This window comes from Dipodomys spectabilis, unplaced genomic scaffold, assembly GCF_019054845.1.
Source record: "Dipodomys spectabilis isolate Male_0828 unplaced genomic scaffold, ASM1905484v1 ptg000018l, whole genome shotgun sequence".
In the NCBI taxonomy this organism is placed as follows: Eukaryota; Metazoa; Chordata; class Mammalia; order Rodentia; family Heteromyidae; genus Dipodomys; species Dipodomys spectabilis.
Window position 1 is genome coordinate 17066839 of NW_024870695.1, and position 288358 is coordinate 17355196.

General features: G+C 42.6%; 5 protein-coding genes and 1 non-coding gene across 25 annotated transcripts in view; 4 read left to right on the top strand and 2 right to left on the bottom strand.

Annotated features, from left to right (window-relative positions):
• Nucleotides 1-42411: 42411 nt before the first annotated feature.
• Nucleotides 42412-170954, bottom strand: Spag9 (sperm associated antigen 9). Of its 7 annotated transcripts, XM_042670779.1 has the most exons (31): nucleotides 170469-170795; nucleotides 151505-151625; nucleotides 135886-135956; nucleotides 124315-124409; nucleotides 116474-116624; nucleotides 104914-104955; nucleotides 96920-97127; nucleotides 95997-96096; nucleotides 91053-91174; nucleotides 81130-81187; nucleotides 80126-80278; nucleotides 79183-79234; nucleotides 77066-77196; nucleotides 73296-73352; nucleotides 72097-72270; nucleotides 69076-69205; nucleotides 67807-67896; nucleotides 66931-67098; nucleotides 65553-65724; nucleotides 64335-64553; nucleotides 63846-64041; nucleotides 61440-61565; nucleotides 59588-59668; nucleotides 58837-58904; nucleotides 55298-55446; nucleotides 53110-53281; nucleotides 50801-50914; nucleotides 48864-48902; nucleotides 47846-48022; nucleotides 46611-46760; nucleotides 42412-44192 (listed from the first exon to the last, which is right to left on the bottom strand). In XM_042670779.1, exons 1-31 carry the CDS (start codon nucleotides 170769-170771, stop codon nucleotides 44077-44079), a joined length of 4005 nt encoding a protein of 1334 aa, XP_042526713.1. In that variant the 5' UTR covers nucleotides 170772-170795; the 3' UTR covers nucleotides 42412-44076. The 7 variants fall into 7 exon arrangements, with proteins under 7 accessions (XP_042526713.1, XP_042526725.1, XP_042526718.1 ...); XM_042670791.1 differs by lacking the exon at nucleotides 104914-104955 and having other exon boundaries at nucleotides 170469-170954; XM_042670784.1 differs by lacking the exon at nucleotides 48864-48902 and having other exon boundaries at nucleotides 170469-170954.
• Trnaa-ugc lies at nucleotides 162742-162806 on the top strand. Its single transcript has one exon. It is a non-coding gene; the product is annotated as a tRNA-Ala (tRNA).
• Nucleotides 170955-192241: 21287 nt separating the features above from the next.
• On the top strand, nucleotides 192242-199719 carry Nme1 (NME/NM23 nucleoside diphosphate kinase 1). Of its 2 annotated transcripts, none has more exons than XM_042673660.1 (5): nucleotides 192242-192343; nucleotides 193985-194114; nucleotides 195948-196049; nucleotides 197923-198035; nucleotides 199408-199719. In XM_042673660.1, the coding sequence occupies exons 2-5, from the start codon at nucleotides 193989-193991 to the stop codon at nucleotides 199523-199525; spliced, it is 459 nt and encodes a 152-aa protein (XP_042529594.1). In that variant the 5' UTR covers nucleotides 192242-192343; nucleotides 193985-193988; the 3' UTR covers nucleotides 199526-199719. The 2 variants fall into 2 exon arrangements, with proteins under 2 accessions (XP_042529594.1, XP_042529595.1); XM_042673661.1 differs by having other exon boundaries at nucleotides 192288-192382.
• Nucleotides 199720-204094: 4375 nt separating this feature from the next.
• LOC122103199 (nucleoside diphosphate kinase B) lies at nucleotides 204095-209497 on the top strand. Its single transcript, XM_042673659.1, has 5 exons — nucleotides 204095-204205; nucleotides 204440-204572; nucleotides 205568-205669; nucleotides 208122-208234; nucleotides 209244-209497. Exons 2-5 carry the CDS (start codon nucleotides 204447-204449, stop codon nucleotides 209359-209361), a joined length of 459 nt encoding a protein of 152 aa, XP_042529593.1. The 5' UTR covers nucleotides 204095-204205; nucleotides 204440-204446; the 3' UTR covers nucleotides 209362-209497.
• A 1811-nt stretch (nucleotides 209498-211308) lies between these two features.
• On the bottom strand, nucleotides 211309-277673 carry Mbtd1 (mbt domain containing 1). Of its 12 annotated transcripts, XM_042671556.1 has the most exons (19): nucleotides 277269-277492; nucleotides 274338-274445; nucleotides 272437-272501; nucleotides 271787-271885; nucleotides 258156-258355; nucleotides 251502-251641; nucleotides 250015-250129; nucleotides 247693-247775; nucleotides 235592-235709; nucleotides 232835-232969; nucleotides 232596-232684; nucleotides 232177-232411; nucleotides 231485-231540; nucleotides 231069-231173; nucleotides 226069-226216; nucleotides 224844-224926; nucleotides 224364-224598; nucleotides 223612-223689; nucleotides 211309-214517 (listed from the first exon to the last, which is right to left on the bottom strand). In XM_042671556.1, the coding sequence occupies exons 5-19, from the start codon at nucleotides 258307-258309 to the stop codon at nucleotides 214399-214401; spliced, it is 1893 nt and encodes a 630-aa protein (XP_042527490.1). In that variant the 5' UTR covers nucleotides 258310-258355; nucleotides 271787-271885; nucleotides 272437-272501; nucleotides 274338-274445; nucleotides 277269-277492; the 3' UTR covers nucleotides 211309-214398. The 12 variants fall into 12 exon arrangements, with proteins under 12 accessions (XP_042527490.1, XP_042527498.1, XP_042527483.1 ...); XM_042671564.1 differs by lacking the exons at nucleotides 274338-274445; nucleotides 277269-277492 and adding an exon at nucleotides 277571-277673; XM_042671549.1 differs by lacking the exon at nucleotides 274338-274445.
• A 263-nt stretch (nucleotides 277674-277936) lies between these two features.
• The window catches only part of Utp18 (UTP18 small subunit processome component), a 24020-nt gene continuing 13598 nt past the window's right edge, over nucleotides 277937-288358 (top strand). The window contains exons 1-7 of one of the 2 annotated variants that reach the window (XR_006146750.1): nucleotides 277937-278411; nucleotides 279993-280105; nucleotides 282972-283070; nucleotides 284138-284205; nucleotides 285491-285579; nucleotides 287760-287885; nucleotides 287987-288161. Coding sequence is in view for 1 of the 2 variants with exons in the window: in XM_042674008.1 (XP_042529942.1) it covers nucleotides 278064-278411; nucleotides 279993-280105; nucleotides 282972-283070; nucleotides 284138-284205; nucleotides 285491-285579; nucleotides 287760-287885; nucleotides 287987-288161 (1018 nt within the window). In the remaining variant the exon portion in view is untranslated. The remainder of the gene's footprint in view (nucleotides 278412-279992; nucleotides 280106-282971; nucleotides 283071-284137; nucleotides 284206-285490; nucleotides 285580-287759; nucleotides 287886-287986; nucleotides 288162-288358) is intronic. The other variant, XM_042674008.1, reaches the window with a different exon arrangement.

Here is a 288358-nt window from a genome sequence, read left to right on the forward strand (position 1 = left end):
GTCCTTCCTTTCATCTTTCTTTCCTTCCTTCCTTTTATCTTTCTTTATTTCCTTCTTCTTTCTTTGCTTCTTTCTTTCTCTCCTTCCTTTCTTTCTTTCTTTCTTTCTTCTTCATTACTAGGGCTTGAACTCAGGCCTGGGCACTGTCACTCAATGCTAGCACTCTACCACTTGAATTACAGCTCCACTTCCAGCTTTTTGCTGGCTAATTGGATATAAGAGTCTCATAGACTTTCCTGCCTGTGCTATCTTCAAGCCTCGATCCTCAGATCTCAGCCTCCTGAGTAGCTGGGATTACAGTCACGAGCCACTGGCGCCTGGCACCTTTCTTTCTTTCTTAAGATAGGATCTTGTTGCATAGTCCAGGCTGGCCTTGAACTCTATCCTCCTGCCTCAGCCTCTTGAGTGTAGGGATTATAGTCCTGCACCACTATGCTCGGCTTAGAAGGCCTTTTCTTGACACAAATAGTCACTCAAAGAGTAGGGCTGGTGGCCACGTCTTTTTTTACTTTATTTGGGGCTAGTTTGGCCTGGCTGGGCGCCAAGATGGCATGTACATGCCAAGCGCACCAGGGCCAAGCTTGCTTATTGTTGTGAGCATAGCCGTTTCTCTGTCAGGACTCGATTGTCACCATGTACCTACCTGTCCAGCCTCGTCTGGTGCCAATATTCTAGGGAGATGAGGAGATAAAAAGGACATCCCTCCCATCCCACAAGTCCCAGGTGGGCATAGAGACCCGCCCCAGTGTCTGAAGACATTGGGGAAGAGAGCACCTCATCCACCCCTCCCAGTCAGTGGACATGAGCCCGAGGCATCGTGGAGGACAATGGCCCTGGCCAGAGATGCCAAACCAAGCAAGAGAGGTGTCTGTCCAACAGGCCCGTGGCTCCTAGCGCCATGATTCTAAACCCTAGAGCAGGGGGAGAGCAGGGATTCACTAGGAGGCAGCATGGTGTCCTCAGCTCTCAAGGTGGGGACACGTGAAGCGGTGGGGGGAGAGGTCCCTTACTGGGGACCTCAGAGGTCACTGAGAGGCAGGAGTCGGGGCCACAGAGAGGGCAAGCCAAGGACAGCTGTCCACAGCAGGCCACAGCTGGTCTCTCCCCCACGCTGCGGGCTGGCTTGGTTGTCACGTGAAACCACATTATGTAAATCAGCACTGACTGAGCTGGGACTGGAACAAGTGCTGGCCCCTCCCTCCTTGCTTCTGTGGTGTGTGTGTGTGTGTGTGTGTGTGTGTGTGGTGTATGTGTACATGCGCACGCGCATGCGGGTATACAAACGTATGTCTGAGACCTAGGCCCATACAGCTGACCAGTTAGCCAGCTCTGTGTCCCTTGCTAAGGCCAGAGCAGGTGGCCTCCATACTTCTCCAGATGTTTCCAGACACCTGGATGCCAGGGCTCTGCTACCTGGGGCCACTAGCCTGAGAGGCGGCCGGAGGTAGAAGCATGCCCATTACCAGATGAGTAGGGAGGAAACCTCCTACCAGGTATGCCCAACCTTTGACCTGATTTCTTCTTCTCTGAGGCAAAGGAAAAGGGTGTGATTCAGTCTCCCAGGGGCTCAAGGCTGGCTTTCCATCTTTGCCTGGGCTCTGGCAGCTGCAAGAGATCACTGGGACTCATTTCAGTTGATGGAAAGAGAATGTGTCTGGGGTAGGCACGAAGTTCCCTTTTGGTGGGTCCTGGGCCTGGGTTTTGGAAGGGTCGTTGCTTCCCTGGCTGCCTGTCCCCAGATGCCTGCCTTCTCCACATGAGAGACTGCCACCCCAGGACACAGGCCAGGCCGGGAGCCACCCAACAGAACCGGTTTGAAGCCAAACAATGGCAAGCCAGCTGAGCAGGCACTGACCACAGACTAGGTACACACAGATTCCTGGCCAAGAGGGGCAAAGGCCTAGGACAGGGGCAGACCGCATCATGGGTGCCCGCCAGCTCTTCCTTGCCTCAGCAGAGGCCAGAAGAGGCCAGGTGCTGTAGCTCCTATCTATCATCCTCACGGCTCAGGAAGCTAAGATCTGGGGCTCACAGTTCAAAGTCAGGCCAGGCAGACCAATCCAAGAGACTCATCTCCAATTAATTACTAAAGAAGTGGAGCTATGGCTCAAGTGGTAGAGTACCCACAGAATGTGGAAAAAGCCACAAAAGAAAAGCATTTTTAAACAAGGACTAAGGCTCCCTTCCCTTCCTGATGGCTGACCTGCTGCTTCCAGGGTACACAGCCCCTCCCCCTCATCCTCCCTCAAACAACAGGTGCCCTCCCTGGCCCCCCGGAGGTGAAAGAAAGGGGTTCCCCAAGGATGGGGAGGAGACAGGGCAAAATCTACGGCCTTTCGAATAGGAGCAGGGAGCATTCTAGGTCAGAATGGCTGCCTTCAGCGCCAGATGATTGATGTCTGCCTCCCTCCCTGGGAGCTGAGGGGCCCCTGGGGCCAGAGAGAGGGCTGGGCACCAGTTCTGGGAGGAAGTTGAACAGAAAGTGGGGCAATGCAGTTGACATGGAAAGTCTGAGTGGGTCCTGCCCACGGTGGTGTCTGTGGTGAGAGGATCAAGGTTCGAAGCCAGCGCAGTCAGCCCAGCTAGGAAGTTCATGTGCGATTCTTTTCTTTTTTTTTTTAAGGGTTCATTTCGCTTAGCATCATCTTTTTTTTGTTTCATGTGAGATTCTTATCTCCAATTAAATCAGCAAAAAGCCAAAAGTAGAGGTGTGGCACAAATGGTCCAGTGCTTGCCTTTAGCAAAAAAGCTAAGGGACACAGCCCAGTGCCTAAGTGCAAGCCACAGTATTGTTGAGAGAGAGAGAGAGAGAGAGAGATTATTTCTGGACATACTGCCTTGCTCCTGCCAAGAGGAGGCTCGAGTGACCTTTCTCAGAACCCTGACTACTGGGCCTCTCTGTTGCTTAGTTCACTGTGGGTTGATCAACCTCACTGACTTCAGAGGTTGCCACCCCCTTAGCCTTGTACTTCTGCTTATTTCCTGCAGAACCCACTTACCCAAGAGCCCACTCACAGGCACAGGAGACCCAGACCCTTGTCCACATCTTGGCTCTTCATCACACAGAAGGTGACTTGCGCCAGCCCACCTGCTACCTGGGCCTGGAATTGCCATCATCAAAATGAGGAGGAGACACTAGAATAGCCCTGAGCCACCATCTGGCTGCTAGACTATCACCATCGGTGATTCTCCTTGTCAGACATCACCTCCTTCTTCTCCAAGATGGGGGGGGGGGGAGTTAGGGAGGAGGGGCTGTCACAGCGAGGGGCCAGCTAGCAGGGGTTCAGGTTGCTTCCCTAAACTTGCCAGAGCTGGCAAAGGTCTTTACAATATGCCCCCTACCTGGAGCTTATTCTTGACTTCATTCAGTCTTCCTAGCAAAATAAAGGAGTGTTAATTCTGTGTTAGAGGAGGAGAATGAGTCTGAGACAGGCTCCTTTGGCTACCTGGCAAGTCAGGGTCTGGGCTGGGGTTTGGAACCACCCACTCCAGCCCAGCCTCCTAGCTGAGTCCTGCTTCTTCCTCCTCTACGTCCTGGTCTAGTGTGTTCCATCCGTCGTGGTTGTCGTTGTTACTGCATTGTAAACACCTCCATTCAGGGCCTGACTCTGCAGCCAAGTAAGCCCAGTGATGTCAGTGTTGCCATGGAAACCCTCCCAGCCCGGCAGGCAGGACCAGCCTCCCCTGAGCAGTCTCCTTTTGTGTGGACTTTGCAATGTGTTGCCAAGGCAGTGGGGCCTGCTGGGCGGGTTGGCACGGGGTGGGAAAGCAGACAAAAATCCCACACCGGCATCCCAGCAACCAACAGCTCACAGCGTGGAGAGGGAGGAGCTGCAGGCGGAGCCTGCTGGGCTGGTCGCCAAGGCGGAGGGTGGGGGGGAGCCACTCAGGACCCCCTGTCTCCCTTGGGCCTGGGTCTTGTGGAAAGGACAGACCTGCTTTGGCAGGGGGAAGTAGGAGTTGGTGGTTTAAATAAAGCCCCAAGTCTGTGATCAGCTCTGAGAATCACCTATTGGGGGGACAGTAACATTTACTGTGCCCCTAGATCTGTCTGGCCCTTTGGCTGATTTCATCTTGTAAATCTTTTCAGTAACCCTGTGGGGGGGAGAGGGGGGGAAGAACAAAAGAAACACAACATAATGTTTTGTTTTAAATGGTTTTATTGTTATCATAAAGGTGATGTACAGAGGGGTTGCAGGTGCGTAAGTCAGGTAAGTAGTCCATTTCTCTGTGGACAATGTCACCCCTTCCCGGGCTATCTCCCAGGTTTCCCTCCCATTCTCACCCACAGGTTGTATAATTCGTTTTTTCGCTTGAGGACTGAATAGGGACCTGCTAGGCAAGCGCTCTACCACTTGAGCCACCTCTGTGGCCCAGTTTTGTTTTGTTTTCTTTCAATCTTCATCTTAACAGTGGAGGACACTGGAACTCAGAAAGCTTAATTCTTAAGCATGTCCAAGGTCACTGAGCACAGATGTGGAAGTATCTGGGTTCAAATACAGGAGTCCCAGGTTCTAGTTCTCAGTGCAGGCCCGCCCAGCTGTCTTCTTCCAGGAAGAATTCTTTCTTCCTCCTCCTCGTCCTCCTTATCCTCTTCCACTTCTTCCTCCTCCTGTGTGTGTGTGTGTGTGTGTGTGTGTGTTGTACTGGTACTGAGACTTGAACTCAAGGCATAGACACTGTCCTTAGCTTTTTTTATTTTTTTTTTGGTCAGTGGTGGGTCCTGAACTCTGGGCCTGGGTGCTGCTGTCCCTCAATTCTTCAGCTCAAGGCTAGTGCTCTACCACTTGAGCCATAGTACCACTTCTGGCTTTTTCTGCTTATGTAGTGCTGAGGAATTGAATCCAGGGCCTCATACATGTGAGGCAAGTACTCTACCACTGAGCTACCTTCCAAGCTCCGGTCCTTAGTTTTTTCACTTAAGGCTGGCACTCTACCACTTGACCCTCACCTCTACTTCTGGCTTTTGCTGCTTAATTGAAGACTTTCCAGCCTGAGGTGGCTTCCAACCCAAATCCTCAAATCTTAGCCTCCTGAGTAGTTATTGTATCCAGGAAGCATTCCAAAGTGCCCTTGGAGGGTGGGTCAGCTCTTTCTGAAGCTTCCTACCAGCTTTAGGATCAGACTAAGTAGAGATAGACCCACAAAGCTGGGACCCTCGCCATTGCCTGTCTGCGGGGCTCAGGAGCCTGCCCTACTCTAGTAAGGAAACCTGTGCCTTGACCAAAGTCTCACTCTGGCCCCATCCCAGCCCTCTAGCCACACCTCTCTCTGTCCTATAGATTGTTGTGGGGCCTTTGCTTCTTTTGGAGACTCCTGGCACTACCCTGGTGTGTGCCCTGCCTATGGGTAGGCAGCCCCTTGCCCAGTTCACAGAGATTCCTCCTCCCCACCCCTACCTCCATTCTCAGAAGCATCTATTTTTCCAGGAAAGCAATCTATATGACCTTTGTGGGCCAGGGTTGCATTGGGTCCTGTCCTCACCTCCTTGCTGTCTCTGAAGCCCGCCACCACCAGAGCAACCACCACCATCTTAGCATCTCAGAGAGACCCAAGGCTGCAGAGAGGAAGCTTGCCCTGAGCCCTGGGGTCCATTCTGCCTGTTAACTCTGAGTTGGCTGGTGGATTTGCAGCCTCCGTCCCTGGCCTCCTCCCCTTTCCACCTGTTTTTCTTTCACCCCACATCAGCAAACACTGGTGATGTAAGGCGGGGATGAGAGCCGAACTCATGCCAAAGATACCAGCAATGGTTGCAGGGTGAATGGCTATGGGATTTCCCAGCCTGTACTGGGGCACGCCCAATGCTGGCCACTGTCCTGCCCCAGCCATTCCTTCACGAAGCATGTATTTCCTGAAGTCTGTGCTCTAGACTAAGGAGGGCTGGGTTTTTGTTTTGTTTTGTTTCATTTTTTAAAGTTCCCTTTTTCCCCTCCCCCTTAAAAAAAGAAAAAAGATGGAGGAGAGTTTATTTCAAACTAAACTGAACTAAATCTGGTTATTGCGTTTAGTTGTGGAAGTATTTTTTCATCTGGAGTGGGGGGCAATGTGACTGATTTTGAAATACCTTTGCCCCAGCCAAGTACAGTGCCTCAAGCCTTTAATCCTAACTGCTTGGGAGGCTAAGACCTGAGGATCAAAGTTCCAAGCTGGAGAAGGAAAGTCTGTGAGGTTGATATCTCCAACTAGCCACCAAACAGGCTGGAAGTAGAGCTGTGGCTCAAGTGGTAGAGGACCAACCATGGAGCAAACAAAACAAAACTAATGCATAGGACCAGGGCCTTGAGTTCAAGCCACAGTACTGTCATTTTTTAATGATACCCGTAAGATATCATTTTGGTGAGCCGGTGGGCCTCAGGCATGCTGAGTGCTTCCAGGGATGGGGAAAAGGCTGAAGTCATCCGCTTCTTCCTTTTCCCTTCCCACTGGGGCACTTCCAGAACTAGTGGCAAGTTCCCCAGCCCCACTTCTGCAAGGTAGATGAGGCTGTCAGGGGCTAACAGCCCAGCTCTAGGGGACCCCTGGGGCATCTGATCCCAGTGAGAGCATCCACAGAACCAACAGGCCAAGGCAATGAATGGGAAACCCTCCCTCAGGTCTTATCCCCCACTCCCTGGCCCAGCCAATCTGGAAAGCAGAGGAGAAGAAACGGAAGTACAGGTTACCTGAGGGAAGAGCATCCTTGTGAGCTGGCCTAACCTCCATTTAGCCATCTAGAAATGGGGACAAGAATAGCTCTTGCACAGGTATTTGGGGGAAATGAAATAGGGAACTGAGAAATGGAGGTGTGGCTCAAGTGGTAGAACACCAGCCTTGAGCAGAAAAGCGTAGGGAGAGCACAAGGCCCTGAGTTCAAGTCCCAATACTAACGCGCGCGCACACACACACACACACACACACACACACACACACACACACACACACACACACACGCTATCATAGTCAGGTGCCAGTAGCTTGCGCCTGTACTTCTAGCTATCCAAAAGGCTAAGGTATGAGAATTGCTGTCCATGTAAACAAAGTCTATGACATTCTTTTTTTTTGCCAGTCATGGGGCCTAAGCTCTGGGCCTGGGCATTGTCCCTCAGCTCTTCAGCTCCAGGCTAGCAGTCTACCACTTGAGCCACAGTGCCACTTCTGGCCTTTTCTGCTTATGTGGTGCTGAGGAATGGAACCCAGGGCCTCATGCATGCAAGGCAAGCACTCTACCACTGAGCCACCTTCCCAGCCCAGTCTATGACATTCTTGTCTCCGATTAATAACCACCAAAAAAGTTAAGCTGGGCGCTGGTAGCTCATACCTATAATCCTAGTTACTCAGGAGGCTAAGATCTGAGATTTGTGATTGGAAGCCAGCCTGGGCAGGAAAGACCATGAGACTCTTATCTCCAATAAACCACCTGAAAACTGGAAGTGGCGCTGTGACTCAAAGTGGTAGAGTACTAGACTCGTGCAAAAGAGCTCAGGGACAGTGCCCAGGCCCTGAGTTCATGCTTTACCACCACCAACAAAAGAAAAAAAGTAAAAAATGAAGCTATGGTGGTAGGGTACCAGCATTGTGTGAAAAAGCTAAAGGACAGTGCCCAAGAGCTAAGTTCAAAACCCAGTACTAGCATTAAAAAAAGGGGCTGGGAAGGTGGCTCAGGGGTAGAGTGCTTGCCTTGCATGCATGAGGCCCTGGGTTCCATTCCTCAGCACCACATAAGCAGAAAAAGCCGTAAGTGGCACTGTGGCTCAAGTGGTAGAGTGCTAGCCTTGAGCTGAAGAGCTGAGGGACAGCACCACGACTGACAAAAAAGAAAAAAGGCCACCATAGTGGTGGGCATCTAGGACGCACAGCCAGCCTCAGGTGGCACTAGGCTTCTGTCCTGAGACAGGAGCCATGCCTGTCCCCCCTCAGGAACCAGTGGCCCTGCGACTCAGGCAATGTGGTCCCTTTGCGTCTTGTTTTGTTTTCTAGCAGATAAAAATGGAGGCCTAGCTGGAAGCAGAGGGTATCATCTGTGCTCTGTACTTGTAGAGGGAAGTTCTGCCTATAGGTTGTGGGCAGACACCCCAGAAACACCCCCTTCTGAGGCTAAACCGATTAGGCTTCCCACCTGCTCTTCCATTTGATAATCTCTCACATTTGATTTTCTAACCCAACAGGAACCAGGCCATTTTCCAAGGTCAGAAGCTGGTGACAGCCCCCCGGACCCCACCCCAACGCCCCCCAGGTCCCACGGTCTAAATTCAAACCCTTAGACCTGGGGGCTACTTTCCACCAGAGTTTCCAAAGACCACATCTTCTGATAGTCTCTCCCAGGATTGCTTTGTGGCCTTTCTTTCCCTTTCATAACTGATTAATTTGAGATGGGGTCTGGCTACGTTGCCCAGGCCAACCTGGAACTCCCGGGGTCAAACAGTCCTCATGTCTCAGTTCACCAAGGGCTGGAACCACACCTGGTGGTTATATTTTAATTATTACACAAACTCCATGGTAGTACCCAAGACAAAAACCTTCTCAAACCAGGAAACAAAGCATAACCCTTGAACAGTATTCCAGTGTATTCCCCCAAACCTCCTTTCACTCTTGGTTCATAGGACAACCCAAGTTCTAAAATACAATTCTTCACATATCTAAAATACAAATGCATCTTTTAGTTGGCATATACACATCCGATTCCTCCTTATTTTGAACAGAGGAGATAAAACGGGTCATTTGCAGAGATGTAATAAAAGCCAGCCACGCGATTTGCCTCCTGCGTCCCTCCTTACACCCTATGTCCCTGGGCATGAGGATGGGGTTTAAGGAGGGGCAGCTCTTATTGGATGAGATTCAGTAAATCATAATCTCCAGCCAGCTGGCCACACCCATATAGGGCAGTTGGGAAGGAAGGAGGCTAACTTTAATACAAATCAATACCACAGTAGGATCTATGTAAGCCACTGCTCTGAAATTCTAAGTGGGAATGAGAAGGAAATAAAGTGATGTTTTAGTGTGCACCTACTTGTGTCAGTCTTGTGTTTTTTTTTGGGGGGGGAACAGTATTTGTTTTTGGCTTCTTGAGCCTATGTAGCATGGCAAGCTTGAAATCATCATCACCATCATCATCATCATCATCATCATCATCTCGTTTCAGCCTCCCTTGTGCTGAGATTTGCCTGACTATGTTGTGGGGCTTGAGGTCTAGGAAGAACTCTGATCCAATATTGAAAAGAAGATCATGTGTGGTGGCCTTGCCTATAGTCCCAGCATTATGAAGCTCTCAAGGAGAGCTTGAGCCTAAGAGTTCAAAGCCAACCTGGGCAAGGGAGCAAGATCTAGGGGGAGGGGAGAATGTTTTGGGCCCCTAGGTAATTCAGAAGTTCGAGAAAAATGTTAATTCTTATTTTTTTTGGGGGGGGGGTCCAGTTGTGGGGCCTGAACTCTGGGCCTGAGTGCTGTCCCTCAGCTCTTCAGCTCAAGGCTAGCACTCTACTACTTGAGCCACAGTGCCACTTCTGGCGTTTTTCTTTTTGCTTATGTGGTGCTAAGGAATTGAACCCAGGGCCTCAGGCATGCAAGGCAAGCGCTCTACCACTGAGCCACCTTCCCAGCCCGTTAATTCTTATTTTTTAAAAATGTCTTCAAATTGAAAGTGCCTCATTAGGGCTGGGAAAGTGGCTCAGTGGTAGAGCGCTTGCCTTGCATGCTCAAGGCCCTGGGTTCGATTCCTCAGCACCACATAAGCAAAAAGAAAAAAGCCGAAAGTGGTGCTGTGACTCAAGTGGTAGAGCGCTAGCCTTGAGCTGAAGAGCTGAGGGACAGCGCCTAGGCCCAGAGTTCAGGCCCCACAACCGGACCCCCCAAAAAAAAAACAAAAAACAAAAACAAAAAAAAAAGAAAGTGCCTCATTAAGCTGGTTATTTCCAGGTGCCTGAAATTCCCAACCAGCAGCTACTACTTAGCTTCCAATCTCTTGGGTCTGGAGGGGACACACACACACACACACACACACACAGACACACACACACACACACACACACACACACACACACCCCTTGTGAAAAAGTGCTGGTCTTGCACACACACACACACACACCTTGTGAAAAAGTGCTGGTCTTGCCCTGCCTGGGATTTAGCAGGTCTAGGGTGGGGCTGAGAATCTGCATTTTTAACTACTACCTGGTGACCACGGAAGCCACTGATTGTTTGAGACTTACCTGGGAAGGCTCTTAAGAAGGTATGTACCTGGCTCCCACCAGCCTGCCTGCCTACCGGCTTTAACTGGTCTGGGTACAGCCCGCCTTGGGGATCGCTGATGCTCAGAGGATTCTAATAAGCACTGGGCTTTGAGTGGAAGCCGGCAGACAGGGTTTGGCGGTGGGGCTTTCACAGGCAGCCTCCTGTCTCCTTTTCTATCGGAGCCTGCTGGACAGAGTCTCAGACAGGTGTGGGGAAGCCTTATTCTCATCTGTCCTTGAAACCGCAGGAACTGTACACTGGGAAAGACACAGACCTGTCACTGTCTGAGCAGAAGATGACAGGCTGCTGTGTTCTCAGGACAGCTTCCGGACCTCACGGCTCAGCTGCCTGGAGCTGGGTGTGGCGGCTGCCCCCACCAAGCCTTGTGGATTAGCACCTTCCACACCTGGGTTTTTAGCTGTTTGGCATCATGTACCGGCCATGCCCTTCCTTTAAATGGGAGAAAGGTCTGTGTGTGTAAATGGAAGGTTGGCATTAATCTGAGATTCAGAAGACCTATAGCCTAACCCAGGCTCTGTTGCTGACTCTTGAGATGGCATTGGCTGACATACACCTCTCTGTGCCTCCATTTCCCTAATCTGAAAGGTGAATATTCTGTGGTCCCCTACCCTTCCTGTCTCAGGGGAGAAAGGGCTCCCTGGTTATGCAGCAGCGGGTTGGGAAAGACCTTAGGCCTCAGGCAGGAGGCAGGAGGGGTGCCCTGGGTGTGGGCCAACACCAAGTCTCAACTTGTGCCTGGCCTGACCATAAGCTCCAGAGCTGGGCCCCGAGTCCCCACCCAGAGACTCAGCCCTCCCAGTTCCTGTACCAACTCCGCCAGCCATCAGCAGAGGTGGCAGCACCTCAAGGTCACCAGCCCCGCGGGACCAGCTGTGGCCTTGCTACCTTCCTGGCCATGTGGTTTGGCAGGTCATCAACACACCTTGGCTCAATATCCCCACACAGAACACGGACCTGTAATGGCTGCCCTTGGTGATCCACTGAGCTACACCCAGAAGATGTTTTCCACAGAGCACAAAGCCCTGTGGGCCACTACCACCATCCTTACAAAGAGGAGAGTATCTGTTCGTCCTCCACATCTCAGCACAAGATGCATTTGTGTGTGTTGAGGGGGAGGGGTTTGAACTCAGGGCCTAGGCACTGTTCCTTAGCTTTTTCACTCCAGGCTAATACTGTAGTGTGTGAGCCATAGCTCTACTTCTGACTTTTGGTGGTTGATGGTAAATAAGATTCTCTCAGACTTTTCTGCTTGGGCTGGCTTTTTTTTTCTTTCTTTTCTTCTCTCTCTCTCTCTCTCTCTCTCTCTCTCTTTTGGTTGTGGGACTTGAACTCTGGGCTTGGGTGCTGTCAGCTCTTCAGCTCAAGGCGAGCGCTCTACCACTTGAGCCACAGCACCACTTCTAGTTTTCTGGTGGTTAATTGGCGATCAGAGTCTTACAGACTTTCCTGCCTGGGCTGGCTTTGAACCGTGATCCTCAGATCTCAGCCTCCTGAGTAGCTAGGATTACAGTCGTGAGTGACTCAAGCCTGGGTAGGCTGCAGCTCTTGATGCAACAGCTTCCAATAAAGCCCAAGCTCCCTGAAATGGGGTCAGGCCCAGCTGGAGTGCATTGGGTGGTTCTCAGGCTCCCTGCAGGCTAGGCCGACTGGGTCAGGTGGCCCTCTGCTCTCAAGTCTCAGCCCCATTATTGTCCCATTCCACCCAATGTCTCCTGCCCTAAGCACCCTCACCCCTACCCCCGCCCCAGACGTTCTGGATTCGGAGTTAGACAGCAAAATCCTCCCTGTAGTATGACCTTGGGTGGGTTACTCAATCTCTGGGAGCTGTTAAAATGAGAATAGCTCCTCTTGACCCTAAACTCTACATAGGCTTTATCCACCTGGTAATGCCAAGCATCTAGTGCAGTGCCTGGCACATAATAGACATAATAGGTGCTGAGTAAACGTTTCTCAGGTTACTAAGTGGTTTGGCCTAAAGGTGAAAGCCCATCCTCTGGTGCTGGGCAGCAGAGATGGCACACCGCAGGCCCTCCAGGAGTGTGTCTTGGATCTGAAGTTGACACTGTGGACTTGGGACATTTTTCCATCTTGCCCTTTCTCGTGGCCTACCTGCTGAGGCACGCCCCAGAAACTCTGACCACAGGTCAAGCAGGGCTTTGTCATCACACTTGGCTTCCCCCTCCTCCCTCTTCAGCCCATTTCAACAGCAGAGTCTGCCCCAGGGCCTGTCCCGTGATGGCCACCTCATCTATACTAACGAACTCAACCACCACCTGCTGCTCTGCACTCCTGTAGCACAAGTCTCTGTACCTCCCCGCCTCCTCCCTGGGCATCTCTCCAACTCTGCTGCTCTAGTCTAATGGGCTCTTAGAGTCTCCACCTCAACCTGCCCCAGGCTGTAAAACACCAGGTCACCCCTTTGGCTCCTTAAGTCACTGCCTTGCGTGGTCACAAGAAGGAAAACCAGGACACACACTGGTCCATGAACTCCCCAGCCAGGCCCCTCCCTCCTCAAGCCTGATCTCTTAGCTTCTAGATGCTTCTCACATCCGGTCTCTCACAACCCCTTGAGCCCCGGCTCCCAAGACATGGGGGTCATCTCCTGACTAACATGATCCGGCCTCTCTCTCACCTCCAGGCTGGCGCCTCCTGCCTGAAATGCCTCTCCTTCTCCCCTCACGCCTCCACCCTGTCAACCCTTAATCACCTTTCAAAGCCAGTTCAATGTCTCCTGCTCCAGGAAGACTCTTCAGACCCTGCCCAGCCTAGATTACAGACTCTCCAGCGCCGCTCTTCTATTACCTGTGCACGACACCTCCTTCCCCTTGTCACGTTGTTTTATAATCATCTACTTCTATGTCTGGTTTCTCCATTGCAGTCTGTTTATTGGGGACAGAGGCCAAGCTTATTTTACTCTGTGTGTGTATGTGTGCGCCCATGCTGCTACTAAGGCTTGAACTCAGAGCCTGGGCTCTGTCCCTTGGCTTTTTCTCTCAAGGTTGGCACTCTACCCCTTGAGCCACAGTTTTACTTCTGGCTTTTTGGTGGCAATAAGAGTGTGGATAAGGGGCTGGGAAGGTGGCTTAGTGGTAGAGTGATTGTCTAGCATGCATGAAGCCCTGGGTTCGATTCCTCAGTACCACATAAACAGAAAAGGCCGGAAGTGGAGCGATGACTCAAGTGGTAGATTGCTAGCCTTGAGCACAAAGAGGCTCAGGGACAGTGCCCAGGCCCTGAGTTCAAGCCCCAGGACCAGCAACAAAAAACACAAACAAACAAACAAAGAAGAGCGGGGATAAGAGTCTCAGAGACTTAACCGGGCGCTGGTGGCTCACGCCTGTAATCCTAGCTACTCAGGAGGCTGAGATCTGAGGATCTCGGTTCAAAGCCAGCCCGGGCAGGAAAGACAGTGAGACTCCTATCTCCAATAAACCACCAGAAAACCGGAAGTGGCGCTGTAGCTCAAGTGGTAGAGCGCTCGCCTTGAGCTGAAGAGCTGAGGGACAGCGCCCAGGCCCAGAGTTCAAGCCCCACGACCGACCAAAAAAAAAAAAAAAGAGTCTCAGAGACTTTTGCTGTCCCAGTTGGCTTTAAATGCCCATCCTCAGATCTCAGCCTCCTAAGTAGCTAGGATTACAGAGGCGTGCTACTAGTGCCCACTATTATTCACTGTTTTACCCTATCTGGATACAGAGACCCCTTTTTCAAATTCTGCTGCTTTGTAAAGAATTGCCCACAGCAATTATTACCATTTTATCTTTTTTTTCCCCCAGACCTGGAGCTTGAACTCAGGGCCTGGGTTCACGGTCCCTGAACTTCTTTTGCTCAAGGCTAGTACTCTACCACTTGAGACACAAGGCCACTTCTGTTTTTTTTCTGTTTCTGTGGTACTGAGGAATCAAACCCAGGGCTTCATGCATGCTGGGCAAGCACTCTACCACTAACCATATTCCCAGCCTCCATTTGATTTTAATCATGATTTTGTGGAGCCAGAATTTAGAAAAAGCTCAACCAAGTAGGTCTCTCTCTGAGGGTCTGCCATGGGCTGTGGTGACCCCATACACAGCTCTTGAGGACTGGATGCCCAAGACAGCACATACTCAGAGCTGTAAGAGGCCTGGGCTGGCTTCACTGCACTGGGATGTCAAGTTGATCAGACTTTTCACACAGCTTCCCCATCAGAGCCAGGAGGAGACTGCAAGTCTGGGCTAGTCTAGCCTTGGAAGTCAGGCAGGATCACGCCCACAGGACTCTACTGGTGACAAGAGTCTCTAAGGTCAGCCCAGATACAAAATACAAAGGGAAGGATGGGACAGAGATCCTTTCTTCTTCCTTCCGTGCTGGTACAGAGGTTTGAACTCAGGGTTTGGGTGCTATCCTTAAGCTTTTTTTTTTGCCAGTCCTGAAACTTGAACTCAGAGCCTAGGTGCTGTCCCTGGGCTTTTGTGCTCAAGGCTAGCACTCTACCACTTGAGTCACAGCTCTACTTCCACTGTTTGGTGGTTGATTGGAGATGAGTTTCACGGACTTTCCTGCCCAGGCTGGCTTTGAGCTTTGATCCTCAGATCTCAGCCTCCTGAATAGTGAAGATACCAGGTTGTGAGCCACTGGTGCTCAGCTTCCTTTAGTTTTGTTGCTCAAAGCAGGTGCTCTACCACTTGAGCTACAGCTCCATTTCCAGCTTTTTGCGGGTCCATTGGAGAGAAGAGTCTTGAGAATTTGTCTGTGAAGACTGGCTTCCAACTGTGATCTTTAGTCTCAGCCCCCTGAATAGCTAGGATTACAGAGGTGAGCCACCAGTGCCCAGCCCACCGTCCTTTTTTATGCTGCTCTATAATACATCCTGGCATGGATGTTCCCGAGCTTCTTAGACCCTTCTTCACATTGTCCCAACATTTTGGTGGCTTCCAGTGTTGCAGGATCGCGTCCAATCTGAGCCTCTTTTAAATCTGACTGCAACGCTGTCAGATTTGCAAGCTGTGTGGCCTGGGCCAGCTCCCTAGAACTCAGCCTGTGTGGAGCAGGACTTAGGACAGCCGGGCTTAGCAGTCCCAGGGCTGCTAGCTACGTGTGGTGCGGTGTGGGGCGCCCGCAGGCTCTCCCGCCCCATGCCTCCCGCTGGGACAGGCTGGCAAGGGAGGAGGGGAAGACAGGACAGAAGGGCCCGGGGCTGGCTCGGAGCCACCGCTTATCAGAGCCGAGCCCTGGCGCCAATTACGTAACTGGGCCTTCTAAAGCTGTTTTATTTGTCGATGGAACTCAAATTAAAAGAGGAAATTATTCTCCTGATGCTCAACTCGCCTAATCGCCATCTGCCTCTCCCCTGGTCCCCCCCCCCCCCCCCCCCCGCGCGCACCGAGCGCTCACATCCAAAGGTCTTGAACGCGTTCCAGACTTCTAATTTCGTTTGCTTATGCAACCAAAAATATGATGGCCGCGTTTCCTGGGGGTGATGAAGTCTATATTCTGGGCTCCAGGCACACTAAAAACAGCAGCGCGGGGCCCGCCCCGCTGCCCGCCCCGCTCGCCTGCGCGCTGGAGCGCGCGCGCACACACACGCGCACAGGCTTTTTTTGGTTCCTCCCCAGTGCGGTGCGCAGTGGGGTGGGGTGCGGCTCCGGGTGGCCGTCGGTACGGGTGCTGTGCGGTGCAGGCAGCTCTGTAGACCCGGGCAGGCCGGGTCCTGAGGAGCTCTGGCCCTGGAGCCCCAGAGGCACGAGGACAGCAGATAAAGGCCCAGCCTGGGGTCCAGGAGATGAGGGAGATCCGCTGTCGCTTTGACTGTTCCCAGGTGTCCTCTCCGATGGGCACCCTCCTCCTTCGTCTTTTACTCTGGCTGATTCCCCAGCCCTGTGCGAGTTACAGGAATCCATCTTTCTTTCTCTCTCGCACATGCACACCCCCCCCCCCCCCTCCAGAGATCTATACAGAAAGATGTTTAAAGCACTATGGTGCGTTCAGGAATAGAAGGGCGGGATTGCGGGGGAGATGGGGATCAGAGCAACACATCTATGAACCAAGCAGCCATCAAATAGGATTTCACGATGGAATACTGTGTAACTGATTGGCGAAAAAAAAAAAAAAAATAGGGTTGATCAAGAGGCACTGACGGGGATCCGATTGTTAAATTTCTTTTAAAAAGCAAGCCACACAAACACACAGCAAGCCTGGAATCCTAGCTACTGGAGAGGTGGAGATCTGAGGATCTCAGTTTGAAGCCAACCCAGGCAGGAGACTCTTATCTCCAATTAACCACCAAAAAGCTGGACTTGGAGCTGTGGCTCAAGTGCTGGACTGGTTAAGCCCTGAGCATAAAAGTTCAGGGACAATGCCCTGGCCCTGAGTTCAAGCCCTAGTCTGCACATGCGTGCGTGTGCACACACACACACAGAAACACACAGTTCCACTTCGGTGTTTTTTCAAAAAAAAAATCAAACAAATAGCAAAAAAACAATGAAGGTGGAGAGGGAAGGTGCTGAATTATTAGCTTGTGTGTTTCTTCTGATGTGGAAACCCAGGGAGGGGGGAAGGAGGGGAGGAAATGGTAAAAGGTGGTTTCACTCTATTACTCTACTGTAGTATTTGAAATGTACAAAGAGTCTGTGTTTATGTGACATTTGCATAGTTTGTTTTTGATGTTCTGGGAGACAAGGGAGCAGGAAGCTGTCCGGACCTACCTTCTCTGGAAGCAGTGGTCAGATCAGGAGTGGGACCGGCAGGAAGGCATCAGCTCATACCACAACCTCCACTCTTGGCTGGGGCTTTGAGAGCTCTGAATATTGTGTTCTGAGCTCTTCTGACCGTGCAGAGTTGCTGGAGGCCCTGGGGCTGAGCTATGGAGGGAGCCTAGGGTGAAGTGAGCATCTACTCCAGGGTGGGTCTGTATGTCTGTGTAAGAAGTGCTGGAATGGCTCAGTCTCCTTTGGATCTGCAGTTCTGAGTCCTGGAGGGCAAAAAACAAGCCCATGGTGATTCCTGCTTGAATCCCCAGGCTTTGGGCATCTCCTGCTCTAATGCCTGCCTCGGGCCAATGGGAGGAAGCACCATGTCACCCCTCCAGCTTGGAGGCTTGGGGTCAGGGAGAGGCTGGGTTTGAGACCTCAGCTGCCTTCAGAAAAGCGCCCCTGAATGTGCTCTACAAGATACAGAGGCAGAGAGCCTAGTATGCTGCTGAAGCCACAGGACTCCCCTCTTCCAGTCCCCTGGTCCAGAGCAGGGGTCCAGCCGATCTCAGCACACCTAGCAGCTGGATACAGCCACAAGCCACACAAGCCGCCCATGTCCCCACATGCGGGAGGAGACACACCAGTTCCATCAAGGAGTCAGCATTTTTAATCTGGTTCTGAAATCAAATTCTTCCAGGAAGTCATGCGTGATGCTAACTTAGCAGATTACTTCTGCAGACCTTTATTACACGCCTGGCACCATGAAGGCCAGTCAGGTATATCTTTTCCCAAAAGCACAGGAAACTGAGAGCATGACAAGACGGGAGTTTGAACTCGAGGGCCTCTTGCTTGCTAGGCAGGTGTTCTCCTAATTGAACGCCCCCCCCCACAGGTCCCAATCCCTTTTTGGACTGTAATTTTTTTGGATAGGGTCTCGCAGTTTTGCCTAGAGCCTGTGATCCTCCCGCATACACCACTTCTGCATGAACACTTAGAGGTGGAGGCTTCCGCACCTAGACTGGGAACACTGTTTGTCTAGAGGCACAAAACAATGAGCCCCAGGGAAGGTGGGACATGGGCACAGAAGGTGGAAGGCCCATACAGGGGCATTTGGGGATGATTTAAGTATACAATGGTATGAGAAATGGAGAAGCTGCTGGCCTGCGCATGGGTGTGCGCACACACACACACACACAGCCCACAGGATGTGTCTATGGGGGGCAGTCTGCCAGGATAGGAGATGGACCAAGGATAAACTCTTCTCAGAGCTTGATTTGGGGCACATGCACATGTGTATGCAGGCCTACGCACATAGCCAAGGAGACACACACATACACATACAAACTTGCAATTAGAAAACAGCCAGGTATAGCCATATAGCTACTGCATGCACACATTCTTTTTTTTTCTTTTGCTGGTCCTGGGCTTGAACTCAGGGCCTGGGCAACTGTCCCTTAGCTTTTCCATTCAAGGCTGCACTCTATTACTTGAACCACAGCTCAACTTCCAGCTTTCTGGTGGGTAATTAAAGATAAAAGTCTCATAGACTCTCCTACCTGCGCTAGGTTTGAATTGTGAACTTCAGATCTCAGCCTCCGGGGTAGCTAGAATAACAGGTAGTGAACCACCAGTACCCAACAATGTACATATTCTTTTTTTTTTTTTTTTCTGGTGCCAGTCCTGAGGCTTGAACTTAGGGCCTAGGTGCTGTCCTTGAGTTTTTGTGCTCAAGATTAATGTTCTATCACTTGGAGCCACAGCTCCATTTTTGTGGGGAGGGATGTTGGTCGTTAATTGGAGAGGAGTCTCATAGACTTTCCCTGTCTGGGTTAGCTTGGAACTGAGGCTCTCAGATTTCAGCCTCCCAAGTGGCTAGGGTGACAGGTGTGAGCCACCAGCACCAGGCTAAGCATTTTTGATGAGAACTGTGAAACAAGAGCTCGCTCATGCACGCATCGCTACGCAAGCCCATGTGATGGTGCAAGCTTGCACCCACAATAGCAAGGACCCTAGACACACAAAGGGAGGCCCCTGTACCTACACACTGGAGTCCAAGCAGGCGCAGCTGTGCATACCACACACCAGCACCCGCTGACACACACCTGCACCAGCGTCCATCCAGACACAGCTCACCGGAGCACACCGGTAGGCCTTGGAAAACACACCTCCACCCAGCCTGCTCCTCCTGGTGGCTGTATGGGAGGAAGAGGGCCGTGGGGTGGAAGGGAAACTGTGGCGTGGAACAGCTTACAGAAGGCACGTGTCCTTTGAGTATTTTTATCTTCAGCATTTGTGTGTCTAGCAGCGTCTGGGTGGCTCGGGGTGCTAGCGCGGGGAGGAGGAGCAGCTGGATTTGAAAGCAGATGGCCTCCAAGTGCAAAGGGAGGGCACTTCTTGCTCCTCCCCCACCAAGGCCCCCCTCCTCCCAGGCCACCTGCTACCCCCCCCCCCCAGCAAAGGGCTGGGCTGACGCTCAGTGCAAGACCCTGGGGTGCACTCATCACGTGGCTTCCCATACCTCCTTCAGGGCCTGGCTGTGGCAGCCTGTGGGAAGCCGTTCCCCAGCTGCCCCACGTGAGTACACGCTCCGGGTTTTCTACCCCGCCCGGGCTGGCAGGAGGTCTGGCATGTGGCCTGGCCCTCAGGCCGGTGGACGAGCTGGTGGATTTTGAAAGCTTGTTTAATCCCTGGGTTCTGACGCACCGATTCACCACCAAGCAGGATCTAGTGCCCGCAGACCTGATGTCAGAGGCTGGATGTGGCCTCGGCCTGGTACTGTCCCTCCTGCCCACGTGGCAGCGGGAGGGGCAGGAGAGGGGGGGGCTCAAAGCCTCCATTTGCTGGCCTCTCACACATCACCAGGAACCAGAGGATGAGGCTGGGAGAGAGTAACATGGAAAAATAACCAGAAGCTAGTAAATGAAGGGACAGATAAGCAGAACACTGTAACCTTGTGTTTATTCTGAACAATGACAGATGTGTTGGGCAGAGAGAAAAGCCCGGAAAAGTTAACAGTGACCATCTTTGGAAATTTATCCAGCCACAAATATTTATTGAGCATCTACTGTTTGTCAGAATGTTCTAGGTGCTGGGGGCCCAGTAAGGAAGAGACAAAGCCCTTTATTTAGGTAATTGGTATTCTAGATCATTCACAGGTAATAAGCAAAATGTGAGTGATTTTTTAAATTTTTGTTCTTGTTTTTGGTCGGTCGTGGGGCTTGAACTCTGGGCCTGGGCGCTGTCCCTCAGCTCTTCAGCTCAAGGCTAGTGCTCTACCACTTGAGCCACAGTGCCGGCTTTTTTCTTTTTTGTTATGTGGTGCTGAGGAATCGAATCCAGGGCCTCATGAATGCAAGGCAAGCGCTGTACCACTGAGCCACCTTCCCAACCCATCTGATTTTTAAATTTTTAAAATCGTTTTTATAAAGGTGATGTACAGAGGGGTTACAGCAGGATGTGACGTTTTGTTTTATTTTTTTGTCGGTCCTGGGCTTCAACTCAGGGCTTGGGTACTGTCCCTGAGACTTTTTTCTCAAGGCTAGTACTCTACTACTTGAGCCACAGTGCCACTTCCAGCTTTTTCTGAATAGTTTACTGGAGATAAGTCTCATGGACTTTCCCGCCCCAGCTGGCTTCAAACTGCAATCCTCATATCTTAGCCTCCTGAGCAGCTAGGATTACATGTAATATTTTAAAGGGTAATGAATGCAATGGAAAAGGACAATGGAATGGTATGCCGACTGGAGAATGCAATGCTTTGTTTTTGGTGATATAGGATTATGAACTTAAGGCCTCTTGCTTGCTTGATAGATGCTCTACCACTTGAGCCATGCCTCCAGTCCAGCTTTTTGGTGGTTATTTGGAGATGGAGTCTCATGGACTTTTCTGTCCAGGCTGGCCTGGTAGTGATCTTGGTCCAATCTTGGTCTCCTAAATAGCTAGGACTATAGTGTGAGCCACTGGGGCTTTCCTTTATTCCTTCCTGCCTGCCTTCCCTCCATCCCTCCTTCCTTCCTCTCTCCTTTCCTTCCTTCCTTCTGTCCATTCTCTTGCCTCCATCTCCCATGTAGTTAAGATTACAGGTGTGTACCACTATGCTTGGCTTCGTAATTTTTAATAGAATGTATCTTTAGGGAGAGTTTGGATTCACAGAAAAGCAAGTACAGCTGGGCATCAGTGGCTCACGCCTGTAATCCTAGCTACTCAGGAGGCTGAGATCGGAGGCTTAAGGTTTAAAGCCAGCCCAGGCAGAACGTCCATGAGACTCGTATCTCCAATAAACCACCAGAAAACTGGAAGTGGCACTGTGGCTCAAGTGGTAGCCTTGAGCTGAGGAGCTCAGGGACAGAGCCCAGGCCCAGAGTTCAAGCCCTACAACTGACCAAAAAGAAAAAAGAAGAAAGAAAAGAAAAACAGTACAGAGTCCTCCCAACTCATCTCCACACTTATCTTTCCTAATTTTTTTTTTTCATTCAAAACTGGGGTTTGAACTTAGGGCCTGGTGTTTACCAGTCAGGCACTGGACCACTTGAACCACATCCCCAGCACTTTTTTTTCCCCCCAGCACTTTTTTACTCTGGTTATTTTGTAAGATGTCTCTTGCTAGCCAGGATCCACCCTTCCCCCCACCCCCTTATTTATGCTTCCTGAGGAGCTGGCAGGACAGACAAGAACCACCTTGTCCAGCTTTTTATTGGTTGAGGTGAAGACTCTTGAACTTATTGCCTAGACCTGGAACCACAAACTTCCCAGTTTCAGCCTCCTAAGTAGCTAGGATGGCTGGACTGATCCACTGATGCCAGACTGTTTCCCTGTTACTAGCTCATCCACATTAGTATGAGACATGTCATGGTGGATGAACCAATGTAGATACTTTTTTGTTTATTTATTTATTTGTCAGTCATGGTGCTTGAACTCTAGGCTTGGGCGCTGTCCCTCAGCTCTTCAGTTCAAGACTAGTGCTCTACCACTTGAGCCACAGCACCACTTCCAGTTTTCTGGTGGTTAATTGGGGATAAGAGTCTCACGGCCTTTCCTGCCTAGGCTGGCTTTGAATCATGATCCTCAGATCTCAACCTCCTGAGTAGCCAAGATTACGGGTGTGAGCACCAGCGCTCAGCATATTTATATTTATTTTTAAGACAGCATCCTCACTATGTAGCTCAGGCTGCCTTAAAAGCTCTCAATTCTTCTGCCTCTGACTCCTTGGTGCTGGGGTTACGGGCATGCGTCTCCCACCTGCCGATACATTATTATTAACAGTAACTCCTAGTTTCTTCAGAGGGCCTTACCATGGCTAATTCTCTTTTTTTCTTCCACATAGCACCCCCACTATCACACTGTTTCCTTCTACCACTTGAGCCACACCTCCACTTTTGGCTTTTTGCTGGCTGATTGGAGATAAGAGTCTCACAGACTTTCCTATCCGGGCTGGATCCTCAGATCTCAGCCTCCTGAATAGTTAAGATTACAAGCGTGAGCCACCATTGCCGGACTTCTTCCTCATTTCTGATGATCTTGACAGACTTGGGGCTTCTGTTTGTACATGTCATCGCATACCACTGTCAGGGTTTGCCTGGTAGTTTTCTCCTGATAGACTGGCTATGTATTACGGTTATAATCCGATGTCATTGATGCCACTGCTCCAAGGTCACAGCTGCTGGTGGCTGGCAGTTCTTTCCCTGGGCTCCCATGTCCTTTTGACCTACCTCCATCTGTGGGGTTCCTCCCCTCCTCTTTGGTTTTGTTGAAACAAGGTCTCACTGTATAGCCTAGGCTAGACTTGAACTCACAACCTTCTTACCTCAGCCTCTTGAGTGATGGGATTACAGGTAGGCTCTACCATGCCCAGATTGACTTTTTTTTTAATAGAGCTTCCTTACTCTCTGAAAGTACAAAACACATCTTTAATTTTTATTAGGGAGGCTAACAAGGGTTTGTCTGATACGGTAATGAGTAAAAGCCTAAGAAAGTAAGGAGCGAAGCATGGAGATTTTGATGGGAGAGGCCAGGGACTCCAGCAAGAGAGAATAGTACATGAAAAGGCCGGGAAGGCCTGAGGCAGGTATGTGCATTGTATAATCAAGGAACAGGGAGGCCATTGGCTGGGGCCCTGTGCACACTGGTGGGAGGTGACATGGGAGAAGCAGAGAAGGTGGTATAGAAGCCTTAATAAAGGACCTGGGGGCTGGGAATGTGGCTCAGGGGTAGAGCGCTTGCCTAGCATGCATGAAGCCCTGGGTTTGATTCCTTAGTACCACATAGAACAGAAAAGGCCAGATGTGACACTGGTAGAGTGCTAACCTTGAGCAAGAGAAGCTCAGGGACAGTGCCCAGGCCCTGAGTTCCTTACCTACGCAAGGAAGGAAGGAAGGAAGGACCTAGCTTTTTCCTACACTGGCAGGAGAACCAAACAAGCAACACAATCTCCTTTACTTCCCACCTTATGTTCTGAGATGAGGCCTGGTGTTCAAGGCCTGGCCTTGGCCTTGAGTCCCAGCTGCAATGGCAAGACCTGTGATCAGGCCTAGATGAAGCCTGCTGACTGAGGGGAGGCTGAAGGAGGGCAGGGCCAGGCGGGGCCAGCAGACGGTAAGCCCCATGATCAATATGGCTGCTGGTCTGGCCTGATTCAGCCTCCAGGTAGCCAAGGGAGTACCAGGCTTAGGTCACCTGCCACTGACTGCTCAAAGGACTGACCCCCCATAGCAGTAAGGGGTAGTTTTTTCTTCCTTGCTGTGTTACACATTAAAAGAAAGAAAGGAAAAAACATAAGAATGAGGAACTCACTAGTGGCTTATGTTTGAATACAAAACACACAAACAAAAGAAAAAGGTACCTTCTGAACATGGAGGTGAAGGATGGAACACTCTCCTGGGCCCCAACCCTGTGCTATGGAGACATTATTAATGAGACACCTGCTTCCAGCCCTGACTGGCCAGAATGGATGCCCTATGCCTTGAACCATTGCCGGGACCTGGAACCCACCCCAGCATCTGTCAACAGCAAAATGGGTGAATGAATTATGAGAGTCACACAGGGGGACTCGTGGCCTGAGACCATGTGACAGTGCAGTCCAACATGGCTGGCACCAGGAGCAGAGCCAGTTCCCAGGAGCCTGGGTCGGGAGACGGGTGACAGTCGTTGGGAGGGGTCTGGAGGGGCTTTGAGGAAAACCACCTGGCTGTGCCCCCCGGGTGGCTTCCCAAAGCTGTGTACTTTCTCGTTGATCGGTGTGTTTGTAAACACCTGTGTGCGCACGCGCGCACGTGGACTCAGGGTCCAGTGCTCTTGCTTGGCTTTTTCACTCAAGGCTGTCACTTTTCCACTTGAGCCACACCTCCACTTCCGGCATCTTGCTAATTAATAGCAGGTGAGAGTCTTTCCGATTTGTCTGGTCAGGCTGGCTTTGAAAAGGTGGATCTTTAGATCTCTGCCTCCTGAGTAGCTAGGATTACAGGGGTGAACCACAGAGCCCAGTGGAGGCGTGTAAAATAGGAGGCCTGGGTCCTGGAAAGGCCAAGTCTTCCTCTCTGTTCAAAGGAGCTGCCTCCTGGGGCGCCTATCAAGACCCTGGGGCTCCTGAAGCCAGAAAACTGGGGCCTCAGACCCTGGATGCCAGGACCCCGAGTTAACCCTGCAGCTGGGGCCCGGGAGCAGGGCCTGCCAGGCTGCAGGCCGTCCCTCCGGGTCACCCGGCCCGGCTCGGGCCTGCCATCCTCAGCGGCTAGCGGGCAGGGGCTGGGGTGGGCCGCGGGGGCAGGGCGCAGGGCAGCGCAGGTTGGGTCCTCTCTGCCCCCTTCCGCCCGAGGGCCCCTGGGCGGGCGTGGGTGATGTCTGCGTCCACTCCGCCCTGTGCCCCAGCAGAGGATGGGGAAGTCCAGGGGCCTGGTCTGACCTTGCGCCCCACTCCCAGAGGTCGCCGCCGCCGGGGTTCAGGTTCCCGCGGCCGTCGGGAGGGGAGGGCCGTAATCCATCCGCGCCGCGGGCGGGCGGGCGGGCGCGGGCTGGGCGCGCGGATCCAGCGCGCCGCCGCCGGCCGCCCCGCGCCGCGGTTATTTATAGCCCGGGGTCGCGTTACCGCCCGACCTTCAGCGCCGCCCGCCCGGCGATCCGCGGCCACGGGCGCCTAGCCCGCCGCCCAGCGCGTCCCCGGCCACCGCACGCCCCGCCACGGCCACCGCGCCCCGACTCCCTGCGCGTGCGCGCGCGTGTGTGACTGTGTGTGTGTGTGTGCGCGCGCGTGTGCGTGCGTGTGTGCGTGTGTGTGTGTGTGTGTGTGCGTGCGTGTGTGCGTGTGGTGCGGGGTGCGGCCGGGGAGGAAGAGGCCAGGACCACCCCGGTGTCCTTGCTTCCCAGGTTGCAAATGTCCTGGGCTATTCTGGTGCTGGCTTTATTTACAAAGAGGGCTTCCCGACCCGGGCGGGTTCCACCCGCTCCCGAGCCAGCCAGCCGCGGGGAGGGTGGAGGCCCCCAGAGACCTGCACAGGTGTGTCCCCGCTTCCCCCCCCCCCCCCCCCGCCCTCACCGCTGCAGCTGCCCAAGCCCTCGCCAGAGAGGACCGGGAAGAAGGTCACCCAGCCGTCCCCTGCCCACAGCCCAGCTGCTGGCTTTGCTCCCTGGATCCCCATTACCCTCCCCAGGGAAGGGGCTTGCAAAAGGAGGCTGGAGCGGGAAGATTGGCCAATGCACCTATTCAACAAATGTAGCCCCCAACAAATGTAGCCCAGCTGGTGGCTCACACCTGTAATCCTAGCTACTCAGGAGGCTCAGATCTGAGGATCACGGTTCAAAGCCAGCCCAGGCAACAAAGTCCCTGAGACTCTTATCTCCAATAAACCACCAGAAAACCAGAAGTTGCACTGTAGCTCAGGTGGTAGAGCGCTAGTTTTGAGCTGAAGAGCTGAAGGACAGCGCCCAGGCCCAGAGTTCAAGCCCCATGACCACCACCAACAACAAAAAAAGTAGTGTAGACTGGACTTGAACTCATGATATTCCTGTCTCTGCTTCCCCAGTGCTGAAATTATAGGCATTCACAGCATGCTGGGTCATTCAACACTTTTGCGGGAGTGGGGAGAGGAGGGGAAGGGGGAAGGGGGGAGGGAAGGAGACCTACTGGGTACCTGGGGCCTGGTCCTTTGATGGAGCCACAATAAAAGCTTTTTTTGTTTGTTTGTTTTTGTGGGTTCAGGGGCTTAAACTTGGCCTAAGCTCTGTCCCTGAGCGTTTTGCTCAAGGGTAGTGCTCTACCACTTGAGCCACAACTTCACTTCTGGCTTTTTCTGTGATTAAGTGGAGTCTCACAGACTTCCCTGCCCTGGCTGACTTTGAACCTTGATCCTCAGATCTCAGCCTCCTGAATAGCTAGGATTACAGGGATGAGCCACCAGTGCCTGGCTTCCAAGCAGTTCTTGATATGTGAGAGCCAGGAAGGGAAACTGAGGCACAGAGGGCTAAGCTGAGGGCGGTTGTTTTGTTTTGTGTTTTGTGGGACCAAGTTCTTGGGCTGAGCACTTGACTCTGAAGGTCAAGGCTGAGCCAGTGGTTCTATCCCAAGCCTGGGAAGGGCAGTGGAGGGGCCGGCTGAAATGAACTGTGTTGGCTTTGGCTGGTCTAGAGACCCTCTCTCTAGACCAAATGCCCTTCCACCTTGAGTTTGGCTTACCCTGGATGTGTCCTTTTGGTGTGATACAGCCTAAGGGGACAAGCCTAGGAGTGGACGGGTGGATGTTAGAGTAGCTAGAGTGGCTGGTAGTAGCCAAGAACCCATGGCACTGGCAGAAAAAGTGATATGTACAGGCACTTGTGTGGAGGGAGGGTGAGGAATCTTACTGTGGAACAACGGTGGAGGGGCTTTGGAGATCACTGGGTATCTTGGTGGGGTGGAGGCTGAGGCCCAGCAGAGGCCAGGAAGGGCCTTTCCCTCACTGTGCTAGCTGCCCCCCCTCCCCCGTCCACATGGGCACTTTGTGGCCAGCGGGGGCCCTGACCAGTCAATGAACTCAAGGTCTGGAAGAGTCAGCGGCTTTTCTGACCTTTTTGCCAAATGGGATGTCAGCACAGGGGTGGGGTGGGGCTGGGGGGGGGCGGGGAATGCCACTGGGAAAGGTGACAATGACTTCATGACAACTGGCAGCTGAGCAGCTGGGGTGGGGAGGGGGCAGCGGGGAGCCAGGGCCTGGCTGGGCCAGAAGACCTGTCCTGTGGAGTTGGCTGCTGGTCTGGGAGCCAGGCTGGAGCTCCCCTCCCTTTGAGGGAGGTTCAGGTTTCCTCAGAGCCCCATAGAGTTCCCTCTCTGGGGCCTCCTGGAGGAAGGCACTAAGCACTTACAGGGACTTTCACCTGAGCTCCCCAGTCAGGCCTCTGCGTTGGTTTGGGTGCATGTTCTAAACCCTATGTTGACATGGTGGGGGCAGGTAGCCCCTAAGACTCAGGAGAAATCCTGGACATCTAGGCATTAAGCCTTCCCTGAATGAACCCTTAATGCCTCTCAACATACCCCAAAGGGGCTTCTTCGAGAGCCCTTCCATAGGCTTCTCCGCAATTTGGAGGTCAGGTGGCTTGGATACCAGGCCCTTGCTACCACAAGCAAGCCAAAACCTTCCCAGCAGCATGGGCAGGGCCAGGCCAGAGCCCAGGCTCCTCCTCTACAGAAGGCCTCAGTCTAGCCGGGGCCTCCTTGTGAATCATGGGGTCACACTGGTTCCTCTGTAGGCTTAGAGGGGGCCCCCCAGATCACAGACCCGTCAGTGGGTGTGAGCCCTACCTTTGTGCCCAGAAGCTGAGCTCAGCTTTGGGACTGCTTTCTTCCACCATTTACTAGTTTCTCATAATAAATAATAATAATACCCCCACCTGAGCTTTATGAAAAGTTCACAAAGGACTTTCACAAACCTTCTCTCATCTCCTCCTCACACCTGCTCTGTAATGAGGAGCTCATATTCCCATTTTATAGATGAACAACAAGTCAAGGAGCAAGGTCCTGGGACAGGACGGGTCTCAGATCACACAGCCAGGAAGTGGCCGGCACTGTGGCCTTCCTGACCCAGGCATTGGCTATAGCAGCAGCCTTGTCAGGGAGTATGGCAGCTGGGTGACTTCGGGGGGAGACTTGGGCTGTAGCCATGGGCTAGCAATACAGCCTGATTCTTCCCATCTTTGGTCTGAAACCCACCTTCCCCTCCTGCCAAGATGGCCAGTGATAGAGCAGGTCTAAGTAAGCCCAACTGACCAGTGTGGGAAGTTGGAGGCGGAGGGCTGGGAGGGGAGGGTCTCCCCAAGCAGGGCCAGCTGCCCTTGGCACTGGGCCCAGGCCTAGGAAGGGAAGAGACCAGAACTTCCTGGAATAGGAGTCCATGCTCAGGGTGCCCAGTGCCAGCGGCTGGCATGTATTCTTCTGCCGTGGCACAACAAGGAACACAGGGGCGACACAGTGAACTTGTCATCAAGAGAGAGACTCAATTTGAAAGACACCCCTTTCCCCTGAGTTGTGCAATTTCAGTTGTATGTGTACATGTGAGCGTGTGCACGTGTGCACACGTGTATTTAAAAGTAACTTTTCCCCGTGACATTTCCTTTTAATTCAGCAAAGCACTGGTGACTGGATCCTATACTGGTTTTTGCACTCGGGGCCTGGGCACTGTCCCTTAAGCTTTGTCACTCAAGGCTAGCACTCTTTGGGTAGCTAATCGGACCTTTCTGCCCAGGCTGGCTTTGATCCATGATCCTCAGCTCTCAGCCTCCTAAGTAACTAGGATTACAGGCATAGGAACACCTCCCCACCCCCACCCCACCCCCAAGACTTGAGGACCACTGGGCTACTCCTACTGTGGCTCTAGGGACAGCCTGGAGGGAGACAGGGTTTTGTTTTGTTTTTGAGTGGGGTTTTGCTTTGACCTGGAACTCTTTGGTCCTATACCTCCTGAGTGCTGGGATAAGAACTGTTCATGTCTAGCTGAAGCGAACTGGCTTTTAATTGAGGCCTGGTTATCTGCACTGAGGGGAAAACTCCTAGCAGGGAAGGAGTTTGTTTTTTTTGTTGGTCTTTGGGCTTGAACTCTGGGCCCTGGGTGCTGTCCCTGAGCTCTTCAGCTCAAGGCTAGTGCTCTAACACTTGAGCCACAGCGCCACTTCTGGTTTCCTGGTGGTTAATTGGAGATTAAGAGTCTCACGGACGTTCTTACTCAGGCTGGCTTTGAACCGTGATCCTCAGATCTCAGCCTCCTGAGTAGCTAGGATAACAGGGAGCACCCGGCTGGAGTTGGGGTTTATACCCAGACTTACCCTATGGCCCCGGAGATGAGGTCTCCTTAGCAAAGCTGAGCAGAAGGAACATTCGAGTAACTGTACTGGGAATTCTGAGAAAGGCTTTAGGGCTAGTTCTCAATTGTCACACAGCCTGATCCAGAGCAGGGAGGAAATGTTCCATAGACCCTAACTCTTGTCTCCCCACCCACTCCAGCCCCCAAAGCTGCTTCCCAAACAGTCCAGGTCCTGGACAGAGAAGGTGGGATCCCTCTCTCCCTGTCCGTAACAAGTACAGAGGGACAAAAGACACCAGAGGGGCCTCTGTGCCTGCCCCACCCCCATCCCTTCTGAACCAGGCACTACCTCCCCCCCAAATCTGGGCAAACAGCCAGTAGTGTGGCACCCCTTTGCTTGGCCCAGCCCACTAGGGGACATGTCCCAACAAGCCCAGGCCCGGGGGAGGCCAGTTCCAAAGGGTGCAGGGCCCGGACAGGAGCGTGGTGGCACCTAAGGATTCACAAGTAGAACAGCCTTCACCCCCCACCCCCAACCCCCCAAGAAGAAAAAACTCAGGAGACCCAGATAAGAGAAGCCTCTCCTGCCTTGTATCCTTCAGCTTCCAAAGGAAACCCAGGCCATAAAACAGGGGGTGGAGGAGGGCAGCAAGCCAAGGCCAAACCCCAATAAACTGCCAGCTGAATCGAACTGCAAATAATTAGTACTGATCGCCTCCACCCTCCTCTCCAGGGAATTAAAAGTCAAAGGGCAGAGCTGCTGACGCAAATGTCACAGGAGCCCATGGCTGGGAACAGCTGGGAGCCAGCTCCCTGGCTGGTGACAGTACCCCAGGTCTCAGTCCTCCAACCCCTCCCCCCCCAACTTGCATCCCAGACAGGGTGTCCCCCAGGTGTGCCCAGGGTGCAGACCCTGTCCCCAACATCTGTGGGGAGAGGGCTCTGATCCCTCCTCTCATCCTAGCTCCAAGGTCAACAGGACTTGGTGGAGATTCATCAGAGAGACGCCTGTGAAAATCCTGGGCTCCCATCTTAGGAGCTACCCCCTCCCCCAAAGGAGAAAGAAACCTGTCTCCCATGGAGCCGGAGGGGAGGAGGGGCCTGGCTCCTTAAATCCATTGCGCCCTTCCTCCTAAACCTGCCCCCAAGCCAGGCACGGCAGGCACACCCTGGCAGCTCCAGCAGGTCTGTGCACCAGTGGTGACCCCCAGCGGTCAGTGCAGGACTTGAACTCGAGCTGTGGGCTGGGGCCGGCATCCTACCCGTCCTGGGCCAGCGACTTGGGGGATTTGATTTTGGTAAGGGGATCAGTTGTAGGTCTTAATTTTTCCTAATTGAACTGCTGTTAGACCTCAGCTGAAATGTCTCCCTGTTAGCAACGCAGGGTCAACTCCTCAGCTCCCAGCCCCGAACCTACTCTTCCCCACTTCCCAGTTTCTATTAATAGCAGGCCACCGCCCTGTCCCAGAGTTTCCAAACCTCAGCGTCATCTCCAACCTCTCCCCGCTGGGCTGGGCACCCTGCCCTGCCCTGCCCTGCCCCTCCTCAGTCTGCAGACTGTCTGGATGGGCATTGCCACAGCCTAGCCAGTCAGCTACTTGCTGATATTCTCAACAGGGTTGCCCAAGGGCCGAGCCTGGGCATGTGACACAACACCCTACTCACCATCTGTGCCACTTGAGGCAAGTTGCTTCACCTCCCTGAGTCTCAGCTGCTATGTGTGAATTAAGTGTACATTAAGTGCATAAGGATTCAATGGCGTGTTCTCAACACATTTGAATTAATAGAGCTCATCCCTGCAGCCATCCTGCTTCTAATTGTACATAAAAGAGAGCAGAAATGCTGAATTCTCGGTGTCTTTACCACGGTAGCAGAGGCCAGGGACTTGGAAGTTCCTGGAAGTCTTCATGTTCCCCCGCCCTCACCAACACAGTCTGGAAACCAGCATTAAAAGTCTCTGAGTTCATCCACCCACCTCCCCCGAGGGCACATCTGGGTAGGTATTGAGGTCACTAGGCCACAGGAAATATTTCTGGGATGGGACAAGTCTAGGTCATCTCCAGCAGGCTGCGTGAGGGCAGCCCATGGGGAAGGTGGGCAGTGAGGCTCACCCTGCTTACAGGGCATGCAGGGATGCGGTGAGACCTCCTCCATCCTACCCTGGATCCCTGCATCCGTCTCTTTTCATCCCTACCCATCAGTCCCTCGCTTAGATGGCAAGAGAGGCCCAGGTTGACTCAGCTCTCTGAGGTACTGTGGTCCAGGTGTGTTTTACTGCGGGTAGACAGATGTTCTTGACATTTTCTTGCTCACATATGAAGACCAAAGACCTGGAATCCATTTGTTCCCTGAAAGTTGGTGTGTGTGTGTGTGTGTGTGTGTGTGTGTGTGTGTGTGTGTGTGTGTGTGTGTGTGTGTGTGCGCGCACGCGTGCAGTTACTGGGGCTTGAACTCAGGTCTTGGATACTGTCCCTTTTTTTTTTTTTTTGCTTGAGGCTGGAGCTCTATCATTTGAACTGCAGCTCCATTTGCAGATTTTTGGTGGTTAATTAATGATAAAGAGTCTCCCAGGCTTTTCTGCTCAGGCTGGCTTTGATCCTCAGATCTCAGCTTCCTCAGTAGCTATGCCCGGCTAGTTCTCTGAAGTTAACAGCTGCCTTAGCTTCTTAACGGCTAGGAAGATGGCTATAGCTACAATTTTCAAAGGGGACTTTTACCCCAACTTGCAGAGGCAAGAAGGGTGGAAACAAACCAGTTGGTTGGAATCAAACTGGGCCCATCCTAGAGTTTTTGGACATCTGTTGTCTAAGATGAGTTCTCAAACAGGGATACTCCTCTCTGCCCCAGGGACCACTAGCAACATCTGGAGACATTTTCTGTTGTCAGAATTGGGATCAGACAGGTGCTGGTGGCTCACTCCTGTAATCCTAGCTACTCAGAGGCTGAGATCTGAGGATTGCAGTTCAAAGCCAGCCCAGGCAGAAATTCGTGACTCTTATCTCCTTCCAATTAGCCACCAGAAAACCAGATGTGGAGCTGTGGTTCAATGTGGTAAAACATTAGCCTTGAGCAAAAGAGCTCAGGGACAGCACCCAGGGCCTGAGTTCAAGCCCCACAACTACCACCACTACTACCGACAACAACAAAAAACAAGAAAACATTGGGGACAGAGGAGTACTCCTGGCATTTAGTGAAGAGGCCAAGGATGTGGCTCTTTAGCATAGTGCACACAACAACCACTTGATGAAGACTTACCTGGTCCTCGATGTCCACACCTGAAGCTGAGAGGCCCTATTTCCTGGGGGAAGCTCTGGCTTCCTATTAAGGGTAACTGTAGCTGGGTGCTGGTAGCTCACACCTGTAATGCTACTTGGGTGGATGAGACCTGAGAGCTGAGATCTGAGCCAGCTTGAGAAGAAAAATCCAAGAAAGTCTCATCTCTAATGAACTAGGAAAAAGGCTAGCCTTGAGCAATAAAAGCAGGCAAGAGCATGAGGTCCCAAGTTCAAGCTCTAGTACTGGCAAGCATACACAGACACAAACACAGACAGAGACAGAGACAGACAGACAGACAGACAGACAGACAGACACACACACACACACACACACACACACACACACACACATACACACACACAGAGGTAACAGTGAAACCCACAAAGGCGCCCAGCAGGTGCCCACGGTTGCCAGGGACCTTCTTTCTCTAAGGCCTGGGACATGGAAAATGTCAGGAGTGGGCACACATTCCGACCTTCACTCTGAAAATTTCTGAACCGAGGCCTTTGTTTGGGCCATTCACCAAGCAGAGGAGGCTGACCCTCAGGGCCCCTGAGCCCCCGTGCGTATATTGCGTCCCAGAGGAACAGGGAACTGTGGGTCTTGGATGGATGAACGAGGACATGGCAGTGGGGATGCCAGGCTGGCCCCGGACCCCTGCTGCCATCTCTGACAAGCAGGCAGGTGGCTGTGGGAAAGCATGAGGCCAGGCACAGCCAGGGAGGAGAAAGAAAGGGAAGCCAGGCACAGAGACTGGCTCAGAGCCCCAGGCTCGAAGTCTCTTCTTGGGGGCCGCGTGCTTGTTTGTATTGGAAATGGTTTTTGGTTTATTTTGTACATTGTGGGTTTTGAACCCTGGGCCTGAGCGCTGTCCCTGAGCTCTTCAGCTCAAGGCTAGCTCTCCACCACTTGAGCCACAGCGCCACTTCCAGTTTTCTGGTGGTTAATTGGAGGTAGGAGTCTCCTGGAGTTTCCTGCCCAGGCTGGCTTTGAACGGTGACCCTCAGATCTCAGCCTCCTGAGTAGCTAGGATTACAAGTGTGAGCTACCAGGTGCCTGGCTTGGAAATGTCTGTCTCCTGTGTGGTACCCATCTGACCTCTCCTTCTATAGCACAGCCCTGCTGCCAAGCTGGGTGGGTGGGCTGCACCTGCCCTCCCCCACCCCCTAATCCTGTGTTCCTGCTCTGCCTTTGCCTCTCAGCTGCTGAGCCACAGCATGGTGAAGGGCAGCCCAGGCCTGTTCTCCTCAGCTCTTGGTCAAAGGTGACCCGCAAGCTGGGCTAGGGCCCTCAGAGAAGGGGGCCAGATGCCTGGCTTGGCTCCCCACAGCCTTGCCCCTGAAGCCAGCTCCCATCAGCTTTCCTGACATTCCCCCAAACTCCGGCATCTTCCCCGCCTCCGGCTTTCCCTGGCCCTTCCCTTTTTCCCTACCAGCTTTGCCCAGCACCTCAGTCGGTGGGGCTGGCAGAGGGCAGTGCGAAGGGGAGGAGCGGCTGGCCTATGTCTGTTCCCCAGGGGCTGGGCAAGGATGGAGGCCTGGGGCATGGGTGCGGGGCAGTCTGGCTTGATGGTGGCCAGCCTGCTGAGGCGGCCCTCCTCCAGGCCTTGCCCACTGGCTGTGGCGGTCTACTTCCTCAGCTCATCTGTGATGGCCTGTGTGTGGAGAGGCTCTGGGGGAGGCAGTAAGGGTGCTTCATCCTGTGCTCCCCAGCTCCAAACCCACCAGGGGGAGGGGTTCTGCCCTCCCTGAACCAGAATGAGTCAGTCACCCCACTTGGCAGGGACTGGTCCTCCTCTGCCCCATCTGTGTGAGGAGATCTGCTCTTCCCTCTTCCCAACGGGATATCCCAGCCTCTGCAGCTAATGTGGGCAGTGGGGAACAAGCCCAGTCCACCTCTTGCTCCAACTAGAATCATCGGGCAGGAAGATATCCTAGAGAATAGGACAGTTGCTCATGCCTGTAATCCCAGCTACTTGGAAAGCAGAGATCAGGAAGATCACAATTCAAGGAAAATGCGGTTGAGACCCTCCCATGTTAGTCACTAGGCTAGGGGTGGTGGCATGTGGTCACATCTCAGCTATGAACAGGAAAAGGCTATATAGGTAGGAGGATCAAAGTCCAGGCTGAAAAGTAAGTGAAGCCCAAAGGGTTGGGGACGTGTGGCTCAAGGGATAGAGTGCTTATGTAGCAAAGCATTAGGCCCTGAGTTCAAAGCTCAGTACTGCCAAAATCAAAGTATCCTATCCAGTCCAGCCCGAGGCCTTGTCATTTTACAACACAGAACATTGAGGACCAGAGAGAAAATGACCAGTCTAAAGCTATGGTGACCAGAGAAGCATGGGTGAGGGCGTGAGCTTTTTGGCAGGAGGTGCCATGTCTACGTTGGTACTTAGGGGCCTCTGCAAGGTGTGGAGGAGGGGAATGTGGTCCTGGAGGGCTAGTCCAGGCACACAGATTCCCCCCCCCCCCCCCCCCGCCCCCAGCTCCTCCCTTTTTCCTCTTCAGCAGTAGTTACAAAACCCAGGAAATAAATGTGGACTGATGGCCTATAAAGGGCTTAGTTAGTGCTGTGACCCGCTGAGTTATGTAACTCCTGTTTATGATCCGCCTTGGATGAAGTTTCCATTGAAGCAACTCACTAAGCGGATTCCGTGACATTTCCTTTGACTTGCTCACAGGCGGCAGCGGCAGCAGCAGCAGCAATTCCTCTGCACCTTCAAAGACCAGAACTGGTGGTACAGATGCTTTCAAAAATAACCTTCTTTAATCCCCTGGGCCAATGTTTCTCAAAACCTGCTTTTCTCAGCACCAGTCCCAGGCTCTGGACATGTTGGTGAGAGCTGAAAAAAAAAGGTGTCTTCCCTGGTCAGGGTGAAAGGCAGAAATGAGGGGAACCAGGGCCTAGGAAAAAAGGCTTCGAGCTGAGTCCCTTCTCTTCTAGTCCCATCTCTGATGTCAGGTTAACAGCTCTTCTCCTGTACCAGCTTGTCAGCTGACAAAGTGAACATACTTGCCTATCCATAGTTTGACCTGTGGTGTCCTCTGTGGTCTGGTTTGGACTGCTATGCTGGGGTCTGCAACCCAGTGGGGTTCAGGGCAAGGGAGGTGGAAGGAGGAAGCCTTTGGGTGCTAACATTTGAAAGCTGATGTCCATATAGCGCCACCTTGTGTTGAAAAGGGAGCAGAGCGGGCTGTTTCAGAGTGGCAGCTCTCCTTTCCTGCTCTAGGTGGGTGGAATTAGGAGCTGAGGATCATCTCTAATTAAGCTTCATCTCTCCAAAGATTCTGATGCCTGCTCAGTACCTGTTCATCGTCGGGACTTGAGTCTAAGGAGGACAGGTGCTCGAGATGCCTCTGAGACCCTTATGTTCTTCAAGATGGAAGTGTAGACGTTGTACAGGGGCAGACAATGTCAGGCCTGAGACTGTAGAAGAGTCTCACAAAATCTTTTGGAGCATGAAAGGGGCAGATGTGTACGCTTCTCAGAGGCCTCCACGTTCCTCCTTCCCGTATTGATAATTGCTATATAGCCTGCAAAGGTTGTTATACCCACACAGTCCTTGGCAGAAGAAAAAAAAAAAAAGGTTCTCCACCCCTGGCAGTAAAAGTTGGCTTGCATAAAAGCAAAGCAAACCAGAATGCAGCACAAGGCAAACAGCTGAAAACTTACTTCTGGATTTGGAACTCAAAGTAACCACTCATACTTGTCTGGGACAAGCCACAGGTGGGGGGAAGGCAAGCTTGATGAGAAAGGACAATGAGAAAACAAAACACAGGGCAGCCAAGGAGAAGAAAGGCTATACGTATTTAATTGTGCAGTGATACCTCTGCAACAATCCCACGCCTAGGAGAACATCGCTGTGATAGTGCTGTTGAGGAAAATCAAGCTTCTCAAAGATTTCTGTGCTCTGAGGGTCTCTGCATCTGAGATGTCTAGCCAATATCCCGAATAGATGGAAAGCTGGACTTCCATATCATGTGGCCAGTATGCAACCCTCACAGCCACCATTCTACACAATGCGCATATTAATGTTTATTTAGTTATATGTACTGACTGGTCATAAGACGCCCTGATGGTATCTAAAAATATCCAATTTACCTTTTTGTTCTTTTGCTTATCCTGGGGCTTGAACTCTGGGCGTGGGCATTGTCTGAGCTCCTTTTTGCTCAAGGTTAGCACTCTACCACATGAGCCACAGTGCCACTTCTGGCTTTTTCTCTATTAGAAATAAATCTTTGAGACTTTCCTGCTGGAGTTGGCTTCAAACCACAATCCTCAGATTTCAGTCTCCTGAGTAGACAGGATTACAAGCATGAGCCACTGGTGCCTGGCTCAAATTTACCTTTCATGCTTCAGTGTGCACCTTGAAGTAGTGTGCATACATAAGAATGAAATTAAGTCTTGATCTCATTTTTACTTTCCTTTAAACTAGGGAGGGGCAAGCAACAAAGAAAGGAATCTGACAGGCCCAAGGGGATTCTCATTCCTTGGGACTCATAATTTTTAGGACAGACAGGGCCTGGAAATAAGAATATTCAACATTCACCAGGCATCACAGCCAACTGTTTTTAATTTTGAAAAAAAAAATCACACTGCCAAGTGCACAGTATGCCAGTATCACTTATTCACTGCGTGCTTCTGTATGTACAACCAATATACCTGATTATACATGACCATTTTTTGTTTTGTGCTGGTATTGGGGTGCTGTCACTTAGCTTTTTTGCTCAAGGTTGGAGCTCTACCACTTGTGCCACAGTTCTACTTCAGCTCAAGGTGGGCGCTCTACCTCTTGAGCCATAGAGCCACTTCCAGTTTTCTAGTGGTTAATTGGAGACAAGAATCTCACAGGCTTTCCTGCCTGGGCTAGTTTTGAACTGTGATCCTAAGATCTCAGTCTCCTGAGTAGCTAGGATTACAGGTGAGAGCCACTGGCATCCTGCATACCTGCCACCATTTCTGTGATTATGTCCAGCACCAGCCTAATCTCCTTGAGAGTTTCCTGTTCATTTGCATGTGCCTGCCACCTGGGAACTTCCAAAGCCCCCAGTCACATGCCCAGCGCACACATTCCCTTAGCCATCCCAGAGCCCGCTGGGATATTATTCTCGCTTCACAGTAAGGAAAGTGAAAAGTAAAGTCTAAAGTTAAAGGGTTTAAAAAAAAAAAAAGTTAAAGCCTAAGAGTTACAAAATTGGGAGATCCACGGCTCTAACCCATTCTCCTGACTTTAGACTGTCCTTTCCCTCACACCTGTAATACTCTCCAATATCCAGTTAATCTGGTTGTATCATCTAGTTTCTCGTCTCAGTTGGACTGTTTAGTAATAGGCAAGGCATCTCCTCTAGCCAGGCCTCTGGATCACCTGACAATGGTAACATTCTCCGAAGGGGCTTTCTCTGCAGCAAAACAATCTTTAGATGTTATAAAAATGAAGCTATGCATGATAACTAAAAGTTTTGTCTTTTTTTTTTTCCTTATGAAAAGCCATGGGAAAATAGTCTTGGCAAGTGAATACAGGCTCATGGGAGATGAAATACTTTTAAAGTTTCTAATGTAGCAGTAAGTTCAAAGTCTTGCAATCTTCAATGTTCATGAATCAAAGGGAAGACTGATGCTGAGCCCGGGGTGGCAGGCTGGCGGGTCACCATGTGCAGGTTGTAACTGGTGAAGAGTGAATGGAGCTTTGTGCTGTTTGGCAAACAGATATGTGGGATCCAGCTGGGCTGCTCTCATTCTTCTAAGCAGATGTTCTTAATGGAATGATCACAATCTCATCACAGTAACTGTTTTGCCAAACACCAGTGGAGTCTGACACTCCCAAGATGAGAGGAATGAGGAATAAGACATGGTAAATGGCTCCTGGGTGATTCTGGCTATACCGCCTTCTCCTGGCTGGCGTGAAAACTTCAGCTTGCAAGTGAATATCTTCTCAGATCCAGAGCTAATTTTGTTCACTTTTCCTCTGGGGCCTCAAAGCAAATCATAACTTCTTTTTTTCCCTATCTGTGAGTGGAAACCACTGTGATAATATAGGAGCTAAAGTTTCAGGCTCATTTTTGTACAATGCTGTTCTGAGCAACTGGAATTCGAAGTAGTCTGATCCTATCTACCAGGTATTGTTATTATCTGGGTGAATGAAAGGCGGGGTCACAGAATCAGAGGGTGAGAGCCAGGGTCATGGCTTTTGGATCATCTTGGTCCTTCCTGGGGCTTGAACTCAGGCCTGGGCTCTGTTCCAGCACTTTTTTTTTTTTAAAAAGAAGCTTATTGGAGATGGTCTTTTGTACTTTCCTGCCTAGGCTGGCTCTGAGCCATGATCCTCAAATCTCAGGATAATGGCATGAACCACCAGTGCCCAGTCACCTTCCCTTTTGACGCACTGGAGGCCTCCAGTTCAAAGATACCAGCATAGCGTCCTCCCAAACACCACATGTGCCACACATGTGCCAGTTTCTGACCTTGCCAGAATGTGGTTTCAAGAACTATGTTAACATAGCCCCTACAGCAACAGTTGGGGTAAGCCCCAGATAGAATGAAGGCTCACAGTCTCTCACTGTACCACTGTCTCCCTAAATAAAATGAATTTAGAATGAAATCACATTAATTTATGGCAGTCTGTGAAATCTATTAAACTTTTCCTTAACAATTAACCACTGCTGAAAAAGAAAAAGACGAGTCCTTGCAATGGCCAGTGCTTTTCTACCCACACTGAACACTGGAGGCCTGAGGCTGGTTCCACACAAGCTACTACAGTTCCAGTTATAAGGCTGGCGCCCTAACACAACCAAAATGAGTATCTCTGATCAGTTTCCAGCACAGAAGAGCAAAGTAGGAGTGAGCATCCTAAAGCATCCTGTACCTCACTGGACAGATAACTGTGCCCATAGCAGATGGGCCATCCTGCTACTATGCCCCTGGCATGTCTTTCCCTGTGCCCTGGTGCCCCTCTTTCCTCTTTCTCTCTCTCTCCCTCTCTCTCTCGGCTTTTTTCTTTTTTGCTTATGTGGTGCTGAGGAATCAAACCCAGGGTCTCAAGCATGCAAGGCAAGTGCTCTACCACTGAGCCACCTTCCCAGCCCCACAAGACTCTTATCTCCAATAAACCACCGGAAAACTAGAAGTGGCTCTGTGGCTCAAGTGGTAGAGCGCTAGCCTTGAGCTGAAGAGCTGAGGGACAGCGCCCAGGCCTAGAGTTCAGGCCCCACAACCCCCCCCCCCCAAAAAAAAAGAGTCTGGTGGACTTTCCTGCCCAGGCTGGCTTTGAACCGCGATCCTCAGATCTCAGCCTCCTGAGTAGCTAGGATTACAGGCGTGAGCCACCAGCGCCTGGCTGCCCCCTTTTCTTGAGAGCATGTTTGGAGGTTCTAGCAGGGGAGTGTAGTTACTTGTATACCCTTGGCCAAAGGTTGGTTCTCCTCTATCAGGGATGGTTGTCCTCTTTGAACAAGAATTCTGTGTTGGGAGGGACACACATGGAGTCGAGAAGGTGGAAGTGGACATCTGCCTAGCCAGCCAGATCAGCCGAATCAACTCTGGTGATCAATGGGGTTGCAGCCAGATTGTCCCTACATCCTGCCCCGCCTTTCTTGAAGGCATAACCAAAGACAAGACACCAAATACCACTGCACTGAGTGGGGATTCATATTGGACCTCCACATGATTAGCCTTACAACTATCCTTCCTTCCAGAATATTGCTCTCTCAGCCAAGCGGATCACAAGCTCGTGGGGTCATTAAAATCCATGCTGCAGCTGCCTCTTACCACTTAAGTCATCTGGCAAGCAGCCCACCTCACCTTGGCTGTTACCTGGCATGAGAGCCCCCTGTCCATGACCAGACCTCATCTAATGCGGAGCCAAGCAGACAAGTGTCTGCTCACCTCTGGCCCATGGCCAAATGCTACTCTTGACCTTCAGCCATGATGTGTTTGCAAGGGCAGAATATTAGATGGAAACCATGTTTACACTCCCAAGAAAGGTTAAAAAAACACTCATACATGTTTCATATACATATTTATATATATTTCATGTACAAAGTTACATTCCGAACCCCAGGGATTCCATAATAGAAATAAATACTGAAGTAACTACATTGCTAACTGAGCTTTTTGCTCACAGAAATGAAGCCTCAGCCTCTAAGAGACAGCAGGTGGGGTGCTCAAGAACCCATTTTTTTTAGAGGCAAGTAAAGTTCTGGATATCTAGGATTTTTTTTAAAAAACAACTTTAAAACATAAATGGTTAAAACATATTCATATATTGAGAATGTAGGACAAAATTAATAAAACAAATTTTAAGAGAAAGAGAAAAAACATTTAGTGTTACAGAACAGCATAACCCTGTTAGAAAAGCATTTATGATTTCCGTATGTAATTTTATCTCCTCTTTCCAGGTTATAAAGTGGGATCAAACCAGTCTTTTTTTCAACATGATCAATTATGAAGAACCCTGGACCCGGCTGAGTCCTTTGGTAATGGTTTTAATACTCATAGGAAATAAATACTCAGGTCCAAGAGATGGGCGAGATACACATTCTTCAGGAAAGTTAACATTATGAGACAATTTGTTTTATTATTAAGGCTGCCTATGTCACAAAGTATCTTCCTAAATTTAGGAAGGCTTTTACTAGAAAGGATCAATACTGCAACTTTGAGAAGGAATGCATTTTAACCCTTTCTTATGCAAACACACATCATCTGAAGTCCTGTGCTGCATATTTTGTGCTAAAATGTCTTACAGACTCTCAACAAGCTGCAGCTCTTTTTGTGTATGTGTGTGTGCCAGTCTTGTGGCTTCAACTTAGGGCCTGGGCACTGTTTCTGGGTTTTTTTGCTCAAGGCAAGCACTCTACCAGTTGAGCCACAGTTCCACTTCTGGCATTTTTTGGTGCTTAATTGGAGATCAGAGTCTCACAGACTTTCCTGTCCAGGCTAGCTCTGAACCATGATCCTCAGATCTCAGCCTTCTGAGTAGCTAGGATTATAGGCATGAGCCACCAACATTCAGCAACAAGCTATAACTTTTAAGAAATCTTTTCCTATTTTAACAATATAGATCCAGCCAAGTTACAGAAAAGCACTCTTACAACTCAGTTCCTAGAAAATACTCTTCCTCTGCCTCTGCCTCCTGGAGACTTTATAGTAAGTATGAGGTTGCCATTTGTGCAGATCAGCAATGGGCAAACACTGATAATTTTATATGGTTTGACTTCATATATAATCCAGATGTAACAAAATGAAAATTCTCAGTATTCCTGATGTCTTCATGTAGAAAATGAAATTTTTATGTGGGCAATGAGATACTCAGACCTCCTTTCTGCCCTATGCAGTAGCTAAGGCAGTTTATATGCCCTTTGCAGCTTGCAAGAAGCTTACATTCTGGCATTTCTACCAAAGGTTACCACCTTGACCAAGACAACATTACAAAAGTATAAACCTGTTATTGGGGAAAGGGGAAGGGAAGTAATGAGTAGAAAATGGTTAAAATGAAATTACAAACATAAGCAACAAATTGTAGAACAAATTGTACAGGCTTTCTTGTCTTTTCTAGTCCCTTAAGTTAATTAACAGGGCCATAGATAATCTGACAACCTTGAATAAAATAACTATAAACTTATGTCCCTGTAAGTTTAAGAAGAATAATTACAACTATTGCAAGTTTTCTCATTTCATCTTTAGCTCCTGATTTCCTAAATTACATCAGGTCATACAAACGTGTGGAAGGCTTCTGGACAGGAGTAGTCTGACTCTAGGACACTTCCTTCTTGGGACAAACATTCCCAAATCCTTTGGTGTCCTTATTAATTTATACAGCATTTCCAATAAATGTCATAATGCTTTTTTTTTTTTGCCAAAAAAATGGCTCTGGTTTAAAATGAAGACAGAACAAGCTATGGCAAAGCGGCCAACATTTTGTGCCTTGAACAAAAGTGACTACACAGCTCAAGCACAAAATTATCCAGTAAATATAGCTCTACCAAAGCAGGTTTCCCTTCTAAAACATACAGTGACCACAACCTTATTGTGTATACAATTGCTTATACAACATGCGGCCAAATGGGTCCTATAGTCTCCTTGGGCTCATTAAACCCCATGTACTTTATAATCTAATCTAATTAGATATATGCATGAGTCACTGACATTCTTTTTACAGGCATCTTTGCATAATAGTTCAGAAAAAAAATCCCTGGTACTTAAGAATGCTAGACAATTAAAAGACCTATGTTTGCTTTCTTTTCTTTGAAGCAGACCTTCCAATGATATGATTGGGAATATGTTTCTATAAGTTAATAAACTTAAAATAGTAGAAAAACTTATGTTTAGCTTTGCACAGAGTAATGAATAAGAAATGATAAATCAAACATTTTCAGGAAGCTTGAAGGGGAAAAAACTACATTATGGTTTAAAAAATGATTAAACATCAGTTAAACCCAGACTCTAATGTACTTTTTAAATGGACGTTGTGAGTGAAAAGATGTAATGTCCACCCTGACTTTTTCTGTGACATCTTGGCTTTGTCTCCCTCCTGACATACTTTTTCTCTTTGAAGGCGGCTCTTGAGCTTAAGAGAGTGCAAAAGCTTCAATGTGTTATTTACATCCAAAATACCAAGTACAATTTGATATTTTCAGATAGAACAAAAGAAAATAAATTTCCAATTCAAATTCTGGATTCATCTGGTTGGGCTAGATTCTTATCACCACTCTGTTAATGGCAGTTTTACTTTCATTAACAGATAAAAGCAGCCCATGAACAGTCCACAGACATGGAAAAAAACGGAATGGAATACCACCATCCTTTGTTAAAAGGGACACAAACACAATTTCCTTTAAAAAAAACCTTCCAGTACTTAAACTGTTCTCTGAGCTTCCCAGAATATCTTTTTAAGTTTTCTAAACAATAAACCTCTTCTTAAATGTATCAGTATGAAAATGGATGAAACAAATCTAAAAACAAATCCGGATATTCAGAGAAGCAGGCCTCATATACTTTAGGGAGCTCTAATAAGAGAAAAACAGGAAACTTTTATTTAAATAGTGTAGTCTTAATTCCTTTAATATAAAACCCCCCAAAACCTGATGAAAACAAAGTTTTATATACCATATAAACAAGATTTGTCAATTTTGAAAGTGAAAGTTAAGTAATTTACAATTAGCTTTTAGCCCTCTTGGGACATTTAGATAAATCCTGATAATCAATCTGGTGTTAGTGTGTGTCAATTTTATAATACATTGGGGAAAACTCTACTATTGTATGTCATGGTACAACTTCATTTTAAAGTTTTTCCATTAGTTCCATTATTAGTGACGGCTAAAAAGTGACTCCATCAAATGAAGTAAGTGACATTAGACTGCGGCAGAGTAAACCACATCTGGATTGCTTTCTGTAATTCACCAGTTTGCAGAAAGTAAACATTCTTTGATTTGTTCACAACATACTGAAATTGCCTATAACACTGGTGCAGTAAAATAGCTAGTTCCTCTGTATTGTTATGGTAAAAACAGATATTGTAATATAAAGTTAACAGGAAAAAATGCTCACACATTATGTGGTGAAACTTATTTCACAAAAAGAGCATTAAATTAAGAGGAAAAGGGAAAATAAGCCATGCAGAAGAGATGCTTCCCCGTCTCTGCCTGTTTCCTAGGGGATCACTCAGCGCCGCACATCACTTGCCACACTATCAGGTGACTCCTTTCAGCTTTGGAGACTGAAGGTTCCAGTGGAAGATCCTCTCCAATGAGTTCTGATTCTCCACCTTCATCACCTAGTGGATAAGAAGGAGACTGGGTTAGGTTGAGCCACAGAGAATGAGATAAATCAGACAGTGCTCATTGCTAGCCATGAATAAGAGGCACAAAGCTTATATGATTTCCATTGCAGAGAACATAGTGGAAGCCAATACCAGGATGCAGATCTTCACCCATATACACTCAAGCCACTATCTGACTTCTGAGAAGTTCATTTCTCACTACACTGATAAAGGCTACTTTACTGTACCACGCTGGGAAGTCATCATAATATGTCTTCATACTGATGGCAACAGAAATTGAAAGCTAAGAAGGCAAAGGTATTCAATTCTGTGTTCCTTCAAAATGGACAGTTTATTTCAAAGTAAGATTGAACTGGGCACCAGTGACTCAGGACTGTAATCCTAGCTACTCAGGAGGCTGAGACCTGAGGATTATGTTTTTTTTGTTTTTTGTTTTGGTCCGGTCGGTCGTGGGACCTGAACTCTGGGCCTGGACGCTGTCCCTCAGCTTTCAGCTCAAGGCTAGTGCTCTACCACTTAAGCCACAGCGCCACTTCCGTTTTTTTTCTTTTTTACTTATGTGGTGCTGAGGAATCGAACCCAGGACCTCATACATGCAAGGCAAGCGCTCTACCACTGAGCCACCTTCCCAGCCCAGACCTGAGGATTATGGTTCAAACACAACCTATGAAATTCTTATCTCCAATAAACTATCCTACGCGCCCCCCCCCCCCCCCAAGCTGGAAATGGAGCTCTGGATCAAGTGGTAGAATGCTACCCTTGAGTAAAATAAGTTCAGGGACAATGCCCAGGGCCTGAGTTCAAGCCCCAAGGTTGGCACAACAACTGTAACAAAACAAAAAGACTGAGATTGAATATGCAGACATTAAAAGGTAGCATAGCAAATAACTAAAATCAAATAACTCATGCTTATTAACATAATGACAGTTCTCAAAGGTAACTCATCTAAACGTAAGAAATTCAGATTGTATCTGGGCACCGGTGGCTCATGCCTGTAATCCTAGCTACTCAGGAGGCTGAGATCTGAGGATTGCGGTTCAAAGGCAGCCCAGGCAGGAAAATCTGTGAAACTCTTATCTCCAATAAACCTCTAGAAAACCGGAAGTGGCGCTGTGGCTCAAGTGGTAGAGCACTCGCCTTGAGCTGAAGAACTGAAGGACAGCGCTCAGGCCCAGAGTTCAAGCCCCACGACCAAAAAAAAATAAATAAATTCAAATGGTGACCCTGTAAGATGGCATATTCACCACCTGCTATCCTAGGCTTTTCTCCTCTTCTCCCCCCCCCTCCCCCCCCCCCCCCCCCCCCCGCAACCCTCACTTCCTGCCACACACATCTTCATGATGAAGATGGAGAAATGAAGAGGCCTGGTAACAGGTGGGCTTCAGGACCTTCTGCAGGGCACAAGTCCTGATCACAGACCCCACTCTCCAGGGCCCAGCACAGGCATAAGGACCCTCCTGCCCACGAGCACATATCACTTACTTCTGCTGTGCACAACAGGGCTATTGTGGAACAGCCTATAAAAACCTATCTAGTGGGAAGAATTCTTCAGCAGAATCTTAAAAATGTATACCCGAGGAAACAAAGGTAGTCCATTGATCTACTGGAATTATGTGATGTACCCCCACCTGACTTCTACTGGACAAAAAGATAAATAAAAAAAAAGTATACACACACAGATTGGCTGAATAACTGTAGTAGATAAAAACCCTGGATATATGCATGTTTCTCTAGTAGCTCCACTCCTCCCCCTCGGGCTTCTCACAGCAATGTCAAAATATAGAAAGCAACATGTTCAGGGCAAAATTCATTTTCTCAACTTAAATATAAACATGTGCTTACAATGTAACTATACCTATAGCCAGCTACTCAGGAGATCTGCGATCTGAGGATTGAGCTTTGGAGCTAGCCCAGGCAGATAAATCCTTGAGACTCTTATCTCTAATCAGGAAAGAAAAAAAAGCCAGAAGGAGGTGAGGCTCAACCAAGCAAGATCACATGACTCCAAGTGCAAGCCCTTGCACCAGTACACGAGTGTGCACACACACACAAATGAAAATAAAATATAAAATTGAAAACAAAGTATCTGTCACTGATCTACAGTATTACGTTCTTTACAACCATTTAGTATCTTTTAAATCAATGAGCTCTGTATCTGCACAGTGATTTACAGCTTACACACACTGTTCTTTCCCTACTCCACTTCCAGACTTGCCGCTTCTGTGTGTATATAGACACACACATACATTTATATAGATACACACATGTAACAGGAAGAAGAAAAAAAAATTTTTTCCCAGAAATTTTAAGGAAAGTACGTAGGCATCATTATCTGAGTTTCTCATTCATTGTGGGTGAAGATCCACCTCCTCAATCACAGTGGAAGCTGAGCTCCCAGAAGCAACGACTCACCCATCCGGAAGTCGATGTAGCCCTCTCCTCCACTGATGACAAGCATAGACTTCACAGGTGTCTGGCTGCTGGACTCCTGAGAGGATGACACTGCTATGTCACCTGTTAGCTCTGTGCCAGGACTGCCACTCTGTGGGCTAATGACTTGACCTAGTATACACAGAAGCAGAAGTGAGTATTATTTGTCACTGATGAAGACAGGGAATACTGAAAATATTCTGAGTTAAATAAAAAGGTAAATATATCAAACGCACAGCCAAAGCATCAGGAATGCTTGACAACTCTCTGTATTATCAGAAAGTAATTCCATAAGGTTATAAGGGCCTAATTTGAATTTGTTTTTCTGGCAGTACTGGACTTTGAATTCAGGGCTTCATGCTTGTTAGGCTGGCCTACCACCTCTTGAACCACACTTCTCGTCCAGTGTTTCGGCTAGTTAATTGGAGACAGAATGTCATGAACTTTTCTGTCCAAGCTGGCTTCAAACCATAATACTTAGATCTCTGCCTCCTGAGTAACTGGTGTGAGACAAAAGTACCTGGTCTATTTACTTAAAAAAAAAAGTTATATTTGATGTTGGTATAATTTGTGGAGGGGAAGGGCAAAAACAAATCGTTTAACTAGGGGTTTAACGAGGGATACAGGTGGACCCATTGCAACAATGAGATGTACAAGTCGTTATGTTGAAAAATGAACTTTACAACTTTGGTGGGGGAGGGGGGGAAGGGGAAACAAAGAGAAGGCAACAATGCTTGATAAGAAATGTACTCATTATCTTGCCCATGTAATTGTAAACCCTCTGTACAGTATTCTCACAATAAAAAAAAATTAAAAAAGTTATTATTAAGGTGATACAGAGGGCTGCCATTTCCTATGTTAGGTGAATGCATTCTTTCTTGAGCAATGTCATGGCTTCCGTCACTCTCTCCCAGTTTATTCATTTGCTACATAGGTCAGGCTGGCCTCAAACTTTCATAATCCTGCTTGTACCCCTCAAGTAATGAGAGTACATGTGTGTATCATCATACCCAAAAAATTTTAATTCTGGAAGGAAAAAGAAAATCATTTTTCATAAGAAAAAATACCTTATAGCACTTTAGTCATACTTTCAATACAGAGCTTCTTTTGTATAGTATATTGAGATCACCTGTGATACTAGCACTTAGCAGTAAAGCAATGGAAGACAGAAGAGAGATGGATTACATGGACTACCACAACAAAGCAATCTAACTCACCTGGGACTGCCACAAAGAATTTCACAGCATCCCGGTGCCCATGGAAACAAAGCTGTGCATGTGCCATTGAACAATAGGGAATAAATGTCCCTGGTGTCACTTTGTCACTGTTTTCATCACCATAGACACGAATTACACTTCCAGGACGATTACCTGGTGCTCCTGAGGTTTTATTTGCTGCAATAGAAAAATTAAATACCAAGTATTTTCCTCCAGAAAATAGTAATGATGTAAGAGGTTACTGGTTAATCCTTAGGACATCATCTAAAAGCTACAGCCAGTTGACATAACACAAGGGCAGCAACGCCAATTCAAGGCAAAGCTGGAAAAAAGACATAGCATGCTAGTTATTTTTAAGTACTTCAGTAAATGGAGTAGGGGATTTTGCCAGTCTAGCAATAACTAAGCTTATGTTTTAAAACATCTATTAGTTTTTTAGAACAAAAGAAAACATTTGAATGTTCGGTTTGTCTGTTTGGGTAGTTTTTTTGTTTTTCAGTCCTCATTTAACGAATCTAGCTATTATATAGTCTAGAGCACTTGAGTATATTTTTCTCTTTTGTGATAAGACTAAGTCCCTTGAAGGGGCAGGGAAAGCCAACACCACAGAGTAGCTCTCATTTACTCCAGGTCAATGGTTTGCTGGATTACTGCGGAGTGACCAGACTTACAAAACATCCCCCATCCACAGGTAAGTGAGTTGAAAGAAACATGATCGGTAACAAGAGTAAATAATGTAGATTAATGGCAGTTTTAAAAGATGTCTCATGTTTTTACTGGAGAGAAAACAAGTCTGAAAGAAAGTTCAGTTGCAACGAAAGATGATAAATAGACTAAGCTGCTGAGCATTTGGTGGCCATATAAGAAATGTTAAAAGAAAAAAAAATCTGCTGCAATGCTGACTGCCAGTGGGTGACACTGAAGAACATTCAAGAGGGGGTTCTAGAGAAGAGGGGACAGCCTCACAGTGTCTGTGAGAAGCCAGGGAGAACAGACTTGGTTCAGGATCTGCACTTACCCCTCAGCCCCAGTAAACGTCCCTGGTGGAGGATTACGGCTACAGTGAGAAAGGAGGAAAGGGGACACGGAGAGGGGCATGACAGGGAGGAGAAGCATTACTGTGAGCCACCACTCTCAGCCTCTATTTGGCCCCTAATGAAATTAACAGGGTCCAACTTGGCATAATACCAAGCAGTAAGTTCTTACCAAGACCTCTAGAAAATAACTCTGCTCAAAAGGGCAATTTGAGGTAGAGGAGTGGCTCAAGTGGTAGTTCAAACCCCCAGTGCCAAAAAACAAACAAACAAAAAAACCTGACAATGTTTTACTATGATTTTGTTTCCTCCCTAATTTTAAAGCCGTTTTAGTAAAAGTGAACCAAACCCCTGAGAACTTGATGTGGTGCATTTCTTGATTGCTAAGCTTTCTCTTCAAACCCCTGAGAACTTGATGTGGTGCATTTCTTGATTGCTAAGCTTTCTCTTTATAGTATTTTTTCTTTGTGTATGTGTGTAGAAAGATTCTAAGGTGAACATTATCTTTCTTTCTTTTTTTTTTTTTGGTGTGAGTCTGGGGCTTCAACTCAGGGCCTGGGTACTGTCCCTGAGCTTCTTTTGCTCAAGGCTGGCACTCTACCACTTGAGCCACAGCTCCACTTATGGCTTTTCTGGTAGTTAATTGGAAATAAGAGTTTTTTCCTTCCTGGGCTGGCTTTGAACCATGATCCTCTGATATCAGTCTCCTGAGTAGCTAGGACTGCTGATGTTAGCTAACAGCACCTGGCTTGAGTATTAACTTTTTATTATGAGATTTTGGGTTTTTTTTTCTATGTTAGTCCCTGTCCCTGCATTTTTAATTTTTTTTTTTGGGGGGGGGGTTTCAGTCATGGGGCCTGAACTCTGGCCTGGGCGCTGTCCCTCAGCTCTTCAGCTCAAGGCTAGCGCTCTACCACTTGAGCCACAGTGCCACTTTGGGCTTTTTTTTCTTTTTGCCTGGCTTGAGTATTATCTTTTTATTATGAGATTTTGGGTTTTTTTTTTTTTCTATGTTAGTCCCTGTCCCTGCATTTTTAATTTTGTTTGGGAGGGGTTCAGTCGTGGGGCCTGAACTCTGGGCCTGGGCGCTGTCCCTCAGCTCTTCAGCTCAAGGCTAGCTAGCGCTCTACCACTTGAGCCACAGTGCCACTTTGGGCTTTTTTTTCTTTTTGCTTATGTGGTGCTGAGGAATTGAACCCAGGGCCTCATGCATGCAAGGCAAGCACTCTACCACTGAGCCACCTTCCCAGCCCCTGTCCCTGCATTTTTAAAATTTATTTTTTAAGAAAAGGGGTTTCAATTCAGCAAATCAGATTATGAGTACAGTGCATCTTGAACAATGTCAGCCCATGCATTTTACAAAACAAAAACACTTCATGGATGATCAATGTAATGGAATATAGCATGAGAAAGATACATTTTGTTCACAAAAATAATAAACCATACTCTTTTCACACAGAGAATAGATTACTATCTTTAGTACAAGGAAGTCTTGCTTAGCTTCTGAAAAATCTCTCCTACAACTTACTTTTAACCTCAAATGTAGTAAGTGGAAAACCTAAAGCCAGTTTTTAAGGAGATATAAAAATTATGATGACTAACAGGATAACTGGTAGTGTTTCTAGATACTGGTATAATAGAGCTGAAAAAAAAAAATAAGACTTCGCCCTTTTTATTTGAAAGATGAAATGGGGTTGTGATTCCTGAATTGAGCAAAAGAACTCTTCCTACGAAGAACACTGAATTATGAATGGTGGTTCTGACATTCTTAAACTTCATAGGAAGAGTCAAAGACTAATATGAATTTCTGAGTTACCACAGATTTGCCAGTATCTATACAATTCCTTCCTCCTGAATTCTAGATACAATTACTTCCTGACATTTTATTTGTCTCAGGACAGTTATTTAGAAGCATACTTACTTTCTGTCAACGGGATGGAGATAATGACACCATTTCCCGTCCCTACCCACAAACGATTGCAAGACACCATAAGAGCTGTGATCCTTACAAAAGAGAAGCCCAGTTTTCCAGTACCTGTAAAAGAGGGAAGAATGAGAACATTTTATTAAAAAGTCAGAAGCAGTGTTTTAGATTCAAAATCCATTAGAGTAGCAGCTTTAATACAACAGAGAAAAAATATCTGCTGAAGGAAGGTAACCTCAAAGTGAACTCTTACTTGGCTTTATCACCTATTGGCTAAGTCCGGGTTAAAGGTAAAAGAAAATTTTAAGTGTGGATGGCATTACATTATCAGTCAGAGGGAGGTACTGCAACTCCAAACCAAAGCACAAACTTCTAATTTACTAGACTGGGAAAACAAATGCATTGATGAATTTTATTAGCTGATGAAGCTCTGGCTTTCTTTTCATGAAAAAAAATCTTTTCTAACAAAACCTACACATTTTACTTGTTTATACACATAGGCTCTAAACAGCTTAGAAATATTAGAATATTAGAGCATCCTAATAATTTAGCAAGAACAAACATATCTATTTTAAAAAATTTTCATAATTGACAGTATTTTTCAGGGATTTGAAAGGAATTCTGACAAAACAGATAATACATTTAAGACAACAATATCAGTCCTTCATTAGTTCTACTTGTAAGAATTGAGGGTCTGCCAGGTGCTGGTGGCTCATGCCTGTAATCCTACCCAGGAGGCTGAGATCTGAGTTCAAAGCCAGCTCAGGCAGGAAAGTTTGTGAGAGACTCTTATCTTCAATTAAGCACCAGAAAACCAGAAGTGGTGCTGTGGCTCAAGTGGTAGGGTGCTCACCTTGAGCTGAAGAGCTCAGGGACAGCACCCAAGCCCAGAGTTCAAGCCAAGAATTGAGGGCCTGACCACAGAGCCAGTGTTGGAAGGAGACTTCACTTCCACCATTATATGAAGAGCATGAGCAGCTATGGTCAGTCTCTAAGGGCAATGACTCTGTAAAGGTTAAAAACACTGATCTGCTTCAACCTTTTGTTATAAAAGGAATCCTCTATGACATCCCTAATAGTTACATAGCACACAAGTGGGTGCTAAAAATACAGTGGAGAACAAGACAAGAGACATCCCTGCCCTTCAGGGGCTTCATGGTATCAACAAGAATCACATAATACTGGTAATGATCATATTAATAAACACATGAAGGAAAAGTATAAGACTGAAACAAAGGTCTGTTCTGGATATGTTTTATGGGCTATGATCTGAGAGCTAAGAAGAAAAGATGAGAAAGAATTTGTTAGGCAGAGGATATAGCACATAAGAAAGTCTGGAAAGGGGTGGGTCAATGTGGGCAGAAGAAAGTAAGCAGTAAGAGTAGTTTGCATTAGCCGGGCGCTGGTGGCTCACGCCTGTAATCCTAGCTACTCAGGAGGCTGAGATCTGAGGATCGCGGTTCAAAGCCAGCCCGGGCAGGAGAGACCGTGAGACTCCTATCTCCAATAAACCACCAGAAAACCGGAAGTGGCGCTGTAGCTCAAGTGGTAGAGCGCTCGTCTTGAGCTGAAGAGCTGAGGGACAGCGCCCAGGCCCAGAGTTCAAGCCCCACGACCGACAAAAAAAAAAAAAAAAAGAGTAGTTTGCATGACCTCATTAAGGCAAGTGAATTTTTGCACACTTGTTACTATGCAGACAACAGACTAGAGTGAAGACAGGGAACCCAGTTAAGAGGCACAAGTTTATCTAGCAGGGAAAGGACAGTCACCCTTTCTAGGGGGAGAATAGCCAACAAAAAGTAGTAATTGACTTAAGGTATTTTTAGACTTGGCAGAATTAACAGTGATGGGTTAGATTTGAGGAAGAAAGAAAGAAAGAAAGAAATATTTGCAGGCAGGGTGCCATTATAGGCTCATGCCTATAATCCTAGCTATTCAAGAGGTTGAGATCTGAGGATTGTGGTTTGAAGCCAGCCTAGGCCTTAAGTTCAATCCCCAAGAACAAACAAACAAAACAAAAAACAAAAACAAAAACAAAAAAAGAAAAGGAAAAAAGAAGTATACCCAAGTTCCACCAGATACTATGGAGTATTTAACTCAGGATTTTCAGTGAGAAGAGTTTACTATTCTTAGGGCAACCTTTTTTGGTAGATTATTCAGATAATTTAAAAGTGAAAAGGGGTCAGGAGGGGTTGGATATAACTCAGTGATAGTGTTTGTCCCATTACAAAAGAAATAAACAAGAATAAACAACATAATTAATAAATAAACATAATTAGAACAGAGAAAAGGTTCTGGAAGCTTACCTAGCATTTTGCTCACATAAGGCTCAATGTCCACATCCTGCAGATGTTGGTATGTGTGTGCATGATAGAGACGGAGTGTGGAGTCCAAACGAATGGAGACCCACACGCCATCACCGACCCATGCAAGCTGCCGCACTTGGCTCTCCTTCCTCGGGTGTGCATCAAATGATTTCTAGGAGAGACGTCCAATCACAAAATTACTTTTGTTTCCCAGGAAGTCAAGTTTTAATATAGCCAGACATGGTGGCTGTGTAAGCCAAGTATAGGATTCCTATACAGTACATTTGTATTGTATTCCTATCTACTCAGGAAACTGAGATTGGGAGGACTGAAGTTGACATATACCTCAGATAAAAAATTTGTAAGAACCTCCCATAGCAACAGGAGAAGCAAAGATGGGCACGGCGGAACATGCCTGTCATCTCAGCTATAGTGGGAAGCATAACTAGGAGGGTTGCAGTCTAGGAGAAGCTGGGAAAAAAAGTGAGGTCCTATTTCTAAAATTAAGCAGCTGTGACCAGTGGCTCATCTGAAATCCTAACTATTTGAGAAAGGCTGAGATCAAGAAGACTGAGTTTGGAGGAAAACCAGGCATATCTGCAAGACCCCTTCTAACTCAATAGCTGGGGGCAGCGACACATGCCTGTCATCCTAGCTACGTCAGAGGTGGAGATCAGAAGGATCACAGTTCCAGGCCAGCCAGGAAAAATAATGTTCATGAGATTCCATCTCAACAGAAGCTGGGTATGTTGTGTCTCTCATCCCAGCTATGATGGGTGGCATAAAATTGGCAGATAAAGGTCCAGGTATAGACTTGGACAAAAACCAGAACAAAACACAACAAAAAACGGAGACCCTATCTCAAAATAACTAAAGCAAAAAAGGACTGGGTATGTGCCTATCGAGTATCTATATCTAGCAAGCGCAAAGCCCTGAATTCAAATGCAGTAAGGCAAAAACAAACAATATTTCTGAATACAGAGTTTATTAAAGAAGCCTAAATATTGTTTTCTTAATATAACTGTTCTTCTAAACATAGTTTCATTCCTTCTAGGATGCTTTTGCATCCTAAGATGCAAAATTTATTTCTTTTGAAACAAATCCTTACATAAATAAGAACAAGGAACCAATGAATAGCACATCAATATTATACAGCAGTGTTCAATAGTTATGAACTCAGGATTTTGTGTTGGTGCAAAGCAATATACAAAGTAAGACCTGGGACTGGGAATGTGGCTTAGTGGTAGAGTGCTTGCCTAGCATGAATGAAGCCCTGGGTTCCATTCCTTAGTACCACATAAACACAAAAAGCCAGAAGTGGTATTGTGGCTCAAGTAGTAAAGTGCTAGCTAGTCTTGAGCAAAAGAAGCTCAGGGACAGTGCCCAGACCCTGAGTTCAAGCCCCAGGACTTGCACACACACTCAAAAAAAGACCTAATATATAATTAAACAGAAAGGAATCCACATTGTTATTTAAAGAATAAGTATGAGGGGCTGGGAAGGTGGCTCAGTGGTAGAGCACTTGCCTTGCATGCTCGAGGCCCTGGGTTCGATTCCTCAGCACCACATAAGCGAAAAGAAAAAGCCAGAAGTGGTGCTGTGGCTCAAGCGGTAGAGCGCTAGCCTTGAGCTGAAGAGCTGAGGGACAGCTCCCAGGCCCAGAGTCAGGCCCCACGACCGGATCCAAAAAAAAAAAAAAAGAATAAGTATGAAAATAAGCACTAAATGGTTAACCACCTCAGGGTTTTTAAGGAAAGGAATGGGATTTGGGAAAGGAGAGAAGTAGAAATTTAACCTAGGCTTTTCTTGCTGGAAGTTTTTGTTTTTTTAAGCAATAATGATGAATTTGTGTAGGATGGGTATGTGCCAATTTGAGACTTCCTGTCAACCAATCCTTACATATTAAACATACTAAGAACCATGTAGCCAAATAAAATGTAAGTATGTATACATATGTAGACACATGTAAACTTGCACATGTGACTACTACTTTCTTAAAGAAAAAACAAACAAAGAAAACAATTACTACCCTCAGAGTTGAATGTGAAAAAGAGGTGAAGTAACAGAAAGTTAATACATCCAAAAATATCACTGAGGTGCCCCAAAACAATTTCTAAAGCTGAAAATGATAGTTTTATGGTCTTTGGGTGATATATATTCAATAAACACAAAATATAGACAAACTTGCCTCTATCTTCATAGCCTTTGGCTGAACCACATAGATTTTGTTCCTATAGCCACACCAGACTTTGTCGTGTACCACAGTCATGCATCGGATGGAATGGTGAGGCCGTCCAAGGTCTAACAGGTGATAGTTTGACAAGTCCCACTGTCCATCTTTAAAATAAGAAAGATTATAGTTAACCATATCACTTTTTATTCATGACTCAAAGTGTCATATATGAAGTACACCTTATATCTGCATGAACTGCACAAAAGAGAATCTTAAAGGTTATCTGATCCAACCTACCATCGACTATTCAGACCCTTTTTTCTGTCCTAGACTGGAACTCAAACTCAGTATCTGCCGCTTTTGCTCACTGGCTATTCTACCGCTGGAGCTACACTTTGAACCTCAGTTATTTCTTTTTTGTCTGCTGACTCTCTTTACAATAAAGCATATAACAATATTTTAGAATTAGAATTTACTTAACGCTGGGGTTATAGGTCAGAAGTGCTTGCCTAGCAAGGCTCTGAGTTCAATCCTTAGCAACACACATACATACACACAAATGGACTTAAGGGTTAGCATTTTGATGGATTTTGAGTAGAAGTTGAGGGTGACTCATTGCTAATATTTTAGGAGTTGTACATAGTTTGAACATCTCTTATCTGTAAACTATAAAGCTGAAATCTGAAATGCTACCAAATCCAAGATGACACTTGCATGCAACCATCTATTAGTCTACAATTTTGCCCAATGCAACTTTGTTACAACTCCATTGTCTTTTCCTTTTAAAACTTAGCATCTTTGGCAAGAGTTTTATATTTACCATGATTACAGACCCTGCATCCTAATTCTACTTTGTTGGTACCCACTGCATATTATGTCTGGCTAGTAAGTAGAGTAGGACCATCATCATCTTGCATTGCATAATTCATAATTTTTCTTTCTTTTTTCTTTTTTTGCCAGTCCTGGGGTTTGAACTCAAGGTTAGTGCTCTACCACTTGAGCCACAGAGCCACTTCCAGCCTTTTCTGAATAGTTTATTGGAGATGAGAGTCTCATGGACTTTCCTGCGTGGGCTGGCTTTGAACCACAGTCCTCAGATCTCAGCCTCCTGCGCAGCTAGGAGTACAGACGTGAGGCTCTATTGCCCACTTGCACATTTTATTTCTGTGAGTCTTCTACTTCATACTAGAATTTACAATCAACCTGTAGATAATTTTCCTCTGAAATCTTTTGTTCCTCAGAACCCAAAAGCAAAATTTCATATTCAACTTTAAATTCTATCTTATACTGTTAATGTAATTTTTGATTGAGTTTATAAAATCACTAATTAGGGCTGGGAAGGTGGCTCAGTGGCAGAGCGCTTGGCTTGCATGCATGAGGCCCTGGGTTCAATTCCTCAGCACCACATAAGCAAAAAGAAAAAAGCTGGAAATGGCACTGTGGCTCAAGTGGTAGAGTGCTAGCCTTGAGCTGAAGAGCGGAGGGACAGCGCCCAGGCCCAGAGTTCAGGCCCCACGACCGCACCCCCCCAAAAAAATAAAATAAAATCACTAATTATTCCTTTTTTTTTTTTTTAGGCCCTTTCATTACTAATTGACATACCCGGAATAGGTGACTACAGTGCTTTGTTCCTGAGTTTCTCCATCTATAAAATGAGGATAACAACAGAACTTTCCTCATAGATTGTGAACACTAAACACAGAAAAGACTGTACAACGTAAAGCAGAGCCCACTCTCTTTGACAATATAACATCACTAACCAGTAATCTTTATATATTTATCAATTCCTAAGTGTCATCTGTCTGATTTTTTTTTTGGAGGGGGGTCGGTCATGGGGCTTGAACTCTGGACCTGGGTGCTGTCTCTGAGCTCTTCAGCTCAAGGAAAGCTCTCTACCACTTGAGCCACAGTACTACTTCAGGGTTTTCTGGTGGTTTATTGGCGATAAGAGTCTCACAGACTTTCCTGCCCAGGCCGGCTTTGAACCATGATCCTCAGATCTCAGCCTCCTGGAATAGCTAGGACTACAGGCGTGAGCCACCGGTATCCTGTTGCTGTCTGATATATATATATCATATATATATATATATATATATATATATATATGATATATATATATATATATATATGATAGATATATATTTATATATATATATTTTTTTGGGTCCGGTCGTGGGGCCTGAACTCTGAGCCTGGGCGCTGTCCCTCAGCTCTTCAGCTCAAGGCTAGCGCTCTACCACTTGAGCCACAGTGCCACTTCCGGCTTTTTTCTTTTTGCTTATGTGGTGCTGAGGAATCAGACCCAGGGCCTCTGGCATGCAAGGCAAGCGCTCTACCACTGAGCCACCTTCCCAGCCCCTGTCTGATATTTTTAAGCCTAAAGATAAAGGATTTTGTGAAAAGCCTTGCTAAAACCCAAATTCAGTGTAATTGTATTCATAATATTCCCCTTATTTACCAATCTTGTAGGTAGAAAGTGAGCTATCAGTTTTAGATGATAAATCTAATAAGGATTATGGAGTGATATTTTCAAATCCCTTAATTTATTACATTCAAGACCGATTTTCTCAATTTACCACCAGTGTATGATGGCAAAAAATGGCTTTAAAGGGGAATCTGAGAAGTGTGAATTAACAGAGTTCACTCTGTGGAATTAAATACAATCTGCAAGAACTTTAATAGTCAACACATAGAAAGGACCAGTGAACTAATATACCAAACGACATATTCAGAAACTAAAAAAGAATAAAACAAATATAAACTAATAGGTATTGATCCTTTCCTTGAAGTAAGTGAAGAATCAATCTGGCAAGAGTTTGCTTATCCTTAAATTTTTGTACTTCACACACACACACACACACACACACACACACACACACACACACACACACACACACACACACACCACCCCCCCACCCCCCAAGTGCTGGTGGCTCAAGTCTGTAATCCTAGCTACTCAGGGGGCTGAGATCTGAGGATTGTGGTTCAGAGCTAGCCTGGGCAGAAAATCCATGAGACTTACCTCCAATTAACCACTAGAAAACCAGAAGTAGAGCTGTGGCTCAAAGTAGTAGAGTGCTAGCCTTGAGCAAAAGAGCTCAGGAACAGTGTCCAAGCCCTGAGTACAAGCCCCACAATCGACAAAAAAAGAAAGGTGGGGGGGCTAGGATGGTGTCTCAGTGCTCCTGGGTTCAATTCCTCAGCACCACATAAGCAGAAAAAGCTGGAAGTAGCACTGTGGCCCAAGAGGTAGAGCCCTTGCCTTGAGCTGAAGAGCTGAGGGGCAGATCCAGAGTTCAGGACCACGACTGACCCGGAAAAAAAAAAAAAAAAAAAAGGACAAAAGAAAAAATACCCTATTTTTTCCTAATTGAGTAAATATATGAGGTACTCTGTAAACCCACACTTCTTTAAGGGTATTCAAATATTATTCATATAAAACTTACTCTTTGTCCTCTTAAGTGTCTTCTTTATGACAAAATAAAGCAACCTGCTTGAAGATGCTTTGCAAAGCAACAAATCAGTGTACATGTTACACATTCCTAACCACTCACCAACTCCTCTGTGAAAGATTGCAAGTGTGCCATCTGCCAGGGCCACTAACACAATTCCTTTCACATGCCTACAAATAAAAAAAGAGATTTCAGAACCTCCATGAAGAACATAGAAGGAACCACATACTATTGTATTACTGCAGTCTACTCAGAGGCCAGTTTTCCATGCGAAGAGGCACTGACACAACACTTCAATGAAAGCACTGTCTTACTGTGAGCATCATGCTATAAACACTTGCTGGCTAAAACAAATCAACAGTCTGTGTGGTACATTAGTTGTTGACTTTGTAGCCTAAACTCTTCTTCTTATTGCAGGTGGCCAACACAATTCTACAAACCAGAGACACACACTCTGAGTGGAATTAACAGAGTTCACTCTGTGGAATTAAATACAATCTGCAAGAACTTTAATAGTCAACACATAGAAAGGACCAGTGAACTAATATACCAAACGACATATTCAGAAACTAAAAAAGAATGAAACAAATATAAACTAATAGGTATTGATCCTTTCCTTGAAGTAAGTGAAGAATCAATCTGGCAAGAGTTTGCTTATCCTTAAATTTTTGTACTTCAGTTTCTATTGCAGAATTTCATTCTTAATTCTTCTAAGTTAAAAACAATTGAACCAATTAAACTTGGGTATTGATTTAGACATAATATACGTAATGTTACTTACTAGTCTTAAAATGTAGGTTATGCCAAAATAAATACTTTTAAAGGGAAGAAATAAAAAATAAATAAAACTTACACAATACTGAGAATCGAGTCTTTAAGTTTAATGGAATGGAGACATTTCCTCCACTGGGCCACAGATGAGTGGACATATAAACTGCAGGAAGAAAGTCAAGATTGGTGAGGCCTTGAGAGTATCAAGTGCTGCTTACAGCTAATAGTAAATAATGATCACAAAGAGGAAAGAAGAGTAACGTTCAAATTTTAGGAAAAAGTACTGCTGCTTTTGCACAATAGTCAGAAAGCAAACAAAAATGAAAGTCAGGGTAGGCCCAAGTCAGACAAATAGGCTGTTCAAACAAACAGAAACATTCAGAAATTGAGAGGCTGGTGATATTAGAATATCACTTAGTGGCATCAGTTAGTTCCAGCCTGTCCTGGACAAATCTAGTCTGCTACTTGCTTTAGTACAGTCTAGAATTGAAGAGCAGTTTTTATTTTATTTCATTTTTTTGGTCGGTCGCGGGCTTAAACTCTGGGCCTGGGTGCTGACCCTCAGCTCTTCAGCTCAAGGCGAGCTCTCTACTACTTGAGCTACAGTGCCACTTCCAGTTTTCTGGTGGTTTATTGGAGATAGGAGTCTCACGGTCTCACGGTCTCTCCTGCCTGGGCTGGCTTTGAACCGCGATCCTCAGATCTCAGCCTCCTGAGTAGCTAGAATTACAGGCGTGAGCCACCAGCGCCCGGCTCAGTTTTTATATTTTTAAATGGCTATGGGATGATTAAAGAATATTTCATGGCATAAGGTTTAAATAAAATTCAAATTTTCATGTCCATATATAAAGTTCCACTAGATTTGTTGACCTCCTTTTTTATAATACTGAACCCCTATGGAAGCACATTGTGACCTTCTTAACTGTTTAAAAACAGGTTTTTGAGATTATCTACCCAAGTAGAAAGTGAACAAACCATGTGATTTGGTTTCCATCTGAGCTTTCAGACATAGTAATTTGTTCTAGTCTCTAGTAATTTTATCAAATAGTTGTGTTTGGGATTAGATCTTTCTGAAGCCAAACACCTTAGTCAATCATAGGTAGAAGCCAGCGCAGTAAAAAGTCTTCAAGAGTCTTATGTCCAATTAACCAGCAAAACATTTGACTGGAGGCATAGCTCACATGGTAAATAGTGTGCCAGCCATGAGCAGAAAAAGCCAAGAGAGAGCCTATATATCAATAACTTTGTCTCTCTTCTATTTGTAAATTACAGACTTTAAAATTTTCTTTACCTCTTCTAAGTACATAAAGAGAGCATTCTGTGAACAAAAAATACAGTTTACCATGCAGAACCATTACAAATCTAGTTTGAGACAGTTGCAACAAAACCTTAAATCTTGTGTATAAAAAAATTCTTCAGGGCTGGGAAGGTGGCTCAGTGGTAGAGTGCCTGCCTTGCATGCATGAGGCCCTGGGTTCGATTCCTTAGAAAAAGCTGGAAGTGGTGCTATGGCTCAAGTGGTAGAGTGCTAGCTGAAGAGCTGAGGGACAGCACCCAGGCCCATAGTTCATGCCCCATAACTGACAAAAACAAACAAACAAACAAATTCTTCAGGGGCTGGGAAGGTAGCTCAATGGTAGAGTGCTTGCCTTGTATGCATGAGGCCCTAGGTTCAATTCCTCAGTACCACATAAGCAGAAAAAGCTGGAAGTGACACTGTGGCTCAAGTGGTAGAATGCTAGACTTGAGCTGAAGAATGAGGGACAGCGCCCAGGCCCAGACAGAGTTCAGGCCCCACGACAGAATAAAAAAACTTCATATTAATTCATATTTGTTTGCATTTGTACTTATATATTTTACTTATTTATGTTTTTCTTTCAAAAGGAAAATGTCAGGATTAAAGATTTTGTCATGGTAGAAGTACTGAGACCTACCAGCCATTCTGAGCTCCAAGCCACATGGTTGGTAAAAGACTACTCATTTTCTGAGCTTCTTCTCTCACCAGGTCTTGTTCATTTGGCAATACTGATATTTGATCTTTATACACATCTGAATCATTACTGGGAAGACAGAGTGTAAGAAAAAAAGCCGAGTATGTAATTAGGTATAGAGTTCAGGGACTGAATATTTCTACATTTAAATTTATACCGTCAGAAACAAAACAAAACAATAAAACTTCAGAAAAGTGAATGTTAAATGCTTATATTAAATATATGAACAATTATACCAGAAAAATTAGCAAATTAGGAGGCTCCAAGTATAGATAAGGGAGTAAGTAATGGCAAAGAAACCAGTTTATACATACACTAAAATTAGGATTCTCCTCTATAGTTACTTTGGTTTACAACAGATTCTTCTAGGGTGAGGTGGGAGAAGTGTCTACCACTTATACCTGTGACTTTTCTTAATCTCTTACACACGCACACACACGCACACACACACACACACACACACACACACACACACACATGTTACATTTAAAGAACTTTGTACTGGTGGCTCATATGTGTAATCCTAGCTACTCAGGAGGATAAGAGCTAGAGATTGAGGATTGAAGCCAATCCTGGCAAGAAAATCTAAGATTCTAATCGCCATTAAACTATCAAAAAGTCTGAAGTAGAGCTCAAGTGGTAGAGTGATAGCCTTGAGCAAAAAAGCTCAGGGACAATACCCAGGGCCTGGAGGGGGGTGGGGGGTGGGGGCGAGTGTTTCTAAGCCTAATGACTGGCACACAAAAAAAGGAATTTTGTAATATTAACTAAAATTTGCTTATGTTCTATCTCCAAATGATTCTCCCTCCCTACCCCATCGGTAGTGGGGCCTGAACTCCGGGCCTGGGCACTGTCCCTCAGCTCGTCAGCTCAAGGCTAGTGCTCTACCACTTGAGCCACAGTACCACTTCCGGCTTTTTCTGTTTATGTGGTACTGAGGAATTGAACCCAGGGCCTCGTGCATGCGAGGCAAGCACTCTACCACTGAGCCATCTTCCCTGCCCCTGTCAGGATACACTTAGAGATATGTAACTAAGTTATCAAAGTCAAAATATGTTTAGTCCTGAATTAATAATTAAGTACTAAGACTTTTGAAAAAGGATCCAGTTTAGAGATCTCCATTAAGGAGATCTAGAAAGAGAATAAACAAATTCATAAAAAGGGCCTAGAGTAACCAACTTTTTAAAGAAAGAACCTAAAATAAATCTCTCTCTATATATACCTATAAATCTATATATCTATAGATATGTGTATATCTCTATCTATATTTATATCTATATTTCCCTTCCTCTCTCTCTTTCTCTTTGGCAGGGCCTTCTTATATAGCCAAGACTGGCCTCAAATTCATGATACTCCTGTCTCAGCCTATTACATGTTGAAGTTATTATAGGCTTTGCACTTCCAGGCCTGATTATTTTTTCAATAAAATGTACATAGGAAAGCTAACTAAATAAAAAAGGTCACTCAAGGTGATGCACAACTATAATCTAGCTATTAGAGAGGCAAATAAACAGGAGGATCTTGAGTGCAATATCAGCCTTTGCTATGTAGGAAGACAATATCTCAAATACAAAATGAAAACAAAAGAACTGATGACATACAGATTTGTGGCATAACTCATAACTCAAGTAGTAAACAGTGTGCCTAAGAGGTATAAGGCCCTGGGTTCAATTTCTGGTACTGGGGAGAAAAAAGTCACTTAAGCTCACCTGAAAAAACTAAACAATGACAAATGTAAATGATACCCCATTTTGCTGATAACTGGAGTGGGAATGAATAGGGTGAAAATGAGTTATAAACAGAAGAGAAGACAGTATAATGTTCTTTTTTGGGTGCTTAATTGGAGATACGAGTCTCATAGACTTCCCTGCCCAGGCTGACTTCAAACCTCGATCCTGAAATCTCAGCCTCCAGAGTAGCTAGGATGACCAGTACCTGGTGAAAACTGTATTTGTGTATGTATGTTTCATTCCTAGGGCTTGAACTAAGCCTCAGTGGTGTCCCTGAGCTTAAGGCTAGCGTTCTACCACTTGAGCCACAAATCCATTTCTAGGCTTTTTTGGTGGTTAATTAGAAGTAAGAGCCTCAGAGACTTTCCTGCCTGGATGGGCTTTGAACTGTGATCCTCAGATCTCAGCCTCCTGGGTAGGCTAGGATTTAAAGGTGTGAGCCACCAGTGTTTGGCTTTCTTTCCTTTTTGGGGGGACTAAGACTGGGACTCAAACTAGGTATACGATGCTTTTGTTCACTGGCTAGCCCTCTACCAAACTAAATCATGCCTCCAACCCCCTGGTTCTTTTTATTAAGCACTATACCTAGTCTCCCAAGTTACTGATGTAGGCTATATACCTTGACTGATAGACTGGGGAGAGATCTTCTGGGATTTGAACTCCTAATGGATCTGTAAAAACATGTTCTGTGTACACGCCAGTTTGGGACATGTCCACAGTATCTTCAGTGGACCCTGCATTGCCTTCTGTGGCTTCAGTTGCTTCTTCTGCTGTTGGAACATTTTCATCAACCTCACTGTTCTCCACCTCCATTTCTGTAAAATACATTAAAAAAAAAACCCCAAAAACCAAAAACAAACAAACAAACAAAAGAAACCATTCAGAGTTTGGGCTTTCCCACTGTAATAGTTTTCTGCATAAACCTCTGCTAAAAGACTCCACCCCACTCCCCCCTCCTCCTTCACCCTATGTTATGAAATTGAAAACCCATGATTCACATAATAATCACTATACTATCTTTTCTCCAACTCATTCATCCTGTCACTTTATGATTTATAAGCACGCATTGAGGCATCCTGGGGTAGGCTCACAGTTGGCACAGGTTTACCTGGTGGCTTTTCTATTACTGGAGAAGCACCATTGGTACTAGGGGAGGTGGCAGTTCCTACTGCACCTTCGGTGGAGCAACCGACCACTGTGATGCCTCCCAAAAGGCTATCCGTCTCTGCTGAGCTATTGCTGGTCACGCTTCCACATAAAGACGCTTTGTCCACCTGACCAGATTCTGAAAGTTCTTCTCCTGCAGGATAATCTGTTTCTCGGGCTCCTAAAAAGAGACAACAGAGTTCCTCAATGAGTTAATTAAGCAAATAAGCAGCTTTTTTCCCATCCAAGTAACTTTAGGTTTGAGATGACAGTTGTGAAACATACAGGTACTCATATACATTTGCCAAGCTGCCAGCATCAATGTAAACTAACCTTGGCAGAATGGGAAAATTAACTTAAAACATAAATAACACTTTAATTAGGGGCTGGGAAGGTGGCTCAGTGGTAGAGCACTTGCCTTGCATGCATGAGGCCCTGGGTTCAATTCCTCAGCATCACATAAGCAAAAAGAAAAAAAGCCGGAAGTGGGGCTGTGGCTCAAGTGGTAGAGCGTTAGCCTTGAGCTGAAGAGCTGAGGGACAGCGCCCAGGCCCAGAGTTCAGGCCCCATGACCGGACCCAAAAAAACAAACAAACAAACAAAAAAAAAAAACATTTTAATTAATGCAAATAAAAACCATGAAAATGTCTGAGAAGACAATTCTTTTTCATTTTTAAAGATATAAATCTGAATTTACTGACTTTTGTACATTTTGTATTGTCTCATATCATAAGAATGGAAAATCTGGCAAATAGCCAAATTTATTGTCCAAATATCAATGAATAAGAAAACTTGATGAGTGTTCAAACAGCCAATCACAATACAATCAATTAACAAATGAGGCCAGGGGATGAATATAAACCACACATTATATTCTAACATCTTGCCTTTTTCCCTCCAAAAAATAAAAGCAGATTAACTCAAACTAGCTTTATTCACTGTCACTTTCATACGCAACACTGAATGGAACACATAATATTAGTGCCTAGAGCACTGGTTCTGTTACTATTATTTTATTTCCTTCAAATTAAATACTTGAAAACATCTTTTTACTCAATGGTTTTTAGTTTATTTTTGGTCTTCTTCAACTAGAAGGTCAACTCCATGAACGCTGGTACAGAAGTGACTTCCTGCCTGGAAAGAGGTGTGAGCAGTAGAGAGGTGCACTGCTCACTCTTACCTGGGACACTTGCAATGCACAGAACATGAGAGTTGCAAACAGTGAAACTGTCTAGGATGTTGCCTGGTTGAATAGCATCAATGATGATAACTTTCGTAGCTGAATGAGTGCTAGTACAGATCCAGACTTGACTGGATAATTCTTCTTGATTTTTCAACTCCTTTTGCTGTTCCTAGGTTGTCACAGTAAGGAAAATTAATGTTTGAAATGATTTCTGTGTGAATATTCGTAACGCTGTGCTAACACAGAAAAGATAAGCACTCCCTTTTCTCTCCTTTCCTTCTTCCTACCTTCCTTCACTGGAGTTTGAAATCAGGGCCTTGAACCTTCTAAGCTGGTTCTTTACCACTTAAGCTACACCATACCCCGTTTATCAAGTAGGGTCTCACATTTTTTACTGGGACCAACCTAGACTGCAACCATCCTACCTACCTACCTGCACAGCAGAGCTCATAAAAGTATACCACTATGCCCAGCTTGATTGTTGAGGTAGTGGTATCTTCCTAACTTTTCTCCAGGTTATCCTTAAATTTCAGTCATCCCAATCTTCATATCCTTAAACTTCAGTCGTCCCAATCTCCATTTACCATAGCTGAGATTATAGACACCCAGCCCAATAATACCATTTTACATTTATTTCCAGTTTTTTGTGTTTTTGTTTTTTTGGTCGGTCATGGGGGCTTGAACTCTGGACTTGGGCACTGTCCCTCAGCTCTTCAGCTCAAGCCATAGCTCCACTTCTGGTTTTCTGGTGATTAACTGGGGATAGGAATCTCACGGACTCTCCTGCCCAGGCTGGCTTTGAACCATGATCCTAGGCTGGGAAGGTGGCTCAGTGGTAAAGCGCTTGCCTTGCATGTTTGAGGTCCTGGGTTTGATTCCTCAGCACCACATAAGCAAAAAGAAAAAAGCCGGAAGTGGCGCTGTGGCTCAAGTGGTAGAGTGTTAGCCAGCCTTGAGCTGAAGAGCTGAGGGACAGCGTCCAGGCCCAGAGTTCAGGCCTATGATTGGACCCAAAAAAAAAAAAAACAAACCATGATCCTTAGATCTCAGCCTTCTGCGTAGCTAGGTTTACAGGTGTATGCCACAGATGCCTGGCTTATTTCTAGTTTATTTGGAAGGGTAAATTGTGCATCAGTATTTTAACTACACTAAAGTAGTAGTTAAACCAGATCAATTATAAAAGTACGTTATTTTTTAAAAAATATCTTTTCGGTAGTATTGGTTACAAAAGTGTATATATTTAGCAAAACTCAACTATGGTCATTTCAAATATATATTTGATTAAGTTGACTCCTTAATAAAATTGATTTTAACAGGATAGTGGGGAGGTAAGCCAGTGCAGATAGAATCTACACCAGAAAAATCATATACTTACCTTAAGTTCTTGATCTAGCTTATCTAAGCTGCTCTGAGATACACTTCGCTGCTTACTGCCTTCAGTGTCCAAACCAGCAACATCTTTGTAAAACACACTTGCTCCAACAACAGAACCGCCATCTCTGGTCTTCCCACCAGATAAATTAACTCCAACAGCACACCAGAGCTTCTCAAGTTGGGAGTGGGAGTGGAGAGAACAAAGTTACTGTCATCTTCTCTCTAAAAATATTTAGAATTTCTAACCTTTTCTAAACTAACTAATGGTAGTGGATAAAGATTTTTAGTATATTATATAGCTATATAATCTCACTATATAAGTAGCATTTTTTTTTTTGGGGGGGGGGTCCAGTTGTGGGGCCTGAACTCTGGGCCTGGGCGCTGTCCCTCAGCTCTTCAGCTCAAGGCTAGCACTCTACCACTTGAGCCACAGTGCCACTTCCGGCTTTTTCTGTTTATGTGGTGCTGAGGAATCGAACCCAGGGCCCCAGGCATGCAAGGCAAGCGCTCTACCACTGAGCCACCTTCCCAGCCCTAAGTAGCATTTTTTTTTTTTTTTTGGTCAGTCATGGGGCTTGAACTCTGGGCCTGGGCGCTGTCCCTCAGCTCTTCAGCTCAAGGCGAACGCTCTACCACTTGAGCTACAGCGCCACTTCCGGTTTTCTGGTGGTTTATTGGAGATAGGAGTCTCACGGTCTCTCCTGCCCGGGCTGGCTTTGAACCGCAATCCTCAGATCTCAGCCTTCTGAGTAGCTAGGATTACAGGCGTGAGCCACCAGCGCCCGGCTCTAAGTAGCATTTTTAAGCAAAAAAAAAAAAAAAACAAAACAAAACTCATGTTTGGGGGAATATCCACTTTAATTTTCAATTTACTTACCTTCATGGATGTATCTTTTTCATCAAGAGGTCTGAGATAGACAGGCACAGGTAAATTTTTCATCTTATTTTCCCCTTGACCATTGGTTACCTAACAATGGAAAAGATATCATTGGTAAATCTCATCAAAAGTGAATTTCAAGCCTGGTGCAGTGGCTCATGTAATCCTGTAATCCCAGCTACTCAAGATTGTGGTTCAAAGTCAGCCCAGGCAGGAAAGTCCATGAGACTATTATATACAATTCAGCACAGAAAAAAAGCTGGAAGTAAAGGTGTGGCTCAAGTGGCAAGAGCACAAACCTTGAGCAAAAAAGCTCAGAGAGTGTGTTCAGGACCTGAGTTCAAGGCCCGAACACACACACACACACACACACACACACACACACACACACACACACACACACACACACACACAGTTCAAGGCCCGAATACACACACACATACACACACACACACACACACAGTTCAAGGCCCGAACACACACACACACACACACACACACACACACACACACACACACACACACACACACACACACACACACACACACACACACACACACACACACACACACACACACACACACACCAAACATCCAGGCTGGAGAAGAGATTCAAGTAGTAGAGTTCCTGCCTTGAAAGCACAAGGTCTTGGGCTGGGAAGGTGGCTCAGTGGTAGAGCGCTTGCCTTGCATGCTCGAGGCCCTGGGTTCGATTCCTCCGCACCACATAAGCAAAAAGAAAAAAAGCCGGAAGTGGCGCTGTGGCTCAAGTGGTAGAGCGCTAGTCTTGAGCTGAGGGACAGCGCCCAGGCCCAGAGTTCAGGCCCCACTACCGGACCCAAAAAAAAAAAAAAAAAAGCACAAGGTCTTGAGTACTGTCAAAAGTGAACTTATAGAACCCTTGAGACATAAGCAACATCTCTGTTCCATATTTGCTTCTGAAAATCACGTTCAGGTTGACTCATCATTTTTATTTGAAAAATAAGCAGAAAATCGAGTAACAACTGGAAAAAAATGAGGGAACTAAGGAAGCTCAGAAAAGCTACTAATTTGCACATATGTATTTAAACACAGATGTGTTGCGTCTTTAAGAGGTACAGAGGTATTTTTTTTTATGCTCTAGGGTGCTAGAAAGCCTCTCTACACTTGTCTAAACATGTACGCGCAGCTTTAAGTGAGTGTTTGGGACACACACTTCAAATTATTTATCCCTCACATACTCCTCTCACCTCATGTGTTCCCCTAAACATCCAGCACATTCCCAGTTACCTGTTTGTACTTCTGAGGCAGACTCCAGCCAAAAGCTTGCACTCTACCATCTTCCTTCTGAACATGTGCCTTCACCTGCCGATACTGTTCTCTCTTCTGCTCCCTGCGTGAGGCTAAACTAGCTTCAGTTCTAAAAGGAAAACACATTTCTTTTTTTGATTAAATGAATAGAAAAGTTATTTCCCTTCTCTTGATAAAGTAGCGCAGAAAAAACAAAATGTAAATAAACAAAAATTACTTGACTCCAAACTTTCTTGTTCAGACTATAAAAGCTTAGTGTTATACCAAAGCTGGAGTTTTCAAGTTTGTGTAGTGAAGCAGCAGCCTAATATGTTATTTCTTTAAAAAATGATGGGTATCTTATATTTTTTTGGTACTAGTACTGGGTTTGAACATAAGATTTACTAGGCAGATAACTCTACTGCTTGAGCCATGGGTCCAACTCAGCCTGTTATATTAAACTGAAATGTCAGCCATCAAATTTCTATCAGGTTTCATATATAGGCCATATAAAAGGAAAAAAAATTCTGAAATGATTTTGACACTAATAACTTATTTCAGAAGACAAAAGTACAAATAACTTAGTAAGCTTCAGAACTATGGAGTAAGTATTAAAAATTCTGAAAGTAATTTCTTTTTTTTTTTGGGTCCAGTCGTGGGCCTGAACTCTGGGCCTGGGCCCTGTCCCTCAGCTCTTCAGCTCAAGGCTAGCGCTCTACCACTTGAGCCACAATGCCACTTCCGGCTTTTTTTTCTGCTTACGTGGTACTGAGGAATCGAACCCAGGGCCTCATGCATGCAAGGCAAGCGCTCTACCACGGAGCCACCTTCCCAGTCCCTGAAAGTAATTTCTTTTGGCCATTTAAATTTTTATGAAGTATGTATCTGAAGATCTCTACTCAAGTGTTTTCTCTTGACTGAGTACTGATCATGTGGTATATTAAGCTTTATAAATTAATGCCACCTTAAAATTTTTTTATGGAGTAACTTGTATAGACCACAGTTATCAAATCTAGACATTTTATAGATACTATACAATATAAACCTAGTAACACCTGAGACATTAAATCTATCTATATCTATCTCTATATACTTTTTTTTTTGGGTGGGTGGGGCAATATTGGTCCAGGGTTTGGGCTCTGTCCCTGAGCTTCTTTGCTCAAGGCTAGTGTTCTAACACCTGAGTCACAGCTCCACTTCCGGCTTTCTAGTAGTTAATTGGAGATCAGTCCTATGAACTTTCTTGCCTAAGCTGGTTTTGAACTGTGATCCTCAGAACTCAGCCTCTTGGGTAGCTAATATCACAGGTTTGAGACATGGGCGCCTGTATGTGTGTGTATATATATATATATATATATATATATATATATATATATATTTTTTTTTTTTTTGGTCTGTTGTGGGCTTGAACTCTGGGCCTGGACGCTGTCCCTCAGCTCTTCAGCACAAGGCAAGTGCTCTAACACTTGAGCTACAGCGTCACTTCCAGTTTTCTGGTGGTTTACTGGAGACAAGAGTCTCATGGTCTTTCTTGCCGGGGCTGGCTTTGAGCCATGATCCTCAGATCTCAGCCTCCTGAGTAGCTAGGATTACAGACGTGAGCCACCGGTGCCCAGCTACCCTCATTTTTATTCACCAACTTTTAGAGGTTAGTCTGTATATGTATCTTTTTGTTTTGTTTTGTTTTGATGTGGTACTGAGGAATTGAACCCAGGGCTTTATGCATGCTAAGCAAGTACTCTACCTCTAAGCCACATTACCAGCCCTATGTATATAGCTTATGTGTAACAGATTAAAGGAGACAACTAAATCTTTTTGACAACAAAGGAAACGTACATCATTTTCAATAAAGGCTTATTAAGAATAATACCTTCAGCATTTCTATTAACATTGATCAATATAATAATATGTACAAAATCAAGCACTCAAAAAATTTCTTCTTGGCTGAGAAGGTGGCTCAGTGGTAGAGTGCTTGCCTTCTATGCATGAGGCCCTGGGTTTGATTCCTCAGCACCACATAAGCAGAAAAAGCCGAAAGTGGTGCTGTGGCTCAGTGGTACAGTGTTAGCCTTGAGCTGAAGAGCCAAGGGACAGTGCCCAGGCCCAGAGTTCAGGCCCCATGACCAACCAAAAAAAAAAAAAGTCCTTCTTGCTGGGTGCCAGTGGCTCATGCCTGTAATCCTAATCAGGAGGCTGGGATCTGAGGATTGTAGTTCAAAGCTAGCCTGGGCAGGAAAGTCCGTGAGACTCTTATCTCCAATGAACCACCAGAAAACCAGAAGTGGTGCTGTGGCTCAAATGACAGAGTGCTAGCCTTGAGCACAGAGAGGCTCAAGGACAGTGAGTTCAAGTTCCAGGACTGGCATAAAAAATAAAGAACTGTGTAGAATGAACTTGTGACTTTAAATGAGCATCATTATTCCACAATACTGTGAAATTTGGGAAATTATGTAATCACTTAATCACAATTAAAAAAAAAAAAAAGAACCTCGGGGAAGGTAGGGAGGGAAGGGATGGTAGGGGGAAAACAATGGAGGGGGTAACAATGCTCAATAGGAAGTGTACTCATTACCTTGCTCATGTAACTGTAACCCTCTGTATAGTATCTTTACAATAAAAAATTTAAAAAAAAATAAAGAACTGTGAAGTGGGGACTAGGAATGTGGCTTAGTGGTCAACTTGCCTAGTATGCATGAAGCCCTGTAATCAATTCCTCAGTACCACATAAACAAAAAGCCGGAGGAAGTGGCTCTATGGCTCAAGTGCTGGAGTGCTAGCCTTGAGCCAAAGAAGCTCAGGAACTGTACCCAGACTCTGAGTTCAAGCTCCAGGATTGGCAAAAAAAAAGAACTTTGAAATAGAATTTTCACGAAAAAGTATTGGCTGCAAATCATTTACTTAAAGGTAGCTATGTTTCTTTATAGATGAATCTAATTCCTTAAAAGAGATCTGATAAGGAGCAAGAAAATTCTAGTTTGTTAATTTACTTGGGGCAAGACCATTAGCCTGGAAAATACTTACTCTTCACTAAGGAAATCAAAGGCTTTGGACTTATCCCCAGGGAGCTGAGATAAAGTGCTGCTTCTTTTCTTGACAGAAGGAGTGACATGAGAGGTGGGTGCATTGTACTTCAGATTAACAGGAGGTTCAGGTTTCTTTGTTGTATTACTAGAAGAGCTGAAAAGTCTGCTGAAACTTAAAAGAAAAGAAATATGTGTGCTTAGCACATCCACAGGAACAATTCATGATTATCCACAAATTTGTATGCTCAAGGAAACTTCAGAACTGAGGATGTAGCTTAGCGGTAAAGCACTTATCTAGCATGTGCAAGACCCTGGGTTTGGTCCGAAGCAATGCAGGGGGGAAATCCAAAGTGCTTTTACAAGGCAATGGGTTAGAAATTGGCAAAGGCAGGTTTTTTTTTTTTTTGTAGCCATACACTGAAGCCTTAGCAGTAACTCACAACCAAACTCAGACTTGGAAAAAGAGAAACTACTGGGTTTATGCCAAATGCCTTTCCTTTATTAGCAATTTCCATAATGAAAGGGAGAAGTTCTTGGGCACAGGGAACTTCCATTGAATAAACAAAATAAACCTTAGCTAGCTCCTACTTGGAGCAATAAAAGCAGTTGTTAAGCAGTAATATTTTGGTCACGTGATTTGAACAGAAGCTTTTAGTGTGTCAGTTCTAAAGAGAAGCTATTATAAGGAAGTATTACAACACACATTACCAAGTTAATATAGATCTTATGTATTTTCTGATTAAGCTCATTTATATAACAACTTTCATATCCAGTTTAAAAAATTTTACGATTCACCCCAAAATGCTAAGTTTTAACCATAGTTACATCTCACACAAACATAATCAAGGTTAATATGCTCATACTAATCAAATCCTACCAACATTAAATTTCTCATTCTCACTTTGTGAAGTTCCTTCAAACAGTAGTAACTCAGTAATGAGGAGCTAGGTAACTGTCAACTTTATAAAGAATTTCTCATTAGGGTTTACTTAGTCTAGCAAAGGATTCCACCAAATGCATAACCAGCACGATGCAGCTTACAAGAATATATTTTTGGTCCTCAAGAACAGCCTTACCCAGTTGGTACACTATATTCAAAAAGAAGAAGTTCAGTTTAGCTATTTTCTCCCAATTGAAAAAAATAAATTGATTATGATCTTGTCTCAAAGTGCTGTCTGATACCCTTAATGTACTTACAACTGCCAGATGCTTGACCTTTTTTTTTCTTGCATGGCTGGATTTTCTCTTGATGCTCTACATTACAAAACAAAAAGAAAAATGCTACCAGTTAGATGTTTTAGCTCTCTAACTGAAGAACAAAAGATTCAAGAAGTTTGTAGAGGAGAGTCAATGATTACATTCAGCATGGAAATTTTTTGACTACCATGAGTCTGCTAAAGTGATAAAAAGAGCATATCTTTTTCATCACACTGATTTTTCTTTTCTTTTTTTTTTTTTTGTTGGTCATGAGGCTTGAACGCTGGGCCTGGGTGCTGTCCTTCGGAATTCAGCTCAAGGTAAGCACTCTATCGCTTGAGCCACAGGGCCACTTCCAGTTTTCTGGTGGTTAAAATTGGAGATAAGAGTCTCACAGACTTTCCTGTCCAGGCTGGCTTTGAATTGCAATCCTCAGATTTCAGCCTCCTGAATAGCTACGATTACAGGTATGAGCCACTGGTGCCTGACTCTTTCTTTCATTCTTTCTTTCTTTTTTTTTGTGATCGTCTGGAGGCTTACTCAGAGCCTGAGCATTGTCCCTGAACTTTTTTGCTCAAGACTATAGCACTATACAACCTAGCCACAGCTCCATGTCTGGCTTTTTGATGGTTAATTGGAAACAAGAGTCTCATGGACTTTCCTGACAAGGCTTGTTTCAAACTCAGATCTCAGCCTTTTGAGTAGCTAGGATTATAGGCATGAGCCACTTGGCTCCCTGCTTAATCACTGTTTTAAAGAAGCAAACTCTCAGGATTGCAGTTTAAGGCCAGCCTAGACAAACAAATCTGGAAGACTCTTATCTCCAATAACTAGCAAAAATCTGGGAGAGGATCTGTAGCTCAGGTGGTAGAGCACCAGTCATGAGCACAAAAGCCAAGCAAAAGCATGAGGCCCTGAGGCCCAGGAATGGGACCAAAACAAAAACCTGTTTACATATAAAGGCATAAAAATTTCTATCATCTGTACTGTTAGCTTTTATGAAATAGCTTATAACTCAGGGTCTTGTGTTTGTTAGGCAAGTGCTCTAACATTTGAGCCATGTATGTAAGTCCTACTATTGTAATGAGTATTTTTCGTAGGAATAAAACTTTTCCATTGCCACAAACTGACTTAGAAACAAGAAAAGAAGAAACTAAAAGGACAAGTAATTCAAAAAAACCTCAACATTCCAAATTGATTTAGTAACACAGGAAGGATTCTGCTATCCCTACAGAGCTCCCCCCACTCCTGCCCCTTTTTATACCTTTATACCATTTTAAGGACTAATTAAAGCATCTTTTTTTTTTTTTTTTTGTCAGTTGTGGAGCTTGAACTTTGGGCTTAGAGGGGTAAGCCACTGGTGCCTGGCTAATTAAGGCATCTTTTAGTTCAATGAACAGTTCAAACTAAGCTTCCATTTTCTTTTAGTTTCTGACTGGACTACTGCTTGGCTTCTAGTATTAAAAACAGAAAGAAGCCAGGTGCTGATGGCTCAAACCTATAATCCTAGCTACTCAGGAGGCTGAGATCCAAGGATCACAGTTCAAAGACAGCCCGGGCAGGAAAGTCCATGAGACTCTTATCTTCAATTAACCACATACACAAAGCTGGAAGTAGTACTGTGGCTCAAGTGGTAGAGTCCTAGCTTTGGGCAAAAAGGAGTTCAGGGACAATACCCAGGAGGTCAAGCCTCATGACTAGCAAAAAAACAAAAACAAAACAAAAAAAAACAGCAAGAAAAATATAGTCTGGCTACATGCTCTGTTTTTAAAACATTTATTATTTACTCGACACATTTATTAAATCTACAGTAAAGAATATCCTTTACGGAAGTGGTGCTCAAGTGGTAGAGCACTTGCCTTGAGCTGAAGAGCTCAGGAACAGCGCCCAGGCCCAGAGCTCAAGCCCCATGACAGTTGGGGGTGGGGGTGGGGGACGACATACTTTACTAAAGCTTAGTTTTCTTGTCCAACAAATGAAGATTAGAATACTAATCTCCTCCAGAGCTGTTGAAAATAAAATGACAGCAAGTTGCAAAATATGTTACATACTTCACCCTAGGATGACAGTGATTAGTAAAAAACTGTTAAAAGCTGGGCACTGGTGGCACATCCCTGCTACTCAGGAGGCTGAGATCTGAGGATCATGGTTTTAAGCCACCCCATGCAGGGAAGTCCTGAGACTCTAATCTCCAATTAACCACCAGAAAACCAGAAGCAGCACTGTGGTTCAAGTGGTAGAGTGCTAGCGTTGAGCTGAAGAGCTCAGGGACAGTGGCCAGGTCCAGAGTTCAAGCCCCACAACTGACCAAAGTAAAATAAGCTATATTGGAAATGAAGTTGACAACTTTGGATGGAATGGGGGGAGAGTGAGGCAGGGGAGGGAAGGGATAGTGAGAGAACAACAAGGGATGGGTAACAATACTCAACAAGAAATGTTCTCATTGCCTCACTCATGTAACTGTAACCTCTCGGTACAGCATCTTTACAATAAAACAAAATTAAAAAAAAATAAGTTTATAAACTTGAAAAGGATGTAACTATGTATACTGTTACTAGTAAATCTGATGACAATCCAAACTAAAAAATATAAGTGAGCCTGGCACTGGTGGCTCAAGCCTGTAATCCTAGCTACTTAGGAAGCTGAGATCTGAGGATCATGGTTTAAAGCCAGTCCAGATCAAGAAAGTCTGTGAGACTCTTATCTCCAATAAACCACTAAGAAAACCGGAAGTGGCCCTGTGGCTCAAGTGATAAAGGCTAGCTAGCCTTGAGCTGAAGAGCTGAGGGACAGCGCCTAGGGCCACAGTTCAAGCCTCTTGACTGATGGAAAAAAAATAAAATTAAAAAATATATATGTGTGTGAGTGTGTGTGTGTGTGAACTAGTTTGTGTGTGTGTGTGTGTGTGTGTGTGTGTGTGTGTGTGAACTAGTTAGTTGGCAACTTATTTGCAAACTTTATGTGAGCACCTTCTGAGTTAAAGGAATACTGTTGCTGAGCAAATGACCATTAGATGGCAGCACCAAGTGAGACTGAAAATCTAATGAAAGACAAGTATCCCCTATTCTCTCTTACATGGGGGGAAAAAGTCAGTTTGCATGTAGTATAGCTATTACTAGAGTCTGGTAGGTGGGGAAGGTGGATACAAAAGTTGATTTGATCAGTACACACTACATTGCATGTGTTGACAGAACATACTGAATTTCACTAATGTGTACAATTAATACATATTAAAAAAAGACAATTAGCGAGGGAAGGGGTGACATTGTCCAAAAAGAAACATACTTTTTACCTGACTTTGTAACTGTAATTTCTTTGTATATCTCCCTTATAATAACAATAAAAAAATTTAAATACAATTCAGTAGATGTCAATGAAAGGTATATTTTTTATGAATAGGAGAGAAAAAAATCAAGCAAATATAATTCATAGGAAGATAGTAAAAATGATTTGCTTTCCTATGTTGTAGATGAAATCTTTTACTGACAATGTGAATGTATATACACTTCAATATTGTTTTGAAAAATTACCATCATTCCTAAGAAAAATTTCCTTTTACAGGTCATGGGAACATTTTTCAAATACTGTTCCAAAAGACACTCAGTCTCTGGGTGTCTCTAATCCTGTTCTAAGCATTACTTTAGAAAGTCTCTTCTAGAGAACAGAGAAAGTGGCTTGGACCCTCAAGGCAGGACTATCTACTTTAGAACAAAGGGACATAATCTATGAGACAATATTAACAAAACACCAGGGTACTTCTTTGTACAAACCTAATCATCTCTGTCCATCGAACAGCTTCTTGAAGCTCCATCAATCTTTCTTTATACTGGTTTCTCTCCATGAGAACACGCGCCATTTCTACTCTAGTAAATCGCTTTCTTTGGGCTGTGGGAATATCACTCTACAATACAATATGATGACAAATCAATGCAGGAGTTTATATACGTTTTGTTGTTAATCCTGGACTTAATCAGTATGTTAGGTTTTTATATATTTCTTAATTTTGAATCTAATAGATGTAAAATGAACAGACAATTATTACTTATGGCTGAAAAAGGGCAGGCAGTTTAATTTCTGAATATAAACACTGATATATAAATGTATTATAAAGGAACTACAAAAAATAAGAGAAGACTTTGAACTAGAACCAAAAATTGTTATCTATACAGATTCAATGTTTTCATAAGTTTTACTTGGAACACTGCTCTAACATTATTAAATTCATATTTATAATAATTGTCATTCACAAACTGGTATAAGTTAGTTCTAGAAAGAATTCATTTATCTCAAATTACCCAACTATATGTACACCCAGGCACCAGCACAAATGGAGAACTTATTACTTAGTTACCAAGGATCTCAACTGTAAGACTGACTTAAATGTCAGTAGATTACAGAGAACACTGCATGAGCTAGAATTATCCTTAGAACAGGATGTGAGTATGGAGGATACACAGTGCTCAGAGCACCCAAAGGGACAACACCAAGTTAAATTCCTTCTCTTGCTTCCTTCTTATGCTTTGTTGAAAACAACATATAAATTTTTGGATCAAAGCTGAAAGGTCTGTAACAGTGAGACTAAAGCTGTGCTTATAGCCCTCAGCAAGCCCAGCTTTGTCCTCCAGACACAGAACTTGTCCTCTTCTCTCAATAAAACTTAACACAGGGCTGGGATGTAGCTCAGTGGCAAAGCGCTTGCCTAGCAAGTGCAACGTCCTGGGTTCGATCCCCAGTACCAAAAAAGAAAAGACAAAAAAATACAGTTAAAAAAAAAAAACTTGGGCTGGGAAGGTGGCTCAGTGGTAGAGAACTTGCCTTGCATGCATGAGGCCCTGGGTTCGATTCCTCAGCACCACATAAGCAGAAAAAAAAAAAAAAGCTGGAAGTGGCACTGTGGCTCAAGTGGTAGAGCATTAGCCTTGAGCTGAAGAGCTGAGGGACAGCGCCCAGGCCCAGAGTTCAGGCCTCACGACCAGACCAAAAAAAAAAAAAACTTAACACAAACAAATAATAAAGGACCTGAATTCTGCAACACAGCAATCCCACTAATACTTATGTGTTCTGAAAAAAACTCCACAAGTCTCCACATCAAGAGACATTTACTATAATGTTCTTAACACTATTGTTGTGGCAATAAAAGATTGAAAACAACCTAAATATTCATCAACAAGAGGACAGATAAATTGTAAAATATTCATATAATGGGAATTATGAATAAACTTATACAATACTACAACATAGGTAAATCTAGAAAACATATTGTCCAGTTAAAGAAGAAAGACTTGAGGAATAAATAATTTTTTCCCCCTTTTTAGTGCTGCTGAGGATTGAATCCAGGTCATGGAACATGCAAGTATTCTACCACAAAGCAATACCTCCAGACCCTAACGGTGAGATAAAACAGGAAAACCATACGTAATAGGGTGTGTGTGTGTGTGTGTGTGTGTGTGTGTGTGTGTGTGTGTGTGTGTGTGTGTGTGTGTGTGTGTGTGTGTGTGTGTGTGTGTGTGTGTGTGTGTGTGTGTGTGTGTGTGTGTGTGTGTGTACATATATTGTACATATATAAATGGACATATTTCTTTGGTATGATAAAATTATTCTTTAAGTTTTGCAAATGATAAATAAAGGATCATAGTTTTCTTTGGATGTGAGGAAATAGTAGTTTTCATGTTTGATAACGTTCTAGTTCTGAAACTGGATGGTATATTCATAATGTGATATTGTCTCGATACCATGTGGAAGGATGAGCTATCCCATTTCTTTCAAACAGGTCTGCTGTCTTTTTTAGAGCCTTATAATAGTTATCTATTCAAAAATTTATTAGAAAAAATTCCCCAAAGTATCAAAACACAGTGAGGTATAAAGAAGTCCCAAATTAGAAACCTACATCATCCTCATCTTTTGCCTTCTGCCTGGCATCTTCAGCTTCTGCACGAGCTCTAGTGAACAAAACAAAACAAAACAAAAATCATGTTATTTGAATTTAAGTCATCTTTTCAAATAAGGAAAGAGTAAAGAGTTTTAACTATGACTAAAGGATTATTTTACTATCGTTAGAGAGACAGTAGTTAGCCACCTTCAATTTGGAAAAAATATTATTTTATCACTCAAAACAACAACAAGCAAAGCAAGTTCCACTCTCCCTGGGCTTTGTAATGAGACCTTATCTCAAACAACAGCAAACAATAGGTCTTAAAGAAATCGAGGTGAAGGAAAAGAATGAATTCCAAACTACAGAGGGGGTAACAATGCTTGATAGGAAATGCACTCATTACTTTATTCATGTAACTGTAACCCCTCTGTACAGTGTCTTTACAATAAAAATATATATTAAAAAATGAATTCTAATGTCCTTGTTATTAAAGATATGTGAGCAGTTCTAAGTTTTTTTACATCAAAGTAAAGAGGAAAAAGCCTGGTGTCAGTGGCTCACGCCTGTAATCCTGGTTATTCAGGAGGCTGAGATCTGAGGATCACGGTTCAAAGCCAGCACGGGCAGGAAAGTCTGTGAGACTCTTATCTCCAATAAACCACTCAGAAAACTGGAAGTGGAGCTCAAGTGGTAGAGCAGTCGCCTTGAGCTGAAGAGCTGAGGGACAGCGCCCAGGCCCAGAGTTCAAGCCCCATGACCGACAAAAACAAAACAGAGAGGAAAAAATTGGTCTTATTTGTATAACAGGCTGGTAAATGGAGGAGGCTGCTCAGAACAGAGGCAAACAACGCAGCATGGGCACTTCACTCTCACCAAGCAGCAATTTGCTTAAGGACTTATACCAGTAATCCTTTGTGGTATTCTGGAGAGTCTGATTTAAGCAACAGTTAAAACTTACTTCCTAAGCTCTTCCTCCAGTTCTTTGTTCTTTTCCTCTAGCTTCAGCTTGGCTTGCTTCACAGCCTCCAGTTCCCCCTGCAGCACATCTTTCTCACAGGTCAACTCATCCACTTTTGCTATCAAATCATTCTTCACTACATTCAAAGCATTTCTAAGAAACACATATTTCAAAAACATCATTAAAACATCTTTTAGCTATTCCTTTGTAGATTAAAATAACACACCATAATAAAGCTGAACAACTGACTACTTCAAGACATCCTACCTGAATGTCTATAGATAAAGGCAAAATAATACAAATCAATAGTTTAGGTTTTTCATGCTTATCAAGCAAAAAATGGCTAAAACAAGATAGATCACCAATAAACAAAAGCTTAAAGAAATCTAAGATCCAGTTCTTATTATAGCTGCATTCTGGGTGAACATACAGTTGTTCTAAAGTTGTTTTGACACAGTAAGCAGAAAAGGGGAACCAGTATACTTTTCTGTTGTGTTAACTATGTCCAGATATGATGCTGGCTGAACAAACTGTACCCAAGAATTTACAGGTATAAATTGGGAGTTCTATAGAAGTGACCTTGATATAAATCCAAACATTTGTACAGAAATATAAGAAATTTAAGGAAAACAAATAACAGACAAATCTTAGGGAATAAAAGTGTAGAATAATCCAGAAGACTGAGAGAAAAGTATGAATATTTGCAGAGTAGGAAAAAAATGTTTCTGCAAAAAACAACACCAAATAAAAAAACAGAGCAACAAAATTAAGTGATTAGGTCAATGTAGGTCCTATACCTATTCCGTAAGTGTGTGTGCACATGTGCGAGATGAAGTAAGGAGACATACAGTGCTGTGTGAAAGTAATGAAATGTCATGTGACTTGGATAGAAAGTCATTATTTTTGTTCCTTGTTAAAATTCTCATACCTTGCCTTGCAAGTGGGAGGCCTTGAGTCCAATTCCTTAACACTTCCAAATAAATAAATAAAGACTCTATACTTACTTGGTTTCTAATAGTTGTGTATTCTCTAGTATGAGATTCTCAACTTCCCGACCCATTCCTATCAAAACAAAAATAATAAAGAATTTGAAGATAAATTTATAAAATATATAAGCTATAGCCATAACTTTTATAAGTCTAAGTAATTTTATTTTGTTTATACTTCATTTGATACTTTTAAGATTGTACAATTACAAATTATTCATCACAGAACAAAGGCAATGAATTTGTTGGTCAATTCTTTTCTGTTTTGTTTGTGTTGTTTTGAAGCAGGGTCTTGGACTGGGATCCAATTTTTAGACTTAAGTGATTCTCCTGCCTCAGCCTTTCAACAAGCTGGGTAAAGTTGTATGTTACCATTACCAGCGCTTGTTGGCCAATTTTTAAATCTGTTAGAATATATTCCTTTTCTTCCAGATAATATTTCAAAAGGACCAAGACTTTTCTTCTAACTAATAACTTGAAGGAAAAAAGAATAGCATTAATGTGGATCAGAAACTATTTCTAAATCACAACTGATATTGTTGCCTAAAAATCAAGTCTTATGCTAAAGACAGATGAAACCTTACCAAAGAAATTATGGTCTTAAAGCCCATGCATCCCATGTAAAGCAAAAACAAAGAACAAGAAATGTTTTATGTAATAAACAGCATGAAAACAGATTATTAATCTATAAAGTTCTTTGTATGATAAGAAAAAAATCTGGACTCACAATGTTATGATTTAATGCATACTGATGTGCAAAAAATAGAAATAAAGATGATTTCCTTCATTTATAAGGGTGTTCTGATACACTTAAAATGTGCTCTACCAATTCTTTCTCATAATAGAATTGAATACAATTACACCTGAAACTGCAAATCAATAATTCAAAGTTTCCTACAAAGTGCTATATATGAAATAAGATATAGCTGTTATCATACAGACTTGTGGTTAATAAGTTAATGAATAGGTATACAGATAGATAGCCTTGTAGAGCATTCAATGCAAGATCCAATGTAATAGTCTTTCAGGAGAACACAGCTATTAAATTTGTTTCTCATAAGAAACCAAAGAAGGGGGGCAGGGAAGGCGGCTCAGTGGTAAAATGCATGCCTTGCATGCATGACGCCCTGGGTTTGATTCCTCAGCACCACATAAGCAGAAAAAGCCGGAAGTGGCACTGTGGCTCAAGGGGTAGAGTGCTATCCTTGAGCTAAAGAGCTAAGGGACAGTACCCAGGCCCAGAGTTCAGGCCCCATTACCAAAAAAAAAAAAAAAAAGAAACCAAAGAAGTGAAATAGGAATTTATAGACTATCAAAGCAATAAAACCAAAAGCCCCTCACTCACTCAACCCAATAAGTTATTAGCATATGTTGAAAAACATCATGGGAGAAGTAATACATAAGCTCAGGTACATAAAATGTTTCTTTGGAAAGAATTTTAACATGTCCATTTATTTTATTTTTTTGGTTGGTTGTGGGGCTTGAACTCAGTGCCTGGATGATTTCCCATGTCCCTGAGCTGTTTTGCTCAAGGCTACCACTCTACCATTTGATCCACAGTGCCACTTCCAGCTTTTTCTGTATAGTTTATTGGAGATAAGTGTTTCATGGACTTTTCTGTCCAGGCTGGCTTTGAATCTCAATCCTCAGATCTCAGCTTCCAGAGTATTACAGGTGTGAGCCACTGCTGTCTGGCTTTCTTTTACTTTTTCTAAAGTTAATATTCCAGATTTTTTTTCCCTGCCAGTCCTGGGGCTTGAACTCAGGGCTGAGACTATCCCTGAGCTTCTTTTTGTTTAAGGCTAGCACTCTACCACTTGAACCATAGTGCCACTTCTGGCTTTTTCTGGGTATATGGTATTGAGGAATCAAACCCAGGGCTTCATGCATGCTAGGCAAGCACTCTACTACTAAGCCACATTCCCAGCCCATATATTCCAGATTTTAAAATAAATAAAATACTAAAAATTCAATGCTGACATTTAACTATCTATGCATTCATGACAAACTGGGAGCGAGAATAAGTTCAAATTCCAGTAGCAAAATGATTTTTGCCAACATACAGTGAAGTTTTCAAAAGCTACAGAGACAGAAGAAATAAGAATTTAGGTTACTTGAAAAAGTATATAAAAACCGTGATGTAAACTATCATTTAGATAAGCATGAAAGCTGAAAATATATGCAGAGCAAAAAAATTGAGCGCACACACATGCACACACACACACACACACACACACACACACACGCACGCACACGCACGCACACACACACACACACACACACACACACACACACACACACACACACACACACACACACGATGAGAAAGCATTAAATGAAAATAGCAGCCAGGAATACCTAGCTTAAAAAGCAGTTATATGTAAGTATTTAAAAGGATACACACCAGAATATTCTCCTGGGTAAGCAGCCCAAGAGAAAAATGAATGAGAAACTCAATTAGACTGTTTTCAGAAAGCTGTGTTCAGAACTAAACTCATTTATTTTAAAATGAGAGAGGTGACAAAAAATGGAAATGATACAGAGAAATCTTTAGCTAAATACAAGTATAAATACTACAAATAAAAAACTGAAATATGTAATGAGAAACATATCCTATAATAAAGGTTTTAAAGTTTACAATAAATTTATGGAGTCTCAATGAAGTTTTCTTAAAATCTAGTATAAACAGGATTACCTAAAATTTTTACTTTAAAATATATTCTTACAAACTCATTATAGACTTAAGAAAAGTATGATGAAATGACCTTATACCTATTCAAGACTGAAAGAATAAAGTGTAATATACTTGGACATTTTACTGATTAAAAATAGGCAAAAACAAACAATCCTTCCTGGTAGTTTTTAAACTATAGCAGTTTCATTTAGATTTTAGCATCAGTAAGTCAAGCTATATCCACAGAAGGGCTTCAAAAATGAATACAATCACTAAAGAGTGTATTTTTCCAAAGGTGCTTTGTTCTCTTAAAAATTCTCCTTTAAGGGGCTGGGAAGGTGGCTCAGTGGTAGAGTACTTGCCTTGCATGCATGACGCCCTGGGTTCGATTCCTCAGCACCACATAAGCAGGAAAAAAAAAAACAGAAGTGGCACTATGGCTTAAGTAGTAGAGCACTAGCCTTGAGCTGAAGAGCTGAGGGACAGTGTCCAGGCCTAGAGTTCAGGCCCCATGACCGAAAAAACAAAAACAAAAAAATTCTCCTTTAAAAGGTTTTTAAGCCTTTTAAACGGTGGCTCATATGCCTCAGGAAGCTAAGATCTGAGGTTCATGGCTCAAAACCAGCCTGGGCAAAAAAATCTGTGAGAATCTTTCCTCCATTTAACTGTGACTCAAGAGGGAGAGTGTTAGCCTTGAGCACAAAAACTCAGGGACAGTGCCCAGGCCCTGAGTTCAAGCCCCAATACCAGCACACACAAAAAAAGTTTTATCACAAAAGTGTGAGATAGATCATAATCCCATTCATCTAGTTGTCCTGTATGGTAAAAATGCAAGCAAGAAAAAGCTGTGTGGGCCATATTGAACCTATAGTAAATGCAGTGAGGAAAGTACATGGCAAATTGTAAAATTCAAAGAGTGACAAGAGAATTCAAATCAGGGACAATTCAGCTTTACTTAAGGACAGAAATGGAATCCTTGGAGATGATATCATTTATACAGAGAGTAAAAACAGCTGGAGATTGGCTTTGAGAGAAGAATGGGAGATCTAAGCTAGAGGACTGAGTGATGGGGAGGTGTTTGGTTATTCTAAGGAAGTCTCAAAGGACAGTCAAAAAAGATGATGAAGCCGAGCACTGGTGGCTCACACCTGTAATCCTAGCTACTTAGAAGACTGAGATCTGAGGATCACCATTCAAAGCCAGCCAGCCAGGGCAGGAAAGTCCATGAGACTCTTATCTCCAATTTACCACCAGAAAAATGGAAGTGGCGCTGTGGCACAAGAGGTAGACTGCTAGCCTTGAGATGAAGAGCTCAAGGACAGTCCCCAGGCCCACAATTCAAGCCCCATATCAAATGTAGTCTACAAGTCATTGAAGAAGCATCTAGCAGGAAGTTTAGAATTAATAGTTTGGGGTTGCAGCAAGAGATCTGAGACAAAGATAAAAATTAATTTGACATAAAAACTAAGAAATATCAGGTGCTGGTGGTGGCTTATACCTGTAATCCTAGCTACTCAGGCAGCTGAGGATCTGAGGATCCCAGTTCACAAGCCAGCCAGAGCAGGCAAGGCCATAAGACAAACTACCAAAAAACTCTAGCTAACCTATTTGGTAGGGTGCTGGCACAGGACCAGTGCATGGACACACCCACTCTATCAGAACAGAGGAAGTTCATCCTATTAAGGCGAACAGTTAGAATCAGGAAAGGATGTAGGCAAGTCTGATTATCAAGGAAACTCAATACAGAAGGGTTCAAAATAAAATTGTTCTTGAGAGGTCACATATAATAATTGAGAAGGAACCAATGGCTACACCAAACAAGAAGGCTGTTTCAGGCATAATGAGTACAATGGAGAATGCTAGATGGCACTGAGATGAAGACCAAGTAGAACTGGAGAAATCCTGACAATTACCCATATCTTCTGATGTATATTGCCAATATCTAGAATAATGAAGACATCTTATCAATGTTGTAGCCATAAAAGCATAACCATGGGAGAATAATGAGTAACAGGTGATAGGCAATAAAGTTACAAGGTAACAGACAGTACTTTATTTTATTTTATTTTTTTGGGTCCAGTCGTGGAGCCTGAACTCTGGGCCTGGGCGCTGTCCCTCAGCTATTCAGCTCAAGGCTAGTGCTCTACCACTTGAGCCACAGCGCCACCTCTGACTTTTTTCTTTTAGCTTATGTGGTGCTGAGGAATTGAACCCAGGGCCTCATGCATGCAAGGCAAGCACTCTACCACTGAGCCACCTTCCCTGCCCAGTACTTTTATTTTTTAAAAAGAAAAGTCCTGGATAAATTTAAGTTATGGGAGGAAATTAGTAAAGATAGTGCAGTTAAAAATAAGTAATGAGAAATAAAGCTTCAGAAGTTAAATATATGACCCAATATGACTTCCAGATTCTAGAGGGGAACCATGGAACAAGTGTTTTAGAGTTAATAAAAAAAAGACCCTCAGAAAATAAAGTCAAGGGGAAGAAGAGGAGATGGGAAGGGATGGGAAGGGGAAACAAAGGAGGAGGCAACAATGCTTGATAAGAAATGTACTCATTATCTTGCCCATGTAATTATAACCCCTCTGTATGGTATTTTCACAATAAAAAAAAAGAAAAGAAAGTCAAGGGATGTGATAAATCAAGATAAAAGGTCAAACTGTTTGAAGTTATCTCTTTTAAACTATAAAAATCAGAAATAATCTAACTACTAAGTCCATGTATAAATGATTAAAATATATTTAAGCCAGGTGCCAGAGGCTTATGAATATAATCCTAGCTTCTCAGGAGGTTGAGATCTGAAGATCTCGGTCCAAATCCAGCCTGAGTAGGAAAATTTGTGAGACTCTCAGCTCCAGTTAAACACCAAAAAGCTGCAAATGGAGCTGTGGCTCAAGTCGTAGCATGTAAGTCATGAGTAAGAAAGCTTAGGAACAGCGCCTAGGCGCTGAGTTCAAGCCCTAGGACTGGCAAAAAATAAGTAAAATAAAATAAATAAGTATATTAATTTAGTCCCAAAACAACAGAAGAATTTTATAGTAACAGATTATCTAGAGAAGTGATAAAAGAATTAAAGAATTGCACTGTAGTACCTACGTGTGAATCCAAGGTCAACTAAAGAATATTAGGGAACATCTTTGTTAGTTTAATTACATCCAAATGAGAATTCCCCTCAATGTTACCACTGAACTGCACTGAGCCGAGGAACAAACATGACCCAAAGTATTTGTTTGGTTGCATGTCATTAACCTTAACATATTAAAATATTCTAATCTGAAATATTCTAGAGATAATAAACTATTATCTTCACTGCAAAAAATAGTTTATGGTCTTTCATCTTCATGGGGAAAAAACCCCTAAGGATTTTTATTTTAATCTGTTACTATTAATTTTCTGACTTTTGATTTAAGTAAAAGACAATTCTTTCTCTTTTCTTGGTGGTATTAAGGATTGAATTCAGGGCCTTTCTACCACTTGAGACAATTTCCCAGTCTAATCACAATTACTTCAAAGTGCTAAGAGGCTTAATTCTTTACAGGAATAAGAGTATTGTACCACCAATATAAAAAACTATACCACTTACTAATGGGCAATAGTGTAACAAATTATATTCAAAAGATATAATAATGAAGGAAACTTTGGCAGGCAAAGTATATTGATTCTGGTGGGAGTTACAACTCTATGCATTTGTCAAAACTCAAAAATGTATATACAGAAAAAAAAAAGGTGAATTTTACTATCTTAATTTGAATATAAAATTTTCATTAAAAAATTTCAAATTAGGGGCTGGGAAGGTGGCTCAGTGGTAGAGCACTTGCCTTGCATGCATGAGGCCCTGGGTTCGATTCCCCAGCACCACATAAGCAAAAAGAAAAAAAGCCGGAAGTGGCGCTGTGGCTCAAGTGGTAGAGCACTAGCCTTGAACTGAAAGCTGAGGGACAGGGACAGTGCCCAGGCCCAGAGTTCAGGCCCCACGACTGGACCCAAAAATAAAAAAATAAAAAATAAAAATAAAAATAATTCAAATTAGCAGGGCATCAGTAGCTCACACCTGTAATCTCTGCTACTCAGGAGGCTGAGATCTGAGGATCGAAGTTCAAAGCCAGCCTAGGCAGGAAAGTCTGTGAGACTCCTATCTCCAATTAACCACCAGAAAACTGGAAATGGTACTGTGGCTCAAGTGGTAGAGCACTTACCTTGAGCTGAAGAGCTCAGAGACAGTGCGCAGGCCCAGAGTTCAAACCAAATGACAAAAAAAAAAAAAAAAAAATTCTTCCTAACATTTTTGCATCTGTACCTAAATTTTGTCAGGGACTCATTTTCTTAAGTCATTCAAATCTCAAAAGGGGGCTGGGAAGGCGGCTCAGTGGTAGAGTGCTTGCCTTGCATGCATGAGGCCCTGGGTTCGATTCCTCAGTACCATATAAACAGAAAAAGCTGGAAGTGGTGCTGTGGCTCAAGTGGTAGAATGCTAGCCTTGAGCTGAAGAGCTGAGGGACAGTGCCCAGGCCTAGAGTTCAGGGCCCATGACCAGTGCAAAAAAAAAAAAAAATCTTAAAAGGAATTTTTCATGTGTAAACAAAGACTAGGATGCAAATATGCATGTAAAAATGGAATATTTCTCAAGAATTAATCTTCTGAGCCTTCCTTGAGAAATACAATTTACCCAATTTCTGCCAATGTTTTACTAAGATTTTAATAGTAGCATTCTCTTTATATATTTCCAAACAGTAGGGATCTCTATATTTAGTAATAAGTGTACATACTTTCAAATCTTTCTTAGTAGAAACTTGTAGGGAATTTTGTTGCTCCTTTTTTTCTTTAAATTTAAAGTAGGCTCTTACTATGTAGCCCAGGCTGGCCTTCTAGTCTTATGCTCATGATCCTCCTGTCCTGTCTTAGCCTTGAGTGTGGGGATTACAGGCATATGCTACAACTTGCTGAATTTATGGAGAAAGAAGAAAAGTCACAATACCAATGACATATCTGGTGAGCAATACATTTAACATAACTTAATGTAAACAGTATCATACCATACTACATTCACAAGGATGGACAAATAGAACCTTCTGAGACCAGTATAGTGTGTAGTATAGTTAAAATAATACAAATATATGCATATATATGCATATTTTTGCCAGTCCTGGGGCTTGAACTCAGGGCCTGGGCACTGTCCCTGAGGTTCTTTTGCTCAAGGCTAACGCTCTACCACTTGAGCCACGGCACCATTTCCGGCTTTTTCTGTGTATGTGGTACTGAGGAATTGAACCCAGGGCTTCATGCATGCTAGGTGAGCCACATTCCTAGCCAATACAAATATTTTTATAACCTATTATTTCTTCTTTTTTTCCCCCCAGTGTGTGTGGGGTTGTTTAACTGGGGTTTGACCTAAGGCCTAAAACATGTTAAGCAAGTGCTCTATTTGGTCATGACTTCAACTCTCAAAAGCAAACATTTCTAATTCATTTTTAGTTTCTACAAGTTCTTTCTTTTCTCCTCTTTTCCAGCGCAGAATTTGAACTAAGGTCTCAAGTTTGATTGAAAGGTGCTCTACCATTGACCCTTGACTCAAACCCTTTACAAGGTCTTGAATTATAAGCAAGATACATTAAAAGTAACTCAGGTCAGGTGATAGTGGCTCATGCTACCAGCTACTCAGAATGTTGGGATCCAGAGAATGGAGGCAAAAAAAATCTGTGAGACTCTGTCTCCAAAATAATTCACAAAAAGCAGGACTCCCTTTCCAGAGGGAGGGCACCAGTTTAGCAAGTTCAACCCCAATACTTCTACAAAAAACAAACCAATAAACACAATTTGTGAAACCTAATGCACATGGCAAGACTTGGTGGCTCATGCTACTCAGGAGGCTAAAATTGGGAGGATCATGGTTTGAAGCCAGCCCAGGTAATAAGTATGTAAGACCTCCAATTTCAACCAATAAAAGCTGTATGCACCTGCCACTACAGCTGTGGTGGGAAGTATAAATAGGAGGACTGAGCTCCAGGCTAGCTAGAGCAAAAAGCAAGAATCTACTTCAAAAGAAATCGAAGCAAAAAAGGTTGAAGGCATGGCTCAAGTAATAGAAGGCCTGTCTAACAAGTGTGAGGCCCTAAGTTCAAATCTAAATACTGCAAAAAAAATCTCAAGATAGAGAGAAGAAAATCTAATTAATATATGAGACAAAATCATATAATTATTGATGAAAGGAACCTTAAGGATTACCTAGAGCCAGGACTGGGAAGCTTGCTTTTAGTGGGCAGGATGACAAATACTGGGCCTTATCGTCTCTGCTATAAACTACTCAACTCTGTTGTTGGATCAAAGTAATCATAGATAGGATGTAAACAAATGGGAAGGGAGGGTGCTTTTCAATTAAACTTTACTACCACACAAAGGAGATCACTGGATTTGGCTTGCAAGGCACAGTTTGGGTGGACCCTGAATCGTAATCCAGTTAGTTCAGTGACAAAGAAACTATAGGCCAGAAAGGCTAAAATATTCGGCAAAGATCACCAGATACATTTATAGTGGAAAAGTCAAATACAGTGTTCTTTTCAAATTATGTGTTAGACAATGAAAACAATTTTTTGGGGGGGGGAGTTGGTCGTGGGGTCTGAACTCTGGGCCTGGACACTGTCCCTCAGCTCTTCAGCTCAAGACTAGCTCTACCACTTGAGCCAGAGCCACTTCCAGGTTTTTCTGCTTATGTGCTGCTGAGAAATCGAACCCAGGGCCTCATGCATGCAAGGCAAGCACTCTACCACTGAGCCACCTTCCCAGCCATAAAAACTTTTTTGAGGGGATGTGTGTATGGGGTAACTAATATTGAACCTGTACCTCTGAGCTATACCTCCACAAACTTTAAAATGATTATATGTAACTTAAGCAACACATAATAAAAGGTAAAAGGTAAAAATGAAACAATAGAATAGAATTCAGTAAGATTTATTTAAGCTAGGAACTATCAATCTTACATCTCTTCCCTCCCCCTTCCCACACTACTGTGTTCCATATGTGTAAATATATCCTCAGAATATAGCAGAAGTTGCATAAATTGTGTTATATGAATTCAAAATACTAATTTGAGTGTATTTATAGGCATATTCACATGTGAAGATGCTTTCATTTTAGAACTTTTGGGATCTCAGTAATTTCCTAAAGGGGCAATAACTCTTCTAATAAAGGCAGATGGGAACATTCTGAATGAAATCATGAAAGAAATTTCTTTTTAAAATAGTACAACACTTCTCCAGACAGGCTGCCATACCTAGTAAATCTGCTCCTTCATCCACATCTCCAATGAGACCTGAGCCAGCTGAAGACAGTTCTTCAAATAGAGACTCTGTGTTGCGATCAAAAGCTTTATTCTCTATGCCTTTGGTGGGAGTGCTGTGTAACAAAAATGACAAGACAAAAACAACAAATTAGACATTTTTGGTCATATTTTTTGATACAACAGGCCAAGAAACATTATTTCTTTCTTACAGTTTTCACTTAGAATAAAGTATCAATTTAAAACGATTTCTCAGGGGCTGGAAAGGTGGCTCAGTGGTAGAGTGTTTGCCTTGCATGCCTGAGGCCCTGGGTTCGATTCCTCAGCACCACATAAGCAAAAAGAAAAAAGCCGGAAGTGGTGCTATGGCTCAAGTGGTAGAGCACTAGCCTTGAGGTGAAGAGCTGAGGGATAGGGCCCAGGCCCAGAGTTCAGGCCCCAGGACCGGACCCAAAAAACAAAAAAACAAAAACAAAAAAAAATAAGATGATTCCTTAAAGGTTCCCTAAGAAATTCCCATGAAACTGCAAAGACAACTTTCTTAATCATAGCATGTTTTTCTTCAGAATCCCAGCAAACACAAACAATAATGGCAGGTATCTGACAGCATACCAGACACTAGTCCTGGTCACATTCTTTATTAATTTACCCTCACAAATGCACCACAAAGCAGGTGTTACTATTTCCCCAATTTTATAGCTAAGAAGCTAAAGAGCTTAAGACATTTGCTAAGATCATCCAGCAAAAAGAATGAAATAAATAGGATTCAAACCTAGGCAATTTAGTTTCAGAATCCATGACCTTAACTACAATGCTTATGCTGACTGGAATAAATTAGATTGGCTCTTGAAAATTTTTCTTTAAAGATAATTTGACAGATCAGAGGGAAACGGGAAAACATACAACAGAGGGGCCCATCAGCTGCACTGGACATTGATGAAAATGAACGAAGCCACTCAAAGGCAGCGATGGGAGGAAAGGAATGAGAGGGTAAGAGGGAATAGCTTACACTAAGCAAAAGGGAAGAAATGTAAATATCACCTGATGTGGAAGAAATAGTTGTATTATCAAAGCTCATAGAAGTCATAAACTTTATAGACCATGATAATGACAATTTGCCTTGTGAAGGTTAAAATGTGTTTGTGACTTTAACTAAGTATCACTATTCCACAATCTTATGAAATATATGAAATTTATGTAATCACCTAATCTCAATTTTAAGATTTTTTTTTTTTTTGGTCTGGTCATGGGGCCTGAACTCTGGGCCTGGGCGCTGTCCCTCAGTTCTTCAGCTCAAGGCTAGTGCTCTACCATTTGAGCCACAGCGCCACTTCCGGCTTTTTTCTTATGTGGTGCTGAGGAATCGAACCCAGGGCCTCAGGCATGCAAGGCATGCGCTCTACCACTGAGCCACCTTCCCAGCCCCCTAATCTCAATTTTAAAAAAAGGTAATTTGACAATATCTAGTAATTGGCCCAAGGACACTATACCCCAAAAATGTCCTATTAAAACCCTTTCACAAAGTCAATTATATGGAAGTGGTGTCATGGCTCAAAGTGGTAGAGTGCTAGCCTTGAGCAAAAGAGCTCAGAGGCAGAGCCCAACTGAGTTCAAGCCCCACCACCACCATTAACAGCAACAAAAAAGGCAATTATCAACGAAAAAGATGACTAAGGCAGGAAGTGAGTGAAATGATTTAGGTATATTAAGCTCAGGGACAGCATCCAGGTGCTGAGTTCAAGCCCAGGACCAGCAAAAAAAAAAAAGAAAGAAAGAAAAAAGAAAGAAAGAAAAAGAAGAAACTAATACATGGCAGGTGTTTTGTAGTAATTATCTAATATATGGAAGATATTCAATAGCTCCTGTCTGACATTCTTGAACATCAACAAATTTCAGATAACCCTAATTAAGATTGTATCTATTTATTCTCCTCCTGCTTTCTATATTAAAAACTATTTTGGGGGGAGAAGCACTCATAGTTGCTAAGCAGCACTCTACCACTTGAGCACACCTCTACTCCCCATTTTTGTGGTAGCTATTTTCTTTTTTGTCGGTCGTGGGGCTTGAACTCTGGGCCTGGGTGCTGTCCCTCAGCTCTTCAGCTCAAGGCGAGCGCTCTACCACTTGAGCTACAGCGCCACTTCCGGTTTCCTGGTGGTTTATTGGAGATAGGAGTCTCACGGTCTCTCCTGCCAGGGCTGGCTTTGAACCGCGATCCTCAGATCTCAGCCTCCTGAGTAGCTAGGATTACAGGCGTGAGCCACCAGCGCCCGGCTGTGGTAGCTATTTTCAAGGCAGTGTCTCACTTTATGCCCATCCTGGCCTGGAGCTGTGATTCTCCTACTTGTGCTTCCCTGTGCCACTAGGATGGCAAGCATATACAACTCTGCCCAGGCAATGAACTTCCTTCATAGCTGGGATAATAAGAGGGCATGACCAGGCTCAGCCAGCCATTGGTTGAGATGGAGTATCTCCAACATTTTATGTTTGGCCATTGAACCGCAATGCCCCCCCAGTGGTCTCCACCTTCCAAGTAGCTAAGATTACAAGCTTGAGACACCATTATTAGGTTCATTTCTTAGAATAATTAGATTCTCCCCCCCCCCCCCCCCCGGTCATGGGGCCTGAACTCTGGGCCTGGGTGCTGTCCCTCAGCTCTTAAGCTCAAGGATAGCACTCTACCACTTGAGCCACAGCACCACTTCTAGCTTTATCTGCTTATGTGGTGCTGAGGAATCCACCCCAGGGCCTCATGCATGCAAGGCAAGCACTCTACCACTGAGCCACCTTCCCAGCCCTAGAATAGATTCTTACAGTTCTGAAGGAAAAAAAAAATTACATTCTTTCCCTATCTGGGGGAAGGAACAAAGTTTTCTCAAATTGTTTTTTCCCTCACTCTTGTTTCCTCAAATTACTCTTAGGCATCTTTTCCTTCATTTGCTATGTTTTGAACAAATCTCCTTCAAAATTAGGTGCTGCTAATATGACATCATTAAGAGGGCTTCTCATTAGTATAGGATGAAGACCATTATAAAAGAAACTTTAGGCTGGGCACCATAGCTTATGACTATAATCCTAGTACTAAGGAAGCTGAGATCTGAGGATTGCAGCTCAAAGCTATTGGGGCAGAAAAGTACATGAGACTTGTCTCCAATTAACCACCAGGAAACTGGAAGAGCTGTGACTCAAAGTGGTACAGTGCTGGCTTTGAGCAAAAGTGCTCACAGATAGTGCCTAGGCCATGAGTTCAAGTGAAAGAAGAAAGAAAGAAAGAAAGAAAGAAAGAAAGAAAGAAAGAAAGAAAGAAAGAAAGAAAGAAAGAAAGAAAGAAAGAAAGAAAGAAAGAAAGAAAGAAAGAAAGAAAGAAAGAAAGAAAGAAGGAAAGAAAGAAAGGAAGGAAGGAAGCAAGGAAGCAAGGAAGGAAGGAGAGAGAGAGAGAGAGAGAAAGAAAGAAAGAAAGAGAGAGAGAAGGAGAGAGAAAGAAAGAAAGAAAGAAAGAAAGAAAGAAAGAAAGAAAGAAAGAAAGAAAGAAAGAAAGAAAGAAAGAAAGAAAGAAAGAAAGAAAGAAAGAAAGAAAGAAAGAAAGGAAGGAAGGAAGGAAGGAAGGAAGGGAGGGAGGGAGAGGGAGGGAGGAAGGGAGGAAGGGAGGAAGGGAAGGAAGGAGGGAGAGAGGGAGGGAGGGAAGAAGGAAGAGAGGGAGGGAGGGAGGGAGGGGGGAAGGAAAAGGAAAAGAAACTGGCAAAGAGGAAAAGAGGGAAAGAGAGAAGGGAAGGGAAGAAGGAAGAAAATTTCATACAGCACTACTGTCTTGTCCTTTTGCCTTTGCTTTTTGGAAACAAAGAAGAGCTATCATTAGACAACCAAACCAACCAGAGCCTTGATTCTTAACTTTCTAGCCTCCACAACACTGAGGAAATAAATCTGTTATTCATAAATAATCCTGTCGGGGCTGGGTAGGTGGCTCAGTGGTAGAGTGCTTGCCTTGCACGCATGAGGCCCTGGGTTCGATTCCTCAGCACCACATAAGCAAAAAGAAAAAAGCCGGAAGTGGTGCTGTGGCTCAAGTGGTAGAGTGCTAGCCTTGAGCTGAAGAGCTGAGGAACAACGCCCAGGCCCAGAGTTCAGGCCCCACAACGGGACCAAAAAAATAAAAATAAAAATAAATAAATAATCCTGTCTCAGGTATTGTTGTAGCAATATAAACAAGATACCATCTTTCCATATCTTCCCAATTGCTGCAAGGGTAATCTCCCCCAAAACTCAAACTATGAACAATGTACAGAAATTGGAAGGATAGGGGATGGAAGTATGGCTCAGTAGTAGAGCACCTGCCTAGCTAGTATGAGGCCCTGAAGTTCAAATCCCAGTTACCATCCCCTCAACTCTTGAAAAAAAAAAAAAGAGAGAGAAAAAGAAAGGAATTATAATACCAACATTTTTTCAATAAGATATAATGACTGATCTTGTTGCCAGGTACAGTGGCTCATGCCTGTAATCCTAACTACTCAGGAGACTGAGATTCAAGGATCACAGTTCAAAGCCAGCCTGGCCAGGAAAGTTTGTGTGAGATTCTTATCGCCAAATAACCACCAGAAAACTCCAAGTGGAGTTGTGGCTCAAAGTGGTAGAGAACTAGCCTTGAGTTAAAGAGCTCAGGAACAGTGCCTATGCCCTGAGTTCAAGCCCCATGACTGATTAAAAAACAAAAAAGCCAGAAGTGGAGCTTTAAAAGCCAGAAGTGATAGAGCTCTAGTCTTGAGCAATAAAGCTCAGGGACAATGTCTAGGTCCTGAGTTCAAGCGTCAGCACACACGCATGTGCACATGTACACACACACACATAAAATCTTGAAAGAACTGATATTGTTGGTCAAAGACTAGCTATCACTAGAGTATAGAAAAGAAAAGACAAAATGTCTTAATCTTGTATTTTCTGTACCTTGAACCTTTATATCCACTGAGATCTTTGTCCATATCCAATTCAGGAGTGGATTCAATGATTGCTTGAACTTCTGATTTCTCTTCATTTTCAGCAGAGCCTAAAATAGAATATGATGAAACAAACAATACATTTATAACACAGTACCCTATTACGAAAATCCTGCTGCCTTTGTTGTTTTAAATATGTCAACTGAGTAGTTTTAAAATGTAAAAGACAATGACAACGTACAGTTATAATGGTTAAACACAGAGACTAGGAACCAAAAACAAAAGCAATACAATGTGTCCAAGACACTGCTTTCATTCGATTTAAAGGAAGATGCTAGACATGGTCACACACAAATTTTTATAGCCCAGCTACTTGGGAGGCTGAGTTAGAAGTAATAGTCCAGGAATTTAAAGCGAGTCTAGATAACAGTGAGACACTGTCTTAAGCAGGCAGACAAAACTAAGAAGGTGGAATATGCAAGACTATCCTACTATGGTAGAGGACAAGAAAGGATTTTCCTTTCTACCACTTAGGATCTCTTAACTCCCCAGAACTCAGCATTTTTTCTCTCCAAAAACTAGATGTAACCATTACTTTTTTTTTTTTTGGGTCCGGTCGTGGGGCCTGAACTCTGGGCCTGGGCACTGTCCCTCAGCTCTTCAGCTCAAGGCTAGCGCTCTACCACTTGAGCCACAGCGCCACTTCTGGCTTTTTTCTTTTTGCTTATGTGGTGCTGAGGAATCGAACCCAGGGCCTCAGGCATGCAAGGCAAGCGCTCTACCACTGAGCCATCTTCCCAGCCCCTACCATTACTTCTTTTAAGCGTATTTACAACTAAGCACAAGTAAGTGGCCTCTTATTTATACATCTAAAGTACATATCATGTTTTTACTGGGTACTTTCCTAATAAATAAAAAACCAGGGTCACTTACCTGTAGATACATTCCTAGTTTCTTGGGCTACTTGTACTTCAATGTGCTTGCTTACATCTGATTTATTTAGTGTATCTGTGCCCTTTACAAGTCCTTCATTATCTTCTTTTAATGGAGTGTCAGGGGGGATTGCTGACACATCTGAATTGGTTATTGATGCTGGTGTGGTGGCTTTAGATCCACCTTGGCTAACATCAGAAAGTTCATCCTACAAATAAAAGTAATTAAGAAGAAAGTTTTAACTAAATGATTTACTCTAAAACACTTTAAAAATGAGTAAGAGAAATGAACCTGCCCAAAGAAAGTTCTGTTTTTTTTAACCAAGTCAATAAAGAGTCACTGATTTGGAAATATGTCATTAAATCATGCATTTCCCAAACAAATGAGGATTATAAATAGAAAATTTGAAAATAATACATTGGAAGTTTTAGCCATAAAATTACACATTAATGTCAATAACAGTTTATAATGGAAGCTGTAACACGTCACAGATATCAAATGACTGTAAAGTATTACAGCTATTATACAGCAGTTAGAACATGCTCTAAAATAACAGTGGAATAACCCGATTCTTCATCCCACTAAAGTTCTGCAGTTTTAAAACATTTTATATCTTATCATTTAAAGTGTTTGTAAAAAATTTTAAAAAAAAAAGGAGGGAAGGGGCTGGGAAGGTGGCTCAGTGGTAGAGCGCTTGCCTAGCATGTATAAAGCCTGGATTCGATTCCTCAGCACCACATACACAGAAAAAGACAGAAGTGGCCCTGTGACTCAAGTGGTAGAGTGCTAGCCTTGAGCTAAATAAGCTCAGGGACAGTGCCCAGGCCCTGAGTTCAAGCCCCAGGACTGGCAAAAGAAAAAGAAAATTCTAAGTCAACCCTAACTTAAAACACCAACTTTAGAAAGTGAGATTAGGTAAGCATTATAATAAGCAGTTCAGGGAGTAGCTATTATTCAAGGTTAACGTTCAAGAGATTCATCACAGATAAAAACTACACAAAATTGGTATTTTTCTGGAAAGGAATCCACTGTTTTTACCAAATTTTTCAAGGAGGGTTATGACTACAAAGTGATCTTTAAAAACTATCCAAAATGAGATAGAACCTTAAGAGCAAATTGTGGAAATCTACAAAAAAGGGAACCTCACATAAAGTTTACTACCAAACCCAGTACAGTATATACAACTGTAGTCCCAGCTACTTGCAAGGCCAAGGCAGGAGATTCACCTGAACCCAGGTGATTAAGGCCAAACTGGACAGCAACATAGCATGGTTCACACTTGTTATTCTAGCTATTCAAGTGGCAGAGGTCAGAAGGATTATGGTTTGAGGCCAAACTAGGCAATAAGCTCAACCAGTAGCTGGTGTATTGGCAAGCTGCTGTCATCAAACTGCACAGCATACTGAGGTATGGAGGATCATAATTACAGGCCAACCCTGACAAAAAAGTTTGTGAATCCTCATTTCATCAGTAAAAGCTAGGCATGGTGCTATGTACCTGTCATCTTAACTATGGCAGGAAGATCAAGGTAAAAAAGTGAGACCCTATCTTAAAAGTAAACAGAGCAAAAAGAGCTGGAATCGTATTTCAATGTATAGAGTGCCTGCCTAGCAAGCAAAAAGCCCTGACTTCAAGAAAAAATAAAGTTTACTATTAAATAATAAAGACCTTAGGTAGCTTACACCTACTTAATATAATTTTTATAAATTATTCTACACAATAGCATAGCAATGAATTTCACATATAGTATTTAAAATATTCACTATATCACATTTTGTCTTTGCCATTTTAATAACTTAAATAATTGTATATATCACAGTTAAATTATATTTAATAAATAGGTTATAAATTTTTACATTTGTCATAAAAATTTGAAAAGTTCTTTATTCCTTCAATAGGAACCCTAATCATTCATTTCTATTTATCCTATTTCTTTCTCTTTTTTTTTTTTTGTCAGTCATGGGGCTTGAACTCAATGACTCAAAGTGACTCAGAGACTCAGAAAAGAGTCTCATGGACTTTCTGCTCGGGCTGGCTTTTGAACTGCAATACTCAGATTTCAGCCTCCTGAGTAGCTAGGATTACAGGTGTGAGCCACCAGCGCCGGCTTATCCAAATGAGGTGCTGGTGGCTCATGCCTGTAATTCTAGCTACTCAGGAGGCTGAGATCTAAGGATTGCAGTTCTAAGCCAGCAATACTCAGATTTCAGCCTCCTGAGTAGCTAGGATTACAGGTGTGAGCCACCAGCGCCGGCTTATCCAAATGAGGTGCTGGTGGCTCATGCCTGTAATTCTAGCTACTCAGGAGGCTGAGATCTAAGGATTGCAGTTCTAAGCCAGCCCATGCAGGAAAGTCCATGAGACTCTTTTTTGTTTGTCGGTTGTGGGTCTTGAACTCTGGGCCTGGATGCTGTACGTGAGCTCTTCAGCTCAAGGCTAGTGCTCTACCACTTAAGTCACAACGCCACTTACAGCTTTTTCTATGTATGTGGTACTGAGGAATCGAACCTGGGGCTTCATGCATGCTAGGCAAGCACTCTACCACTAAGCCACATTTCTAGTCCCCATGAGACTCTTATCTCCAATTAACCACCAGAAAACTGGAAGTGGTGCAATGGCTCAAGTGGTAAAGCGCTAGCCTTGAGCTGAAGAGCTCAGGGACAGCATCCAGGCCAAGAGTTCAAGACCCACAACCACCACCAACAACAAAAAGTACACAAGTTCTAAACAACTGTGAATGGATATAATGAAAAGAAGTTATCTTTCAATTTGAGATGAAGTTTTATGTAAATCTTCAAACCTTTTGTGAATTGGGACTACCTACACATTACTGAATCATGTTTAAGACAGCTTTGATCATCTGTCATCTGAAGTGCAATACTAACCATATGCTAATAAAGTTAAATGAACTATACAGCTAGTTATTTATATAGGTCACAAATCTAGATTATTTCCAAATAAATAGTCAACTCCTCATTACCTCCTCCCCTCTCAAAAAACCAAACTGTATTTCCTTGAACTGGGGAGTAGCGCTTAATATGTAAGTATGACAAAATACTGAATTGCTAAAATTAGTTTGTTGGAAATTGAGTCAGAAAAATTGACAGTAATGGTTCTGGAACCAAAGAGGCCTACAGTGATCAGAGCTAAAAAAAATAAAAGGGGTATTATTTTGATTGATTTATCAGTCTGGCTAATTCATATTTATGTTATCATACACATGAATTCTCACTCTTATACTCGTTAGAATGTAACACATATCAAAAGCTTGTAAACCAATTAAGACAAAGGATTTCAAAGTCCTATAGAATATCAAATGTGTCTATAATGAGGAAATAATTATGCCATTGAAGTATATGACCCATATACCAAAGTGGTTATTTTCACCTAAAAATATCTTACATAACCAGTTTGGCAAAAGCCCATTTTCCCACATTCATTTGTAGACCAGAAAATCAAAGATCCAGGAGAAAGAAAAAGGGACTATGATGTCTCAATATTCTAAGGTTTCAATAGGAAGTAATAAATTAAAATCTACTTGTAAGAAAATGATGTTTTAGGTTTGCTCTAGACATCCAAATAACATGAAATTTATTTTTCTGTAACTTACTTTCCTATTATACTTTTGCCATATAAAAACATTTTACTCTTCAAAATAGCTCACTGTGTAGGCTGTACTTCTGACAACTAGACCACAGAAATAGATATAGCAAGCGAGCTGAAGAGGAATAAAAACTATAAACTAGTTTTGGTCAGCAAGAAGTTCATAAGGCAATATATAAAAAATGGGGGAAACTTAACAGGACACAACATTTCTGAGGAGTAGTATGCCATTATTCTACCTTCTACCTGGTTTTCTTTTTGTGCTGGTCCTGGGGCTTGAGCTCAGGGCCTTTGTGCTGTCCCTGAGCTTCTTTTGCTCAAGCCTAGTGCTCTGCCACCTGAAACACAGCTTCACTTTCAGCTTTTTTGGTGCTTAATTGGAGGTAAGAGTCTTGCAGACTTTCCTACCCGTGTTGGCTTTGAACCACCATCCTCAGATATCAGCCTCCTGAGTAGCTAGGCGTGAGCCACTGGTGCCCTGCCCATCTACTGTAATACTGTAAATTCCTACTTCCAGGTCATCTGCCTGATTGTGCTGTTTTGGTGAATAATCTTGACAGAAATGCCATGTTAGGCTGCGTCCTATTCCAAAGTTATTCTATATGACATAGAACAATTGTTTTTAGGCTAGGCTTTGCCCTGAGCAACCTCATCTTATAAATAAGCACTTTTGCTCCATTTTGAGTGAAAATGCCCAGACAGAATGACTCTACAACTATCAGTCTAGCACAAACCATGGAACAGACTGACACGTAATTTATTTATGCAAATGAAAGTTTGCCACCTATGTACTTCAAACTAAAACAGAAAATCATGGATTTGCAAGCACATCACACCTGCAGCAGAAAAACCAATCTCATGACCTTATCCAACATACCAGATGCAGGAATAATACAAAGCCCTCACCTGGACTGTATAAAAGGAAGTTTACCTAACACAAGATTGGCAGACACTAATCTGTCATCAGACTAATCTGGTTCCTGAACTCTGAACTCCAAACTTTAAATCCCATTCCTAAGGCTTCTGCTGGATCCCCCTGCTTGATGCCTGACCCAGACCCACTGGAACTGCCAATAAGGTTAGACGCTTAGAAGCAGTTCAATGCTTTGAACCAACACTGAGTTTTGATTCCACTAGGTTCATGATGTTAATATCTTATCTAACACTTACAGTGATTCTTGTTGATTCTGTATCAGATCTCTGCCCTTACTATCAATCAGGCTTCTTGTGGTGGGGTATACTCTTAACATGTTAACCATTTCTTTTTTGTTTTTTTTGTTTTTTTTTTGTCAGTTGTGGGCCTAAACTCTGGGCCTGGGCACTGTCCCTCAGCTCTTCAGCTCAAGGTTAGCCCTCTACCACTTGAGCCACAGCACTACTTCTGGCTTTTTCTACTTATGTGGTGCTGAGGAATCGAACCCAGGGCCTCATGCATGCAAGGCAAGCACTCTACCACTGAGCCACCTTCCCAGCCCTAATGATTTCTTAATAATACTATAAATTCTATTCTTACTATGAAGTACAATGTGTGATCTGAGAATTAATATCAATAATTACTATTGGAGTAAAAACCTTGTTTGCCAACAGGCTCACAGCTATCAAGCAACAACAGTAGCACTGGATATAGTTTGTGAATTGCTATTCAAGAAGTTCTGACACTGGGGCTGGGAAGGTGGCTCAGCGGTAGAGCTCTTGCCTTGCATGCCCGAGGCCCTGGGTTCAATTCCTCAGCACCACATAAGCAAAAAGAAAAAAGCCGGAAGTGGCGCTATGGCTCAAGTGGTAGAGAGCTAGCCTTGAGCTGAAGAGCTGAGGGACAGTGCCCAGGCCCAGAGTTCAGGCCCCACGACCGGACCCCCCCTCCAAAAAAAAAAAAAAGTTCTGACACTGCAGAAAGACCCAAGTGCCTTTTATATTTCTTTACATAATTGCTCATCACATTATTTGTTTGCTTATCAAATTCTATTTGCTGATGTTATTAAGATATCTTCTTCGGCCCAAAGCAGGTGGCTCATGCCTTGTAATCCTAGCTGAGGAGGCGGAGATCTAAAGATCTTGTTTAGCAGTCAGCACAGGAAGAGAATCAGAGACTCTTATCTTTTATTAACCAGCAAAAAGCTGGAAGTGGAGGTGTGGCTTAAGTGGTACTGCCAGTCATGAGTGAAAAAGCCAAGTAAGAGCTGGAGGTGGCTTGGAATATGGCTCAGTAGTAAAGTGCTTGCCTAGCATGCATGAAGCCCTAGATTCGATTCCTTAGCACCACATAAACAGAAAATGCCAGAAGTGGCGCCGTAGCTCAAGTGGTAGAGTGCTTGCTAGTCTTGAGCAAAAGCAGCTCAGGGACAGTGCCCAAGCCCTGAGTTCAGCCCCAGAACTGAGGGAAAAGGAAAAAAAAAGAGCTGAAGGCACTGAGTTCAAGTTCCAGTACCAGCACAACAAAAAAAGCCTTTTTAACCACACATGGTGGCTCATGCTTGCAATCCCAGCATTTAGGAAGCCGAGGCAGGAAGAATGCAAGTTCTAAGCCCACCTGGGATATCTGGCAAGGCAAGACAAGACAAAACAAAACAAAACCCCTTCTCAACATACTGTAGGGTACTGTGGCACACACCTGTCATCCTAGCTACTTGGAATACTGACAGTGGTAGGACCGAGCTTCCAAAACTGTCCTGGTAGAAAAGCTGAGAGACTCTACCTCAATGGAGAAGCTGGGCATGTTGTTGGATACCTAAAATAGGTGGATTGTGGCTCAGGCATTCACCCAGGCAGGAAGTGAGATCCTATCTCAAAAATAATCAGCATTTGGGCACTGATGGCTCATGCCTATAATCCTAGCTACTCAGGAGGCTGAGATATCAGGATTGTGGTTCAAAGCCAGCCTTGGCAAGAAAGTCTGTGAGATTCTTATCTCCAACAAACCATTCAGAAAACCAGAAGTGGCATTGTGGCTCGAGTGGTAGAGCACTGGCCTTGAGCTGAAGAGCTCAGGGACAATGCCTAGGCCCAGAGTTCAAGCCCCACAAGCAACAATCAATCAATCAATCAACAAATAAAATAACCAGCATTGAAAAATAAAAAAACAAGAAAGTATAAAAAAGGCTGAAAGTATGGCTGAGTAGCACCTGTCTAGCAAATGTGAAGTTTTGAGTTCAAACCCCAGTAGGACAAAAAAAAAGTGATTCAAAGATAATGTACAAAGCTGGGCTCTGGTGGCTCACACCTGTAATCCTAGCTACTAAGGAGGCTGAGATCTGAGGATCACAGTTCAAAGCCAGCCCAGGCAGGAAAGTCCGTGAGACTCTTATCTCCAATAAACCACTAGAAAACTGGAAGTGGCACTGTGGCTCAAGTGGTGAAGCACTCCCCTTGAGCTGAAGAGCTGAGGGACAGCGCCCAGGCCCAGAGTTCAAGCCCCACTACCGACCCAAAAAAAAAAAAAAAAAAAAAAAAGATAATGTACTAATGGTCAATGAGCATATGTGTCAGTCATGGGGTTTGAGCTCAGGGACAGTGCCTGAGTTCTTTTGCTTGGGACTAGAACTCTACCACTTTGAGCCACATAGCACCACTTCCTGAAAAGTATTCTTAACCCACCATTAATTATTAGAGAAATAAAAACCACAATGAGATAGCTTCTCACCGCTATTAGGATGGCCAACTATAAAAAACAAAATCCCAGTAACCATGTCAATTAGGATGTTAGGAAATCTGAAGCCTTGCCCATTGTTGTTAGTAGGATTGTAAAATGATGCTATTGCTCTGAAAAATAGTATGGAGGCTCCTCCAAACTAACTAACTAAACAAACAAACAAACAAACAAAGAATAGAAATATCCTATCACAATTCCACCTCTGAGCATACATCTAAAAGAAGTGAAAATAGGGTCTCAGCTTTGTTCACAATAGTCATGAAATAGACACAATTTAAATATTCATCAACAGATGAACAGGCAAACAAAATGGTACATAAATATAATGGAATAGAATGAGAGTTTCCCTGTGTACATTTGCCCTAAGGAAGGTATTGGTACAAAACACACCTTGCGTACTTTGAACTCAGGAACTCATTCTTGGTAGGCAGGTGCTCCACCACTTAAATCTCAATCCTGCATACTAGTTCCCTTACCTAGAGTTTGATCAATTAATTTCCTCAGTATGTATTTATTTTTCCCTCCTTTATTTCAAATGCTTACTCTTGGAAGAATAATGTACAATTTATAGTAAATTAATGGCAACCATTGTAACTTATTTTTCTTTTATACTTCAGAGAATAACATCAATAATCTCTGAAACTGATCATGTGATATTGGGAGAATGGCAGTTTAAGGAAATAACCAATAGTTAATCTCTTTTGTTAACTATCTGTAAAATGTTTTGAAACATTATTCTCACCTCCTGTTCTACTGTCTTCAGAGCTTCAGGACTATGGCTGACCTGGGTAAGAAGGAAAGATTACAAAAGAGAGAAAAAAGTATGTATTTACTAGGTATTAACATATTTTTATCTTTGGCTTATACTACTTCTCATGATATAAAATTTACCTATTATCTACTATATTTAAAATGAGGGCTTTAGGGTTTGGCTTGTTTTGTTGTCTTAACATCACCTCCTCTAAGACTCTATGGTATTTTGAAGTAATGTTCTATATGAGACACCATCATTGGGTCAGGGTCCTACCTTGTATTTTTTGGTAAGCAGCTCATCAACACATTTTTCTATTTTCACAACTCTTTGAAAATCTTCCTGAAATTTATACCAGTCACATTTTGTACTTAACACACTAAATATTCCAGTATACTGGCAAACATTTACTACACCTTCCTTTCTCCTCACATCATTTCTGAGACTGTAAGGTAAAAACAAAATTCAAATCTTTTTCAATTTTTTATAATTATTTTTATCCACATTTTCCCTCCCTGTGTTTCTCTTCAACACAATACAGCCTCAAATTTCAAATATTCCTGGTTTAAAAATTCATCAAAACAAACAAATATATATATATATATATATATATATATATATTTTTTTTTTTTTTTTTTTTTTTAAATCGGTTGTGGGGCTTGAACTCTGGGTTTGGGCGCTGTCCCTCAGCTCTTCAGCTCAAGGTGAGAACTCTACCATTTGAGACACAGTGCCATTTCTGGTTTTCTGGTGGTTTACTGGAGATAAGAGTCTCATAGATTTGGGGCTGGGAAGGTAGCTCAGTGGTAGAGTGCTTGCCTCACATGCATGAGGCCCTGGGTTCGATTCCTCAGTACCACACAAGCAGAAAAAGCCAGAAGTGATGCTATGGCTCAAGTGGTAGAGTGCTAGCACAAGGCTTCTCATCAAAATATTTTTGAAAGGCTAAAATATAGCTGCTTGCTTTGTCAAATTCTTTTATTTTACCCTCTGATAAATACTATACCAAGATCTAAAAGGAGGTACTACACAAGACTTCAATGTAAGCATCAAGGCAAAGAGAGCCTCTAGAAGCACCCACTTTCTAAGAAAAAAAAGCACAATCTATGTCCTAGACCTAGGTTCCAATTGCTACTCTTCAATAAAAGGAACCAGTGATCCTTGGAGAGGAAGTTGATTTTTCAGGGCTGAGGCACCTTATGGTGTCAGGAAGGAAAGAAGTACTTTAAAAAGGATGAGGTGAGGGCTGGGAGGGTGGCTTAGTGGTAGAATGATTATCTAGCGTGCTTGAAGCTTGGGGTTCAATTCCTCAGAGCCACATAAACAAAAATAATAGTATTTTTTTTTTTTAAAAAAGGATGAGGTGGGGGCTGGGAAGGTGGCTCAGTGGTAGAGTACTTGCCTTGCATGCATGAAGTCCTGGGTTCGATTCCTCAGTACCACACAAGTAGAAAAAGCCAGAAGTGATGCTATGGCTCAAGTGGTAGAGTGCTAGCCTTGAGCTAAAGAGTTGAGGGGCAGCGCCCAGGCCAGAGTTCAGGCCCCACAACTGGGGGAAGGGGGGGATGGGTACATCCAAAGAGTACAGTAAAAGAGCTTGTAATGTCCATAGGTGGAATAATTTGAGAAATTAAAGAAATAATAGCACTGGGTAGTCTACATATGCAGTGAGTCCAAATTGGAAGAGTGGGAGGGCAGAAAGAGGATAGTTATTTTTTAATTCCAACTAATAAATATAGAAGCCTAGAGAATACAGAAAATAATCATGAGCAATATTTACTTATAACTGTTGTGGTCAAAGTCCACTAAATGGATGCTTTTACCAGTGGCTGAAAATTTAAAAAGAAGCAAGGTGTTTATAGTCTCAAAGCACATTCACCAAGGCTTTTTTTTTTAAATATAAAAGGAAAAATAAACTGGGCATGGTGACATACACCTGTAATCAAAGTACTTGGAAAAGCCAGTTTGGGCTACATAGTGAGACACAATCTCAAAAAGGAGTGGTAGAGGGCTGGGAAGGTGGCTCTGTGGTAGAGCACTTGCCTTGCAAGCCTGAGGCCCTGGGTTTGATTCCTCAGCACCACATAAGAAAAAAGCCGGAAGTGGCGCTGTGGCTCAAATGGTAGAGCGATAGCCTTGAGCTGAAGAGCTTAGGGACAGCGCCCAGGCCCAGATTTCAGGCCCCACGACCGGACCCCCCTCCCCCCCCAAAAAAAGGAGTGGTAGACCAGGGATGTAGCTATGTGGAAGACCCCCTGCCTAGATATGTAAAGCCTCAGGTTCTACCCCAGGTACCATGGGGGAGGGGGAAATGAACAGTCATATTACAGTGGCATATAACATATCAGGTGAACAAAGAAACCAAAGTAAATACCATTATGATATAGTGATAGAATAGTATTTTATCTCCTGATATGACACATTAAAGAAGGCATAATACACTAGGCATGTAGTAAATGTTTGTAATCCCTATACTCAGAGGCTGAGGAAAAAGGGGGCAAGTTTAATACCAGCCAGGACTATACAGTAAGGTTAAAGCCAGCTATACTACATATTAAACCACATATTATGCTCTCTTTATTTTGAAAAATAAAGAAATAATAATAATGCTTCAGTTGTATTCTTAACAAAAAAATTGTACAGCATGAAAAATCATAAGAGAAGCCCAAATGGAGAGACATTTGACAAAATAACTAGTATTCTACATTTAAAGATCACTGAAGATGAGGAAAAAGAGACTTGACACACAGCAAGAGACTAAAGAGATATAATGACTAAACACTGATCTGAGCTGTTATATAGTACTGAATCTGGATATTAACAGAAAAACTGGGGAAACTCAAACGTTAAGTCTGTAGTTTAGCTAATAGCATTATTAACTACCATTTTCTTAATTTTTTTTTTTTTTTTTTTGGGTCCGGTCGTGGGGCTTGAACTCTGGGCCTGGGCGCTGTCCCTCAGCTCTTCAGCTCAAGGCTAGCACTCTACCACTCAAGCCACAGCGCCACTTCCGGCTTTTCTCTTTTTGCTTATGTGGTGCTGAGGAATCGAACCCAGGGCCTCCAGCTTGCAAGGCAAGCACTCTACCACTGAGCCACCTTCCCAGCCCCATTTTCTTATTTTTGAAAATAATTTTATGTTAGCATTCAGAGAAGCTGGAAAAAGGTTTATGGGAACTATGCTATTTTTACAACTATCCTGAAGTCTAAAATTATTTTAAAAGTTTTTTAAACCTTTATTTGAAATTTTAAAAATTACACATAAACTTCATAATAGAACTTTTTAACAAAACAGTAGCAGGAAACAGTTGAGTTAGTATAGAGAATCAAGCTTGTAAAAAGTAAAAAAAAAAAAACAAAAACAAAAAAACAGAAACCATTTCAGAACTTAAGCACACATGGAGGAGGATGGAAAATTCTTTTCAACAATAATGCTGGCTCTGTTCAGAGTCTCCTGTTCTGTATGCTAAGCACATCCCCTGAAGAATGCAGACACACTGACCATTGCTTTCCCATACCAAACTCTGTTAACAAGAGCTACTCACAGCAGTTCTGCTCAAGTATTTCAAGTCACATGGTTTTAAGAGAACTTTAAAATTTACACAAGTAGATACAATCCAATTACCTTTTAGTTAAAATTGTTGTTCTCGCTCTAAAAGTCACATTATACTAACAATCAACATCCCAGCATACTCTTTAAAGGAAATAATACTTTTCTGGAGTATGTATAACATGTGTGTATATATACATATATGTATGTACACACACATATAATACATATATACATGCATATACACATCTATTATACATACATATATATATATGTGCCATCCATGTAATTTTTATCTTGTTTTCTAGGCCTTAGTTGGTTGTTCATTACAGCATTGTTTATAATAGCAAAATCTTAAAAAAGCTAAGGGTTCCATCAATAAAGATTGGCATTACAATTAGGAATATATAATCTTTCTCTTGCCCATCTTCTATAATTCTGATGTGCCAATTATCTCTTTACTCTCATCTTCAATTTCTCCTATTGAATTCTAAGCACACAAACGATCTAGTCATTTCCATCCTAAAAATATCCTACCCTCTCCATCTCTACTTTAAGAAAGCCTTTTTCCTTCCCTCAACTCAATCTTTCTGGAGTAGGCTATACTCCTCATCTCTTCCTTTTATAATTCTGTTCACTATTTTTGTTACTGGCAACTTAAACTGCTCAAATCTACCCCACAGGGTGCTGGTGGCTCACGCCTGTAATCCTAGCTACTCAGGAGGCTGAGATCTGAGGATCATGGTTCCAAGCCAGCCTGGGCAGGAAAGTGAGACTCTTATCTCCAATAAACCACTAGAAAACCGGAAGTGGAGCTGTGGCTCAAGTGGTAGAGCGCTTGCCTTGAGCTGAAGAGCGCAGGGACAGCGCCCAAGCCCAGAGTTCAAGCACCACGACCGCCAAAAAAAAAAAAAAATATATATATATATATATATAATATATATATATATATATATATATCCACCTCACAAACTTACAAATTCAGTCCTCATTCTACTTGACTTCACTACACCAGATGACTGCTGACAATTCCTTCTACTTGAAAACTCATCCCTTGCCTGACAGAGCTAAAATCTCCTAAGGGTCTTCTCTGTTACAGCTGTTGCCAATGCCCTTCTCTTCCCATGCACTCTTTTACATCTCAATTCTAGTGCTTCTCCCCACTATCCTCCAACACAAACAGACACTGCTTTCCTCTGACATCCTATCCCTTAGCCTCTAACACCCGATGCCTAACACTTCTCCTTAGGAAGGGCCTCCCTATTTTTTTTAGGATCTGACAGCCAGCATGCCTTCTGCAAGGATGTTCACTGTGAGGACCCAGACTTTCCACACTAGGCTATTCCCACATGGAAACTCTTCTAACATTACTTGGGCTAGGATACTTAACTCCAGTTATGTCCCACTAATAGATTCATATCTATTGGATACTAATCTTGCTTAGACCTACACCGTCGTTCTGGAACTAAATTTTGCAGAAAGAAAAGAGGAAGAGAAAACAAGACCATATTATACCATTAATTAGAGCTTTAAAGTAAAGGGAAAGTTTCTTCACTATTTTAAGAAAGTCTTCATTAGACTTGACCTTCTGCTCTCCATTTCCTACTTTATTTGCAACTTGTTCATGAATAAAATCTATTAGATGAAAAAAATTGCATTAACATGTTTGCCCTATATTTAGTACTTTTTTTTTTCTTTTTTGTTGGTCATGGGGTTTGAACTCAGGGCCTGGGCTCTGAGCTTTCCTGCTCAAGGCAAGAAATCTACCACTTTGCACCACAGCATCACTTCCAGTTTTCTGGTGGTTAATTGGAGATAAGATGCTCACTGACTTTCCTGCCCAGGCTGGCTGGCTTCAAACTTTAATCCACAGATTTCTGCCTCCTGAGGAGCTAGGATTACAGGTGTGAGACACTGGCACTCAACTACACTGGGCACTTTTAAACTCATTTTTAACTGAACAGCTTTATTCATTTGGCTTCCTATAAAAAACAAAAAAAAACACCAAAAAACAAAAAGTCTTTTATAAGTCCTCCATACAAAATCTTGGGTAATCCTGCCATGTAAAATCCCTTTACTCAGCTGGGCTGATGGCCCACGCCTGTAATCCTAGATCCTCAGGAGGCAGAGATTTGAGTTTCATGTTTCAAAACCAACCCAGGGCAGGAAAGTGTGTGAAAATCTTTCTCCAATTACCCACCAAAAAGCTAGAAGTGAAGGTGTAGCTCAAAGTGGCAGAGTAAAAACGCACAGGAATGGCACCCAGGCCCTCAGTTAAAGCCCCAGTACTATTCCCCTGTCCCATCCCCTCACCTCCTCCCCCACACCCCAAAATCCTCTGCTTTCTGTCTTGAAATAATCTCTAAACTCCATTTAAGGATTATCAGTAGGGTTCCAGAACCAAATATGGTGGCATGTGTCTGCTATGCTAGCAGTTGGGAAGTGAGGCATGAAGATCAAAAATTTGAGGACAAAGTTACACAGTAAGATTCTGTTTAAAAAAAAAAAGTTTCAGATAAGGCTTCGTTGTAAACTGTGTTGTTTGGATTGGCTTTGAAAGGGGGTATATTTCATGGTGATAATCAGTCAAGGTAAAACTTCTATGTGCAGAAACTAGAAAGAAAAGCAACTGAGTATATAGGTTAAAAATTCAGGGAAGATGGGCTGGGAAGGTGGCTCAGTGGTAGAGCGCTTGCCTTGCATGCATGAGGCCCTAGGTTCGATTCCTCAGCACCACATAAGCAAAAACAAAAAAGCCGGAAGTGGTGCTGTGGCTCAAGTGGTAGAGCACTGGCCTTGAGCTGAAGAGCTGAGGGACAGCACTCAGGCCCAGAGTTCAGGCCCCACGACCAGACCCAATAAATAAATAAATAAAAATTCAGGGAATAAGTCAAAATCAAAGAAGTCAAAGATACTGAAACTTGTCAACATCAATATGTATATGAGTTTTACAAACACAGACAGATCTAACGAGATTAAGAAAAGGCCTGGTTTTAGGGGTTCTCCAACATTTAGAGGACCAAAAGTTGAAGCAAAACCAATAGGCAAGAAGGACTGGTGAAGAAAGTCAAGTGTTTGGGGGAGAGAGGGAGAAATCTTAGAAGTAAAGTGAAAGAAATTATTTCAAGAAGTAGGATGTACTCACATTGGTCAAATACTTCTAAAAGGCAAAGTGAGAACAAAAAAATTTTCTGCCAGGGGGGCTGGGAAGGTGGCTCAGTGGTAGAGTGCTTGCCTTGCATGCCTGAGGCCCTGGGTTCCATTCCTCAGCACCACATAAGCAAAAAGAAAAAAGCCGGAAGAGGCGCTGTGGCTCGAGTGGTAGAGCACTAGCCTTCAACTGAAGAGCTGAGGGACAATGCCCAGGCCCAGAGTTCAGGCCCCACAACCGGGCACCCCCCCCCCCAAAAAAAAATTTCTGCCAGGTCTGGAAAGGATGTTTTTTGGTAATTTTGACCAAAGGAAAGTTGATACAACAGGTAAGGAAGTCTAAGAGGAATAGGGATAAAGAGGAAACCCACTCCTTAACAATGCCTAATGTGGCCCTACCTCAGGGCCTGTACAGTTGCTATATCTCATCTTCCTGGCATATCTACCTCCCCTCCATCCCTCTAGACCTTTCCAAAAATCTGCAATCACAAAATAAGTACCTTTCTCCATTAATTATTTTAGTTTACCTTTTCTTTTTCTTCTCTCTTTATTATGTTACTAGCTACATACTACCTGTACAAATTAAGGGTTTCACTGTACATTTCATACTTCTATCTATCTTTTACTGATCCTGTGCACTTCACTTCTTTTGTTTTTTTTAATTTTGGAGGAACTAGGGTTTGAGCTCAGGACTTGAGTTTTCTAGGCAGTTACTCTACCACTTGAGCCACAACTCCAGCCTAAGCTTGCTTTAACAGCACTTAGCAAAACTAAAAATCCTATGATTTTACCATTTGTGTGCTTGTTTGTCTATCTCCACTGAGATAAGACTACGGTAAGTCAAGAAATAATGTACTACGGCTGGGAAGGTGGCTCAGTGGTAGAGCACTTGCCTTGCATGCTCGAGGCCCTGGGTTCGATTCCTCAGCACCACATTAGAAAAAAGCTGGAAGTGGCGCTGTGGCTCAAGTGGTAGAGCACTAGCCTTGGGCTGAAGAGCTGAGGGACAGCGCCCAGGCCCAGAGTTCAGGCCCCATGACCAGACCCCCCCCCCCAAAAAAAGAAATAATGTACTACAACTATTTAAAGATAATAAAAGTAAGCTTGAAAAAGAATGTATAACAACTTTTAGGGAATTTACAGTTTTCTAAGTATATCATTCTTAGAAAATCTGCACAATGACTTATAACCTCAGTGGGAAATTTCCCATATAGTAACAAAGTTGGTAACTTTGTAATCATTGGCAAATGTCCTTACTACTCTTCGGCCACAAGGTTTACTATTTGTTGACCCCAGGTCCTCTGCTTATAACCCATTATGTGATTTTTATCACAGAGCATTTTCATTTTAACCTAACTTTGGAGAAAAACTATGCTAGCAAAATTCATGTTCATCATCAATTTTTCCATACTGAAATCAAAGCATGAAGTACATAATAAAAATAAAGAAATAGAGGTCATCTCAAAGTTCTCAGGAGAAATGAAAGTTATAGGGTATTTTCAATTATAACTCTACTCCAATTCCTATCTCACATGGAAACCAAGATGAAAGACATGCCTTCCGGTCCATAAAGGAACTCAGTCTGTGATTCCGGCCCCTGATAAAGTCAGAGAATGACATCTGATTCTTTATAAGGGTTTCACTAAATAATAAATTATTTCTAATTATCAGACATTTCACATTTTGTAATATACCACTTCTTTCTTGACAAGTAATCTTTAGCTTGAGTCTTTAGCTTTTTTAGTGATTCCATGTTTAGACCAAGTATGTTTGTGTGGATGTGTAGGCTGATTTGGAAACTTTCTGGGGGGTACTGGTCTTACTATTTTCAGTCAGGACACAAAAGGTCCTTGGGTTTAAATCCCCATTAATCATTTCTTAATTGGTTTATAACCTGCCAGTAAAGTTCTGCCACAGCTTGTCACTGGATTAAATAACAAAGAGAATTAGAATAATCTGTTTCTCGCTTACAATCTAATTTATTTTTGTTTCGATGGTACTAGAGTTTAAACTCAGAGCCTTGTACTTGCTAGGCAAGTGTTGCTCTACTGCTTAGTCACACATCTAGCCCAGTTTTTCACTGGTTATTTTTGAGATACATTCCTTCCAGGAATTTGCCTGAGCATTGATTACACTACTTTAGACTTCCAATTTTTGCTGTGATGACCAGAGTATACTACTGAGTCTGGCTGAGATGGAGTCTTGCAGACTTTTCTGTGAGGGCAGGTGTAGAAACAGGATGTTCCCATTCTGTCTTTTACGTAGCTTGGGACGATAGGCACATACTACTATGCCCAATTATTGGTTAAGGAATTTCTCAAACTTCTCTACCTGGGCTGCCCTCAAACTAGGAGAGTCTGTCTCCAAGTAGCTAGGATTACCAGTGTGAACCAACGATGCCCAGCCAATAATCTTCTCTTTGGTACAGTTTTAGGTAATAATTAAAATATAGCTACCATATTGTATACCTTTTTGATATTAATGAAGTATTCCTTTTGTTTTGGGAAGAGGGATGAGTGTTTTGAAAAACCTATTTAATCTACATGCAAGCTTAAAAAAAAAAATCAACTGTGGCCATTGGAGTAAAAAATGAGCGAGAGGGGGCTGGGAAGGTGGCTCAGTGGTAGAGTGCTTGCCTTGCATGCATAAGGCCCTGGGTTCAATTCCTCAGCACCACATAAGCAAAAAGAAAAAAGCTGGAAGTGGCTCTATGGCTCAAGTGGTAGAGCGCTAGCCTTGAGCTGAAGAGCTGAGGGACAGCGCCCAGGCCCAGAGTTCAGGCCCCACGACCAGATTAAAAAAAAAAAAAAAAAAGAATGAGCGTGAACTAATACTGAACATGATTAACATCTACCAAACTGAACGATATGCAGGGAAAAGGAATAGATTTTTTGTTTTTTATTTGGGGGGGGGGGGGGCAGTCTTGGGGCTTGAACTCAGGGCCTGGGTACTGTCCCTGAGCTTCTTTTGTTCAAGGCTAGCATACCACCACTTGAGCCACAGCTCCATTTCTGCCTTTTTTTTTTTTTCCTGTGTATGTGGTACTGAGGAATTGAACCCAGGGCCTCATGCATGCAAGACAAGCACTCTACCACTAAGCCACCTTCTCAGCCCCAAGGGATCTTATTGTTAAAAATGCTATAGACTCAGCATAGTGGTTCATACCATAATCCTAACTACTCATAAGGCAGAGATCAGAACCATTATGTTTCCAAGTATGGGCAAAAGTTAGTAAGATGCTCATCTCAACAAATAAGCCAGGCTCAGTGGCACAAAAAGGACAGGGAGGATAATTGTGGCCTGAGGCTGGTCCTGGTAGTATTAAAAAACAAACAAGCAAAACAATCAGCAAGCCCTTATCCAAAAAATAAAGACAAATGAGGTAGAGTGGCTTCTTAGTAAGCAAGAAGCCCTTAGTTCAACATGCAGTACTGCCAAAAATAAAAAATGTAACATCTAAAACAGGTAATTCATTCAAAAAAATCTTATTTTGAATACCTACAAAATACCTACAATATGCTGTACAGTTTTCTATGTGCTGGAAACACAAAAGGAAATACATCTCCATCTCCTGGAATTTATCTTTTCAGTGTGAAAAAGAAACAAGGCAAATAAATAAATGGAAAGATATTAGGAGCTAGTAAGAACTATCTCTACATTCTAAGATCATGTATGTATTATGAAGAAAAATATGAAAAAGGAGATAGTGTTTAAATGAAGTACTTGTATCCAAACAGGTGGCCTATGTGTTTTATGACAGGGTAGATTTTTGTTGTTGTTGTTGGTCATGGGGCTTGAACTCTGGGCCTGGGTGCTGTCCCTCAGCTCTTCAGTTCAAGGCTAGCGCTCTACCACTTGAGTCACAGTGCAACTTCCAGCTTTTTCTGCTTATGTGGTGCTGAGGAATCAAATCCAGGGCCACATGCATGCAAAGCAAACATTCTACCACTGAGCCAACTTCCCAGGCCCAGCGTAGATTTTATAATATAACAAGACTTCTTTTTTATAATCAATCTTTAAACATATTCACACAGAATATAACTTTAAAGTTTTGTTTTTGAGGTAGGGTCTTGGTATATTGCCCAGGCTAGTCTCAAACACCTAGGCTCAAGCAACCATCCTGCCCTAGCTTCCACAGCAATTGGTATCAAAGAATAGGACACCTTTCTAATTTAAAATAAAAAGGTTTTTGTTTTTTTGTTTTTGCCAGTCCTGAGGCTTGAACTCTGGGTCTGAGCATTGTCCCTAAGCTTTTATGCTCAAGACTAGGGCTCTACTTCTTGAGCCACAGCTCTACTTCTGGCTTTTTGTGGTTAATTGGTGATAAGAGTCTCATGGACTTTCCTGCCTGGGCTGGCTTCTAACCAGGATCCTTAGATCTCAGTCTCTTGAGTAGCTAGGATGAAAAATGTGAGCCACTAGCCTCCGGCAAAGATTTAAAAAGTGAATTATTAGTGATCTTCACTCTACCACTCTACCACTTGAGCCACAGCGCCACTTCCAGCTTTTTTTTTCTGCTTATGTGGTGCTGAGGAATCGAACCCAGGGCCTCAGGCATGCAAGGCAAGCGCTCTACCACTGAGCCACTTTCCCAGCCCTAGAAATTAATTTCTATCGTTAATATGCCAAGCAAGATGTAACAATGCTTCATTTTGTTTTCCTATATAACAAACAGAATACTAAAAACTTATATGTACATAGAAAAGCTCATTTCCCATTTTTTAAAAGAAGGTATCAATTTTACAAGATAAAATGCATATAAACTATTATTATACTCTGGTTACCTGTTACTTCTATTTAGATAAAAAGTTTATAAATTGCAACCTGGCAACTTCAACAGAATAAAGCTTACCTTCAGACTGGTATGGGAACGTGGTTGACTTAATTCCTGAAATTTCCACTGCTCTGATCCTGGGGTCTCACCTCCTTTCTGAGTGTCAGGTGTAAGCAATCCATCTCCAGCAGGTAATGGGAAAATCCCTAATGATATAGGGCGTTCTTTTCTATTTGAAGAGGAAAGAAAAAAATTAAACATTCACTTATTTTTATTTTGCCACTGGTTTGTCACAATTTTGTAATAAACAGTGATTCTTAAGTCATACTGTCTGTCTGTCCAGCTGAATAAGTGAACTTGCCAAAGAAAAGTCTACGAAGGGCTGGGAAGGTGGCTCAGTGGTAGAGCACTTGCCTTGCGTGCTCGAGGCCCTGGGTTTGATTCCTCAGCACCACATAAGCAAAAAGAAAAAAGCTGGAAGTGGCGCTGTAGCTCAAGTGGTAGAGTGCTAGCCTTGAGCTGAAGAGCTGAGGGACAGCGCCCAGGCCCAGAGTTCAGGCCCCACGACCGGACCCCCCGCCCCCCCCCCAAAAAAAAAGAAGAAGAAAAGTCTACGAAATTTAAATCAGCCTCAGAAATTAATTTAGAAAAATGTCAAGAAAGTTTAAGAAATATGGCTAAGTTACTGATAATTCTTCCCCTGGTCTAGCCTAGTTTCACTTGAAGTGTTATGGAGCAACTGCAGCCTTTTCCTTTAAAGGAGCCCAGCCTAGGGCTGGGAAGGTGGCTCAGTGGTAGAGCGCTTGCCTTGCATGCCTGAGGCCCTGGGTTCGATTCCTCAGTACCACATAAGCAAAAAGAAAAAAAGCCAGAAGTGGTGCTGTGGCTCAATTGGTAGAGCACTAACCTTGAGCTGAAGAGCTGAGAGACAGTGTCCAGGCCCAGAGTTCCGGCCCACGATTGGACCCCCCCAAAAATAATAAATAAATAAAGGAGCCCAACCTCTGCTCCTAGATATCCCACAGCCTCATGCTAGTCCCCAAGTGTTTGCTGAAGCCTCTTCAGCCCAGTAACCCTTTCTGCCTAGACAGAAATCGGTATACAAATTGAATCAAGGCTATTAATTAAATGGCAAAAAGAACTAAAAAAGATTTTTCTCTTTCCTAGAGTAGAAAAGTTGTATTGTTCCATATACCACACTATAGGGGTCCCTTTCAGGAATAATACATAAGAGAAATACTGAGTTTTCTTCCATACAAGCAGCCCCCAAAATTCTATGAAAGAATTGTTGACTATCAATGTTTTATGGAAAATTTCAATAGACAAAACTTATCATTTTAATAATAATAAAATTTCAACAAGAAACATGCTTTGTTGATCTAAAGTTTCCAAATGCAAATGCTTTTAAAAGGATAGAAATGAAGTTACTATAACAGTTGATAATTCATCATTTCTTTACACTAAAATGCAGGTAGGAAGAACAATAAGAGACAGGATTTGGGGGCTTGGAAGGTGGCTCAGTGGTAGAGCGCTTGCCTTGCATGCATGAGGCCCTGGGTTTGATTCCTCAGCATCAGATAAGCAGAAAAAGCCAGAAGGGGCACTTTGGCTCAAGTGGTAAAGCACTAGCCTTGAGCTGAACAGCTGAGGGACAGCGCCCAGGCCCAGAGTTCAAGCCCCACAACCGACAAAAAAAAAAAAAAAAGAGAGAGAGAGGATTTTAATACTAAATCTGTTTGTACCAGAACAATAATTTTATTAAATTAAGGTAGCCATCTATTCAATTTTCTATCATTTATCACTGATCCATACCCCATGCTAGTCAGCAACAAAGTTTATTTTTAGCAACAAAGTTTTTATAAAGTCAATGTCAAAAAGAGGCATCATTTGTTATTTCTCTACTAAATAATACAGTAATATATTTGACATGTCAACAGTTCCATAATGTGGAACTTGTTCCTTATTTTATTTTATTTTTCTGGGGGGGGTCCGGTCGTGGGGCCTGAACTCTGGGCCTGGGCGCTGTCCCTCAGCTCTTCAGCTCAAGGCTAGTGCTCTACCACTTGAGTCACAGCGCTACTTCCGGCTTTTGTTCCTTATTTTAAATTATATCTGTTCTGCTTCTTTAATTTTAAAATGTCCTTTCTTTTTATTAAAGAATGTATAGGTGTTGATAGTGAGGTTTTCTCCTCCCCAAATCAAAAATGAAAAGTTGTCAATCTGATATTTATCTTAAATTTTGAGAAGAGAAAATCCAAGGGTCTAAGACTACTAGTTGACCTCTATTTTCTTTTATTTTTTTATTTTTAAGTAGTTGTTCAAAGGAGTTGCCATTCAACAAAGCATTTTATGAATACATTGTGCCTGGTCAATGTTACTCCTTTCAACATTCTTACCCCTCCCTCTCAACCTCCTTGACCTCCATGGTATAACATCTCTTTTCAAGAGTTAAGTAAAAAGTGACTGGGAATTTAATCAGACTCAAGTCTAATGGAAAGCTTTATAACCCAAAATACAAAGGTAACTAGGAAGACAACAGACTGCAAATGAATTATCACACTGCAAACAAATCAAAATATAAGCTACATATTACAGTATCTTCTTATATACTACCAACACATTTTCATATATATTAATTACCTTAAAAAAAAATAAAGCGGGCCGGGTGCTGGTGGCTCATGCCTGTAATCCTAGCTACTCAGCAGGCTGAGATCTGAGGATCGCGGTTCAAAGCCAGCCCGGGCAGGAGAGACTGTGAGACTCCTATCTCCAATAAACCACCAGAAAACCGGAAAGTGGTAGAGCGCTCGCCTTGAGCTGAAGAGCTGAGGGACAGTACCCAGGCCCAGAGTTCAAGCCCCACCACCACCAACAAAAAAAAAAACCGGGGCTGGGAAGGTGGCTCAGTAGTAGAGCGCTTGTCTTGCATGCATGAGGCCCTGGGTTCGATTCCACACCACCACATAAGCGGGAAGTGGCGCTGTGGCTCAAATGGTAGAGCGCTAGCCTTGAGCCGAAGAGCTGAGGGACAGCACCTAGGCACAGAGTTGAGACCCCACGACTGGACCAAAAAAAAAGCTTTAAATGGTTGGAGGTATTAATTCAGGCCTACCTTTCCTACTAAATCTACAATTCAAAAAACAGGTGCAGGTGGCTCATGCCTATAATCCTAGCTACTCAGGAGGCTGAGATCTGAGGATCGAGGTTCAAAGCCATCCTGGGCAGTAAAGCCCGTGAGACTCTTATCTCCAATAAACCACTAGAAAACCAGGAAGTGGAGCTGTGGCTCAAGCAGTAGAGTGCTCGCCTTGAGCTGAAGAGCTGAGGGACAGCGCCCAAGCCCAGAGTTCAAGCTCCAGGACCGCCCCCCACCCCCCAAAAAAATGCTTTAAATGGTTGAAGGTATAAATTCAGGCCTAACTTTCCTACTAAATCTGCAGTTCAAAATACAAGTAGAAGCAGTGCCAGTGCTCATGCTATTCAGGAGGTTGAGATCTGAAGATCTCAAAGCCAGCCTGAGCAGGAAAGTATATGAGACATTTATCTCCAATTAACCACCAGAAAACCAGAAGGGGCATTATGACTCAAAGTGGTAGATTATTAGACTTGAGCAATAAACCTTGGGGATAGCAGCAAGCCTCAAGTTCAATCCCCACAACTGACCCAAAAAAGAAAAAAGAAGTTAGAATTCCCAACTTTTTATTTTGCTTTTTTCAGTCATTCAGAGAAACTGCTCTGTAGTAACAGGACTTCTCTTCAGATACTAATTAACAGTCTGACAATAGGGCCAATAATGCTTTGCATTACTCTCTGGAAAAAAAGTGTGCTGCCATATACTCCTCTTGTTATTGCGTTACTAAATTACACACATGAGTTGAGGGGAGGAAAAAAAGGCATGTAATTATGCAAATTCAACAGAATTTTACTTTTAAAAAGAAACAGAAGAAAACTGTAGTGCTATACTATATTGGTAGGCATCTTTGCTACTGCATGTATTTGTCACAAAAATAACGAGAGAGAGAGAGAAAGAGAGAAAGAGAGAAAGATAGAAAGAGAGAGAGAGAGAGAGAGATCTGTAGAAAAATACCAACAGGCAGATTTATACCCCAAGACTGAAACACTAGCTATCACTCTCTAGTAATACTACTGGCTAATATATATAAAAACAAAGCTATCATCAACTGTTTCCAATTAACCATCAAAAAGCTGGAAGTGAAGATGTGGTTCATATGGTAGGGGGCTACCCTTGGACACAAAAGTTCAAGGACAACACCCAGGCCCAGAGTTCAAGTCTTGGGCCTGGCACAGTAAAATATATACATACATACTTCATAGATATGTCTACTTTAAAGGATGCATTTGTTGAACACTCACCAGGTGTTCAGGTACTGATCCAGATAATTTATTAACTTATCTCTTTTAATCCATACCAGAACATTGGGATTACTTTTCTGGTTTTCAGAGTAGAAATAATTATGCTCAACAACTTTAAGTAATAGTAACTGGCCAGGATTAAAAGCCAACTTTAGCAAGGCCCTTGTGGCTCCACCTATAATCCTAGCTACTCAGGAGGCTGAGATCTGAAAGATCAAGGTTTACAGCCCAGGCAGTAAAGTCTGTGAAACTCTTATCTCAAATTAACTACCTAAAAACCAGAAGTGGAGCTGTAGCTTCAAGTGGTGGAGCAGTAGACTTGGGCAAAAACTCTGGGACAGCGCCCAGGCCCTGAATTGAGTTCAAGCCCTACATAGGATCAAAAACAAAAATAAAGTCAGCTCTGGTTAAAAAAAAAGGTGACTATGAAATCAATATGATTGTGCAATTTACTATATACATATATAATTTAATTAAATGCAAATCTAATCTCACTTTTGGGGAGGATGAGGGGGGTATCAGTCATGGGGCTTGAACTCAGGTCCTGGGTGCCATACCTTCTTTTTTTAAAAGATCCAATGAGATTTAAGTACCTTCAGAGGAAAAAAGTCAAGCACAGAGAGCGTAAATTGCCAAAGGTCCAAATACTGCTCCCCAGGGGCAGAGCAGTCCAACTCCAAAGCCCCTCTTACCCACTTCCTGGCACTGCCTTCTCAAATGGATCTTAGTTTAATAATTTTATGCTGGGTGCCAGTAGCTTACACTTGTAATCCTAGCTACTCAGGGGACTGAGTTCTGAGGTTTACAATTCAAACCCAAATCAGGTAGACAAATCTATGACACTCTTATCTCCAACTAACCAGCAAAAAGTGAAGGTGTCACTCACCAGACCAACCTTGAGTAAAAACCCACTCAAGAAAGAAAGGTCAGTGGCTCTGTGGCTCAAAGTGGTAGAGCACTAGTCTTAAGCAAAAGAGCTCCACAGGACAGTGTGCAAGCCTTGAGTTCAAACCCCATGACTGACCCAAAGGGGGGAAAAAAAGAAGAATTGCTAAGAAAGAAAGGTCTTGCTGGGGCCAGTAGCTCACACCTATAATCCTAGCTACTCAGGAAGCTGAGATCTGAGGATCACGATTCAAAGCCAGCCCAGGAGGGAAAGTCCATGAAACTCTTATCTCCAATAAACCACCAGAAAACCGCAAGTGGCGCTATAGCTCAAGTAGTAGAGCGCTAGCCTTGAGCTGAAGAGCTGAGGAACAGAGCCCAGGCCCAGAGTTCAAGCCCCACAACTGATCACACACACACACACAAATTTGCCCAGGCCCTGAGTTCAAGCTCCATGGCCAACAACATCAAATAATGATAATAATAATAATTTTATTTTTTTCTTGAGTCTATATATTTTTTAGTTCCTTAAAGCCGCAATATACAGATCTATATGCAAATCTTTTGTACTAATAATACATACAAGTAATTAGAGCCGTTCCTGAGTTTTTATTAACCAGGAAGGAGCTAGGCATAGTGGTGTATGTATAGACAAGAGAACTAGGAATTTGGGGGCTAGCCTGGGCACTACTTAAGAGTTCTAGGCTAGGCTGAGCTCCATATACTATCTCTAAATAAATAGAAAGATAATACACACATATATACATAATTCAACACTTAGTTAAGACTGTAGATGGAATCTAATTTGTGTCTTTAATTAAAATTGAATATGAACTGGCCTACAAAAGAAAAGGAACACATTGAAGGACCTAACTACTTGAATTGTTCTTAATTTATCTAAGTCCACAATTAGTATTTACATATTTTGTAACTGTTTAAATAATTCTGAACCTTCTTTTAAAATCATGTACAAAACAGAAATCTGAACAAACCAGATACTTTGAGTTTGATAAATTACAAAACATTAAAAGCCCAAACTGTAAGCCTCTAAAATGCAAAAGATGGCTCTTACAAGCTACAAGCAGAGCGAACAGCAATAAAGCTACAGAGATTAATGACTAACCCCACAAATAGGCATGGGTATTTATCATCCAGGACTACAAAGAAAAGAAAGGGTGACATCTGACCCAACAATAGTGAATAGGCTTTGCAAAGCTTTCCCAACTTTGATGTGCGGAAATGCACTGCTGCCCTAAAAAGTTGAAATTCTTTTACTTTAAAATATATTTTATTTTAGGAGGAAAACATTTAAATTTTTGCTTCCTGTGAGATGTTATTAAAATTGTAAAATTTTAACTTAATAGCAAAACCTCCATCAGGCAAAGGATAAAAATTAGAACAAAATTAATCCATGGCCTATGACTAATTTTTTGCAAGATCTATCTAGCATAAAAGATATTTGTTCCTAAATGCTCAGAAGCTAAGCCCAGAGGTTGTACACACTTAAACCTGGTGCTCTACTCTTGCTCTCAGTTCACTCTTTGAACATTATCTCTAAAACAAGATCACAATGACCTTGTATAATATAAAAACCCTTTTCTTTGGTCAGAAATTTCTAAACACAAAGCAATATTCCTAAGTGGTGGCCTCCAAATTACTATAAATAGTAATAGACATTCTAGCTTCAGGCCATTTTCTATTGTTTCAATCTGCAATAGAAATGGTTACAAAGCAGACCATGGCAATAAAATTTCTTAAAACCAGCCACACAGGGGCTTCCAAAAGACTAGAGTACCTGAGTATCCTTGGTAGGTTCTGCGTCAGAGCTGGCACACCAGTAGAAATAGAAAAGTGCACAAGCAGCAAAACAGAGAGAGATACTAAGATAGCAGAATTAATGACCACCGCCCCGCCAACAAAGCCAAACACAAACAGCAGCATGCATCCAGGACTCATGGCGCTGTGCTGGCATGGTGAAACGTCCGAACCAGGAGGCCTACACGGGGGCCAAAGGAATATCTTTGTAGTGAGGATCTGTCATTCAGCTGCTGCCACAAAAACAATGCCATCAGCAGCAGCTTTCCACTCCATCCTGCAGCGGCTCCCAAGCGATGACGTCATTCCGCTATCCTCACCTCATAACCATAGAGCTGCTGCTCCTAGCATTTATGCAGCAATCCAGAGCGACAAGCAGCCTGTTAACTATTTTCCTCTCTAGTAAGAATCCGAGCTTAGCTCATTGGCTACAATGCTAAAGATCTACATAATTTATTCATGCTCCTACACCAAACAGATGGCTAGCTAATCCTTTCAAACATGCCTCTGCAACAGAAAGGACCAACAATATAGGAGAAATAAAAATATTTCTGCATTTCCACAAACTAGAAAATTTCATACCTAGTTTAATTTTCATTAAGTAACAAAAACAATCAAAATACTGTTTTGATATGCTGTTTATATAAGCATAGGTCACAATATGCCTTTTTAATAGTGAAGTTTCTTTCTATGTTTCCACGCTTTTCTCTCGTACAGCATTCCAACCACAGAGAGAGCTTTCTGAATCAGCCTAACTATTGTTCCAGGATTAAAGAACAAAAGAAACAAATAAAAAAGACATTATTTCACTTTTTCTCAAGGCAAAATGTACGATAAAAGCTTACCTAATTCTACTATGAGCTGTAGACTCTAGTTGATCACTCCCTGAGAGTTGATGAAGTTTTGTTCTTTCTAAGTGCTCCATGTAATTATGGATCATCTATTTTCAAAAAGAAAGAAAAATAAAACACAAAGTTTAAGGCTGGAATAAAATAAAGTATTATAATAAGCCAAACATTTTTGTATTATTCTTATTTATAAGATAACTCTCAATCCTATGTAGATTATTAAGAAATTAAAAAATTAATGGTAAAGGAATATGCAAATGATAAAATTTAAAAGATGCTAATGTTCATAAAAATAGCCAATTTCTTGCCTATCATAGCCAAAAAACTGTTAAGTGTATACCAAAATAATATTGGTATAAAGAGAAAAATAACAGCATTTGAGAAACTTTTTATTGAAATGTGAAATAAGTTAATGTGAAACTTCAGAAAAAGCCAAATTCTTAATGTGTTTCTTTTTCTCATGTTAAGATGGACTAGCAAAGATCATTTTTAATTTATTAATTGCAAACCAAGATGTTTATTTCTTGTTCTGTAGACTTAATTGAGAAGGCTAAAATATTTTTGTTTGCTAACTTACATTACTTAACATAATCATCTATAATAATAGCAACAAGTTAATGCAAGTGAAAAATACCAAAGCTTTTTGAGTTTTAGCTAAGGAAACATGACAAAAATGCTAACTATGGAATTAAAAAAAATTTCAAGAATATAAAGTACAAAAACTATTAAGAAATCATAAGATCTATATTTTCACATTTAAGGATCCTAAATTTAAAATTATGGCAAAAATATAAACATTTCAGGTACTAGTGGCTCACGCCTATAATCCTAGCTACTCAGGAGGCTGAAACCAGCCTGGGCAGGAAAGTACGTAAGATTTTTTAAATTTTTTTTTTTTTGCCAGTCCTGGGCTTGAACTCAAGGCCTGGGCACTGTCCCTGGGCTTTTGTTCAAGCCTCGTATTCTACCACTTGAGCCACAGAGCCACTTTTGGCTTTTTCTGTTTATGTGGTACTAAGGAATCAAACCCAGGGCCTCATGCATTCTAGGCAAGCACTACCACTAAGCCACATTCCTGGCCCTGTAAGTTTTATCTCCAATAAACTACTCAAAAAAGCCAGAAGTGGTGCTATGGCCCCCTTGAGCAAAAGAAGGGCAGGGACAGTGCCCAGGCCCAGGACTGGAAAAAAAAAAAAGGGAAGTGAACCAGTTTTGATCACAAAGGGGCCAGTGGTGTGCCTGCCTAGTTAGTATGTGGCAGGTTTGAGCCCAAGAACAGGTAAAAATAAAAGTCTGTGAGACTCTTATTTCCAATAAATTACACACACACACACACACACACACACACACACACACACACACACACACTAGAAGTAGAGGTGTGTCTCAAGGTTTGAGCCCAAGAACAGGTAAAAATAAAAGTCTGTGAGACTCTTATTTCCAATAAATTACACACACACACACACACACACACACACACACACACACACACTAGAAGTAGAGGTGTGTCTCAAGGTTTGAGCCCAAGAACAGGTAAAAATAAAAGTCTGTGAGACTCTTATTTCCAATAAATCACACACACACACACACACACACACACACACACTAGAAGTAGAGGTGTGTCTCAAGAGACCAAACCTACCAATTCTTCCAATAAATCACACACACACACACACACACTAGAAGTAGAGGTGTGTCTCAAGGTTTGAGCCCAAGAACAGGTAAAAATAAAAGTCTGTGAGACTCTTATTTCCAATAAATCACACACACACACACACACACACACACACACACACTAGAAGTAGAGGTGTGTCTCAAGAGACCAAACCTACCAATTCTTCCAATAAATCACACACACACACACACACACACACACACACACACACACACACACACACACACACACACACACACACACACACACTAGAAGTAGAGGTGTGTCTCAAGAGACCAAACCTACCAATTCTTCCTGCTTTGTTTGGTGGTTAATTGGAGATAAGAGTCTGTCTCATGGACTTTCCTGCCTGTTCTAGCTTTGCCTGTTTAGCTTTGAACAGATTTTCAGATCTCAAAATCCTGAATAGCTAGGATTATAGGCAAGAGCCACTAATACCTCACAATAATGTTTTTAGAAACCCTAACTTGAATTTTTTTTTTTTTGGTCGTGGGTCTTGAATTCTGGGCCTAGGCACTGTCCCTGAGCTCTTCAGCTCAAGGCTAATGCTCTACCACTTGAGCCACAACACCACTTTCTGAGTTTTCTGAGTGGTTTACTGGAGATAAGAGTCTCTGAGAGTTTCCTGCCCAAGCTGGCTCTGAACAATGATCCTCAGATCTCAGCCTCCTGAGTAGCTAGGATCTCAGCCTCTGAGTAGCCACCAGCACTAGGCTCTAACTTGAATTCTTAAAAAATCATTTTATTGGGGCTGGGAAGGTGGCTCAGTGGTAGAGTGCTTGCCTCACATGCATGAGGCCCTGGGTTCAATTCCTCAGCATCACATAAGCAGAAAAAGCCGGAAATGGCACTGTGGCTCAAGTGGTAGGGTGCTAGCCTTGAGCTGAAGAGCTGGGGGACAGCGGCCAGGCCCAGAGTTCAGGCCCATGACCGACAAAAACCAAATAATAAAAATAAAAAAATAGTTGGGCTGAGAAGGTGGCTCAGTGGTAGAGCACTTGCCTTGCATGCATGAGGCTCTGGGTTCAATTCCTCAGCACCACATAAAGAAAAAAACCGGAAGTGGCACTGTGGCTTAAGTGGTAGAGCGTTGGCCTTGAGCTGAAGAGCTGAGGGACAGCACCCAGGCCCAGAGTTCAGGCCTCACGACCGGACCCAAAAAAAATTTTTAAAATTAAAAAACAGTTTTATTGTTATTATAAAGGTGTTATACGGAGAGGTTATAGTTACATAAGTCAGGTAAAGAGTACATTTCTTGCTCTCTCCCAATTTTTCCCTTCTGTCCCCACACACAAGCTAATTTGAATTCTTAAATATTGCATAGTAATCATACAGAATTGATTTGTTCAAATGGAAGAATTTAAGTTTTACTTTAAGCATTTCAAAGGAGAAAACTGAAATTTCTCCCAGATTGCTTTTCTAGTAATTAATCTATTAACTCAATATAGAAAAGTAACTATAAATAAAATACAGAATTGTTTCCCTAAAAATAGTTCATTTTGGTTGATCTTCTATTGTCTTAAATGCTTAATATTTAAAATTTAGAAAAAAGCAAAATAAGACAAAAGTTTAGAAAACAGTGAATTCTAAACCTTTTTCCAATGATATGATATTCTAACATTTCAAAATGGTCCAAATTAATGAAATTACTGACTAAACTAAACTAGCACTCAATAGAAGAGGCTAACAACAAAATGACAGCTATCAATTTACTGAGCACCAATGTCCATTTTAGCCAGTCTATTTATAGCTATTTTTCATTTAATTATCACAACATCAGAGATAATCCCTAGCTGCAGATTAAAATAATTTTCCCAAGCCAATAAGCTAATAATTGCTTTCTGTCACTAGCATTGAGGCTACAACTGAGATCTATCACCCTCAATCATCTGAGCAGTTAAGCATTACCAGACTTATGCTGTATCTGTCCTTTTAGGTATTCTCTAAGCTGGCAATGAGCTCATTGTCCTTTCTGCCTCCCACAGGAAAACCCCACACTCAAAAGCATTTCCTGACATCTAAATTAATATGTATTATATTCTCTAAATGTACAAAAAAGGTAGAAAAAATAAACTACAAATAAAAATTTATTTTTTAATAATAGAATTTCAGAGTATGGGCTGCAGGCATGGCTCAAATTATAGGGCACCAGTCTTGAACAAGAAAACTAAGCAAGCTCAAAATCCCTGGGTTCAAGCCATGGTACTAGCAAAACAAAACAAAACAAAAAACAATAAAGAAACATATAAGCCTGTTTTTCAAAATAAAAGAACCAGTGTAACCAAATAATAAAAGAAGTTCAGCCTGGCGCCAGTGACTCATGCCTGTAATCCTAGCTACTCAGGAGGCTGAGATCTGAGGATCAAGGTTCAAAGCCAGTTGGGGCAGGAAAAGTCCATGAGACTCCAATTAACCACCAGAAAACCAGACGTGGCCCTGTGGCTCAAATGGTAGAGCACTAGCCTTGAGCTGAAGAGCTCAGGGGCAGTGCTCAGGCCAAGTTCAAGCCCCATGACAGACAAAAAAAAAAAAGTTTTCGTGTTACAAAAACCTACTTTGGACAATACAAAATAGAGGGAGAGCCTCTCAGGGCATGGATGAAGCTATGAAAACAGCAGTGTGGCAGGCAGCCTGAGAAAGTTGTCATGTTTACACACAGGCCTAGATCTTTGACCCCATAATAATGATTTTCCTGAGATCCTTCTTCCAGGTCTGACTGTTCTTCCCAAAAAGTGGAGAACCAGAAATATTTTCAGATGAAGTTGATGTCAGTTTGTTTTCCTGTAGAAACATATGCTCATGTTTGCAAAATAGTTGTGTGGAGGAAAAATATAAAATTTCACTTTAGAGTCTCTCAAGAATGTATATATTTTATATACACCTCAATTTTACACTAAATATTTGAATAATTGCTATTACAAACGTTAATTAAGGGGGCTGGGAAGGTGGCTCAGTGGTAGAGCGCTTGTCTTGCATGCAAGAGGCCCTGGGTTTGATTCCTCAGCACCACATAAGCAAGAAAAAGACAGAAATGGCGCTGTGGCTCAAGTGGTAGAGCACTAGCCTTGAACTGAAGAGCTCAGGGACAGTTCCCAGGCCCAGAGTTCAGGCCCCACAACAGACAAAAAGAAAAAAGAAAAGAAAAGAAAAGGGGAAAAAAGTTAATTAAGGCCGGTGCCAGTGGCTCATGCCTGTAATCCTAGCTACTCAGGAGGCTGAGATCTGAGGATCGTGGTTCAAAGCCAGCTGGGGCAGAAAACTCCATGAGACTCTTCTCTCTAATAAACCACCAGAAAAACAGAAGTGGTGTTGTGGCTCAAGTGGTACAGCGCTAGCCTTGAGCTGAAGAGCAGAGGGACAGCGCCCAGGCCCACAGTTCAAACCCCACGATGGGGGGGGGTGGGGGGGGTGAGGGAGGGAGACAAACCTGTGTTTCTAGCTACTTAGGAGGCTGGATCTGAGGATCATGGTTCAATGCCAGCCCAGGTAGGAAAGTCCGTGTGAGACTCTTATTTCCAATAAACTACTCAGAAAAAGCCGTAAGTGGCACTGTGGCTCAAGTAGAACACTAGGGCTTTAGCAAAAGAAGCTCAGAGATAGCACCCAGGCCCTGAATTCAAGCCCCAGGACCAACCAGCACAATAAATAAATACACAAATACATACACACATATATACATACATACGAGCATTACTCATAATAATCAGTTACTTACGACATTTAAACATATTCCTCCAATTATAATTCTCATCAGTGATAACACTACAAATAAATATGTACAAGGTACTTTACGGTCTTGAAATGAACAGTGCAAAAAAAAAAATGTAGAGAATCAAAAACAGGATTTTTAGAAGTCTCAATATCTACCAAGTACAGTTTTATTAAAATATAGGTATTTTTGACATACAGAAAAAAACTGCTATGTAACCAACCTACTCCTTAGAGCTCTACTGGTCTATCCCTTTGTGACTGATCTTTTCCTTCTACGCTGGATATCAATTCTGTAACATTTTCCTGCTTCAGGAGGTAGTAAATCACTGGTCAGGACAATCAGGAAGAAAGTAAACTAGGCTATATGCCAGTGGCTAACACTTGTACTCTTAGTTATACAGGAAGCTGAGAGAAGTTGAGGATTGAGTTTAAAGCCAATTCTGGCAATGAAGTCTGAAAGACTCCATTTTCCAATTAACCAGCAAAAAGTCAGGCTGGAGGCATGGGAGAGTACCACTGTGAACAATCAAACTGAGTGAGAACACAAGGCCCCAGTTCCAAGCTCCATACCAAAATGAAGAAAAAAAAAAAAAAGTGGCCTACCACTGGTGGCTCACACCTGTAATCCTAACCACTAAGAAGGCTGAGATCTGAGGACCAAGGTTTAAACCCAGCCCAAGAGGGCTGAGAAAGTGGTTCAGTGGTAGAGCGCTTACCTTGCATGCATGAGGCCCTGGGTTTGATTCCTCAGCACCATATAAGTAGAAAAAAAAAAGCCGGAAGTGGCGCTGTGGCTCAAGTGGTAGAGACTAGCCTTGAGGTGAAGAGCTGAGGACAATGCCCAGGCCCAGAGTTCAGGCCCACAACCAGAGCCCCCCCCCCCCCAAAAAAAAAACAAACAGCCCAGGCCAGGGGCCAGTGACTCACGCCTATAATCCTAGCTACTCAGGAGGCTGAGATCTGAGGATCACAGTTCAAAGCCAGCCCAGGCAGGAAAGTCTGTGAGACTCTTATCTCCAATAAACCACTAGAAAACCAGAAGTAGCACTGTAGTTCAAGTGGTAGAGCACTCACCTTGAGCTGAAGATTGCAGGGACAGCACCCAAGCCCAGAGTTCAAGCCCGGGGACCGACAAAAAAAAACCAGCCCAAGAAGGAAAGTCTGTGAAACTCTTTTCACCAATTAACTACCAAAAAAGTCTAAATTTGAGTTTTGACTCAACTGGCAGAAGTGCTATCCTTGAGCAAAAAAGTTCAAAGACATCCTTGGGCCAGGATTCAAGGCCCAAGCCTGGGAAAGAAAAGGAAGGGAGGGAGGGAGGGATTCAAAAGAAAATATAATTGAGTGCAATGGGACTCTTTAAAAGCAACCATGTAAGTCTTCACCAGATAGGAAGTCAAACAAGTCAATGGAAAAATGGGAACTGAGGACCAGAATTAGGGTTCTATATATAGTTCACTGATATAGTATATGCTTACTATGTGCAAGATGCTGGGCTCAGTCTCTAGCACCAATAAATAGGTAGGTAAAGACTAAAATGATCTTGGGAAAGAGAATTACAGAAAACAACAGAAATTTTTTTTCATGTAACAAACATTGAATTTTTTTTTTTTTTTTTTTTTTTTTAATTCTTAGGTCCGGTCATGGGACCTGAACTCTGGGCCTGGGTGCTGTCCCTCAGCTCTTCAACTCAAGGCTAGCACTCTACTACTTGAGCCACAGCGCCACTTCCGGCTTTTTTCTTTTTGCTTATGTGGTACTGAGGAATCGAACCCAGGGCCTCATGCATGCAAGGCAAGCACTCCACCACTGAGCCACTTTCCCAGCCCCTGAATAAATTTTTGAAAATTTTATTAACTTAGGTATGTAAAACTGAAGACTGTAGTACACAAAAATAATATTTAGCAGGGCGCCAGTGGCTCACACCTGTAATCCTAGCTACTCAGAAGGCTGAGATCTGAGGATCATTGTTCCAAGCCAGCCCGGGCGGGAAAGTCCGTGAGACTCTCATCTCCAATAAATCACTAGAAGTGGCGCTGTGGCTCAAGTGGTAGAGTGTTCACCTTGAGCGGAAGAGCATAGGGACAGAGCCGAAGCCCAGAGTTCAAGCCCCATTACCGACCAAAAATAAAATAAATAAATAAATAAATAATATTTATATTAACAAGATAGAAACAAATGTAATACATGAAAGGCTGACAGAATCATAAAAAATACAATCAAATAACTTTTCTTAATTGCTTTGGAAAGCTGTTCATTTAAAACACTGAAAACTCATGCTGAAAACCCTTTTAGAATCATTTTAATTTTAACTTATGTTGTTATAACAATTTCATGTTAATAAATCTTTATGCGAGGTTAACAATGTAAGATTTTTTTACCAATGCAGCATTTCCAAACAGCAAACATTCTATTATGTGCACATAAAGTTTTGCTTAGCCAGCTAAGAAAGTATTGAAATTGTCTTAAATAACTAAATTATTACCTGGGCACTGGTGGATCATCCTTATAATCCTAGCTACTTAGGAGTCTGATATCTGAGGCTGATGGTTCAAAGGCAGCAATTAACCACCCAAAATCTAGAAATGGAGCTGTGACTCAAGTAGTAGAACACTAGCCCTGAGTACAAAAACTTAGTGACAGTGTCCAGGCCCTGAATTCAAGCTCTAGGACTGACACCAACTACCCTCCCCTGCCCCAAAACACACACACACACAGAGACATCACACACAAACACCCTGAATCATTCTGTGTCACACTAATTCACCACATGGAAAATTAATTACAGATTAAAAAATTTAAAAATACAAGAAAAAGGCTGGGAAGGTGGCTCAGTGGTAGGCAGAGTGCTTGCCTTGCATGAATGAGGCCCTGGGTTCGATTCTTCAGCTCCACAAAAGCAGAAAAGGCCAGAAGTGACGCTGTGGCTCGAGTGGTAGAGTGCTAGCCTTGAACTGAAGAGCTGAAGGACAGTGCCCAGGCCCAGAGTTCAGGCCCCACAACTGACCAAAAAAATTTTTTAAAAAGGTGGCATTTGACATTTCATTTCACTTTCTGGAAATAATCCCTAAAAATTCTAATTTTTTAAGAAAAATTTAAACTTTTTTTAAATTTTTATTTAAATTTCTTACATTTCTTCAAACATGTTTCATTATTCTACTTTCATACATGTAAACTTCTTCAATCATGTTCCCCTCATTCGTCTTCTTCACTCTCTCCATTCCTACTGATACTTGCCCAGAAGAGCCTGTTTTACTTTGTCATTTTTTTGTGTGTATATTAATTATTCTAAGGCATTTCACTATGGTATTTTGCTTTTGCATGTATTATATTTTAACCAGACCAACCCCCACTATTGTTCTCTTCTTAACTTTCCAATGGTTTAAGTGAGATCCCTTATGCCATCTTCATATTCTAAGTATACAATGTTTCAATAGTATTCACCTTCCATCACTCTCTTCCTTCCTCTCTTCCCATAGTTATGATAAGACCCATAGTTATGATTAAATTCTATATATGAAAATGTACAGTATATTTATAGTGTGTATATACTGTATGTATTTATACACACATACACATGTGTTTTTAAAGTCTAGATTCCCCATATGAGAGAAAACATTCCATATTTGGCTTTGTGAACTTGGCTTACCTCATACAACTTTCCAGTAAATGACATAATTCATTTTTTTAAAGGCTGAGTAATATTCCTGGTATATATGTACCACATGATTTCATGTTCTTTATGGCTGAGTAATATTCCATGGTATATATTTAGTATACTTTTTTATCCATTCATTGACTATTGGCACCTTGCCTGATTTTACCTCTTGGCTTTTGTGAACAGTGCAGCAATAAATATAGGTATGCAGATGTTCTCTGGCATACTGATTTAAGACTTCTTTTTGGGCCGGGCGCTGGTGGCTCACGCCTGTAATCCTAGCTACTCAGGAGGCTGAGATCTGAGGATCGCGGTTCAAAGCCAGCCCGGGCAGGAGAGACCGTGAGACTCCTATCTCCAATAAAACACCAGAAAACCGGAAGTGGCGCTGTAGCTCAAGTGGTAGAGCGCTCGCCTTGAGCTGAAGAGCTGAGGGACAGCGCCCAGGCCCAGAGTTCAAGCCCCACGACCGACAAAAAAAAAAAAAAAAAAAAGACTTCTTTTTGGTGTGTGTGTGTGTGTGTGCATGCTTGTCAGTACTGAATGTGTGTGTGTGTATGCGTGTGTGTGTATGCGTGTGTGTGTATGTGTGCTTGTCAGTACTGAACTCAGGGCCTCGCCCTCTTGCTTATTTAGCTTTTTCATTCATGGCAGTCTACTACTTGAATCACACTTTTAGTTTTTATTTCCAGCCTGCCTGGGCTCGTTTCACCTGCAACCATAAGATCTCAGGACTGGCATTCTTAGCTGCATTCCCATAACCTTCCAAGGTTAGCGTTATCTCTTATTCTTGGAGCTCCAGTTGAAGGAGGAAGTCGGTGAATAAGGCCTCTCTATACCATAGCTTGTACCAAGCATCCAGCTAGCAAAAAACATCCAGGAAACAACTGACAACAAAGCCACTCACAAGAGTACACCCTCTCCTAGAAGGGTGGAGAGACCTTATCATTAAAGGCCTAGTACAGTGGCACTTTGTGAAATTGACACTACCAGAAGTCCACTGAACTTCTGATATGCAAGCTCCCTATCCACTGTCTGGTGCGAGAAATTGCTCAGGACTTCAAAACAGATCTGTGCTTCCAGAACCCAGCGATTGGTGCTTTACAGGAGGCAAGTAAGGCCTATCTGGTTGGCCTTTTTGAAGTTACCAATCTATGTGCTATCCATGGCAAATGCATAACAATTATGCCAAAAGATATCCAGCTAGCACACCACATAGATGGAGAAAGTGCTTAAGAATCCACTAAGGCTGGGTGCTGATGGCTCATACCTATAATCCTAGCTACTCTCTTCAATTAACCACTCAAAAATCAGAAATAGCACTGTGGCTCAAGTGATAGAGCACTAACCTTGAGCATAAAGAGGCTCTGGGACAGTGCCCCAGGACCAGTGCCCAGGACTGGAGTTCAAGCTCCACAACCGACAAAAAGAAAAAAGAATCCACTAAGATGGAAAACATTTCATTCTCAAAAAGTTTTCTCAGCAGGGTGCTGGTGGCCCACGCCTGTAATCCTAGCTACTCAGGAGGCTGAGATCTGAGGATAAAGGTTCAAAGCTAACTGGGGCAGGAAAAGTCCTTGAGACTTTTATCTCCAACTAACCACCAGAAAACCAGAAGTGCTGTTGTGGCTCTGGTGGTAGAACACTCTCATTGAGCTGAAGAGCTCAGGGGCAGAGCTGAGGCCCAGAGTTCAAGCCCTATAACCAACAACAAGAACAAAAAGATTTCCTTCTCATTTTCTTGTTATCAGTAGTTCTGAATGTTAAATTTTTTCCCCCCATGGGGTCAAAAAGTACCTAAGTATATGACTGCCAGTAGAAAAATATGGGACAGAAATCAGGATTGGCATTTTTTCCACTCTCATTTGTGTGTGAATTTTTAATACAATTGCAGGAATGTACTGCATTAACACAAGTCAAAATGTTTCCATGAACAAGTTTCAGCAGTTCAACTTTATAACAATTATAAATAAACCTATTAAATTTTCTGGCCAATGCTAGCATTTGGACTTTTTTTTTTTAATAAGTACATTTCTTATTGATGGCAAAAAAAAAAAAAAAACACAAGATCTTAGGATGCTGAGTAGCTAGTATAAACCACCAGTATGTTTAGTTGGTTTGGTTTGGGTTTTTTGGTCATAGGGCTTTAACTCAGGGCCTACATGTTGTCCCTGTGCTTAAGTCTAGGTCTATACCACTTTTAGCCAGAGATCTACTTCTGTTGTTCTAGTGGTTAATTGGGGATAAGAGTTTCATGGACTTTCCTGCCTAGTGGGGCAATAAGTCATCCTCCTGAGTACTTAAGATTACAGACATGAGCCACCAGAGCCCAGCTGTATTTCATTTTTTGAGGAATTTTTAGATGTATAGTGGTTATTAGCAGTTTACATTCCCACCAACAATATATAAAGGGTCCTTTTTCCCTTTGTCCTCACCAGTATTTGTAGTTGTTTATAAAACATGCTTTCCAAGATACATTTCTTTATCCCGACATTAACACCATCAATAACAATCAGAAACCCACCTCAGTATGTCTTTGATGTAATGCATTATATTCTTTCTTCAGTTCTGCTTCTCTTTCTTCAAGTCTGCTAACTGAAATTAAGACATACACACTCAATTAAAACAAAATACACAGTCAGAAATTTACTTGGACAAAACCTATCTTGAGTTATTCATAATCATTAGACCTATAATCAACAGTGTTCATATGAAATTCTGCAGTGATACCATTTCACCACCTTAATAAATAACACTTCTGGAGATGAGGAGAACAAAGGGAGTGAGAACAAAACACCCGATCAGTTTGTACATGTGTTTTTAATGTGATTTGAAATTACCTCTTTCAAACACACAGTTAATTCTGTGTAAGTCTTAATGTGGAATCAAACCCCAAATCATTAATTTCTACCATTTTTTAGTATTCTTCAGACTCTTTCAGTACTAACAGTTTATGAAAGCCTCACTGTTTCTAAGTACTCTTTTGCTTTTCTAGTCTTGTCAATTTCAAGAATTTATCCTCTTTTATTTAGCTCCCTCTGCTGATAGATTTTGTGAGTGGCACTGATGTGGACCTGTGCTCACAGAATACAACTTTCATGATGTCAAAAGAAAAGAGGAAAGGTTTTAGATCCCAAGATACAGAATGTTAAAATAGGATCTCCCAAGAGCAAATAATTAACAGCAAAGAAGAATGACTCTGAGAAGTGGTGGGATCTGAGTGAATCCAAGAAGAAATTACACTACTTAAGCCAAATGATAATGGAGTATTCCAGAGAAGTGAGCACAAAATCAGCTGGAGGAGTTCATAAGTGGACATAGTCACAGTGCCAGTGGATTGTCCAGATACTCAACTGTGTTAGAAAGTCTTGGTTGGGGGCTGGGAAGGTGGCTCATTGGTAGAGCGCTTGCCTTGCATGCCTGAGGCCCTGGGTTCGATTCCTCAGCACCACATAAGCAAAAAGAAAAAAGCCGGAAGTGGCACTGTGGCTCAAGTGGTAGAGCGCTAGCCTTGAGCTGAAGAGCTGAGGGACAGCGCCCAGGTCCAGAGTTCAGGCCTCACAACCGGACCCAAAAAAAAAAAAAAAAAAAGAAAGAAAGTCTTGGTTGGAAATGTTCTCCTAGAGTGAAGGTCAGTCAGGAGGTAACACACAAGGCTGTTTGTAATCTATAACCTGTGACTGGCCAAGAGCTATAGAAGCAACTAACACCCCAACAACTTGCTTATGAATATGTTTTATATGCCTAATGTTCACTGACACCAAACAAAATGTAGCACGTGCTACCCAGTAAACTCACCTTGGTTCTAATACCTTTGCCTGCCATAAATAATCTGAATAGCTTAGAAACAGGTCATTCTTTAAGAAAATTGTACCTCTTTGTGTTTTGATTTGCTTCTGATTCAAGCTTATATGTTTATCAGCCCATTAATGGATGAGTAAATTCACAACACAATATACATGCAACACAGCTTAACATACCAGGAAAGGACTGAGTACATCACAACTAGTAGCACACGTGTATTTGTGATAATACAATGGGTGCTGCAAGATTGGGTGCCTTTTGGGGGAGGTGGGGTGAGGAATATTGCCTTTTGAAACCCAGGGATTACGTTTTGCTAGGAAGGCACTCTATTGCTTGAACCAGGCTCCTGGCCCTTTTGGCTTGTTTCTCAAATTGGGTCTCATTTTTGGCCTGGACCACAATCCTCCTATGTATACTTTCTTTATAGATAGTACGACAAGTACACATCACAATGTCCAGCATTTATTGGTTGAGATAGGTCCCCTGGATGACTTTATTTTACCTGAGCTGACATGCAACAAGATCCTGCAAATTTTAGTAGCTAAGATTATGTACACGAGCCACCACACCTGGCTTTAGTGCTGCTTATTTTTTAAAAAGAAAAAGAAAAACACAAGCAAAATAGTAAACACTTTCTATACTTTTGAATAACTAAATTCATATAAACGCTGAGACTACTGGATAAATCATATCTACTTTAAATTATTGATCTTTTTCAAATCAGTAATTTCTTGTCAGGGTTAGTAACTTTTTTGTGTATGTGCTGGTCCTGTGGCTTGAGCTCAGGGCCTAGGTGCTGTCCCTGAGCTTTTGCTCAAGGCTAGTGCAATACCACTTGATTCACAGTGCTACTTCCTTAATCAGTAAACCAGTCTTTTTTTTTGGTCGTGGGTCTTGAACTCTGGGTCTGAGCGCTCTCCCTTAGCTCTTCAGCTCAAGGCAAGCACTCTACCACTTGAGTCATAGTGCCACTTCTGGTTTTCTGAGTGGTTTATTGGATATAAGAGTTTCACAGCTTTTCCTGCCCGGGCTGGCTTTGAACGAAGATCCTCAGATCTCAGCCTCCTGAGTAGCTAGGATTACAGGCATGAGCCACCAGCGCCTGGCAAGTATTTTCTTGACGTGAAACCAAAAGAAAAAAAAAATTTATGCTCAATAGGAAAGCCTTATTATTCTGTTTTGAGGGTGAAACTCAGAACCTATACTTGGTAAGCAGTGCTTAAGCATCTTGAGCTATATCTCCAGCCCTTTTGGCTTCAGTTATTTTTCAGGTATAATATTTTTTGTCCTTGTTCAGCTAGCCTAGACTTTAATTCTCCAAGCCTCCAGTAGCTGGTGGAGTGACAGGTGTGCCTAGCTCTACTGGTGAAGATGAGGTAAACCTTTTGCCTAGAGTTGCCTCAAACCATAGTCTTCCCAATCTTAATCTTCCAAGTAGCTAAGATTACAAGTATAAATCACAATACCCAGTAGAGTTAGAATCAATTAACTCATCAATTTGACATGAGTTCATAAATTTGTATCACCACCATCATTAATACCAGATAACATATAGTGCTTATTATATACCACGAACTGTTCTATGAACTATATACAGTCTATTAACCTTATGATGGAAAAATCACCATTACATTCATTTTAGATATAAGGAAATTGAGGCAAATTGGGGTTAACTTACCCAGTCACAAAGGTAATTCTCTAATAGAAGAGTCTGGCTCTAGGGCTGGGAATGTGGCTCAGTGGTAGAGTGCTCGCCTAGCATGTAGGAAGCCCAGGGTTTGATTCCTCAGTACCACATCCACAGAAAAAGCCAGAAGTGGCACTGTGGCTCAAGTGGTAGAGTGCTAGCCTTGAGCAAAAGAAGCTCAGGGACAGCGCCCAGGCCCAGAGTTGAAGTACCAGGACTGGCAAAAAAGAAAACAAAAACAACAAAAAAAGAAGAGTCTGGCTCTAGAACCTGTGTTCTTAATTACCATGCTACACTGGCACTCAGGAAATACTCATCTGTTATATACAATGGAGTCTCCTTTATGATTCTATCCAGGGGAGAATATAGGCTTCAAACAAAATACCCTCTGTTTTTATGGAAATAAACCAATTTTTGATACTCTGACAAAAAGCTTCAAACCGCCAAGCAAAAATACATACTCTCTGGGATGGGAATATGGCTTAGTGGTAGAGTGCTTGCTTAGCACACATGAAACCCTGGGTTTGATTCCCCAGTACCACACAGAAAAAAAGCTGGTGCTGTGCCTCAGAGTCTTGGGCACAGAGAGGTGCAGGGATAGACCCCAGGCCCTGAGTTCAAACCCCAAGACCAGAAAAGAAAAAAAAAAAAAAAGTGAGTAATAATGAGAAGACTTTGGGTTATTGGAGAAGCTATCCTTGGAAAAGACTAAGATAGCTCTCCTAAGAGCAAGTTATAAGAGGCAGCTTGACCCCTGAATCGTTTTCTGCATTCTTGTTTTGAGATGTGATCTCTCTCTCCCACTCCCACATGTGCTTTCAACATTGTGAAGTCATCTGTCAGTGAGCACTCACCAAAGGCACAACCAGTTCTACTACCTCAATCTTTGGGGTACTAGATCTGAAAGCTAAATAAACCTCTCTAGGGTTCTACAACTGAGAGCTAAATAAACCTCTTTTCTAAGTCTGCTTGCCTTATGTTATTTTGTTACAGTAATGAAAAATAGACTAATACATATATTAAACCCAAATCAAAATGTTACTACAAACACATCAAATTGGCTACATAATCAAAAACATCATGACCTGAAAAAAATATAGAACAAGTAGAACTTTCATATAGTGCTGGTAGAAGCATGGATTTGGTAAAAGCATAAATTGCTATACCCAAACTGAAAAGTATTTGGTAAGAGTTTATAAAGTTGAATGCTGACCCTATGACAACAAGTATACATATATCCACCCAGTTATACTTGGAATATGAAGTGAATGCCAAAGGCTTGATCCCTAACGCAATGGTCAGAGCTGGGCTTTTAGGAAGTGATTAGATATGACCCCATCAATGGAACCTAGGAAATGTCTAGCCCCAAACTCTTAGTCAAAGCAATAAGTGGATTGAAACTTACAAGATATTAGGTCAAAATAAACATTTCTTCCTTTAAGTTGCTTTTACTAGGGCTGTTTTGTCACCATGATGAAAAGCTGACTAACACAAAGTCACAGGCATTTTAAAATAGTGTTCAAGGAAGTACTATTAATAACCACCCAACCCTGGAAACTACCCAACTGTCTATCAATAGCACAGTATAAAAGTATTCATGAGCCAGGCACCTGTGGCTCACGCCTATAATCCTAACTACTCAGGAGGCTGAGATATGAGAATCACGGTTCAAAGCCAGTCCGGACAGAAACATCCATGAGACTCTTATCTCCAATTAACCACCAGAAAACCAGAAGTGCGCTGTGGCTCAAGTGATAGAGCGCTCGCCTTGAGCTGAAGAGCTGAGGGACAATGGCCAGGCCCAGAGTTCAAGCCCCATGACCAACCAAAAAAAAAAAAAAGTTCATGTATTGGAATACTATGTAACAAAAATGAATAAACAATGCTACAAACACCATTACCACTGACAGACAGTGCAAGCATGAAGTTGAGAAAAAGTAGTAGAAACAAAAGAACACAAAAAAGAAAAGACACATAAAATACTAAAGTTTTACAAGGCATGGCAGTGGTCACCTTTGGGGAAGAATTCACCAACTGATAAATGATATTATAAATACAATCCCACCTTAGTCCAAATACAATGAGTATCCATCCATTCACTCAGTATATTCCTAGGCTCAAGTATTCATTGTTTATCATGTTCTACAACAACTACTATGAATTGAACATGTATGTAGCCTTTAGCCCAGGCTGGTGGCTCACGCCTATAATCCTTGCTACTCCAGCGGCTAAAATCTGGGGACCTCAGTTTAAAGTCAGCCTGGGCATGAGAGTCCATGAGACTCTTATCTCTAATTAGCCACCAGAAAACTATAAGTGGTGCTGTGACTCAAAGTGGTAGAGCACTAGCCTTGAGCAAAAGAGCTCAGAGACAGTGCTCAAGCCATGAGTTCAAGCCCCAAGACCAAAAAAAAAGCAACCTTTAATACGTGAGTCATTGTATGATAAATTTTCACTTAACTATGTTGGTATATTCTTAGAAATGCCTCATTAGCCATTTTAACATTGTGAAAACATAAGAGTATATTCACATAATTAAGACAGCTTTGATGTCACTACGTGATATACTCTTATGGGATTGCTGTTATATATGAAGTTTATCATTGACTGAAACATTGTTACATAGTACGTGATTACTGTTCCTATTTTGTGGCTTGTTTGCTATAGCAACCAGAGTTAGTTTAACATATATATTAGCTTATAAGCACCTATTAAAGTCCATATGGAGCTTTCTAAATCATAAAGCACCTAATTATGCTTTAAGCATAGTTTGTGTCTTTTGTTATTCTGAATGCTACTCTGGCAATGATTCTACTCTGTCACCTACAGCAAGTACCTAGACAAATATTGTTTGTATTTCAAGTTTTCTTTACCTGTACTGTGATCTAAATACTATTATCTTTTTAGACATATACAGAACAAATCATATAAAAATCATATAATACGATCATATAATTGATCATATAAATGTATACGTATTATATAAAGCTGGGCACTGGTGACCCAGGTACAGCGCCTGGGCTCTGAGTTCAAATCCCAGGACCACAAAAAAAAAATTATGTATTACTATACATAGACTGTGATCATATAATTCAAATTGGAACCTCAAGTGCTTTTCCAAAAATCACAATAATTCAGCACAACATATCCAATAAACTCACTTTAGTCAAGGCCTAAAACACAGAAGATAATATAAACAGTGTCGAAAAGTACCTTTTAACAAAGGAAAAAGCCATCTCTTGAGAGCCCTGAATGCCACTGAGGAACTAGTAAAGGGCAAAGGGAAGGGAAAAACTGGAAGAAAAAAAAAAAAGCTCATCTAGACTTCAGACATCTCTCAAAACCTCAAGTACCATGGAGTAACTGATACCTGCAGAGCTGTGCTACATCTGAAAGTATTAAAAGATCATTTCTTATTTAATAGTCCCCTTATAAACTAAACTTCAAAAATGAGTTCATGAAAACTCCAAAAACCTTATCATTTTACTCATCAAACTAGCTACAGTCTGTTTATCCTATCTATCCCAAACAACAGATAACCAATCAGCCAATTTTTAACTGCTAATTTTCTAGGAGAGAAAAAAATCAAATCATGGTATCTGAAAGGGGAAAAAGGGGCAAGAAGAAAAGAACAATTAAAAGACAAATCTAAAATTGACCCCTCATAAGATTGCATATGGAGATACTCTAGCCTCATTTGGAATGCTCTTTTTTTTCCTCCATCTTTCCAAAAAGCAAGAGGATATGATATGGCAGGAAGAGCTACCTGCTCTGCCGGCTCAAATCAGAGCTTACCTCCTTAGATTGATGGCCTTTGCCAAGTTTGGAACACCTTCCATCTCTGTTGTCTTCTGCCCCATCAGACTGCTGATAGGCCTATGGGGAGAAGAAAGAGAAACAGACCTGCTAGAATGCCACATCCAACTCATTATTTGCCTTCTCAAAAGCAATCAGTTCTTACTGTTCATGGAAGGCAGATAATCCAACTGTTACTAGATCTCAGGAGATTAACATTGGTCTTTCAGAAATTCTCCTTGAACAATTTAGCAACAAAGTTCCTAAAAGAAAGAAAGACTCAAAATACTCACTTAACAGGAAACAAATCTCAGACAACCACATCAAATCAGTAATAAAAGCTTATCCTCTGTCAACCAAGTCCTTCACCATGCTTCTCAACTCCAAAAGACTTTTAGACCAGTATTATATGATATTAATCAGTAGCACAGGTAACAGAATATTTGAAATTCTGTCATGAATCAGTGATCATATTCCTACAAAGATTGGGCAAACTTCCAAGAATTCCTGTACTAAGGACTTTTAACAATCTGACATAGTCACTGTCATGAAGATGTCATCTAAGCCATCCACAAGCATAGGTCGCCAACTCTACTACCTATACACAGTCTCTCCCTATACACAGGGACAGGCCAGGCTTTCTCTCAGCGCCTATTCCTGTGTATCATCCCTGTGGCCAAGAAATGCTTCACTATGACCAACCAAAACCAACAAACTCCTCTAATTCAATCTTTTCTAAAATTATAGAAAAGGAACTTGGCATCCTTCGTGACTATCAATCCTTTAATATATTTGAAGTTTTGAAAAGCCACTTATCAGGGTTTTTTTTTTTTCTGTTCTTTAAATTAAAGCACCAGAAATCTTTTAATCTTCCTCATAAAACTCAGTTTTCAGTGCTTTCTTTAGTACTAGATATTAATTACAAACTACAACTTTAATTTTTTTTTGGTCAGTCGTGGGGCTTGAACTCTGGGCTTGGACGCTGTCCCTCAGATCTTCAGATCAAGGCGAGCGCTCTGCTGCTTGAGCCACAGCATCACTTCCGGTTTTCTAGTGGTTTTATTGGAGATAAGAGTCTCACGGTCTTTCCTACCGGGGCTGGTTTTGAACCATGATCCTCAGATCTCGGCCTCCTGAGTAGCTAGGATTACAGGTGTGAGCCACTGGCACCCGGCTACAACTTTAATATTATTAAAAGACAGCACTAGAGCTGGAGAGTGGCTCACACTTTAATCCTAGCTACTCAACTTATCTTGTGCTGGGTTTTTTCTTTTTTCTTTTTTTTTTTTTGGGGGGGGGGTGGCTTTCCCTCTGATATGTGGACTTTGAAAGCCAATTAGTTCTTTAACATTATAAAAAAAATAAAATGGGGCTGGGAAGTTGGCTCAGTGGTAGAGCGCTTGCCTTGCATGCCTGAGGCCCTGGGTTCGATTCCTCAGCACCACATAAGAAAAAAGAAAAAAGCCGGAAGTGGCACTGTGGCTCAAGTGGTAGAGCGCTAGCCTTGAGCTGAAGAGCTGAGGGACAGTGCCCAGGCCCAGAGTTCAGGCCCCACTACCGGACCCAAAAATAAATAAATAAATAAAAAGAAAAAGAAAATGGACTAAAAGTAGCTTGCCTTGTGTATGTGTGTGGTGGTCATGGGGCCTGGGCACTGCCCCTGAGCTTTGGAGCCACAACTCCACTTCTGGTTTTCTGGTGGTTAACTGAAGCTAAGTGTCTAAGGATTTTCCTGCCAGCCTCCTAAGTAGCTAGGATTACAGGCTACCAACCTTCAGCTTAAAAGTCGCTTTCTTTATAAATCTAGTCATATTTTTAAGCAAGGAGATATAAATTTGAAACTTCCAAAGTAACCTTAATAAAAAAGCATATGGTTGCTGGGGGCTGGTGACTCACTCCTATAATCCTAGCTACTCAGGAGGCTGAAATTTGAGGATGATAGTTTGAAGCCAGCCCAGGCAGAAAAGTGCATGAGACTCTTACTTCCAATTAACCAGCAAAAAAGCCCAAAATGGAGCTGTGGATCAAGTGGTAGAATACCAGTCTTGAGTGAAAAAAGCTAAGGTAGAACATCAGGCCCTGAGTTTAAGACCAGCAAGCACATGCTTACACACATACACACACACACACACACACACACACACACACACACACACACACACACACACACACACACACACACACACACACACACACACACACACTCAGCATATGGTCCTAAGAAAATCACAGATCATCACTTTATCTACTGTACCATTCATGCAGAGGTACCGACCTTCCTTCCTTCTTTCCTTCCTTCTTTCCTTCCTTCCTTCCTTCCTTCTTTCCTTCCTTCCTTCCTTCCTTCCTTTCCTTCCTTCCTTCCTACCATTTGAACTGTAAACCTCAAACTTACTCAACTTGCTTGACTGGTACTTTACCACTTGAGCCTTCCAGTCCAGCTTTCTGGTGGCTAAGAGACGGAGTCTCCAGAACTTTTTAGCTTAAGCTGGCTTTGAATCACAGTCCTCTGGGTCTGTCTCCTGATTAGCTGTGATTACAGATGTGAGCCCTGGCACACACATGTGAAAGGGATTTTCTATAGATAAGATTTTATTTAACTTTTCCATTTTTTCTAAACATTTAGATCTGATGCCTTTGTGCCAGTTTTTATATATAGTAAGGCAGGGATCCAACTTCATTCTTTTGCATAAACTTTTCCATTTTTTTTTAATCCTTGTACTTGATAGGCAACAATAATGTCCTTGGTTCCTTTTTGGTTTTTTTCCAAGAATATTAACACTGCTAAGCCTAAGGGTGTAGGCTCTCTCAAATCTCCACTATAATTTGTAACTTTAAAAGGCAGAAATTCTCAATGAATCATTATCATTATAAATCGTATCTTTACCAGAAAGTCCCTACTTTAAAAATGTTTGGAGTCATCAATTTCTTTTATTTAATGTAAAATAATGATGAACATACTACTGTCCCCAAACTTTTCAACTAGTAGAAGGCTTATGACCAAAAAATAATGAGACAAGTATTTATAAGCTGTTTTTGCTTAAAATTAAAAGCACTGATTTCTCTACTTGGGCACATAAATTAAAAGAAACAGAAAAGTTCTACTCTGTTTCCTGAATTTTGTATCTGTGTCCTCTGCCCTGAGCCACTTTACAGACATCTTGGAATCAAAGGAGGATGGAACCACCTATCAGGCATCAATATTTATCCCGATTTTGGGGGTGGGAGGGTGCTCCCATCCTGCTGAAGGGACAAGAAGTTCTAACCAATACGTAATCACCACAACCACCTGAGTCTAGGACTATTTAACTATGGGTACACTTTGCTCCCTCCTGCCCCAACTCCATCCTATTTAACTAAGGCACTATGTGTGGAGGGGATAGGGGACACCTGCAGAAGTGGTGAAGCCCATCCATAACCATGGATAATTCTGTCTCTGCTTTCTTCCTATCTCTTTATTTGGAATTCTGTGGTGAGTAGACAGATGTGAAATGTGGAACTCCTGAAGCTGTGGGCCTGAGTTCTTTCTAATACTCCAGTTTCAGTAAGAAGTGATTTTGTCCCAATAATCAAGTTTTATGGTCTAGGCTTAAAGTTATTTTACTAGATTAAGACTTAATACCAAATTAAAAAGCCAAACAAAAGTTTTATGTGAGACAGAATGAAGAGGAAGTTCAGAGTATAAGGCTCTAATATTTATATATCATCAGTTGTCAACCACATTTTCCTTTTTTTTTTTTTTTTGGTCAGAGCTGGGCTTGAAATCTGGGCTTGGTGCTGTTCCTCAGCTCTTCAGCTCAAGGCTAGCACTCTACCACTTGGAGCACAGTGCCACTTCAGGTTTTCTGGTGGTTAATTGGAGATAAGAGTCTCACGGAGTTTCCTGCCCAGGCTGGCATGAGCTACCAGCACCCAGCCATTTTTTAAATTTTTAAAATGTGCCTGTATTAGGGCTTGAATTCAGGACTTGACCTTAGCTTTTTTTGCTCAAGGCGAGTGCCTTATCACTTGAGCCATAGCTCCACTTCTAGTTTTTTGGTGGTTAGCTGGAGAACAGTCTCACAAACTTTCCTGTAAGGGCTAGCTTCAAACCGTGACCCTCAAATCTCAGCCTCCTGAGTAGCTATGATTACAGGAATAGCTACCAAGTGCCCAGCTCCATTTAATTTTTTTTTTTTAAGGTCTGAAACCAAGACCTGTACTCAGTACCTGCCACTTTCACTCCTTGGCTAGCATTCTACCAACTGAGCCACACCTCCAACCCCTAAGCTGCTTGTGGGTTTTTTTAATGGATTTTTATTGGAAGAAAGGAAAGACAAAAATCAAAAAATTCTTCTCCAAAAAAAATTTACTATTACCTAAATCATTTCATCTTCCTCTCACAAAAGGTAATGGCTCTGTACCTAAGGGGAAAGAAATTTATTATAAAGTTAAAGAGCTGGAGGACTACTAAAGTTTACTATGAGGGAACAGAATACTAACTAAACAGGCCTGTATCAGTTCCAAGTAGTAGTATGTTGTATATAACTATAACATGTTAAGATAAACCAAATATTTTGCTACATATCTTTACTTCTTCAATTCTGCTCTCGTTGGAAACAGCCAAACACTACAAATCAAGAACCATTGATTGTTGGAACCACTGTTTCAACTTCCTTAAATATATTCTAAGAAAACTATCAAAAGAGAGGAAGCTTGTAGAAGTGAACATTAGCTATGATTCACTACACAGCAGGGGAGAGGGGGATGACACCCAACCACTAGAGAAAATTTCTGGGTTTTTCCTCCTTGTGGTGCTAACCCAGAAGCTGCATCTAGCATGGGAAGCAAATGCCCTACAAGTGAGCTAGTCCCCAGCCTCACCTATGTTTACTGCTATCCTGATTCATGCCAGGGATTTAAGATAGCACTCAGGAATAGTACGTATGCTTGAGATTTGGGGCTAGAAAAAAAGAATAATTTAAATGGGTTAACTAGATAAGGTCCAAACTAGTTGTGACAGAAGTTTGTCCTAAGTTTCTGGAAGCCAAAGTGGATCAATAAAATGGCCATTAAAATAATTCTTTTTTTTTTTTCTTTGGTCGTGGGGCTTCAACTCAGGGCCTTGGCACTGTCCCTGAGCTTTTTCACTCAAGACTAGCACTTTACTGTTTTGAGCCACAACTCCACTTAAAATAACTCTTATTAGATGGGCTGAGAAGGTGGCTCAGTGGTAGAGTGCTTGCCTTGCATGCATGAGGCCCTCGGTTTGATTCCTCAGCACCACATAAGCAGAAAAAGCCGGGAAGTGGTGCTGTGGCTCAAGTGGTACAACACCAACCTTGAGCTGAAGAGTTGAGGGACAGTTCTCAGGCCCAGAGTTCAGGCCCCAAATCAACAACAACAACAACAACAACAACAAAAAACACTTATTAGAGAAAAGAAGGGAGCATATTTTTCAGAAAACAAGAGAATTGCCAATAAATGGCATAGTTTCTGGATAGCTGATGTATGCTAACATTAAATAAATAAATACTAAGTTGAGTGTAGTGGCACAAGCCTATACTCGCAGCACTCTCAGGCTCAGGAAGGAAGATCTAGAGTTTGAGGCCAGTTTGGGCTACATCAAAAAAAAACAACAACAAAGAAATAAAGATCCTACAAGGCAAATAGGATAAATTTAAATTACTACTCTAATTGCAATAATGTAAAAGCATGATACTTACAAAAAAAGATTATATAACCTTCTACCTTTTCCAACTCCATAAAGTTATGATTTCTTTGGTCACAAAGATTATCATATTCCCCTACACCACAATCACACTGCAATCATTGTAGAATGCTAGGCATAGCAGAGCAGTTTATATTTTAACTATATTATGTATGATGTTGATATTTACTTGACTCATTTAAGATAGTATTTGGCTTATGAGATATATAAACAGTCAACATACCAACAGAAATAATAACTATAAACTTTTCTGATAAAGACTCCATTACTGCACCTCACTATAGATGACAAAATCCATAAGCTAAACGCAGCAAACACGACTTTTTCAACTTGTAACTTCTTCATTGCATACCATATGTTTTAGACTCCTCTTTAATGCTCACAAGATGTTACTTACCAAGACTATTCCTGGTACTCCCAGGTAAGAATAATATATAGAATTCCTTTTAAAATGCTTTATTCATGCTGGAAAAAAATTAAACATAACCACAAAATTCTAACAAAATTTTTATAGTCAATTTCTCAAAGTTGAATCATAACATCACATCTGATGTTTCCACACTATCAAAAACTATAAAGTGTATCCTTTAATTTCTGTTTATTTTTTCTTCCTTCTCAAATAGCAAATAACTCTAACCAACATTTCCATTTTTAATTCAGAAAATACTACTCACACCAAAACTTGAAGTTCCATTATGACTACTTTTAAAAAGGGTATATTCCCTAAAATACATCCATCAGAACTGACATGTTCAGTCTTTAAAAATATAGACTCTTAAGATACATAGACAAAAATATGGAACCTGAAGTCAGGCATGGTAGTGGACACATATAATCCCAGCACTCAAGAGAAGACAGGAATATAAACAGTTCAAGGCCAACCTGGCCACATAGTCTATCTCGAAATTAATTTTTCCAAAAAAAACCACACATCTCATTTATTACATAAAAAGAACTAGAACTGGTTGTACATGCCCATAATCCCAGCTCTCTAGGAGGTAGAAGCAGAAAGATCATAGTACATGGCCAACTCAGACGAAAGTGACCAAGACCCTATCTCAAAGACAAGCTAGGCGTAGTGACAAATGCCCATTGTACTAGTTGCTTGGGAGGAAGAGGCAAGAGGAAAATAGTTTAGGCTAGTCCAGGTAAAGTTTGCAAGAGACACTTTGTGGGAAAAAATAAAAATAAAATAAAAGCAAAGGACTAGGAGTATAGTAGCTGAAGTGGTAGAAACCTTACCTAGCAAGTGAGAAGCTCTGAGTTCAATCACAGTACCACCGGCATAAAAAATAATTCAGCCTAACATGTTTATTCAAATTTGCTTTCATCTTTTAAACTCAGTCCTGGATTTCTATTAATATAGGGCACTTGGGGCTGGGAAGGTGGCTCAGTGGTAGAGCGCTTGCCTTGCATGCCTGAGGCCCTGAGTTCGATTCCTCAGCACCACATAAGAAAAAAGAAAAAAGCCACAAGTGGCACTGTGGCTCAAGTGGTAGACTGCTAGCTTTGAGCTGAAGAGCTGAGGGACAGCGCCCAGGCCCAGAGTTCAGGCCCCACGATCAGACCCAAAAAAAAAAAAAAAAAAAAAAAAAAAAAAAAATATATATATATATATATATATATATATATGATACGAATGACTATAACTTACTGTCATCTTTTTAAAAATAAGTGGCATTGATTCATATTATAGATTTGAGGGAAGGAAAAGGGGACTACAACAAGCAAACAAAAAAACTGAAAAACTGAAAAATGTATAAAAGGAATCTACAAGGAATTTCTTTCTAAATCAAAGGAAAATTTTCTAAAACTTTACTATTCTTCAGAAATCAAGAAAAAAATACTTTAAAATAATGAAAATTAGGTTAATTCTATCAATTCTAAAATACTATTTCCTCTCTGCTATAAAAGCACAAGCAAATCAGGATTAGAGAGTTTATCTTCAATAGCCAAAATTTCTTGTTCTTTGAATTGAGAATTCGTGATGTTAAATGTGCCAAAAGCTTGCAATTGTTGTAAGACTGTTTATGTAGATGAGTGGTACTCATAGTAATGTGACTCCAATAGGCACAATAGTCTAGCATAAGCTCTCAAGTCTTCAAATTCCTATAACAGAACCTATAATAGAATCATATAAGTTGATAAATTCAGGGTTAACCAAAAAGATACATAAGTCTATGTATCGTGGAGCTTAAAAATACAAAGGCATGACATCTTGCTCATTTTGTTTCATTCACGCCCATTTTTGTTACCAAACATCCAGTAGCTCTCTTCTATGGTATCTGGTTAATAACCATGTATGGTATCTGGTTAATAACCTTGGAATGCTTGAACTCCAGATTCCCAGTAATTTTTATTTGGCTCTCTTAGGCACTTGTAGAGTTCAATAGAGTGCACTGACTTATCACATATATCACACATATTCTAAGCCTGGTGCTAAAAATTATCCAGCATGAATGGCGGTTCTTTAACAGTAGATGTAATGTGCCTTTAGGGTAAAGCAGGAAGAAGAGTAGGACACCTCTTGCTTCCTAGGATTTATAGTTTTTAATGCTGGGAGGGACAAGCAGAGATCTCTAACTACATCAGATGTAAATAGGTCATAAAGTTTCTTGCCATTTCCTTTTCTAACTTTGACTTAATTAGGTCATTTTCATTAGCCAAAAAAGAGAAATCATTCTAAAGGTTTGAAACAACTACTTTAGAAGTAGAGAATAACATGAAATTATAGTAAAAATGAATTAAATCTGAAAAGTGAAATTCTGTTCTTAATAACCTTATTGTTCCATTAAAATAAACCAGTCATTTTTATTCATGCTTAAAGCTTTTTTCTCATATTTTTAATTTAAATGCAATAACAGAACAATGGAATTGTATAAATGATCTACACACACATATCCCTATGTAATGAACATAGCATGTTAATTATAATCAGGCTGAGAGCTAAATAAAGGAAGTGAGTCTTTTATCTTGTTTTTGCTACTTTTGCATACATAGGTACATAACTATCATGAACACCGAGCCTCAACTTTTGATTCTGGAATAATTTTAAGCATATATTTGAAACCCGTGTCAAGTTTCAGGATCATACTACTGAAGCCCACTCTTCAATGTGTACTTAGGAGGAGAGGTGTTTTCACTTACTCTGGTCAGCATAGTTTTTTGCTTTGAGTTCAAGTTGTCTTGTTTGAGATTCTAGAGATTCTACTCGGGTCTGTAAATCCTTTTTTTCCTGTTCTTGAGAGTCTTCAAATTCAATAAATTTCTAAAAAAAAAAACAATATACATTTTCACCAGAAAAATAAAATCTTTCTTCTATTTTTCAACTCCTATGTTTCTCAGTATCGAGAATAACAATAGAGCCGGGTGCCAGTGGCTCATGCCTGTAATCCTAGTTACTCAGGAGGCTGAGATCTAAGGACCACGGTTCCAAGCCAGCTGGGATAAGGAAAGTCCATGAGACTCTTATTTCCAATAAACCACTCAGAAAACCAGAAGTGGTGCTGTGGCTCAAGTGGTAGCACGCTAGCCTTGAGCTGAAGAGCTGAGGGACAGCACCCAGGCCCAGAGTTCAAGCCCCACAACCGACCAAAAAAAAAAAAAAAAAGAAGAAGAACAATAGGTATTAATTACTTAAAGAGATTGTAGAGGTCTGGGAAGATGCATGAGGCCCTGGGTTTGATTCCTCAGCACCACATAAGCAGAAAAAGCTGGAAGTGGCACTCTAGCTCAAATGGTAGAGTACTAGCCTTGAGCTGAAGAGCTGAGGGACAGCGCCCAGATGCAGAGTTCAGGCCCCATGACCAAAAAAATAAAAGACTGTAGAATGGTGAACTTGGGTTGATTTTAAATTTCTCCATAAAAATTGTGTGTTTTTTGTTGTTTGTTTTTTTTGGGTCCGGTCATGGGCCTGAATTCTGGGCCTGGGCGCTGTCCCTCAGTTCTTCAGCTCAAGGCTAGCGCTCTACCACTTGAGCCACAGCACCACTTCCGGCTTTTTTCTTTTTGCTTATGTGGTGCTGAGGAATCGAACCCAGGGCCTCAGGCATGCAAGGCAAGCACTCTACCACTGAGCCACCTTCTCAGCCCCTCCATAAAAATTGTTTAGTCAGGATCTGGGAATGTGGTTTAGTGATAGAGTGCTTGCCTAACATACATGAAGACTTGGATTCAATTCCTCAGTACCACATAAACAGAAAAAGCCAGAAGTAGCACTATGGCTCAAGTGGTAGAGCACTGGCCTTGAGCAAAAGAAGCCCAGGGACAGTGCCCAGGTCCGGAGTTTAAACCCCAAAACTGGCACACAAAAAAAAAATTAGTCAAAAGTTGGGTGCTAGGGGCTGGGAAGGTGGCTCAGTGGTAGAATGCTCTTGCCTAGCATGCATGAAGCCCTGGGTTCGATTCCTCAGTACCACAGACACAGAAAAAGCCAGACGTGGTACTGTGGCTCAAGTGATCGAGCGCTAGCCTTGAGCAAAAGAAGCTCAAGGACAGTGCCCAGGCCCTGAGTTCAAGCCCCAGGACTGGTAAGGAAAAAAAAAAAAAAAGTTGGGTGCTTGTGGCTCACACCTGTAATCCTAGCTACTCCAGAGGCTGAGATCTGAGGATTGCGAATCAAAGCCAGCATAGACAGGAAAATCTGTGAGACTCTTGCCTTCAATTAATATTCGAAAAAGTCAGAAGTGTCACTGGGGTTCAAGTGGTAGAGCACTAGCCTTGAGCAAAAGCTGCTCAGGGACAGTACCCAGGCTCAGAGTTCAAGCCCCAGGACTGGCCAATAAAAATAAGAATTGTTTAGTCAGGGGGCTGGAAAGTGGCTCAGTTGTAGAGTGCTTGCCTTGCATGCATGAGGCCCTGGGTTCAATTCCTCAGCACCACATAAGCAGAAAAAGCTGGAAGTGGTTCTGTGGCTCAAGTGGTAGAGCACTAGCCTCGAGCTGAAGAGCTGAGGGACAGTGCCCAGAGTTCAGACCCCATGACCAGCAAAAAAAAAAAAAAATTGTTTAGTCAGATACAAGTAGATCAATCCTGTAACCTACCTAAATGGGAGACTGAGATTGGGAAGATCAAAGTGTAAAGCCAGTACAGGCAGAAATGTTAGTAAGAGTTCATAACTCTTCATAACTAAGAATTAGATCCAGTATTACATTGCATCCCTGTTATTCTATGAAAGGAAGCCAAAATTAGGCAGATCAGGGACTAGGCACAAGGCCAGACAGAAAGTGAGAACCTATCTCAAAAGCAACCACCACCACCAAAAAAAAAAAAAAAAAGCTAGAGGTATGACTCAATGATAAGAGTACTCAGAAAATACAAGGCCTTGAGTTCAAACCCCAGTACCTCAAAAAATGTTTTAAAACTTCTGAATTTAGAAGTAAAAATAAGAAACAAAGAGAGGGTTGGGAAGGTGGCTTAGTGGTAGAGCGCTTGCCTTGCATGCCTGAGGCCCTGGGTTCAATTCCTCAGTACCACATAAGCAAAAAGAAAAAAAAGCCGAAAGTGGCGCTGTGGCTCAAGTGGTAGAGCGCTAGCCTTGAGCTGAAGAGCTGAGGGACAGCGCCCAGGCCCAGAGTTCAGGCCCCCACAACCAGACCCAAAAAAAAAAAAAGATACAAAGAGAAAGAGAAAGCAATAGAGAGGGCTATACTGATAAAATATAGTATGTGCACATATAAAATACCATGCTGAAACTTCTTATGTACACACACACAGAAAAAATGACAAGAAAAACCGGGTGCTGGTGGTTCACGCCTGTAATCCTAGCTCCTCAGGAGGTTGAGATCTGAGGATCATGGTTCAAAGCCAGCCCAGTCAGGAAAGTCCCTGAGACTCTTAATCTCCAATAAACCACCAGAAAACTGGAAGTGGTGCTGTGGCTCAAGTGGTACAATGTTCACCTTTAGCTGAAGAGACAGCACCCAGGTCCAGAGTTCAAGCCCCATGAACAACCAAAAAAAAAAAAAACCAAGAAAATAAAAGAGGCTGTTGTAGAGAAAGGAAGGCAAATGGAGAGAGTGAATGAGGATGTATATGGTCAAAGTAGTTTACTTCCATATATGAAAACAAAACAATGAAACCTGTTTTAGAAAGGGAAAGGAGAATAGGGACATTGATAAAGTATGCAAAATTTTATAACAAAAAGGTATTTTGAGTCGGGTGCTGTTGGCTCACACCTACAATCCTAGCTACTCAGCAGTCTGAGACCTGAAGATTATGATTCTAAGCCATCCTGGGCAGGAAAGCCTATGAGACCTTATTTCCACTAAACTACCAAAAAAGCCTGCAGTGGAGCTGTGGCTCAAGAAGTAGAGCACTAGCCTTTAGCAAATAAAGCTCAGGGATCACATCCAGGCCCTGACTGCAAGCCCCAGGACTGGCACCATCCCCCCCCCAAAAAGGCATTTTGTTTTGAAAAATAAATAGTATGATCTAAGCTAGCTAGGCCAATTTTTTAAAAAAATTAGTAAGGTGTTTCTTATGGAATGGATATCCTAAAGAAAAATATACATCCTACTATAAATACATAAATCCTAATACTCATCTTCAGTTTATAATAATTTTTAATCTGAAATGTATACATTAGGGGACAAAAATAAAGGAATAACCATAAATGTTTCTTAAATAAGTAAATGGTTAATAAGCAGTTTGGGGCCTGGTGCCAGTGGCTCAGGCCTGTAATCCTAGTTACTCAGGAAGGCTGAGACCTGAGGACTGTGGTTCAAAACCAGTCTGGACAGAAAAGTCTGTGAGACTCTTATCTCTACCACTTCCAAATGATGGAAGTGGTAGAGCACTAGCCTCAATGGAAAAGTTAAGGACAGCACCATGCACACACACACATATACACACACATGAATACTCTCTTTATGTATATTTGTATAAGTATGTATGTATATACATAGATAAATATAAATACAGATTGTATAGACTAGAAATATCTCCACCAAGCAAAATAAATAAAACTATTCTCATCAAGGAGATTATGGTTAAATGTAATCACTAAATTGCAGTCTTCATCTTACATAGCAACATATGACTACTGATGATCATTCCTCCTTAAAACGCTTCTTTTTGTCAGTTGTGGGACTTGAACTCAGGGCCTGGATGCTGTACCTGACAAGACTAGTGCTCCACTACTTTGAGCCATAGCTCCCTTTCAGTTTTTTGATGGTTAACTGGAGATAAAGAGTCTCATGGACTTTCCTGCCCTGGCTGGCTTTGAACACTGATCCGCAGATCTCAGCCTCCTGAGTAGCTAATATTACAGGTATGCGCCCCCGGTGCCTGGTGGCTCTTTTCTGGTGACACTTCTTTTTTCATGTGGCTTCTAGGACTTTTCCTTGTTTCCCTAGTAGTTACTAGTTGTTCCTTTCTTGATATTTGCTGGTGATACCTCTTCTCCCAAACTTAATCACCTTTGTATATTTGTCCCTGGACAAATTTTATTTTTCTTTTCTTTTCTTTTTTTTTTTTTTTGGGTCCGGTCGTGGGGCCTGAACTCTGGGCCTGGGCGCTGTCCCTCAGCTCTTCAGCTCAAGGCTAGCACTCTACCACTTGAGCCACAGCCCCACTTCTGGCTTTTTTCTTTTTGCTTATGTGGTGCTGAGGAATCGAACCCAGGGCCTCGAGCATGCAAGGCCAAGCGCTCTACCACTGAGCCACCTTCCCAGCCTCTAAATTTTATTTTTCTTATTTACTTATTTTGAGACAAAGCGTCACTATATTGCCCAGACTGACCTAGAAATCTGGATCCTCCTGCTTCTGTAGCTAGAGTAGATGAGATTATAGGTATATACCACTATATTCAGCTTCTTGCTTACTTTTAATTCCTTGATGATCTCATCCATTTCATAGCTCTAAATACTAACTTTATGTTGACAGCTTCCAAGTTTCTACCTCCAGCCCAGACCTAATTTTCAGATTTGTGTGTACAACAGTCTACTGCACAACTTCATTTGGACTCTAATAAGCATCTTAAACTTGACATGTCAAAACCTGCTCTTTCTCCTGACTTCTCTCACCTCTTAAATCATTGTGGCCAACTGTTCAGGCCAAATACTTTGTAGTCACTTTGGCTATTTTCTTTCCCTAATATCTCATTTCCATTCCATCATCAAAGCTACCTCAGGGTCAACCACTTTTCCTCATCTCCAACACAACTCTAATCTGTGTCAGTATTATCTATTGCCTGGATTACTGCTACAGCAATAGCCTCCTAATTACCTCCTTACTTGCACTCCTGCCATTCTATCATGCATTTTCAAGTCAGTGGTTAGGGGAATTCTTTAAAAATGAAGTCACAGTAGATGCAAGTGGTTCACACCTGTGTAATCCTAGTTAGGAAGCAAAGATCTGAAGAATCACAGTTGGAAGCCAGCCTGGACAGGAAAGTATGACACTCCTATCTTCAAAATAAACAGGGAGGGGGGAAAAAAGGAATAGGGCTAGAGGCCGGTGTGGCTCAAGTAGTAGAGTTCCAGTACAGCAAGCAAGCTGAGAAAGACCAGGCCCTGATTTCAAACCCTGCTGGGGGGGGGGGGGGGGGGGGGCGGCAGAAGAGGAGGAAGAAGAGTTGTATTTTTTTCTCTGCACAAGACCCTCTGACAGTTTGCACTCTTGACTGTCAACTCTTACACCATAGCCAACGTGGTCCTACAATCTATCACTACCACCCTCTTAGGCCTCTGATGTCACCCCTATTTAAATCCCACCCACTACTTCCTATTCTCTGACTTGAGCTCCGGCTGGATTCCCCCAACACCAAGCCTTAGCACGTGGCTTCCCACTGCTTTTCCTCTACATATTGGAATGGGTTGCTCCCTTCCTCGTCTCCTTTGTCTTTGTTCCTTACCCCCATTTTTCTATCCCCCTTTCCTTTTTATTTTCACCAGAACACTTCATGCCATCCAGCATGCTACACATTTCAGTCATCTAGCTTAGTTATTATATGCCTTTCAACATTAAGAGTATAGGCTCCATGATTAATTCAAGGACAGTTGTTTAATTTACTATTATATCTCCTGAAGAATGATGACAGTATATTGCAGGTTCTCAAATATTTTTGAACGAATGACTGAACAAATAATACTTTCTGAATTAACCTGAAACTTTTGTAAAAATGTATAAATCACACATACTCATCTTCTACCCCCCTCCCCTCCCCCCACACACACACTCACTCACTCACTATCTGAGATCAGTTGCTTATGCCTATAATCCTAGCTACTCAGGAAGTGGAGATCAGAGGCTCATGGTTTAAAGCCTGCCTGGGCAGGAAAGTTTGGTGAGACTCTTATTTCCAGTTAACCACCTACAGATTGAAAGGTAGAGCTGGGCTCAAGTGGTAGAGCACTAGCCTAGAGCACAAACTGGCTTTGAAACATAATCCTTAGATGTCAGCCTCCTGAGTAGCTTACAGTCATGAACCACCAGCCCCTGGCAAGGTGGTTTCTTTTTATTACTATAATTTGTACATGATCACACTTTCTTTTCTTTTCTTTTTGTGCCAGTACTGAGGCTCCATTTTCTTGCTCATAGTGCTCACCCACTCAAACCATGGCTCCAGTCTGACATTTGCTAGTTAATCAAAGATGTCATCTAGTATACTTGTCTGTGTGGACTGGCTTCAAACTTTGATCCTCTAGGTCTGTCTCCTAAGTAGCTAGGATTATAGGTGTGAACCATGAGGGCATGGCTAATTGCCTACAACAGTATTTCTGTTTTATAGATGAGATGTGAGGGCTTTATCCTAGCCAGAAATGTTTTTGTTTTTTTGTTTTGTTTTATGTCGGTTGTGGGGCTTGAACTCTGGGCCTGGGCACTGTCCCTCAGCTCTTCAGCTCAAGGCAAGTGCTCTACAACTTGAGCCATAGTGCCACTTCCAGTTTTTCTGATGGTTAATTGGAGATGAGAGTCTCATGGACTTTCCTGCTTGGACTGGCTTTGAACTGCAATCCTCAGATCTCAGCCTCCTGAGTAGCTAGAATTACAGGTGTAAGGCACCAGTGCCCAACCCAGAAACATTTTGAAGGAGAAAAGAGAAAGAAAAAAGTGTGTGAAAGCAGAGAGAGCGTTGTCTATGTTTTGTAGATGAGATTTGGAGGCTTTATCCTAGCCAGAGACTTTTTGAAGGAGAAGGGGAAAAAAAAAAAAAGAAGGGGTGGGGGAAGCCAGTGAAAGCAGAGCGAGCATAGTTAAAATGGTAGGGTGTCTGCATAGCAAATACAAGGCCCTGAGTTCAAACTCCAGTACTAACAAAAATAATAAAATTTTAAGGAAGTGGTGCTGTGGCTCAAGTGATAGAGCATGGGTCTTGAGCTGAAGAGCTCAGGGACAGCGCCCAGGTCCAGAGTTCAAGCCCCACGACAGACATGACAGACAGAAAGACAGAAAGGAAGGAAGGAAGAAAGGAAGGAAGGAAGGAAGGAAGGAAGGAAGGAAGGAAGGAAGAAAGAAAGAAAGAAAGAAAGAAAGAAAGAAAGAAAGAAAGAAAGAAAGAAAGAAAGAAAGAAAGAAAGAAAGAAAGAAAGAAAGAAAGAAGAGAAAGAAGGGGGGGAAGGAGCAAACAAGTAAGCAAGTAGGGCCTCCCTGGCTCACGCCTCAGGAGGCTGAGATCTGAGAATCATGGTTCAAAGCCAGCACAGGCAAGAAAGTCCCTGAGACTCTTATCTCCAATAAACCACTCAGAAAACTGGAAGTGGCACTGTGGCTCAAGTAGTAGAGTGCTCACTTTGAGCTCAGGGACAGCACCCAGGTCCAGAGTTCAAGCCCCATGACTGATAATAATAATAAAATAAATTTTAAAAAGAACTGAATGCTTATATCTATGGACATGCATAACTGATTTAACTTAATCTCTTGTAAGATGTGATATGATTTTATAAAGTGTTAACTCTCTACAACACTTGGCTAAGCATTAGCAAGATCATGAGGTCAGTACATTAACAAAATTATGATAGGAGGGCAGGCAACAGTTTTTCAAATTACAAAGACATCCAGAAATTCTGGCTATTTATTCCCAGAATAGCAATTTACCAGATCTCTGCCTTTTACTGTCTCTAGCTCACATACTAATTTATATTCTTTCAGTGAGGTGGGAGTAAGAATCTGTGGATGGGCATTTTTAGCATGTATAATATATAAGCACATCTTCTACTAAAGACCCCCTTTCCTCTCAACAGCTGGTAGGCCAGCAACATTGATGTAACGTCAGACAGAACTCTCCAGGGAACTAAACACTGCTTTAAAAACAACAACAACAAGCTGGGCGCCAATGGCTCCTGCCTGTAATCTTAGCTACTCAGGAGGCTGAGATCTGAGGATCAAGGTTCAAAACCAGCCAGGGCAGGAAACTCCGTGAGACTCATCTCTAATTAATCACCAGAAAACCAGAAGTGACGCTGTGGCTCAAGTGGTAGAGCGCTTGCCTTGAGCTGAAGAGCTGAGGGACAGTGCCCAGGCCCAGAGTTCAAGCCCCGACCAAAAAAAAACAAAAAAGGGCTGGGAAGATGGCTCAGTGGTAGAGCGCTTGCCTTACATGCCTGAGGCCCTGGGTTCGATTCCTCAGCACCACATAAGCAAAAAAAAAACCAGGTCTGGTAATGTGTTTAGTGGTAGAGCACTTGCCTAGCATGCATGAAGCCCTGGGTTCCATTCCTCAGTATCACATAAACAGAAAAAGTTGGAAGTGTTGCTGTGGCTCAAGTTGTAGAGCACTAGCCTTGAGGACAGCCCCGGCCCTGAGTACAAGCCCCAAGACCGACAATAAATAAATAAATAAAAAGACTGGGTATCGGCCTATAATCATAGCTACTTGGGAGGCTGAGATCTAAGGATTGGGGTTCAAAGCCAGATCTGGCAGACAAATGCAAGAGATTTATTTCCAAGTAACTACCAAAACACTAGCTCAAGTGGAAAAACACCAGCCTTTATCTAAGAAGGTAAGTGAGAGCACAAAGTTGAGTTCAAGCTCCAGTACTGCCTTTTTGTTAAAAAAAAAATAGGCAAATAAATATGAACAAAAAGGCATGTATAGGAATAAACATGTTATATGTAACTGTTCAAAACTGAAAAATAACAAGTGTTCTTTAGTAGGTAATGGATAAGTAAATTATAGATCCATACTATATAAACTCTAACAGCCAAAGAACTGATATGGAGCTAAGGATGAGGCTGAAAACAGGAGAGGTGATTCAAAATCTCAAATAATTACTTAGTAATATCCCTATTATGTCCCAGACTCATCCCAGGGCAGCCAGGTAGCTTTCCTTAGTTACCCACATAGAAATCTGTTTTCTGAAAAAATTCAACCTGAGATCTTAGGGTAGGAACAAAACCAGGCCAGGAGAAATTCAAATGGAAAAAGAGGTATTAACTGATAGTCTAAAAACCAAACAGTAATATTGACAATGCCCTTCCAGTTTCTGACCTCATGCAGCTTCCCATAACGTATATAACTGGACTTATCTACCACTCCATCAACCACCCACCCCACAATGAGACTGTCCTCTGGAAGAACTCAAATGTCTATAAGACGATGGGCTACAGAAACCTGAGTTCCCAGCAGGCAGCAAAATACATTCTGGCATACAAAGCTTCCAGTCCTCTTTTTTTTTTAGCAACCTCACTTTTAAAGCATGAAGAGATAATTAAAGGTTATCAGAAACTACAACCTGAAAAAGAAAGATGAAAACAATCTGGGGGTCAAAGGAACTTTCACAATCTGTAATCTATTCTTTTTGTTACTCTTCATCACAACATAAACTTCAAGAAAGCTCATGCTACCTTCTTCTTTGTTTGTGACTACATCACCAGAGCCTAAAACAGTGTTTTGTTCAATAAGTATTAGTTCTTTCTCAGCAACTGTGTCTATCTATTAAATAGCTGACTATTTTTGAATGGGATAGGGTAGAACTAGAGAAATATGAAATTCCTTCCAGTCACTTTTTTAAAAAAGGCAGAAAGAGTAAATGAAATTTTAAAGGCAAGAACAGAGCTAGGAAGAAGGTAAGTTTGGCCAAATACATTATATGAACATGAACGTATGGAAATATTACAATAAAATTATTTTTTTGTCTGAACTTCAAAAGGTAAAATTCTTGCCAAGAGCTGGTGGCTCACACCTGTAACACTAGCTACTCAGGAGGCTGAATCAGAGAATCATTGTTAGAGGCCAACTGACAAAACCTCAAAACCACCGAAAATAAAACCAAAAGCAAAAAAAAAACCTACCCAAAATAGAGTCCTAGCCTTAAGCAAAAATATCCTGGATTTGGGGCTGGGAAGGTGGCTCAATAGTAGTGCTTGCCTTGCACGCATGAGGCCCTGGGTTCGATTCCTCAGCACCACATAAGCAAAAAGAAAAAAGCCAGAAGTGGGGCTGTGGCTCAAGTGGTAGAGCGCTAACTTTGAGCTGAAGAGCTGAGGGACAGCGCCCAGGCCCAGAGTTCAGGCCCCACGACCAGACCCAAAAAAAAAAAAAAAAAAAAAAAATCCTGGGCTCAAGATCCAGTGTATGGGGTGGGGTGTGTGTGTGTGGGGGGGGGGGGGGGGCTAATCTCATACATATATATATATAATATATAATCTTTTATATATATATATATAATCTTTTATATATATATATATGAGAAAAACAAAAGACAGTGATGCCGGTCCCAGTCAGGGAGGCTGAGATTTGAGGATTGAGGAATGAAATTCAAAGCCAGTCTAGGTAGGAAAGTCTATGAGATGTTCCAATTAAGCACCCAAAAGCCTGTAAGTAGAGCTGTCTGTGGCTCAATTGGTAAAAGTTAGCCTTGAACTCTGAACTTGCACCAAAACAAAAACAAAAACAAGTTGTATTTGTTTAATATGCTCAAAGGAATTCAATCTTCTATACTGCAAAAATAAATGAATGAGGGGCTGGGAAGGTTGCTCAGTGGTAAAGTGCTTGCCTTGCATACATGAGGCCCTGGGTTTGATTCTTCAACACCACATAAGCAGAAAAGGCCAGAAGTGGCACTGTGGCTCAAGTGATAGAGGACTAACAGAGACAGAGACACACAGAGACACAGAGAGAGAAAGACACACACACACACACACATTTGTTTTAGCTGGATGTTAGTGGCTCACACCTGTAATATTAGCTACTCAGAAGCCTGAGATTTGAGGATCATGTTTCAAAGCCCAGGGCAGGAAAGTGTGTAAGACTTTTAACTCCAATCAAGTATATATATATATATATATATATATATATATATATATATTTTTTTTTTTTTTTTTTTTTTTTTTTTTTAAGCCAAAAGTGAAGCAATGGCTCAAGTGGTAGAGCACTAGCCTTGAGCAAAAGAAGCTCAGAGACAACACCAGGACCAGTAGAGAGAAAGAGAAGGGGCTGGGAAGGTGGCTCAGTGGTAGAGCGCCTGCCTTGCATGCATGAGGCCCTGGGTTCGATTCCCCAGCACCACATAAGCAAAAAGAAAAAAAGCCAGAAGTGGCGCTGTGGCTCAAGTGGTAGAGTGCTAGCCTTGAGCTGAAGAGCTGAGGGACAGCGCCCAGGCCCAGAGTTCAGGCCCCACAACTGGACCTAAAAAAAAAAAAAGAGAGAGAGAAAGAGAAAGAGAAAAGAGAAAGAGAGAGACAGAACAGACAGAGAGAGAGAAAGAGAGGAAGGAAGGAAGGAGGGAGGGAGGGAGGGGGAAGAGGGAGGAAGGGAAGAAGGGAGGGAGGAGGGAAGGAGGAAAAAAATTAAGATTTATATTTGGAAATTTTCAAATGTAAATAATACAATGGATAGATGGAAGCATGTTCTCATTTCTTAGGCGATAACTGTTAAATACTGAATGGTAAAATGTTGTATTTGCAATTTACTTTGAAATGGTTCCAAAAATGTGTATGGCTGGAAGGATGGCTAGAGTGGCAAACTGGCAAGTGAAGAGGCCTTGAATTCAAACCTCAGTACCACCAAAAGAAAAAAAAAATGTGTGTACACTTGTATGGGGGTATAGAACAGCCCGATAAACAGATAAATAAAGCTACTACTGAATCTAGACTGTGGATAGTCATCTGACTATCATCATCTATCAACATATTTTCTTGGGGCTGGGAAGGTGGCTCAGTGGTAGAGCGCTTGCCTTGCATGCATGAGGCCCTGGGTTCGATTCCCGAGCACCACATAAGCAAAAAGAAAAAAAGCCGGAAGTGGCGCTGTGGCTCAAGTGGTAGAGCCTTAGCCTTGAGCTGAAGAGCTGAAGGACAGTGCCCAAGCCCAGAGTTCAGGCCCCACGACCGGACCCAAAAAAAAAAAAAACATATTTTCTTTGCTTTGTGTGCCAGTCCAGGGATTTGAACTCAGGGCCTGGGGACTGTCTGAACTGTTTTGCTCAAGGCTCAAACTCTACCAATTGAGCCACAGCTCCACTTCCAGCTTTTTTCTGGTTAACTGGAATGGAGATAAGAGTCTCATGGACATTCCTGCTTGGGCTGGCTTTGAATCACAATCCTTCAATCTCAGCCTCCTGAGTAGCTATGTTGGTCTTAAACTTGCCATGTAGACTGGGCTGATCTTTTATGTTGTTGTTGTTGTTGGTAGTGGGGCTTGAACTCTGGACCTGGCCACTGTCCCTGAGCTCTTCAGCTCAAGGCTAGCACTCTACCACGTGAGCTACAACGCCACTTCCGGTTTTCTGGCGGTTTACTGCAGAAAAGAGTTTCATAGACTTTCCTGCCCGGGCTGCTTTGAACCATGATCCTCAGATCTCAGCCTCCTGAGTAGCTAGGATTACAGGTGTGAGCCACTGGTGCCTGGTGCCTGGCTGACTGGGCTGATGTTAAAGTCTCAATATCCTCGCCTAGTTTCTGGAGTGCTAGGATTACAAACATGAACCACTAGCCCTAGTTTTTTATTTCTTTTCTCCCTCTCACTCCCCCCCCCCTTTTTTGCCAGCCCTAGGGCTTGAACTCTGAGCCTGGGCTCTGTTCCTGAGCTTCTTTTGCTCAAGGCTAGAACTCTACCACTTGAGCTCAGAGCCACTTCCAGCTTTTTCTGAGTAGTTTGAGGTAAGAATTTCATGGACCTTCCTACCCTAGCTGGCTTTGAACCCCAATCCTCAGATCTTAGCCTCCTATAGCTAGGATTACAGGTGTGAGCTATTGGTACCTGGCCCCAAGATTTCTTTTATGAATAACTAAGAGCTACAGTATTGGGGGTGGAGGAGAATACTGAATGTCAAGGCCTATATAGTTCCAAGTTTATATACTTCTTTTTTTGTGCCTGTGCTGGTCCTGGGCTTGAACTCAGGGCCTGTGCACTGTCCCTGAGTTTTTTTGCTCAAGACTAGCCCTCTATCACTTGAGCCACAGCTCCACTCTGGCCTTTTTTGGTAGTTAATTGGAGATAAGAGTTTCGAGGGCTTTCTTGCTGGGTGTAGTTCAAACCAAGATCATTAGATCTCAGCCTGCTGAGAAGCTAGGGTTACAGGTGTAAGTCACCAGAGGCCAGCATGTTTATACACTTATAAGAAAATAATCAGATTAACAATCTAAGTAAAGTAATTCTGTAAGTGCTTTAACTGCTGATTCACTGAGGGAAACCTAATATACAATAATTCTCAATTGTATTTCTCATCTCTAATCATTCTATTTTCCTAAGCAACAAAATACAAAAAGAAAGCAGTCAGGGGCTGGGAAGGTGGCTCAGTGGTAGAGCGCTTGCCTTCCATGCATGAGGCCCTGGGTTCGATTCCTCAGCACCACATGAGCAAAAAAAAAAGCTGGAAGTGGTGCTGTGGCTCAAGTGGTAGAGCGCTAGCCTTGAGCTGAGGGACAGCACCCAGGCTGAGTTCAGGCCCCACGACTGGTCCCGCTCGCCCAAAAAAAAAAAAAAGAAAGAAAGCAGTCAAAAAAAATCACAAAACATTGTTCCTAGAAAGATATTCTATGTTTTTGTACAAAAAAAAATGAAGACTAATATATCTTCATTTTTTGTGCAAGCTCCCTTTACCCAGTGATACTAAACAAACTCTCCCTTTAAAGACAATAGTGATAAGGCCACAAAATTACTTGCAGCCAAATTTCTAGCCTACTTCCAGAATAAAACAACAAACCTCCCTCCCTGCCTTCCTTCCAGGAACATTCTATTTAAAATTAAAGCAGGGCTGGGAATGTGGCTTAGTGGTAGAGTGCTTGCCTAGCATGCATTAAGCACTGGATTCAATTCCTCAGTACCACATCAACAGAAAAATCCAGAAGTGGTGCTGTGTTTCAAGTAGTGGACTGCTAGCCTTTAGCAAAAGAAACTCAAGGACAGTGCCTAGGCCCTGAGTTCCAGGACTGGCAAAATGAAAATAAAAATTAAATTAGGGCTGGAAAGGTGACCCAGTGGTAGAGTGCGTGCCTTGCATGCATGAGGCCCTGGGTTCGATTCCTCAGTACCAAATAAGCAGAAAAGGCCAGAAGTGGTGCTGTGGCTCAAGTAGTAGAGCGCTAGCCTTGAGCTGAAGAGCTGAGGGACAGTGCCCGGGCCCAGAGTTCAGGCCCCAAGACCAGGAAAAAAAAAAAAAAAAAAAATTAAAGGAAATCACCAGGCTCCAGTGGCTCATACCTATAATCCTAGCTACTTAGGAGGCTAAGACCTGAGGATTGTGGTTTGAAGCCAGCTCAGGCAGGAATGTCCATGAGACTCTTCTCTCCAATTAACCAGAAAAAAAGTTAGAATTGGAACCGGTAGAGTGCTAGCCTTAAGTAGAAGACCTCTGGGACAACACCCAGCACTGAGTTCAAGCCCAGTGACCAGCACACACATGAAAAATTTAAAGCAAATCATGTCTTTTTTTTTTGAGTCCAGTTGTGGGGCCTGAACTCTGGGCCTGGGCTCTCTCCCTCAGCTCTTCAGCTCAAGGCTAGCGCTCTACCATTTGCGCCACAGCGCCACTTCTGGCTTTTTTCTTTTTGCTTATGTGGTGCTGAGGAATTGAACCCAGGGCCTCAGGCAGGCAGGGCAAGCATTCTACCACTGAGCCCAGCCCCCATGTCTTTTTTTTTTTCCCAAGTGAGTCTCACCATGTCTCCCAGTTGAGATCTTCTGCTTCAGCCTTGCCGATGCTGGAATTATAGTCATACACCCAGGTATAGAATATAGGACTAGAATTTAGCTGGTGTGATGAGGGAAGGCTTGTATCCCAGTACTTGGGAGGCCGATGCAGAAAGATTGTTAGTTTAAAGGTAACCTAGCCTATATAGTTGTTTCTAGAACAGCTTAGGCACATAACAAGACCCAATCTCAAGCCCCTATCGTATAACTTGTACAAACAAAAGTATTAAAAAAAAAAACACTAACAGGCCAGACACTAGTGGCTCAAGCCTGTAAATCCTGACTACCAAGGAGGCTGAGATACGAGGATAGAGGTTCAAAACAAGTCCAGGAAGGAAGGTCTATGAGACTGCTCAATTAACCAACAAAAAGCCCCAAGTGACTTAAGTGGTAGACGGATAACCTTAAGCAACCTTGTCCTTGAGTTCAAGCCCTAGGACCCTCACCAATAAATAAATAAATAAACAAATAAAGCAAATCTGGAAAGAAAGGAATGGAGAAGAGGGAAAAAAGGGGCTGGGAAGGTGGCTCAGTGGTAGAGCATTTGCCTTGCATGCCTGAGGCCCTGGGTTCGATTCCTCAGCACCACCTAAGCAAAAAGAAAAAAGCCGGAAGTGGTGCTGTGGCTCAAGTGGTAGAGCACTAGCCTTGAGCTGAAGAGCTGAGGGACAGCGCCCAGGCCCAGAGTTCAGGCCCAACTGGACCCAAAAAAAAAAAAGAGGGAAAGAAAAAGAGGGGGAGGAGGCCAATCAGGTAAATATCAGAGAAAAGCACTACATGGCAAGGGAGCAACCTGAGCAAAGGTATCCCACAGGGCTTAACTAATGGAAAAACTATGGCAGAAGCATACAAGAGATAGTGGTGGGTGGAAGGATGGATAATATTTTGATTAACACTTAAAACTGGTACAATTCTACTTAAAAAAAAACAACAACAAAAAACAAAAAAACAGCGCTACTTCACATATGTGTTTTTGGGTTTTTTTGTGTGTGTGGTTTTTTTTTTGCTGGTTGTGGGACCTGAACTCTGGGCCTGGACGCTGTCCCTCAGCTCTTCAGCTCAAGGCTAGCGCTCTACCACTTGAGCCATACCACCACTTCCGGCTTTTTTCTTTTTGCTTAGGTGGTGCTGAGGAATCGAACCCAGGGCCTCATGCATGCAAGGCAAGCTCTCTACCACTGAGCCACCTTCTCAGCCCCTGTGTTTTGGTTTGTTGGTTGGTGAGATTACTGTTTGTTTTCTAGTGGTGGTTATTTTTTGCAGTACTGAATAACGATTGAACACAAGACCACTAGAATGCTAGATAGGTACTCTACCTCTAGGCTACATCTTCAGTCCCTAGGATGCTTTTAAAGAACTACTAATACAGTAAACTAACTCCACACACACAAAAAAATTCAAATTAAAGCACGGAGTATATTCAAGTTATACTACCATTATAATAAAGTTTACATTTCACCTCCTCACCGACAATTTCTACAAGCAAGAGATTATAGCACCTCACAGGCTCCTAAAACATTCTCATCAACTATATTACCTTCCTAAATTTCCATAAAGGTGTTCAGAATCTACTTTGCACTCTTGTGATGGATAATTTCCACACTTTCAAATTATTTTTGCTGATAATACTCTCTCTGAGGCACTTCTGCTATAATAGTAGACCCTTGGTCCTTATGTTAAAGGCATAAACACTCTAGAATTTACTCCCACTTACAAGTAGAGGAAAAGCTTGGTTTATGAATTCACATGAACACTGACAATGAAGGTGTTTTATACTTGAAGTTAGGAGGTTAGTTCATCAAGAATTACATCCATGTTCTCAACTCCTAGGTCATAACCAAATATTTAACTTAAAAAAAATTTTATAGATGTCGGGGCTGGGAAGGTGGCTCAGTGGTACAGCGCTTGCCTTGCATGCTCAAGGCCCTGGGTTCGATTCCTCAGCACCACATAAACAAAAAGAAAAAAGCCGGAAGTGGCGCTGTGGCTCAAGTGGTAGAGTGCTAGCCTTGAGCTGAAGAGCTGAGGGACAGTGCCCAGGCCCAGAGTTCAGGCCCCACGACCGGACCCAAAAAAAAAAAAAAATTTATAGATGTGACTGAAAGAGTATAAACTATAAAGAAACCTATTTCTAAAAAGTTGTTTACTTAAGGAACTAATATAAAACTTAAAGGCTAGCAGTTAGTTTTCTGATTCTATAACTTGTGGCAGACAGTTTTATGGACACATGTGACTTTGGCATTTTGCCCATATTTATGTACACTGATGGGAGTGTAAGATGCTTTATTTTTTTAACACCTGAGGTGATAGATCAGGCCAGGCCTACTTCTCACCTGTGTGCTTACATGGTTAATTTCCCAGTCTCTTCCATGCAGATTCACATACTGGAAAGGGCCTGTATGATCATGAACAAGTGACAAGCCTTCTTAAAAACATACGTGACCTCTGTTCTGTAAACAGTATTAATAACCTGTGCAGGTTGTGATCTTTGTTTTCCAACATTCCCCCCTCATATGCCTATAAATACTCTGGAAATAGTTAATTATGTTTGGAAAACTCGATGACATTCCTTCTGTGACCACAAATAGGTCACAAAATCAGAACTAAAACTCATCACTCATAGCAAGCTAAAACCAAGGAAGAAAAGGTACCTAGATGGCAAAGGTACCTGTGACAAAGCAAAAATAAAAGTTCAAATGGAGGCTGGGAAGGTGGCTCAGTGGTAGAGTGTTTGCCTTGCATGCATGGGGCACTGGGTTCAATTCCTCAGTACCACATAAGCAGAAAAAGCCGGAAGTGGCGCTGTGGCTCAAGTGGTAGAGTGCTAGCCTTGAGCTGAAGAGCTGAGGGACAGCGCCCAGGCCCAGACTTCAGGCCCCACGACGGACAAAAAAAAAAAAAAAGCTCAAATGGTGTTACTATTCAGAAATAAGCTAGTAAATAAACTTCACATCCTAAGAACTTTTCGAGTATTTCTGAAAAACGACATGTGGTTCTTTTGATAACTGTTTAGGCTCCCTTCAATCACCATGTATTTCCCTAGTGTGCTAGACGTGTAGGAAATAGGGCCCTCCACATGCCTTAGGTAAATTCAACAGAATAATGTCACCTGAAAGTTAAAATCCCTGACTCCCATAAAGGACCTATCCCTATCCTTTGCACCCCAGATGTATCCTTTGAACCTCAAAGGTTCACAACCTCAATGTGAAAGCACCGAGGTCACTGCTCATCTGCTAGACTTAACAGCCGGCCAAATGCACCTGGTAAACTACAGAGTAGAAGCAAACTCATATGGGAAAAGTGCTGCAACTGTCACTCACATCTACTGAACCCGCCCCCACCCCAGTCCTCTTTATAAATAGAGGGATTTTTGAAGGGAACTGTCCAAGGTTACCACCTGATAGGGAGGAATGCCTGGGTGTGGGATAGCAATCAAATAAAACGGCGTATACGCTTAGGATTTACTGAGCGTTGTTATCCGAGACCCAAGCGGTTGACAAAGTGTTAAACCAGGTACATGAGACGTAAAATACGACCTCTTTCTCAACAGGATTAAAATGTCAAGAAGCAACTGACCGAAAGAGGGAGATCGCTAACTTCCCACAGTAGCAGCAACCTCCCTGGAAAGGTACTGGGACCAGCGCGGAGCTCACACAGATGGGCAGGACTGAAGTGGCCCCCTCCCCGATGGAAAAGTTTGTGCCGCCATCAGACCATCCTGCGGTGGTCGGAAACTTCCCTCAAACAACCAACGAGAACCAACCAGAACACCCTCAAGTCCCCGCCCTCGGCCAACCCCAGGTGCCTCCGTGCCAGGCGGTCGCCGGTCGCTTCCTCCGCGGGGCCTGGCCTCCCTCCCACCTGACTCCCTTCTGACATTCCCTGGCCTGCCTCAGGCCAGGTCCTGAGGTCTCGGGGTCCCCGAGGTGACCCGGCCTCGGGCTCGCCTGGCCTTGCACAAGGCCGGGGGCGCGCCTCGCGTCCCCAAGGCGGGCTGCGGACCCCGGCCCCCGCCCCGCCCCCGCCGCCGGCCCTCACCTCCTCGGCGTGTTTGCGCAGCGCCTTCTCCCGCTCGTACTGGGTGATGAGCTGCTCGTTGTCGTCCCGCAGCAGCTCCAGCTCCACCTGGTGCTCCTGGTCCTGGGCGAAGACCGAGTCCAGGTTCTCCAACACGGCCACCACCAGTGGCATCAGCTCCTTGACCACCTCTTCGTCGTACCGCCCAATGAGCCGCTCGAACTCGCGGTAGATGGAGCCAGCCAGGCCGGACACCCGCTCCGACATCACGGCCCCGGAGCCGCCGGGCTCCTCCTGATACACCACACCGTCCTCCAGCTCCATGGTGGCGGGCGGGCGGGCGGCCCGGGGGCGTCGCCGGCTGAGGAGCGGCACGGGCCCGCACGGGACCGGCCCGGCTGAGGCTGGGGCTGGGCCCGGCGGGGTAGGGTGGGAGGGGGGGGCCCGGGGCCTGAGAAGGGGAGGGGTGGGGTGAGCGCACTCACCCCAACCGCTGCTGCACCAACTGCCTGGGCGGCCGGGCCGCGCGCCGTACACGTCACCTGCGAGGCGGGGCCGGCGCCGCGTCGGCCCGGTGGGCGGGGCCCCGCGGGAGGCCAGGCGCGGCCGGGGGCGGGACGGGCGTCTGCGTGAGCGGGCTGAGGCAAAGCTGTGACGTCAACACCCGGCGCCGCGAGACGGGCGCGACGCCAAAGGGAAAGGCCGGGGGCTGCGGTGGGGGAGAAGTGTCAGCCGCGAGCTGGATTTTCTAGACGCTCCCAAAGGGAAGGGAGGGGCTCCAGGAGAGGGGCTGGCCGGCGGAGACTTGCTTCCCCCTCCCGCCCTTTCTGCTTTTCTACCCCTCTCTGAGCGCTTTCTCATTTAATCATCACAAAATAGGTGTGCGGTTGACTTTTGGCCCCCGTTTCCCTGACCTAGAAACTAGGCCTTAGAAAGTTGTGGTTCGCTCAAGGTCACGCAGCCAGAACCGGAAAGGCTCCGTCGAGATTCCAACCCATTCGGACTGAGAATTCCGGACTGGGAAAAATGAAAAGCAGAGGTGGGACGGAGGGGAAATAACTAGGAGACAGACTGACTGAAGGATTCATTAAAGACGTTCTCAAGTAAGACCACCGTGACCCGAGTTAGCCTCAAAACAGGAAGTGCGGAAGAGATCTGGAGAGGAAGACGGTAACGCCTGCCACATCTTGCATTTTCCCAAACACTGGGGTGGGTTTCCTGGCTCCCAGAAAACTTGACACTAGCAAATTCCAGGCTGCAGACTCCCGCCCCTATCCTGTCTTCTCTTGGAAGGGAGGCGGAGCGGGTAAGTGGAAAGTTGAGAAGTTGGAGAGGAAAGGGGTGGAGTCGGTAGGATGAATAAGTCCCGTGATACGTGTGAGATCTTCCGTGCTTGGGAATGCGTAGTCACGTGTGGGGAATGTCTCAACACTCCAGTTTAGGGCGCGATGAGTCAAAGATCACTTCCCAGTGTTTTCCAAGGGGGGCGATGACACTCAAAAGCCCCTTCCTTATTCCCTAGGTGACTCATCATCTAAGGTTTTCCCGGCCTCAGCTCATGTAAGTGCCGTGAGAAGGAAGCAGCATTTGGATAAGAGATTAAAGATGAAATCGCCCTTCTCTTGTGATCCTAAATACCCTCAGCTTGATGTTTGTATGCCCAAGTTTGTCTCTCAAAGTTTTCCTCTCTTGACCTTCCTGGAAAAACAAAAAAACAAAAAACAGTACAGAGATAAACTGAGTTTGCGCCGATGCTGTCATCACATACACCCTTACTTTGTGTGTAAGCCTGCTCTATGGAATGCTAACCACATGGCTTGGAGGTGTGGCTCACATGATTGAATGCCAGCCTACCAAACCCGAGTTTCAAAACCTACTACTGCATGCCAAATAATAATGATTATAACAATAATAATACTTAGGAATGTTGAATAGCTGGTTGGATATGAGCCCCAAATGTCCCTTTCTTTTTTTTTTTTTTTTGCCAATCCTGGGGCTTGAACTCAACCTGGGCACTTTCCCTGTGCTGCTTCTGCTTAAGGCTAGCACTCTACCACTTGAACCACAGAGCTACTTCTGTCTTTTTCTGTGTATATGGTATTGAGGAATCGAACCCAGGGCTTCATGCATGCTAGACAAGCACTCTACTATTAAGCCACATTCCCAGCCTACAGCTAGGCTTTTGATGGCTGTACGGAGATGGAGTTTGTGGACTTTTCTGCTCAGTCTGACGTCAAACTCTGGTTCTCACATCTCAACCTCCTGAGTAGCTAGGAATTCAGGCATGAGTAATTGGAACCTGATTCTTTATACTTCCTAAACTCACCTCTGAAAACTGGAAAAGGTCTTGCTCTGCATTGCTTTTGATTTCCCGAATTGTCATGCAGGCAATCAATTTATATAGGTGCTTCTTTTCTGAAGAGCAAAAAAATTTATACAAAGCTTTACTTTGTCTTTCCACAATTATTATACACATCAGAAAATTTAAAGAAAAAACATCTTATTGACTTTCACATATAAGGTTATAATGTCTTCTTAATAAATATGCTTCTTGAAGGTATGATATATATCATACCTATAGCATACTTATATATGTATACATACATGTGCACATATACATTATATGTATATATGTACACATATATATAGAAAGAGAGAGAGAGAATGAGTCTTGAGTTTAAGCTTCTGGTACCTACTATTTTTTGGGGGAGGGTCCAGTCGTGGGGCCTGAATTCTGGGCCTGGGCGCTGTCCCTCAGCTCTTCAGCTCAAGGCTAGCACTCTACTACTTAAGCCACAGCACCACTTCCCGCTTTTTTCTTTTTGCTTATGTGGTGCTGAGGAATTGAACCCAGGGCTTCATGCATGCAAGGCAAGCGCTCTACCACTGAGCTGCCTTCCCAGCCCTGGTACCTACTAAAGATCACATTGTTACCAGAAACTTGGGGCAGCAAAGTTGACCTTGATCCTTGTTCTGACAAGAGAAGTATTCAGGCAAGATGTGAACATAATATATATGATAGGAAGTTTACTAGAAAAGAAATATGGCATAGTCAGGTGCTGGTGACTCACTCCTGGAATCCCAGCTATTCAGGAGGCTGAGATCTGAGGATCACCATTCAAAGCCAGCCTGGGCAGGAAAGCCCATGAGATTCTTATTCCCAATAAACCACCAGAAAACTGGAAGTGGTGCTGTGACTCAAGTGGTAGAGTGCTAGCCTTGAGCTGAAGAGCTGAGGGACAGCTCCCAAGCCTAGAGTTCAAGGCCCACGACCAACAACAACAAAAAAAGAGCTGGGTGCCAGTGGCTCACACCTATAATCCTAGCTACTCAGGAGGCCGAGAAATGAGAATTGCAGTTCAAAGCCATCCTGGGCAAGAAACTCCATGAGACTCTTATCTCCAATAAACCACTAGAAAACCGGAAGTGACCTATGGCTCAAGCGGTAGAGCTCAGGGATAGCTCCCAAGCCCAGAGTTCAAGCCTCATGACCAACAAAAAAGAAAGAAAGAAAGAAATATGGCAGAGAAAGAGAGCACATGGCATAAACATGCCACAGGAAGACAGCACTTCCTCCCATTTCAGCTACCTTGAATTGTCTTTCTCTTGACCTTGGGTTACATAGAGAGAATTGAAGTCCTTGAAGATGCTTCTAATTGATGACATCTTATGTTTCCTGTAAGGTCCTGGCACCAAAGATTTAGTACTTATTGCACTATACTTGACTTCTCATTCTTTTGTCCTTCCTACTACCTCATTCTTTCATTCTTTTGTTGCCCTGCTCTATTTTGTTGTTGGGAAGACTTTTGTTTTTCAGCTTCTGCTATCTGCAAGTTGTATAGGCTGCAATTACTTGACTATCTTCCTTTCTACTAACTCATACCAACATCTGACTATTTAAAATAAAATTCAGGTTAGATATGGTAGTACTGTGATCCCAGTGCTCAAGAGGCCAAGGAAGAGAAATGTCAAATTGAAGGCCAACTTTAAAAAAAAAATTATATTTTTATTGAAGTGGATGTACAAAGAGGTTACCATTCAAGGTCAAATTTATATAAAAAATAAATGAATTAAATCTCTATCAACTGATGAACAGCTAAATAAAATGTGTCACATACATATAATGAAATAATTTTCAGCAATAAAGAGAAGATATGTCCAGCAATACTAGTGAACCTTGAAAATATATTCTAAGTGAGAATGCTAGTCATAAGAGGGTCACATACTATATATGGTTCCATTCATATGAAATGTCCAGAATAGCCAGTCTATAGAGACAACTAAATTAGTGGTTGCCTAGAGTTAGGGAGCCATAGGGCAGAGGATGATGAAAATAGGAGTGACTGCTAATGGGTATGAAATTTCTTTTCAGAGCACCAAGCATACTCTAAAATTGAAGTGGCAATACAGATCTCGGTCATATACTAAAAGACATTAAACTTTATACTGTGAACTGTATCTCAAGCTGTTGAAAATAAGTGTAATTAAATATTTGGCTGTGGTGGGGGGGAGATGGGAAGGGCTGGGAAGGGGAAACAAAGGAGGAGGCAACAATGCTTGATAAGAAATGTACTCATTACCTTGCCCATGTAATTGTAACCCCTCTGTATGGTATTTTCACAATAAAAAAATAAATATTTGGCTGCAATAAAAAGTAGATGCAATGAAGTACAAAACTTCCTTGTGGGGGTTGGGAAGGTGGCTCAGTGGTAGAATGCTTGCCTTGCATGCTCGAGGCTCTGGGTTCAATTCCTCAGCACCACATAAGCAGAAAGAAAAAAGCCGGAAGTGGCGCTGTGGCTCCAAGTGGTAGAGCGCTAGCCTTGAGCTGAAGAGCTGAGGGACAGCGCCCAGGCCCAGAGTTCAGGCCCCACGACCGGACCAAAAAAAAAAACTTCCTTGTGGTAGTAGAAAGAAAATGGTTTTGAAGTTCAAAACTTCGTGTTAGAGCTGATCATTAGGCCATAAATACAACCAAATAGATACTGAGTACCTACCGAGTGCTGTTCACTGCAGTAAGGACTCCTGAACTTTTGGTTTCTCCATCTGTGAGAAAATTGATAAATACTTCCTTCCACTGTAAGGTCCTAGTTCTCCTTCATAGGTAGAGGTAACAGAAGTTCTGGACTTCAAACTAAGTCCCTTTAGTCATTTCCTAATTATGTAGGCAATAATATGCTTCCTATAATCAACTGGCTGAATAGATTCCCAGCACCAACCTCTAATTCCCACAAACACTAAGATTATCATTAAAGACTAGGATTTATCAAGGCAAAGAAGGTCACATTGTGGACTTTGAAGTGTTTACTTTTGATTCCTAAGGGGAAGGAAATTCCATTTCAAGAGATTCCTTGTCCTGGAAAAAATAGTGTGGACAGTATTGGGGGCAGTAGGAGGGAGGAGTTGATGAAGGCAGGAAGGGAGGAGTTTCTTCCTAAGCATAATAACTATAATCACTGGAAGTCTGAAATTACTAGTCCTGACCAGCCTTCTAGAACTATGAACAGTTACTTCTATATGAATCCATTTTCTCTGGGTTTAAACACTTGATGTTTTCCCATTTGTGGACAGAGAATTGTTAAAAGGCAAAGAGAAGAGAGGACTCCTGGGCTCAGGCTCCTCTCCTTTATGGAAGTGGAAAAGGACAAGTGTTTCTTCACTCTATGCAAACTAGAACATACTTGAAAGGCATTCTAGCTATATACTTTCAGATTCTTAAGAGTGCCAGACCCAGGTACTGGTGGCTTATACTTGTAATCCTAGCTACTTTGGAGGCTGAGATCTGAGCATTGTGGTTTGAAGCCAACTCAGACAGAACTCTATTTCCAATTAGCCACCAAAAAAGCCAAAAATGAAAGTGTGACTTAAGTGGTAGAATGTCAGCCTTGAGTGAAAAAACTAAGGGACAGTGCCCAGGCCCTCAGTTCAAGCAGTAATACACACAGGCACAGACACACACACACACACACACACACACACACACACACACACACACACACGGCTGAGTGAGTCCTGTCCTAGACCCAAGGTAAAGGTTTTAGAACAAACATCAATATGAATCAGGAATAGTTCCTGCCCCAAGCTGTACAGTTTAGGAATGGAGGCTGGCCTGAAGCATAATAAATATTCAGCATGAACTATGCATCAATGGTTCACACCTATAATCATAGATCTGAAGATCATGGTTCAAAGCCAGCCTGGGCAGGAAAGTCCATGTGAGACTCTTATCTCCAATAACCACTAGAAAACCAGAAATCATACTGTGGCTCAAAGTGGTAGCGTGCTAGCCGTGAGCAAAAAAGCCCAGGAACAGCATTCAGGCCCTGAGTTCAAGCCCCACTACCAAATAATAATAATAGTAATAATAATATTTTTTCCAGTGTTGAAGTGCAACAAAGCACAACCATGGTAAAGTGGACAAAACAATGAACTATTGAGATGAAGACCTCTTTGCAGGACCTGCCTAAGTGAAAAGTAATTTAGAGGGGCTGGGAATGTGGCTTAGTGGTAAAGTGCTTGCCTCACATGCATGAAGCCCTGGGTTCAATTCCTCAGTACCACATAAATAGAAAAAGCTGTAAGTAGTGTTGTAGCTCAAGTGGTAGAGTGCTTGCCTTGAGCACAGAGAGGCTTGAGGACAGTGCCCAAGGACCAGCAAAAAAAATAATAATTTAGAGCCAGGTGTCAGTGGCTCACGCCTGTCATCCTAGCTACTCAGGAGGCTGAGATCTGAGGATCACAGGTCAAAGCTAGCCGGGGCAGGAAAGGCTGTGAAACTCTTATCTCCAATAAACCACTGTGGCACTGTGGCTCAAGTGGTAGAGCACTTGCCTTGAGCTGAAAAGCTGAGGGACAGCGCCCAGGCCAAGAGTTCAAGCCCCCCACGACTGACAAAAAAGTAATTTAGACAGATACTTATTCAGATGAGTAAAGAAAATATAGTTTAGTCTAAACCTAATCCGGACTGAGCCCTTAGAAAACAGACCTAGTTTGGAAGAAAATGATGTAAACAGATTATTGAAACACTCCTTGTAGGAGGGGAAAGCAGGAAGATTGAGAATTTGAGATCAGTCTGGGCTTCCTAGAGCATTCAAAGCCAGTTTGAAGAACATAGTGAGACCCTGTCTCAAAAAAGGAAGGATCCCGGAGCTTATGACTTAGGAGGCTGAGATCTGAGGATCGTGGTGGGAAGCCAATCTGGGCAGAAAAGTCCAGCAAAAAGCCAGAGTGGAAGTAGGGATCAAGTGGTAGAATGCCAGCTTGAGTGAAAAAGCCAAGTGGGAACTCAAGGTCCTGAGTTTAAGTTTCAATACTGGCATCAAAAAAAAAAAGTGCATAGCCGGGCGCTGGTGGCTCACGCCTGTAATCCTAGCTACTCAGGAGGCTGAGATCTGAGGATCGCGGTTCAAAGCCAGCCCGGGCAGGAGAGACCGTGAGACTCCTATCTCCAATAAACCACCAGAAAACCGGAAGTGGCGCTGTAGCTCAAGTGGTAGAGCGCTCGCCTTGAGCTGAAGAGCTGAGGGACAGCGCCCAGGCCCAGAGTTCAAGCCCCACAACCGACAAAAAAAAAAAAAAGTGCCAGTGTCTTACATCTGTAATCTTAGCTACAGCAGATACTGAAACCTAAAGGACCTCATTTTGAAACCAACACGAGCAGAAAAGTCTGCTAGACACTCTCTCCAAAATAACCAGCAAAATGCTGGACTGGAGACATGGCTCAAACAGTATAGCACTGGCTGTGAGCAAGAAAGCTTAGTGAGAGTGTGAAGCCCTGAGTTCAAGAATAGGTGCTCAAAAAAAAAAGAATAGGTGTTTATATTAGCACACACACACACACACACACACACACTCACATGCACAGAGAGAGCAAGAAAGAGAAATGAGGAAAAGACAGGAGAACGAGAGGAAGGAATGAAGGAAGGGGAAAGAAATGGAAGAAAGATAAAGGGAATATAAGGGGGATAGTGGCTCATGTCTGTAATCCCAGCTATTTGGGAGGTGGAGATGGGACATATTGGGGGGAAATCAAGGAAAAAGTTAGCTTGCCTTCATGTCATGGCGTGGTGGTGATCCCAGCTACAGGAACCAGGAGGGTTGGGGGAGGGGGAGCGGGGGAGGGGTGGGATTGAAATGTTGAGACCCAATCCTGTCTGGGCAAAATTTGTGAGATCCTGTCTGAAAAATAACTAAAGCAAAAATTTTAAAAAAGGAGGGGATCTTGTGCATCTGGTTCAAGTAGTAGAGTATTTGCTTATTATTAAATGCAAGACCCAGCCGGGCGCTGGTGGCGCAGGCCTATAATCCTAGCTACACAGGAGACTGAGATCTAAGGATCAACGGTTCAAAGCCAGCCCAGGAAGGAAAGTCCCTGAGACTCTTATCTCCAATAAACTACCAGAAAACTGGAAGTGGCACTGTGGCCCAAGTGATAGAGTGCTAGCCTTGAGCTGAAGAGCTGAGGGACAGCGCCCAGGCCCAGAGTTCAAGCCCCACGACCGACAAAAAAAAAAAAAGCAAGATCCTGTGTTCTAGCCAGAGGATTCATGAAAATGGGGGGGGGGGGGAGGGTATAGAATTTAACTCCATCTTAAAAGTGAGGGGACTATGGTCTACTTAGTGAGAGGCTCTGAGACAAAAGCAGGCTGAGGATATCCACCAGGTATGGGAATGAAAACTGAAAAAATGGACGTCCAGGAAAGATTCTGCAAAAGCTGAATAAGAAGTCTGCCTTAAAACAAATCACACTCTCTTTCCCATTTTGTTCAAGATAGGGCCTGTCCCAATAAGACTTCTGCCTCCAGAGAAATCTGGAACCTGTCCTCAGGTTGCCACATTACCAGGGGATGGCTGACTATTTGAACAAAAACCTTATACATTAAATCACTCTGAAAACTGTAAAGAGCAGTTACAAGGATTAGCACCAACTTCTGAGGGTGGGGTGGGGCTGGGGGCTGGGGTGGAACACCTAAGTTTAAGAGAAGACCAATCCATGAGCAGAAAACAGGATGTGATCAAACTGAAACGCAGTAACTTGCCATTGAAAATATTTTCTATTTAAAGTATACAGCTTATCTGGAATAAAATAGAAAAAAGAGGGACTGGGTGGGAGTAAGGGGCGGTGTCTGGTTAGAAGGGAAATAATCCGCAGAGTGTCTATGACCTTTGTCACTTTTTTCCTCCACATATTCATGTATGAAATGACTCAGCTAGTCTAACTCCAGTGACTTATTTTTAGTTGGGCAACAGATCCAGTTGAAAACCTCAGCCTAATATCCATTGCCAGTCAACGTTTCACACATAATAGCAGGGGATAAATGCTCATTTATTCATTTCAATTGAACATGTATGACTCAAGGAACACCAGTGCCTCTTTCAAGGTCTGTATTTGTTCATTCTTTCACCCACAGTGTTGGAAACTCCCAATGGGATAGTTACTCCTTGGGACATGAGATTTCAGCATTATGAGTTTTCTTAGCCAGCACTGAGTGGAATTGTTTTACAATTGGAGTATCATTTGTTGACATGGAAGTTTGTGACTGTATTGCAACTAGTATCTTGTGGTGTTACTCTCAGCTCAGTGCTCCATTCCACTGGCACTGTGTCACATTTCTAAATCAAAGCTGGGTGCTGGTGGCTCATGCCTGTAAACAACAACAACAAGGAAAAAGCCTAAGCAAGAACTCAAAGCTGTGAGTTCAAGACCCAGTACCAAAACAAATGGAAAAAAAATCCTAAGTCAAAAGACAAATAGTACTCAGACAGATGTTTGACACTAGACAATGGCTTCATTGGACAGGGCATTGGAGCCTTGACATGACATGAGAAGATAGTTTGAAGTAACTGGACATGATTTCCCTATTGAGTACCAGCCTTTAAGATTTGTGAGCTATTTGTACAAATAGCATATGACAGAATGAGAAGACAAAAAAGACTGCATCTAAAGCAAGCAAACAACAAAACCCCCCATCAAAGCCTAACGCTGATGTTCACTTGGATCAGAATGTACACAGTGTAGAGGAGGAAGACTCATTTCTGTCAGAGTTCTTTGGGTCCTTTTCCCAGAGGTCTTAGCATCCAGACTCTATGACATTGTTCTAGGGGAGATATAGTGGAACAGGAATGGCTGTTGGACCAGCTTCTGGAGGATTTACTCAACTGGCTTTTATTCTAAAAGCAGAGGTCTGTCATCTGACAGACCATTAAACACTCCAAAGAGCAAAAATTGGTTTAATCTATAATTAGTGGGTTTAGAGATGGAAGGTAAAAGTCCAAGGTACAAGTGGATCTTTTGTAACTAGCCTAGGAACGGAAAGGACCTATTGTAGTACATGACATATTAATGAGAAAAAGGCAATGACATTGATAGCTCATAGCTCCTATATTTTCCAACTCCTTCAGAGTAATTTGACTAGTTCTGACCAATGAGCTAGAAAAAGAAGAGATGGGTGTCACCTCAAGATTTTCTTACCTAGGGCTGGGAAGGTGGCTCCGTGGTAGAGCGCTTGCCTTGCACTCATGAGCCCTGGGTTTGATTCCTCAGCACCACATAAGCAGAAAAAAAAAAAGTTGTAAGTGGCACTGTGGCTCAAGTGGTAGAGTGCTAGCCTTGAGCTGAAGAGCTGAGGGACAGCGCCCAGGCCCAGAGTTCAGGCCCCACGACCGGACCAAAAAAAAAAAAAAAAAGATTTTCTTACCTATTTGTTGAGACAGGATCTTATTCTGGAGAGACTGGCCTCAAACTCATGATCCTTTCACCTCAGCCTCTAGTTCTTTGCACCATTGTGATATACTTAGGCCTGTAATTGAGATGGGATAGCCATATGTTGGAAAGAATAAGGCTCCTAGGGCTGCTGCAAAGGTGTAGCTCATTGGAGGAGTGCTGGCCCTTTCGCTGATTTCATGTGGTTGAAAAGGTTTGGTTTTATTGTGGCATTGATAGCTCACAACTATCTGAGGATCATAGAAACCAGTCTGGGAAGAAAAGTCCCAGTGAGACTTTTATCTCCAATTAACCACTCAAAAACTGGAAGTGGTGATGTGGCTCAAATGGTAGAGTGCTAGCCTTGAGCACAAAGAGGCTCAGGGACAGCACCCAGGGCCTAAGTAGTGTAGTCACTGAGATGGGATTTCCTTTTCTGTAGTACCCAAACCTAGCTTATAATACAAAAGATAGTATAGGGATTTCTAATGCTCTAGAAATAATGAATATCATGACTTTGAAGCTGGCAAGGCTGGAGGGAGGATGTTTTGAACTAGTGTAGAATTACTAATGATAAGCACACCCACACCTACACCCATACCCACAAATCAGACCTATGTCCCAGATTCCCTGTGGGGCTCCTGGAAAGTCAAAAAAAAAAAGAAAGCAAAAATGAAATTAATGCAGCTGAGGGTTGATAGCTCACACTTGTAATGCTAGCTACTCAGAAGAATAAGATCCAGAAGATAGAGGTTCAGATCCAGCTTCAGCAGAAAAGTGCATGAGATCCCATCTTCAAAATAAACAGCCAAAAGCTGGGTTGCTGTCATGGCTTAAGTGGTGGAGTGCCAGCAAGTGGACGAGAAAGCCAAACAAGTGTATAGCCCTCAGTTTAAAACTCAGTAATTGCAAAAAATGGATTCAGGGCTAAATTAATACTCTGAATGTTGAGTCTGTTCATCTATATGATCTTCTCCCCAGAGAGAGTTAGACTGAAAGACTATACCAGGGTCAGGGCAAGCATAGAGATTTACAGACAAAAGTCTATGGTTTTGCTAAAGGCTTTATTGTATCTCTGCTTAGAAACAAGAAGTTCTAAGAGAAGGTAAAAATAAATGGGGAGAAGGTGAAGGAACGTACGGTGAAAAGATCAATGGCATTACAATCCTTGCTCATAAGAGCAGAAAATGAAGGGTGTCACAGGCAAGCAATATAGTTGAGTATGAAGAAAAAGATGATGTAATTTAGTAATTTAGGTTAGCTAGTGATTGTAGAGGCCTCATTCTGCCAGAAAGTCTATGATTTCCAAGGGCATTATAGCCTAAAAGGCACAGTATGGGGATTCAGAATGATTGCCAGATCTCAGGAGGCAGAATTATGGGGTACATAGCAAGTTCTAAGACAGTCTTTTTTTAATTCTTTTTTTTTTTCAGTACTGGGGTTTGAAATTGTTGGCTATCATTCTTTTTTTTTTTCCTGGTCTTGGGGCTTAAACCCAGAGCCTGGGTGCTGTCCCTGAGCTATTTCACTCAAGGCTAGTACTCTACCACTTGATCTGAAGCCACAGCTCTACTTCTTTGCTGATTAATTGGAGATGAGAGTCCAACAGACTTTCCTGACTCAGCAGGCTTCAAACCACAGTTCTCAGATCTCAGGTCCCTGACTTGAGTTATAGGTATGAGCTACTGGCACCTGCTATCTTACTTATTTTTTTGTGCTGGTTTCCTGAAGCTTGAACTCCGTGTTGACCCTGAGCTTTTATGCTCAAGACTAGCCCTCTACCGCTTGAGCTGCAGCTCCACTTCTGGCTATTTGGTGGTTATTTGGACGTAAGAGTCTCATGGGCTTGCTTTGAACTGTGATCCTCAGAGCTCAGCCTCCTGAGTAGCTAGGATTACAGATGTGAACAACTGGTATCCAGCTTTTTTATTTAAGTTTATTTTACGTGTTGGTTGTGGGGCCTGAACTTTGGGCGTGGGTGCTGTCCCTCTGCTCTTCATGGCAAGGCTAGCACTCTACCAGTTGAGCCACAGAGCCACTCCAGCCTTTTCTGCTTATGTGGTGCTGAGGAATCGAACCCAGGGCCTCATGCATTCGAGGCAAGCACCCTAGCACTGAGCCACCTTCCCAACCCCCGGTATCCAGCTTTAAATTTTTTACTTGAATTTTTTGTTCAATTTAATGTTTTGGCAGTGTTGTGTTTTTAGTGCAGTACCACCTGTCCAGCTCTATTTTTAGGGGGGAGAGAGTGGTTGTTTTTCAGACAGAGTCTCATGTCATTTGCTGGCAATTGACCTTAGACTTCAAAACTCCTACCTGTGCCTCCGGAGTAGCTGAGATGATTACAGGTATATGCCACTAATCTTCTTGGTAGTTCTGGAGTTTGAACTCAAGAACTCGGGCTAGGCAGGTGCTCTACCACTTGAGTCAGACCTCCAGCCCCTATTTAACCTTACATTTCAGTTTTCCCATCTGTGAAATAGGACTGAAAATCTCATCTGGTTATGGCATCAGAGTATGTGATAAAGAGTAGCCAACCACTTCTGCCTCCAATCATCAAATAATGCAGATTTCTTCAAAAGCTCACTCTCTCTCTCTGTCAGGAATCAGGCACTAAGAATTGCTGGGGAAGTAGAAGCAGATGACCTGTGCTTGGGCTGTGTAAAGCACAGACCACTGCCTTCACCCAAACAATCCTGCTGCATGATTTGTAGTTTGCCTCTAGAGTCAAAGGTGGGAGGTTTACACTTTATTCTTGACCAGGGCAGTGAAGATTCCCTGAGGGTTCATTCTCAATTAGTGTTATAAATGTTCAGCCCTTGCCCTGTCTCCCAAGGTGCCTTTCTGTTTCTCATGCATGGGCATAATGCATTAGTTGTTCTGGCTCCTTAAATCATTCATAACAGGATGGTCATGTCCTGAATCAATTTCGTTCTTTGTACAGTAGTAGACCTCTATGGCTTGTTCATCTCAAATTTAATTTAAAAACAATTATGTCACCTTCCTGTCTGTCACTATGATTTATTTGCAACCCATAATGATTCCCTCCAGAAGTGAGACCCAAGAGGAAAGGCTCATGAAAACACATGTGTTTAAGGGCCCATGCTATGGACTCTTTCAGACAGATTTGCTTGAAATCCTGACTCTACCTCTTCTAGTGTGGCCAAGTTATATGATGAGCCTCTGTTTCTTCACTTGAAAAATGAGGAAAATAAGATTTTTTAAAAGTAGTATTCATTAGATGTACAGGGGCTGGTGTTTCACTCTGGTATTTAAAAAAAAAATTTTTTTTTTTGTCGGCCATGGGGCTTGAACTCTGGGCCTGGGCGCTGTCCTTGCGCTCTTTAGCTCAAGGCAAGTGCTCTACCGCTTGAGCCACAGCGCCACTTCCTCTGATATTTTCATACATGTATACAATATATCTCAATTAAACTCACCCTACTCTATCATACTTGCTTATTCCTTCCTGCTTCTTAAAATACTTTTAACAGGTTTAACTGTTCTATTTTCATACATGCAAATAAACTACTACTACTGACCATATTCATCATTACCCTCTTCATTAGCCCGCCCCCTAAACACTAGTACCCACTTCCTCCGCAGAGCCTGTTTTATTTTACTATCATTCATTTTTTTTCAGTGTATATTAGTTGTACCAAAATCTTTTACCATGTTATTATTATTTTAATATTTTAGACAGGGAAAGGTCAAAAGCCAAAGTCCAATAGGAGGCTACTGGCATCATCACCAATCAAAGCTAGAGATACCAACTCTTCTGGACTATAGTGGTCAAAGGAGTATACTTATGAGAGACTTCCTGACAAGATTGGAAACTTGGATGTGAAGCAATGGTTAATTAGAGGCCTTATATTTCCCTGTCTAAAATATGAGGCTGGAACCCAGGGCCTGGGTGCTGTCCCTGAGCTTTTGTGCTCATGGTTAGTGTTCTACCACTTTGATCCAGAGCGCTGTTTCTGGCTTTTTGGTAGTTAACTGGAGATAAGTGCCTCATGAACTTTCCTACCCATGCTGGCTTTGAACCTTCATCCTTAGATCTTAGCCACATGAGTTGCTAGGATTACAGCTATGAGTCACTACACCTGACTATCACTATATTATTTCAAATGTGAAATTGTTATATTTTGATCAGAATAACCCAGGACTTTATAGATATTAGACAGTTGCTGTTCCACTATACTCCCCGCCAACAACACTGTTTATATCATGTAGTTGTGTGATTAAATAATTTAGTATAAGTGAAATACTCTGTGCCTAGCATAGAGTAACTTCAATGAATGTTGGGTATTACAAATTTTTGTAACTATCATCCCTTTTAAAAAAAAGTTTGTGGGCCTACAGATCACCTTTTTCTTTTTGGTCGTGGGGTTTGAGCTCTGGGCCTGGGCACTGTCCCTCAGCATTTTAACTCAAGGCTAGTGCTCTATCACTTGAGGCACAGTGCCACTTCCAGTTTTCTGGTGGTTTATTGGAGATAAGAGTCTCACGGACTTCCTGCCCAGGCTGGCTTTGAACTGCAATCCTCCAGATCTCAGCTTCCTGAGTAGCTAGGATTACAGGTGTGAGCCACCAGCACCCAGCTACAGATCACCTTTATGCAGATATTTCCCATATGTCTGTCCTCAGGCCCAGTATCTCTTAAGTACAATTGATGGCTTTACACTTTCTCTTTGCATTATTCTCTATTAGTGACATTTTATCAAATTCCAGATCCTCTAGCTGGCTCTCTCCTGTCTTCACTCTTTCTGTTAAGTATTATTTTCAAGGTGTGAAATTTTGTTACCTATAGCTATTTAAAAAGAGAGAGAAAGAAACTCATTTGACATTTATTACTTACTGTGTGACAAACACTATTAGATTTTTCTTTCTTTCTTTTTTTTTTTTTTATTGTGAAAATACCGTACAGAAGGGTTACAATTACATGGGCAAGATAATGAGTACATTTCTTAGCAAGCATTGTAGCCTCCTCCTTTGTTTCCCTTTCCTATCCCTTCCCATCCTCCTCCTGCCCCCACCCAATCCTCCCCCCCCACCCTCCCACCAAAGTTGTAAAGTTCGAACCACTTGTACATCTCATTGTTGCAATGGGTCTACTTGTATCCCTATTTAAACGATTTGTTTTTCCCTCCACAAATTATACCGACATCAAATACAGTGAAAGCAAGGGTTATACCGTGGGGGAGGGACATACAAAGCAACAAAGAAATAATCTTATAAATGTGTTAGAAACAATCACATGAAAGAAAAAAAAACATTTGAATACATATCTTAGGGTTCATTTCCCTAACATCAACTTATCTGACCTTTTCTGCTTGACTCAGACATATACTAGATATTGCAAATAAGGGAAACCATGGGACCTATGTTTCTTTGGGCCTGGCTTACTTCACTTAAAATAATTTTTTCCAAGTTTTTCCATTTCCTAACAAATGGGGCAATGTCATTCTTTCTGATGGAGCATAGAATTCCATTGTGTATATATACCACATTTTCTTGATCCATTCATCTACTGAGGGGCATCTTGGTTGGTTCCATATCTTAGCTATAGTAAATAATGCTGCAATAAACATAGTCATGCTGGTAGCTTTAGTGTGGTATTGTTTGTGAACATTTGGGTAAATGCCCCAAAGTGGGATTGCTGGGTCATAGGGGAGCTCTATGAGGAGTCTTGAGGAACCTCCATACTGCTTTCCAAAGTGAACAAGTTTACACTCCCACCAACAATGCAGTAAGGTTCCCTTCTGTCCATATCCCCTCCAGCATCTGCTGTTATTAGAGTTCTTGATTTTAGCCATTCTAACTGGAGTGAGGAGGTATCTCAATGTTGTTTTGATTTGCATTTCTTTTATGGCTAGGGAGGTTAAGCATTTCTTCATGTGTCTATTGGCCATCCTTCTTTCCTCTTCAAAAAAGTTTCTCTTTAAGTCTTTAGCCCACTTATTTATTGGGCAGTTGTTTCTTTGAAGATTTGCTGTTGGGGGATTTAATTTTTTGAGTTCCAGGTATATTTTCACTATTAGATTTTTATTGGCTTATTTTATATAATCCCCACAGTGATTTTAAGATGTAGGTGCTGTTAGCCCCATTTAGCAGCTATAGAAATTGATACATAGAGATGTTGAGTAACTTGCCCAAGGTCACATAACTAAAAAGTGGTTGAGCCAACAGTCACACCCATGTGTTTTGAAAACATATCCGTATTCGTAAGCCCACTCATTATCATAATATAGTGCCTCTAGTTAACCATTGTTTCACATCCAAGTTCTCAATCTTGTCAGGAAGTCTCTTATAAGTATACTCCTTTGACCACTTTAGTCCAGAAGAGTTGGTATCTCTAGCTTTGATTGGTAATGATGCCAGTAGCCTCCTATTGGACCTTTGGCTTTTGATCTTTCCCTGTCTAACCTACCCTCTAGATGGCAGCTAGATTTATGAAGGTCTATAATTATAGCTTTCCCCATATACCAGTATACTCTTTTTTTTTTTTTTTTTGGGTCCGGTCGTGGGGCCTGAACTCTGGGCCTGGGCGCTGTCCCTCAGCTCTTCAGCTCAAGGCTAGCGCTCTACCACTTGAGCCACAACGCCACTTCCGGCTTTTTTCTTTTTGCTTATGTGGTGCTAAGGAATCGAACCCAGGGCCTCAGGCATGCAAGGCAAGCGCTCTACCACTGAGCCACCTTCCCAGCCCCTCTTTTTTTTTTTTGGTCGTGGGGCTTGAACTCTGGGCCTGGGGGCTGTCCCTCAGCTCTTCAGCTCAAGGCGAGTACTCTACCACTTGAGCTACAGCGCCACTTCCGGTTTTCTGGTGCTTTATTGGAGATAAGAGTCTCACAGTCTCTCCTGCCCGGGCTGGCTTTGAACCGCGATCCTCAGATCTCAGCCTCCTGAGTAGCTAGGATTACAGGTGTGAGCCACCAGCGCCCGGCACCAGTGTACTCTTGAATACATCAGTCTTATTATTTTATCTGTAACATGAGTTTAAAAAAATAGAATAAATTCTTTTTAATTTTTGAGCTTTCAATTGTGTGTGTGTGGGTGTTTGTGCGCGTGTGCATGCACCAGTCCTGGGGCTTGAACTTAGGGCCTGGCCTACGCACTATCCTTGAGCTTTTTTGCTCAAGGCTAATGCTTTACCACTTGAGCCACATTTCTACTTCCTGCTACTTGGTGGCTAACTGGAGATGAGTTTCATGGACTTTCTTGGCTGGATTGGCTTTGAACTGCGATCCTCAGATCTCAGCCTCCTGATTAGCTAGGATTACAGGCATGAGCTACCAGTGCCTGGCAAATTTTCAAATTTTAAGACATCACTGTCCTATCCTCAAAAATTTCAATTGTTTCCCTTTAGCTGTAAATTAAAATCAGATATTTTTCTTCTTTTTTTTTTTTTGCCGGTCATTGGGCCTAAACTCTGGGCCTGGGTGCTGCCTCTCAGCAATTCAGCTCAAGGTTGGCATTCTACCACTTGAACCACAGCACCACTTCTGATTTTTTCTGCTTATGTGGTGCTGAGGAATCGAACCCAGGGCCTCATGCATGTGAGGCAAGCACTCTACCACGGAGCCACCTTCCTAGCCCCTTTTAAACTGGGTTTTAAACGCAGGGATTCCCACTCCTGGGAGGATTTTCCACTCAAAGCTGGCACTTGAACTTTGTCTCCAGATCTTGAATTTTGCTGGTTAATTGGAGAAAAGAATCTTAAAGATATGTCTGCCCAGGTTGGCTCTGAACTGCCATTCTTAGATCCCAGCCTCCTGAGTAGTTATGATTATAAGTATGAGCCACCAGTGCCTACCTAAATTCTCAACTTCTTAGACAAACACAGAAGACTTGTCATTAATCGACTGGCCTGTTCTACAGGACTTCATTAGGATTGTTGAATCAGTTTCTTCAACATTTTCTACCTTTTCCTGCTAGTATCCTTTGGTCATGGGTATTTTCCTGACCAAAAGTGCATCCCATCCTTAAAGCCCATTTTATTTTATACCAGTCAGCTCTGATCCTCTATAGTGAAGACAACAATCATATTTCTTCACCTTCCAAGTATGGGGTAGGAGAGTGGAATAAGAACTTACTCTACTTATAGTTAATCTTATAGGCATTACATAGATTTATCAACATAAGCAAGAGTCTTTAACACCTTTTTTTTTTTTTGCTGGTCATGGAGTTTGAACTCTGGGCCTGGGCACTGTTCTGAGCTCTTCAGCTCAAGGCTAGCACTCTACCACTTGAGCCATAGCACCCACTTCCAGCTTTTTCTGTGTATATGGTGCTGAGGGCCTCATGCATGCAAGGCAAGTGATCTACCACTGAGCCACCTTCCCAGCCCACCCTTTTTTTTTTTGGTCAGTTGTGAGGGCTTAAACTCAAGGCCTGGGTACTGTCCCTGAGTCTCTTTGTGTCAAGACTAACTTTACCACTGAGCCACAGCACCACTTCCAGTTTTTGAGTGGTTAATTGCCTGGGCTGACTTTGAACCATGATCCTCATGGCGCTGGGAAGGTGGCTCAGTGGCAGAGTGCTTGCCTTGCATGCCTGAGGCCCTGGGTTTGATTCCTCAGCGCCACATAAGCAAAAAGAAAAAAGCCGGAATTAGCGCTGTGGCTCAAGTGGTAGAGTGCTAGCCTTGAGCTGAAGAGCTGAGGGACAGCGCCCAGACCCAGATTTCAGGCCCCACGATCGGAGGCCCCCCCCCCCAAAAAAAATGAGCCATGATCCTCAGATCTCAGCATTCTGAGTAGCAAGGGTTACTGGCGTGAGCCATCTGCATCTGGCCTTTTATTTAAACATTTTTTTAAAATTAGACACTTTTTTTTCATTGAAATGAGAGAGTTATATTAGACTCAGAGTGCTAGGGGGGATGCCTGAGTTACTTTCTGGCAGGCTTGAGTGCACAGAAAGGTTTATTTCTGTGGGCTAAATGCCTAAGAGTACAATTGCTGGATTATATGGTAAGCATGTTAGTTTGATAAGAAACTGTCAAACATTTTCAAATTGGCGGTATAATTTTACATTCCTAGTGATGTGGACCCAGCTTCTTTTGAACATTGGTGGTGTAACTATTTTAAGTTCAGCATTCTGATAGGTGTGCAAGGAGTGATATTTTGTTTGTAGTGCATTTCTCTAATGGGTGATGATGTTGAACTTATTTGGTTTTTTAATTTGGCTATCTGTATATCCTCTTTAGTGGAATGTGTACTCTTGTCTTTTGTCATTTTCTGATTGGACAGCATACACTTACATACATACACATATATCTTTTTTGTTTTTCTTTCTTTTTTGTCAGTCATGGAGTTTGAGCTCAGGGCCTGAGCATTGTTCTGAGCTTCTTTTGCTCAAGGCTAGTCCTCTACCACTTGAGCCACAGTAACACAGATTTTTCTGTTTAGGTGGTATTGAGGAATCGAACCCAGGGCTTCATGCATGCTAGGCAAATCCTATCTTTTAGAGTTTTGTTTTAGTTTTTGTTTTTTTGTCAGTCGTGGGGCTTGAACTCTGGACTTGGGCACTGTCCCTGAGCTCTTCAGCTCAAGGCGAGCTCTCTACCACTTGAGCCACAGCACCACTTCTGGTCTTCTGTGGTCTTCTGTGGAGATAAGAGTCTCACAGACTTTCCTGCTCCGGCTGGCTTTGAACCATGATCCTCAGGTATCTCAGCCTTCTGAGTAGTTAGGATTACAGGCGTGAGCCACTGGAGCCTGGCTCTATCTTTTAGTTTTGACTTTAGTTTTTCTTTATATATTGTGGGTAAAGAGTCAGCTACATGCAATTTTTTTTCCCATTCTAACTTGTTTTTATTGTTTTCTTCACAGGATTTTTCTCAGAGCAAGAATTCTAATTTCAGTAAGGTCTAATTTCAACTTTTCCCTTTTATGGGTTTTACTTTTGGTATCTGTCCCCTCCCCTCGCCCCCCAGTGGTGGTGGTGGTGATGGTGACACTAATCTTTAAATTCAAAGCTTTGCACTTGCTAGGCATTTGCTTTAGCACTTGAGCCATGTATTCTGTGCTTTTGGCATCAAGTCTAAGAATTCACTGCCTCCAGCTTAGGTCTTGAGAATTTTTTTTTTTTTAACTACACTTAAGAAAAGTTTGATAGCCTTACCTTTATTATGCAATCTATTCTGAGCGATTTTTAAAAATTTCTTTGCGTATGCTGGAGCTTGAAACTCTGGATCTAGGCGCTGTCCCTTAGCTTTTTCCATCAGAGCTGGCATTCTACCATTTGAGCCATATTTCCACTTCAGGCTTTTTGCTGGTTAACTGGAGATCAAGAGTCTCATGGACCTTCCTGCTCCAGTTGGCTTCAAATCAAGACCCTGAGATCTCAGCCTTCTGAGAAGCTAGAATTAGAAATATGAGCCACCAGCGCCCATCTTGAGTGAACTTTGCATAACGGATTAGTTTAAGGTTCACATTTGGCGATCCTCTGGCTTCCACTTGCTGAGTGCTGGGATTGCAGGCCTGCACCTCCACCCCCGGGTAGGGCCAGGGCTTTTAGGGCGGCGTTTACACCTCAGCCCATCTACGGCGATATTTACCACTCGGTGCCCCCTGGAATGCTCGTGCCCAGTCGATTCCTGGTGAACTAGACTTCAAGCGGGTCCATCTGATTATTATTCCCTCCAACCTTGCTTTCCTTTTTCTTCACTTACATACCAATTGACCCTCTCCCCCTTCCCCCGCCCCAACCCGACCAGAAGAAGCCCGAGACGAGAATATTGCTCTGCGCTCGGCAGGCAGCAGCGCTCGTTAAATAATGTGTGACTGGACGGCCCGAGGGCAGGAACAGAGATGTAAGAGGAGAAGAGCGACGACGGCCGACGCCTCGGCCTTCCTCGGGCTTCGGCGAGCCGCGAGCGCCCCCTCTCGGAAGGCTGGCTCGCGCCGGCATGAAGGAAGTGACTCAGAACTTTGAGGAGAGAAACAACAAAAACAAAACAAAAACATGGCAGCTGGACGGAAGAGCTTGAGGCCTGGTGCCGGAAGTTCCATGCCGGAAGGTTGCTCCCTAGAAAGACCTCCCTAGGGAGAGCGGGAGGTGTTCGGCCCAAAGCGCTCGGCCTTCTGCTCTGGACGCGCGCAGAATCGTTCCGTGCGTGCGGAGGCTTCGGAGCCGGGGCGCGCTTCCGGTGTCGGCGGCGGCAGCCCGGGAGAAAGCCCCGGCCGCGGGAGGGGTGAGCGGGGCGCGGGGTCCCGAAGCAGCAGGGGAAGGGGTGAGGCCCGGGGGATGCACGGGGGAGGTGGAGGATTTTTACCTCTGAGCGGGCGGGAGGAGGTGGGCTGGGCGGGGAGGGCTGTCGGCGCCCGCGGACGGGTCCCCAGGCCACGTGCGCCGTGCTTTGTCCCGGGGCCGCCCGGCTCCCGCCCCGCTCCCGCCCGGACGCAGGGCCGGGGGCCGTGCCGCCGCCGCCTCCTTCTCTCTAGCTCGGTGCGGGGCCCAGAGTTGGCGCTGTGGCGGGCGCTTGCTGAATGAATGACCTGGGATGCGGGGGGAGGGCTGCGTCCGGAGCCGTTTCCCGCACATCAGCTCCATCTTACTCTCCGTGTTCCATCCGAGGCTCTCCAGCCGGGCCTTGGGTCTGCTCTCGTTTTCTTGGAAGGACAGGGATCGACATTGAAGGGGGCGGGGGGAGGGGGGAAGCTCCTGATTGACTGCTAGGACCTTTGACTAGGAGTAAGCGAGCCTGGTGTGCGGGTCACAGACATAGAAGTCGGACGACAGCTTCAAGTGCGAGAGCTGGCTGGTGGTGTGTCAGCCGCTCCTCCCATTCTGTTTCCAGGACTGGGGTCTCCTCTTTGCCCTTCATTTGCAAAATAAAGGGGGAGTGTCATCTGGACAGTCTCTTAAAAACTCTTCCAGTTCTAATACCAGGGCTGTGCCTGATAGCAGGTGTCACTTTCACATTAGTAAAACCACATCAGTGCTGTTTTTTCCAACCTGGATTATCGAGAAAGAGGATGTCTTTGGTTTTGTATTTAAATTTTGGTACTTCATTTTCTTTCTTTCTTTTTTTTTTGGTCGGTCGTGGATTTGAACTCTGGGCCCTGGGCGCTGTCCCTCAGCTCTTCAGCTCAAGGCTAGCACTCTACCACTTGAGCCACAGCACCACTTTCCGCCACTGCCGCCTGGCTTCCTTCCTTCCTTCCTTCCTTCCTTCCTTCCTTCCTTCCTTCCTTCCTTCCTTCCTTCCTTCTTTCCTTCCTTCCTTCCTTCCTCCCTCCCTCCTTCCTTCTCTCCCTCCCTTCCCTTCCTTCTCCCCACTTGCTTGCTTGCTTCCTTCCTTCCTTTCCTTCCTTCTTTCCTTCTTTCTTTTCTTTTTCTTTCTTTTCTTTTCTTTCTCCAGTCCTGGGGCTTGAACTCAGGGCCTGGGCTCACTGTCCTTGAGCTTCTTTTGCTCAAGGCTAGCATTCTGCCATTTGAGACACAACACCACTTCCAGCTTTCTCTGTTTATGTGGTACTGAGTAATCGAACTCAGGGCTGCCTGCGTGCTAGGCAGGCACTCTACCACTAAGCCACATTCCCAACCCCTTTGTACTTTATTTTTACACCTCCTTTCTTAGTTCCATCAGAGTATTGGATACACAGCAGAAAATGAATAGAAATTTACTAAATCAAATGGGATAGAAATTACAATCCTACTTTGGGCATTAGTTCTTACCCAGGGGGGGCTGGAGAGGAACTGGGGTTTTACCTAGAGAGATTTGGGGTAGGCATGGCAGTTTTAAGCCAGCTTTAGGAATAATCTGCTTGAGAAGGATAATGATGTGAATGAGAATCGGTGCTGTTTGATTCCCCTACTTGCCTATCCCCAGGACCATGGCCTGCACTGAGCGCACGTTCATTGCTATCAAGCCTGACGGGGTCCAGCGGGGTCTTGTGGGAGAGATCATCAAGCGTTTTGAGCAGAAGGGATTCCGCCTTGTTAGTTTGAAATTTATGCAGGTGAGTGGACTTCCTAAGACTTCTCTGTAGTAAGATGTCAAAACTTGAAAACTCCTCAGTGACTAAGCATGTTAGCAGAATCTTGGGACCAAACCAAGTTATTTTGGATTTCCAAAAATAGTCTGTCATTTACCCTTAGCAGTGAAGAATTCCACATATTACTGCAGCCCTGTAATTTCTGACTCAGCTCAGTGTGTCTTTGAGCTCCTGATCTCTAGTTTCTTAAGCAGATAATTTTAGAAAACCCCCACCTCTCTTCTTCCTGAACTCCCAGTCCTTTGAGGCAGGGGATATTTCAGCAGGAAAATACTTACGTCACCAATTACTACCTGCTTAGGGTCCATCATAGGTCAGGTACCTTTGGGCCTTGGGGAAAACTGGTTTTGCCCTTGGGGAGGTTCCTCTCCTACTGCAGACACAGCTGCCAGATGCAGACAAAGCAATATTTCAATAAATGCAAAGGTCTAGTGGCCAAGAGCCGTCTTTCAAACAAGTCAGAGATGAGAATTCAGATTCTTTTTTTATTTTTTATTTTTTTTGGGTCCGGTTGTGGGGCCTGAACTCTGGGTCTGGGCACTGTCCCTCAGCTCTTCAGCTCAAGGCTAGCGCTCTACCACTTGAGCCACAGCACCACTTCCGGCTTTTTTCTTTTTGCTTATGTGGTGCTGAGGAATCGAACCCAGGGCCTCAGGCATGCAAGGCAAGCGCTCTACCACTGAGAATTCTCTCCCAGCCCAAGAATTCAGATTCTTTTTTTTTTTTTTTTTTGGTCGGTCGTGGGGCTTGAACTCTGGGCCTGGGCGCTGTCCCTCAGCTCTTCAGCTCAAGGCGAGCGCTCTACCACTTGAGCTACAGCGCCACTTCCGGTTTTCTGGTGTTTTATTGGAGATAGGAGTCTCACGGTCTTTCCTGCCCGGGCTGGCTTTGAACCGCCATCCTCAGATCTCAGCCTCCTGAGTAGCTAGGATTACAGGCGTGAGCCACCAGCGCCCGGCGAGAATTCAGATTCTTAAATAAAGTTGCATATAGAATTTTTCCCATTAAGCGAATTAATGTTGGACCCTCCTTCTTAGTATGTTTTGAATGCGTGTTTTAGTAGCTGATAGGTTGATGTATGTTTTGATAGCTAATTTCTATGTATGTGTGTATACCTAAAGTGTTCAGTATGCCTTGTATGATGCTGTTCTGTGGAATCAGAAAAACTGAGGGGCCCTGATAGACCCTTAGCAAGACTAGATGCTGTAGCAAAGGGATAGCATGAGCCAAGATCAGCTGAAACTCAGCAGATGGTTTGCTCTCTAGTTAGCTTGATTTGTTCCCACGTGCCATCCTCGCAGGGTGAGATTCTGAACTTCCGCAGAAGTATTTATTGCTTGATGTCTTGTATTTTGGGGTAGTTTAGATCATATGGTAATCACATGGGGCCTATATCCTCTGAATAAACGGGAAACATCTCCAGGAGTTGTCCTGGTTCATGTCGCTGCTGATCAGATGCAGAATGTTCCCTCTGGTGTTTTAGTTGGGGTCTGCTCTGGAATAGAAATTCATTGTACTATTAGTTTTCCTTTCTCACATGAGATGGCTGGATTCAGTTCCAAGATCATTTTATTCAGACCCATCAAGGGCAAGAAGGGGAAACTGTGGTTCAAAACTGCAGAAACATTTTAGTCTCTGTGCTCTCTGCCCTCTAGTAGTGTGAAGGGCAAACTGGGTTTTAACAAATCAGTAGGCTGAGAGCGTATGTGCTGGATAGCAGGGTCAGTGAGGAGATAACTAGATTGCTGATTTGTAGACACTTTGCTCCCAGTCCTCATCTGTTGTCCTGTGGAATAGGCTTCTGAAGATCTTCTCAAGGAACACTACATTGACTTGAAGGACCGTCCCTTCTTTCCAGGCCTGGTGAAATACATGCACTCCGGGCCTGTGGTTGCCATGGTGAGTAGGCCTGGGTGGGAAGTTGATGAGAATGACTTTGTTGGTGAGTGTTCCTCTTCCTGTGTTGGATGTCAGGTCCTCACTGCTGCAGAGGAATAGGTTGGTAGGATTGAACAGTTGGGGTGGGGGTCAGCTGTCTGAGGTGAAGACCCAGAAAACGGGCTTGAAAGCCCTGGAGGGTAGAGAGGTTGTCTCTTATTTATTGCAAGTCAACTTGCTTCTTATTTTTTTAAGATATATTTTTAATTTTTATTGGTCGTAGGGCTCAAACTCAGGGTCTAGGTGCAAGCCTGGAACTCTTTTGCTCAAGGCTAGCACTGTACCATATTGAGCTCTACTTCTGGTGGTTCATTGGAGATAAGAGTCTCACGGACTTCCTGCCCAGGCTGGCTTTGAACTGTGATCCTCAGATCTCAGCCTCCTGAGTAACTAGGATTAAAGGTTTGATCCACCAGTGCCTGGCTGCATTGCTTTTTATATTTGTGTCCATTACTCTTTGTGACATTGGGGATACAGTCATTAATGAGACAAAAAAAGTATCAGATTTTCATAGTTTTCTTGGCTTACACTTTGTGTGTCTGTGTCTGTATGTGTGTCTGTGAGGGAGGCTGAGGATTTAGCCCAGGTCTTCACACATTCTAGGTAAGTGGGCTACCTCTGAGATACATCCTCAGACTTTGTTTACTCTTATTAAAGGGGTGGAGGTGTTATACAATAAAGGAATTATGGAGTATATGTCAGCTAGTGCTGAGTGATAACAAAAATGAAATAGGCTGATAAGAAATGTTACTCATTCGTTCAGTGCCAGTACTGAATCAGGACCTGGTACTCTGGATATGTTTTCTTGCTCATAGCTGTTGATATACCACTTGAGCCATGCCTTCATTCCCCTATTTTACCAGTTATTTGAAGATAAACTCACAGACTTTTCAGCCCAAGATGACTTTGGTCTTCCAGGTCTCAGCCTCTTGAGTACCGAGGACTTATGGACATAAAGCCTGGCTATGTTACAACTTTAAGTTGGATATTTTAGGAGTATGATTTTCAAACTAACGCCTTTTTTTTTTTCTTGCCAGCCCTGGGGCTTGAACTTGGGGCCTGGGCAATGTCCCTAAGCTTCTTTTGCTCAAGGCAAGCACTCTACCACTTGAGCCACAGCACCAGTTTCAGCTTTTTGTGTTTATTTGGTACTGAAGAATGGAACCGGGGCCTCATGCATGCTAGGCAAGCACTGTACCACTAAGTCACATTCCCAGCCCCCTTGATTGGCTTTTTCACAGCCATTCCTCACAGCTGATGCTCTACCACTTGAGCCATACCTCCAGTGCAGCTTTTCAGCTGAGCAAGTGGAGATAGAATCTTGAGAACTTCCTTCCTAGGCTGGTGTAAAACCATGATCCTCAAATCTCCTGAATAGATTTTAGGAGTGAGCCACTGGTCCCTGACTAGGTATGGCTTTTTGAAGAAGGCTGGCATGCCTGAAGTCTGGCAGGTCGAAGACAGGGTGAGAAGGGTTCAGATGCACAGGCAGGGGCACATCATTTAGGCTGTGTTGGCATGTCCTTCACTAAATGCTAGGACACTGGGAGGTTTCACACTTACTTAGCATTCTGTATACTGTGGGTGTCTTGTTGAGAGTGGACTGTAGACAGATAACAGAAATGTCAGAGAGACTGGTATCCCCCATGCTGGAATAAGTAGAAGCCCTGTGAATATTTGTCCAATGGATGGATATCAACTTCTAGGTCCTTGTACTTGGTAGGCAGGCACTCTTCCACTTAATTCTTAATTTTCCTGTTCTGAATTAGTAGTTGCCAGATTTTCTGCTGAGATTGGTTTTCTTTCTTGACCTTGTCTTCTTTTGTCCTTGGAGGTCTGGGAGGGGCTCAATGTCGTAAAGACAGGCCGAGTGATGCTTGGCGAGACCAACCCTGCAGATTCCAAGCCAGGGACCATCCGTGGGGACTTCTGCATCCAGGTTGGCAGGTGAGTTTTTTTGTTTGTTTTTCTCTCAAAGCTATCTTTCTAGCTCTTGTGCCATAGCTCCACTTCTGGCTCATTGATTTTTCCTGAACAGGCTGGCTTTGAACTGTGATCTTCAGATCTTAGCCTTCTGAGTAACTAGGATTATATGTGCAAGCCACTGGTGCCAGATTCGGTGGTTTTTTTGTTTTTTGTTTTGTCAGTTGTGGGGCTTGAACTCAGGGCTTGGGTACTATCCTTGAGCTCTTTTGTGCAAGGATAGTGCTCTACCACTTTGAGCTATAGTCCACTTACTGTTTTTGAGTAGTTAATTGGAGATAAGAGTCTCACAGAGAGTTTTCTGCCCTCCCTGGCTTTGAACCATGATCCTCAGATCTCAGCCTCCTGAGTAGCAAGGATTACAGGCTTGAGCCAATGATGCCCTGCTAGATTGGGTGGTTTTTATCCTTTTCCAACAGCCAAATTGGTCACCATAAGAATTTGTATTTCTGCTGACTCATTCCTGTAATCTTAGCTGCTCAGGAGGCTAAGATCTGAGGATTACCATTTAAAGCTAGCCTGGGCAGGAAAGTTTTTTTGGTTTTTTTTTTGGTTGGTCATGGGGCCTGAACTCTGGACCTGGGCTCTGTCCCTCAGCTCTTCAGCTCAAGGCTAACACTCTACCACTTGAGCCACAGCGCCACTTCCAGCTTTTCTTGCTTATGTGGTACTGAGGAATTGAACCCAGGGTCTCATGCCTGCAAGGCAAGCGCTCTACCACTGAGTCACCTTCCCAGCCCCAAGTTCTTGAGACTCTTATCTTCAATGAACCACCAGAAAACTGGAAGTGGTGCTGTGGTTCAAGTGGTAGAGCACTAGTCTTGAGCTGAAGAGCTGAGGGACAGCACCCAGGCCCAGAGTTCAAGTCCCAAGACTGACAAAATAAAAAACAACCCAAAAAACGAATTTGTATTTTTGAGGCTGGAAATGATGTGGTCCCGTAGGCAGATGAACTTTAAGTCAGCTCATGGGCTTCCTCTCTTAGAAGTTAGTGGTAGACTTTGAAGTCATTATTGCCACTGTGGCTGTGCCTCTGAGGTCATTATTACTGTCTCACAGCCTGTGTCAGCCTTTCTACTGGTGGTGGCCAAGGGTTTTCTTCTGTTCATTTTTTATTGTGAGAATACCGTACAGAGGAGTTACAATTACATGGGCAAGATAACGAGTCCATTTCTTATCAAGCACTGTTGCCTCCTCGTTGTTTCCCCTTCCCAAAGGGTTTACTTCTGATGTGCTATGAACAGCACAGACCTTTGGCTTTCCTGCAGTGGGCATGCAGGGGACTCCTGGGCAGTTAATCCTGGTCTTGGTCACATGGTCCTCTCTCTCCACCTAGGAACATCATTCATGGCAGCGATTCCGTGGAGAGTGCAGAGAAGGAGATCAACTTGTGGTTTCGGCCTGAGGAACTGGTGGATTACAAGAGCTGTGCGCAGGACTGGATCTACGAGTGACAGAACAGGCCATGATAGTTTTCCTGTCTACTCTCCACCCCTTTCCCCATTCCCAGACTAGCAAATTCAGTTATTTCTGGAACTTCCTTATAACCTAGAGGAATGCTCTCGAAGATGTGAGTGCTCCTTTTACAGTGTTATGTGCTGCCATCGGATTAAAATATTTCATCTCAATATAGGAATAGTTGATGTTACTTCATACTGCTTCATTGCTTTGCATTGCTTATTTCCTTTATACTGAGTGGGAATACTTTGTGAATTATTAATGTTGACTGTACCTATACATAGTCATTTTTTGCCTGATTCTTTTTTTTGGTCGTGGGGCCTGCATTCTGGGCTTGGGCACTGTCCTTCAGCTCTTCAGCTGAAGTCTAGCACTTTACCACTTGAGTGTCAGCCCCACTTCCGGCTTTTTCTGCTTATGTGGTGCTGAGGAATCGAACCCAGGGCCTCATGCATGCAAGGTAAGCACTCTACCACTGAGCCACCTTCCCAGCCCCTTTTGCCTGATTCTTTACCCCCTGCATCCATCCATCCCATCTACTTTTGGCACTGAGTCAATTAACAAGCACCTGTGGAGGATGACTGCTAGGTTGTAAAGATTACTGGGCATAGAGGCTCTTCCAGAAATAAAAGAGCAGCAGGCTGGGAATGTGGCTTAGTGGTAGAGTGCTTGCCTAGCATGCACAAAGCCCTGGGTTCAATTCCTCAGTACCACATAAACAGTAAGGGCTGGAAGTAGCACTGTGGCTCAAGTGGTAGAGTACTAGCCTTGAGCAAAAGAAGCTCAGGGACAGTGCCCAGGCCCTAAGTTCAAGTCCCAGGACTGGCCAAAAAAAAAAAAAGATAGAGCAGTGTGTAGTATTGGGTATTGTACACCTCTGATCCTAGCACCAGTGGAAACAGGAAGATCGTGAGTTTGAGCTATGTAGCCTGGGCTGCATAGCTATACCTTATTTTGGAAAACCTGAGAAGTTCTCAGATCATGTGTGAGGAGTTGTAACTATTCTAAGAATCAAAAGAGCTATGTAGGTAGTAGGTTTGAATCCCTGGGATGCTGTCAAACAAAATGAGAGAGGTTATAGGTAAATAGGTTTGATTTGTGAGGACACTGTTTGAGTTGCTTTGAGAGAATCTAGAAGCCAGCATGGTAATCCTAGCTACTCTGGACTAGAATATCAGAATTGGAGTTCAAGGCTAGCACAGCTAAAAATTTACTGAGACCACATCTCTAGAAAAATCTTGAATGTGGTGGTGGGAACCTCACATCCCAGCTATGGTAGGGAAGTGTAAATAGCAAGATTGCAGTCTAGGCTTGCTCGTGCCGAAAGTAAGACCCTATGACAAATAAAAGGCTGATAATCCTAGCACTCAGGATCTTGAGGTAGGAAGATCAAAACAAAAGAACCAAAACTCTGGGTTTATAACCTTTGTTTCCCCTCACATTCCACTGGCCAGAACTGACTTAGTCACAAGGCTGCATTAGCTAACAAAACTGAGATACTGTCTATCTTTATTTGTAGGTATGTAGGTAAAGCTCCCAAGTTTTACCTAGAAGTGAGAGTGAATACTGGAGAGTTGGGGAACAACAATTTTTTTTTTTTTTTCTGGTCTTGGGGCTTGAACTCAGGGCCTGGGTGCTGTCCCTGAGCTAACTACCAACTTGAGCCACAGTGCCACTTCTGATTTTTTTTTTTTTTTTTTTTTCCCTGAGTAGTTTATTAGTGATGAGTCTCATGGACTTTTTTTTTCTGCTTGTTTTTTTGGTCGGTCGTGGAGCTTGAACTCTGGGCCTGGGCTCTGTCCCTCAGCTCTTCAGCTCAAGGCTAGTGCTCTACCACTTGAGCCACAGCGCCACTTCTGGTTTTCGAGTGGTTTATTGGAGATAAGAGTCTCACAGACTTTCCTGCCCAAGCTGGCTTTGAACTATGATCCTCAGATCTCAGCCTCCTAAGTAGCTACGATTACAGGCATGAGCCACCGGCGCCCGGCGCCTGGCTTCTCAGGGACTTTTTTGCCTAAGCTGGCTTCCACTCACAATCCTCAGATCTCAGTCTCCTGATTAGGATTAGGGGTGAGCTTGTTACAAACTTCAGCAGGTTTTCTTTTTCTTTCTTTCTCTTTCTCTGTAGAGCTGAGGGCTGAACTCTGCCTTGCACTTGCCAGGCAAGTGTTCTTCCACTGAGCTAAATCCCCAACATCTTTCTTGTCATTTTTGAGGTTATTAGGGGCAATAGAGGGAGGAAAGGGAGGTCTGCGGAGACAAGGAAGCTTGGGGTGGGTGCATGTCTGTTAGACACAGCACTGGCTGTTTTAGAGGGTGAAGGAGAGTATCAGGACTCGGGGAATGAATGTGTGTAGTGCGGTCCACTGCAGGGAAGTGTCCACTAAATTTCCAGACCCTTTAGTAACAGAAAACAAAATCCAGAGGAAGCTGGGCACCGGTGGCTCACGCCTGTAATCCTAGCTACTTAGGAGGCTGAGCTCTGAGGATTGCGTTTCAAAGCCAGCCTGGGCAGCAAAGTCTGTGAGACTCTTATATCCAGTAAACCACTAGAAAACCGGAAGTGGTGCTGTGGCTCAAGCGGTAGAGCACTCGCCTTGAGCTGAAGAGTGCAGGGACAGTGCCCAAGCCCAGAGTTCAAGTCCCACGACTGACCCCCCCCAAAAAAAATCCAGAGGAGAGGGTGCTTCAGATTGAGGCACAGAATGAAGGCAAGTGACAATCATTGCCAGTGTTTTCTGGGTTGATATTCTACAACCACCAGGTTTGGGAAAGCCAATGGTGGGTAGCCAAGGTCTGTACTGCATCTACCTGGTCAGGCACAGGTGGCCAGTGGTGCTGGAGCTGCTGGGAAATGGCATGAGTCCTAGAGCTTCCCTTGGCCCACAGAGGAGGGCTTACTATTCTAGAGACACCAGAAACCAGATGCTTGTACTCCTAGCTACTCTGGAGGCAGAGATTTGAGAATGGAGATTTAAAGCCAGCCCAGGCAGAAAAGTCTGTTGGGCTCTTTATCTCCAATAAGCTACCCAAAAATCCAGAAGTAGAAGGGTGGCTCAAGTTGTAGATTGAGCATAAAAGCTAAAGGACAACATCCAGTCCCTGAGATCAAGCCTCAGTACACACACACACACACACACACACACAATCAGAAAAGGGCTTTCTCCTGACACACACACACACACACAATCAGAAAAGGGCTTTCTCCTGATCAAATGAATTGGAGTCACTCAAATGTGGCAGTGAAGTCTCACAAAGGAATTTAAATCATCTCAAGATACGGCTTGTGGGATCCTAGGGAAAGAAGCATTGAATGATGGGGTGAGCAGTCCAAATAATTTATTAGGGGGCTGGGAAAGTGGCTGAGTGGTACAGCGCTTGCCTTGCATGCTTGAGGCCCTAGGTTCGCTTCCTCAGCACCACATAAGCAATAAAAAAAAAGCCGGAAGTGGTGCTGTGGCTCAAGCGGTGCAGTGCTGGCCTTGAGCTGAAGAGCTGAGTGACAGTGCCCAGACCCAGAGTTCAGGCCCCACGATCGGACCCCCCAAAAAAACAAAAACAAATAGTTTATTAGGAGAACGTACAGAACTGCAGATCATGCTTGAGAGCCAGTGAGAGCAAAGGACCTGGGTCTGTCTACCTGAGCAAATGGTGTTAAAGAATCAGTATAGAATTTTTGTAAGAGGGCTTACGGAATTTTGGACCATAAACACCTTTATTAATGTCTGGGAATGTTCAAGGCCCCAGCTTGGACAAGCCTGCCAGGAAAAATCTGCAGCTAGCTGGCTAGATCACAGAGGCAACAAGGAACTGTGATTTATGGTAGTAGGGGCGTGGGGGTGAGGACGTTCAGGGGGGCTTGTAGTTGTGCAAAGTAGACAGGGCTTAGGCATACTCTGCAAGTCAACAGGCCTTAACTTCTAGAAGAATCTAGAAGAATCTTGTCTCTGGTCTGTCTTAGGTTGAGCTTGAATAACCTGCTCAGCTCACAGGTAGCTCTGGGTGGAGCAGGAACATCTCTGGATGGGAACCGGGAGACTCAAGGGGCGCTGAAAGGGATGGAAAAGGCTGGGTGGAGGAGACAGGTTGTTAAGCCTGGGGGGGGGGGGGGGAAGCAGCCATTCACAGATGACAAGGGCTATCATCCTAGGAGTTGGTGATGCCATCCTGTGGCAGGGGGCAGAGACAGAAGCCAACAGTTGAGGGGGTGCAGAGGGAGGCTCTGTGGGGCACAGGCCATAGGGAGGTTGGGTGTGTGGAAGAGAAAGGGCTGGGGGCGCGCCACCAGGGCCCACAGAGGAGGGAAATGGGAGGCTGAGGAAACATGAAGGGACTTCGGCGTGTCTGAGCTGAGTCCCACTCGTGTGTGTGTGTGCGCGCGCGCGTGCGCAGGCCTCTGGGGCCTCCAGAGTTTGGAGGTGCTCGGGTGTGTGTGTGGGGGGAACCACAAGTCACTTCCTGCTTGGGAAACCACGGTTGTTCAGCCGGCGGAGGCGGGCACCCCGGGCCACTGGGCGGGGACGGAGCGCCGGCCGCCGGGCGCTGGGCCTCCGGGGTTGGTCGGCGGGGTCCTGGGAGGCCCCACCCCTCGCCCCTCCTCCGGGTGGTCGCTCCCGCCTCCCGGCTTTCGCTGCTGCCGCTGCTGCCGCGATCGGATCTCCCCCTCCGGCTTCTCGGTAAGGCCTGGACGCCCTCCCTGGGCCCCCCGCCCTCCCGCAACCCCCTCTTCGGGTCCACCGGGTCTCCGCGTCCCGACTCCGGCCTGGGGCAGGGCGGGGCGGGGCCGGCAGCCGCGGAGCCACGTGTCCCAGGCCGGGCGGGTGGTGGAGGCCGGGCCGACGCCCACGTGGCTTCCTGGACCCAGGACCCAGCCCCGGCTGGCCGCCCTGACCGCACCTCTGGCCCCGCAGAAGAGCCATGGCTAACCTGGAGCGGACCTTCATCGCCATCAAGCCCGACGGCGTGCAGCGTGGCCTGGTGGGCGAGATCATCAAGCGCTTCGAGCAGAAGGGATTCCGCCTGGTGGCCATGAAGTTCCTGCGGGTAACGCGCCCCCTCGCCCCTCTGCGGCCGCCGGCTCGCCAGTGCTTTGCCTGCCGGGCAGCTGTTGGGCAGCGGCGGGTCCGCGTCTCCTTGCCCGAGGGCCCGGGGTCGGGTTCCCTCCCTCCAAAGTCCCTGTGCCCCGCGCCCCGCCCCAGGCCGCCCGCGGGCCCCGCTGGCCGCGTTCCCAGGCCACGGAGGACCCGGCGCCCTTGGGAAGGTGACTCCCGCCCGCCCGGGGCTGGGCACCTGGGCCCTGCGGAGGCCTCGGGTCGCCCCGGGGCCTCCGCCTGCCTGGCGCGTGGGTCGCGGAGGGCGTGGAGTCCGGAGCGGAGAGGAGCCTGGGGTTTCCTTCCGGCCCACGTGGGGCCGCGCTGGCTGGGGATGGGGGGCGGAGGGGAGGGGGGCGCACAGCTCTTGGGTGCTACCGCCTGAAACTTGGCCCTGATGGAGGTTTCGAGGTGCTGCGGCAGTGTGGGTCTGCTTCGGCAAGGGGCGCTTGACTGTAGTTTCCAGATTTTTCATTTGGGGCTCAAATCCGAGCCCCTACAGTTTTAAGGGGTAAGTAGTACCCAAGGACTGAAATTTCCATCAAGTCCCCTTCCCTGAAAGGGGATGTTGTCCGAAACGATGGAGAGGCGCTGGGTAGGCCCGAGGGCTTTGATGTGGTCTCTTTTCTCTGGCATATCGGTCCGTAGCAGCCACCCTTCTACTCCAGCTATCGAGATCCTCTGCTGAGGATTAGAAAATCTCATTGACAGCACAAGGATGTTTTTATGATCACAACAGCTTCTGCCCCATCTCCCCCCCCCCCCCTCCCGCCTCCGTCAAGGTGGCATTATGATTTGATTCAGATTTTAAAAATATGAGCCTTATGGATAAGTTGATAGACTAGACCTGAGTTTCAAAGAAGCTGCCATGTGGGCTTAGGAAAGGTGGGTTGGAGCCATATTTGAGCCTTTCCATTTGGTTTTCTAATGGGACCCTCTGAATGTCAGGCATCTGAGGAACACCTGAAGCAGCACTACATTGACCTGAAAGACCGTCCCTTCTTTCCGGGGCTGGTGAAATATATGAACTCTGGACCCGTGGTAGCCATGGTGAGTGCTGGGGGAAAATTGGGGAGGCCGAGAGGGAGGCCCCTGAGAGGAACCAGGGAAATTTCTCTGTGCCTGAGGTTCCCCCCCCCCCCCCTTCTTTTTCTGCCACCTTTACCTTTTTAATAACTTATGAGCAGCATTTTAATGAATTAAAATATTAACTTTTACCAACTACTTAGTTAAGGACTGGGGCCTTGCTGTGTTTCCCAGCCTGGCCTTGAACTTTGGTAGATGGCCTCCTGAGGTTGTGGTCTGTTCTTAGACTAACACCCCTCCTCAAGATTACCGACCTAAATTCTGTTTTACAAATAGAGGGTGCTGGTGTTTGGTTAAATTGGAGCATGGGAGGGGTTACAAGTTGAAGCCAAAAAAAGATTTTAGCCAAAAGGGTTAAGGGTGGGGCGGGTGGTAGGGTGTTTGCCTTGCTAGCTTTGACTTGCATATGTGGGGCTGTGCTGTAAGTTCCTCTGTGCTAAGCCCAGCTACACATAGAAACCAAAACAGATCTTAAAAAAAGGACCATCTCCTGGGTCAGTCTATCTGGAAAAAAAATGCTAAATTTCCTTTTTAATAGATTAAAAAAATTATTTTGTTACAAAGGTGTTGTACAGAGGGATTCCATAAGTCAGGTAATAAGTACATTTCTCTTTGGACAATGTCATCCCTTCGCTGGCTCTGACAGATGTTTTTAACCATAATGCTTCCTAGACAGAAATGAACACTTCAGGGATAGGAGGGGTGTTTCTAGCAATAAAGTTCAAACGCTAGTACCACCAAGAGTTAAATAAATACACTTCAAAATTTTCTCATGGAAAATTCAAATGGACCAAATGCCAGTGTCATGCTTGTAACCCTAGCTTCTCATGAGGCTGAGACCTGAATAATTGAGATTCAAAAACAGGTGAAGCTTATACCTGTAATCCTAGCTACTCAGGAGGCTTAGATCTGAGGATTTTGGTTTGAAGCCAGCCTGGGCAGGAAAACTGGTGAAAAGACTGAGACTCTTAGCTCCAATTAATCACCAAAAAAGCTGGGTGTGGAGCTGTGTGGTAGTTTGCTATCCTTGAGCAAAAAAGCTCAGAGAGACAGTACCTGGGCCCTGAGTTCAAGCCCCAGAACTGTCCCCTCCTCCCCCTTACCTTCCAACCCCAACAGTTGGAGCAGCATAGTCTTAGAGACTCCCGTTTCCACTTAACTAGCAAAAAGTCCAGCTTGACGCAGATGATAGAGTGGCCGCTGAAATGCGAAGCTTTTGAGTTCAAACTCCAGGACAAAGAAAAAAAAAAAACCAACTATGTGATACTTGAAGTAAAAGTTCTCTAGTCTTTGGATGTCCCACATGTCCAGTTGGGAGTAAAACTGAGGGTATAATTAATTGGGAGACACTGAAATCTCTGAGAAAAGACAACTTTCTGATCCTATGTGGCTGGCGGCTTTCTTCTGCTCTTCTTTGGAGTACTTTCCCATTTATGCCACTGTTGGCTGTCCTTGTCTTCTGGGATCTTTGTCATTGATGTACCCATCCTTTTTTGTTTTGCTGGTCCTTGAGCCTGAACTCTGGGCCTGGGCGCTGTTCCTCGGCTCTTCAGCTCAAGGCTAGCGCTCTACCACTTGAGCCAAAGTGCCACTTCCAGCTTTTTTTTTTTTTTGCTTATGTGGTGCTGAGGAATCAAACTGAGGGCCTCATGCATGCAAGGCAAGCGCTCTACCACTGAGCCACCTTCCCAGCCCCTGTACCCATCCTTTATAGTGGTTTTTTTTTTATTTTTTTGGGTCTGGTCATGGAGCATGAACTCTGGGCCTGGGCGCTGTCCCTCAGCTCTTCAGCTCAAGGCTAGCAAGCCATAGCGTCACTTCTGGCTTTTTTCCTTTTGCTTATGTGGTGCTGAGGAATCGAACCCAGGGCCTCATGCATGCAAGGCAAGCACTCTACCACTGAGCCACCTTCCCAACCCCTGTACCCATCCTTTATAGTGTTTTTTTTTTGTCTGTCATGGGGCTTGAACTCTGGGCTTGGGTGCTGTCCTTGAACTCTATAGTTCAAGGCTAGCGCTTTACCACTTGAAATAGCGCCACTTCCTGTTTTCTGTTGGTTTATTGGAGATAAGAGTTTCATGGACTTTTCCTGCCCAGGCTGGTTTTGAACCTCGATCCTCAGATCTCAGCCTCCAGAGTAGCTAGGATTACAGGCGTGAGACACCGGTGACCAGCCTTCATAGTATTTATAGCCATACCAGCATTCTTTAGTCCTGGTTAGTTTCCACCTTAGGTAGATTGGAAACTCCTCAAATTGAGTAGATCTTCCCTGTTTCACATTTGTTTTTGTTTTTCTCTTAAAGACCCCTACAATCTTTTGGGGTTTATGGGACAGTCTCTAGTTGATCTCTTTGGTGACTGCTATTAGGTAGGTGGGTAGATCTGTTTCAGTAATTCCTTCTTCTCTCTGGTCAAGGTCTGGGAGGGGCTGAATGTGGTGAAGACTGGCCGAGTAATGCTTGGAGAAACCAATCCAGCAGATTCTAAGCCAGGCACCATTCGAGGGGACTTCTGCATTCAAGTTGGCAGGTGAGTCCTGGGCAGGGGACTGGTAGGGCTATTTGAATAAACTACATTTAAGTGGAGTCTAGAACATTTTGACAGCAAGAAGAGTGAGTGGCCAGAGTACCTCATATGCATGGGTGAAAGTATAACAATGAAAGCTGTTGAAACTTGAGGAAGAGGAGAGAGTTTGAGAGGTGACTTTGATTCCCATACCTTGTATTGTACAGAAATGTCATAGTGAGACAGCTGCGCAATAGATGTTAATGAAAACTTGCACAGAACATTTTTTGATTTTTTTTTTTTTTGGTGCCGGTTCTGGGACTTGAACTCAAGGCCTAAGCTTCTTTTGCTCAAACCTAGTGCTCCACCACTTGAGCCACAGGTCTACTTTGGCATTTGTGGCAGTTTAGTGGAGATAAAATTCTCAAGAGTTTTCTGCCCTGTTTGGTTTCGAACCATAAGCCTCAGATCTCAGTCTCCTGAACAGCTAGGATTATAGGCTTGAGACACCGGTGCCCGTTTCTAGAGAACATTTTGTATATTTCCTAATTTTAGAATAAGTTGAACGTTGATAATTAGCATTGCATAAAGGCCTTCATAAATAGCTACTTCCTAGGTTACTTAAAATTCTACCCAGGCCCTTGCCCAAGGGAGCCACATATGGCTGTTGTCATGTGATAGGGCAGAAGGTACCTAAGTATGGGGAGAGGATGGGTTCTAGCTTTGCCCACAACCTCTGCGGTGGTGGGTGGGGCTCTCCCCTCCCCCATGTCCAGGGGTTTGACATATAGCTCTTTGGTTCTCTCTCCAACATAGTCATATCAAAACACTTCATGGCATTCAAACAGAATAAAGGTTCACAATTCCTTTTAAAACACGTTGGCTGGGGCAAAGGTATGCCCAATTTCCTTCCTCTGCTAAATAACCCTTTAAATACACTTGGGCAAAAACAACAACAAAACCCCAAAACAAAAAAACAAAATACACTTGGGCACTTTAAAACATAGTAACTAGTAATTGTTCTGTTTCTCAGGAACATCATTCATGGCAGTGACTCAGTAAAAAGTGCTGAGAAGGAAATCAGCTTATGGTTTAAGCCTGAAGAATTGGTTGATTATAAGCCTTGTGCTCATGACTGGGTCTATGAGTAGAAGTGGACACAGCAGGGGTCCTGATCACCTTTAGCAAAACACCTGAGTCCCTGGACCCAGCTCTCCGTTTTACTGACAGAATGATACGATGGAACTTTTCTAAAGCATATTTACCAATAAAGCCTTTGGAACTAGGGGTACAGAGTCCTGTGCTGATTTGATGCTGAGAAGTGACTTTGTTTCCCTGGTTTAGTGGCATTACCCAAACAAACGAGTCCTATTTATTGTGGAGGAATTCTTTCTCCAAATATGCGTGTAGTTGAAGACATCAAGGAAAACTAATAGGGAGAAGGGCAAAGTATGGCCCTGGCTGTAAATGTTTAAGGATTTGTAGGAATTTGGTAAAGCGAGCATAGACATTAGTCAGGTGGTCTAGATTTACATTGGTGGAAATCTAAAGACAGGTAAAATGGGGATACCTACCATTGGTATGCATGATTTAAGAAACTATGCAGTTCACCTCTGGCTTGTCCATAGCTGGTACACAGGTGTTCCCACAATCATGTACTCTTTGTTACACTGGGGCATAACTCAGGGCTCTACCCCTTGAGCCGCAGCTATACTTCCAGCTTTTTAGTGGTTAACTGGAGATAAAGAGTCCCAGATTTATCTGCCTAGGACCTCAACTTCCTAGGATTATAGGTATAAGCCACTGATGCCTGGCTGCAACGAGATATTTAGCATACTGTTTCTTAGCAGTGGGTGGCCTAAAAATTTGAAGTAAAGGCCGGGTGCCTGTGGCGTATGCCTGCAATTCTCAGGAAGCTGAGATCTAAGGATCGTGGTTTGAAGCCAGCCTGGACAGAAATGTCCCTGTGAGATAATGTCCCTGAGATTACCCACTCAAAAACTGGAAATGGAGCTGTGGCTCCAAGTGGTAGAGTGCTAGACTTAAGCAAAGAGCTCAAGGACAGTGCCCAGGCCGAGTTCAAGCCCCACAACTGCCCCCCCCCCTCCAAAAGTTGGTTGGCACAGTTGTAAAGGCATCTGTATCACATTTTTTGTAGTCTGTTGTCATTTCCAAACCTCTGTAGACAGGGGCTGAAGTTGTCATCACTGTTTGTCAATGATGTGGTCATGCCAATGTCGTGGAGCCTGGAGAAGTGCCTACACTCTTGGTGGCATGCGTAGAAAAGACGAAGTTCTGTGGCCCCTTCCAGGTCTCCCCCTACGCATCTTTCCCATCTATCTCTATATTCTTCATTGTGAGGTGCTCCAGTGGATCAAATCCATTGAAGTACAAGCTGCCATCTGAGTCATGTGACAGGCACTTAAGAAGTGTACAGATTCCTCTGATGAATGAGGACACCAGCTGAATTGAGGAAGAACTGTTTAGTGTGGGGGAATGAAGCCTACAGAGCAGTGGGGGGTGCAGGTCTGGAGTCTTCGCTTGGGAGTACAGCCTCAGATTCCCAACAACCCCCAGTCCCTCGGTCTCCCACTGTCAGTTAGCTAAGTAACTTCATTATGCTTACTTCCTGCCCCCACCTTAAAAGTTTGGTCCTAGGGCTGGGAAGGTGGCTCAATGGTAGAGTGCTTGCCTTGCATGCCTGAGGCCCTGGGTTGGATTCCTCAGCACCACATAAGCAAAAAGAAAAAACCCGGAAGTGGCGCTGAGACTCAAGTGAAGAGTGCTAGCCCTGAGCTGAAGAGCTGAGGGATGGAGCCCAGGCCCGAAGTTCAGGCCCCATGACCGGACCCCCCCCAAAAATAAAAAAGTGTGGTCCTGTTGTGGGCTATAGCCCTGTCCCTCCCTGCCTGTTAATCCCGCACCCATCCACTCTAGTCCTTCCTGCTAACACATTCCCTTCATGCCCAGCACCTGGCTCTACCTCCTTGTGTCATATCACAGTCCCAAGCAGGAAGATATGGCCAGCATTCACAGGATACATGACTCTCTCCAACCCCCACCCCCAACACCAACAAATTAACTTGCTCAAACACACCTAACTTTAACATTTTATTTTGTGTAAAAAAGGGCAAATTTAGTGAATTATTTTCATCTTGTACACAAAGTTATAATTTTAATGCTTTTCACATCCATGCTGAGTTTGCAATTTGGTAAAAATGAAGGAAACATAAATTTCTCCAAAGGAATTTTTCACGCCATTATATACACTTCGTGAGAAAGTTTGAAATACTTTCTCAGTAATCATGTTACCAGAAAATAAAAGATTAAATTTGTACAGATATTGATCTATATATCAAATACATACAGAAATGATGTAAAAACCTTAATGCAGTTTACTTTGACCTCTGTCCTCAAAAGATTTGCCCAGGGACAGATGCTTTCTTTTGTATAAATGACTGTGGCTTTATTTAAAATATGAAAATCAAAGGAAGAAACCCAGTTTAATCACAGTATTTTTAAAATCCCTTCCCAATATTAAAGGATCATTACCAAATATATAGCACCATAATACAAATATTGATGGGAGGGGGAATTCACATCACGCAAAATTAATAATAATAAAAACAAACAAACACTGAAAAAACCCGTGTTAGTATCCGTAGAGTAAGAAGTTGATAACAGCTTTAGCTTTCCTCATACACAGCAAGGAAAAGGTTAAGAGTTTGAACTAACAAAGTTCCCAAGTAATCCGAACAGGAAAGAAAACAAAAACAAATAAAAAATACAAACTCAAGGTCAGCAGTACATTTGAACCGTAAGAGAATGGGACTACTGAGTTGTACGACTGGAGTTATGGCTACGACATAAATCTCCTCTGCAGTAACTTATTTCCTATTCATCATAAGCAGCAGGAGTGAGAATCTGAACAATGAAGAGGGCTCCGGGCTTCAGGCTGGGTTTAGACTATACAAGGTCCTTACCAAGCCTTAAACTGTTGGTCACTGGATCGAGATAAGAAACACTTAACAAGTGGCCCGGAGATTCTAGAACACTCAGAGCTTGGTTTGGCTGTAGAACTGAAGTTTATAAAACCCGGCTACAAACGAGCATTTCACAGAACTGTTGGTAGGACTGGTGGGCTCCCAACCACACCAATCCTGGGATATGCAGTTCCCTAGAGTCCCTACCTCCAAGGTACCGGCAGTTATACCCGACCTGTACCAAGGAACCAGAGTCCTGGGTCTAATCTGAGCCTGAGATTAAAGACTACTGTCACCTTTGCCTTGGACCTCTTCTAGGCTTTAAGCTCATAGGAAGATTCTTCAAAGTTAAAGATCTGGGAAGTGTGAGGATGTCACATTTACAGTACGTCCCTCTCAGTAATGCTGTTCAAGATAAATATCCAGTAATTTGATAGCTGAATTCACATATATTTGACACATGAGAATCAACCTGCGTTGATGTGATCTGCATTTATGCCCCCAGAGTCAGTATTAAGAAATGCTGACATGTGATTCCATACATTCTTACACTATAAAGTAACACAATTTACTTCCAGTAGCGACTACAAAACCTTATGTATGTTATTAACCCCTCTTGCATAGAATGAGGTAAACCTGTGCGTATTACCAATGCTATTATTCCCAAAAGTAGAGCAATATTTTAGAAAATTAAATTGCTGGTTTTTTTTTTTTTTTAATGTTTCTATGCATTTTAAAACTCAAAAATCTTACCTAAAATGGTCTCCTGGGGCTTTCCACTAACATTTTTTTTTTTTTTTAAAGCATTCCATAGGCTGAAGGACTGTAGAGGTTAATCATTTTGATTAATTTCTAATTAGCCCTGCCTGTTTTCCAGAGGAGATGGTCAGCATTACCACTCTGAAGAGGCCAGGCTAAGACCCCGAGCACTTCTAAAACAGATGCAATGAATTCCTGAGAGTTTATAGTTTATGAACCTTACTGGTAAACGCTAGTGCTCTCTCATTCAGTCACAACTCGGTAGGTTAGAAAATGCAGAGAGCAAACCTTTCATCAATTTACCCTTTTATCCTACTTTTAAAGGATGCCAAGTGAATTTTAAAATAGGGAATGTTCAAAATGGTCCAAATCAGTTATATTGTTAAAAGAAATTATGACAAAGACGATTCAAACTATATATATGGAATTTTAAGAAAATGAAATTCTCTTTCAAATTGGTTTTCTAACAAATCCAAGATAGTTAAAAGTGGAGCTGGAATGATTCTGAAATCTACATCTATTGGCTTTGATCACTTTAGAACGTGATTCTCCTGATAATGCAGACATTTTTTTTGGGGTGTGGCTGCACCAAGCTGCTATCTCCAGACAGAGGGAAATGGGCACAGTACCCATCAGAATCCCTCCTGTGGGGTTTGTTAGCAAGGAAAACAAAGGAAACTCAGGACAATATTGCATTTTCCCAACCCTTCAACATGTAGACTGATCCTGTATATCTTGTCAACCATTCCAGTTTAAGATTTTAGTGTTAGGATAATTTTACTCCTTTCCTACTTAAAAGAGAACATTGAAAGTATACAGAGTTCTTCCAGTTTCATGTAGAACTCCAAATACATTTTTGCAGAATGAAAAACTTCTGTACATTTAAAGTGGGCTGCAATAAAATGCTAATGAGCAGAGTAAATGGCCCCTTCTGTATGAACACGGGGAGGAGCCTCTGTGAGGGTTCAGATGCATATTTCTGCAGCGAAGGAAGCTGGAGATGTGACTGGCCTAACTTCTGAAATCCAAAAATCTCCCAACAGGTACCAAGAAGGTTCATTTGTAATGACAGTTCATTTGCATTTACAACTATCTCCTTCGAAAATCATTTCCTTCAATCCTGCTACCTAAACTTTAATCTTACCAAAAAAGTTAGAATTTCAGTTCTTGTTAACAATGCACATAAATCCAAACTTGGAAAATATTACAAAATTCTTTCAAAAGCTTCAAATACAACACAAAAATTGTCCATCTTTATAAATTGAAAAATTCCCCCCCCCCCCCACTAAAATAGTTTCCCCACCCACCTGAAAAATCTGGAACTGAAATTTTCTGTGTTTAGCAAAATGTCCCAGTAGAATAGCCCGCTGTACAGCTAGATTGATTATAAATCAGTCCTGTGTAAAATTTTCCCCCTCCCACCCTCAAGTTTCTGAGCCATCTCATTCATGGCTCTTGTTTGATGTAGAAGTTGGCAGAGCCATTGCTTTCCTGATCAGATGCTCCTTGGAGGAAGTTATAGTCCTCTCCATCTAGCAACTCCTCCTTCAGTTGCAGCGTAGTCACTGTGTGGGAGAGAAAATGTAAGGGATGTTACCAAACTCGGAGTATCCACATTGCCTTCAGTCTTCATGCTATCAACTCTACAGTTAGTAAGACTTCATTTCTTCGATAATTCTTAAGACAAAATCCTGCAGGGCCAGGGATGTAGCTCAGTGGTGGATTGCTGCCAAGCTTGCAGGAGCAAGTATGAACACTGAATTCTTTAAAAGTCTTTGCCATGCTGGGAACGAATGTAGAACCTTGGGGGTTTGCTAGGCAACAACTGCACTACTGGGCTACACTCCCAGCATTAATTTAAAATTTCAAACTATATTGGCTACTAAGGGATAATCTGAAAAGAAATAACACTGCACACCAGACAAGGTAAGAATGAGGAATTTTCTTGTGTTTCAGCATTCACTTTTAAGTCAGTGTCTATAGAAAGGATGCATTTCTTGGATGTTTCTGAAGCATAATAACAACACAAGAAATTTGGCTTTAATTTTATCATCCCCAAGGAGCACCAGTATTTTAATTTTTGTGGTGCTGGGGCTCAAACTCAAGAGCCTCACACACAGGAGGCAAAATGTTCTATCACTGAGATAGACGACCTCCAGCCAAGGGATATCTATTAAAAAGACTTCCTGGGTTGGCATGGTGGTACATGCCTGTAATGTCAGCCCTTGGAAGACTGACATAAACCAAGATCCTTCCTCAAAAACAAGACAAAACCAAAAATGAAAAAATACACAAACAAAAAGACTTCCTTCAGAAAAAGGTAAGAATCTCCTGTTTAAAAATCATAAATATAAATCTACTAAGTTACATTAAACTTATATACTTATAAAAATAAGCCTAATATTAAACTCATATTAAATTTGTAATTATAGAGAACCTGGGTAATTGTTTTAGTTAAAATACAAAACTAGCAGCTATGCATGGTGGTGAATACCTGTAAACCCATCCACTTGGGAAGCAGAGGCTGGAGGATTGTGCCAGTAGGGGCAAAGTCAGCAATACCATACCTCAGAAAGCAAAATACAGGGCTGGAAGTGTTAAATCATTTCCCTAGAAAGCTTAAAGCCCGGAGCTCAAACTCTGTTACTGGGGGAATAAAAAGAAAAGGCAGCAACAGGAAAATATAAACCAAAGGGCTGGGATGTGTGCCTCAAGTGAGAGCAGTACTGGGGGGGTGGGGGCTCACTGACAGCAGTGTGTAAAATTACTATGGTAAAATGGATGTTTCCAATATTAACAGTAGTGTCCACTGCTTGTCAGAGTTCTTATCTGACAACTTTATACTGAAAACAAATCAACAGTATAAGCAGTCCTCAATTTATGAATAGACTATGATCCAGTATGTCTTTATTTCAATGGAGAACTGTTTCCAATCTCTGGCGGCCACAGAATAAATGATGATCAGAACTCTTAGTTCTAAGGGCTTTATTATATAAGTAAGGGCCAAGAGAAAAGGAATTTTCTTTGATGAGCCCCAAATTGATCACAGGCCAAGTTTAACTTTGCGATTTTCCTATCTCCTTTTATGAGCCTCTCAATACAACTACCCAGTGCTCTACTGCTGACCTATACTTTTTAGTTCCCATTTCTTGATTTTAGTTGTAGAAAATGATTAAAAAAAAATAGCCTGTAGCCAGATGCCAGTGGCTCACACCTGTAGACCTCAGAATCTTGGTTTGAAGCCAGCTGTGGCAGGAAAGGCTGTGAGACTCTAATTAATCACCAACAGCCAGAAGTAGAGCTATGGCTCAAGTGACAGAGCACTAACTTTGAGCAAAAAAAAAAGCTCAGGGACAGCACCCAGGCCTTGAGTTTAAGCCTTAGGCCTGGCACCAAACAAAACAAAACACCCCCCCCCCCCCAAAAAAAAACAAAAACCAACACCACCAAACAAAAACAAAAACAAAAAAACAGGGTCAGGTGATGGTGGCTTACATCAATCCTAGCTACTCAGGAGAATGAGATCAAAGGACTGATGTCTAAAGCCAGCTGGCCTTATAGACATCAGGTAAATTAGAGAGACTGTTATCTCCGATTAACCAGCAAAAAGGCAGAAGTAGAGGTGTGGTTCAAGACACAAAGTGAGAGCACAAGGCCCTGAGTTCAAGCCCCAGTTTGGCATAAAAACAAACTAAAAAACAAAGCAATCCCCAAAAGGAATAATCTTTTGAGAGAAAACCATTTATTTTTGTTATTTTGATATTTGTTTTGGTATTGGTGAAGAAGAATCACCCAAAGACAGAAAAGTGAATACATCTGGTGTATAATAACAAAACACCAATCAAGTCAGTTAAAGTTTAGCAAGTAAAACTAGATTTCTTAAAAAAAAAAAAACAAACCAAAAATCTGCTTAATAAAAATGCTGTTACAGAGAACAATACCAAGTGTGTAATAGTTATCTTTCAAATCTAACCAACATGCATTAGGTGTTAGTGACATTTTAACAATACCATAAAAACAAGACACAAGGAACAGAAAATCCAGATTTCATTAAAGGTGCAGTACCCACAATAAAAGGTTGGTTAAAACAGTATCTTATTACATGATGATCAGATGGCTAAATGAATGGTAATTACTATGCTTCAAGATCAAACATGTTTTACTCATATGGATGTTTTTTTAAAATGTAGAAAGATAAGCTGAGTTTTATAACCCATCCTGGAGCTACATGCATTTTCAATATCAGAAATTAAATTCTCTGAATTAGGCTTCTAGTTATGTGAAAATATGGAAATGATGTGCTTAAAAGAATCACTGAAGATAAAGGTGAAACATTCACTCAGATGTGGAATGTTTTAATGCAATGTTCCATTGTTTCCATGGAGCCCAGAAGAAAGCCTGTCTGGTATGTTCATTCATACTAATCATTTCTCCTTTCCAGACCTTATTCTCAATGAATGATGGATGAGATAAATAGCTCCTGCACCTAATGGCACTTTCTGTAATACATTTTCTTAGCTCTGATTTTACAGAGGTCACTTTGTTGACAATAATCACTAACCTTTCAAAAGACAGATTAATGGGTATGACATTTTCGCAGCTACCAAGCTTTCAAATAATATACTCAACAGTTACTCAATGTGGCTTTCAGGTAATTAAGTAGTAATGCAGTCCCTACAGTGTCACCAGAAGAAAGCATCCCAACACGCCTCAAGATGTACCCTCAGCTCAGAAGACACTAGAGGAAAAGGGAAGTCGCATTGGAGTCACATGGTTTCCTTCCATCATGGGGTTTTGCAATCCCGGGAAGCCACGCAGTTTTCCACGAATCAGAATCTCACAAAACAAAACACGTGCCTCTAAAATTAAATCTGTTTAAAGACAATACACTGAAAATCCAGTAAAAATTCAAACATCAGAACTCACAATATCTATATTTAATTAGGTAAAGGAAGTCTATTTTATAAATAGCAAGTATAAGAAACCGGAATGCCTTTTAGATAGATTTTTGAAAGGTTTCCATTAATGAGCATGTAACTTTGGGTTTGTAATGATAATTTGTTTTTAGAAGGGCACAATTTCCTCTAGCATAAGGATATTAGAATGATCTTTAGAAAAACAGGACTTGTAAGAAGCAAGAAGGCTTCTCCATCTCTCACACTGTGAGAATACGTTTCAAGAGGGTCGACCCCTCCCTCCCAAAAAAACCCAAAGAGAAAAACTGATGGCTTTAAATGTAAAAATATTAATAAATAGAAGAAACTGAAGAAAACAGTTTCTAGGCACTAAGTCTTATAAAAAGATGTTTTAAAGAATGTTGTTCAGATTTAAACAATTAGTTTAAGAGCAAGTTAAGCAAGTTACATGACAGATACAACTTTGGCTTTGAAGTGAGAGGACCTGGACTCCTGTCTACAGTTCACCCTGTGAAAGTGCAGCCTTCCTGACAATGCTGCCACCTTTTTCTTAGCAATTACAAAGGGCAAAATCCTTCTGCTGTCTTGCAATCTAGCTCCCTGGCCTAATGAATTAAAACTCAAACTAAATGTCATGTACCTAGTTTAATCACTACACATACAGGAACATGAAATTAATGGAAATACATTTCACTCAAATTCAACACCAAGATCACACAGGCACTGATTGCATTCCTTTATATATGAAAGTCACCCCAGATCAAGGTAATGTTACTACCAAACCTCAAAGTTCTCTAGAACTCAAAACACAGCTCCTTTTATGAATGAGATGTTATGGAATGTTATGAAGAAAGCCTTACTTTGGTCTGATCAAGCAGACAGATCCCTCACAAGAATTGTGAAATGTAAAATATTTAACCATTTCAATGCAAGCATGAAACAGAAGTTGTTTCACAATTCCATAAAGTGAAATGGTAATTGCACCCTAAGTTGAATTGAAGCTCAACAAAAAGTCCTTTCCTGAGATGGCATGTCTTAGTGAAGTGACTATCAAGGAGCAGTGAGAATGAATATTTTTAAGTAAAAGAAAATAAAAACTTCAATGAGTCAGCGCACCTGTCATGCCAGACCATGCTTTGTCTCCCACCACCCTGCCCAGCACGTTGCCCTCTGAAGCACCTGAGGTGCTGCATGACTAGTTACCTGTTTTGAGGCTGGGCCTGAACTCTCGGCTAGTGCTGGGAGGTGGGAAGGCCTCAGGGGCTGTCTGTGCTGGCAGGGTTCCATATGGAGGAGGAGTCAACTCTTCGTCACCAGAGAAGCTCCTCCGCACCCCGCTCGACAAACTGACAGGCTTCTTCCCAACTGGCATCTTCCTCTCTAAACATCAAGTCAGACTAAAGTAAGCTTTGACTTTTCTGCGTGGTAAGAAAAGTGCATTTTGTATAACTAGGAAAGCTGGTTGCATAGGACAGATACTCTTTGGCAGAGAGAACTGACCACACCAGACTATGTCTGAAAACAAGGGTGTGTGTGTGTAGTGAGACTGTTTCTACTTTCTCAGACAGCCCTGATGTTGTTTCTACTTTCTCAGACAGCCCTGATGTCTCTCAAATAAATTTCAAACAAAGTAAAATGAACTACAGAGCATTTAGTATGAAGAATAGCTGGCTAATTTCTTTCAGGAGAATTTCAGCTTGAGATAGGATAAAAAGCCAGTGGAAGACCAAGAAGGTGTTTTAATTATCTTCTTCAGTTCTAGGGACCAGTAGGGCTTTGTAAAGCATGCTAGCATGCATGCATGTAAAGCATGCATATCTTGAGAGGTCTTTTTGTGTGTGTGTGTGTGTGTGTGCTGGTCCTAGGATCTGGGCACTGTCCCTAAGATTCTTTTGCTCAAGGCTAGAACTCTACCACTTGAGGCATAGTGCTACTTTTGGCTTTTCTTTAGTTGATAAAAGTCTCCCAGACTTTCCTGCCTGGGTTAGCTTTGAACTGTGATCCTCAGATCTCAGCCTCCTGAAAATAGCTAGGATTTGGCACCCAATTTAAAGTACTCCATTCCATTGCTTAAACACTGGCCTTCAGGGAGAAATCACACTTAGTCAAGGTTCAGACTTATCAACTGTGCAGCAGGAAAGTATTGATTAAAAGTCGTAACTTTTAGTTAGCAATGTATCTTTTCAGTAAGTACTTTTCTTTTTTTGGTTGGTTATGGGACTTGAACTGTGGGCTTGGGCGCTGTCCCTGTGCTCTTCAGCTCAAGGCTAGCGCTCTACCACTTGAGCCACAGCACCACTTCCAGTTTTCTGAGTGGTTTATTGGAGATAAGAGTCTCACAGACTTTCCTGCCTGGGCTGGCTTTGAACCGCGATCCTCAGATCTCAGCCTCCTGAGTAGTTAGAGCCACCGGCGTCTGGCAGTACTTTTAATTCTTATACAAAGCTTACGACTTTTGCTTCTAAGTCTGTAACCTAAGTTCTTTTGAAATCAATTCATCACATCCTTTGGTTTCAGGCTCATAAAAAACCATAAGCCTTTGATGACTTTACACAAAATGTTTTCACCAGCCTAAGATATAGTTTGAACTTTGAAAATACTAAACTACCCATCAAGTACAGTGAACTAAATAGGTTGTAAGCCGATTAATATGAATGTGTACATATAATTGCAACTGTAAGTTAAGTCTCTTTTTCTCCAAAGTATATAACAGCACAGATAAAAAACATTTCAGTTTCAGAAAATCAGAACTAAAGATAATCTAAGACAGCAGTACTCCTATATAAAATAATCTGGAAGCTAAATTACTAGCAGGTACACACTCAACTCTCAATTGCCAAAATAAAACCATGTGCAGTGACTACTTAAGACTCTTTCCAGCATAATATACCCTGTAGGGGTAAAAAGAGAAATCTCCAACTCACAGTAGCCTCTGAATATGGTAAAACTTAAAATGGAAATTACTGTTGCTTTTTCTGCTCCACAATTACTTGACAGAAAGAGGCTTTTGAGATCAGTCTAGCTAACAACTCTCCCTTTATGGCACAAACTCAGCTCATTAATCACCAACCTAGGTAACAAATTGAGTATCTGTCTCTACAAAAAGGATAACACCACCAAACAACATTCTGATGAACTTTAAGTAGAAAAAGACTAAAGAGCTATAAGATGAAACAATAAAGGCAGAAAAAAAAATTATATCAGCAAACTCAAAGACAAATGCAAGGTGTGTAGTCCATCCGCTGCTACCTGTGTGCTGTGGTGCTGGCTTGGGGTTTGAAACCCTAAGTTCTGTTATCTTTGGAACTGAAGTTTTGTGGGAAAATTTTCTAGTAAGCTACATTTTTAAGAAAAAAAGACAAAAAACCCAACCCCCCCACAAACCAAAAATGAATAGCACCTTACAATGAAAACATCTGCTTAACACTTCAATTCTAACATTCAGGAAAGTTTTTGGTAAAGTTTTGTCAACAAAACCATAGTTACTTGGTGACATATTTATAATATTTACTTGGCCTATTTTATGTATTTACATTTTGCTTCAGAAAATGCTCCAGAATCTGCAATGGATATTATGCAGTATACTCTACATACATTGTTTCTTTTCTAAAATCCACGCCAGGTGCTGGTGGCTCACACCTGTAATCCTAGCTACTCAGGAGGATGAGATCTGAGGATCTCAGTTTGAAGCCAGCCTATGTAAGAAAGTCCCTGACACTCTTATATCCAAATAACCCCCCAAAAGCTAGAAGTGAAGCTGTGGTTCAAGTGGTAGAACACTATTCTTGAGCAAAAAAAGTTCAGGGACAGTGTCCAGGCCAGAGTTCAAGCTGCAAAACTGGCCCAACAACAACAACAACAAAAATTCCAAAAGTTTCTGAATTCTGAAACACATGGCCCCAGGGGTTTCTAGTAAGTATTGTGGGTTTGTATTTCTAAGTCCCAAGAAAAACTTAAAGGCATTAGAGATGATATCTTTAATACTAAAAGCTATCAAAGTATCAGCTAAGAAATATATTTTAGGGTGGGGAATGTGGCTTAGTGATAGAGTGCTTGCCTAGCATGCATGAAGCCCTGGGCTTGACTCCTCAGTACCACATACACAGAAAAAAGCCAAAGTAGTGCTGTGGCTCAAATGATAAGAGTGTTAGCCTTGAGCAAAAGAAGCTCAGAGACAGTGCCCATGCCCTGAGTTCAAGCCCCAGGACAGACAAACAAACAAACAAAAAATATATTCTATGTATAGCCATTTTACTCAGCGCATCTAGAAATATGATAAATATTACTAAAAATGGACATTCTCATTCTTAATTTTTATCTTGTGATATTGACATCTTACTTGATCAACTACATATTTCTTTCCATTCCCCTAACCCATTAGCTCAAAATAATTTAAAACCTGTAAGTCACAATGAACCCTGTAAGTTACAGTGAAGAAAGTTTGTGAACTGTGCACTCCACCCATCAATCAATAAAGGCGATTCTTCATAAGCCACTAAGTACAAATACATCCTTAATTCCATGTCCTAGAAACCAAATTCTGAAATCTCAGTCTTGTCCAACAGAAAGTGAGAAAAGGGGTTAAACCAGCCTGTTGATCTATTTTACAGAAAGCCTAGAGCTCATACCTGCTATGGTTCATCTTCAGACATGAAATTGCAATGGGAACTTATCCTAAGCTCATTCGGCTGAGTGCAGCCTCATCCATCTGATCTGGTAATATTCTCAACCTCTTTTTGATGAATACCAGTCCTTCCCTTCCCAGTAGCAGGTGGGGAAAAATTAATTCTGAGAGTGTGTTTGTGTAAGTTCTGCCCATAGAAGGCAAGGCAGGCGACAGCCTTTCTGTGTACTTGCGATGTCACTAGTGTGAGTGAGGCTGGCTAGGGCTTCATGCTGAGAGTGAGCCATGTTTTCAAAGCACCACTACTAGTCGAGTTTAAGGAGGCTTAAAAAGCTCATCAGGAAGGTAAGAATAGAATTTACTTAATTTTTCTACCAGTCATCCTTCGGTTAATGAGCTAGATTTTTACTTATTTGAACATATGCAAGTCAGTTGGAAGTCTTTCAGTTTTAATACTGAAGTATGTTTTACTATTAAAAAATCTTCAATTAAAAACAAACATCTCAGAGTGAAATATTCTATGATGAGTTCCATAAGCAAACCTGTGGCTTTCTATGATAAAGACATACTTGAAAATCATCAAATATAGTTATCATATTTTATATTACTGTGGCTAATAAATGCCAATAACTGATTACTATAAGGTAAAATACAGTATAGATAGCATATATGGAATAATTTGGAAATCGGTCCACCTGAATTTCTTACAAGAATCATTCTAGAAAGAACTTTGTAGAAAGAATGGTTTATTAGGCTCCAAATCTGTGTAAGCACCAAGTATCTGCTTTTTTAAAGTTTTATAAAATAGAAAGTAAAAAAATCTCCCAAAATCCCCAAAACAAAAACCATTGACTTTCTCAAGCTTTACATATTACTGCAAGAATCATTCGCAGGCTCTATTTTTTACTATGTATACTTGAAATTCCATGATATCATTGCTCCTGTTAATTGTTTCTTATTAGTGGAAGGTTTGCCTTTTATGGCATACTGCACCTTTAAGCATAATACATAATAAACAAGCATCAGCTCTCACAGGGATAGAATTTTCTGTGGAAGACCACTGTGACCCCAATTGGTTAACAATTAGAAAATGTATGTAAACACCACGTGGTGACCCACTTTTCTTATGTCCTTTGTATTGCTGGGACTTAGCTTTTTTCTTCTGTTTTGATGAAGCTGATTGGCTTTCTCTTGATGCTGAAAAATAAAAGGAAAAGTTGGTACCACACATTTGCTTACTACTGAAGATTATGCTTATCAGAGTACATGATACTTTGAAAATAAGGATACATTTGTTCCTATAAAACCATAAAGCTGAGGGGCTGGGAAAGTGACTCAGTGGTAAAGCACTTGCCTTGCATGCATGAGGCCCTGGGTTCGATTCCCCAGCACCACATAAGCAAAAAGAAAAAAAGCTGGAAGTGGCGCTGTGGTTCAAGTGGTAGAGAGCTAGCCTTGAGCTGAAGAGCTGAGGGACAGTGCCCAGGCCGAGTTCAGGCCCTATGAACGGACCCCCACCCCCCCCCAAAAATAAAAACAAAAACATAAAGCTGAATACAGTATGAGACAGATTTCATTGTGTACTCAACATTATTTACTATACACCAATATATTTTTAGCTGGTAATTATAGTAAGTCTAGTTTTACTTGGTGACAGCAGTGTTGCTACAACCACTATATAACTTACTATTGAGTTAGCATTGCCACGTACATATGGTCTGATTTTGTGATTCTTAGTGTCTTACCTGTCAATCAGTCAGACATAGGTATATTCCTGTTCTGTGAGTTACCACGATGATTTATGTAAGATAGTCCTCTATAGAGAATTTTTGATTTTTACAAAAGGGAACCTTTTCTGAATACAAACTTACACTGTGATGCTGGAGGCTGTAGCTGATATCCAGTTAACTGACACCACCCTACAGGATAGAGGTCAGGGGACTCACAGTCTACCCACTGGTCATACTCTTCTTCCCATCCATCAAAATGTATTCTCAAGAGACGATGAATAATTCGAGTAACTGTGGCTACACATATTAAACGTGGCTCCATGAGATCCACAGCTTCTAACTTCATGCCTACACGAAATCCGTGATTTGGAACATCCTGACACAGAGAAGCAAGAAATTAACACCAGTGTATGCAAGAATGCACAAATATACTAAGAAAAGCAATGTAGCCAAATACAATATAAACCCCAAAGACCCCAGTAATTCTTGAATTATGCAAAAAAAAGACTCCATATATTCTTTTATTGCCAAATATTTGCTTACAAGGCAAAGACATTTGGATAAACTATAATATACATCTATCATTTATGTTATGACAGTTAGGTTACCCTTTACATTTACCTTATTAAATAGTTTTACTGGTGCTGCAATGGAGCCAGTCTCCCTGAGGTAGTCAAACCATTTAAAAGGAAGTTTTGTGTAACCTAAAAAACAGTATCAGTGTAAGTAATAGTTTATGTAAAGTTAACATAATACTAAAGTGCAAATTAAAAAGGTTAATCACCTAGAGCCCCATCATACGTTAGGCTCAATTTTTTTTTTTTTTTTTGGTTGGTCATGGGGCTTGAACTCTGGGCCTGGGCTCTGTTGCTCACTCTTCAGCTCAAGGCTAGCGCTCCACCACTTGAGCTACAGTGCCACTTCCAGTTTTCTGGTGGTTTATTGAAGATAAGAGTTTCATGGACTTTTCTGTCTGGGCTGGCTTTGAACCTCGATCCTCAGATCTCAGCCTCCTGAGTAGCTAGGATTATAGGCATGAGCCACCGGTAGGTTGAATTTTTTTTAATGAACTTTAATTATGTTCTAATACTGCTGAGCGCACTGGTTACTCCATTATATTCATTCTCCTTTTCTAGACACATACTCTATGCAAAAGTGGCTCTCCTCTATTCTTACTATAAAAAGGGTAGACTTGCTTTTGTGGTACTGAGGATCAAACCCAGTACCTTGTGCTTGCTATGAGTTTTACCACTGAGCCACCTCAGCCGAAGACTCACTTTTTAATTCTTTGTTTTACGACAACCTAGCACATAATAGGCTACATTCATAGTTTTTCTTCTTCTTTTTTTATATTTGGGAAAGAAAACTAGATGAGTAAATATTTTAATAAAACTTGTTTTGTTTTACTATCATTCCACCTTAAGAAAAATCTTTGACTAAGACACTGAACTTAGAAAAACCACTAGTTAGGCCATGAGAATTGCTTCAAGTATGCAAAAAAAAAAAAAAAAAAAAAAGCTTCTTAAAAAGCCACCACATCTAGGAAGGTAAGTTCTTTCCCTCAAAATCTAAGTATCAATAAAAGAGATCCCTGAGACCCCTGCAGTCTCCCTGAATATTGCACAGATGCTCAGAAAAAAAATTCCACACTAATAAAGCTTACTAAAGCTAGGTAGGTACAGTATTTGGTGTTTTCATAGCAATCTAGATTTGGTATGTTTAATCTGCATATACATACATGTTCCATAAACCCACAGAAAAAGAAAATGTCAGGCTGTGTTAAATGTAAAGAGACACCATGTAAGAAGATAGCAAGGGTAAGGCTCAGTGTTTACACCGGATGTACCTCTTGGTGGAGTAAGTTCAATCATATTAATTTCACAGAAACCAACAGGGAAAATAGAAGGAGAGGTTGCATGGTAACAGAACCAGTCAGATCCATCTGCTGCTTCTGAGCCATCGATCCCGATCATCAGGAATCCATCAGCCAGCACCTTTTAAATTAAGAGAATCCAAGTACTTGAAATTAGATTCCATTATTAGAAAAAAGCCTGGATACTTCATGAGAAATGCTTCTCCTTCTCATTTTTTTGTTTTTAATGCTGGTCCCTGGGCTTGAGCACAGGGGTTGGGTGCTGTCCCTGACCTTTTGTGCTCAAGGCCAGCACTGTACCACATGAGCCACAGCTCCACTTCCAGACTTTTGGGTGGTTAATTGGAGATAAAGAGTCTAATTGGAGATAAGAGTCTCATAGACTTTCCTGCCTAGGCTGGCTTTGAGTCTAGAATCCTCAGATCTCAGTGTCCTGAACTAGGATTACAGGTGTGAGCCACTAGTGCCTGGTAGAGAAATGCGTTTTTATTGAATAATGTTCAAGGATAGAAGCTAAGCTATATAGCCAGGTATCAGTGGTTCATGCCTGCAATCTTAGCTACTCAGGAGGCTGAGATCTGAGGATCATGGTTCAAAGCCAGCCCGGGCAGGAAAGTCCGTGAGACTCTTATCTCCAATTAAACACCAGAAAACTAGAAGTGGCACTGTGGCTCAAGTGGTAGAGTGCTAGCCTTGAGCTGAAGAGCTGAGGGATAGCACTCAGGCCTAGAGTTCAAGCCGCACGACTGACAAAAAAAAGAATAGAAGCTATACTAAAAACCCATGTAAACTGTAGTGTATACAAAAAACAAGCCAAGATTCAACAGCAATATCTCAAGAGATCTGAGCATATCTGTGTCTGTTAAAGACTGAAGCTAAGTCTTAACTCAGTTCATACCTTTCTTTCTTTCTTTCCTTCTGATGGAGCATTATCATTTTCCCAAGCCTTTTTTTTTTTTTTTTGACAGCCATGTGGTTTGAACTCTGGGCCTGAGCTCTTCAGCTCAAATCTAGCGATCTACCACTTGAGCCACAGCACCACTTCCAGTTTTTTTCTGTTCATGTGGTAGTGAGGAATAGAACCCAGGGCTTCATGTATGCTAAGCAAGCACTCTACCACTGAGCCACACTCTCTACCCTTTCCCAAGCTTTTGAGCTTTCAACTTGATCTTTGTATTTTTGGGGGTTGTGTGTATGCTAGGCATGGAGTCTTGAACAGAGGTACCTGTACTCTCATTTGGATTTTTTCACTCAAGGCTGGTGCTCTACCACTTGACTCACATTTCCACTTTGGTATTTTGCTAGTGAGATAAGAATCTCACACAGGTTTATCTGCTCAGGCTGGCTTTGAATCTAGATATTCAGCTTTCAGCCTCTTCTGTAGCTTGGATTACAGGCAGGAACCACTGGTGCCTGACACATCTTACTTTTGTTTCAAGACTGTAAACTTTTTTCATTATTAATAGTATTATGTTTGTGATACTGAAGACTGAATTTAGGACCTTATGACTGTAAGGTGCTAGTGGGCTTAAGGCACCCCACCAGCCCAAGACTACAAACTTTTTTTTGTTGGTTGTAGGGCTTGAAGTCAGGTCCTGGGTGCTGTCCCTAAGCTTTTTTGTGCTCAAGGCTAGCACTCTACCACTTGAGCCACAATGTGACTTCAGTTTTTCAGTGGTTACTTTGAGATGAGAGTCTCACAGTGACTATTCTGCCTGGGCTGGCTTTGAACTGTGATCCTCAGATCTCAGCCTTCTGAGTAGCTAGGATTTACAGGTGTGAGCCACCAATGCCTGGCTACAAACTTTTTAAAGTTCAAAACAAAAGTAGTTATGATCATAATTTCTTCTCTGACACCTGATATGCTGCTCACTGGGACATCATTTCATTTTCATTTCTCCAGAGCAGATTATGTTCTGATGGCATTACTTCCCAACTACCTGGAGAATTTTTTTTGGTAGGTTGTGGGTCTTGAACTTAGGGCCTGTGTGCTGTCCCTGAGCTTTTATGCTCAAGGCTAGTGCTCTTAACACTTTGAGCAACAGCTATACTTCTGGTTTTTGAATGGTTAATTGGAGGTAAAAGTCTCATGGGAACTTTCCTGCCTGGGCTGACTTTGAATTGAGATCCACAGAACTCAGCCTCCGGAGTAGCTAGGATTGTAGGCTTGAGCCACCCGTGCCCATCCACTTGGAGAATTTTTTGCTTTTACTTTCTTTTTTTGTTTTTTTAAAGGCAAGTACAGATTTCTGGATATTTCTTGTGATTCTAATTACACAGGTCTACAGTAGGACATGAAAATGTGTATTTTAAACCTTATCAGGTGGTTTCTGTGGGGTAAACAGGAAGGAACAGGATTTGGAGTCAGTCCTGTCTACCTGTGTTGCCATGAATACAGGCACACAGGACATGCATTTATTGTAACTCAATTCTTTTGGCTTCAGCTCTAAGTTGTGCTGTAATTCAAATATCAAGTTATACTGTTACACAAGTAGATTCTGAACCAGTGTTTTTTTTCCCCTTCTTGTTTTATATTTTTCTGTGACCAGACTGCTGATTATCTTGCCTTGGTCTTCATGTGTACCCATAGGCTTTTTTTTTTTTTTGCTTTAACTTTTTGAAAGAGTCTTATGTTTATGCCCTGGGCTGGCCTAAGAATTGAACTCAGGGCCTGGGCGCTGTTCCTGAGATTCTTTTGTTCAATGCTAATGCTCTACCACTAGAGCCACAGTGCCACTTCCAGTGGCCTGACTGTGGTATCCCACCAATGGTCTTCTGTGAAGCTAGGATTATAGGTGCCACTACCAGGCCTGGTTTGTGATTGAAATGGGTGGGCCTTGCTAATTTTTTACCTAGGCTGGTTTCAAATTACAATCCTTTTGATCTCTGCCTTTTGAGTTTTACAGGAACATACCACTATGCCTGGCCTTGGACTATTGGTTCTTTTTTTAATTTTTAAAATTTTATTGTAAAGGTGATATAATGAGGGGTTACAATTACATAAGTCAGGTAGTGATTACATTTCCTTTTGAATTACTGATTCTTAACCATCACTGTCCATGAAAATGACCTGCCTAGGAGTTAGGAGGTGAGGAGGGAAGGGATGCTAGGGGAAAAACAAAAGAGGGGGTAACAATGCTCAACAGGAAATGGACTCATTACCTTGCTCATGTAACTGTAACCCTTCTGTACAGTATCTTTACAATAAAAAATATATATTAAAAAAAAATGACCTGCCTTTAAAAAAATGCCAGTGCTTAAGTTCAAACCTAGACTGATTAAATTAGAATAAAGGGTAAGAGGATTAGCTAGCTACCTGTACTTTTCAAAGTTCCCTAAGGAATCCTGATTCTAAGAACTGAGAACCCTTCATATGAAAAGGAGAAGAAAAAAGAAGAAATAAAGTTCTACCAAGAACAAAAATCATAAAAAGGAAAATGAAGATAAACTTGTCTTGTTACAATTCTGTACTGGGGTATGTTTGGCCAGAAGTAGTTTAAATCAAGATTCTTTCTCCTCAGGATATTTTTCAGCAAATAAAGGTTGCAGATCCAAATGACTTTTTTTTTTTTTTTTTTTGGGTCCGGTCGTGGGGCCTGAACTCTGGGCCTGGGCACTGTCCCTCAGCTTTTCAGCTCAAGGCTAGCGCTCTACCACTTGAGCCACAGCGCCACTTCTGGCTTTTTTTTCTTTTTGCTTATGTGGTGCTGAGGAATCGAACCCAGGGCCTCAGGCATGCAAGGCAAGCGCTCTACCACTGAGCCACCTTCCCAGCCCCCCAAATGACTATCTTGACATGTCATATAAAAAATATCTGTCTTTGTCTGCCAAGAGTCCAGGCTATTTTTTTTTTTTTTTCTTTTTATTAAACTCGGGGCTGGGAAGGTGGCTCAGTGATAAGAGTGCTTGCTTTGCATGCATGAGGCCCTGGGTTCAATTCCTCAGCACTACATAAGCAGAAAAAGCTAGAAATGGCACTGTGGCTCAAGTGGTAGAACACTAGTCTTGAGGTGAAGAGCTGAGGGACAGTTCCCAGGGCCCCCCAAAACCCAAAAAAACCTCTCTGGATTTCTTGCTCATGGCATGTGCTCTATCACTGGAACCATGCCTCCAAGCCTGGCTTTTGCTAGTAAATAAGAGTTAAAAGTCTAATGCTTTTGTCTGATGGGCTATGAACTTCAGTCCTCCCAAGTCTCAGTTTCCTGAGTTGCTAGGATTATAGGAGTGAGCCACTGGTCTGGCTCCCTTGATCCTTCTTCAAAGAGCCTCAGGAAGTAGTTATTTTGCATCAAATGCTTTAATTTCCCTAATATCATTAGAAAAGGCTTCTAGTTATTGTAGTATATTTGAGAAATAGTGATAGCCACAGTAGTGACTAGTTGGATGCTGTTTATTATTAGTGTCTTCAAAATGTCTTTCTGGACCAAGCTATCTCCGACAGTTACATGGCAGTTTGAGATATCAAAGTATGAACAATTTCTTCAGGGATTTTTTTTTTTTTTTGTACTTAATATAGCCAGGTGCTGGTGGCTCATGCCTGTAATCCTAGCTACTCAGGAAGCTGAGATCTGAGGATTGTAGTTTGCAGCCAGCCCAGGCAGGAAAGTCTATGAAACTCTTATCTCCAATAAATTCCTCAAAAAAGCTGGAAGTGGCACTGTGGTATAAGTGGTAGAGTGCTTTCCTTGAGCAAAAGAAGCTTAGAGATAGTACCCAGGCCCTGAGTTCAAGCCCCAGGACCAGCCAAAAAAAAAAAAAAATAGTAAAAACACTTAGTGCCTGTAATACCTCTGCTTTCCCCAAGAGATCTGAAACTTGTAGTAACTTTCCCCCTCTGGAAGAGTCACACTTTCTTTGTTACAATGAACGCTGTATGCAACTCATTCTATTTATTAAAAATAATTCTGTAATTTTACTTGCTTATTAAAATTCCTACAAATTTGATTTCTATATTTTAATACATATTCTCTTACCTTTCTAATGGTTGCGACACATATTGTAGAAAGATTTAATGGGTCTATAGCTTCTAATTTCATTCCTTCCTTGAACCATTCTCCACTCTGGTCTACTTCTTTTACCTAAAGAATTATATGAAAGCACATGTACTGTTATAAATGTTGTGATTTTAGTAATCAAACTTTTACCAACTTGAAATGTCTACTGATGCCTATTCCTACCTACCTAATACTGAAACTCAAACTTCTATTAGAGAATAAAGGATCAAATAATTAAAAAGTAATTATAATAGATCAATGACAGCTATGAATTATAAGGTCTTAATCCTTTATAGTAAACATATGCAATTGTGATTTCTATCATTTTAGGAACAAACCCACAACCCTCTTTCAAACTTAATTTATACATGAGGGTTCTTATAAAAACTTCTTACCTTAGCAAATAAATGTGGTGGTGTATCAAAATGTCCATCCTGTTTCTTTGTAATATCTACAAGGAAAAGTTACATACTAATCTGTCAGCATTTGTGAGAAGACCAAAAACCACATTTCTTTGAAGGCTTCAAACTCACAAGGAATCTAATGCTTTAACATGGCAAAAAGACATGCCTTTTATATATATGTTGAATAAATAGCACTGGTTGACATGTGCATATGCTATTAGATATACACCAGCTATTCATAATGCTGAGAATTCTACAATTGGTAATTACCAGTATAGAAGTATGTTTTAATCTGTCTAATATCAAGTCTAGCCACACTTAATCTTTCCATTTTGATTAAGTGGAAACTTATCTCTGTGTCTTGCAAATGGACTGGATAAGAAAATGAAGACAATTGCTATTTGACTAAAATCATTGCTATTATTACTTTGTGGTGCTAGAGACCAAACACAGGGCCTCCCACATAAAAGTGCCTTATTCTTAAATTGAGGCAAGAGTCGGGAACATGAAGGAACACTAAAAGGACTAATATGGTATGAACTTTTTCTAATTAAAATAGAATAAGCAGCCTGAACAACTCAAATGTTATTTTTGGTCTATGCTTTTCTGCTGAGAAAAATAACCAAGTAGTAAAGTTCATCCTCTTGGATACTTTCAATAGGAAGTTTGTGGTAGCTGCTTACCAGATCTTTTGAAACGATGACCTATGCTTCGAGACCAACCGATGTGATGGATTAAGGGGCTGTGCATATGGCACCAGAAGTCGTCCGTCCTGTCTTCACTCTCTTCATATACTAGCCTCAGTCTACCTCCAATTACACTCTCCACCACTGCTACCCGCGTTCGACATAAATGCCTCTTGTCAACCACTTCTACTCTCATGCAAGGTTTGAAAGGATACTGCATACTCTCTGAGACCTTCAAATTCAAGCAGACAAAACCTGTTTGAAATTCATGACAGGATTTTTCAAATAATTTTAACACTATACTGTCAAAAATATTTTAACATAGATTATTCAGTTTATGAAATTACAGTTCCTTAAGCGCTCTTCAATCCTTTTTTTTTTTTTCCAATCCTTTATAAACAAGATCCTGCTTTTACCTTTTGTGAGAAATCTGGAGGAAGTGTTTTGGCACCAGTAAGTCTTTTTACAAGAAAAGCTTTCCAGTTTGTATACTTATGTTGAATAGCTAAAATAAAAGAAAATAACCAATTATGCTTTAGCAGAAAGTAGAAGTATTTAATAAATTATCTGTTAAAATATTAATGTCTATATTACCTTAAGGTTATTATGTGTGAGATATGTTTCGAGTCACTGTAGGGGTGAATAAGCCACTTACTTCTAGGAGGAACAAGAGGTTTTCCACTGGCTGCACACCAACCAACTGGATGGATATCAGAACCACATATATTGCACCAGAAGTCTAGACCAGAATCATTTTCAAATCCTTCATATCTTAAAAGGGCATTGTAACCTAAAACCAACAAATCAATCACTAAATAAGAAAACAGAAAAACAAAGAAGTAGTAGTGGTTGTCAATCTTTACTGTCCTCTGCAGAACCACCTGCAGAGCTTGTTAGTTACAGAGAGTGGCCCCATTCTAGATTTTACACTCACATCAAGTCCCCGTGGACCAAACATTTTTTTTTTTTTTAAAATTATTTCAGTCTTGGGGCTTGAACTCAGGATCTCCGTGCTGTCCCTGAGCTTTTTTTTTTTTTTTTGCCAGTCCTGGGCTTGAACTCTGGGCCTGGGTGCTGTCCCTCAGCTCTTCAGCTCAAGGTGAGCACTCTACCACTTGAGCCACAGCGCCACTTCCGGCTTTTTCTGCTTATGTGGTGCTGAGGAATTGAACCCAGGGCCTCATGCATGCAAGGCAAGCACTCTACCACTGGGCCACCTTCCCAGCCCCTCCCTGAGCTTTTTTTGTGCTCAAGGCTTAGGGCTCTAGCACTTGAGCCACAGCTCTACTTCTGGCTGTTTTTGATGGTTGATAGGACATAAAAATCTCCTGGACTTTTCTGCCTGGCCTGGCCTTGAACTACAATTCCCAGATCTCAGCCTCCTGAGTAGCTAGAAATACAAGTATAAGCCACTAGTTCCCGGAATATGGACCAAACTTTGAGAAACACTGTTCAGTTCAATTAGTTCAAATGTTTTTTGAGCATGGCTTCTCCTTTGAATGCATTCCAATTTTATCCACAATTTTAGGCTCAGCTTTTTTACTCATGGCTGGTGCTCTACCACTTGAGCCACATCTCTATTTGCAGTTTTTTTTTTTTTTTTTCTGATTAACTGGAGATGAGAGTCTCTTAGATTTCTTTGCAAGGACGAGTTTAGGATTAGGATTAGAATCCTTAGAGCTCAGCCTCCTGAGTAGCTAGAATGTAACATTGGTGCCCAGTGCAACAGAAGGTTTTGGTATTAGTACAATCCCGTATGTGACAGAAACCTAGTTTAAATATATTACAAAGAAATCATCTTATCCAGCTGATTAGATAGCCAATTATAATCTGGATATGGCTACTTTGAGAATCTAAGTTTTTCGTATTTGTAGATCAGATTGAAAAATGCTAAGTAAAAGTTCAATGAATACAAATATACATATTTGACAGCACTTAATGTCCTAGGTAAATAGGGGGCTTTTATTTCCTAGGGAAAACAAAAAGTATATATTTTGTTTATAATTTAACAAATCTTAAGTAAAAAAGCGCAAAAACAAAACAGTACTGGGGATTAAACTTTGAGCCTCATGGTGGTAGGTAAGCTAGTGCTTTACCATTTGAGTGAGCCATGCCTCCAGTCCCAGTTTAGGTTTAATATAAGGCCTTTAGTGGAATAAAACAAGGGCCAATAAATGAATTTCAGGCAAGGCACCAAGTTCAGTTATTAGCATTTTCTTGCATTAACGTTTATGATTAAACTTTATAGTATTAAATCTTTAGTTTTAAAATTTGTAGAACTTATTGGTTTGTGACTTATTGGTAAACTAGTTTATGATTAACACAAAGCTTACCTCTCCACAATGGCGAAGTGACTTAAAAAGACATAATGCAATTAGACATAGCAGAAATGTAAAAGAGTAAAAAACAATCTTTGGACATTAAATGTATTAATCTTTAGAGCAAAGGATCTTTAAGTGCAAAGGACTTAAGACATCTAGGATACAAACTATTTTAAATCAGAATGTTGAGAATATAAACATATGGAGAATACTGATATATTCAGGAAAACATTTCAAGGAAAAGTTTGATGATTGAACTGAATATTACACATTACAGAGCTTGGTACATTCTTCGAAGAGTCCTAAGAACATGCTGCATGAGCACAAACTAGCTTCAGAGCAAAATATTTACATTAGGGACCAATACAACATTTGTTTTGCAGTGTATGGTAAAGCTCATCAATAGCTGAAAACAGTATCCTGGCCATGTGTGTCTGTCTCCTGGGGCTTGATCTCAGGGGCTGGGTGCTGTCCCTGAGCCTTTTTTTGCTCAAAGCTAGCTTTCTATCATTTGGCCAGGGAACTAAAAGTTGTTTTTACATTTTTTTCCTTCTTAGCACTATTAAGAGTTTGAACTCAGAGCTTTAACACTTGTTAGGCTGGTGCTTTACTACTTTAAGCCAAGTCTTGACATATTCCCATGGTTTGTTTATTTATTTATTGGTCTAGTCCTGGGGCCTGAACTCTGGGCCTGGGTGCTGTCCCTCAGCACTTCAGCTCAAGGCTAGCGCTCTACCACTTGAGCCACAGCGCCACTTCCGGCTTTTCTTCTTTTTGCTTATGTGGTGCTGAGGAATTGAACCCAGGGCCTCGAGCATGCAAGGCAAGCGCTCTACCACTGAGCTACCTTCCCAGCCCCCGGCTTTTTTCTTTTTGCTTATGTGGTGCTGAGGAATCTAACCCAGGGCCTCAGGCATGCAAGGCAAGTGCTCTACCACTGAGCCACCTTCCCAGCCCTAGTTTGCTTTTTTGTAGATACAAATTTGATCATCATATCATTTGGGAATGCTTGCAACATTTATAAACATGCTCTTTTATGAAAAGTTAGTTATTATTAGTATTTTCCAGGAAGTCATCATGCATGCTTTCACCTGCTAGTTTTATAATTCCAGCAATCCAGAAGACTTTGGTAGGCAGGCTGCAGTCTGTATTGGGAACTTCTACTCTCACATTTTCTGATATATCACCCCAGCAGGTCCCCATAGGTGCCTGTCATACAAGAATTATTAGGTTACTGTCTTATTAACATAAAGCCTAGATGTATTAAAAATTAAGTATTATTATCAATAACAATAATGAAGCAAAACCACCTTTTTAATCTATTTTTCTCTAAACTTATAACTGATCCTCTCCCTCGTACAGACTCTATTTGGAAAAAGCCAATGTCATACTCAAGATGAAGATAAAATTTCATATATTAGATCCATGTCAAATTCAAAATTCAACAGACCTACTATAATATGTAAAAATCCATTTTTCTAAAAGCTGAATTACAAAATTCAACTGCACAGGATAAAGCTGAAGTGAGAAGGTTGGCATTTTGGTGCATTGAATGGATACACTTAACTTTAAGATGTGGGCAAACAGCAGAAAGAAAAACTGTTCCAATTAGCAATGAGGTTTCCAACATGAAGAAATAAAATCTAGCTACTACATTTTAAATAGCAATTAAACTCATAGAATGTAAATACAGTGTACTTCAACAAACATGAAAAGCACGAGGTAAGTTAAAAGTTAAAAAGGTGGAGGCGAAGACCTGTGAGAGGTTGAGTATCAAGAGTAAACTGTTAAATAATTTCTCTTCTTGTCAGTTATGGGGCTTGAACTCAGGGCTTGGATGCTGTCCCTGAGCTTTCTTGCTCAAGGCTAGCAGGCTATCACTTTGAGCCCCAGCACCACTTTCAGTTTTCTGGTGGTTAAATGGAGATAAGAGTCTCACAGACATTTTCCTGCTTAGGCTGGCTTTTGAACCATGATCCTCATATCTCAGCCTGTGTAGCTAGGATTACAGGCATGCCACCAGCAGCTGGCTTGTTAAATAACTTCTTACTTTAACATTTCCAAGGCAAGAATTACTATAATTGGTTTTTACTATAATGAATCGGTAACCAGCAGCCTTCACACCAAATGGTTAAAGGGGGGGAGGGGGGGATTCAGAAAACTGACTGTAGGAGCATCACAAGGGGATTTTCCAACATACATGTTCCCAAATTACCACTTTCATATTTTGGTCCTTAAACCACAAGACAATTCACAATTATCTAGAGTTTAAGCAGTAGCAAATTAAGTGAATTTAGGTACATACATAAAGGTTGAAAATACTGAAAAGAAAACGTAAGACATTCAAGTTACAAGAAATAGCCAATTTGGAAACTGGAAATGCCTCCTCTGGTCCCTTAATACTTTGGTGGATAGTTATAGAACAGGCTAGTCTTCTGGAACAACATTTATCTCCTGCTCTTTCAATAATTTGTGGAATTTCATAAGGAAAGGAAGAGAATGCCAAGTAATTTTTGACTAAGGCAAGTCTAGAAACTAGATAGAACTTATCAGTAGCTATTCTTTGAGTAGTAAAGCAATGAATGACTTTATCTTAATACTTGAGATATACCCTATCTCAAGTATTAGTGATTCTGGGAAAGAAGATATATCACCTAGCTCTATAAGTTGTATAAAAACAAAAAGAAAAATAAAATCACCACCACCACCAAAACCTCTTTTATGGCTACCTTTCTTTTGTAAATTTGAAGAGTGGACCCCTCAGGTTCTGCTACCTCCCCCTATGTTATTCTTACTATAAGGCTATCCCTATTGCCAGCAGATATAAACAGAAAAGAAGAGGCTTCAATGAATATAGGTAACAAAGACTAAGCTAACATACATCAATACGAAGACCACATGTTCATTTCTATGAGAAAGACCAATTTGAACATATAGATGCAGCTACATGTATGTACAAAATTACATTAAATTGAAGTAGGGCACCCATTCCTCTCTGCTTGACTGCCCAATCTGAGAGCTGGGTTTATTTTTCATTGAGAAGAGGCATGGTTACACTGCCAAGCTAGGGATGAGGTGGATATAGTGCTAGGTAAATTTGGCACACAGGACTCCTTTTTGAGCTAGGTATAATAATCTGTCATTTTTTTGGAAAGCCTTAGCATTTGTTTGGAGGAAATTAAGTTTTAGTCACATTTCATTAAAGAAACAACATGTCAATATGCTCTCCTAAGTTTAACGTTCACTTGAGTAGGAAATCTTATGTTTTGGTCCCTATAGTCTGGATTGGTATAGGAGAAAGTAGCAGAAAGTGACATTTGTTCTTGCCTGTAAGGTTGTGGTTCTGCTAGGCCCTCTTAAACCAATCCATATGGTTTGCTCTAAGAAAACAATTAAGAAAGAAAAACATCAACAAGAGCACCAGTTATAGCATAGTATGTGCTCAATGTGTTGAAATAAGGTGATTATATTCATAGATATAACTGCCCTTTTGTTGAAAATGAGGATTCATAAATGTGGAAGACTAAATGACCCAGGGCTTCACAGCCATCTTCATCCAAGTCATCCGTCTTCTCTTGCTGGCAGGAGGGACACCTTTGAAAGTCTGGATTGGCATAGCATGAACTAGCAGAACCATCATTTACAGGTAACAACAAATTTACCTTCCAGACTCAGGAGGCGAGGTCCACCTCAGGCTCCTCCCAAACAAGGAAGATCTGCTCCACCACTTCCTGCTCCAGGGCCACTCGTGAGAACTATCTGGGAGCGACTCTCCTTCCCTGCAAGGTAAGCTGTCATCAGGTCCTGTAGGACATGGCCAAATCCAAATCTGAGGGGGGCTGTGGGGGCCCCAACACAAATGTATGATAACCTTTACCTATCTGCCTGTAAGAAAATAAGGGGGAAGGAGGACAAATGTATAACCTCTACCTATTTGTAAGAAAAGAAGGGGGCAGGAGGACTTTCTGCAGTATAAGAACATTCCTAAATAGTTCAATAGACCAGACTGCTGGTGCTGAGGCTGTTGAGGGCACATACAAAGTTTAGGGTGGAGATAAAAAGATTTTTCTCCACAAAGCTGTCAATTTATAGCTTTTGATAAATCTAGTCTTTATTATTAACAAAATGTATGAATGGGCAGAAGCTAGACCTGAACTTGTACATAGGAAACATAGGAAGAATTTATCACTATAATATGGCAAGCATATAAAAAGCCATTAAGACTGGGGGAGGAGATGTAGGGGAGAGAAAGTGGGAGAAAAATGAGGTGTGGGGGGAAATCTGACAAGAAATGTACTCACTAACCTTACATATGTAACTGTAACCCCACTGTACATCACTTTGACAATAAAATTAAAAAAGAAAAAGAACCTTAAGACTAACAGGTATATGATTACTAAAATGTATCTTGTGAGAAAGATAAAATAACATTTGATCATAAAAGAAAACATTATAAAAAAATCAGCTAGAAGCCAGGTGTGGTGGCTCATGCCTCTAATTCTAGTTTCTTCAAAAATTAAGATGGATTGGGCTGGGAAGGCAGCTCAGTGGTAGAGCGCTTGCCTTGCATGCCCGAGGCCCTGGGTTCGATTCCTCAGCACCACAGAAGAAAAAAGCCAGGGGTGGCACTGTGGCTCAAGTGGTAGAGCGCTAGCCTTGAGCTGAAGAGCTGAGGGACAGCGCCCAGGCCCAGAGCTCAAGCCCCACAACTGGACGCCCCCCCCCCCCCAAAAAAAAAATTAAGATGGAACTACAGCAGTTCAAATTCAGCCTGAAAAAAAAATTTGGGATATTCCATCTGTATCACCAGTTGGACATGGGGCACACACTTGCTATCCTAGCTACACAGGAAGTGTAGATAGTATTGGGATTTCAGGCTGGCCCAAGAAAAAAAGCAAGATGATACTTGAAAAATAATTACAGCAAAAAGGGCTAGAGGCAGGGTTCAAAAGTGGTACAGAGTGCCAGCCTACCAAACACGAGGCACTGAGTTCCCATTCCAGTGTCCCCAAAAACAAACAACAAAAAAACCAACAAAAGAATACCACTCCCCCTGAAAACAACAAACATTTCCCTCACAAACAAACCTACCTAGGAAAAGATTAGGATTCCTATATACTGCTCAATGGAATCAGCAAGTAGCAAAAACAGATTAAAAAAAAATTCCCACTCTTTCAAGGAAGTCCATTCACTTTTCAAGCAGATACTAGAGTCTGTCTTTTTGGGCTGGTGGCGGACACAAGGAGTACAGTTAAAGCACAAAAGAAAAATGGGCTACATAAGATACATAATTAAAGATGAGAAAATGTGCTTACACACACACACACACACACGCACGCACGCACGCACGCACGCACTCACGCACGCACGCACGCACGCACGCATGGGGGAGGGTGGCAGAGACCATAGGGCTGGTGGCGGGACACGAGGAGTACAGTTAGAGCACAAAAGAAAAATGGGCTACATAAGATACATGATTAAAGATGAGAAAATGTGCTTACACACAACACACACCACACACACACACACACACACACACACACGGGGGGGGGGGGGGGAAGCAGGAGCAGAGACCATAGGGCTACAGCACCACTTCTGGTTTTCTGGTGGTTATTGGAGATAAGTTTCAAGGACTTTTCTGCCCAGGCTGGCTTTGAACTGTGATCCTCAGATCTCAGCCTCCTAAGTTGCTAGAATTATAGGTATGAGCCACTGGTGCCTATTTTTTTTTGCCAGTCCTGGGGCTTGAACTCAGGGCCTGGGCACTGTCCCTGAGCCTCTCTGTGCTCAAGGATAGTGCTCTACCACTGGTGCCACAGTGCCAATTCTGGCTTTTTCAGTTTATGTGGTACTGAGGAATTGAACCCAGGGCTTTATGCATGTTAGGCAAGCATTCTGCCACTAAGCAACATTGCATTTTTTTTTTTTTCCACTTTTTTTTCTGGGTCTTTTTTTTTGGTACTGGGGATTGAACCTAAGATGTTACACTTGCACTTTGCCACTGAGCTATATCCCAGCCCAGAGACCACTAATTTGAAAGAATTAAAATAGTCCATAAATATTTAAAAAATTGCTCAAGAGATTCTAAAAAAATATTTAGAGACCCCCCCCAACCCCCCCCCCCCCACAAACAGGGCACCAGCAGCTCACACCTGTAGCTACTCAGGAGGCTGAGATTTGAGGATCACAGTTCAAAGCCAGCCCAGGCAGGAAAGGCTGTGAAACTCTTATTTCCAATAAACAACCAGAAAACCAGAAGTGGTGCTATGGCTCAAGTGGTAGAGCGCTAGCTAGTCGAGCTGAAGAGCTGAGGGACAGCGCTCCAGCCCAGATTTCAAGCCTCATGATTGATAAAAACAGAACAAAAGAAAAAAACCCAAACAGAAACTATTTTAGGAAATAAATAAAAATTAAGACCATAATCTAGATTTATTTGTTTCCTTTATTTCTTAATCTCCCCCATTTAATTCCTTTATTTTTTTTTTTTGGTGCAGGTCCTGCGTCTTGAACTCAGGGTCTAGGTACTGTCCCTGAAGTTTTTTGTGCTTAAAGTTCTACCAATTTAACTGCTTCTAATCCACTTCTAGTTTTTTGGTGGTTAATTAGATTTTCATGGATTTTCCTGTTGAGGCTGGCTTTGAACCATGATCCTCAGATTTTAGCCACTTGAGGAGCTAGTACTATAGGTGTGAGCCACTGGCACCTGGCCTTTTCTCCCTCTTCTCCTCCCCTCTCCCGCCCCCCCCCCCCCCCCCCAGGCTGATTTAGGGCTTTAACTCAGGGCCTAGGCTGTCCTTGAGCTTTTTTTGCTCAAGGTTAGTAGTGCTCTATGAACTTTAAGCCCTAGCAACACTTTTTTTTTTTTTTTGCCAGTTCTGGGGCTTGAACTCTGGGCCTGGATGCCACCATTCCTGAGCTTCTTTAGCCCAAGCCACAGTGTCACTTCTGGCTTTTTTTGAGTAGTTTATTGGAGTTAAGAGTCTCGCAGACTTTCCTGCATGGGCCGACTTTGAACTGTGATCCTTAGATCTGATCCTCCTGAGTAGCTAGGATCACAGGTGCCCCATGTCCTTTTTTTATTGATGGATATTTTGTCGACAAACCCTCATGGACTTTTCTGTGTGATCAGGCTGTCTGCACTGTGGTTCTTCAGATCTTAGCTTCCTGAGTAGCTAGGATTACAGGCCTGAACTATCAACACTGAGCAAAATGTGCTTATTGCCTATTAATTTTTTTACTCGAAGTCCGTCTCACAATGTAGTACAGGTTTGCCTTGCACTCCTGCCTCTGCCTTCCGAGCGCTGCAATTATGGTGTGTGGCAATCCTGCTCAGCTAAAACTTTTTAAAATGAGGATTTCTTTAAAACCTAACACAAGTGGCTTTCATATTAAAGCTCAATGCTTTCCTAGAATCTATTTCATGACAATATTCATAGTAACTTAGATGGAGCACTACACAGTATATTTTCATTTTAAACAAGTTCTGCAATCTGAGATGCAGAAGAACTGAAGACTCCATATACAGCTGTATTGGGGATAAAATCGTATTATCAATTTGCAATTTTCAACAGAGCCAAGAATATGGGAGAAAAGAAGTAATTTTAGTTAGAAAACACTACTAATAAACATGTATCTGAGAGGGGCTGGGAAGGTGGCTCAGTGGTAGAGCGCTTGCCTTGCATGCATGAGGCCCTGGGTTCAATTCCTCAGCACCACATAAGCAAAAAGAAAAAAGCCGGAAGTGGCGCCGTGGCTCAAGTGGTAGAGCACTAGCTTTGAGCTGAAGAGCTGAGGGACAGTGCCCAGGCCCAGAGTTCAAGCCCCATGACGGGACCCCCCCCAACCCCCCCCAAAAACCCCATGTATCTGAGAAAAAAGATGTATTTTACTATAAACCTAACTGCATGTATACAAACAGAAGGCTTTGGTTTTATGCCCTTAAAATCTAAAATGTATGGATGATGTTTGTTGCAAATAAATAAAGCAGACATTCAGGTTAAGTACAAGAAGAAAATTAGAATATACCAGCAGTTAAGGTAAAAACATTGAGGCAATGTAAAGAAGCACAATAAATTCGGGTCCAAATTCATAGTATAGCCAGGCACAGAGGCGTGTGCCTGTAATTAGTTCTTGGGAAGCTGAGACAGGAGGATGAGGAATTCTAATCTAGCTGAATTACTCAAGAAATTCAAAGTTAGCCTCCACCACAAAGTGAGACTGTTTTACAAAAAAAGAAAAGTCTGAGGGTCAAACTACAATTTTCAAGGGAGAAGAAAAGAATGATTATATTTTTGTTTTAGCAGTGACAGTACCAACAAGTAGTAAGAGTGTAAATTCAGGTACCAAATAGTAGAAACTTTAAATCTGTGAATATAGGTAAAACTAAGAGTTAAGCTTTGTATGAGCTTATGTATATTTGATATCAGTACATTATGGCCTATGCTGTAATATCTTGGAAATAAATGTTTTGCTTGATTTTGTAAGGGTAACAACAGGAAGGAGTATTTCAATTTAAAAGAATGTAGTCTATACAATGTTAACAACACAGCATCACATCAATCAAATAGAAGCTTTCCTGTCTCAAAAATAAACTAATGCATGGTGGTGCCTGCCTGTAATCTCAGCACTGAGGAGAATAAGATAGAAAGATCTAGAGTCTAGACCCACCTGGGTTGCTTGGTTGAGTTTGAGGCCAACCTGGAATAAATAAGTCTCTCATTTCCCTCACCCTCCATACAGACCAAAGTACTAATAGAAAGAAATAATCTGTGAGTGTCATGAATATGTAAAATGTTCATAGTGAAACATAGTACTATATTAGTATTTTGGAGATTTTCTTCGGTATATATATGTATATATAGATAGATACTGCTTGTAGGAATAGAGTTAAAAAAAGACTATAAATTATGAAAAGTACCAACTGTTTCATTTCATGAGGTGGACTAGGTGAACTAGATTTAAAAGTTGCCTCCACAGGCTTAAAGATTAATTAAAAGTAGTATTATCTAATTTAGTGGTTTCCAACTCATGTATTACTAAGAAAGGGATGTCAAGGGCCAAAGATCAAGGGTCTGACAATACTGCTTTGCCTTGCTGGAATACTCAGTTCACTTTCTCATACCATGGCTGTGCTCTGAGGTCTGAATTATGTTTTATAAGGGAATAGGGGAATTTTGATGCTTAAAAGATCTGAAAAGTGACCACCCAGAGATAGATAGCAACCATTACATAGATATTGAAGGAGATACACTGAAGTTAAAGGACAATGGGAATTCAATTTCCATCACAGATTTTTGTACTTAGTAACTAACTACTCACAGCAATTATCAAAAAGTATCCAGTGTTAGGATGTACTTTTCAAAAATTTCCTTCCCAGAAACTTAATGATAAAAAGAAGATTTCTATGGTGGTGTTCAATGATTTCAGTACTAATCACAGTAATACCTAAGTACTGACATAGAGAAAGTACTGGAATCCTTACTACAGAAAAGATTGGGTTAAATTCAGGAAGCCAGCAGCCAGGGCTCTGCTATTGTCCCAACAATTCCTGTTTCAATCACAATAGCTCTACTTCCACATTGCATACAGTGTATGTTTGTAAATTATGTTTACAATAGAATCCTCTAGGATCAGGGAAAGACTCCTACCCTGTGCTTGAGTGGATGAGACTGGAGCTGTTAGAGTAGGCATCATCTTACTTGAGCTGATGATGACACAAGCAGCGTCTTTTGCTCCCAGAGTTCCTGATAGCATATTTCCTAAAGCCAAAAACCACTAACACTGACTCCTTTACTGAAAAAGAAGCATTTAGAATCACTCTAAAGCTGGAGCTGGGAAGGTGGCTCAGTGGTAGCATGTTTGCCTCGCATGCATGAGGCCCTGGTTTCGATTACTCAGCACCACATAAGCAGAAAAAGTCGGAAGTGGCACTGTGACTCTAGAGGTAGAGCGCTAGCCTTGAGCTGAAGAGCTGAAGGACAGTGCTCAGGCCCAGAGTTCAAGCCCCAGGACTGACCAAAAAAAAAAAAAAAAAAAAAAAATCACTCTAAAGCACAAAGTAGAGTTTAGTGGGATGTCTGACTTCTTAAACCAAATGGCTTTGAATGAAGATAATGATTAATAACAAAGCAAATTCAGTATACTAAGACATACTTAGGAATTACCAATATAAGCTTTTCCTATTTGATAAGAAGGCAGCAATGCTAAGAGGAACAGGAATAAGTGGGGTCAAGATAACATTGTTTAATTGAGGCTTTAATGAGAAAAAACCCCCACAAATATTATCCCTTAAAAAAAAGCCCCAAATATTAGGCAAGTTTCTTTGCTTATCACTTCCAATCCTACTATTCTAATTCCCCGCTGCACATAATCACAATTTCCTGATTACTATTTATCCTTGCAGTCCTTTTTCAATTAAATGATGTTTTTATAATTTATATAAAAAATTAGTAAAAGCTATCTCACAAAAAAGAATAGAGGAGAATTGTAAGGAGACAATATTTTCAAAATGTTTAGGTCTTCAGTGTGTTGCAGAGTTAAGACCTACTGTAGGACCACAGACAGCTCTACCCTAAATTTAAGCCCAATAGGCAGGCCTGATTTGTTTTTGGGGTAGAATTGCTTGTCCTATGATAAAATATTTTAGTATTCTTTTAAAAGCAGAGTAGAAAATAAAATTGTAATATGTTCTTGCAACATTTTTTTTTTTTTTTTTGCTGGGCCAAGGTCTTGAACTCAGGGCCCAGGTTCTGTCTCTAAGCTTCATTGTGCTCAAGGCTAGTGCTATACCACTTGAGCCACAGTGCCACTTTAGGACTTTTCTGAGTAGTTTTTTGGTGGTAAGAGTTTCATGGACTTTCCTGCCCAGGCTGGCTTTAAAGTGTGATCCTTAGATCTCAGCCCCCTGAGAAGCTAGGATTATAGGCGGAAGCCACTGGCTTCTAGCTGCAACAACTTTAATACAGCATGTTAAATTAAATAAGCTTTTAGGTCTTTGAAATGCACTCTCCCTCTAGCTATCTATGTATTTGTGTGTGTGTATGTATGCGCGTGCTGGTCCTGAGGCCTGAGCACTGTCCTTGAGCTTCTTTTGCTCTACCACTTGAGCCAGAGTTCTACTTCTGGTTTTGGGGTAGTTTAATGGAGATAGAAAGTCATTTTAACATATCCTGACTACTTATTTAAAATGGTTTGACCAGGCTTATGATTTCAAAACATAAAAAGGACATCTGAAGAGAGAGAAGGGCCATTTGGAGACAAGAGACAAATGTTCCAGGAGTCTGGAGATGAAGATCTCCGACTCAGAACTCCATCTAATTCTGAGCTTCTGCCACTTGAAGGCAGTATCTATGAGAAAAGGACTCATTTGCCTTGTAGTTTTTGCACATTCCCCTACCCTCTTTCTTCTTTTTTGCTGGTCATGGGGCCTGAACTCTGGGCCTGGGCATTGTCCCTCAGCTCTTCAACTCAAGGCTAGTGCTCTACCACTTGAGCCACAACACTACTTCCAGCTTTTTCTGCTTATGTGATATGCTGAGGAATTGAACCTAGGGCCTCATGCATGCAAGGCAAGCACTCTACCAAGTGAGCCACCTTCTCAGCCCCTTCTTTTTCTTCTACTTTTTTTGTCGACCGTGGGGCTTGAACTCTGGGCCTGGGAGCAGTCCCTCAGCTCTTCAACTCAAGGACAGTGTTCTACCACTTGAGCTACAGCACCACTTCCCATTTTCTGGTGGTTAATTGGAGATAAGAGTCTCATGGATGTTCCTCCCTGGGATAGTTTTGAATCTCAATCCTCAGATCTCAGCCTCCTGAGCAGCTAGGATTACAGGTGTGAGCCACCAGTGCCTGGCTTACCCCTTCTTTTATGTGGTGCCAGTGCTGCTCATGCTGGGCAAGTACTCTTCCACTGAGCTACCCAACCCCCTTCCCAGACTTGTAGCTCTCAATAAAGTTGCCAGTGCCATATATATAATAAGTAAGTACACCAAGACAAATGAACTACTTTACTCTGAGGTCAATATTGAAGGTTCTACACTACAGGATGTAGTAGTTGGCACTAAGGTTGCTGACATGTGTACTTTCTTTTCTTTTTCAGTCTGAGACCAGGACTTGAACTTAGTTCCTGAAGATTTTGCTTACTAGCTGACAATTTATCAACTGAGCCATGCCTCTAACCGCAAGATTTGTACTTTCACGAAAAACAACAACAAACAACCAGAACAAACTAATGTTATTACATGCTTCTATTTATATTCCTACACTGAATTAATATGCTTGATTTCAATCAAAATCGCCTTCTGGTAATCAATGAGTACTAATTTATTTGGATTTCCACAGCAGGAGACCAAGCTCAGTTTTATTCATATGCTATTGTTCTAAATCAACAAAATATTAAGCACAAACAAATTTTCATTATTTCCTAAGTTGTCTATTCTTATATAGGTATAGTTAGTAAGCAAGAGAATCTTTAAAAGTGAATTACAATTTTAGTCAATTTACAAAACATTACAGAGAATCACAGTCAAAACAAAAGTACTTGTTATCAGATGTATTTTTGACATAATTCTGAATTACTTCAAATGCCCTGAAAAAAAAAAACCTTTAAGTGATTTTTAATTACACAGATCACTTATTTCAGCTCACGTAACTTATCACTGTTAATTCTTTGTTTTGTTTTGTTTTTCTGTGATTTTTATATTTGGCAAGACAAAACTGGAAGAAAGATTCTATTTCTGAATTACTGGCTTTACATAACATGTATGCTAAGTGATTTCTAGATTGAGCCATATTATTCTCAGAATGCAACTCCTTTGATACACAAAAACTTAGCAACTTTATATAGTCCAGTTTAATTTTAACTTTCAAACAATCATCTCAAATTGCAAGTTCCTTTTCTTTTTAAACAGTGCTAGAGAGATAAAGGCTTTGGACATTCTAGGCAAGTACGCATTGTACCACTGAACTATGTCCCCAACCATCAATTTGTAATTTCTTTACAGAAATGTTTTACTTATAAAAGGAACAGAAGTTGTTCTTAGCTACTAATGAAGTGTAATAACTAATAAAAAAAAAACATTTTCAATTTAAGGTATAAATGAACACCTTGTAAGGATGAGACAGGTGTTACTGAAACTTCAGATTTAAACAGTGGCTAAGCATTTAAAAATAAGGTGAGAAACTCCATACTCACATGTTTAAAACAGGTAACTGGAGCTGCTATAAAGCTATTGCTATTGATGTAGTTACCCCAGCTGAAGCTTTCCAGGGAGACTGCTGAAAAAAAATTAGATATAACTTTCAATCCTTTTATTTATAAAGAGGCTGTTATTGTTAAAATGTGAAGGAAACAAAGTGAACTTATCCCATTAAAAAAGTTTTCATTTTTCTGCAAATAATGAATAACTTGGCTAAATAACGTGAGCTTTTAGCTACAGGTTGAATATTTCTCTGAGCTATTTAGGAGCTGAGATGTTTTAAGATTTCCATCTTTCGGACTTTTAAACATTTGTACAGAATTTACTGACGCACATAAGCTTCAAATCTTGGCTTTCAGGTTTGACTTTTTTGGTGTTGGTGCTTGTGCTTAATCTTCAAGTTCTTATTTGGCTCAACACTACCTGAACCACATCTCTACTTCTGCCTTTCTTTGGTTAATTGGAGACAAGAGTCTCAAGGACTTTCCTGCCTGTGCGGGTGTCAAACCACAATCCTCAGATCTCAGTCTCTTGAGTAATAGAACTACAGGCATGAGCATATAGGCACCCAACATCAGGTATCTTTATTATTATTTTTTCCTTTACTTTTTTTTTTTTTTGTGGTGCTGGGAATAAAACTTAGGGCCTTGTAAATGCCAAGGAAGCATTTCATTCTACCATGAAGCTACCTCTCCAACCTAGACTTCAGGTTTATTTTTATTTATTTATTTTTATTACGGATGCTCCACCTAAGTTTGCAAATGAACTTTCTCTTTCCTCTCCACTGCTCCCTCTTTCTCTTTCCTTTTTTTGTGCTAGTCCTGGGACCTGAAGCCATCCTTAAGCTTTATTTGCTCATAGTACTCTACCAACTGAGCCACAGCTTTACTCTTAAATTTTGGTGGGGAATTTCCTGCCCAAGGTTGGCTTTGAATTACCATCCTCAGATCTCAGCTGCATGAGTACTAGGATTACAAGCATGAGCCACATGCACCAGGTTCAAACTGCAGTTTCTTAAATCTTCTATATGCAACACATAATCCTTGGGAAATGAGGTGTAAGTTCTCTAGTTAGGGGAGTGAAGAATAGTTAAAGGCTTGGAATGTGGCTTAGTGGTACAGTGCTTGCCTAGCATGCATGAAGTTCAATTCTTCAGTACCATATAAATAGAAAAAGCTAGAAGTGGTGCTGTGGCTCAAGTAGTAGAGTTCTAACCTTGAGCAAAAGAAGCTTAGGGACAGTGCCCAGGCCCTGAGTTCAAGACCCAGGACTGGCAAAAAAAAAAAAAAAAAGAACGGTTAAGTGTGGAGTGTAACAGTCACCACTGTAGCGGGTTTCTGCTAATATAACTACTCAAATCTTTTTTGTATCTCAGTTAAATAGCTACCTATTATCAAGCACCTGATACTTTCACTAAAGTTTTGTTGTATTGTTTCTGTTGTCAAGCCCAGGTTGGCCTTAAATTTGCTATGAGTTCCAGGTGGCTTTGAGCTTGAGATTCTCCTGGTTCACACTCCTGGGTGTTGAAATTATAGATGACTGCAGGTATGCACAGCTTTATTGTTCTCTGTGATGAGTCTGCTATGTTGTATAGGCTGCTCACAAGTGATTGTCCTGACTCACACTCTAGATTAGCTAGGACTATCGATGCTGCCACTAGGCCTTCGTTTTACTATGGCTCTTAACTGCCTTATGATATAAGGCAAATATAGCCTACTTATCCTATCTGTACTCAATTAAGAATCTTCTATTAGAAATAGTTACTCCCCTCTCTCCAATCCCTCTAATAGTTGCTAAATGCTCCCCTACCAGAGTAGTACATAAAAAGTAAATAACAGCCGGGTGCTGGTGGCTCACGCCTGTAATCCTAGCTACTCAGGAGGCTGAGATCTGAGGATCGCGGTTCAAAGCCAGCCCGGGCAGGAGAGACTGTGAGACTCCTATCTCCAATAAACCACCAGGAAACCGGAAGTGGCGCTGTAGCTCAAGTGGTAGAGCGCTCGCCTTGAGCTGAAGAGCTGAGGGACAGCGCCCAGGCCCAGAGTTCAAGCCCCACGACCGACAAAAAAAAAAAAAAAGTAAATAACAAACCAAGTAAGGAGAGCAGTATTAAGGAGATTGTTACTACCACTGGAATTTGTATATTTTAGAATCATTTATGGAAACTAAAACCACCCCCAGGAAACCTAGAGCCATACTGTGCTAATAGAATATAGAAGTAGCTTAGTCAAACATAAATCGGATTTAAAATGTTACTATTTTTAATAGGTGAGTCATTATTAAATATTTCACCTGTTGTTAATATTAACCAGTATTACCTGCTTTTGTCTTTGCTTGATTTTGCAAGGTAGCTTGATACTGAGCATAAGCAGCTAGTTTAGCAACTAAAGGTTGTTTCTGAAGAACTTTTGCTTTCTTTGTTGGAGGCTTACCCTGAAACAAGAAAAGTTAAGTAAATAGGATTCTTTTTCATCTCCCCACTACCAAAATTTTGTATGCTACTCATTCTGCTTAAGTAAATCCAAGGGTTTAGAAAATTATTAAAGCAGAGGAAACATACAAGGAATTTTAACATGAGATATGTCTTCTGGAGTTCTGCTATAACATAGATATCTAATATGGGCAGCAGAGCTGGCACAAGACTAAAACAGCAATATGCAAATTAATATGTTAATAAAAATTACATCCCATAAATGTTAAAATATAGGCTTGTGGTGGATACTTGACTTCTTCTTACAGTAGACAGAACCAGTGTTATTCACTCATGCAAGTTGCCAAGCATTACTATTTATATGGTAAGAGAAGATAATTTGATGTTCAAAGAGCAAGTGACTGAGGTTTATACCTTTAGTGCTAACGCAAAAGATCAATGACAAAATGATCATGGCCAAATTCACAGTGTGACAAACTGCCATCCATTTGGGTACAGACCACTGCTCAGGATCTTTAGGTACTGTCTATCTGAAATATAGAAATACATCTAAGTGATGTATTTCCGTAATTTGGGGGATTAAAAAACCCTTTTCATGCTATGTAATGATCACAGTATATTAAATGAGAAAAAGGAAAAATGTGACCATTCAATAAAAGATATTACAAAAATCAGTTATGTAGTGCCTTGAAAAAGCTGTTTAATGTAGTAACAACTGAGTCAGTCAAAACTCCAGGTCATTATGGAGGCACTACTAGAAACTTAAAGATAACAATTCATTCTGCCCTATGAATATTTTCAAAAGGTTAGTTGGATTAACCAAACACACTTGGTCAAATCAAATGAATTTACTCCAATGTACAAAGTTGCTCTTGCCTAGTAATGCCAATGGCCTGAGTCTGCTCGGCACTAAACACACAAAAACTATAACATACTCGGCACCACCCTCATCCACGATGAAAGCACAACCTCCCAATCCAAAAAAAAACCAAAGAACTTAAAATCAGAGCCTAAGTCCTTCCCCCAGAAATGTTAAAGATTCTACCTTGATATTAACTCATAAGAGGGTGGGGAGAAAATAGCTTCACTTTTGGTATTTAAAAAGGTGATTATTGTATTTACACTTATTTAGAATAGGGTAAAATTTTTATTTTACTTATATAAACAACTTACACTTTATTTCAGATAGCATGCCTTGCCCATTTAAAATATTTACTCAATTTTAGAAAACTAGAATTTACACATTTACTAAAAATGTGGGACATGAAATGACTGGCCAGGTAGGTTGAGGTGGAGCACAGTGAATCACAATCAAATGATAAATGGTAAAAGCTGGAGAAACAACAGATATAAAGAATAAGAAGGTTTCTGTACCGTTACCTGAAGTCTGGCCAAAATGCTTGCCTTCTTGGAGTTTGACGAATAACTTCTTGAACATGAAACGCTGCAGAAACGTTTTGTTTTAGAATAAAAAGCATCTCGCACACCAACCATCCCACACATCTCACAGGTGGCTAAAGAATAAAATAAAAACATTGGTGTTATGATTATATAGTAATATCAAATTTTATCTACCATTTTAGTAGTTTCTCCATCTAGATGTTTTTAATATTCTGCCTTGAAAATTTCTGTTTTTAAAAATATACAAATGATAGAAAATCCTACAAAAAAGTTGGAGAAAACAGTTACATAATTTCACAGTGAGGAGCTGTAAGGACCTGGACAATAGCTGAAGGGTTAAGGGGCCAGGTACTGGTTGGCTTATTCTTATAATTCTAGCTACCTTAGACGGCTGAGATCTGAGGATCAGAGTTCAGAGCAAGCTGAGGCAGACAAATCTGATTTACTAGCAAAAAGCTAGCTGGAGTGATAGTGTGTTAGTCACACTCCCTCCCCCCCACTCCCCCCAAGCTCCTGCTCATACCCATTCATAAGGCTTGAACTCTGGGGCCTGGGCACTGTCCCTGAGCTCTTCAGCTCAAGGTGAGTACTCTACCACTTGAGCCACAGTGCCACTTCTGGTTTTCTGGTAGTTAACTGGAGATAAGAGTCTCAAGGACTTTCCTGCTCCAGCTAGCTTTGAACCCTGATCCTCAGATCTCAGCCTGAGTAGCTATGATTACAGGCGTGAGCCACCAGCACCTGGCTAGTGTGCTAGTTTTGAGCAGAAAAAGCTAAGGAAGAATGAGGCCCTGAATTCAAACCCCACTAACTGACACACATACAGATACATACACAAAAGGATTAAGTGTGTTAGTGGCTTTCACCTGTAATTCTAACTACTCAGGGGATGGTTCAAAGCCAGCTCAGAGAGAAAAATCTGGGTGAGTTAATCTCCTAAGTAACCAGCAAGGAGGTTAGAAATATGGCTTAGTGGTACAGTGCTTACCTAGCATGCCTGAAGCCCTGGGTTTGATTCCTCGGTACCACATAAACAGAAAAAGCCAGAAGTGGCACTGAGGTTCAAGTGGTAGAGGGCTAGCTAGCCTTGAGCAAAAGAAGCTCACGGATTCACAGATAGTTGCCCAGGTCATGAGTTCAAGCCCCAGGATGGGCAACATAAAAAGTGAAACATTATATATATAAAAAAATAATCAGCAAGAAGCCAGTTTGGAGGCATGGCTGAATTGATAAGCATACCAGTACAGCAAGCAAGCTAAGCAAGTATGAAGCCTTGAGTTCAAACCCAGTATAAGGAGTAGTAGGTGTGTATGAAGGAGTGTGTTAAGATTTGGTGGCACAAGCTGTAAACCTAATATTGAGATCCACCTAGCTTGAACCAAACCGACGAAACCACCAAAGGTCAAAAGCCATACAACCAAATAGAAGTCACTAACACATTCTTAGTATTTACCATGTACTAGACATTATCATATGTGTAATTTCCAGGCTTTGAAAAAAATAAAAACAAAAGTGCAATATAATTGAGGATTAGTATGAGTTTCAGTAGTCTTTAAGTAGACATTTGAGGAAAGAGCTACAAACAGTGATGTTGACAAACAGCATAATCCTTGACAACTATTACATAACAAGACAATGACTCGAAAAGGACAATTACATAATCAAGTTAAAAACATACATAGAAACATGAGCTAAGAATGTGGCTTAGTGGTACACTGCTTGCCTAGCACACATGAGGCCCTGGGTTCAATTCCTTGGTACCACATAAGTAAAAAATAAATAAAAGGAAAGTATTCTAATAAAGTCATAGTTAAAAAGAAGTAACATGGCAATCAGATGAATTAATATCTCCACCCTAACTTAAACTGAAGGGACTTGTAGTATAAGTAGTACTTATAAATATACAGGAAATCATGGAAAAAAGGGATAGAAGATTACAAAGATAAATGAAAGGAAAAAATGAGTATATTGTAAAAACTCTAGATTAATAAAGGTTCATGACCATGTAGATAAAAAAACAAAACAAAACAAAACATAATCCCAAAGGGATTTATGGATCCTTGCCAAGAGTTCTGTATGTTAAAATACAACTCAGCTAAATAAGACACACACTTTATCAGGCAGGAATAGGGCCTTATTCTGTGTGGTTCATCTCTTTCCCTTAGGATCTGAAACAGATGTTAGCACAGATAAAATCAATATAACTTTCCTTTTGTGGTAAGGTTACCAGAACATGGTATAACCAAACTATGGCAATAAAATCTACCAATAGCAAAGAATATATTTAGTAAAACTGTGCATCTAACTCTGGCAACTAAAACATGAAGTTTTAGTTGGAATAGAAGATATCTAGGTAGGCTTTTTTCTAGGTGTGGTGTTAGGGGTTTAATCTAGGGTCTTGCCCATATAAAGCAACTACTCTATGACAGAGCTGCACTGCCTCAATCTCCTAGATAGGTTTTAACTGGTGTGATGATGATTTCACATACAGGGTCTTTTCATTTTACTTTTGTAACCATGGTCTCATTAGGTAGTCACGACTGGTCATTAACTTCTACCATTCTGACTCTAGTGAGTGTGTGTGTGTGAGAGTGTGTGTGTGTGTATGTGTGTATGTGTGTGTGTGTGTATTGTACTAAGGCTTAAACTCAGGGCCTCATGTTATCTCTTGGCTCTTTTCCCCTTAAGATTGGCAATCTACCACTTGAGCCACACCTCCATTTCCAACTTTTTGCTAGTAAGTTGAAGACAAGAGTCTCAGAGACTTTTCTGCCAAGACTGGCTTTGAGGTGAGATTCCTAGATCTTGAGTAGCTAGGATTACAGGCATGAGCCTCTAATAAATCTTGTAATTTGTTTTGTTGTTTCTGAGACAGCTCTTGCTATGTAGCCTAGCAAGGCTGGAACTCATGATCCTCCTGCTTTAACTCAAGTGTTGGCATTATACTACTAGCTAAATATAGTTGTCTTATATGGTCTGTAGAACTCTGCAGTATACAACATTCTAGGAGCTTTTTAATAAAAGTCTAGCATAAGACCAATACTGGCAGGATTACCAAATTTGTAAATGATGTAGCATCAGAAGATTAGCTGACATAGTATTCAACATCAGATAACACAATTAGCACTTTAAATGTTCTAAGCTTTGGTCACTGGTTGCCCATGCCTAGAATCCAAACTTCTCAGGAGGCTGCCAATCTTGAGTCAAAGCTAGTCTAAGCAGATAAATCCTCCAGACTTATTTCTAATTAGCCAGCAAAAAGGCAAAACTGAAGGTTTGTTTCAAGTGGTAGGGTGACTGCTGTGAGTAAAAAGAACTGAGGCCTTCAGTTTGTTTTGGTTCCACTGCACGTGTGCACTTATATATTGGTTAAGAAAAAGGCTTCAAACAGAAATTCAAAGTCCTCAGGTGGATGCCAGTGGCTTATGCCTGTTATGCCTACTCAGGAGGCTGAGATCTGAAGATCAGGATTTGAAGCTGGTCCAGGCAGAAAAGTCCATGGGAAACTCATATCTCCAACTAACCACTCAAAAACTGCAAGTGTCACTGTAGCTCAAGTGGTAGAGTACTGGCTTTGAACACAGAAAGGCTCAAGGACAGTGCCCTGCCCTGAATTCAAGCTCCATTAAAAAAAAAAAAGAAAGAAAAAAGTAAGAAATGTAAAGTACTATACTTTCTACTGGAATGCTGGGCACAGGTGGCTCTTACCTGTAACCCTAGCTACTCAGGAGGCTGAACTCTGAGGACTGGGGTCCAGAGTCAGCCTAGGCAGAAAAGTTCCTGAGACTCTTATCTCTAATTAACCAGTATAAAGCTAGATGTGGAGGTATGGCTCAAGTGGTAGAATACCAGCCTTGAGCTAAAAGCCAAGTGAGAGCACAAGACACTAAATTCAAGATCCAGAATTCTGTAATCTCAGGAGGCTGAGATCTCAGGATTGTGGTTTGAAGCCAGCTCAGGCAGAAAAGTCCCTGACAATGATCTCCAATTAACCACAAGAAAACTGAAGGGGAGCTGTGGCTCAAAGTGGTAGAGTGCTAGCCTTAAGCAAAAAGAGCTCAGGCCCTGAGTTCAAGTTCCACAACTGACAAAAAAAAAAAAAAAAAAAAGACCCAGTACCAGCATCAAAACACTACTACCAATGAACACCCCTCACCCCACACTCCAAAAAAAGCCCCCACACAAAATAGTTTACTGGAAAAGCACAAGACTGATATAGTTTATTTGGTAAAGAGCAAAGAAAAACCATTATTATTCAATATTGTTTTCAAAAAAAGCTAGAGCAATGTTTCTGGCTTGAATGAAAACAGCATCCTGAACAAGACAGCCAGGCTGAGCTATTTACCCTAGAAGCTGGAGGAGTGTTCTAGGATATGGACTTGCAGAGGTACAACTTCACAGTGCCAGGTCAGTCAGAAGGACAGTTATGTTATTACCACACAGGAGAATTAATTCCCTGATGAAAGTGGGCAATGACTTTGAGAAATAAACAGCTGGCCTAACTGAGGCTCTGTGATATGCTCCAGAGACACCTTAGAGCCAGGTCTCCAGTGCAAACAGTCATTGAAACAAGATTACAAATAGTCCTGCAGCTTTATTAAATTTAAAATCTGGGGCCGGGAATATGGCTTAGTGGTAAAGTGCTTGCCTAACATGCATGAAGCCCTGGGTTTGATTCCTCAGTACCACATTAACAGAAAAGGCTGGAAGTGGTGGTGTGGCAAGTGGTAGAGTGCCAGCCTTGAGCGAAAGCAGCTCAAGGACAGTGCTCTTGAGGATCCTGAGTTTATGCCCCAGGACTGGCAAAACAAAAACAAAAAACTGTCATCTTTTTCATAAGGCTAATAATTTTTTTAAAACTTTTACGTATTTTCTGGCGTGCTGGGGATGGAAACAGGGAGACTTGGGCATGTTGGGAAGTACCTTATACCACTAAGCTATGCCCTGAGCTCCTTGTGAGGGTTTTTTTTTTTTTTTTTGTCGGTCATGGGGCTTGAACTCTGGGCCTGGGTGCTGTCCCTCAGCTCTTCAGCTCAAGGCAAGCGCTCTACCACTTGAGCTACAGCGCCACTTCCGGTTTTCTGGTGGTTTACTGGAGATAGGAGTCTCACGGTCTCTCCTGTCCGGGCTGGCTTTGAACCGCGATCCTCAGATCTCAGCCTCCTGAGTAGCTAGGATTACAGGCGTGAGCCACCAGCGCCCGGCCCTTGTGAGGGTTTAAGAGCAAAATTAAAGCCAAAAGCCAATCAAAACAAGTCAAATTTGGGTCAAGATAAAGAATACAAGAGACACTAAAGAAACAAAAATGTTTTCTAAGTTGGACTTATCACTGGAAGTATTTAATAAGAAAACTTCTGAGGAACTGTCCTGGTGAAAGCTCTATCTAACTTTCAGTTACACAAGGATTTTTTTGGGTGGGTCCTGGGCCTTGAACTCTGGGCCTGAGCGCTGTCCCTCAGCTCTTCAGCTCAAGGCTAGTGCTCTACCACTTGAGCTACAGTGCCACTTCCGGTTTTCTGGTGGTTTATTGGAGTTTCATGGACTGTCCTGCCCGGACTGGCTTTGAACCGTGATCCTCAGATCTCAGCCTCCTGAGTAGCTAGGATTACAGGCATGAGCCACCTGGCTTTACACAGGATTTTTATTTAATTGAACTTACATACACCTTCAGTTTCTCAATAGCCTTTTTTTTTTTTTTTTAGCCAGTCCTGGGGCTAGAACATTAGTGTGGTTGCTGTCCCTGAGCCTTTGTGTTCAAAGCTTGCACTCTCCAACTAGAGGAGCCACAGCTCCACTTCTGCTTTTTTGTTGTTAATTGGAGGTAAGTCTCAGGGTGTTTCTGGTGGCCAATATATGGGTGCTGGTAGAATAATCCTTTGTCTCTCAGCCATGATGGTAGGGGATGAGATGGCTTATCTCCTTGGCAGTGAAATGAAGGCTTTTTCTGGAACTGGGGATCAAACTCAGGATGTTGTACTTGCTAGGCAAGCACTTTGCCACTGAGCTAGCTACATCCCAGTCTGTCTCACAGCTTTTCTACCCAGGATGGCTTCAAAATGTGATCCTCAGATCTCAGCCTTTTGAAATAAAAAGCCTGTTGCTTTTTTATCTTGTTCTACTTGCCTTCCACTGTAAGGAAGGTAAAAATCAACCAAACACAAACTCAGGATGTTATATATGATAAATTTGAAGGTCTCCATTTACTTATTTGGAATTCTACAGCTGGGCATGCTGGTAGAAATGGGAGGATGGAGGTTCAAGGACAGCTTTGGCAAAAAATTAGCAAGCTCTCATCTCAGTCAATAAATTAGACGTGATGCTACGTGCCTCCCATTAAGGCTACTCAGGAGGCCAAGGGCTGGAGGATTGTAGTTTGAGGCCAGCTCTGGTAAAAGTCTCTTAAGGGTGTGTATTTGTGGGGGCTACCTGAAAATTAAAGCAAGAAAGGATTGGGAGTGTGGCTGAAAATGGTAGAATTGCCTACCTAGTAAGAGGAGGCCCTGAGTTCAAATCACAATACTGCCAAACAAACCAGAGTTCTCAGAAAAGGAAATGACAGAAGAAATGGGATGAAAATAATGCCTTAAACATGACGCTATGTAACTCGTGAAAAGTCTGAATACTCACCCATGCCAGATTTACCATCTGGGTATGTGTAGACCTGTCCATTGTTTTTGATAATTGGGAGACTGGAAGGGAGAGGAGCAACTTCTTCTTCACTCTCCTCAGAACTAGAGCTGCTACTTGTGTCCTCACTGCAGCTGTCATAGCCGTCAAACATCCCGGATGAGTCTGCCTTCCCTTCTGGGTTGTGAAGAATGCTCTGTCTTACAAGTAGAAGAAACCGGGAGCATGTGACACAGTACTCACATACAATCCCCTTTCAAAGACCTTACCACAAATTCTGGGAAATGAGATTTGACAAATGAAAACTGGAGAAATCATTGATTTTTATACTAAAAAGCTGCACGTTTTTGGGAAAACACAGTCCTCTATAAAGCACAAATTAGCTGTTATTGCCAGATAGTAAGATGTATAGTGATAGAAAGCAACCAGGGGTTGGGAAGGTGGCTCAGTGGTAGAGTGCTTTCCTTGCATGCATGAGGCCCTGGGTTTGATTCCTCAGTACCACATAAGCAGAAAAAACTCGAAGTGGTGCTGTGGCTCAAGTGGTAGAGTGCTAGCCTTGAGCTGAAGAGTTGAGGCACAGTGTCTAGGCCCAGAGTTCAGGCCCACGACCAGCAAAAAAAAGAAAGCACAGCCAATGTGAATGTGGTCCAGAAGACTATCATGTAAAAGTTTTATCTTCAATTAGGCATGTCACTTAAAAAATATTGTAACAAAATACATATAGATGATTTAACTTGTCTTCTGGCTCTAAAACAGTAAATTTCTATACCAGAAATATAAATGGTTTTAAAAAAGATCGTTATTGGAAGTGGCACTGTGGCTCAAAGTGGTAGAGTTAGCTAGCTTTGAGCAAGAAAGTTCAGGGACAGCATCTATGCCATGAGTTCAAGTCCCATGATGGACAAAAAAGAGAAAGAAAAAAGATCATTTTTGTTGCTAAGTGCCAGTGGCTCACACCTGTAATCCTAGCTACTTAAGGGGCTGAGATCTGAGGATCACATTTCAGACAGTGCAGGCAGAAAAGTCTGTGAGACTCTTATCTCCAATTTTAAAAAGCCACAAGTGGAGCTGTGGACCAACTGGTAGAGCAGTACCCTTTGAGTGCGAAAGCTGAGAAATAGCACACAGACTCTGAGGTCAAGCCCCAGACTGGCACCAAAAAACAAAGAAACAGACCAAACAATCCCAAATATTCATTCTTAACAATTCTAAAAGAATTGGGCAATTTTTATTTTTAGGGACCATTTTGGCTATATTTCTAGCTACTTAGGAGACTGAGATCTGGATCTGATAAAATGTTCATGAGACTGTTAACCAACAAAAAGCTGGGCAAAGTCGTGCACACCTGTGCAGTCCAGGCCAGCTGGGAAAAATATGACTTTACAGCAAGAAGTGCTGAAGGCATGCCTCATGTGCTTGCCTAACAAGCTGGAGGCTGGGTTCAAAGCCCCTCCAAAAGGATGAATCTGACTCTCAAGGTAATTAAAAAGAAAAGTTTTAAATTTTTACAGATGACAGATTTGCCACTGATTATTACCTGTGAACTTGAGTAACTTAAAGAATTTCTTTTCCTATTCACTTAAAATTCACTTATTCAACTTATGGGCCCACCACATTTCTGCCATGCATCTGTGCTAATACCTACAGCACATTCATATCTCAGTTATTGAAGGTTAAAGATAGTGGTGGTGTACAGGGCAGACACCACCCTCCAATCAAGGCCATGTGAATCAGAGTAACTAGGGTTGTCACATTTGAAACTCAGTGCTGACTTCAGTCTCAGTAAGACCCTGAGGATCAACTTAAATATCCAGTATTGGGGGCTGGGAAGGTGGCTCAGGGGTAGAGTGCTTGCCTTGCATGCATGAGGCCTTGGGTTCAATTCCTCAGCACCACATAAGCAGAAAAAGCTGGAAGTGGCACCGTGGCTCAAGTGGTAGAGTGCTAGCTTTGAGCTGAAGAGCTGAGGGACAGTGCCCAGGCCCAGAGTTCAGGCCTCACGACCAGCGGAGGGGGTTGGGGGGGGGGGATCCAGTGTGGGAATATTCTAGGCAAAGGAAAAAGCAAGAATAACCAAATAGCCTTGGCACACTGAAAGGCCAGTGTGGTTTGTGTCCACTCAGGTGGTATAGGTGAGGTCAGAGGAGAATGTAGTGGCCATATCATGAGAGTCCTATGGGTCAGCTTGTGTAAGTTAATTCCTCCTGAGGCAGTGGGAAGATATGAGGAACCAATTTACCACAGTGTCTGGCCTTCACACCTAACAGTCATAGTAAAATTTTTAAGTTCTATTAGATTCACATTGCTCACTTTCATGAAGCAATGACTTCTGAGATTCCATGTAGGCTTTTGTTAATTTTTTTTTTGTCGGTTGTGGGGCACTATGCCTCAGCTCTTCAGCTCAAGGCGAGCTCTCTACCGCTTGAGCCACAGGGCCACTTCCGTTTTTTTCTAGTGGCTACTGGAGATAAGAGTCTCAGGAACTTTCCAGCATGGGCTAGCTTTGAATGGTGATTCTCAGATCTCAGCCTCCTGAGTTGCTAGGATTACAGATATGAGCCACTGGCGCCCAGCCAGTTTATTATACATGCAGCTTGGTTAGCAAATAAGGCACATGTACTGACCCTTAATGTCAACACAGAATATCTTATTTTAATCCTACTTTCAGAGAATAGAAACTTGAAATTTCAGGTCAAACAATTACAAACAACTTAGTTTCAACTATTGTTAAGTTTTCTGTGTGTGCTGTGTGTTTTTAAAGTACCATGGTCAAATGCATTTAGGAAAATTTCCATACTTCAAGGTCATTTGGAACCTTTAATATGTATCTAAATATTATGATTAAAGGAAAACTAATGGTATCTTTTCCCCCCAAATTTTCTTTTTTTTTGTCGGTTGTGGGGCTTGAACTCTGGGCCTGGGCACTGTCCCTCAGCTCTTCAGCTCAAGGCGAGCGCTGTACCACTTGAGCTACAGCGCCACTTCCGGTTTTCTGGTGGTTTATTGGAGATAGGAGCCTCACAGTCTCTCCTGCCCCGGCTGGCTTTGAACTGCGATCCTCAGATCTCAGCCTCCTGAGTAGCTAGGATTACAGGCGAGAGCCACCAGCGCCCGGCCCCCCAAATTTTCTTGAATGACTAATACTGGCAAGAAATACTTGACCTTTTCCATGATCCCAGAACACTTAAAAAAGATCACTGTGTAACACAGGGAACAAAGCCTGGGATGCACCAAAATATCTGAGTTTTGTAGGGATGAATATCCTCATAGACTCATAATTCATACCATAGTTTCTAGAAAATTGAGTTTTATTTAGGAGTGCTGCATCTCTTACATTAGAATGATCTACTAGTGAATTATGCAGATGAGAACTGTAATTGACTAGTCTAGTGTAAAACGTCCCATCCACTTACTATGGAGGAATCTTTGTTTTGGCCCATCCTGGGGTTTGAACTCAGAGCCTGGGCATTGTTCCTGAGCTTTCATGCTCAAGGCCAGCACTGTACCACTTGAGCCACAGCTCTACTTTTGGCTTTTTGTGGTTAATTGGAGATAAAAGTATCACAAGACATTTCTAGCTGGACTGGCTTTCCTCAGATGTCAGCCTTCTGAGTAGCATGAGCTACTCAGTAGCATGAGCCACTGGTGCCTACCTGGAGGAACTTACATTTGCATCAGACTAAAGGTCCTAAAGGAGGCTGCAACTTTAATGAGAGGGTAAGTGGGGGGAATCCTGACTATACGAAAAGGGGATCTACAAGGGAGTCTTTTCTGTGCATATTCCAGGTGGAGAGAATTCCCTGGGATTTTGTAATCATGGGCTTGCTCTCATGACTAAGTCTGAGGTGGTAATTTACCTGCCCTCTACGGTCAAAAAAATCTCCTAAGCAAGAATTTATAGTGGTTGCAGAATACTTGTACCCCTCAACCACAGAAGCAATACTAAATCATCAGGGTCCTCAGCTTTCCCAGATTTTATCGTGAGTGCATAATCAAGTATCAGTCACACACAAAATCTACTATAGGCAAATATCAGCAGAAACAGATTAAGAATGACAAATACTTCAAGCAATATAAATGCCAGAAATAAAACTGTATGTGAATCATTTGAGAGGAAATGAAAATATTACTGAAAAATAAGCAAAGGCATATTAAAAAAAAGTTCAAAAGACTAGGCCTGGTTCAAAATGGAGAAATAGAAGATAAATGTTAAGAAATACTCAACATTTGCTGGACCTAATCACCTGGAAATGTCCTCATAGATACCCAGAGGTATCTGCTTTACCTCTAGGCAGTTCTCAAATCAGTCATTTACAATCAACATTAATCTCACACAAACCTAAAATCAGAGATATTAAAAATGACATAAAATTTCAAATATGAAAGAGATTATCAACAGATATCACCTCTCTACAGACATTTTATCCTAGTTATCAAATGGACAGTGTAAGTATTACCAATGATTCCATACTAATAAGTTTAATAACCAAGCTGGGTGCTGGTGGCTCATGAGTATAATCCCACCTACTTAGGAGGCTGAGATCTGAGAATTGTGGTTCAAAGTCAGCTGAGGCAGTAAAGTCTGTGATATACTTACCTACAACTAACCACTAGGAAACTGGGAAGTGGTATTGTGGCTTAAAGTAGTAGAGTTCTAGTCTTGAGCAAAAGAACTCACAGGTACAGTGCCCAGTTCAAGACCCATAACAAAACAAAACCCAGGATGAAATGGCAAGGCAAAATTTACTTCTGCAGAAGGGTGTACCATCAGCCCCAAATCTGACAAGCAGGTAGCCGGTTCACTATTTATCCTTAAGGTACTAGGCCCTGCCCTTCTGCGCAAATTGGCTGAGCTCAGGTTTGAGACTCTCTAGTCTGAAAAGGGTTAAGATATATTTACACAGGGAGACATTAGAAGACTTTGAAATAAGATTAGCAGTATACAAGTAATCTCAAAACATACCCATTTCCTCTATTTCTTCAACAATCTGAAGTGTATCTTGAGATGTGGATACAGTTAAAAAAAAGAAACCCACTTGTAGACAGGTACCTGAAGATACCTGAATTAGTTAAAATTTATTATTATTTTTGTTCATTGTAGGGCTTGCTCTGGGCCTGGGCATTGTCCTTCAGCTCTTCAGCTCAAGGCAAGTGCTCTACCACTTGAACCACGGCACCACTTCCGGTTTTCTGGTGGTTTGTTGGAGATATGAGTCTCATGGATTTTCCTGCCCGGGCTGGCTTTGAACTGCAATCCTCAGATCTCAGCCTTCTGAGTAGCTAGGATTACAGGTGTGAGCTACTGGCACCTGGCCCCCTCCCCCATTTTTTTTTAATTTGTATGTTCCCAGAAAGAAAACTTCAGGCTAGGTGTGGTGCCTCAGGCTTATCATCCTAGGTATGTGAGAGGCTGAAATTGGGAGAATCATGGCTTGAGGGCAGCTCCAGCAAATAGTTGGTGAGACTTTGTATCAACCAATAAAAAAGCTGAGCTCATTCTTGCCCATGTAATTGTAACCCCTCTGTACAGTATTTTCACAATAAAAAAAAGCTGAGCTCAAATTTTTATCAATAAAGTAGCATATTATGATCAAGTAGGTTTAGTCTAGTGTAATGTTTGAAAATCAAAAATTGGCCTTATTAACAGAAAACACTTCATCAAGAGATGCAGAAAAAGCATTTGACAAAATCCAACATTAATTCTTGATTTACAAGAACTCAGTAAGACAGGAATAAAAACTTTTGTCACACGATAATTGTTCTAAAAGCGAACATACTGAAGGTGAAAGGTTAGATACTGAAAGTATGTCTTTTTTTTGTATGCCACTTTTACTCAGTACTGTCTTATATTAGAGACAAGGCAAGACAAAAATCTAAAGGGATCCAAATTGGAGAGGAAGTAAGAAATACATTTTAATTCCAGGAACTATGATGGTTTATGCAGAAAATTTGCCTTGAGTTTGGCTCCCAACACAACCACCCAAAAGGTGTGGGTGTGCACACATGCGTACAAGTATGTACTGGCCACTACCAGGGCTTAAATTCAAGACACTTGTATTCTAGCACACCATTTTTTGACCATGTCTAGCATTCTGCCACTTGGCCCACTCCTCCAGTCCACCTATTTTGCTGGTTAACTGGAGACTTTCAGACTTTTCTGCCTGGGCTGGCTTTGAATCTTGATCTTCAGATTCCTGGGAGGTTAGTATTGCATGTGTGAGGCACCGGTGCTTGACACCCTTTTTGTTTTTTTTTTGGTCATCAGTTTTGGGGCTTGAACTCTGGGTCTGGGCGCTGTCTCTGAGCTCTTCAGCTCAAGGATAGTGCTCTACCACTTGAGCCATAGTGCCACTTCAGGTTTTCTGGTGGTTAACTGGAGATAAGAGTCTCACAAACTTTCCTGCCTGGGCTGGCTTTGAACTGCAATTCTCAGATCTCAGCATCTTGAGTAGCTAGAATTACAGGCGTGAGTCACCGGCACCCTGCAAACACTAAAAAAAAAAAAAAAAAAAAAAAAAGCCAAACGTATCAAATTTTACCTTTTAAATAAAGGATTGGATGCATGGCTCAGGAGGTGCAATGCCTGCCTAGCTGAGTTCAAACCCCAGTACTACTGGGCAATGGTGGCTCATGCCTGTCATTTGAGCTATTCTATTCAGGAGGCTGAGATTTGAGGATGTCCATGAGATTCTTATCTCCAATTAACTTCTAAAAAGCTGGAAACGGAGCTGTGGCTCAAGTGATACAGTACTAGTACTAGCCTTGAGCAAAAAAGCTCAGGGACAGAACTCAGGCCCTGAATTCAGGACTCAGGACTGGCACAAAAACAAAACAAAAACCAGTACTGCCAAAAAATACAGTATTTTACTTTAATAAATCAGTTTTAGAAACCAATGCCTGGTCAAATTATTAACCAATTGTAACAGCAGAATAAAGGTGTTTTCAGATATGCCCAATCCCCCAAAAAACTTGGCTCCTACATTCTTGTTTTCTCAAGTAATTACATAATGTGCTTCAATGCATATAAAAGTAACCAGGAGAAAGGATTATAGCTGATTTAGGAACTAAATGATCCAAAACAAGTCAGAGGTAAGAATTTCTATGGTCATGGGTAGATAAAGAGATGTTCTATCATTAAGCTAAATAGCAGGCTTAGAAGGCACAGAGACCAATAGGAATCTTTGATCAAAATTTTTAGTTTTTAATCTGGAAGGAAACTTAACTTTTTTGGGGGGTGCAGGTACTGGGGTTTTGAACTCAGGGTCTCTAATTCTACAGCTGATGTTCTACCACACAAGTGTCAGGGATTTGTATGTCTGAGCTGTCTTTGAATCACAATCCTCAGATCTGACTCCTAAAGTGCAAGGATTATAGGTGTGAACCATCAGTGCCTGGCTAACATTTGACATGTTCATCTACGCTTTATTCAGATTGCCTTCATTTTCATTTATTTTTTCGTTCCAAGGTAACACATTACTGTTGTGGTAAGTCTTCATGTAAGTTGTAATAAAGCTATTCTGGCTTTTCACAATTTTTCAGGCTTCCCTGTTTTTGATAGCCTTGACCATTTTGAGTAGTGGTTAGGTATGTTGCTGACTGCTTTTTTTGTATGCTTGAGGCATGAACTCAGGGCCTTATGCTCTTACTTGGCCTTTTCCACTCAAGGCTGGAACTCTACCTTTGAGCCACAAGTGCACTTCCAGTTTTTTTGCTGGCTAACTGGAGACTGTGTCTTAAGATTTATCTACTCAAGCTGGCTTTGAACTATGATCCTCAGATCTCAGCCTCCTGAGTAGCTATAATTATAGGAGTCAGCCACTAATTGCTATTTGTGTGGTACTTTCCTATTTACAGAGGTGGTCTCTGAGTGGTACATGACAGGCTTTAGTTACATGCCATTTGGATTATATGTCTTCAAGGACACTATCAAAACGACTTACCTGTTGATGTTCACTTTGATCTAGTTTATGTGGTGGTTGTTTGATATTTCTATTGTAAAGTAACTCTTAACCTCTTCCCATACTGTACTCTTTGCAAGGAGGTAACCATGAACAGCCCACATTTGAGGAGACACTGTATCTACAAGACTTAGGATTCTCTTTTCCACAGACGGTCACCTCCTTGGAAATTCAAGTTTCATTTTGGGTTTGTGGATTCCTCATTAGATTGAGGCATGTCCTAAGCGAGTACATAACTGATGCAGTGTCACTCTCAGGGTATCAAATTCAGAGACATGATGACTGCCTCCACCTGTGGGGATGCTAATTTTGATGAACTGGTCTAGTTATTATCTGATGTCTCCTCTGCACAAGATTTTAAGCTATTTATGGACTTAGAACCACACAAAAATTCCAATCATCAAAATTTTTACTCCATATCTAGTATCAAATAAGCATTTGTATACAATTCTTAGTACTTTCTAGTCCAACATTCCCAATATTCATCAGTGAGCAATCTTTGTTTGTCTCTCTTTTTGCCAGTCCTGGGCCTGGGCACTGTTCCTGACCTTCTTTTGCTTAAGGCTAGCACTCTACCACTAGAGCCAAGCACCACTTCTGGCCTTTTCTGTTTATGTGGTACTGAGGAATTGAACCCAGGGCTTCATGCATGCTAGCACTCTACCACTAAGGCACGTACCTAGCTCAGTGAACAATCTGAAGCAATGGCAGTGAGACTATCCCCAAAACCAAACATGGCAATTTTCTCTAATTTACCATCATAATCACATTGACTCAATAATGATACTCACATTTCTTCATCTCATACATGCTGTATTTTAGTGTCCTTAACATGGAAGATTATTGTTTTTTGAAGAATGAAGTCTTCCCTGCAACAGGTGGTTTATCTGGGGCTCATCTGACATTTCCTGATTAGATTCAAGTTATGCATTCCTGTAATACTGTATAGTGATAGTGTGCCCACAGAATATGGTATCTAGAGGCACAGGTGCCTATATGTCTATCAATAGTGATGGCAGTTTGGGTCAAAGTCTAATCTGGGTCTTTTTTTCCTTCAGTGTAGTGCATCATATTTCTCTCCTTGCAACTAATAACCAATCTTGGGGATGTAAATAAAAAAAAATTGTTTTCATAACTCAAGTCTCATTCACTACTAATATGTAATAACTCTTGTGTCAAACCAAACATACCTTGATGGCTGCAAAAATGATTTCCCAACTCCAGCAATATACTAGTCAGCAGAACATCCTGTCTCTCCCTTTACATATCTACCCATCTACTCATTATCAGTGCGATTTACTCTCATCATTGTCCTTATTTCAGTGCTCTAAGTCACTGAGTTGGCTGGTCGAATCCTCTTGTACTGGTTCCTAAGTCTTTTGGATATGCCCTCATTTATTTTTAAGTTCTTTACTTTCTGACATACTTTACACATTCCAGGCTCATCCACAGTAATCCAGCCTGAAATTAATTTCTTCTCCAACGAAGTTTAGTTCTTTTAGTGGAAAGATGGCATTAAGATGGCATTAAAAATCCCAAGACAATCTCAGTGTTTGGTGCAGTATGCTTTTGTTCTCTTCTTTTTGCCCCCTTTTAAAGTGTTTTTGTCACATTCCCCCCCCCCCAATTCTTTAAATGCAATAATTTACCCTTTATCTGTATATACAGCAATTTTTAATTTTTTTTGGTGTGGGGGAATCAAACTCAGGGCCTTGCATATATTGAACACATACTCTACCAATGACCTATTATAATACTACCAGTATTTCTTTCATTGCACCTTATTAATCAATTTAGCAAAATTTTCCGTAAATGATGGCTCAGAAAAATCCACGCAACTTTTCTTGTATTTGTATAGTTTTGTTAAAAAATTTCAGACCCATTTGAAGTTTGCTCTTATGTATGATGAAAAGAGTATTTCTAATATCATTTCTTCCCAAATGGCTATCTAGTTGTGGCAATATTCTTTATTGAAGGCATGCCCAACATTACCTCTTACTTGAAATTTCACTTGTGAAACTTCCCAAGTTCTAGTTTTCTGCATGTGTTATGTCCATTTTTGGACTTTATCCTACAGTCGTGTGTCATTTGGTGATAGAGACATGTTCTAAGAAATCCAATGCTGGGTAATTTACTGTTGAGCAAACATTACTATGTATACTTACATGAACCTAGAGAGTACAGCTTACACACCTAGGCTGTATTGTATAGCTTATTCCTATGCCAAAGTGGTCTTGCTAGATTGTTTTGTCAACTAATTCTTGCTCACAATCAGCTTACGTGGAATTTCTGTAAGTTCTTCAGCTGCCTTATATAAACATTTACATACTCACTGCTCACTTTCACATTATGTGAAGTAATGAATCCTTAACCCACTCAAGAGTTAGCAGTAAATTAAACACTGTGGTAAGATTCAGCCTTTTCAATATCACAAACTTTTTGCTTTGGCTACTGACTATCATAGTGCCTAAGGATGTGCTTCTGTGTTATCTTCAGTATAGGTCATTGAAAGTTTTTCCAAGTCTGATACAGAATCTTCTCAAATTTTAGTCTTATTGTATCCTATAAAGGAGATTTTTTAACACCTTTACTCTTGTTCTTTAAAACAATACATTACAAGACTGTAACAAGCACAAGAATGACCTGATCAAGAAATGGAATAAACACAAAATGTAGGAGTCGGCTCCCAATTTAAGAATGATCTATCTATCTATCTATCTATCTATCTATCTATCTATCTATCTATCTATCTATCTAGTTGGTCCTGGGCACTGTCCCAAGTTTGTTTATTCTGCTCAATGACAGCGCTCTATCACTTGAACCACAGGTCTACTTTTTGTTGTTGTTGTTTTAAATAACTTCAGGGCTAGGAATGTGGCTCAGTGGTAGAGTGCTTGCCTAGCATGCATGAAGCCCTGGGTTTGATTCCTCAGTACCACATAAACAGAAAAAGCCAGAAGTGGCACTGTGAAGCTCAGGGACAGTGCCTAGGCCCTGAGTTCAAGCCCCAGCACTGACCAAAACCAAACCAAACAAAAACAAAACAAAAACACAAAAAAATCCCACCAAAACAAAAAAAAACAAACGAAAAACAAACAAAAAACCAAAAACACCCAATTTTTTATGTGGTACTGAGGAATCAAACCCAGGGCCTCATGTATGCTAGGCAAACACTCTACCATTAAGTCACATTCCTAGCCCCCACTTCTGGCTTTTTTTAGTGCTTAACTTTCACTAACCTGAGCTGGCTTTGAACTAAAATCCTATTTCTGCCTCCAGAGTAGCTAGAATTATAGCTGTGAACCACTGGAACCAGCTAGTAGCTAACCTTTTAAAAACTGAGGCATACTTGTGAATTAAAAACTTCTATTCACAGAATTAGTATTATGTATTATTTAAGTTCTATCAGCATTTGTACAAAGAGATTAAGAATGCCTTATCCAAAATGCTTTGGCAAAGAAGTATCTGAATTCTTTAGATGTATATTTTTAAAAGTGTGATTGCTGTGCCAGGCACAGGTGGCTTACACTTGCAATGCTAGCTACTCAGGAGGCTGAGATCTGAGGATCGGGATTCAAAGCCAGCCTGGGCAAGGAAAGTCCAGGAAGACAAAAAAAGAAAAAAAAAAAGAAAAAAGAAAAAAAAAGTGTGATTGCTGGATCTTATGATGCTGGATGAATATCCTTTATCTGAAATTCTTGGATGTTTCAGATTCTGGAGTATTTGCACGAATCAAGTCTACATAAAAATTCATTTATTTCACACATGAAGGAAATGTATACTGTACATAAATATATAGATTTTTGTTGCTGTTGTTGTCAATTGTGAGGCTCGAACTCAGGGCTTAGGCGCTGTCCCTGAGCTCTCTGGCTCAAGCCTAATGCTCTACCTCTTTGAGCCACAATGCCACTTCCAGTTTTCTGGTGGTTAACTGGAGATAAAGAGTGTCAGGGACTAGACTGGCTTTGAACCTTGATCCTCAGATCTCAGGCTCTTGAGTAGCTCGGATAATAGGCATGAGCCACCAGTGCCCAGCATACAGAATGTTTTTAATACTTTTTTTTTTTTTTGGAGGGGGGGGTAAATACAAGAGTTTCACTATATAGCTCAGGCCATCCTTAAACTTGTGATTCTCCTCTCCCTGTCTCCTGAGTGCTGAGGTTATAGGTATTTAGCATTATGCCCTGTTTTATCTGTGCTTTGACTACAGCCTATCATGAGGTCATACGCAGAATTGTCTATCTCATTCAAGGCTGGTGCTGCTCTACTACTTGAGTCACAGGTCCACTTTCAGCTTTTTGCTGTTTAATTGGGCCTGGGATGGCTTCAAACCATAATTTTCAGATCTCAGTCTCCTGAGTAGCTAGGATTACATGCCTGAGACACCAGCACTTGCCCCTTAATTAATTGATTGATTCTGATGGTTGTAGGGCTTGAATTTGAGGCCTGGGCAATGTAGCTGAGCTTCTTTTGCTCAAGGCTAGTACTCTACCACTTGAATCACAGCACTTCTTTCAGTTTTCTGGTGGTTATTTGGAGGCAAGAGTCTCATACTTTTCTGCCAAGGCTGGCTTTGAACAGTGATCCTCAGATCTTAGTCTCCTGAATAGCTAGTATTACAAGCAAGAGCCCAGCACCTGGTTCAGTTCCTCATTTTTTAATTTTTTGGTCGGTCACGGGTCTTGAACGCTGTCCCCCAGCTCTTCAGCTCAAGGCACTTGAACCACTGTGCCACTTCCGGTTTTCTGAGTGGTTTATTGGAGGGTAAGAGTCTCACAGACTTTCCTGCCCAGGTTGGCTTTGAACCGCAATCCTCAGGTCTCAGCCTCCTGAGTAGCTAGGAATATAGGCGTGAGCCACCAGTGCCCAGCTCCTCATTTTATTCTTGATAAAAAAAATAAGACAGCCTAGGTTGGTCTCAAACTAATGATTTTCCTGCCTCAGCCTCCTGGCTGCTGGGATTAAATACATGGTTGGCCGGTTTATAAATTAGGCACACTAAGAGATTAACAAAGATAATAAGATGGAACAATTGTAAGAACATGTGGTAAAATGTTACATGAGTAGTTCTCACAAAATATATTATAAAAAGGACACCCTATTTTGTGATATGTCTATGTGATCAGTGAGGTATGATGAGGCTTTAGGCTACCATGTAAGAGTAATCCAAACACAAGCTCTGTCATACTTGGACAATCTGGGGACAGACAGCACCTAAGTAACAGGAGAGTACAGAATGTGGATAAGCTGGACAAAAGAATGGCTCAGTCTAGGCAGGACAGAATGAGAGGAATGGGATAAATATGTTTCTCAAACCTTACATATGAATTTCGTTATGTATGAGACCACAAAGTTGAACATAGGAATTAAGAAAATTCTTTATGCCTAGACTTAGAGGTAAGGAGCTGTTTAGTTCTTGTTGGCCCTTTGCCAGGATGAAAGCACAGTCTGGCTACCTATAAGTCTAAATTTCTACCTTTTGGTGTCCAATTTCTTTTTTTTAAATTCACATGTACATACATTCTATTTAGCCAATTAACCTCTAAAGCTCTCTTTCCCACTCCTCTCCACCCTCTTGGGGTCAAATTTCTGGTTCTGTTATGACTTCGTATTCAACAACTACTTTGGTCTCAGTTTCCCTCTTTTCTAAATAAGGAAAATATAACTTACCACACAGGAAGGATGTATGATAAAATAAAATAGTTCACATGAATGGACTTTCAGTTCTTCAGAAGAAAGGTATGAATCCTTAAGTATGAACCTGAAAAGCTAATTAAAAATAAGATGATTTTGTCAAAATTAAATATGAAATCACACAGTAGCCTACAGGGTCTTTAAGATAATTATTAATGACAATCATTTAAAAAAAGAAATTGGTTAAGTTTTTTTTTTTTTTTTTTTGGGGGGGGGGTGGGTTGTATCAGGGCTTCATGCATATTAACTAAGCACATATAGCTACATATACCATGAGCCCGAACTGTCAATTTTAACACAAATAACAATTCAAATTAAACTGGTTATTCAAAGTCATATTGATATGATACAATCTAAAAACATCTGTATAAAATGCTGACATTCTCTTGGTGTTTTATTTTTTAAAATTTGGTGATGGGATGAAAATCAGAATCTTGAATATGCCAGGCAAACATTGTACCACTGAGCTACATTCTCCATGTATTTATGTTTAATAAATATTAGCTAGGTATGGTGCCTCATACCCTGTAATCCTAGATGGGGAGGATGGCAGTCTAAAGCCACCCAGAAGTAAGTACACAAGAACCCATCTCAACTAAGTAAAATGCAAATGTGGTGGTACATACCTGTTATCCCAGCTACCTGAGAAGTAAAATTAGGTTTAGGCCAGCACAGGAATAAAGGCAAGACCCTATAAGAAAAACAGTGAAAAGGCTGAGAATGTGGCTTAGTGGCAGAGTGCTTGCCTAGCATGCATGAAGCCCTGGGTTTGATTCCTCAGTACCACATAAACAAAAAAAGACAGAAGTGGCGCTGTGGCTCAAGGGGTAGAGTGCAAGCCTTGAGCAAAAAGAAGCATTAGGGACAATGCTCAGGCCCTGAGTTCAAGCACCAGGACTGGCAAAAAACCAAAACAAAACAGAAAAACAGTGAAAGCAAAAAGGTACACAGGCATGGCTCAAGTACAGAGCACCTGTCTAGCAAGTACAAGGCTTGTATATACATATTTAGCTGGTTCCTCAAAAGATATGCAATCACTGATGAATAAGAACTACTTTAACTGAAAAGAAGTTTACCACATACATGCATACAAGGGGAAGTGTTAGGCATGTAACAATAATGAATTTAAGTTTTAAAGGCTAAAAGTAGGGCTGGGAATGTGACACAGGCCCTGAGTTCAAGCCCCAGGACTGGCAAAAAAAAAAAAAGACTAAAAGTATATACAATATTACTTAAAGCTTATTGAGTAGTGTATTAAAATTCTAATACTAAGTACTAGATACACAAAAGGTTATACTTACTATGCTTGCCCTAGAACTAGATTGCAAACTGGGGCCAAATAATTAGGTTACAATGGCTTAATAGACTAGTGACTATTACATGCAAACGAGTTACAATAGGAATAGGAATTCATACAGTAAGAAGGGAGAAAAGAGCATTGGGGAAGGTATCAAGATCTATAGAGCAGTTCATTTTATAATGGCAGCCATTACTATCTGAGTGGAGGTTTACAGAAACCTCAGAGGGAGGCAGGGCTGGTTCCCATTCCATATTTTAGATAAGGAAAACAAAGCTCAAATATTAGACAACTTCTGTAAGAAGGTCACAGGTCAGAGGGGCATACTCAGAGCTGGAGCTAGTTTGCCGACTTTGTCCCAGACCTTCCTTCTACTTGAGTAAATTCTAAATTACTGACACTTAAGTGAAAACTAGAAGGAAACTTTAAAATCTCCCAATGAAGTGTCTCCTTAACTCTGTGGTATACATTAAAAAGAATCCCAGAGTGTAGTATAGAACTACTAAATGTCAGTCTTCAGGTAGGAAGTATTTTAACTCAGTTCTCCTCTAAGTCCAGTGATTTGCTAAGTTTAGAAAATACTGCCGTACACCTGTATGTCCAATTTGGGAGATGTGGGTATTTAAGCTGACATACTAAAAGAAATACAATAAAAAAAACCCCTAATACTCTATTAGCTACGTTTTAAATATTCACATATGGCTACTGGCTATTATCAGGCCAGCACAGGTAAGAGGACATTTCCAAAATGGTAAAAAGTTCTACTGGACAATGGTGATTGAATCATGATCAACCCTTTAGTTGTGATGAGAAAGCTGATGTACATTGCTTGTCCAATAGATGCCATACAGCCACTGGTCTCTAGCTCCCTCCACACATTCAGTATGTTTAAATGGAACTACTTACTGCCTTTTCACCTTTTCTAGTGGCTTCCAAGTAAAATAAGAGAAACTGTAAATCTGATTATGTGAGGGAGAAGATAATTTAAAAACACAAAAGACAGGGTGGGGGAGGGTTCATGCCTGCAATCCCACCCACAAGGGAGCAAACATTGGAGGCTTGGGTCTGAAGCCACTCAGTGCTAATGGAGTGGTTTAAGTGGTAGAGTGACTGCCTAGGAAGCAAAATGCCCTAAGTTCAAACCCTAATACTAACATCCACACCCATAACCATGCCTCCCCCCAACCCACAGTTTATGAAAAAAAAACAAGACCTAAAACTAATCCGTACCTTCTACACAAAATCAAGAGATGTGCAGGACAAGCGTTGGAAGACAAGTATCTTAAGTCCATTTTCTTCTGTCCAGTTTTCATCTCTCATGCATTTGAAACCCTGAGACTAATTACACATGTTGTCTTACTTTAAATTTAAAATAGATGGCTAAATCTTATATCACAAGTCTCTTAAAGATGCAAAAGTGGGAAACAAGGAGCAATTCAAAGAAACCTAATTTTCTAATTTTAGAATGTGGTCACTTAGCATACTGAGTACTCCTGGCTTTCAGTAATTTAGTAGCTTACCTAAGTTTGAGATACATGGCATTAATATGTTGTTTTCACTTGTAAAATAAAATTTTTTGTTGTTGTTGGTGCCAGTACTAGGCTGGATCTCAGGGCCTGGGGGTGGTGACCTGAGCATTTTTGCTCAAGGCTAGTACTCTATCCCTTGAGCCAAAGCTTGGCTTCCAGGTTTTTGAAGTTAATTTGAGATAAAAGACTCCAGGGTTTTTCCTGCATGGATCCTTAGACCTCAGCCTACTTATGCCCAGCTCTCTTTTTTTAATTTCAGCACTACAGTACATTTTAAAACCAATCATGTGTTTCATTTTAATTTTCAAAATTAGAGATTAAGAGTATCTGACATACATACAGTCCACATATAACCAGCCATAAAGCAGACAGCAATGTCCTCTTTAAAGATAAAACCAGTTGTTCCTGTCTAGTATGTTTAGAATGCAAATGTTTCCAAAGTCAATCAACATGTCATGACAGTTGAGGTTTAAAGTTGGCAGGAAATTAACTTGAAACTCTCTATAAACTAAAACTTGAAAGGTATCATTATATATAACTCCATTAATTTTTACATCCCATGTTAAATTCTAGTGATTAGATTTGGAGAAAATAGTCACAGTTTCATGAAGTTAAAAATTGGATAGTTAAAAAGTATGGCACAACATAAGACTATGCATACACATTCAAGAAAGATTCTACCATAATTTGCAAGATTCTACCATAATTTGCACAGCCTTGAGTATGGGCTTCTACATAAATAGAAGCTACTTGTTTATTCAGAGATAGGGGCGCAAGAAAAAAAACACACAGCTATTTTTCTTTTTAAATACTCTTTGGTGTTGAGATAAATGAAAGAAAAGTAACAGTTTAAGCACACAAGAGCAAAGCAACAGTCTAAGAGGGGGAGAAAAACGTGCTCTCAAACGTTTTAAACAGATATTGGGAATTTAAAATAAAATTTATTAGTTGGCTAAATTTTAGGCCAGATATGTACTTGTTTTGACTCCCAGTATACCATATTCGGTAAAGGAAAATATGTGTGCCCAATATTCTTATACCATTTGGTGCACAACAAATGAAGGATAACATTAATTAGAAAAACAGAGTGGTAAACATATTTAAAAACAAATAACCAAGTAATAAACACTAACATTAATTTGGAGAGGATTAAAAATACTGCAACCTCTATGCAAATATTAAAAGCATGGCATAAAACTAAAAGAAAAAAAGTTGAAAACATAAAAATGTAAAAGCAGTTGGGAAGAGGGGACTTGGAAGGGAAGTTTACAAAGAATATTGGGGAATAGTAAAATTCTGATTATGCTTCTCAACCAGGTACTGGTTCTATGAGCTTCTTTCATGAAGGGGCACGAGCGAGCGAGAGAGAGAGAGAGAGAGAGAGAGAGAGAGAGAGAGAGAGACAGAGAGAGAGAGAGAGAGAGAGAGGGGGGGGGGGGGAGAAAAGGGCCACCCTCGAATTTCCCCAGTATCTGGCTGAAGAGAGCAGTATCAAACCATTTTCACCCGTGTAAGCTGGAACACTTGAAATTGTCCAGCCCCAGAAAAAGAGAGAGGAGGAAAAAAAAGTTTCTCTCAAAGTTCCACCCCCCCCTTCCTCCACTTCCCTGCTGTTCTTTCCTGGCACACAAAATATAGGCCAATGAGCAGTGGGTGGGTGAAGAGGATGTGAGAAAAAAAAAACACTGAGAAGTAAAAAAGAAAGAAAGAAAAATAAACAACCAGGAGCAACTTAACCAGGACTTGAATGAAGACTCTCCAGGGTCTAATGAGGGGAGGCAAACGACACTTCACAGCCTACGGGAACACGGAAGGGGCTTTCCTGCCCAGCAGCGAGCGCCGGGCTGGGCGGAGGGGGGGTGGGGGTGGTCGGGGGTGAAGGTGGAAGGGGAGAGGCCGCGCTACCTACCACTTGTCAGGAGCTGCAGAGGGAGGGAGGGGGGGGGGCGGCCGCTTTGGGTGACCTCTAGTGTCTCGTCCGACTCTGAAACGTCAGGATTGGTCTTTCACCAACGACCACGCCACGGTCCTGGGGCGGCCCACCGACGTGGAAACCCGTGCGAACCAGCGGCCCTCCCTCCCCCACGTGCCCACCCCGCCCCCTTCCGTATTTCCACCTCCACGTGCAAACGTCTGGCGCGGCGCGGCGCCCCCCGCCCCCCAACCCGGCCGCAGCCTCCCCCCCCCAGCCTCCCCCCCAGACGGCGCCCCCCCGCCCGCCCCCGGGACGCCGGGACGCCACGCTCCCACCCTCGGCGGCTAAAAAAGGAAAAGTCACCGATTCAACCTTTCTCCTCGGGCAGAGCGGGGGCGGGGAGGGGAGAGAGGAAAAGAAACAACTTTCTTCTCCATTTGTTTTCTTCCAACCCACCCCCCCCAACACACACCCTCCGAGTGTGGAGAGAAAGAACCCCGGCGAGTGTGGGACCGAGGGGGAGGGGAACCCCGGAACGTTTAACGGCCGGCAGGGGGAGGGGTGCTCCGGAGGTGGAGGGGGGCGTGGGAGGGAGAAGCAGGCCTGGGAGCTGGGGGGTCAGGGAGCTGCGGGGGTGGTTCCGGGGGTCGGGGAGCTGCAGGCGTCCCCCCCCCACGCAACCTGGCACACAAAGCGGCTGCCGCGCTCGGCTCTCACCAGATCCTTTGTGTTTTCCATCAGGGCCTCATGGGTAGGGGTTGTCCGTGCGCCCCGAGCCCGCGGCGCCCCCTCCCAGAGCGGGGGACACCAGTCACCTCTCCCCGGGAACTGCGGCGACTACAGGGCAAGGGGGGGGGGAGCCCCGGTTGGGCCCAGACCGGTGGCGGTTGCGGCAGCCCCCGGATTTCCCCCCCTTCAACTCGGGTGGCCCCAGGATATCAACAACATTAGCATAGCCCTCCCTCCGCAGCGCGCCTGCGCCGTGACCCGCGCCCCGATTGGCCCACTTCCCCACATACCCTCCTCTCGCTTCTCCAGCGTGGGACCCTCGGCAGGCGCCGTACTCTACGGGCCGTACCAAGGCGAAGGAAGGGAGAGGTAAGGAGAGCTGGTGCCAGGCCCGGTGGTTATTAAGTCAGGAGCAAGCAGACGAGTTCCTTTCGGTCTCCTCTCGTCAGTCCTCGGTCGTTCTTGCGCTTCTTTCAACACTGAGTTGCCTCGGAAAAATTTTCCACTCCCAAGTCACGCCGCTTCCCCCTACACTCGGGAAGATAGGCTCTCCCGGAGGAACTCCCACACGGGGCGGGGCTGCCGGCCGGAGTGGGAGTGACGCAGGAGGGAGGCGGGGGTGAGGTGGGGTGGGGAGTATCAGTCACGTGAGAGGCTGCGCAGGCTTCTTCCGGTCCCTCAGGGTTTCGGCGGCCGCAGCGGTGGCTGCGGCAGGCGTGACGCCTCCGCGCATGCGCGGCGGGGACTCCACGTGTGCGCCTGCGTTTCTTCTCCAACCCAGCGATGCCGCCCGAACGGAGAAACCGTACGAAACCGGACCGGAGAGCCGGCACCAGGCTTGACCGGAAGACTCAAAGAAAGCCAGATGGGAGAGCCAGACTGGATAGGGGCGGGTTGCCCCGGAAGGCTGCCCCTTCTTCATCCCAGCGGACACCTCCGGCCCAGTCGAGCTCGGCGACCGCCCTCGAGGCGGCGGCGGCGGCGGCCGAGGCAGAGCGCCGGCTCCGCCAGCGGAACCGCCAGACTTTAGAGGAGGACATACCGGCCGAGGAGCGGTGCCTGGAGGAGCTGGTCTTCGGCGACGTGGAGGAAGACGAGGGCGCGCTGCTGCGGCGTCTGCGGGGCTCGCAGGTGAGGGGGGCCTCGGCGCGGCCGGGCGCGTTCCGGCGGGGCGCGCGGTGGGCGGTGAGGCCCCGGGGGCGGAGCCTGGCTGCCCGGCGGCGGCGGCGGCGGCGGGCGCTCAGGTGTGTGTGCGCGTGTGTGCGCGTGTGTAGGGGAGCGCACAGGTGTGTGTAGGGGGTGGGGGGAGGCCGGAAGGCGGACGCCGGGGGTGGGGGTTCCGCCGCGCGCACTCCGCCTGCGGCGCCGGGTGCGGGTTTGGGCGGGTGCGGACCGCGCTTTCCCCCCTCCCCCGAGCGGCCCGAGCTGCTGGTAGTACCGCTGCAGGCGCTCCGCAGCATACTTCATTCGTTTGTGTTTGGAAAATTCCGGCGGAGAGCGCCTTTGACAGTCAGCTCCGTTATCTTCCGAGCGAACTCCGGGCAGTCGTGGGGTGGATCACCTACCGCCGTTCTTCGCCCGAGCTTCCCCGAGTTCCGGCCTGGGAATCTGCATTTTGACCATCTTAAACCTCCCCCTCCCGTCCCCAGCGTGATCACGATATATATATATATATATACGTATATATGTATACACACACCCATATATATATATACACGTCATTTTTTGAGAATTGTATGTCTTTTGGTACGTATTCTCAAGCTTCTGGATGCCAAAACTCAACGCTTCCTGACAACGGGCAATACCCGGCGCGATTAAAATTAAATTTTTGCTCTCTGTCATTCGCTTTATTCTGTATCTGGCTTTTGCACCAACGTAGAGATTCTAGGCGTTGGAAGAGACCCAGCAATGGACATAACTAACAACAACGACAAAAAATCTCCCTGCTCTCTTGGAGCTTTTGTAACCAGTAATGATCTAGATGCAAGGTAAAGCAGATAAAAGTGGTGGCAAGTGCTGAGAGAACAAAGTAAAACTTTTAGGAAAGGGAAATAGTTTGTGTAGGGGAGGTGTGTGAAGTTTGTAGATTGAATGGCCAAGGACAGTCTGGCAGAATTACTGCCTCCCTCTGCTAAATTAATACACATTTAGCAGGTATCTGCTGATGTCTATAACCTTCTTTGTGTGTAGTTGGGAGAAGGACTGGAAAAATGTGCAACTGGGACTGTGCCGATGGTATTTGAAGGAGCTTAAAACAGCTATAGGACATTACTGTCATGTGGGTTGGGGGAAGCCCCAGATCACTTTATCGGGGTTCTATGGTTTGGATTTAGATTACATATTTTGGTATAAAATTTCAAGGATATGGGGGCCAACCACAGTCAAGAACAATGGAAAAGAGATGTACCTAAGAATATGAGGTAGGAAGCCGGGTGCTGGTGGCTCACGCCTGTAATCCTAGCTACTCAGGAGACTGAGACCTGAGGATGGCGGTTCAAAGCCAGCCCGGGCAGGAGAGACCGTGAGACTCCTAGCTCCACCAGAAAACCGGAAGTGGCGCTGTAGCTCAAGTGGTAGAGTGCTAGCCTTGAGCTGAAGAGCTGAGGGACAGTGCCCAGGCCCAGAGTTCAGGCCCCACGACTGGACTCCCCCCCCCCCCCCCCAAAAAAAAAAGAAAAACTCAGAGCTTGAATGTGTTTTGTTTTTCTGTAGACTCAACATGGTGGAACCTTGGATGATTCTGAAGGGGAGAATGAAGCACATGATAATTTTCCCCCCCAGAAGAAACCAGTTTGGGTGGATGAAGAAGATGAAGATGAAGAAATGTAAGTTGTTTGTTCCTTCTAGAATTTATATAGTCATTTTCCCATGAACTGATTCCATCAATGAAATGAAACTTAGAAATCACGCATGAGAAATTGCAGCAAGTGGTGAAAATTACTCATATTTTAAAAAGGTATGATTATTGAAAAGGTTGTTCATCATTCCATGCTGAGGGAGAACTTCTGTTAACCTTTGATATAGGTTTCTCCCTATCTGGGTTTGCTAGAGTGGCATTCTACCACTGAACCATGCATTTGGCCCATCTGGTCTTTTCTGTACGACGTACACTAGCTCTTAAGAGGACATAGTTTGGTCTTGGTGCTGAGCTTGCCTTTTTTTTGTTAATTGACCAGTTCCAAACAGCATGGACAAGCTTGAAAATCCACCTTTTTTTAATTTGCAAAATCAGCATAAATAATAGTAACAGGCTGTTGGGGTTAAGATGGTGCACATAAAATTTCTAGTATATGATGCTTGAAGCTGAAGGCTTAAAAGAAAACTTGCACACACAGATGTAATTTCACAGTATACAGTGTGTACTGTATACTTGATATTTTGACATTCTGCCTGAAGTTACTTTGTAAGCATCTCATGTAAAAAAAAAACTATATGCAATTTTAAATGGTTATTGTAGCCCTTGAATGAATCAATCATAATTTATGTAGCTGTTTTTGGATAAATATTTTGTATTACATTAGTACTGAGGTAAATATCTTCAAAAATAAACATTTTTATTTTTTTGGTTGGTCGTGGGGCTTGAATTCTGGGCCTGGGTGCTGTCCCTGAGCTCTTAAGCTCAAGGCTAGTGCTCTACCACTTGAGCCACAGTGCCACTTCTGGTTTTCTGGTGGTTTATTGGAGATAAGAGTCTCATGGACTCTCTTAACCTGGCTGGTTTTGAGCTGCGATTCTCAGATCTCAGCCTCCTGAGCAGCTGTTCTTTTTTTTTTTTTTTTTTTCAGTTGTGGGGCTTGAACTCTGGGCCTGGGCACTCAAGGTGAGTGTTCTACCATTTGAGCCACAGTGCCACTTCCATAAACATTTTTTTCTTATTCCTTAAGATTCTTTGTGGATAGAATTAATTGATTATATAGCACAGATATCTTTTAAGGTTCCTGATAAATACTGCTAGATTGCATACCAGTTTACCTTCTTGGAAAGTGTCCAGTTCAGTCCTTAAGATAGTCTGATCTCTCTGAATGCAGCCTGTGGTTCACGCCTGTAACCCTAGCTGAGATCTGAGGATCTCTGTTCAAAGCCAGCTCAGGCAGAAACATCCCTGAGACTCTTAACTCCAATTAACCACGAGAAAACTGGAATTGGCGCTGTGGCTGAAGTGGTACAGCGCTAGCCTTGGGCTGAAGAGCTAAGTAAGGGACAGCACCCAGGCCCAGAGTTAAAGCCCCAGGACTGACAAAGAGAAAAAAAAGATAGTCTAATCTTTGAAACTTCCTCATCCTTTTGGTTCTTGTTTGTCTGTTTGCCTCAGTAATGATGCTTGAACTCATCACCAGGCTACTCTTCCTTAGCTTTTTTCATTGAAGGCTGGCATTCTGGCACTTAAGCTGCATTCTAGCTTCTTGGTGGTTAATTGGGGATAAGAATTACATAGACTGGGCTGGGAAGGTGGCTCAGTGGTAGAGCGCTTGCCTTGCATGTCTGAGGCCCTGGGTTGGATTCCTCAGCACCACATAAGCAAAAAGAAAAAAGCCGGAAGTGGCACTGTGGCTCAAGTGGTAGAGTGCTAGCCTTGAGCTGAAGAGCTAAGGGACAGCTCCCAGGCCCAGAGCTCAGGCCCCACGACTGGACCCAAAAAAAAAAAAAAAAAAAAGAGTTACACAGACATTTTTGCCTGGGCTGACTTCAAACCTTGATCCCCAGATCTCAGCCTCCTAAGTAGAAAGAAATACAGGCACGAGCCACTATCACCCAACTTACTGTTTTTCTTTAAAATGTTTATTATCTTTGTTGGTTCTGGGGCTTGAACTCAGAACCTGTGCACTGTCCCTGAGTCTCTTCTGGTCTTTTCTGAGTACTTTATTGGCGATAATAGTCTCATGGACTTTACTGCCTGGGCTGGCTTTGAACTGCGATCCTTAGATCTCAGCTTCCTGTGTAGCTAGGGTTACAGGTGTGAGTCATCAGTGCCTGGAATATTTTTTTTTATGATCTGTGATAACTTATAATTTATAACTGGGAAATGTCCTTTATCATAAAGAGACAACCTTTGTGCAAATTTTTTCTTTATAGTTATTTTAAAGTTTGCTTTTTGTGTATTGAGCTCTTATTCTTACTTGGGGTTTATTTTGAAGAATATTTCTAGGTAAGTTATGATGAGTGTTGTGAAATATTAGCTTTCTAGACAGTAACTATGATTTGGAATACCAGAGAACCAAAAGAAAAAGAATAGAGAGTGTGCATATGAGATATTCCACATCTTATAATCTTTTTATGTTTTACATGATACTGAGGTTTTGAACTTACGGCCTGGCAGGCACTGTACCACTTGAGCTACACCATCAACCACCATATCTTACAGTCATAATCAATATTGTTCCATTAAATGCTTTGGAAAATACTAAAGGGACTATCAATTTATGATGACTTTAAAATTGCTTAACTTTTTTTTTTTCTGTCAGTTGTGGGGCTTGAACTCTGGGACTGGGCACTGCCCCATAGCTCTTCAGCTGAAGGCAGGCATTGTACCACAGCGCCACTTCCAGTTTTCTGGTGGTTAATTGGAGATAAGAGTGTTATAGACTTTCCTGCCTGGGCTGGCTTTGAACTGCAATCCTCAAATCTTAGCCTCCTGAGTAGCTAGGATTACAGGTGTGAACCACTTACTTAAATTTTGCTGTTATTTTTCAGGGTTGACATGAAGAAAAATCGATTTCGGAAAGATATGATGAAAAATGCCACAGAAACTAAACTCTCAAAAGATAAGCTTCAAAAGAGACTCAAAGAAGAGTAAGTATCACTTTTTACTGGCTTATATCCAGTAGTTTACCTTTGTTTTGTCTTTGGCTATAGCAGCATAGCATCATTTTTGATTACATTTTTAGTTCCCACCTCCAACCCCCAAGCTTGAACTCTCCCAGAGCTGTTTTGTTCAGGAAAATTAAAAAGAAAAAAACAAAACAAATGGACATAGTGTGAACAGGCATTAATACTGTTGGGAAATTTTCTGGGGATTGTAGTGCTCAGTACACTAATGCCTGTTGTCCAATTTCTGAAAGTAGTTTCATATGTTTTGTCCATTTTTCTAGTAGTTTATAGCTAGTGGCTGTGTTTGGAGGGTTTTTAATTTTTTTTAATATTATTTGGGCTTGAATTCAGCCTCATGCTCTCACTGATCTTTGTTATACAAGGCTGTTGCTCTCTATCATTGAGACTTGCCTATGGTTGGCATTTTTGAAGGTTAATTTAAATTGAGTTTCACAGACTCTTCTTGAACTGGCTTGGAACTTCTTTGAACCTCTGTCCTCAGATGGCAGCCATTTGAGTAGCTAGGATTATAGATAGGAGCCACTGGTACCTGGTTAGTTTGTACTTCTGTGTTAAAGAATTAAAAATGACTCTCTGATCTCTTCTAGCTACTTTTAGCACAACTGTTAACGCTTGTTTTTTCAGGTGGAAAGCACCTATTTAAATGATACATGATGAAGCTTTGTTTATTCTCACTAATCTATTACAAATTTCATGTACTCTGGCATTAGTTTGTAACCACAAAGAGACTTCTTTACTTAGTCTTGAACATTTGTGTTTCTCTGAGCAAATAAGACAAATATCTAGACATAAATTTAACAACAGATTTGTGTCTAGATGTTCTATAGCCAAGATTACTTTAGGTGAGCAGAGGTTCATGAAAGTTCTCAACATAGGCTCTATATGAATAAGAGAACTTTTGTTCTTAAAGGTAGTGACTGGTAGAAATTCTATACATACTCTCAAGGATGCTTATATATTTTATATATCCACATCTATGAACATGAAGATTACCACAGCATTGTTTTGTTTCTCAATATTTTGTTTAGATTTCAGCATGCTATGGGAGGAGTACCTGCATGGGCAGAGACTAGTAAGCAGAAAACATCTTCAGATGGTGAGTTGATGACTTGTTAGTCTCTTTACTTACTCTGTTATTATTTGAGTTTTCTTATGCTCCTTAAAATCTAGTATTTCAAGAGGCCTTTTTTGTTTTGTTTTTGCTGATGCTCAGATTTTGAAGTCTGTTGTTTCTTAGAGGGAAGTATAGGCAGAGATGAGGAATAGCTGCCTGGTGGACAGATGATGCCCATGAATTTGGTACCTGATGGGATAGACATATACTTCTTGTCAGCTGCCCATGATTGTCTGCTTGCATTGATAATTTTGTATGGCCCACATATGAATTTACACATGTCCAAGTGACTCTGGGCAAAAAAAAAAAAAAAATGGATTTTCTACCCCTAATTTTTCAATCTCCCTCCCCAAAAAGTTTGATGGCTCTTTATTATTTTGAAACCTGTGCATTTTTTTCTTTGGTTTTTCAGTCAAATTATAATACTAATATTGGCCTTACTATATTTCACTGAGTGCTGAACATTGCATATGAAAAGTTAATTAGAGGTAGGATAATAGTTTGTGTGACTGGGTAGGGAATACTAGTAATCTCAGAGCATCTTATTCCAGTGAGGAGTTGTGAAGGTTTAAAGCCAGATTTCAGTTCTTGAAGCTTTTTTTTTTTTTTTTTTTACTTTACCTATAATCCTACTTGTAGCATTTGTGGCCTTGATTGAAAGCCTGGTAGTTTACCAGACCTCTGTCAAGAAGCTTAGAGGGCTTGGTGGTGCTAGTTGTAGCCTTCTTAGCTCCATGAGGGTTTAAAGAAGTCTGTTCAACTTCTCAGCTGTTTCTTGTACTGTTTTCAGTCATGTCTAGGGGACAAGAAGCCTTGTTAGCTTTCTGAAGTTAGGTTATACATTTTGCTGACTGTGATCTTTTAGTCAACGGATCTCTTACTCTTAGTTCTTTTGCATTTATGGTGTTAAGCTAGCTCTGCTGTTCTTCCCATTGCTAATTTTGACATAATTATGAGTTGCTCTTTTTAAATGAAATTGCTGGCTTTATTTAAACTTGCATGTTTCACTTCATCTTTAGTCACCATCTGTGTGTTAATCTTCTATTTGAGTCAAGCTTTGATTTTTAACTATGTATGCTAAATGCTAAGTCATCATTGTCTTTTCCTTTAAAATGTGTTCTGCTGTTTTGCTTTTACCAGGTGGAACTTTAAAAAGGTGGTTGAGTTTAGAAGGCCAGGAGGGGAATTGCAGTTGGAAATAGAGTAGTTTGAGATAAGGTAAAAGACTGTTATTCTAAAGTTAGCTTTATGGTTTTCCCTGACTTAGATGAAAGTGAAGAAGATGAAGATGATCTGTTGCAGAGGACTGGGAATTTCATATCCACATCAACTTCTCTTCCAAGAGGAATCTTGAAGGTGAGAGTTGGTGAAGTTGAGACTTATCAATTATTTTTGAGATCTATTCAGCTTCACAGTATGTATGGGTTTCTGATATGTGTAAGATTAATTGTGCTTTTTACTTCGGTAAATATTTGTTAGTTTTTTTTTTCTTTTTGCTTCTGTTTTTGCAAAAAAAAAAAAAAGATCAAAAAGTAAAACCTGAATCATACTTAGTTTCTCCTTTTGCATATCTCTTTGCATTTCCCTTGGTAGCATCCTCACCATATTGCTGTCATCTCCTTGGCCCATGTAGTTGTTTTGTGACTGGCCTCTATATTTAACACTTTGCCTCCTTCTAAATCATTTTTCATACAGTAGCCAAGTGTTGACCATGCCACTTTTCATTGCCTTTTGGAACCCTGTGAATTCCTATCATAGTCTACACTGCCTTGATTGATCTAGCTTTTGCCCACATCTCCTTTTCTTTGTTCTCTGCTAGAGCCATGCAAATCTTTTATTTTCCTTAAAACAGGCTGGGTTATTTTTTTACCTGTGAACTTTTGTCCATGTTTTTCCTCCAGTCTGTCCATTAAGTGTTGCTAGTGGCCAGCTTGGTCTCTGTTCAAGTACCACTTTAGATAATACTTTTTGGGGGGGTAGGGGGGGCAATCATGGGGCTTGAACTCTGGGCCTGGGAACTGTCCCTGAGCTCTTCAGCTCAAGGCTAGTGCTCTACCACTTGAGCCACAGTGCTTCCAGTTTTCTGGTGGTTAATTGGAGATAAGAGTCTCATGGACTTTCCTTCCTGGGCTGGCTTTGAACCTCAATCCTTAGATCTCAGCCTCCTGAGTAGGATTATAGGCATGAAGTGGCTTATGCTATTTACATTTTAACTTCTGCTATTTATTGTGGTATTTAAGTGCCTACAGAGTAAAGTGCTTCAATTACATATCTCAAATTAACAGCTTTTTTTCCCCCGCACTATAAAATGGCATGTTTTAGATTTTGCTAAGTTACTAAGAGACAGAGAGCACAGCTCATTCAGTTCTTCACAGAGTGAACTCACCTCCATTGAAAATGTAGTTAACATAAATCACTGGTTCCAAACAAATGTATACATTATGCTTCCCTCATGCCTTCTTGGCTGGCTTACTCATGGCTGGCACTCTACCATTTGAACTATGTGTCCAGCCTTGCTTTCTTTTTATTTTTTGTTGTTGTTGTTTTTGCCAGTCTTTGGGCTTGAACTCTGGGCCTGGGCACTGTCCCTGAGCTTCTTTTGCTCAAGGCTAGTATTCTACCACTTGAACCACAGTGCCACTTCTAGCTTTTTCTGTTTATGTGGTACTGAGGAAATGAACCCAGGGCACTCTACCACTAAGCCACATTCTCAGCCATAAAGAAACAACATTTTTTTTTTTTGGTCAGTCATGGGGCTTGAACTCTGGGCCTGAGGTTTTCAGCTCAAGGGGAGCGCTCTACCACTTGAGCCACAGCACCATTACCAGCCTTGCTTTATTTATTTATTTACTTATTTTTGTTGGTCGTGGGGCTTGAATGCTGGGCCTGGGTGATGCCCTCAGCTCTTCAGCTCAAGGCGAATGCTCTTCCACTTGTCTCACAGTGCCACCTCCGATTTTCTGGTGGTTAATTGGAGATAAGAGTCTCATGGACTTTGCCACTTGGGCTGGCTTTGAACCTTGGTCCTCAGATCTTAGCCTCCTGAGTAGCTAAGGATTATAGGCGTGAGCCACTGGTGCCTGACTTCAGCCTTGCTTTTTGTTGACAAACCAGAGATGGACTCTCATATACTTTGGAGAACATGGAGTAAAGTCGATCATGTCATAGTAGCCAGAAAGGAGAAAAGGAAAGAGGAAAACCAGGGCAAACTTTAGTCCCAGGGCCATGTTCTCAGTGCCTTACTTCCTTCATCGAGGCCCCATATCCTACAGTTTTCAACACTACCACTGGGGACACATGAGTCTCTGGGGGAGCATTTCATATTTGTGCCTTAACAAAAGGATCTGTCTTAATGATTATTAATCCCGTAATTGGAGAGGTGGTAAACATGGATACTTGTAAAGAAGAGACTTGTAGTTGGTGCCAGAGTTGTAGCTTTTGGCTACCATTCAGTTCTTTTCTATTGTAATCATAATGCTTGTTTCTCTACACTACATTATTTGAGTTGATAAAATTTTTGCTTTATTATTCTACAGATGAAGAACTGCCAGCATGCCAATGCTGAACGGCCTACCACTGCTCGGATTTCTTCAGTTCAGTTCCACCCTTGTGCTCAGGTGGTGATGGTTGCTGGGTTAGATAATTCTATTTCACTCTTTCAGGTATGCTTTGTAAGGGAAGGCTTGTAATGTGATAGTTTCACTGCCAGCATATAGAGTCTATGGACAAAAAACCAAGAGCAACATTTTGTACTTTCTTACAGGTTGATGGCAAAACAAATCCTAAAATCCAGAGCATCTATTTGGATAGGTTTCCAATCTATAAGGCTTGTTTTACTGCAAATGGAGAAGAGGTTTTAGCCACAAGTGTTCACAGCAAAGTTCTTTATGTCTATGATATGCTAGCTGGAAAGTTAGTTCCTGTGCATCAAGTGAGAGGTAAGATTTCTGTTGAGCTTCCAACCAGTTCCCCCTACCCCACTAAGCTGAGTTCATTTTAACAATAATTATGACCACTTTTTCACCTCAGAGGAATCTTAAGAGTGTTAGTTACAACATTTGGAAAAATGTCATTTTATTGAGCTAATGTATTTAAATGAAGGTAATAAAAAATGACCTTTTTTCTTTTCTTTTTC

Excerpts from the sequence above, each read along its gene's own strand:
- LOC122103199 (XM_042673659.1), top strand. The coding sequence starts at position 204,447 with ATGGCTAACCTGGAGCGGACCTTCATCGCCATCAAGCCCGACGGCGTG. Across the intron at positions 204,573-205,567 it reads TGGCCATGAAGTTCCTGCGG|GCATCTGAGGAACACCTGAA; the intron begins GTAACGCGCCCC and ends TCTGAATGTCAG. Across the intron at positions 208,235-209,243 it reads TTCTGCATTCAAGTTGGCAG|GAACATCATTCATGGCAGTG; the intron begins GTGAGTCCTGGG and ends TCTGTTTCTCAG.
- Nme1 (XM_042673660.1), top strand. The coding sequence starts at position 193,989 with ATGGCCTGCACTGAGCGCACGTTCATTGCTATCAAGCCTGACGGGGTC. Across the intron at positions 194,115-195,947 it reads TTAGTTTGAAATTTATGCAG|GCTTCTGAAGATCTTCTCAA; the intron begins GTGAGTGGACTT and ends CCTGTGGAATAG. Across the intron at positions 198,036-199,407 it reads TTCTGCATCCAGGTTGGCAG|GAACATCATTCATGGCAGCG; the intron begins GTGAGTTTTTTT and ends CTCTCCACCTAG.
- Spag9 (XM_042670779.1), bottom strand. The coding sequence starts at position 170,771 with ATGGAGCTGGAGGACGGTGTGGTGTATCAGGAGGAGCCCGGCGGCTCC. Across the intron at positions 77,197-79,182 it reads AGGCAAAAGATGAGGATGAT|AGTGATATTCCCACAGCCCA; the intron begins GTAGGTTTCTAA and ends ATTGTATTGTAG. Across the intron at positions 67,099-67,806 it reads AAAAAGATACATCCATGAAG|CTCTGGTGTGCTGTTGGAGT; the intron begins GTAAGTAAATTG and ends CAACTTGAGAAG.
- Mbtd1 (XM_042671529.1), bottom strand. The coding sequence starts at position 277,289 with ATGGAAAACACAAAGGATCTG. Across the intron at positions 258,352-271,786 it reads TCATACATCCTTCCTGTGTG|AGCATTCTTCACAACCCAGA; the intron begins GTAAGTTATATT and ends CTTGTAAGACAG. Across the intron at positions 250,130-251,501 it reads TGGCCAGACTTCAGGTAACG|GGTAAGCCTCCAACAAAGAA; the intron begins GTACAGAAACCT and ends TTCTTGTTTCAG.